General features: G+C 48.3%; 12 protein-coding genes across 26 annotated transcripts; 6 read left to right on the plus strand and 6 right to left on the minus strand.

Annotated features, from left to right (window-relative positions):
• Positions 1–4,404: 4,404 nt before the first annotated feature.
• On the minus strand, positions 4,405–11,433 carry SUMO2 (small ubiquitin like modifier 2). 2 transcript variants are annotated; one of them, XM_062639875.1, is made up of 4 exons: positions 11,300–11,433; positions 9,662–9,793; positions 6,645–6,716; positions 4,405–5,088 (listed from the first exon to the last, which is right to left on the minus strand). In XM_062639875.1, exons 1-4 carry the CDS (start codon positions 11,318–11,320, stop codon positions 5,026–5,028), a joined length of 288 nt encoding a protein of 95 aa, XP_062495859.1. In that variant the 5' UTR covers positions 11,321–11,433; the 3' UTR covers positions 4,405–5,025. The 2 variants fall into 2 exon arrangements, with proteins under 2 accessions (XP_062495859.1, XP_062495860.1); XM_062639876.1 differs by lacking the exon at positions 11,300–11,433 and adding an exon at positions 10,222–10,257.
• Positions 11,434–15,496: 4,063 nt separating this feature from the next.
• Positions 15,497–27,974, plus strand: NUP85 (nucleoporin 85). Of its 4 annotated transcripts, XM_062639864.1 has the most exons (20): positions 15,504–15,668; positions 15,740–15,833; positions 15,900–16,062; positions 16,448–16,518; positions 16,962–17,005; positions 17,757–17,826; positions 18,754–18,875; positions 19,187–19,321; positions 19,843–19,965; positions 20,332–20,463; positions 20,870–20,976; positions 21,278–21,361; positions 22,049–22,114; positions 22,570–22,721; positions 22,812–22,929; positions 24,232–24,332; positions 26,167–26,232; positions 26,433–26,584; positions 27,190–27,276; positions 27,790–27,974. In XM_062639864.1, the coding sequence occupies exons 1-20, from the start codon at positions 15,636–15,638 to the stop codon at positions 27,889–27,891; spliced, it is 2,022 nt and encodes a 673-aa protein (XP_062495848.1). In that variant the 5' UTR covers positions 15,504–15,635; the 3' UTR covers positions 27,892–27,974. The 4 variants fall into 4 exon arrangements, with proteins under 4 accessions (XP_062495846.1, XP_062495848.1, XP_062495849.1 ...); XM_062639862.1 differs by having other exon boundaries at positions 15,497–15,668; positions 15,740–16,062; XM_062639865.1 differs by lacking the exon at positions 26,167–26,232 and having other exon boundaries at positions 15,519–15,668.
• Positions 27,975–29,774: 1,800 nt separating this feature from the next.
• Positions 29,775–48,137, minus strand: GGA3 (golgi associated, gamma adaptin ear containing, ARF binding protein 3). Of its 7 annotated transcripts, none has more exons than XM_062639831.1 (17): positions 48,038–48,137; positions 42,798–42,882; positions 41,994–42,069; positions 41,410–41,508; positions 40,563–40,686; positions 39,661–39,764; positions 39,052–39,132; positions 37,862–37,999; positions 36,814–36,895; positions 36,247–36,363; positions 35,051–35,299; positions 34,355–34,422; positions 33,639–33,961; positions 32,831–33,096; positions 32,479–32,648; positions 31,666–31,776; positions 29,775–30,575 (listed from the first exon to the last, which is right to left on the minus strand). In XM_062639831.1, the coding sequence occupies exons 1-17, from the start codon at positions 48,075–48,077 to the stop codon at positions 30,465–30,467; spliced, it is 2,244 nt and encodes a 747-aa protein (XP_062495815.1). In that variant the 5' UTR covers positions 48,078–48,137; the 3' UTR covers positions 29,775–30,464. The 7 variants fall into 7 exon arrangements, with proteins under 7 accessions (XP_062495815.1, XP_062495818.1, XP_062495816.1 ...); XM_062639834.1 differs by having other exon boundaries at positions 41,990–42,069; positions 42,798–42,857; positions 48,038–48,100; XM_062639832.1 differs by having other exon boundaries at positions 42,798–42,857; positions 48,038–48,093.
• MRPS7 (mitochondrial ribosomal protein S7) lies at positions 48,118–51,575 on the plus strand. Its single transcript, XM_062639844.1, has 5 exons — positions 48,118–48,251; positions 48,893–49,084; positions 49,350–49,413; positions 49,912–50,079; positions 50,854–51,575. The coding sequence occupies exons 1-5, from the start codon at positions 48,196–48,198 to the stop codon at positions 51,073–51,075; spliced, it is 702 nt and encodes a 233-aa protein (XP_062495828.1). The 5' UTR covers positions 48,118–48,195; the 3' UTR covers positions 51,076–51,575.
• A 175-nt stretch (positions 51,576–51,750) lies between these two features.
• On the minus strand, positions 51,751–57,300 carry MIF4GD (MIF4G domain containing). Of its 3 annotated transcripts, none has more exons than XM_062639847.1 (6): positions 57,195–57,300; positions 55,375–55,511; positions 54,522–54,631; positions 54,099–54,254; positions 53,296–53,388; positions 51,751–52,690 (listed from the first exon to the last, which is right to left on the minus strand). In XM_062639847.1, the coding sequence occupies exons 2-6, from the start codon at positions 55,454–55,456 to the stop codon at positions 52,484–52,486; spliced, it is 648 nt and encodes a 215-aa protein (XP_062495831.1). In that variant the 5' UTR covers positions 55,457–55,511; positions 57,195–57,300; the 3' UTR covers positions 51,751–52,483. The 3 variants fall into 3 exon arrangements, with proteins under 3 accessions (XP_062495831.1, XP_062495829.1, XP_062495830.1); XM_062639845.1 differs by having other exon boundaries at positions 51,751–52,711; XM_062639846.1 differs by lacking the exon at positions 57,195–57,300 and adding an exon at positions 56,489–57,097 and having other exon boundaries at positions 51,751–52,711.
• Positions 57,301–60,392: 3,092 nt separating this feature from the next.
• Positions 60,393–67,359, minus strand: SLC25A19 (solute carrier family 25 member 19). The gene is made up of 6 exons (XM_062639842.1): positions 67,191–67,359; positions 66,554–66,709; positions 65,023–65,193; positions 63,932–64,115; positions 62,634–62,764; positions 60,393–61,511 (listed from the first exon to the last, which is right to left on the minus strand). The coding sequence occupies exons 1-6, from the start codon at positions 67,314–67,316 to the stop codon at positions 61,311–61,313; spliced, it is 969 nt and encodes a 322-aa protein (XP_062495826.1). The 5' UTR covers positions 67,317–67,359; the 3' UTR covers positions 60,393–61,310.
• A 1,554-nt stretch (positions 67,360–68,913) lies between these two features.
• GRB2 (growth factor receptor bound protein 2) lies at positions 68,914–128,001 on the minus strand. Of its 2 annotated transcripts, XM_062639850.1 has the most exons (7): positions 127,802–128,001; positions 127,574–127,682; positions 114,306–114,520; positions 79,544–79,641; positions 75,044–75,166; positions 72,548–72,716; positions 68,914–71,204 (listed from the first exon to the last, which is right to left on the minus strand). In XM_062639850.1, exons 3-7 carry the CDS (start codon positions 114,381–114,383, stop codon positions 71,019–71,021), a joined length of 654 nt encoding a protein of 217 aa, XP_062495834.1. In that variant the 5' UTR covers positions 114,384–114,520; positions 127,574–127,682; positions 127,802–128,001; the 3' UTR covers positions 68,914–71,018. The 2 variants fall into 2 exon arrangements, with proteins under 2 accessions (XP_062495834.1, XP_062495833.1); XM_062639849.1 differs by lacking the exons at positions 127,574–127,682; positions 127,802–128,001 and adding an exon at positions 119,482–119,640.
• Positions 128,002–128,151: 150 nt separating this feature from the next.
• TMEM94 (transmembrane protein 94) lies at positions 128,152–178,550 on the plus strand. Its single transcript, XM_062639852.1, has 33 exons — positions 128,152–128,289; positions 136,242–136,368; positions 138,225–138,319; positions 147,439–147,558; positions 148,388–148,515; positions 149,092–149,228; positions 149,884–150,080; positions 150,836–150,987; positions 151,580–151,682; positions 151,995–152,081; positions 152,584–152,700; positions 156,508–156,564; positions 158,324–158,428; positions 159,024–159,188; positions 159,439–159,645; positions 159,812–160,124; positions 160,863–161,036; positions 164,141–164,243; positions 165,473–165,690; positions 166,885–167,066; positions 167,241–167,379; positions 168,003–168,118; positions 168,797–168,896; positions 170,284–170,392; positions 170,928–171,117; positions 171,673–171,750; positions 172,121–172,206; positions 172,787–172,868; positions 173,240–173,394; positions 173,709–173,803; positions 174,748–174,841; positions 175,083–175,253; positions 175,999–178,550. The coding sequence occupies exons 2-33, from the start codon at positions 136,323–136,325 to the stop codon at positions 176,069–176,071; spliced, it is 4,194 nt and encodes a 1,397-aa protein (XP_062495836.1). The 5' UTR covers positions 128,152–128,289; positions 136,242–136,322; the 3' UTR covers positions 176,072–178,550.
• A 743-nt stretch (positions 178,551–179,293) lies between these two features.
• CASKIN2 (CASK interacting protein 2) lies at positions 179,294–211,833 on the minus strand. Its single transcript, XM_062639829.1, has 21 exons — positions 211,775–211,833; positions 208,906–209,601; positions 191,981–192,032; positions 190,100–190,197; positions 189,852–189,997; positions 189,643–189,738; positions 188,706–188,836; positions 188,411–188,519; positions 188,211–188,319; positions 187,859–187,953; positions 187,659–187,776; positions 187,289–187,468; positions 186,781–186,902; positions 186,561–186,642; positions 186,354–186,448; positions 186,065–186,175; positions 185,883–185,984; positions 185,540–185,678; positions 183,088–185,226; positions 182,675–182,984; positions 179,294–181,621 (listed from the first exon to the last, which is right to left on the minus strand). The coding sequence occupies exons 2-21, from the start codon at positions 208,997–208,999 to the stop codon at positions 181,525–181,527; spliced, it is 4,425 nt and encodes a 1,474-aa protein (XP_062495813.1). The 5' UTR covers positions 209,000–209,601; positions 211,775–211,833; the 3' UTR covers positions 179,294–181,524.
• Positions 211,834–224,727: 12,894 nt separating this feature from the next.
• Positions 224,728–230,439, plus strand: MCHR1 (melanin concentrating hormone receptor 1). 2 transcript variants are annotated; one of them, XM_062639809.1, is made up of 2 exons: positions 224,728–224,857; positions 228,150–230,439. In XM_062639809.1, the coding sequence occupies exons 1-2, from the start codon at positions 224,800–224,802 to the stop codon at positions 229,199–229,201; spliced, it is 1,110 nt and encodes a 369-aa protein (XP_062495793.1). In that variant the 5' UTR covers positions 224,728–224,799; the 3' UTR covers positions 229,202–230,439. The 2 variants fall into 2 exon arrangements, with proteins under 2 accessions (XP_062495793.1, XP_062495792.1); XM_062639808.1 differs by having other exon boundaries at positions 224,729–224,857; positions 228,147–230,439.
• Positions 230,440–258,771: 28,332 nt separating this feature from the next.
• Positions 258,772–270,084, plus strand: FBXW10B (F-box and WD repeat domain containing 10B). The gene is made up of 13 exons (XM_062639854.1): positions 258,772–259,121; positions 259,330–259,512; positions 259,605–259,732; positions 260,644–260,766; positions 261,276–261,388; positions 261,779–261,982; positions 262,969–263,090; positions 263,630–263,778; positions 264,638–264,780; positions 265,341–265,499; positions 266,377–266,621; positions 267,513–267,668; positions 269,038–270,084. The coding sequence occupies exons 2-13, from the start codon at positions 259,419–259,421 to the stop codon at positions 269,793–269,795; spliced, it is 2,394 nt and encodes a 797-aa protein (XP_062495838.1). The 5' UTR covers positions 258,772–259,121; positions 259,330–259,418; the 3' UTR covers positions 269,796–270,084.
• Positions 270,085–272,768: 2,684 nt separating this feature from the next.
• On the plus strand, positions 272,769–279,150 carry LOC134174700 (Golgi apparatus membrane protein TVP23 homolog B-like). Its single transcript, XM_062639925.1, has 7 exons — positions 272,769–272,901; positions 273,602–273,684; positions 274,536–274,680; positions 275,153–275,242; positions 276,446–276,577; positions 276,680–276,808; positions 277,752–279,150. The coding sequence occupies exons 1-7, from the start codon at positions 272,890–272,892 to the stop codon at positions 277,782–277,784; spliced, it is 624 nt and encodes a 207-aa protein (XP_062495909.1). The 5' UTR covers positions 272,769–272,889; the 3' UTR covers positions 277,785–279,150.
• Positions 279,151–281,736: the final 2,586 nt, after the last annotated feature.

Below are 281,736 nucleotides of genomic sequence, written 5' to 3' on the forward strand. Positions count from 1 at the left end.
CAATATAAAAAGCAGAGTGAAATTCATGCTGCTGTTCCTGTCTGGGCATCCACCATTCCCAAGGCTGGCTGTATACTCCAAAGCACTGCTCCTCAGTGGAAAAAGACAAGCATCACTGGAAAGGGAAGTCAGTGTCCTGAGATGAGAGTCCTCAAAGCGCTCCGTTCATTCCAGATTGCTTAAACTGAAGTTTTCTTCATTAAGTCATCCTTCAAGAGACCTTGCAGGGCATCAGATGTGCTTTAATAAGATCTATGGATGGCAGCTGAACAGGCGTGTATCTAAGCCACCAAAACCAGCACAAAATCCGTCCCGAAGGATGTCCTGTGTACCCATGTCCCCCCCCAAGAATATTTCTTTCCTAAGAAGTAACAATTTACTATTTGGGCTTCTACAACCTTAAGTCTTTCCTCAGTGCTCCAAAGTCATCCTCCTATCAGGATTAATTGTGAAAGCCCTGCCCATTTCCACCACAGCTCCTCACTAACTTGTTCTTCCTATAGCACCCTCATTACTTCCAGGATCTCTGTTGCCAGTGAGCCATTTACTTCATAGTACCATCAGCTCTACCTCATCCCTCCTGCATAGTCTGAAATTCTTCAGGGATAGGGGAAAAAGAGGAAAACTCTTTCCCCCAGAGGGACTCAAAACCATTTCACAAACACCCGCTGGGCCTCCCATGTCAGAGGAAGACCATTAGTCCCATGCTCCAAATGAAGAAACCAGGAAACCTCTGTAATTAAGCACCTTGAAGGCCAGCCAAAAACTGAAACCAGATCAAAATCCAGTCTTCCATCTCCTGATTATCCTTACACTTCTATGTCCTAACCACCAGGGAGAACTGCTGTGCTACCAATCCCTTCTGACACCAAGTACAAAAAAGGGAAGGTAAATTTCAGGATTAAATTATTCCCTCTCGGAACACATTCACTTTGGCAACCATTTAACAGCCAGAAAGAACTTCAATAATCCAGAGAATTAATGACAGTGGTAATATTAAGTTATTTAAATGCTTTTAGAGTGTCTTTCAGTACTCCCAACAATCCCCTACCAGCTGATATAAGTGGCCTTAAGAAGCAGCCATGACCTAAACCTCTAATAAAACCCTTCAGTTTATTGTTCACTTTCAATTTAGTAGATGATGATCAAGGAGCATCCAGGTTTTCATTTTTAGCTTTGAGAACAAATTGCTGTTCCTTAGCAATTCCCTTCTTTCCAGCTGCCTGAAGCCCAGAAAGCATTCTTTCCTTGAGCAGGTCACATGCCTGTTCATTAATGTTGCAGTGATGGTCACAATAGAACCGCTATCTGACAGATGAAACGACAGCACTTACATTACATTGACTCAGCAGTAATGAAGTCAAGGTACTAGAAAGGAATATTCTTGCAAGAAAACAATCTTGTTTTGACACAACCTTTGCAGGAACACTCTTATCTGTTTTGGTATTGTCATGATCTTGAAGCAGCAACTATCATACTGCCACTAGAGGTGCTTTGCTTTTGTTGAGAACACCTCTATAGCCAGTACAAGAATCTCTCTCACATCACCACTCAGAGTATTTCCTTACCCTCTTGTCAGCTCAGCATATTCTGTTTCAGACCAGCCTTGCACTCCCAAAACACCTCTGAAACCAGCATCTCAGGCTACTTCGTACTGAACAAGAGCCCTGTTAAACAGGTGTCATCCCCCCTGTGCAGATAAAAGGGAGGCTCTGGCTTTCAGGTGTTAACTAAAGAGTCCCACCACAACCAGCTGTACTTCCAGTCTGCCATTACCCCTTCCAGAAATAAAAATACCTCAACTTTCCATCTTTTTAAAGACTGGTACTGCCCATTCCACAATTGAAACTGTCTGAGGTACTGAAGACCCAGCATACAGTAAAGGCAAGGCCTTATCATCCACAAGAACTCACTGGAGAATTGGATCTGACTATGACTTACCCCATTCTTTTTCATTTAGAAACCAGGAGAGGAACATTAACTAAATTGCATGGCAATCACTTCAGAATGTATAATTTGAAAGCTGTGGGTAATAATATCATTTGCCAAGGCTCTTGAGAGATCCCAGCTGTTTATAAACATGAAAAACTCACCTCCCAACCAATGTGACAAGACCTCTGCACCCAGTTTCCCATTATCATCTGACATGTGGACTTCTATTAGTGTAAGAACTGCTATAAACCAAGCCAGGCCAAACAGCCAAGTGGACTCCAAATAATCTGTTCTGAATTGTTCATACCCCTGCACTTCACAGAACTTCTGAATCCTCACCCCTAGAAGCAGCTTTCGCAGTGAAGAGGAAACCCACTGAGGTCCCAGCAAACAGGAATCAACAGGTAAATTCTCCAGCAACAGAGGAATGAGCACCAATGAGCACCAAATTCTGTCCTGATGAGAGTATTGCTAAGATGAATTGTACAAGAATAGGTTTTAAAAGCAGGTTTTACACAGCATTTCTGCATTGCTGTGTCCACAGACATGCATTAGAATGTGCAAACTCAACAGTCTGCTGGACTAGTGGAAATTAGTGTTGGAGGCTCTGGAGGAATTAAGCCACTTGAGACAGTTTCTTGACCCCGTCTAATCAAGGGAAAGCTCAAGTCATCAGTTTCTGACTGCAGTCACCAATTCACACCACCACCATCCAGCACTGTTAGAGCAGTTATTGCAGAAACATGAGGCGCAAACCCAGGTGAATAGCAAAGAGACGTGAGAAATGAGGACATTTAGGCAAATGCTGCACGTAAGTTCATGACAAATGAAGTGCCCCTCTTAATTCAGGAAATTAAGACACTGTTTTTGAAAGCATGTTCAGTACCTGTCACTTGGCTTTTATGGCCTCAGGAAAGAAGAAATAGTTGGCAAGATACAGTAGGGAGTTTTGAGCTTCCCAGGTTGAAGTTGGGCTGGAAAAATCCCTGCATTTAAGGAGACCTCACCCTTTCTTCAGAAACCAAAGCAAGTCCAAACATCTTTTTTGGCTAAACAAGATAAGAGAGAGCTTTCTCCTGGGAGAAGTCTTGGCATGACATCAAGGTGAAAGAATTTTAGACACTGTTATCAGTGCCAGAGATTCTAAAGCCAACAAGTAATGTCTAACCTAGGAAAGGTGTTGAAATATATTCCACACACACACACACCCCTTTTTTATTCTTCCCAAGAAGTTTTTTCCACATCTGTGTGAGCTTGGATATGAAAACATTTGTTCACAAGAGGGAATTCCAACCTTGCAATATACCACAGAAGTCTCTAAGGTACATACCAGAGGAAGAAATCATCTCCTTAGCAGGAGAATTCCCTACAATGAAACCAATGGCAAATGGCAGATGTCATTCTTCAGCTCCATAGTCAAAAGCAACTGCAAAAACAATGCTAGTTTTCTTCTAAAAAGTAATGTTATATCAAATGTGTTAAAATCATGACAAAAGTCAAACAGATCAACGTCCATCAGCTAAATGCACAGATCTGACACTGTGCCAGAAAGTCAGAGCGTTTCCAGATCCAGCAGGCACTGGCCTCACGTATAATCACTTCCTGAGCTGACCATCACAAATCCCACCACCCGCAAGTGAGCTCTGCCAATAAGTTAATACCAGAAAGAGCATCAGCTCACTGCAGACACTACAAGATGTTGGGAGTGTTTCCAGGACATCAGAGAATGCTTTAGGGGCACAGAGTCAACAGGTCAATCTTTCATGAATGCCCATGGATTCCACTGCAAACTTCCCCAGGAGAAAGCTCCAGATCACCAGCCTTGTGGAAAAGACTAATGAAAAACATCAGTGCACCAGCTCCCCTTTGGTACCTCCAGCCTCTTCCTCTTCCAAGCAGGAAAGAGGTTATCTTTTTGCTTTACCACCATGATAAAGCAAGAGCTTGGAATCTATGCCACCATTGCTAAATAAACCCAAAACCCAGAACTCAGGTTATTTGTGCTTCGCATTTCCAAGCATCTCCTATCTGATACCACAGGAAAGTGAATGGTTAATGAAATTATTTGCTCTTTTTAGCTTAATTTTTACATCAAAAATCATTAAAATAGTTTTAAATAAGCTACTGGAACAATACTGATATTACAACAATATTGATGCTTCTATTAAAGACTGACAAAAAGAGCTCAACCCAAAGTCCAACACTCTGCAGTTTGCCCATTGAAACATTTTTGCCTTAGCTGAACATCTAAAACAAGAAATCAAAAGAGAAAAACAACTTCTACTTCCAATTTAGCTACCAACTGGGAGGGCTTAAAGAAGCCTTTCATTATCCAGCAGTCTTCTATCTGTAAAAGGGGAATTATACTTACTTACCCCATGGAAAGCTGAGCATTGGGAAGCGTAAAGTGCTGCAGAGAAAGAAACATAAGTGCTGAGTACTGTTACTCCAGAGAAAACTAAAGAAACCTGGTTATTTTAAACAAGAAGTTTATTTAAACAACAAGACGCTTTACTTGAAGGGAAAACTATCTAGGATTTTTTTTTCTTTTTTTTTTTAGAGTAATTTAACCCTACTTAGACAGAGATTGCTCTACATGTAACAGCTACGTACAAAAAAGTTATAAAATTGTCCTTGGTTTTACAATGATAAAAGAAAAAACATTGAAATTATCCAATCAAACAAGGTATGCAAGGTTCTTTTGTTGGTTTTTTAAACAGTGAGAGCAAAATAACTTACTGGAATATAAAGATAAAAGGAGAAGGAGCATGCCACTAACGGAGAAAGGGGCATTTTTCACAGAACCAGTTTGTTTTTCCCACCCCATCTCCATTAAATGTTGATCAAAACATACCATTGGCCATTTAGTTAAAAAAAATATGCATTATGTCTGTGCACATACACCAGTTACTTTATGTACAATAGAAGGAATAGGAAAAAAAAAAGAAAAATCAAGAGAGAGAAGAGAGAAAACTCTACTGCAGTAGTCAGGATGTGGCTGAACCAAGTCTCGTTTGTCTAATTGTGAATGTGTCGCCTGTGGGAGCACAGTTCTGCAGAGGAAAGTAGCAGGTTGTTTGTGTGTTGGTTTGTTTAGTAAACTCCTCCTGTTTGCTGCTGGAACACATCAATTGTATCTTCATCCTCCATTTCCAACTGTAGCAGAAAAGAAAGACAGAAAAGGCTTTTAACTCTTCTCAGGTATCTACTATAGGCTCGGTTGTTCTCCCATTTCCTATGTTCACATTTACTTTGTATGCAGCTTAAGCAGTCCAGCCCCTCTCCCTTCCATTACCATCACTTTGTACATTTAACCTACACACCAGAACTCAAGAGCAAAGAAATTACATAGCAAAACCAAAAAGCCAGTTGGTAATTCTTGTCCTAGAATGGATTCTAGTATACAACTTCAGGGTGCACTGTAGGACTCCTGTGGAAAAGATCAGCATTCGTAATACTTTGATTCAGTTGCCTACTTTTCCATGGCATCTTCTTTCTCCTATTTACTTCCTCAGTTTACCTTACGACATTGACACAACTCCACCTTGCTGCTGTTGTTCAAATGGGTTCAGCTACAGCACTAAAGAAAACAGACTGTAATTAAGGCCCCCAGGCAGGCAGTAAAACCAAGCATCAGCAAGCATGATATAAAGCGCTTCACATGGTCACCCATGTAATAAACTGCCAGTGAGCAACAGCAATACTTCATAAATGTAAGTCTCTTTTTCATCCTAATTTTTACAGCTGGTATTTCTGGGATGTTGAAGTTACCTAGTGATAAAAATCTATTGGAAGATTGAAGGAGTTGCTGTAACTAATGTTATATTCCTAAACAGTCTCAATTTCTACTCTAGGAAACTAAACAGGTCTATGGCATTTACCACAGCTATAAACAGCTGCGATCCTGAGCTTCAGCATAACATGGATGGAGAAAAAAGCACTGTTACCTTGATTATCAGCATTCCGAGTTCAAAGGTTGCACAGATTGCGCCCATAAGAGGCACATTCTTTGAAGCAACTGCTTACAAAATACAGATCTATTATAAACCCTCCAACACCAAGAATCCCTTATTTCATAACAAGTAGCTCTGGCAAAGCACATCAACCTGTATCACTTGGAAACACTGATTAAACACAGCTATGTAGAGCAGTACAGAGAAGTACTCAAAAGCCACAGCAAACCATTCTGTTCTTGGAATGACCTTGATTATACCCTGTTACAACCCCAAAACACAAGCTCCACGGTATTCATTAATTCTATGCTGCTGAAACAGAGCTTCCAGTTACAAACAGCAGATTTATTTCTGCATTACAAAAGCCAGTTTGCAAACAGGACCCTGATAACATCCTGGAAACCTCTTACAGAAAAAAGAAAGCCACTGCTTCAGGAAAAGCTCAGTTCTTGACTTACCAACTCTTAGCTCAGAGCTGTGACTCAATAAGGTGACAGTTTTACAAGACTCACCATCTGTACACTGCACTTCCATTTCTTATTTTACTCCTGGTGATACAGACTCATTATTTAAAACGCTACAGAAGTCTGAGATTCCAGTTCCAACAATCCTAAACTAGTTCAACCATAATACTGCTAAAAAAAGATCCAGTTTAATCACTAATATATACAATTACACAAGTATTTCATATGCAAGAGAAGCATCAACACCTGCAGCAAGTATCAAATGCAGTTCTTTAGCCTTTCTTCTGCTATTTACCTGTGCAGGTGTGTCTGATTCATTAATAGGCTGCCCATCGAACCGGAATCTGATTTGCCTCATTGACAACCCCTGCACAAAGGGAAGCAAAAAAGAGAAGTAAGTCTGGTGTAAAAGTACTCCCTAGCTTTCTCTTGAACTTGTCAGCATGATCATTAAATGCCACAATATACTTTTCATACTCCCCTCATGCACTAACTTTAAGGCATTTCACTACAAATCCTCGCAATCTGTTTTCTATTAATAATTGTATTGTGGCCAACTACTAAGAGAAGCAACAGTGCCCCCACTGACTGGAAGGTAAAATAAAGCAGTTTCTAGTGCTCACTCCAAAAGCCAGGATTTTTATAGAGCTTTTTAATAATAATAGACTTAAAATTAGATGCAACACTTTGGGTAACAGATGTCAAACAGTAACAGTCGATATTCCTTTTTGATCCTCCCCAAAACCAAAAGCATTTGTCCCATAAATGCAACCACCATCTCTTAGTCTGCAGCACCTAAGGGCAGGCGATGGTAACTTTCTGACCTCAAATTCCTATTTACAAGAAGTCAATGGATCAAAGTTGTTCCCTGCACAGCTGAAACTTTAAAAAAGATAAAGGAATTTTCTACTTCCAGAAACTACTGAATAGGATCTGAACTCATCTTAAGCATTTCTACCACACTCACAGTTACTCTGCTGACCTCTTCCATCCGCAGGGGATGGCTCATTCTTGCCTGGGCCAACTCAAAAAGAACTAAAGAGCAACAACCCCTTCTAGTAATAACATAAGCCTCAATTTCACGACTTTTCAAAGGTATTCTACTGTACACCATGTTCTGCAAAGGAAGATGAATGAAGTTTGAGGATACAACCAGAATCAAGAACCTTGGTGTCTACTTCTTCCCCAGTTCTATCTACTCTCCCTACAAGTCAAGCTGAGGTAAATCCAACAGGGTGCTGTTCTGGCACCTCTGTATTTGAAGAGCAGCCTTCATTTAGCCCTGCAAGAGCAGGTTTATCACACAAAACGTAGTTCATTGTTCTTGAAATTTTTCAGAAAAAAAAAAAAAAAGATTTTAAGAAAGAATGAGTAAAATTTTCAGTCACAATTTAAAATTCAGAGCAAAAGCCTTCTCCAACATGACTCAGACTCTGCAGTGTTCACTCAGAACATCATCTTGTTTAAAAAAACCATGTGGCAAAGTGGCATGGCAGCAACACATTTTTGCACAGCAACATTTGGTTGGAGCTGTTTTCTCTGTCATTGTGTTGCTTAAAATATATTTTTCCCATTCCAAAAGTGTTGGGGTTTTTTTGCAGGCTCCTGACAACTTTATGAGCTGGATAAGTGTTAGCTGAAAACATCCTCAACAATGGTACCCTGGCGAGATTAATAGCCACAAGAAATTGGCTGTTCCACGAATTAGTTTTCCCCACACGAATAGTCTTGATCTTCTGCAAGTATCAGTCAAGGTTTTACTTCCATTTTAGGTTTACTACATGCAATACATGATTTTCCTTTAAAGCTGCTCAATTCTCTACTATTGCAGCTTCCACCTCTCCAAAATTAGATCTGAAGTCCACAGTTTAAGGATTTTAAGACTGGATGTGCCCAGTTACAAAACCAAACTAAAATCTAACTTTTAGACTAAGGCAGAACAAATGCTTCTAAACAAAGTAAGCACCTCAGAAATGCAATTTGCAGACAATATCCTTTGCACACCTACTGCCTTCAAACTGAAACAAGAAATAATGTCTCCCATTATAAAGATTTATTCTTTTTCTCCTCCAGGTGACAAATGAGGAATTCAGGTGATGAGTTTATAGTCTCACTTTTGTTTCCAAGTCACTTAAATATGAATGGTGCTTCTAAAATCATCTTTCCCAGGACTTTAGAGACAACTGACCAAGAGAGATCTAACTGCACTTCATGTCTGCAAAAGCAGTACACAGAGATCTGCATAATCTAACAAGAGTTTATATGACAGAGGTAGGAAAAATGAGTTCACACTTCAAACACTCACTAATTTGTCCCCAGAACACCCATACAAGAACATATTCACACATTCAGTGAGAGCTGATTTGCCCTGTCTTTATTTGTATCACTATCCTGCTGAGGCAAAGGGTAAATCAAAAAGGTTTTACCCCTCTGAATGTGAATGAGAGTTTGTTTTTTCCTGGTAGTGAAACAGTTACCTCAGTATTTTATACCGATTTTACTGTATTTGATGGTATCACTAAATATTTGTGTTTAAAAAAAAAACAAACCAAACATTCCCTAGTTCCAAACACTTTTGTATAGATGGAACATTTTAAAGGCAAGACAGTCATTAAAAAATCATGGACAGCAGAGACAGAACTTTCCTAACCACAAGCTCCAGATTAAAGTGTTAAATAGCACAGCTCTTCTACAGGTGGGTGTAAGACTTGCAATAGTTGCCTGCACTTGCCATTACACCAACAAAATCCAAGGATTTTTGCTCCTCAGAGGATTAATCTGACAAGGCCACAAGAAAAAAAACAACCCACGCTCAGCATTAACCGTACAAGCTCCTTCTCAAGGTGGACATCTGACACCTTTAAATGCTGCAGTACCCGGTGAAATACTAAGCTAATAAAGTAGAAGCCTAAGACCACACCAAGACGTTACTCAGAGTTATAAAAGTACCTCTGATTACCACTCAAGTCCCTATCCTGAGTTCATACCACAGGTTCCCAACCCACCCTTTCCATACAGGTACTTTTGAGCCATAGAATAACAGTCGCCTCCCAAGAGCCTCCACCTCTAACACAGATTTCACAAAGATAACAACGGATCTTTATTTTACCCATTTCCTGTCACAACCCTATCAGTCCACTCTGTAACAGATCCCAAGTGCAACACTCGCCCCACAACACAATTACTTTCTGTTAAGCCTTTATCATTTTGAACATTTCCATAGATCTAAGCCTCTACTGTCTTTATTGTGTCACCTCTGGAGACCACCTCCTCCCCGCCAGCCCTCTCCTGATGATCACACAAGAACCATACCTGTCGTTCACAATAGGCTTTCATTAGTTTGCTAAGTGGTGTATGCCTCTTAATCTTAAACTGCACCACAGACCCATCTTGCCCTGCCACCTTCAGATTAATGTGGTCATTGTTTTCAGTCTTCACTCCTTCCTGTGGAGGAAATGAAAGAAGAAGACAAAAAAACACACTTTTTTAAAAAAAAAAGGTATGAAACAAGAAGTGAACATTTCACCACAGTGCAACAGGTCATTAAAAAGGAGGAAATGAAGGGCATTATAGCTTGAAAATCTGAGTTAGGAGATAAAGCTCAGTAGTTTTTATTTGAAACTTTAAAGAAAAAAGCCACACACACAAGAAGAACCCCCCAAACCCAACTGATATTGGCTGTCATTGGTTAACATGTCAGGTAGCAATGAAAAACTAAGACAATTGTTTTACAACATATTTAAAGATCAAAAAGTAGTTATTTCTAACAAGGGCACAATAATATGCAACACCACAGCTCACAACCAAAGGAATAAAGTTAATTATATTATAGCTACGGTCTCCACCGCTACCAAGTGGGTTTCTTACTACACCTCAAACTTTTTCCTACCCATTGAAGTCCTTCTGAAGAAAACTTCAAGCTACTTTAAAAGGCCGTATGTGAAAAGGTGGCAAAACCTGACAAGAACCAAGCTTCCTCCTTCATTAAGCGCCCAGTAAAACCCCTCTGAAACCCCGAGTCCGGTCCTGTCGCTTCCACATGCACAAACTGCAGAGAACCGACTTCAACTCCGCTGTTCGCGTTCTGATGCGGAGGGGAAGAGAAGACCGACCACCACCGGGCTCCTGGGTAACGTGTTTGTCTGTGTTTCCTCTCGGACAAACGCCCCGGGCCGGGTGCGGGTCGCCGCCGCCGCCATGTGAGAGATGCCTCCGAACCCCGTTGAAAACGAGGGAAAAAATACCAACTGAGGGAGAAGACGGCGGCGGGGCTGGTTGTGGTGGGGGTTTTAGTTATTATTATTTCGCTGTGGTTGTTTAATTACTGATGTGGAAAGCGAAGCTCCCCCACTCCAGCCAGGGCCCCCCCCCCCCGCCCCGGGCGGCCAGGGCCGCCGGGCCCGGAGGCAGCACAAAAGGGGGCAGGGAGCGATGTTCCGCCCGCCCCTCCCGCAGGACCGAACGGGAAGGGGCTGGCAAGTGCCCCGGCGAGAGGCTGGCTGCAAGCGGGGATGCTGCGCCGCCAACCGCGCAGGGCAGGCCGGATCCGGCCGCGCGAGGAGGAGGAAGGCAGCGGCAGCAACCGCCTCCGGCCCTGCCTCTCTCCCTGAGGAGGGCGGGAAGGGAGCCCGGATTCGCCCCCCTCAGCCCCCCTCTTCTTTCCCCGCCACCCTCCCCGGGGATCCCCCGCCCGCCCCGGGAGGCTGCGGCCCCAGCCCCCCTCCCCCGACGGGGCGGGAAGCGACCGCGGCCTGGGTGCGCAGGAAAATGGCGCGCAAAGCCGGCGCGCCGGAGCCGAGGCCGCTTGGCTGGGGCTAGGGCCGGGCCAGGGCCAGGGCCGGGCACGGGCCTCCTCCTCCTCCTCCTCCTCCTCCCGCCGCCGCCGCCGCCTCAGGGGCGAAGTGAGGGCGGCGGGAGCGAGGGAGGGCGGCGGGAGAGCGCCTGCCTCACCTTGGGCTTCTCGTCGGCCATGGCGAGTCAGCGATGTCCGGGCCACTCCGAGCGCCTCACAAAGGGGGGGAAGGAACAACCGAGCGCGACGGAGGAGAGAGAGAGAGAGAGAGAGAGAGAGAGAGAGAGAGAGAGGTGCGTGCGCGCGCCCGACGGGCTCTCCCCCGCCCCCCTCTTGCCTTCCCCCCAACCACCCCCCTCCCCCCACCCCCCCCCAGGCGCGGCCCCGCCGCCCATTGGGCTCCCGCGCGCTGCGGTGGGCGGGGACAAAGGGGGGGAGGGGGGGGCGGGCGAGGAGGGGGAGAGCGGAGGCGGTGGTGGCGCGCGCGCGCGCGCGCTCCCCGCGGCCGTTACATAACGCGGGCCGGCGGGAGGCGGAGCGTGCGCGCGCCCCAACGGCTGCGTGCGCGCGCCCCGCCCCGCCCCGCCGGGCGCTCAGCGGGGCCCGCCGTGCCTGTGCGGCGGGTATTGTCCGACTCAAAATGGCCGCCGCGGCCCCCCCCCCCCCCTCAGGCACCTCAGCCCGGGGCACGCGTGCAAGCGCCCTCCCCACACACACACACATATAAACACATACAAACACATACACACACACACATATAAACACATTCAAACACATACACACACACACCTTCCCGTGGTGCTCCCCCTCTGCCTCGGCCTTCTGTTGGGCCTCCTCAAACATGAGGGGTTTCTGCCCCCCAAGTCCTGCCCTCGCTGTTTCACCGAGGTTTGACAGCCATCTGCTACGCCCCTGCCGCCCCCTGCCTTCCCATCGGGGAGTTTCGTGCCCCAAAAGAGGTGGTTTCTGCAGAGGGAACGGAGCCCTGCTCTGCTGCATCCCAAAAACATAGCTTGGATATAGTGATAACAACTGCAGTCAAGGGTTGCTTGTGTCCTTCAATGAGCTAAGGACGTGAGGCAGCACCTCAAAGATCATCATACATACATAAGATAGACTAATGATGCAAGTGGTCTCCTTCATTTCAATAGAGGAGAAGGGGGAGTTCCCAGTAACCCCAAGGATTTCACAACCCACTGCTGCCATTTGTCATCCTCTCCTTCACAGCACAAACAAAACGCCACAAAAAGGACCTTTGTGAACGCTTCAGGGCTGCATTCACCATTAATGGTGTCCATCAGCCCCACCCGGAGCTGCTCATGTGGGCTGAGACACCAACACCCAGGCCTGTGTTTAGGGAGCATCCTGGAGACACTGCAAGGTGGGATTTGTCCGGATTAAAGCGCTTAAATCGTGAGCTATCAACTGAAGAGAAACTTCTGAGCAAAGCTCATTCTGCAGACACACTCCCATATAAAACACAGGCCATGAAGTCTTCTACGGTCTCCTTGTAGACTGGGCTCCCATAGGCTGTAAAGCTTTCCCTCTGCTTCAGTGATCTGAATGATCCAAGGTCACCTAGAGCTTCACAGAACCTTTTAGGACTTCATTCCTGAAGAGCCTTAACAAGTCAGTTCGGGAATCACAGGCACTGGAAGAGCCCCATCTAACCCAGCAAAGCAACCTGGATGCTGGTCTCAATTGTGGCTGCAAAGATACTCCTTTGAGCTGTACTTTCCCCTCCTACCTGTGTGATTTTCCTTATCATCAAGATTTCCAGTCAGTCCATCCTGCCTGTTTTCCCTGCATTTAATGCCTCATGCTATTGCTTTTTCTACTTACTTAAGCTACCAGGAGGGCAAGAAGTACCTGTGACTACAGAAACCACCCCCCTGCTGTACAAATCCCCCCTCAGGCAGCCTAATGGTGACTCAGCCTCCTGTGATCGCCTTTCACCTTTTCTTCTAGCTCTGAAAAGCAATGGGCAATGTCACTGTGACCTTGAAAAGCAATGGGCAATGTCACTGTGACCTGAAGTCCATTATCCTGCTAAGAAACAGGACTATCTGTGAGGACAAGGGAATAAACCATCTTAAACCCCACTCAAGTCTTCTACTTGGTACATAGCTTTCTCTAAGCGAGGCTCTGAGCACGAGGGGTGCTTCGCAGAACAAAAGACAAGTGCCATTTCCCAAGAGACCTTAAGTTCTATTTTTAGAGATGATGCAACATCACATAGGAGCACTGCTGGGAGGAAGGGCATCACGAGACTGATGGTGCTCCGTGGTCCTGCCTTATTTTGCTCTCCCTTCCCTCTTGGAAGACCTCTTTGCAGCAGGTCCAGGAGGAGGATTTCTTTGGGGAGAAGTGGGATGAAGCTGGTCAGGGCCTGAGAGCAGCATGGAAGAACTGAATGCAGGAGTGGCACTGAGACATACACCGAGGCCAGTATTACAAACAGAACTTGAGACAGGAAAATACACTAGATTTTATGAGAACATATGAGGTTTTGCTACCACTGTGGATGTTGTACGTGCTCAAAAAAGCTGAGAAGTGTTTCCACCACTGGTCTCACCATCAATTACACAGGGCAGGTTTGTACAGACCTCTTATTTATATGGCTTATCTTCTTATAGAGCAACAGAGGAAACTCACGTTATTCAGGAGACTCGATGGAGCTACCAGTTAAGTGCTAAAATCCCCAGAGAACTGGCCAGAAGGGCACAGCAGGGGAGAAGCCACGCTGGGAAATACAAAAGACCTGGTCCTGCAGGATCCAGGCTGCAGCAGAGGGGAGCAAAAGGCAAAGCTTTTTTGTCCCTCTGAGCTCCTCCTCTTCAATGCCTGCAGATGGAGGGAAGTGAATGGGGCAGCGGCACAGTGAGCATTCCAGAGAAATTCCATCTCTGGGAAAAAGAATTCCACGTGTTGGTTCCTGAAATGTTTCCACGCCTCGTTTCCTTCTTGGGGAGCAGGTTTGTGAAGGAGAAATACAATTTGTCTGCACCATTTTGTACGCCAGGAGATGAATTTGTACAACAGAGCTCCCAACATCCCCACGTGCCCCCAGAACACAGCCCTCGTACCCACAATGAAGGATGAGCTGTCTGAAAACCCGTGAGTCTCAGTTTCTCAAGCAGGTTTCTGAAGAGTTATGTTCTTCTACCCTGCAACAAGCCATTCCTCCTGCCTGCCCCACGCAGACACCACTGCCTTTGCTCAGCATGAGTGGCAACACAACACAACGTGCTGTTACCAAAGATAACCGCTGGCTTGATTGTTATTAGGAACGACAGATGCAGGAGCCAGTAAAGTAAAAAAGGGGGATTTAGCAGTGGAGTGTTGCGGTTGTATGGGGTCAGCAAATGATTTAAGCTATCTTGAAAATAGTGAGCTTTTCTAAAGCACCAATTTGAGGGCCTGTTGCCTTCTTCCAGGTGGCAGCTCAGTGAGGCAGCATTGCTAGGGCAAAACAGTGGATCACTGAATGAGTTCATTAGTGAGAGGAACAAGCAAAAAGTGAGGAGCGTGCAGACATGGGAAAGAGCAGAGTGAAGGAAAGGAGCAGCATGTGGTCAGGGCTTTACCACACCAAGTTATTAATGGATCCTTAAGTTCAAGGCCATCCATAGGTGAGCTCCCAGCGTTAGCAGAATGTCCATCAGGCTCTGGGGGTATTGAGCCTGCCAGGCAGAGAAGGGAAAACATCTCCTGACCCTGAGGAAGTGAGCAGGGCACAACAGATCTGTTCTTCCCCACATCTGCCAGCGTATGTCCCTGATCTGCTGCCATCAATCTAATGCTTCATTACAGACCTTCTCCAACCTCCAGGCAGCCCACTTAAGTCATAAAGCACATAACTTGATTACTCAACTTTATCAATGAGAGAATGTCACCTGCGACAACCTGGAGGCTCATTTACCCCAGAGTGTCTTTAGTGCATAAAGAAGACAAACCAGTTATTACAAGGCAGTCAAGCCAATGAAGTGAACACCAAGACAGTGCTGACTGGCCAGCCAGATCCCTGCGCACCAGAGCCAGCACCGAAACCGTCCAGACAGCAACATGAAGTACGTGGGGATGGGGCGGCCCCTTCCCTTTCCGGGCCCGGTTCCGGGGCGCTCCGTGCTGCCCGAGGCACCCCCGCTGCCTCCCTGCCCGGGACCATCGCCCGGAGCCCCCCGTGCAGCTCCAGCGCTCCGGGGCAGCCCCTGCCTGGCTGGCTCCGGAGGCCTCAGGGGAGCGCCCAAGGCACCGGAGCCCGCCCCGCCCCGGCGGGGCCTCGGGACCCAGCGGCGCTTCCGGGGCTGAGCTGTGGGCGCCTGCCCCGAGCCGGCGCATCCCCGCCGGGCCCCTTCCCCCGGCCGGGCTCTCACCCAGGGCGGGCAGCGGCGCGGGGCAAGCGGCGGAGCGCGGCGGGGCTGCGGGGCGGCGCAGGCAGCGGCGGGGGCAGCCGCGGCGGGGCCTTGTCGGGAGCGCAGCGCGGCAGCCGCCATGGAGGAGCTGGACGCGGAGCCGCCGCTGATGGTGCGGGCCGGGGGGCGCGGGGCGGTGCGGGGCCGTGCGGGCGGCTCTGACGTGCCGCTGTCCCCTCGCAGGTGGTGCCGGGCGCGGACCCGTCCGCCAGGCAGCTCTGCTTCGCCTGGGGCCCCGCGGAGGTGCTGGTGTGCGAGACACGCTTCGACCGCACAGGTGGGTCCCGGCCGGGGCGGGCTGGATCGGGCCCCTGTGCCCCGGCGCTGAGCGCGTGTGTTGCAGGTAGCGCGGATGGAGGAGCGAGCGCGTCCCGCGTCTTCGTGGTCCGCAAGGATGAGGACATCTACATCCACACCCTGCGGAAACTCTTCAATGAGTCGCACGGGATCTTCATCGGGCTGCAGCGGAGCGAGGAGGAGCTGGCGGGGAAGGCGAGGAAAGCGCAGTGAGTGGATGGGGAGAGGGAGGGAGGGAGGGAAACACCCGCTTTCCCTGCGCCTTCTCCAGCCGGGAAAAGTGCCTGGGACTTAGAAATGCCTCTGGTGAGGGGGATGCAATTGACCAGTCTGCTCCGAGCTGCTGTATTCAGCTGCAGTGCAGAAACAATGAGTGTTACGGGGTAAAAAACCCCAAAGTAACAAACCAAGTAACTGTGCTGCGTTCCCAGCATACAGCAACCACTGCACGCAGCCTCACTGATCCCCACTGATTCACTCTAGTACTGGGAGCGTCTGCCGCTGCAGAGGAACTTGCAAAGCTTTAGTTGTCAACAGGCACGAGGCTAAAACTCAAACAGCACTTTCTAACTGAAGCCTTTCTGTGTTTGGCAGTTTGGTTCAAGTGAGTAAAAACTACCGCTCGGTGATCAGAGCCTGCATGGAGGACATGCACCAGGCGGCTGGTAAGTTTGTTCTCTTACAGCAATAAAAGGAAATGCTACCTGGGATTATAAAGTAGCATTTCAATTGTGAGTTGTCACAACTACTGTAAAATGAAATCTCCATCCAGATTTCCAACTTTGTAAATCTGGTCAGAGATTTATATTTTTGTACCACATTTGAACAGATTTTCTGGGGATTTGCAGCCTTTTCATAGTCATATGGGAAACAGAGTCCAAATTAACAGCTGGCTCCCTTGAAAAAGTGGGAGATTTTACTCTTCCATCTATTCCCCATTGCCATACCCAGATTTGCACAGGATTTATAAAGCAAAGTTTTCTATAAAACTTAGTACTCAGGTCTGTGCTTGGTGAGTGATCACATATTGTTGTCTTCATTTGTGAGCCCAGAAAGGGCTGTGAAAGGTAAATCTCTCACACTTTGACTTTCTTTGTTCCTCCCTCAGTTTCAGCCCGGGACCCTGCCCTGCAAAACCAGTACAGCACCCAGGTAATGTCGTGTAGTCACACTAGAGTATTAATCCTGGCTATTAAATCCATCAAGGAGGCCAACACTGTGGCAGATTCAATTCAGGTTTAGTATATTGGATGCAGTTTGTGACCAAGAATAAATGGGAATAGTTAGCCCCTTTATTTCTAGAACAAAAAAAAAGAGCCCAACATCTCAATTCACTTCCGTTTCTTGAGCACATATCCAGTGTTATAGGGGTGATGTTTTCTGGTCTCTTAAAGTCAGCTGTGAGCCAGTACTTAGCTCTCCGAAACTTCACCCCTCAAACATACAAGTTCCAATAGGCTTCATGGCAAGCTCCAGATGTTCACTATGAGTGTATAGGAAGAGCAGTGCTTACAGTAGCTTTGTCCTGGTAGCTGCAGTGATGTTGCTTCATTGGCCTTTCTTTGCTGTTTGTATTAAATCTTAGGAGTGCAAAAAGGCTGAAAATAACACTTCCTGTGTACCACTGTACTACTCAGTCTTGCCCACTGGTGATGGATCGTCACTGCAGTTCAGTACACAGACAGTGGCAGTAGTTTCTAAGCTGAATCTGTGTAGCCAAGTTGTGGCCTGTTGCTGCCTTTTGATAATGTATCTCTGAAATGTCAATATGACATTTCTCTTGTCTGTAAAAACTGAGCTTACCTGACTGCTACAGACAGCAGATGTCTTTGCGTGATGTTATTCCCAACAACTGGAATAATGACTGGATCTGACACATGGCCCTGCTTTTTTCATCCTACAGGTTTCCATCCTGTCTGCGATGGAGCTGATCTGGAACCTGTGTGAGATTCTGTTTGTTGAAGCAGCTGCAGGTGAGCAGTGAACTACCTGACATTAAAGACTGAAGGGCTTTTGGTTTGCATATTTATTTGTTTAAAATATATATAGCATCTATTGGGTCATATTTTAATATGTTTTAGAGATATGACACTTGTCAGTAAGCCTTTTAATACCTCTTCTGCCTCACTAAATTACCTTCTTCATATTGAGTTATATCAAGCTATTAGATTTGACTCCCTCCTTTTCCCCTTGTGTAGTGCACTACAATGTAAATTCTCTTTTTGACAGGTAGGGAAAAAGAGGGATAACAAAATTTGTTGCCAGATTATTTGACTTTGAAGCAGAAACACGTCTTTAAGCATCAAATATATTGATGTCAACTAACATTTACTCTGCTGCAACTCTAACTTTAGATGTCGTTTCTGAAATCAGTTTTACATTGGCAATTGAAAGTAGTAAATATGAAGGAAATGGGATTCTGCAAACAAATACTCTACTTGCACAGTCCCAGAAGTCAGAAGAGAGACTCACACATTGTAGATTACTTCATCTGAAGAAAAGTTAACCAGAAAGTGCCAGATTTCTTCCTTATATTCAGTTAAGAATAACGAACTGATGCTAAATTAAACAGGAACATTCTTTGTGTCCTTTGGCATTGCAAGATTTATGATCTGAATCACTTACCTTTTATTTCTTCAAGTTTCTGGTTAGGGTTTTCTCCTGGACTGTGGTGCTGTTCTGATTTGCCACATGCAATTCTGTCAGCAGCCTGGCGCTCCCACAGCCTCAGTGCTCACAGCTGAGGAGCTCTGAGCCTTTGTAATTTGACTATGGCAGGTAGAAATCCAGTCAGTAAACCTCAGGTAGTGATTGTCAAGCCACTAGGGTTAGAAGCACGTAAGATAGCAGCTTGGGAACAGACACTTGGGAACTAACAATGCAATCTTTTCTGCACAAAGCTGGCCCCCTCCTGCTTCGCCTCCTCGACTGGGTTCGACTTCATGTCTGTGATGTGGACAACATGGTCCGTGAAGTTCTGAGCAGTGAAGATCCATCGAAACACGAGCTCTTCTGGAATGTGGTGAGTACAGTCCCACCCAGCCTGTGTGCTTTACCTTCCTCTTCCCTACTCAGCACTAGATGATCTCTAAAAGCTGATTCCTAGGATGCTGCTGTCTACCACCATAGCTTTTAAGATGAAGCCATTCTGAAGATCGTCCCCATCCTCATCCTTTCATTTTCATCCTCTACGGAGGTCAAGACACTGTGTACTTGAATTAGCAGGGCCTAGAGTTTAAGCATTTAACTCCACTTAACTCACAAGTGAGCTCTGACACTCTCCTGGGTGTTTTCCAGCCCAGTGTGGTACTCACAGACAGGTTCTTTTTGCAGGTGGATGTCTTTGTGCTGCAAGGCCGAATGGATGAAGCACGGCACTTGCTCTCCAAGGAAGCCAGTGCCAATCCCACATCAATGCACATGTACAGAATCCTGGATGACTTGATGAAGAAGATGCCTGTGCCCAGTGTATGTATAAAGAGGATTGTTATCATGCTATTCCATTGGGTAAAGAGAACTGCTCTCATGTGGCTCCTGTTACAGTATAGTATGTTCACCACTAAAACATCTCAGTCTTAATCCTTTACAGTAACAATATTTGTGTTCTTGAGTTGCCCTAAAGACCCAACCATCCCGAGAAAAGTTTGATAGGTGACAAACCAACATAGGAAAATCATTTTGCAGCAGAATCCATTATCCAGGTGTCTGAAACATCCTGGTGAGAACTATTCCCTTGTACAGAATATTCTCTGAAGGCTTTTCCAGCAGTTTCCCTCTGTTGCAGTGATTTCCTTTTGGAGGAAAAACTGCAGCTGCATCACAGTAACCTCTCACAGGCTCCCCTTTGCCTTATTCAGATGGGTAAAGTAAGACATTTCAAATAAAACTGTAGGACAGTGCAAAAATGGATTTAGCTTTTTATCACAACTGATTGATTTCAGCCCTAAGCATCTGCTGTGAGTTGACTTGGTGTTTTCCTCTCTGTTCAGCTTAACAACACCCAGACACTGACCGAGATGGAGCTGAAATGGCAGCACTGGCATGAAGAATGTCAGCGGTATCTACAGGATGGAACTTTTGCTTCCAATTCCCACATGGAATCCATCTGCAAGGTGTGTTTTTGCTGGGAATGAGAGAAACCAGACAAGTATCAGATCAGGCTCTTGTGTACTTCAGGAACCGTGTGTAGACAACTTGAATATGCAGGATGATCTGTGCATTAAGTCAGGAGCTTTCAGGCCAGTCTTCTGTGTTCTTTGTTTTGCAGCAGCTTTTGCAGGACTGGGCAGATCATTTTCTTTTCGTGCCCAAGGCCATGGGGCTGATGGGGAAACTGGGCTCTGAGAAGGATCTTTGTCATTTGTTATTTCATTTTGATTAAAACTTTGCAAACTGGGAGTAATGCTTCTAAAGAGTTCCAGCGCGGCTGTGTGCAGTGCTGGATTTGGAGAATCACTCCTGTGTCTCTTTCCTGTTAGATCCTGCTGGGAGATGAGGATGCCATACTGGAGAAGAAGGAACTCATGACCACCTGGTACCACTTCCTGGTTACCCGACTCCTGTATTCCCACCCAACGGTGAAGCCGATGGAGCTGCGGTTTTATGCACAGGCATGAAATAGAATTACCTGGATATTCTCCTCTGTTTCACACACACACATGGGTTACTGACTTACAGAAACCTTTGGGAGGGTTGATACCCTACAGCTGCGTACCTGTCAAGTGTTCCCTAGAATCTGAAGTGGGTCAGGAGACTGATACAGTGGGCAAATAATTGTTGAAGACCCACTCTCTTCAGTGGCTGCTGTCACCAGTCTTCTTCCTGCAAATTGCTTTTCCAGTTTCCTTATGTTAAAATGAGGGGAAAAAAAACCTTGTTTTTGTTAATGTGTTCAGTCTCTGTGACCTGTTATTTCCCATAAAATAACCAAAACAAGGCTATTACATCGAACCAAATGTCTTCTTTTACCATCTCACAAATTCAGCATTTATCATGTCTTGTAATCTCATTCCACAGTCTAGCATGGACCTGTTCCTGGGAGGAGAATGCAGCCCTGAGCCTCTAGACACGATTTTAATGGCAGCCTTTGAATTTGAGATTCATCAAGTGATCAAGGAATGCAGGTGGAGTTCTAAGGTTTTTGATTCTCTGGTTCTAAGGTATTCCTACTGTGTGCATTTACTGCAGTAGGATTTGTGGTAGAGGATATGGGTACAGCCACCTCATCCTCCTTTCCAAGGATTTAGCAAAAGTACATGAAGCAGGCAGCAATTACAAGTATTCCATTAGGTCTGGGACATTGCAACCAGACATCATGCTGGAATACAGCCTCTGTATTGGGATGAAATGCCTGTGGAAAACGTGACACATTCCTTGGCAGCCGTAGGCTTAGTTTTATCTTTCTTTTCCTTGTTTCAAATACAGCATTGCCCTGAGCAACTGGTGGTTTGTGGCTCATCTGACTGACCTGCTGGACCACTGTAAGCTCCTGCAGTCTCACAACCTGTAGTAAGTATTTCTTTGCGTTGATTATTCAGACACCCAGCAGTAGAGATGACTGGACTGAAGCAGCATGTGGATGCTGGTTGAAAAGAAGCATCTTGGGCCTGTACAGAAGACGGAGAGTAAAGGTGCTGCATGTCATCCATGGCAGGGGGCTGGAACTAGAGGATCTTAAGGTTTCTTCCAATTCTTAACTATTCTGTGTGCCTCTGAAGTTACAGGCAGCCCAGATGCTCTGAGAAGCAGTTGCTGCCCTGATGAATTTGATGTGCTGTTCAGCAGTGCCTCAGTACAGTGTTAGCATTCTCAAATACCATTTTATCTGAAATACAACCAAGGGCCCAAATATTTGTTGATTATTTAGAATGGTGAGAAACGAACCTAAAAAGAATTCCAGTATTGCATCCTGGGTGAATTGAAGTTTGAGCAGTTGGATTTTGCTGCCTGAATTCCCTTGAGGTTTCAGTTTCTTAAAGCACTTTTCTTTCAGTTCTATGTGCTCAGTGCTGTAGCTATGTGGCAGGTCTCCCCAAGGAGAAAGCTGACCTGCAGCTTAGGCCCAAGGAACGAAGATTAAAATGGCCCATGAGAAAACATGATATTTAAATTGAAATGCTTGTGAAATCAAGTCAGCAGTTATTTTCCAATGAGGTGCAAATAATGACTCCTGTTTCTTTCCTCTCTCCTCCCCAGTTTTGGTTCAAACATGCGTGAATTCCTCCTGCTGGAGTATGCCTCAGGACTCTTCTCCCACCACAGGTACCAGTCTCTTGTTTTTGCTCAGGCAGTAGACTAACACAGAGGCAGGCAACACAAATAACTCCATATTAATGAAACAAAAAGGCAAAACTTACAGAGCCACTGTTTGGATCCCAGCAGAGGTGTCCTTAAGGGATCATGCAACATGAGCATGTTTTCTCTCCTGACTGGAAGACAAAAGGTATTTGTTAGAACCTGTGGAGCATGCTGACCTGGGCAGAATCCTCCTGTCCTGGGGCTTTCCTGGTACAGGACAACTTGTACCAAAGCATCTGGGAGCTTGCAGGTGTTCCACAGTTGTATTTGGTAGAAAGTAGAACCCATTTTAGGTCTGAATACTGACTGACTTACTGTTATTAATGCAGATCCAGATTCTCCTTGTGGCTTTACTGTTGTGCTCATTTAAGGTGTACATGATCAGAGTACCTGATGGTGGGTTTTGTCCCCTCTCTCAGCCTATGGCAGCTGGGGGTCGATTACTTTGACTACTGCCCTGAGTATGGCAGAGTGTATTTGGAGCTTCACATTGAACGGATACCCCTCAACACGGAACAGAAGGCTCTCAAAGTGCTGAGGATCTGCGAGCAGAGGCAGATGCAGGAGCAAGGTGATTGATTTGTAAATCTCACTGTTTTGTAGTGATAAGTGAAGTCTCTGGAACTAATTCTTTCCTTGCTCTCCTGTGTTTCCTCCTCAGTCCGTAGCATCTGTAAGATCATGGCCATGAAGGCGCTGCGGAATAACCGCTTGGGCTCTGCACTGTCCTGGAGCATCAGAGCTAAAGATGCAGCTTTTGCTACACTCATCTCAGACCGGTGAGTGTGAGCAGCAGCTCCCAGAGGAATGCTGACAGAGCAGGGTGGTGGGGAGAGGGCTGTCAGCCACTGCAGTGGAGCAGAGCAGGTGCTGCTGCAGGCAGATGGACACTGGCTTTCACTCAGAGCAAGTGCCTGCTTCTGGACCAGCAAATGACATCCCCGAGTACTCTCATCTGCACTACCCTGCCTGGTTCTTTTCTACACTGTTTTACTTCATGCAGTCTAGAGATGAAACAGGTTGGCTTTATCCAACAGGGCAAGCCTCTTAGACCTTGCTTCGGTAAACATCTTTTTGGGCAATATCTCTTACCTCATGAACTGCCCTTCCCCTTGCTTTGATAGGGCTGTTTGATGAACTGTGCAGTGCACCAGGGAACTGGTTTGGGTGGAGGGTAAGCCCCTTCTGGGCTTTATATTCTTATAAAGCAGGTTATTCTTAACCAGTCCAGTTCACCAGGAAACCTCCACACAAGTCAATGGGAGTCACCTGAGCCACCATTTCTGCAAAGAATCTCAACCCCCAGGGAGTGAAGTTCTGTCGTGTCCCTGGTGTTGCTCAAGCTCGTCACAACATCTGACCTTGGAGGGGGGGAATGTTATAAACCTGAAGAGGACGCTGATAAGGCCTGGGCAAAAGCTCTGGCAAATCTTAAGCTTTTCATGCCCTCACAATCCATGTCATGTATTTTTTTGCTAATGGAAATGGGCAGCATGGTTTGAGTCCGGTACTGAAATTACACCTTGGATGGGTGGCCGGGCAACCCTGTCCTCAGCAGTGAGAACAGGGAGTAAGAGACTGCTGGGCTGGGGGTTTAGTTTGGGGTTGTTTCAATTGCTCTGTTCCTTTCAACAGAAGGTGAAAGGAAACCATCCCAGGAAGCAGCTCTGCAAAAAGCAACATCATGAAGGCTGCAGCAGAACAGATGAGAAGCTTTTAGAATTGTTTTGTTCCTGCTGCTTATCAGCATTTTCACACAGCAGAAAACCAGGGCTTTTTGTTATGATCTGGGAAGAGTTATTTATGCACCCGCCAGCCTCAGCTTCCTGTGCTCCCTCCTTCACTCACTCCTTTCAAAGAGCACATCTCAACTCCCATAAAACCCAGAATAAATTGAGTGGCCAATTTATTCACTGGCCACTTCCAGGAAATGTTTTGATGCCTTTTGAAACCCTCACAAGGGGCTGATTGAGGTGGAGCTCAGTACAGTGAAGTGTTCTGGGAAGGGATTAGGAGATAGAAAGCTAACGTGGATGATGTTCCTCCCTCTAAGCTTTTGTTGTGTTTTATACTCTCCCCAGCTTCCTTAAGGATTACTGTGAAAGGGGGAGCTTCTCTGACCTGGACCTCATTGATAACCTGGGACCATCCATGCTGCTCAGTGACCGACTGACGTTTCTTGGTGAGACATGCACAGTTTTCATTCCGGGCTGTTACTTAGAACACAGGTAACTCCACAGGGTCACTTGGATTTGGCTCTTCCTCCATCTGGCTACATCCTGGTTTAGTGATGAGGGGAAAGCAAATGGCTGAAGGTGATGGGGATGCAGCATGATCACTACCAGGAGACTGCTCTTTCAGCTGTGCTCACAGCAGCATCTGTCCTGCACTGCTTTGAGCAGGACAGTCTGTTTCAAGCCAGTATCACTACCTAGAGAGCCTCTGAAGCACCAACAGATGTGGTCTGGAAGACCTGAAGCGGCTTCCATGGCAGAGAAACAAGTGGTTCAAGTGATCTTGACAACGTGATGATGTTACTGACTTCAGAAGGTTGTCCAGACTCTCAAACTCTCTTGGTTCCATGTGCCAAGGCGAAGCTCATTCAAACTTAAGCTCTCTTCCACCCTTTTGCTGTGGCAGTTGTGCCCAGTAACAGCGGTTTCGGGCTGTGGTGACCTGGCTGCAGCTGCTCTGGGGCCTCTGATTGATGGGGTGAGACAGGAAATGGAGCCAAAAGGCACCTTTCTCTGGAGCTGCCCATTAGGGAGCACAATCACTGGGGCTAAAACCTAACCAGTTTGCAATAGCTGTTGGCAGCTGGGCTGACTCCTGGCTGACACCAGCACTGCAGTGAGGGTGATCCTGAATTTGATCGGTTCCTGTTTGCTCCAAGATTGCAAAACTGGAACTGTATTTCCCTCCTTTAAACCTGATCCTAAATTAAGCCTAGAAGCTGACTGTGACTTGGCAAATGGGTCACATCCCTGTGTGCCCAGTGTCACCAGCCCCAAAGATTCACAGCTTAATCGTGAAGCTGTGCTTAGAAACTGTGGTTGAGAGAAATCCCCTTTGTGCTGTTGATAAAACATCCTGAAAGGCCTGAAAATATTCCTGCTGGGAGTTTTAGGAGCATCAAGTGTTCTTTTGCTGGACAGCTTTCACATGTCTCGAGCTTGAGCTTGAAGCAGTAGTTGAAGGGGATCTGAGTGGGAATCACTGCTGCAGTGTGTGGGTACAAACAAAGCCACAGAATAAACCTCACTTTCATCCTCAGGCAGTTCTCACCTACTGATCTAACTGATCTTAGTTAGTACTGATCTAACTGATCTTAGTTAGTACTGATCTAACTGATCTTAGTTAGTACTGATCTAACTGATCTTAGTTAGTACTGATCTGACTGATCTTAGTACTGATCTAACTGATCTCAGTACTGATCTAACTGATCTTAGTTAGTACTGATCTGATCTTAGTACTGATCTGACTGATCTTAGTAAGTACTGATCTAACTGATCTTAGTAAGTACTGATCTAACTGATTTTAGTTAGTACTGATCTAACTGATTTTAGTAAGTACTGATCTAACTGATCTTAGTAAGTACTGATCTAACTGATCTTAGTAAGTACTGATCTAACTGATCTTAGTAAGTACTGATCTAACTGATTTTAGTTAGTACTGATCTAACTGATCTTAGTAAGTACTGATCTAACTGATCTTAGTACTGATCTAACTGATCTTAGTACTGATCTAACCGATCTTAGTACTGATCTAACCGATCTTAGTACTGATCTAACTGATCTTAGTAAGTACTGATCTAACTGATCTTAGTACTGATCTAACTGATCTTAGTACTGATCTAACTGATTCTTAGCAAAACCAGAACTCTCCACATTAACAAAGATCTCAGTTTCATTGATCCACTTGGGAAGACAGTGCAGGCGTTCAGACCTCCCCATTTCTATGGTGGCAAAGGGAACAGTTACCCCCTGCCTCTCCCCTCCTGTTCCTGGTTTCTTCAGATGATACCAGTGTCTCTGAGCCACTCATGCTGTTGCCCAGTGAACACCCAGCACCAGACAGCACCAGTGAGTGACCAGCCTGGCTCAGTCAGTGAATCCTACCAGCACAGTCACAGGCTTTTGGCTGCCTTTTCACCCAGCCCCTGTTTTAACAGCATTCCCCTTCCCCCTGACCCGGCTGCTTTGGAGTCTCAGCTGGGGGTGGTTCCACCTCCGGGTCTGACAGACACTGACTCCTTTTCCCCCTCCCCAACACCCGTGTGCAGGCAAGTACCGGGAATTCCACCGGCTCTACGGGGAGAAGCGGTTCTCGGAGGCTGCCAGGCTGCTCTTGATGCTGATGACAGCTCACATCGCTCCCTGCTCCTTCTGGATGACCCTGCTGACAGATGCCCTTCCCCTGCTGGAGCAGAAAGAGGTGAGCAGCTGGTCACACACAGCAAACCCCACCCCATGGCTCTTTCCTTCCTTCCTGACGGGGGATCTCAAAGTGGTGACCCCCTTTCTCCCCACACCCCAGCCTGGAGGTGCATCTCCAGTGTAAAAGAGCTCTTCCAGGACTGCAGATCACCCAAGGGTGCCATCAGTGGGAGCACACAGGAGCCAGGACAGAACAAGCCACTCTTAACCTGATTCCCTGCCTTTAGAAAGCAGCAGTGGGATCCGTTGGAGTACACAGCACATGCAGCTCCTCTCGGTACTTGGCTTGAAGGTTGTTCTGGTGCTCCCTTCTTCTACACCCTTCTTCTGTACTTCATTATCAAGAAAATGACAGCTGAGCAATTGCAGACCCATGGCTGGGTAGAGCCCAGAGTACCCGCTCTGACCTCAGAGCTGACCCTGCTTTGTGCAGGAGGTGGCACTAGAGACCTCCCAGAGTCACTTCCAGCCTGAATTATCCTGGTTTAAAGGGTCAGGATGGATCCGAGGGAGTGTGGGAGCGTTCTCTTGCTCTCAGCTGAGTTCTCGTTGCGTGATGTCCCCAAACTCCATCCCTTTCAGTAAATGCTTCCCTTCCCACAGGTCATATTTTCAGCAGAGCAGACGTACGAGTTGATGCGGTGCCTGGAAGACCTGACAGCAGGGAAGTCGGACAAGCAGAAATTCCAGGTACCTCCTGCTCTGAGGACAGCTGGATCATGGTTTGATGGGGAGGGCCAGGGTCACACAGCATTTACGTTCCTGTGCGAGGGCAGAAGGGGGAGAGCCCGAGTTAAGGCCAGTCAAATGGGATTTCCATAGACACAAACCCAGTGCTGGAGCACTTCTGCTCCTCCCTGTTCTGCTGGAGCTGGATTGGACTGGGATGCTTTTCCAAGGTAAGTAAGTGCACGTGACATGGGCAATGCAAAGTGGAGATGCTGCTACCAAACAGCTCGAGCTGTGGAAGGTTCCAGGTGCAGCACAGGAAGCATTTGCTGCTCATGCAGCTGCCAGGAAAAGGCTTTGTAGTGCTGCCTGTGTGATCTAGAAAGTAGGAAATGCAGCTCTGCCTCTTCTGGGGGGTTCCCTTTAACAGGTAGATACTTGCGCTCACTCTCTGAATGTCCAAGACCCATGGAGAGCCCGTCCCCAGCTCACTGCTGTCTGCAGCAGCCTAACCCCAGCTCTGCTCACTTCCAGGAGGACAGCGTTGAGACGATGAAAGTGGAAATGCTGAGACTTGCTCTTGCACGGAACCTTGCACGAGTCATCGTCAAGGAAGGCACGCTGGAAGCATCCTGAAGTCAGTGCGATTTTGTTCTTCCGCTGTGGTTCACTGTACATAAACCCAAGTGCTTTTCTAAGAATAAATGCCTTGTTTTGCATATTGCTGAGGTTTGCTCTTGGCTGCCATAGACACAGCTTCTAAGAAGGAGCTGCCTCAAAAGGCTGAGGGTGTTTGTTCCAGCTGCCAGCCCTCCCCCTGAAGTCAGCCCCACCACCAAGCAGTGTTGTGTTACCTTGGCTTTTCCAATTGCTTTGCTCCAGTGCCCAGAGCTGACACCAGGCCCACCTTTAAAGACAAGGGGGGTTTAGGAAACAGCAACTTCTCCATTTCCCCTTAGTTTGGATGGCCTTGAGACAATGGGTTGAGTTTTAGGCTCCCCACAAGCAGCACGGACCGCAGCAGCACTCACCAGTAAGGGTGACCCACAGAGCAAAGTAGGGAAATCAGTTTTATTTCACATGCAGCAGATCGAATGCATTGGAGATGTATGTACAGTTACAGCTGTGGGGGTGAGCAGGAACCTCACCCTACAGACAAGGAACATTCAGAGGTTTCTTTTCCAAAGCTTATAACAACACGTTTCCACACAGCAGGACTCTGGAAGCCTCTCTCTGTCTGGCTGCACAGAACAAAGCCAGGCTGCAGGGAGCCCCTGTGCTCCTCTGACCTCCCCAGAGTCACAGCGAGACTCACCCTGCGTCCCCAGCAGTGAAACCTGCCTCAGGACACGCTGCCACCTCCTAAGGACCACCCTGTGCCTGCTGTGTCTAAAGTGCTGGCTGAGGCACAAAGAATTCTCTCCTTGTCCCCTAGCCCAGTCCATCGGGTTAAAACTGCTCTTTAGGCATCCAACAACCCGAGCTTCCGCCCAGGCATTTACAGCAAGTTCCTTGGCTGAGCTTTGATCCATCCTTCAGGGGTTTCTCCCAACTGGTGCCTCCCCTGATCAGGGCCCTCAGACCTTCAAATCCACCGAGTTTTTCCCCTCCAGTGATTTTACTTTACAGCACAGTAAAGGAAAGGAAATGCAGCTGCATGTGCAGCCATGGGGTTTACAGCAGCCCCTTCTCCTCCAGTTCTGTCTCAGGCAGGGGTCTCCTCCATTGCTTCAGCTGACAGCTCCCACCCTGCCCTAGTAAGAGCCGCTGCCTGGTGGCACTGAGCATTGTGCAAGGACCTGCCCTACCTGTGCACGTTAAAAACCCCTTTACTCTGAACCAGTCTCAAAGCTCACTGGGACACTGCTGGAGACTGGACATGGAAGAGGAAGGGACTGCTGGAATCACATCTTTGTGACTGAAATCTTGCTTCTGTAGTGGAAGGGGTTGGCTTTTCTACCTGCTCTAGTGGAAGGTGTCACTGCCCATGGCAGGGGGTTGGAACTGAATGAGCTTTAAGGTCCCTTCCAACCCAAACCATTCTGTGACTCTGATTCTGCCCCGTTAGCACACAACACCAACGTCCAGCAAAACTGCTTCCACTTGCAGAGACAATTGCACTTGGCCACTTACTTAATACATTAACAGGGCATCAAACCCCACACATGCACTGTCCCAGCCCAGAGGAGCTGCCTTCCATTCACTGCCTGCTTGTTCCTATTTAGATATCCTATAGCTCTATTATTTACATCTTGTATGTCATTGTACTCAGCTCAATAAAACACAGTATTCAACTACAATAATAATACTGCCCGCACGAGGGGACACGAGAGGCATCTCCTGATCCCTGGATTCAGTCGCTGCACCTGATTGTAGTGATTGTAAAGACGTTCCTGCACGCTGGGTTCTGTCCTCCACCAACACTGAGCCCTCCATCCCAGCCCTGTTTACCTCCTCACTACACAGTTCCTCTTCTCCCACATTAGGGAATGCGATGAAGGCATGAGCCAATGTAACCACCTGCATCCAAACCTCAGCTGCCCCGAGTGATACAGAAGGGAGGCAGCAAATCAAATACAGACCAACTAAAGACAGAGCAGCAGCACACAGCACAGAGCGAGGGGCTGCTTATGTTGGCTGTTGGGAGTGAAGCAGCAGAGGGGGAGGAAGGGATTTAAGTGCCATTCCAGTGTAAAAAATCAGCATTCCCTCACGGATCCAGCGTTATTGCTCCACATGTGCAGCGGGTCCATGTGGCACTGAGGAGGTGAGAGTCCGAGGGAGGGCGTGTGTAAGGGCTCTGCACTGAGGAAGCTCCCGGCATCATCACCCCACCAGCCTGTGGTATCTCTGGACAGCAGTACAGGAACGAGCCAACTAAATCCCGCTCTGCTGACAGCTCATACAATAGCTTCAAGTTTAATGGAGTGGAAGGGAGAACCAGACTCACCCCGAGGTCAAGATGAAAGCAGCCAGCACTGCCTGCTACCAGCTGCCACTTCAGTCCATGCTTGGCATCAATGTTCCAGGACCCCTCCAACGCGGGGCAAAACATTCTGGACTAAAGCTACAAGCAGAGTGGTCAGGACATGTAAACAAAGCTGAGCATCACCAGTGGATAGCACGCGTGTCCCTCGCCGCGCCACAGCCATTCCAGTCCTGCGGGAGCCTCTCCTGGTCCTGTCACAGTCTCTGGCAGTGGCCCAAGGTCATAGGTTCCCCCACTGCTCTACGGGGGGAAACTGATCCACTTCGCCCACCTCTGTGCTGGGCTGGTCTCCCAGCGTGAAGGTCAGTCTGTATCTGAGCCTCACTTTCTCCTGCAGGTGAGACAAAACCCAAGAGCAACATGAGAACAGCTCCTGAGCAAACACTGTTACAGCTCTATGGAGAGCATCAGAGTGCTGCAGCACACAGCGGGGGGAAGAGGGCCTTGCTGAAGCCCATGAAGTACAGCTCTTCACCTATTTCCCTTACAGTTTTTATGCCATAAAAGCTTTATTGCTTATCATGGAGCAGCAGGAATGACCTGTTTGCACACACGTGGCCAGCACCACTGAGCCTGAGGAATGCTGCTGGAATCGTTCAGCACTTTCCAGATTAAATTCCTCATCATGTGGAGGAAGATGAAGTAATTCCTGCTCTGCAAACCTCCGAGTGAGACAGCAAGCAGGAGATGGAGCCAGTCCTTCAGCGAGGGGATCACCCTGCACCCCACAGTGTTGTTCATCTTCCCACCAAACCCCTCTGACATTTATCCTCAAAGCTTTCAGCTGGTTCTTTAAGGACCCTTTTGCTTTAGTTCTCAAGTAGCACCATGCAGATGAGTACATCTGTGCTAACCCTGCACACAGCTCTGAGCTTCAGGGAGTGGGCTACTTAAATGAGTCACCAGAGCAAGGACAAGCAGCTGCTCAGGTGCTCCCAGCACCGTCAGCAGAAAAGGAAGTGCTGACCACGTTGTTTCACTGGTCACAGGGACATCCCCACAGAACAAGGGAACAGATCTGACATCTGTCTGGTGGTTCAGGTCCATCAGGCTACAGCCTCAACACGGCAAAAGTACACCTACAGCACCAGCACCAGCAAAGCCAGACACTTCCAGTGCACAAGGGAGTCAAAGTCCTTGTACAGCTCCAACTGCCACCTCTTAAAGCTGAGCCTTGTATGTCTGTAATGCTTTTGCTGAGAGAAAGGTCCTTCTTGAGGCTCTCCTCACTGACGCAGTCTGCTGGGGAAGAGCCTCCCTCCAGCCCTGAATTCAGACCCCAGCGTTATGCAGTAACCACCTCTGGAGGGCAGGTTACAAACAGCTGCATCTGCCCAGATGTTCAGTCCAACACCCCCCCCATCCCCCCAGAATCCAGCTTACATCAAACCCGACAGGATAAACCCCACTGCCCCGCTCACCTTCGCAGGGTTTGCCAGGAGCATCACTTGGGTGATGGCAGCAGGCGGCTGGATGGGATTGAATGGACACAGCTCCGTGCCAGAGGGCGGCTGGAGCTTCACTTTCATGGACTGCAAGTGAAAAAGAAAGAGGAACCTCAGGGATTATCTCCTGCTCTGGGGACAGGGAGAGATGCTTGCACAGGCTGGGGAGGTAACAGCACACGTCAGACTGAAGGGAATCAATCCACGCGTGAGGCTGAGGAAACAAGAGCCACCCCTACGTGACAGGAACATGTTCCTGCATGACTGGAACAGGTACTGAGAAGTCAGCCCGGAGTAAAAGCATTGGTCAGGTGAACACCAACAGCACCTTCATCTGCGTGCTCTTTGCCAGAGGTTTTAATGTGAGCACCTTCCTGACAGCAGCAGGTCACAGCTGAGATTGAGCCAGTTTCCAAAACACAAAGCTGCCCATCCCAAATTATCCAGGTGCCTAAGACCAGAACGGAACACACTGCAGATTGAGGATGTCTTAAAAACTGGTCCTGAAGACCTGAAGGGTGGCTCTTTCCACGTAACCGTCTGTCTGAGCCGCCTCCATGAACACACACAGCTGGATTGATCCTAGACAGCAACTAAAACAGAACACTGCCTGCAGTGCTTGACTTATCCTTCTCAGTGTTTTCTGCCTCTGACAACCACCTGTGTGTTCTGGGAACAGGCAGAGCACAGCCTATAGAAAGGAGAACCAGGCTGCCCCAACTCCCAAGTTCACATCCAGGCCTTCCCAAAAGCAGTTTCACGTTGTTGTGGGTTTGGCCCCATCCCTACCTTTGGCACAGCAGCCTGGAGCACGATGTTCTTCACAGGGAGCGGTGCCGTGTTCAGCATGGAGACCACCACCACCAGCACATCCGACCTTCCCGGCGGGCATTCCCGGGCAAAGTGGAAGAGGATCCGGAAGCCGTTCTTGTCGTAGGCTGTCACTGGGAGGGCACTGCCTGCCACAGGGAGGAAGGGGACAGGAATGCAGGTTTACTGTGCAGGATGTGACCTGTAGCAGCATCAGGCACTCTGAGTGTTCAGCTGGGACACCTCAGCCTTTCTCTACTTCATGAGCTTTGGGAAGAAACTTTGCTTTTCAGGAATGTTCACAGAAAGGTGAAAATCCCAAAATACTCACTGGGTTTGATGGATTCCAAAGGAACGTGGACATTGGCCAAGGAAATCTCAGGTGCTTTCACGGGACTGCCTTGCTGCTGGAATGATGCTGGCTGGAAGAGAGGGCTTCCTGAGCCAGCAGGGCAGCTGCTTGGGAAGGGAACTGGAGGGCCCGCAGGGGCAGTGGCTGGCAGCCCTGCAGGTGCTATCAATGGGGCAGAGGTGACAGTGGTTGGCAAAGCAGCCCCAGGGAACACTGAGGGTGTCACCATGCCTTGGGTGGCAGTCCTGCAAGAGAGACAGGAAAACATGGGAAATGGAGCTGGAAGTGAAGCAGGAATTTCACCACAAACCCGGAGGTAACAGCAGATCTCAAGGACACAGCAGTGGCCTGAAGCCAGACTGCAGTCTGTCACTCAGTCCAGTCCCATGTAAGGAGGAGAGCTACAAGGGAAGCCATGGTGGTAGGAGGAGAGCTACAAGGGAAGCCATGGTGGTAGGGTCAAGCATCACTTGTGTAAGTCGAGAAGGAAGCAGAGTCCCACCATAGCAAAGGCTGGCAAGGCTAAGAAGGTCAAAGCCTCTGTACCTCACACCGCACTCATTTGTTTCAGGCCAGAGCAAGGGTGCTGTGCTCTCCCTAGTGGTGCCTGCCCTTCCTTCCCAGAGGTGGGACCCTCCTATCAGTCTGTAAACTGAAACCCTCTGAGAAGACAAATCCCAATCACACATTTCTACCCGAACAGAGAGTTCAGAGTCTGCCTCTGAACCTGCAGCAACCTTGGCTTTCCAAGTGCAGAGACAAAGCAAAGTCCAGGATTTTTGGTTACCCTTTGGCTTCTTCAAGGAGTTGTCCCAATGCATCCATCTTATGGGACATACTGCTCCCCACAGACGAGCTGAAGTACCCAGGAGCAGCTGGAACAGTCTTAGGAGGCCCCACAGGGGCAGCTGGTCCAGCTGGGAATACAAACGGTGCCGAGTTCGGTGCTGGGATGCTGGGAGCAGCCTGAGAGGCTGTGAAAGCAGAGGGCAGCGTCACTGACGTTCCACACGTGGTCTGGGATGTGTGATGGAGAAGAGGGTTCCCTGCAGGGTTGCAAGCAACAGTCACCATCTTCGGGTTAAAGAAATCCAGGTCCAGCTGGTCATTCTGAAAGAGAGGACAAGGAGATGCTCTAACTCGCTGCTACCGCCTGCTGTGGAGGTGTTACAGAGGGAGATAGATTTACCGCAAACACAGGTGCTGGGTGGCAAGCAGCAAAGTCTGTGGCCTATGTCAGGGCTACATCTGATCTGTAATTTAAGCAAAGGAAGTGCTAACATCATGGGGGACAGATGGGGAACTGAGAAAGCCAGGTTCAGGGATATCTACTCTGTTTAACACACAGCTATCCCAGATTTTAGGGCTAAGCCAGACTTCCCCTCAGGAACAGCTGCCCCTCTGCCTGTGTGCTTGTTCTGATGCTTCTCAAGGTGACACAGTGAGTTCCGAGATCTCCCACAATGACAATCCCTCCCCTTTGCCCCAGACCCTCCTTTGTACCTCAAACATGCTCCACTGGTTGTTTTCTGAGGTCTCTTTTGCTGCTGCAGGGGCAGGGTCATTCAGGCCTGAAAGGAAAACAGTAAGTAGGTGACTGGAGGAGGAGGACATGAGTGAGGTGTCACCCCTTGGTAACTGTTTCAGTACCATCAAACCACTCGATTCAGCTCTGCCACAGCCCAAGAACTTGAGGAAAGGCTGAAATGGGCTGCAAGTCTATGATGAGGAAGAGACTAACAGCACCAGTAGCTGACAGCCACCCCCTGTGCTCTTCTAACCCTGATTTGCAGTGTCTTCTGCTGTTCCTATCTGGGCTCCACAGGCAGGTGTTCTGCAGGCTCCTACACACAACCCCTCTAAGGCACCTTGTTCTTTAGCACTCTTTGGTACAGGCGTGAAACCTGTACCAAACTGCATGTCCAAGCACCTACAGGGACCAACTGCAATTACACTTAAGTTGCTTCACATGCAGCTGAGCCTGGGAAGATCAGAGTTTTTAGTCCTGACTCAATGACCTGGCCTTATACCAGGGATGATGCAAGGGAATGTGCCCTGGATGTCTCTAGAAACCAAAGGCATCTCATGCTCCTTTTTGGCACGCCACACACAGCCAGCCCTCACTCATGCAGAGGGAAGAAAGCAGTCTTTGTCAGGCACGGATCGAGTAGCCCTTTTGTGGGCCCTTCAGTGTCTTACCTAAGCACAGCAGCTCCTCATCCAGCAAGGAGAGGGAGCTGCTGCTCTGCTGAGCGGGTGCAGCTTCCACTTGGCCAGAGGAGCTGCTCCTCAGGGGTGCAGATGCCTGGGGAGGAGGTGGGAGGATGGGGATTTCGGCTGGGGGGGCTGGTGTCAGGGTGCTGGCTGGCAGTGGAGGTTGTGGGGTGCTGCTGACATCCAGTCCAGCCAGGTCAATGAGGGTGTTGAGGTTACTGGTGGAGTTACTCCCTGCAGCAGACAGGAGAAGAGCACTACTAGGAGAGAAGGCAAAAGGCTCAGAGCAAAGCCAACGTACAGAAGAAATGATCAGAGAGATGGTTTAGATAACACAGATCCTCATTTTATCTCTTTGTAACACAGAGAGCCCACGTGCTTTCCACCTCACCATCTGCTGTCCAGAAGCTGCTTAAATCAACCAAGATACTTGGAAGCTTCTATATGAAAATCAGCACCTGCTCCAACCTCAGTGCTTCTGGTAGTATAATTTGTAATGGTTTTAAAGCCTTTTGAGCTCAGATGAGGCTCTGGGAGATGCTAAAGAATTACAACAAACAGGGCTACCAAGAGCTGAGGAAAACTCATACTCTCTTGGATCTTTCTATTGAGGAGAGTCTTGTGTCCATGAGATGCTGTCAGGCAGCATTATGCATTCCTCTGCTGCTCTCCATCCAGTTTAACTGACTCCCCAAAGGTAATTCGGCTGCACACGTGCAGAGCTTTCAGTGGTGAAGCTGAAGTTTCAATGGGCAACTGGCCTAAATTCACAAATGGAATTGCTGGCAAAGCCAGGAACAGCACATGTGGCCTGGCTCCCACCTTGTCCTTTGATAAAATCATCTTCACCTTGCATGTCACCATTAAGGACAAATGTGGAGAGGAAAATGAACGGAAACTTCCAGCCACACAAGCCGTTCAGGTGCAGGTTTGCTGCTGCTGCTGTTATCAAAGGTTTCAATAATATGGAATGAGCAATGGAGAATGCAAAGCTGCAGCACTGTTGTTCATATCCAGAACTGTTTATCCACTGCTTAGGAGCTGTCCTGTCCTCCTCTGATTGAACCAACTGTTGGCCACAAGAACCAGCAGTTTTCTACTTTAGCACAATAGGAAACCCTGTCCAAAAGCCTTAGGATTCAGGATACAAGCCTGCAACAGTTGGCTTCCCAGGAACTCACCTTCCACTACAGACATCCCAGGGAGATCCACTTCACCATTGAGCACTTGCCCCTCTATGATTTTCTTATAGGAATTGATCACACGGGATAGATTGTCACTGGCCTGCAGAATATCCCCTACATGTGAGAGAGAAACAACCTCCAGGACCTCAGTCACACTGCTCCCACTGAGAGCACCAACTGAATAACCAGCAAGAAAATAACCCGTGATTATCTGGCAAGGAGCTCCATTACTCTTGCTTCTCCACACAATACCCCGATTTTCCTAGGTGCAGGCACATTACAGTAACAATATAAAATTGAGTCCAAAGCTTTGTCCCCCACAGCAACTCCCTTCCCCTTCCAAAGCAGCAGCTCTCCCCCATTAGCACCCCCAGCCTCCCCAGCCATCAACTCTACTGTCAAGTCCTTGCCTGAATTGAAATGATAAGGATAAAGAGGCTTTTATCTGCTTGTTCAAAGCAAAGTGCATCACAGTGAGAAGGTGTCTTTCCAGCAGCTGCTGAACCCTTGCACAGTCACAGGTCACAAAAGCAACTAGCAAAGGAGAAGTGGCACTCAGCTCACCCAAACTGCTGTCATTATCCTCTGTCTCACTGGCCAGCTTGAATAATGTCCTTCTTTTGGTTTCACACCTTTCACAGAGCTCCTAGGAGGAGAGAGAAGCACAAAGGGTTTCATCAGCCATCAGCAGCAATACCAGGCAGCACAGAATACCTCCCCAGGCACACTGGAAAGCCCAGAACAGAGGAACCAATCTCCCTGTGCCAGCGTGGCTGGACAACCAAGATCCTTGTCCCTGCCCTATTAACAGGGCTGTGAAGCATTACCTTAGCCTGGGAATCTAAACAGAGCCTGCATTTCAACACAACATCACCCAGCCCTCCCTCACATCAGCACTTACGGCCAGCTCTACTCCCAAAGAGATGTTCACCCCATGCACTACAGTTAGTCCCTAACAGCCACAGGAAGAGCAGAACTGTACTTCAACTATTCTGCTTCAATTGTGCTGTAACCACTACTGAGTCTGCAACTGCACAGAAGAAAGGTGGGAAGAATGAAGTGTTTCACAGAAACAAACCAGTGTCTTAAGCTTCTTACCCCTGTTTCAGAAGCCTGTTAAAATGAGGCACTTTAACTTTTAAAAAGCACAGCTCTTCAAGGCCCTGGGCCTGTCCAACCATCCTTGGCAGCGTGTTTCATTTTTACCTTTCTGATGGTCTCCCAACCTTCTAACACCAACTAAAATTCTTCCTTTCAAGGGAAGGATGTATTTTCTGCTTTTAGTTTATCCATCCACAGTGCCGTAAGGGACAGATCTGATCTGCAATCACTGTGTCCCAACAGCAGCAAGAATTACAAACTGCAGCTTCTTGATTCTGCCACATTGCATCCTCGGAGCACAGCTGCACGTTACTTCAAGCATGTGCAAACCCAAACTATTACGCACGGAGTCCTTTGCTGAAAGGCTTTAAAAACAGTTCTTTCCTTTCCTGCTATTTCCTGCTCTTGTTTCTCACCATTGCCCTCTGGTTTACTGTGCTCTTTGTAATTCTTTGCAAACCTCAAGTCTGTCAGAAGAAAAGGGCTGACTCCAGGAGCAGCTCAGACCCACCTTCATGAGCTCCCTATCGGCCTCCGATGATTCCTCTTTGCTGTAATGAACCAGCATCTCATTTAGCAGCTTCACGTTGTTATTCACTTCCTCCAGCGTGTGCATGCGCTTTGTCACCTTCTGAATCCGAGCCTCATCCTTCAGGGAGTAAAACACAGACATAGTGAAGTTCCCTGTAGAGGTCCATGGTATCACAACAGCAGGTATAACCTGTGTCAAATAATGTCTCTTTAAACTAGAAACAAACCAACCATCTCTCCATTCACATGAAGCTTTGCTTATTTTATTACCTTTTCCAAACAGTCTCACTAAATAGACTTTGATGTATAATTCTACCACTAAAACCAGAAAAGTTCCTTTCTGACCTTTCCAGAAGATTGATTTTTTTGGGTCACTTGATGTCACTTGATGGAAAAGATGAGTTTGAAGCAAAACATTTACTAGGAGCAACAAGAACTCTCTAGTCAAAAATGTCCACCTATGGATTTGAGATTCCACCTACAAATGCAGGAGAGTCTGCCCTGGGGCCAAGAGGAGCTTGAATGGAAACACTTCAATAACCTACACATCCTCTTCAGTCTAGAAGCTATCCTCTCTTTTTGCCAGAATCCCAGTGAGTCATTTCCTGGCCTCCAGTTTCTAATGACTGCCTGGGCTGGGTGCATCAGAGCTCTACAAACAGGAAGGTGTTCCCATGAAGCCTGCTTGTGAGAAGACACACTCCAAATGACTCAATCCTCAGTATCCAGGAGGGGTACTGCAATGTTCCACTGAAGCCTGCCATGAAATACCATCTCGAGTGATGGGAGTGTAATTGCAACAAGGGGTATTCAGCCCTTGCCCCTTCTTGCCCCATCCTCTACCAGAGAAACCAACTCCCAGTTGTGAGCTAGAGTCAAAATCACAACGTGTTCATATCACACAGAACCCTTTATTCTGGTACCACAGGGACTAGAAGCAAGTTAGCACTATCAGAAGTTTTAAGAAGAATAAAAGGCTGGATGTCATTGGTGGTCAGTTTCATCCAGTGCCTACAAGTTAACTATGGGATGTACTAACACAATGCTCCTGGAGCCTGAGGAAGGCAGGTTCTACCATTCACATGATCCTAAAGCTCTCCACCAGTTTGAATTGCTGGAAACCTGGAAAGCAGATTGCTAACTGGGACTAATCCTACAGGAATTTCTTACCTCTTTTACCATGGATTTGATAAGTTTGTTGGCCTCTTGTAAATCATCTGGGTTTTTGCTTTTCAGGAGCTTGGCTAGAAGCTGTAAGACAAGAAGAGGACATTCAGGAAGCAAATACAGACCCTTTGACAAAGGGAAGCAGAGAAAGGAATCTAAGAGAACAATTCAGAGGAAAAGAGATACAGCCCGCTATCACACAGCTTAACTGCTGTAGTTACAGTGACTTCAGGAGGAGTCATTTATACTTTGTTATTTTATGTGAGTTGCTGTATTCTTGCTTCTACACAGGACATTTGCTGTGAAATCTCACAGACTTTAGACACAAGATCATTATTCCTCCCATATATCAGTTTTGGTCCTAAGTGTTGAATGGTCTCTGCCTTTAGTACTACAGCAGGATGGTGCTTTAACCAGGAATAACCTCATAATAGTGACAGAGAAGGCTTTCACTTGAACTTCAGGGTAGGCAGGTAGACAAAGCAATGAGTTCTGTGCAAGCCCACACCACCACCACAAAACCAAACGCTGAATTTAGTATCTTTCCTTATTCTAAATACGCACTGACTAATCACTTTTCATTAGTGATTATGAACTAAGGCTTCACTGTACCTTGGATTTCTCCTCATCATCAAACACAGGGTTTTTGGGACGAGGCGGTGGAGAAGGAATCAGGGTTCGGTCTGCAGGAATCACAGGATCAAACATAACGATCCCTGAAAGGGGAAAGGGAACCCATGTGGGTTTGCACAAGCAGTCACCCCAGGCAGTGCACCCACTTACCCACAGGCTGCTATCAAAGCCATACATAGTCAATCTGTCCACTGATCCCAGCACACTGCCCCAGTGAGCAATACAGGATCAGTGTCACTGAGCGTGCTAGCTGGAGAAACACAGTTTTCTTTGAGAAAGAAAGGCCAAACCCCCACAAACGTGTTGCCATGTCTATATTGCTCCTCTAATAGCTCAGTATAATCAATAGCTCTCCACTGTTTGTCTTTCCTTCTTTTTCTTTAGCTACTGAAGCACTAAGTCCAGTCCCCAACAATCCAGCTTTGTACAGACTCAAGGGCAAGACATCTGTTTGTACGAGCTGAGCAGGAGAGCAGCAGTGCAAAATGGGGTGATGAGCAGGCTCCTAACCATGGCTGGGGGAGGAGCTAAGTCCCTGTTTGCTCCATTGTCACATCCTTAGATTCATGCTCAGCCTCAAGAGCTTTCCTGGAACCACTTTTCCTTGTGTTGAAGCCACATCTTCTCAGCTGAGCTTTTTTCACTGTGCCTACACAGGAAATGTGTTATCAGCTGATCTATAGGTACAATTGTAAAGTGATCCAGTTAAAAGAACTATATAGAATCACAGAATGGTTTGGGTTGGAAAGGACATTAAGATCATCCAGTTGCAACAACCCTGCCATGGGCAGGGACACCTCACCCTAGACCATGTCATATGTGACACTCCTCCTTACAGCCCAGGCTGCAGGGGATGCATGAATTAGCAGCCAACTTCCTACCTTGTCGCTTCAGCATGTAGTAGGCATCCTTGATTTTGGATTCTTCTGGCAGTGCCACTGTCCAGCTGTACAGCAACTCAATGACTTTGGTCTTCACTTTCTCTGAGACTCGGTCTCCCAGGTACTAAACGTGTAAAAAAGATGTAAATTCTCCATGTTCTTTATTTCTCTTTTTTTTTCAAATAAAGCCCAAACCCACAGAATGGAAGTTGAGTGATGTACATTAAAAGGTGTGTAACCCAAGTGCCACGATTATCTAAGATACATCTTATTAAGAGGAAGAATTGCTCCTCTAATATATTTGAAGTAATAGTGAAGAGAAGCTTTGTGATTACCTTTAGCAAAGGAAAAAGCAGATGTTCTGTGGCTTTCAGGATTTTGCTATTTAAAAATTACAGCAATACAGATATCCACCCCCTTCCCTGTCCCCAGAGAATGTGGGAATACTTGGCTGCATCAATCATGCCATGGGGTGCCCCCGTCTAGTTATCGCCACATGAATGTTGAGAGACTTAGCCAGGCCCTCTTCACACACCAAGTCAGCAGCAGAGTGAGGACTAGAACTCTGGTGTGTTGCCAAGCACCTTGTTTTAACCTCTGCATCACGCCTCTCTTCCACTGATGCTGGAGTTTGGTTTGGTTTTTAAAAACAGAGATTGATGGTAAATAAGTACAACTTACTGAGAAAAGTAAGCAGAACATAAACTAACTAAAAAACCTTAGCTAAATGCTCTTGAGTATAGGCTAATAAATGCAATGAGCCAGCCAGAGCACTGCAAACATTTTGGATGCTGCCTGCAAAAGGCTAAACAAGAAGCAAATGCAGTCATATAGCCCAGGGACTAACCTTTGGAGACACGACTTTTATCAACTCGTTTAAGAAGCGAAACTTCCCTACTTCATTATGAAATCTCCTCCCACAGTTCTTCATACAAGCTTCTAGCACCTGCATTCAAAGAAGAAAAACAGGGCTGAAATGAACACAAAACCCTACAGTAACTGTGTAGCTGTGTTGTGCTTATAGAGGAACTCGAAGACCCATGTCAGTGAGACACGCATTCCTGCTCTGCAATACACGAAGCTCAGCTCTTTAGAGGTGACACACCAAGGCAGGCAGGTCTCCCATCCTCAGCCATGCAGATATATAAGTTATCTCACCATTAGATCTCCTAACAATGAACACAAATCTTGCCCAAAGATAACAAACAGAAGCAGCTAAAACTAAACCAGAGTTGTTTCTGACTGCTCCATTGCAATGAGCAACGTGGACACTCCAGTGAGGTCCCTGTGCTCCCACTCCCAGCAGAAGGGAATCAGGGCCTTCAGCCCCAGAACTGACCCCACTGACACACTATGCACCCCTTATACCCTGCACAGATGACATGAACTGATATATAAGTGGATTGAAGAGGAGGGGTAAGGACTACCTACTGTCAAGGCTTGAACTGCCTCCCATTCCTGCGGCGACTGGATTTTATGAGCCAGGAGTCTCACAGCTATCTGTGGCCTGAAACAAAGCAGATCCCCATTACAAACAGAACGGGTAAACGCAGTGAAGGATGTTTCAGACTTTCACAGATTTTGCTGTTTAAATGAGCTGTCTTTCACATAACTAAAGGAAAGGAGCACTTTGTCTCTTTCCCCCACTGTACAAAGGCTAACAGGAGGCATCTTTGTAAGGCTGGGTGTTTGCACATAGGAAAGGAAGCAAGAGCTCCTTAGTCTGGGCCAGCCATTCCAGATTCCTCCTTGGGAGGGGCCAAACAACTCCCAGTCCAGTTCCCAGCCCAGGAAATCCCTTCATTTCTTGTGCATTAGCTTCATCTTTCCAAAAGAAAACTCTTCTCCCTTAACTCCCAGGAATGCTGTGGCCCAAGAGGTTTCCTCAGTTAAGCCCAGTAATGTTTTTAAGGGTGTGAGGCCCATCAGGCATTAATAACAGTTATAACCCCACTTCACAGCCTGGCAACCAGAGGAACTTCAGCCAGATGAGAATCTGCAGCTGCAGAATTAGGGGCAGATTCAGAATTGCCATTCTCCTAGTGCTCAGCCTGTGTATAAGCCATGCATCCCAGAAGAGAAACCACACTTCAAAGCATCTTGTTTCTTTTATAGCCACATCCTCCTTGTGATATCAGCATATATAAAAGACAACATGAAAGTCTGACGATCAAGTGATACACTTAAAGCTGTGAATATTAATTTATGAGGCCTAGAGCACTCTTGGACACTCACCCTTCAAGTTCTTTGTTGATCTGGTCACAGAATCCGATGATGTATTCCCAGTCTTCTTGCCTGTTAGATGGGTTAGTGGCTTTATCTTTGGCAAGGGAAAGAGAATATATTACCAAGCAAGCAAAAGAAACAGTAGAAAAGGTCATGCACTTCCTAGACAAAAACATTTGACATCTTTTGCCAACTATAAAGGAGGAAGAGGTTCACACAGGGTCTGTCTGTTCAGAGAAAAGGGTGTGTTCAAGCTGAAACATCCAAATATCCAGCAGGAATCGCTGCTTCCCAAAAAGCCAGGTGCCAAATCTCAGGTACTTATAAAAAACATGTTGTTTCCATACTCTAAATGAGAGCACAAGATAAAACACGTGAGCTCACAGAGCTTCCCTCTGCCTGAATGCTCTTTCTGTTTGGCTCTAACATTAAACTTAAAAGCTAAACCCTCACACTCTCTACACAGGAAATTATTGGCGTATTCCCTGGAAGTTTAGTGGAAGAGCTGGAACATCAGATGTTTAATACAGGCATTTAGCATTAAGTATTAAGAGTGCCAGTTGATTTGTTAGATGCCTTAGCATTCCTTCTGGGAATTATGAAGTGAAATTCATTATTATACATTGAGCTGTTCTTGCAAGTAATGAACACTCCAGCGTGGGCTTGATCAGCAATTCAAACCCTGCATGCTCAGACTGAGAGATCGATGCTTTACTGACTGGGTTATTTCAGGCTCCTGAAGGATCCTCCCCTGGGTACCAGGACCTCACTTACTGTGCTGATTGCAGAATAGTGATGCTATCAGCAGCTTTTTTTATTATGAATGCATCTCATCCACGTATTCTACTTCACCCTGATGGAGCACTGGATTTACAGGAGACAAAATTCCTGCTTTAACCTAATTTTCCAGTTAAGATGAGCAGACATGATTTTTCTTTCCTGTAAGGGAAGAAACAATGCTATACACCTCGGGGATGGCATTTAAGGAGCCTTCATAAAAATTTCAATACAATAAGAAGAGATGTAGAAAAGAAAGTATTGCTTAGCTAGACAGTATAGAGCAGAGGATGAAGGGCAGGGAACACATCCCTCTACTTTCATCATAGAGGGAAGAATAATGAACTCCACACATGCTACATTACAAAGTGTCATTGTTTATCATCATTAAAACACATCCTTTTACCTTTCCACAGGTAGATAAAACCAGCTGCCAAACAGAATAACCCCACTTTCACAGCACACCTCAGTCCTCCTACTGTGGCAATCCTACAAGGTTTGCTTGTATTTTCTTCCTCCTCAAAGGGAATAGTTGTAAAGCCATTCTGTAAGTTATTCCATAGTTTTCATCTGGAAAACACTCCACAGAGGTGAATCCCTATGCCTGCTGTTGACTTACATGGGACCCTGAAGAAGCAGAAGGCAGCAGGCAGAGAGGACAAGCTGGAGGATCCCATCCTGTCGTACAAGTGAAGCTACAAAGCTAATTTTTGAACTCAAGAGATTCAAGAGAGGCTCAGTTCAAAGCACAGCTGCTGCAGAGCCAAGCAACTGTTCAAAACGTATGGGACACTTCAACCTGGTTACCACACACAACTGCTCAGCACCCTGGAAGCATCAGGAAACCACGGGCCTAGAACAATGTGAAGCCTTTCCATGCACGTCAAATGGCATCACGCACAGCTCAGTGCTCCAAAGCACCTCTGCTGCTCTGAAGATGAAAAAGCACAGCTCTTGGCTGGAGTTAATGGAATGGATTTAATAACTACAGGAAGAGCACAAACAAATAAGGACACTCAAGCACATGAACTCTTTGTTGGATGCACATCCTGAAAGCAGGAAAAAGCTGCGGTACAAACAGGAACATGTAACCAGTGGTGCCATGTTCCAAGCATTCATTTTAAAGCTGTACCAAACATCTCCAAAGACTGGAATGACACTGGATTAGTTCACACTCAAACTGAGTTCAGAGAGTTCTTGCACCAGAAGCTCTCACACAGAGATAGCAAAGTCTCAGAAGGAGGTTACTGAAGGGAAGCTATGTTCCACATGAAGCAACTCCCTATTTCTAATACTCATAAAATCTCAGTGTGAACCCCTAGATCATAAGTTAGTAAGCTTGATAAGGAATCCTGCCCTGGCTCTGGAGATTGATACGTCTGCATGACACAACACAATGGTGTGTACAGATCCTTATTACCATCTGAGTGCAGCCATATGAACACAGCATCCCAAGCGAGCTAAATTTCTCTTTGCAGGACATCCCTACATGAAGCTGCACCATGTCTATCAAGGCACAACTTAAAAGTCCTATGTTTTTATGCAGAACTCTTAAGATAGGGGCAGGGAGCTCCTCTGCAGTGCCTTATAAATATACTTCAACACTTACATGAAAGGATTCACTTCAGGAAGGAGAGTTTTGTACTCTGGAATATTAAATCCCTGGACACAAAGTTGCTTCATACTTGACCTAAGCACCAGAGCCATCCATGTCTCAGCTGCTCTGATAGACCCTGGAACACAACGAGGCAATGTTCAGATGCATCATTAGATATGAAACAAAGGTGCTTCTTTTCTCTTTTCTGTACAGAGAATCAACTGTTGGAAGGCAGAGAAGCACAGACCATTAACTGACTGGTAATGAATGATCGTATTTTCCGAGGTTTACTTCTGAAATGAGACAAAAACCATCCCCAAAAAGGGCTTCCCCCAGGTCAGGCCTGGTACATGAATTGGGAATCCCTAGCCCAAGCCTGTCAAGTTTAACAGCCCAATTTTGTTTGTATCCCCAGGAGGAGAATGCTGATCCATGACAATACAAGGGAAAAAGAACTGAAGACAGTCACAATACTTTATCCACCTGCATCTATCATATAGAGAGGCACTGCCTAAGCCTGACATGAGTGAGACACAGACAGCTTCCTTCTGGATGCAGTAAAGGCAGTGCTAAAATCAAAGGATCCAGCTGTGTTTGTACAACTGCCATTACTTCCTAACCTCTTCTATTTCAGCTCAGTGCAGCAGAAGAGGCTGCTGGCAGGGAGAGAACAGCAGGAATCACCTTCTTTCATCCCAGCTGCCTGAGATGAGGCAGGAAACATGAAGATGCTAGATCATCACTGGCTCAAGTGCAGATCTTGCTGCAGCATTAGGACACGAGGATGATGTTACTTCATGGGTCTATGACTCCACCTGATGACAGACAGGGCAGCATGGAAGGTACAGAGGAAAAATCATTGGCAGGAGGAAATTTTCCACCTTCTGTGCCTGGGAAGTTGGAATTCCAGAGCAATTCCAGCCCTTCCCTTTAGGAAGGGCACAGCAGGTGCTCACCCTCAAGGTTAGCAGCGGACACAGCCCAGCTTTGTGATGGTTACAAGAATAAACCCCTCAGGAGGCCTGGTAGAAGCTGCACAGCCTCTGCACCGGGCTGCACGACTCCAGTAATTCACATACACTAAATGCTTTGTGCTCCTCTATGATGGGAGGAGCAACAGAATCACACCAGCACAAATCACTGTGGCAGTGACCTGGCATAAAAGCATCCTCTGAAATGAGAGTGCAACCCTCAAGCCTTGAAAAATGTGTACACCTCTGCAGGCAGGCTCACTGCACTACTTACAGTGAGTAAGGCTTTTGTAACACTACCCATCAGCATGTGTTCTCCTGTGCAGAACATCCTACTGCTCGGCCAAAGAGGGAGAAGTTCTCTCTTAACATCCACAATTGCAAAACAAGCCCACAAAACAAACAGGCAGGAAGCTTTCCAGGCGACACAACCTAAAATAGCATCCCTACTAGGGATATTTTCACACACAAACTGAACTCGGTGAGTCAGTGCTCCTCAGAGGAAGATTAAAAGGATGGGATGTGGGTGTTTCTTCATGTGTCTCACTGGCTACAATAAGAGATATTGACAAACAGTGGGAGTTCAGAGGAGGAGCAAAAATGGTGAGGGGCCAGAAGGCATTGATCTAAACTGAGAAATAAGGCCTGAAAATGTCATTTCGCCAGTAACTCCTGTGACAGATGAGGATACTGGGTATGTGCTGGAGTTTCATATAAAAAATACCAAGAAAGAACAAGAATTAACCTTGTTTATGGGAAGAGAACTCCAAAAGGGTAAGAGGCTTTATACTCTATGATATTTAATGACCATCTGCTGTTTGCCTACTCTCCAGCTACTTCAGAACTCCACTCACTGCTGCAACCAAACAGCAATTACAGTAAGAAGACATTTCACACAACGAGCTGGCGATGCCCAGGACAGCCTCCCAGGGGCAGCAGCAGCAGCCCCTGTGCATGGAATATAGGGAAAACCATCACTGTTACGACTGATTCATTCAAGAATCACCTCCCGATCTGCCTGCACTGGGTTGGGATCCTGCAGCACCAGGTTCTGTACAGCCAACAGCCCCACAGCCACCCGGCTCGCAGACACTCAATGAGGAGATACTCAGCAAGGGCTGGGGATGAAAAGGCCATGTTTTGGGGTTTAACCTGTGCCTGATGTGATGAAATATACCTTAGCTTGACAAAGGGGTTTTAAATATGCCAATGTATATGGAACAGACACCTGAAACTGCAGCTAGGCACCAAGCAAAACCCATCTGCTTGACAATCATGGTTGTGTAACACAGCAATACAATTCACTAGGTAAACCCCTACCGCTCTCAGCCTCACAACAGCACTAACGCTGTGCGCTTCCCTAACCAAAACCCAGGAGAGGGGAGCACACACATACAAACCCTCACGGTCAAAATACCCCCCAGCAGAGCGAGGTGAGCTCCAAACCTGCCCATCGTTCGCACGTCCCAGGCAGCACATCGATTAACGGACCCAAACCACAGCTACACCCCCACAACCACCACAGCCCCGCGCCTCTGTGGCACCGGGGGCACAGGACACCAGAGCGGGCGATCGGTGGCCGCGACCCCGGCAGGAGGCGAGGCCTCAGCCGCTTCACCCCGCGCTAGCGGAGGTCTCTGCTCCGGAGGACCGGCCCCTGGGTGCTCTGACCACCCTCGGCCTCCTCTGTACGGCCACGGCCTGCGAGGGGCCTCCCGGCTCGCTGAGGCGATGGGAAAGGGCCCGGGGCTGAGGTGGGCGCGGGGCTGAGGGGGGAGAGGTAGGGCGGCGGTGAGAAGGGCCCGGGTGGAGGAGCCGGGGCTGCGGGGGAGCCGGGGCTGAGGGGAGCGGGGACCCCGGTGCCGAGGGAGCGGCGCTGAGGCGGGGGCTCCGCGGGTACTCACTGAGCCACGACTCCAGGCTCTCCCCTTCCGCCTCCGCCATGTTGCCGGCCCGGCCCCAGGCCCCGCCCCGGCCGCGCGAGACCCGCTGGTGGGGAGGGGGCGTGGCCAATCTAAGGACCGCCCCCTCACGCTGCGCTTGGCTCCGCCCCTAAGGGAAGATGGCGGCGCCCATGGCGACGGGCGTGGGCGGGCGGCTGCGGGCATGGCTGCCGCGGTAAGCGGGGCCGGGGCTGTGCGATGGGGTGGTCCCCGGGCCTGGCCGCACACGGGTTGCGGTGCTTTGGGCTGCCGGCGGGGCTCGGGGCAGCCGCTGTGTCGGGGGAGGTGCGGGGGTCTCGGTACCGCGGTTGCTCCTCTCCGAAACGCATCCAAATGCGCGTCCCGAGGCGGGTAATGAATGGAGTCACGGTGTAAGGTACTCGCCCCACTGCCAGGGGCACAGAGCGGTGTTTGTTCGAGACACGCACAGGCCGGGCCCTCAGGGAGCGTCAGGGTCGGGCAGGGGCCCTGTGCTGTGCCTGGGACTTGGGATCCCACCCGTCCCTTTGGCGTGGCCTGCAGCAAAACTACTGGTTTATGGAATCCTAGAATGGTTGGGGTTGGAAAAGACCTCAAGATCGTCCAGTTCCAACCCCTGCCATGGGCAGGGAAATCTTCACTAGACCAGGTTGTCCAGAACCACATCCAGCCTGGCCTGCAGTGTGCCTTGCAGTAGAAATGCAGCGATGGAGAGGAAGGTGGAGATGTCTCCCAAGTGCAGTGTGTCCATCTGAGGCGTGCTCACCCCTGCCCGCATCCCCGTCGTGACATACTGTGTGTGCCTGTTTACAGCCCTCTTTCTCTTGCTCCTCGCAGGCTGACGCAGGTGAGATGGAGCCGCTACAACCCCAGTTACATAGAGCCAGAGGTGAACAAGGAATTGTACCAGAAACGTCCAGAGGAGCTCACTGAGGAGGAGAAGGAGAAACTGGAGCATAAGGCTGTTCAGCCCATCAAAGCTGCACCCCCCAGTCTCTCCAGCTCTGTGTTCAGCGACCCTATGATCAGGTCAGAGAAGGCACCGTCTCCTGTGGAGCCACAATACCTGTGGAGCTGTGCCTTTATTTGCTGTGCTGCCCTTGCCTTCTGTCACAGCGCAATCCCTTTATTCCAGGTTAATCTTTTCCCCACAAAGCCAGTGACTGGCAGTGATTAGAGATAATCACAGCAGATCCAGCAGCACCCAGACTTAACAACAGGAACGGCACAAAAGGGGTGGGGCTTGTTTCTGTGGGTGATGGAAATCGGTTCACCTTTGGCTTTGTGTTTGCAGTAAATTCACCAATATGATGATGAAGGGTGGAAATAAAGTGCTGGCCAGAAGCCTCATGTCTCAGGTGAGAACTCATATTTCTTCTATTAGGTTAAACCAATACAAAATGGAAGGCTGTGATGTCAAGCTCCCTGGAATAAGGAATTATCAGAACTCAGGTTATCCCTGTGGTCCCTGCACTCTGTTCTCACTGTTATTTACCTGATAAGGCATTTTGTACAAGCTTCAGCCTCATTCAGCTCACAGCCCAGGTGGTGGGAGCCTAATGGAGAACATTCTCTTTCCACTCTTCAGTAGCCCTTGGACCTTATGTACTGCGTAAACTCAGAGAATACTTTTAAAAGCATGATTTTCTCAAATGATCTTCCTTCCAGCTCTTTCGTGCCTTATTTTCTGTATAATTTGCCAATGAAATCTCACAGATGTGTCACAGCTTTGACCCCTGCTCTGACCTACAGTAACTGGTATTAGCTGATGGTCCCATCTGGTCCATTCCATCCTTGAAAGCCCTTGAAACAAGGACACACGGTCCATCTGCTCTGTCTCTTGTCTTTATCCCAAGACTCTAGAGGCCATTAAGAGAAAGCAGCTGGAGAAGTACCACAAAGCTCCAGAAGATGAGAAGGAGACAATTGAATGCAACCCTTACGTCATTTTCCACCAGGCTCTGAAAAACTGCCAGCCCATCATTGGGCTCAGCAACATCACAAAAGGAGGCAAAACCTACCAGGTGAGAGGGGGGCCTGGGAGCACATCTGGATGGGAGAGAGTTAGGGAAGCAGATGAACTGGTTTCCACCCCTTCAGCTCAAGCTTTCCTCCCCTTGGAAAGAGGGATGCTTTGCAGTCTGGATTAAAACAGCACCTAGAGCTTTGTCCAAAATCAGGCCCCCAGCCTGTGAGCACGGCAGTTCCCTGTCAGCAATGGTTTCTGCTTCTCTGATAAGGAGGATGCAGCAAATGTTGTCCAAGAAGAGATCAGTGACAGGCAGCAAACGAATTGGCATTGCAGGACTATGGGTCTCATCCTCTGTGCAGCACCACATTGCTTGGGTAGAGGTCCCAAAGCCCTGGGGCAGGTCAGTGTAGCAGAAAACATCAATTAGATACAGTGGAGGGTTGAAAATGAGCAGAACCTGTCTTAAGTACAAGCTCTGCAACATGGAGACCTGATGGGGAAATAAGATGTGGAGGCATTTCTCTGTCATTCAGTGGAGTAGGGACCATCTCCCATCTCTGCAGCACAAACCAGCCTGGGTCCAGCTCCCAAACAGCCCAGAAGTCCTTACAAAGCCCATTTCAAGGCAGTACCAAGGCTGATCAGAACATCCATTTGGTAGCAGTGGCCAGTTCCTGTGGACAGGAGGTGAATTGGGACAGATGAGCTGCTAGGTGCTGGTTTTACTGCAGAGAGCAGCATGGGCTGGACCTGTGCGACTGCTGGAGCAGAACAGGTTCCTGCCCCCTCACAGTGTGATAACTGTTACGGGTTCCACCTTCCCCAGGTGCCAGTCCCTCTGAAGGACAATCGGAAGCGCTTCCTGGCCATGAAGTGGTTGATCACTGAGTGCAGGGAGAACAAGCACCGCCGGACACTGATGCCCGAGAAGCTCTCCCAGGAGCTGCTCCTGGCCTACAACAACGAGGGGCCCATCATCAAGAAGAAGCACGTGCTGCACAAGATGGCAGAGGCCAACCGGGCGTATGCCCACTACCGCTGGTGGTAGGGACTCTGCATGGGACACGGTGCCACCCGCCCCAGCACTGCCTGCCTGGGGGCAGCTGGGGAGAAAGAAGAGGGAAAGGAGGAAGATCCCTTCCAGACAGCTTCTGAACTAAGCCAGGGAAAGCTCATCTGATCCCACAAGGTTCCTCTGCGCTTGTTGGGATGGGGAAAGGAGGAATCTGGAGTTACCAACCTCTGCTCTGGTTATTTCATCATCACTTCCCGGTAAAGACAAGCCTTAAGATGTTTTCTTAAAGCAATGCTGCACAAAGTAATCTTCCACTTACCTTTACTGCAAGACTTGTAAGTCTCTGCTCCTGCAATCAGCAATGGTTTTGGCTGCACAGCTAAAAACAGAGCTGGACTTTTGTCACACCACAACACTTTGAATGGTACAAAAGGCAATAAAAGGCCCTTTTTGAGTTGGTTCTGGTCACGAGCAGCATTGTCTGCACAGGTTTGATGGGAATAATAGCAAAATAAAACCAGTTGTATGGGAAAGGTTTCTCGAGTCCAAGCCTTTGTTGCTTGACTCTCAGACTGCTTTTTCCAGTAACCCTGGTTGTACAAAGCCTTGGTGACACCCTACACCCGAGGACAAAATGAGTACTGAAGCCTTAAGTCAGGAGTAACCTTTAAGTAAAGCCCAGCAGCTGCGCAGACAGAAAGCAGGGCATGTTAGTGGAAAACTTTTATTAGAAAAAATCCTTCAATAGACTATTTTGTTTCTTTTCTTCTATTGTAAGAAACATTCCAGAGTTGAAATTCCCTAAAGTTGGATAAAACAGGACAGTTGTATAAAACTTACAAAACCTGTGCCTGGCCACATGTGCTCAGGGACCTGCGCATGTAGTAAAGAACTACACGTGAGTAGTTGGGTTCTCTAGAACCAGCTACTAGAGCCCTGTGGCAGGTACTCGTGGCTGTGTGCATGCAGGTGCTGGAAGGAGCCTGGGAAAAATAGCACTTGGTTGAGCTGTTTGTGAGGCCACGGTGTTTTGTGTGACTTGTCCCGGAGAACCGGGTACAACCTGAGCTGGGATTGATTTCCCCTCTGCTTCCCACAGCCCTTGGATAAACCAAAATGTCCTCAGCCTAAATTGTGCTTTTAACACTCACAAAATGCTGGTTTGAGCTAGAAACTCAAAGCTTGCCCTTTGCTGGCAGCAGCCCAATGTCAGCCAAAATCAATGGGAGAGCTCCTGGGTTAAATGTGCCCTTCCCACCTCTCCCAACCTCCGAAGTCAGGTTAGTGCCAGTTGCAGCCTGACAGAGTGCCCAGAGGCTCTACCCAATAGAAGCCCTATTTATAGGAAGTGCTAGAAGAACATTAATGTGAAAGGAAACTCAAACTTGGTATGAAGCTTGCTGGTGAAGGTGCTGGGGACATCTCCCCTCTGCTGCAGAGCTTAATCTGTCACTTCGCTGTAATAGTACTTCTGGGCAGCATCCGTCATCTTCCAGTCGGCAGCTCGGAACTCGATGATCTCCAGCAGCAGGAGCTGGGACAGGGAGCTGAGCCCCTCCTGCAGGAGGAAACCATCCCGGAGGAGGGAGAAGAGCTCATCCATCCGCTGGGAGTTCATCTTCTCCAGCTGCTCGCCGATGCGGTGGAGCTGTAGAACCAAGCAGTCCACCTTCAGGAGGAAGAGATGAAGGGAATGGAGAGCTCTGGCACATCTGTAGAGGTTCCCCTCAGTCACTTATGGACCAACTCATCCCATTCCCTCTGTTCTGGAGTTCCAAGAGGTGATAGTTCTGCTTCCCCAAAGTTGCTGTGAGCAACTGCAGCTGCCTGCCACCACCTCCCAGTGCTGCAATGCCTCAGCACACCAATGTGGCAGCTGCTTTTCCAGATGTCCACCAGTTGGGAATGCTGGAAAAGCAGCTGGTTCTGTGGGAATGGGGGAATCATCTGTGTTTTTCTCACATGATGGGACTGAACCTGTGTAGCACCAGAAAATCCCTGCTTCCAGCTCTGTTGCTGGATCTACAGTGATGACATTTTGGCAGTGGGGAGGAAAGCTGCTCCAAGGGAGGACGCGCAGCCTGGGCAGGGGAGTCGGAACCAGCACCTCCATCCTGCCTCCTCCCAGGCTGCAAACCCTTCTTCCGGCACATCCCAGGAGGCAGCTCTCCCTCCTGCATCCCCCCAGGCTGTGCCTTTTGCTGGTTCTCAGCAGGACCCAGGCACATCAGCATCCCTCTTCCCTGCACTCACCTCTTCCTCCTTGCACAGGCTGTCGGGCTGTGCCAGCCGGAACAGACAGTCATAAACAGGGTTCACCAGAGCCATCATAGGCATGTTGTTCACCTGCAAGGAGGCAGAAGCCATCATCAGCTTGGGGGCAGAAAGGGAGGAGTCTGCAGCTATTCTATATAGCTGTCCCAGTGCTGCTCTTCAAAGGAGAAGGGAGCAGCATTCAGTTGTGCTGCTGAACTGTGTACTGGTGGGATTCCCGTAGGAGACCAGACACTTGAGTCTCCAGGAGCCAGAGAAGCTGAACAAATGATGTGAAAAACACCTATTTTTAAATAGAAGCAGGTAATCATGGGAAATGCACTTGTTGCAACAGCGTTTTCCTGCCTGCAGCTCTGCTTGCATCAAATTTACATCTACTCCAAGCACACACACTGCAGCAAAGGTTTGCAGACAAGCTCTGTCAGTACATGGGCTAGTAATTATATCAGCACCCACAGGTCCACCCAGGACTAAACCAGTTCAATCTGGGACATCTGGGAGCAGACAAAACAGGGGCTTTCAAACACCAGGTACAAAATGGGGAAGCTCAGACTTTGTGATTGTTCCTGGAGAGGGCTCTGCCTCTCCAAGCCTGTTTGCTTGCCTGTAGGTATCACAAGCTCCAGCAGCATCCTTGTGCTGAGAACCGGCTCTGGCTCCCACTGCTGAGCCACGGCCCTGGGGCTCCATTCAGCACCCATCCACCACCCCAGCCCTGGCAACTCTGAACACCCAGGCCCCTCTGGCACCCCCAGGCAGCGGCCTCAGCTCCTGCTCCTCACCCTCAGGTAGTCGAAGATGTTGCAGATGAAGGTGACGTAGCAGATCCAGGCCTGGAGCGAGCGGGTGCGCAGCTCCTCCCGGTCCTTGTACTCCTGCTGCAGCCGGTTCAGCAGGCTCCTCCGGAAGATGCTCTGCCCAACTTGTTTGCTCTCTGCCTATGAGCCCACAAAGCAGGATGGAGGCATGAACTGGGGGTGTGAGAGGGGCAGGGGGATGCTGCTCCTTGGGGGATGCAGGACCACATAGATACCCTCCTGTGACTGCCCCCAGAGGCAGGAAAGCTGCAGCCTGTGCTCACTGCTGCTCATCTGGATGCTGCCACAGCAAGGGGCAAGCAGCAGAAGAGCTCAGGGGTCATGGCACAGGGCTGGGGCAAAGCCTCTCCTGGCCCAGCCCAAGGACCAGACACGAGGAGCTCTCACCTGGATGATGGTGTAGCAGATGCGCCCTGCCTCCTTGCTGAACACACAGTCTTTGAGGGACTGGTCCACTATGATATTGGCCACTTTCTCCAGGTCCACGTTGCTGGGGTCTGCAAAGAGGAGAAGCACTGTCAGGAGCCAGCACCCTTCATGTCCTGCTTGCTTTGGAGTACCTAGAAAGCAATCAAGGTCAGTGTGGATCCTGGTACAACCATGTTATATGGTGCAAAACCTCACGCTTGCTCCCACATCAAGAGTCCCAGCCCCTTCTCACACACCAGCTGCTTTGGAGACACCAGCTCCAGTGGTGCATGGTCCTCCCAGGCTGGAGACACAGCCATCATGGTGGGAAAGTGATGGAAAACGCAGATAATACTGGAAGCAAGTTGATCTGAATGTGAAATCCCAGCACTGCTTCAAAGCTGGGTTAGTGAGAGCTAGATGGGCAAACTCCTGCAGGGCTTTGACCAGTGAGCAGGAGATGACCCCACAGCATGGAGGGACAGTGAGCAGGAATAGGGTGCTGGAGAGGGATGAGAGGCCAGGCCTGGGCAGAGATGCTGAGTTAGGGCAGGAGAGGGGGTACCCCGAAATCAGAGAGAATCCCAGTGATGAGAACCAGGAGCTGAGTTTGAACAGCAGCACCATTAAACACTGGGGAGAAGGCGAGAGGGGGTAAAAAGAGGGGGGAGCAAAGACCTTCCCAGAGAAGATTCACCAACAGGACCCAGTCAGGGATGATCAGTGTTCGCAGAACAGCTCTTCTACACTGAATACTGGGTGTTCCTTACAGGGGTCCAGCCTCATGTGCATGCCAAACTGCAGCAGAGGAGTAAGTACAAAGCCTGCTGACCTTTGAGGGCTGTTTTCAGCAGCTTCTGTGTCTCGGCATCAAATGACTGTATTTTATATTCTTCTTTGCCTGTTTCCCCCATGACTGGCTTCCTCCAAGGGCAAGAGTCAGGGCACTGGATGGGCTAGTGTCAGTCCCTGGGGAAAGAACACATACACAGCATAGTTGGTCAGAGGCAGACCTTCACCCAGCCATTGGCAAATCTCATCTGGTGCTGGTGCACAGGCTGTTATCATGACAGCTCCCACCAGCCCTACATCTGAGCAAAGTCTTCCTCCACATCCTTTTAAGCCTTGTTTCCTATGACAGGACTTAATCTTCTGAGCCTTTATGTTCTTCTGGTATGAAATGTGTTGCAGCCTGTTGATTTGCAGGTTCACAGGGCACAGCACACCAAGACAGCCCCAAAATACACCTATCTCGCCTCGGAAGGCTTTATCACAGGGACACACACAGGAGCACCCAGTGCAGCTGCTCCCTGTGCCTTTAACACACCAGCTCAGCTGGTGTCACACAAAAGCCTGGGAGGAATCCAACCCAGCACCTAAGGATCCAGAGCAGCCCCTGCACCACAACCAGGCTCCCTCATCGAGACACAGCACGCTCTGCAACCAAATCCCCACCAGCTCCTACCCCATCCCATCCCATCCCATCCCACTGCAGCCAAGCACAGCTCTATGCAGGACCAGCGCTGCTCCTAAAGAGCCTCCAGATTAATTTGCTGCTGCTTTGTGATACACTAAAGACAGCACAGAGTTATGGCACAGAGAGGAAGGGCTTCTCTAACACACACACACACACACATACAAGATGAGCTGCTCAACACAAACTGCTGGGCTGGCCAGACCCACAGCACACACATGGGGAGGGCACTCAGCCAAATGGGTTTTGCCAGCTTGAAATTCCTCTGCTGTTACTCATCCCTCACTGCAAATAGGTCCTGACAGGGATTAAAGCCAAAAAGCCCATCACCCTTTGGAAGCATGGGGCACATAGACACAGTACCTCGGAGCAGAGAGCAGTGGGTAGAGGCTCTGCCCTCCCCTCCTGCCCCATGGGGTGACAACAGCCAACACTGCTCCCACAGCCAAAACTGCCACCTACACAGGGTTACCTGTGGGACCAGCACTGAAGTCTCTTTCCCAGATGGATTCACAAGCAGCTCTGTGCCCTCCGTGCCATGCCTGGGTGACAAACACCTTCCATCCGGCCTCTCCAGCCCCGGGTCCCAGCAGCAGCAGCAGCATCGCTGTGCTGAAGGAACCTGGCGACAGCTCAGCGCCGCACACAGCGAAGCTGAAGCGCCCGAGCCCGTCCGGCAGCGTCTGTCACCACCGCCCAGCGCCGCTCCCACAGCATCCCCGCAGCTCCCCGGGGATGGGCAAGGCTGCTTGGAGCTGCTGTGCCAAACAACCCTGCCCCGAGTGCAAACCAGCCAGGACCACCGTGTGTGAAGGACTGGTGGCAGTGGGTGACTCCAGGCACAGCATCACCCGCGGGTACCAACTACTCCAGTGGTCCCCACTAGACGAGCTATCCTGGGGACTTGTGTGGTTGGGGTTGGTGTCCTCGACCGGCTGCATCGCAGCGGGTCAATCCCTGTGGGAAGGGCAGGACGTGCCGCGGCCACCACAAGCAGAGGGCGAAGAGCAGCGAAGTCTCCTCCGAAGGGCACAACCACCTCGGGGACCCCCGTCCCATCCCCACCGATGGAGCCCGCAGCACCGGGACCCCTCTGTGCCCGGGTACCCCCCGCCGCCGCCTCGCCCCAGCCCCGCGACCAGGGCAGGGCGGGGGGAGCCGTGCCCAGCGCCACCGACCTGCCGGGCCGCCCCGCTGGCTCCTCCGGCCGCGGGCGCATCGCGGGAGCGCCCCGGGCCCCGCCGCGGCCCCGGTTTCCTCTTAGGTCATTTCCTCGCCCGAGCCGGGGGAGGGCCGGGCCGGGCCGGGCCGGGCGAGCCGCGGCCGCCGCCGCAGCGCCACCGCCTGCGAGCTCCGGGGCACCGCGGCTCCCCCCCGGCCGCACTTCCCGGTGTGTCCCGGTCCCACGTCGGGAGCACCGCCCGGGCCCCCGCCGCTGTCCCGCTGCGAGCCGCGGTCAGTCCGCTCCCCCCGGCTGTGGAAAAACACATGGGGAAAATATGAGGGGAGAGGCTTTAAAGCAACTCACTGCAACGGGAGCATCCTCATCGCTTCACTCCCAACTGTGTCACCTCCTCAAGGGGAAGGCTCGGCAGCACTTAGACAGGAGCAGAGCAGCCAGGAACAGCTCAGGAAACCAGAATGAGTGGTTTGGGAACTTTCCGGCTCGGTACAGACCAAGCCAGGACTCATCCACCACGGTGTGGGGCTCCCACCCATGAGCTTCCGCTTGACCCTCTGGGGCACAGAGGTGGGACTGGGCTGGAGATCCCGCTCCACCGATCCCCCTGGGTGCAGCTATACCCAAAGCATCACCCCATTATCACAGAGGGGATGAGATGGCTCCCAGGAGCCAGTGATAGGGAAGAAAAACCAGACCCTCCTAGTGCCCCGCACCATGGCCTGGCTGTCCTCCCCCAGGGTAGGAGGGGGGCACAGCGATCCCATGGGATCCACCCGAATATTCAGGAGGGAAGGAATAAAGGAACTGTAGCCAGACGGGAGCATAAAGTATTTACTGTACCTTGCCTCAAAGGTAGCACACATTGTGCTCGGACACCTTCCAACAGCAGCTGCAACAGATCCACTCAGGAAACACAACAAAACACCTCAGACAATCCAACTACATCACATGAGAAACTTAAACCCAAACTAAGAACTATCTATTCCGAGCCTGACTGTCAAACATCCATTTCTTTTCACAAGCCACCCTCTGGAGGAGCCTTCCAAGAACAGTGTCCCAGGACTCACTGTTGGAGGACACTGTGTCCACCACAGAACTTGTGCATCTGTGTCCTCCTGCCTGAGGCCAGCTAAGAGCAACAACCACAGCACAGCTCGGCCTTCCCTGCTGAAGTCCTTTTGGATGTTCTGATGGTGTAAGGCACTATTAGAAAGCTAACACAATCACAGGCAACGCAGATCCCCCTGACAGGATGACATCAGAGGGAAATCCCAGCCATCCCAATGGGAAAAACCTGGCACAGATTGACAGCGAGTCACTCACCGTGTGGAGTATCTGAGAGCAGATCTGTCCCCCACAACAGAGAACAAGGTGACTGCAGATCTCTCCTATCTCCTGCTCCTCAAATTCAAGGAAATGGCTTCAATCAGCATCACAAGTAAGACCTGTCCTCCTAGTGCTAAATCAGTCATTCCCAAAGAGAAAACAACAAACCAGGCTGTGTGCTGAAGCTCCTGACCAGGAGTGTCTCTTCCACAGACTGGCATCTTCAACTCCACCTTTGCCATCTGTTGGATGGAGGCAAGTGTATTTAATGCAGTGGAGGAAAAAACTATCCCAGAAGGAAAAGCTGCTCTGCACCCTCCACTGCTGCTCTCCATGCACAGCAGCCAAGTTACATGCCCCTAGAGCTGCATCACCTTAAGCTCCACAGAACACTCAAGGAGCACTGTCTCCGCAGTCTTCTCTTCTTTATTCTTTACCCCTATGACAACCAAAGCAACTCCCCCACCCCTTCCAGAGGCTGCAATTCCCACTGCTGAGTCCTCACCAGTTTCCCCCTATTTTGTGCAGTTTAACAGCAGCTCTTTGATATAAAGTGAAAAACAAAGAGTCTTGTAAGGTTTACACAGGATGGATGAGGCCTGATTTCCTATGGGAGCCTAAGAGAGCACAGAAACCTGCTGTGGCCAGTCCTGTCCCTGCTACCCATGACAGCACTCCTCTGTACCAGCAGCCAAAAGCCAGTAACAATCCCAGCCTGTCTGACTCTGCTTCACAATGAGATGTTTCTCTCATTGGAAGGATGGCATGAGGGTAAGTCCATCACTGGCTGTGATGTCTTTCCAAGAACAAGAGATGAACAAGAAACAAAGGCAAAATATAGTTAAGATTTGGGGGGAATCTCAGCTTAAATAACACAGGAAAATGCCACTCAGATTGAGGCACTTTGAGACACTTTACTCCACATTCTTTGTACTATCTCCAATAAGCAAAACTATGCATTTTTGGAGTACATGCAGCTAATACTCCCTCTTTAAGGCTCCTGTATGAGCCTCCTGCCTGCCACCACCACTGCTCAGTGGATTTAAATTTAAACAGTTCTCAAAGTCACCTGCAAACAGCCACTTCACACTCCAACATCTCAAACCACAGCAGACACCAAGTTATTTGGCCTGGGCTTGCAAGGAATCTCTCTGGTTACCTCAGATACCAGTGAAACAGCTGCTCTTCGGAACCAGCCTCTCACAATAGCACAGGATAAGGGAGCAATGCTGATATGCTCAAAATTGCCAGAAGTTGCATCAGAAGAATGGAACTGGTCACGTTGGAATGTGGCCAACATCTAGGATTAACACCCTGGATACTGCAAAAGAGCCATGGGAAGCTCTGTATGAAGAGAAAAGCTATCAAACCATCCTCTAAATAACAGCAGTGCTCTGCCCCATCCACCACTCACCAGATGACTGACAGGCTTTTGTATCACAGCAGCTCTTCCTCAGAGTCTGCATTCCGTAACTGGTCCAACCACACCCTGCTCAGCCTGGAAAAACAGTGAAAGAGGAGGAAGAAAGCAATTTCCCTCTTTTCCCTGTTACGTAAATCAGAGCTGCTGGGTCGTTGTTTTGTTGGGTTTTCAAAGCATCCCTAAAACCTCTGAAACTGCAGAACATCACTTCCCAAGCTCTAATTCCATCACCCTTTCCTTGTCAAACACCATTCTGAGCCAAGCAATTTCCATCTGATGCTCAGTCCTTTCACTTCAGCTTAGCTTGTCAAAACACTTTCAGCTATTAGCACCACAGGAGGAGTGAGATTCAGAAAGGTTTTGAGCAGATATACTTGCTGGAAACATTCAAAGGTGGTATTAAATAATAATAATAATAATAATAATAATAATAATAATAATAATAATAATAATAATAGGTATTTACTAGTTTCCACAGGACTTTTCCTTCATTATTCCCACTTAAATATTTCTAGAACTCTACACAGCATTTGGTTACTCACTGCATTGAAGCAAAGAACCCTAAAGAATAGGGCTTGTGCGTTGAATTCCCTTAGAGAGGGGTTCTTAATCTGCAGATTGAATTGCAAAAGTGTGACTGAGGCAATGCAGAACCCCAAGAGATGTGTGGTAAGACGTGCAAGAAGAGAAATGGGCACTTTGGATACAATCAAGCTCATCAGAGTTAAAAGAAGAGCAAGTCTGGGTGTGATCCACCAGAAAATGCTGTGTTTCAGGTGGCTGATTCAAGTGGTAAGCAAGAAGCAGCAGCTGGCAGCAAAGAAAAGGAAAACTGAGGTTGTGTGACACTAAGAAGGTTTGAGTTGACTTCACAACAGCAGCAGAGCTGCCTGTGCTACACCAAGAAAAGAACACAGTGCAAACAGCAGTCCAGAGAGCAAGGAAACACAGCTGTGTGGATGTAGCCATAGGAAGTGGTGTTAGGTTGGATAAGCAGCACCAGCTACACCAGGATCCCAATTTGTGATCCAGGGCAAGCACAGGAATACACCCGCTTCAGCAGGTGCCTCTTTACAGCAGGTAGTTTTCTGCTTTGGTTCCCCCCTCTCTCCACTAAATGCGTGCTGATATTAGAGGAAACAGAGGAAAAAAGTGCTCAGTTGAACAGCTTCCAGCAAAGCAGTTCAGTGTCTTCAGCAGAACTGCAGCTGCCTTCTCCTTCTGCTTGGTCCCAGGAGGTGATTTCCTACAGGCTGATGGAGCTCTGGGAACTCTGACATTCCCAACGTGCTCATGACAGAGCAAAGCCCATCAGTTTCCCCTCCTCTAGGAGGGCCTCAGGTAGCCACAGACATGCCCCTTTCAGCGTTCCTTCCTTGCAATGCTATCGGCAGTCTTCAGGGAGCACAGGAGGCTGCAGAACAGCTCATACCAGAAGAAGGTAAGGCCAGTAGAGACAGCAGCCTTCAGCAAGCTGGGTGAGAGGCCCTTAAAGAATCCACCCGGGCCCTCCTCTCGCATGATCTGCCTTATGCAGTCCAGGAGACCGCTGTACACCCGCACCTGGGAGAGAGATGGCAAAAGGGTTAAATAAGGAAACTCCAGGACAACTTTACCTGGAAAAGAACACCGAGATCCCCAAATATCCCACAAAAATGGGATGTTTTTCTGCTATTATAATGAAATGCCTTTCTGGCTATTATAATGAAATGAATTGAGAGCCAGTCTGTAGCAAGTGGGGTGGAAGAAAGCCATGTGTTTTGCATCAGCAATGGCTTATGCAGATCATTCTAATTGAGTGCCCCTAAAATCTTCATGCTGCAACCACAAGTATTATTCATGGTACAAGTTTATGCAGTGGTTATTTCAGGTTGTGCTGCTGTTTTCCATCTCCTTCACTCTCTAAAAAGGGACTTTTCCAGTTTCCTGACAGAAAGAAAACACAAGCCTCAAAAATAGCCATCCGCATGTCATCGTGTCCCAGGGAAGTTTTAACATCTTGTGACACATCAGCGCTAAGAACAACTTCTGAACCTTACTGGAAAAGCATCCAATGCAATGGGTTAAGACTTCAAGTTCTTATCTCTGAGTTTCTTGCGGTACAGACTGATCTGCTTCTCAGATCCAAGGAATTTGAAGGAAAAAAAGACATTTTCCACATGTCATGTGAAGAAAGAGAGAGTTACTTGAAGGATCTGTATTTGTCTTACAGCATTATTTCAAGGTGAAATACACTGTAAGACAAACAGAGCACAGAGGAAGGTGCTAAAGAACACCAGAGGTATTTAATGTGCTTTGAATTTCAGGATGTTCTGGTACATAAGACATATGCTGAACACTTGGTGCCTATTCCTTGTGTCAAAATATTAACTGCAGAAGAGGATCCTGACAGCCAGGTGATCCCAGCATAAAGCCAGTGTCATCCTCTGCTAGGAATGCAGTCCTGAATCAGAACTACCAAGCTGCAACTAGAAACTAAGTATACCAACCCCGTTTCCCTGCTTCAATCATCCCCAGCTTCAAGACAACCAACAGACAGAGATGGGCAAGAGCAAGTTCACGAGGAACTCCTAACCCAAATGCGAACACAAGAGGTACCACTGGTGAATCATCACTGGTGGGCTGGACCTGGATGATCTCACAAATCCATACTCTTAAAAATCAGGGAATTCCTACATTTTTCACCTGCCCAAAGGCTGCCCGGGCCTGCTCAAAGCCACGCACTTGCAGTCGCTTCTTGAACAAGTCGAAGGGGTAAGTGAGGGTTTTGCTGATGATTCCAGCACAGCTGCCACAAACAAGGTTTTTAACGTTGCCTGAGAAGCAGAAAGGGGAGACAGGAGGGGAAAAGAAGATTAGCAGGGAGTTTGCATTAAAGATCACGAGACTTCAGTTAAAGATCACTTTGCACAAGAAGGTCAAAAAGGCCCTTTTTGTGGGCCACAGAACCTCAATCTACATCTCTACATCTGGCCTGCAATGTCTTCTGGGGCCAGAGTGTAACAGCTCATCTTGGTTCATTGCACTCATCTTGCTCTGCTCTGCCAAGTGGCTTAACACAAAAAACCCCAGTCACCAGAGAACCTGCCACTAGTGGTGGAGCTTTCCTGCCCCAGTAAAAGCCCAGTCACTGGAAATCTTGCAGTCCTGACTGCTCTGACTTATTCTGGACTGGATTAAGTCACAAGCTGGCATTGCCTGATGAGTTCAGAGGCTTGTGAGAAGTGAGTTTTGGGGCATTAGACTTCTGCCTGACAAACCTGAGTTCCCAGCACACAACCACCACCAGCCTCTGCCATCTAAAACTAAACATGCAGACATGATCTTGGTAAGTCTAGATCCTCTACTGAAGAAATTCCATCCAGGAATAAGAACACGCTGATCCTGCATACACTCTTCCCCAAGGAGGCACCAGTACCTACAATTGTCAAGGTGAAAGGCTGCATCAGGATGAGGTTCTCTTATAAGGGAGCTAGGAAGCATCATAAAAATATCAGGTCAAGAGTTTGGCAGTTTTAAATGAGGCTGAACGAATCCTCTTCTGGAACAGCTGGGGTGGAAACTCAGGCAGATTTCCTGAGGAAATCCAAGAGTCCCACCCCCATAGCACTAAAGGAACAGAGGAATTGAATGGAAACTAATGGAACAGACACGTTACTGTCTTCCCACGGGATCAGTAACGTGACACAGCTCAAGAAGGAGTATTCGAGTCTGTGACACATCACTTTCCCATCCATCCACATTTCCATCATGGTTATTCCATAACAGGAGCTGTCTGTAAACTTCACTGTAAACTGTCTGTAAACTTCACTGTACTTACTTTTGCACTATCTGTGCAGGGGTAAGAATGAGAGATGAGCAATTGAGGCAATTTTACATTGAAAAGGTTAACAGGACAGAAAACCGAGCTTATGTCAGTCTCCCAAAGTAGCATTCATCCTTTCTCTCCCCCCCCATCAGACATCACTGTCCCAGGTGCCTACCTCCTTTCTTTCCTTCAGCTGGAATCACCCATTCAGAAACCTGTTGCAGGATGTTGTAGAAGGAGAACTGGAGACCAGCATTTGGGAAGACAGCAATGATTGTGGGGGTCAAACCTCTATAGAATGTCCGAGGTCCCTCTGTCTGGTACATCGTGACCACCGCATGGCGAAGGTTTTGGTAGATCTAGGCAAGAAAGAAGAGGCTGATTCTCTGATGGAAAAGGCTTAAAACAACAAACCAAGGGGCAGGTTATTTCCCAGTGCCCAAAATACATCTGACTTTCAGCACAAAGCAATGAACAAAGTGATTTTGCACATCACACAGTATTTTCAGCTCAGCCCTATGACTCTCATAAGCTGACAACCTAAACCTGCCTCTGGGCTACCAGAGACTAACTTAATGATCCTTAGCTTTACACTGGGCTGACACTGTATCCCACATGCAAGTTGTGCTGAGGGGAAGAAACAAGGCACAGAGCTGAGGCCAGAGACCACTTGCCTCAAAGACAAGATTATTTTTCTCTTAACAGCTCTGCTTGCTCCTGCAACAGAATTCACGTAATATGTATTGTGAGTCTCCTGCAGGCTAATGGCGCTGATACAAACACATATAAATCTAGTTATTACAGATCTAATTAGCATGGAGACCAATTCTTGCATAAACAAGAACACGAAATACAAGTGAAAGGTGACTGGTTTCAGGTCTCATCCCCATCATTATCTAAACATGACTCTGTGCAAGTAGAAAGTTTAAAACCACAATGTTCAACAGACAGAGGAGTGTATTTATAAATGGCCAACAGGGCAGATGAAAATGGACTTATCCTGGCAAGGACAGTTTCTCCTTTCTGGATCATCTGTGAGGAGTCAAACACAAATCAGGAGCAGCAAAACATAATTAAGAAACCTTTGTCAACAGCACAGAGGATAACTTGGCAACAGTACAGACACTGCCCAATAACAGCACCGGCTTCTTTATGCTAACCCCTGGGGCCGTTATGTACTTTTCAAACCTCCCATTTTCCCACACATGGAATATTGCTACTGCTATGGAAGATAATCCCAAACACACACAGATCCCTAAGCCATACCTTGGGCTCACCCTGAGCAGCTAAGCGGGTGCGTAGCGTGTCAAGAGGCTGCACTGCCACAGTGGCTGTGCAGGCAGACAGCCCACCGCAGGTGAAGTGCACCAAGGAGTCGCGGGCGCCGTAGGAGGTGACGTTGTGTGCCAGCTGCGTCATGTTCTCGAACACCATGAACTGGCAGGAACAAGCACACACAGGTCAAGGAGTCAATGCTTATCGGTGACATGGATCTCCCACTCCTCTCTCATTTCACCCGGATAGCTCCACCCACCGCCTGTAACCACCTTCTCCCTGTGTCCTTCAAAAGTCCTTCCCAACTTGCACGCTGAGCATGTGTGTGCTCAAAGAATCAGGTGTAAAAACCACTCAGCAGCCCAGGGAATGCTCAGCACAGTCTGTGCTCTGACATTTGTGCTAAGTCTTGCAGTTCGTACTGCGAAAAGCTCATTTCAGTGCTCTGTGTATCCTAAAGTGTTTGTTATATTACAGACACACCGTGCATTCCTCTTTCAACCACTACTCACAAAACATGTTGTTAGTAGTTACAAATGAAGCATAACAATGCGGTTTAAAACATCATCAGCAGCCTAATTTCTTCCTTACAAGCTGTTAGGGAGACATGAACAAAAGCAAAACCACTACACAGGTTTGGAACATGAATGGGTAACCCAAGTGTCAGGAACAAATGGGGTTATCTGTGACAGCAGATACAGACAGAACTCGGTCTGCTCTGTGCTCCAGCTTCAACAAGCTCAGGAATTAGAATCATAGAATAGTTAGGGTTGGAAAGGAGCTTAATACCATCCAGTTCCAAACCCCCTACCGTGGGCAGGGACACCTCACACTAAGCCATCTCACCCAAGGCTTCGTCCAACCTGGTCTTGAACACTGCCAGGGATGGAGCATTCACAACCTCCCTGGGCAGCCCATTCCAGTGCCTCACCACCCTCACAGAAAAGAATTTCCTCCTAATATCCAATCTAAACTTCCCCTGTTTAAGTTTTAACCCGTTACCCCTTGTCCTATCACTACAGTCCCTAATGAAGAGTCCCTCCCCAGCATCCCTATAGCCCCCCTTCAGATACTGGAAGGCTGCTCTGAGGTCTCCACGCAGCCTTCTCTTCTCCAGGCTGAAAAGCCCCAACTTTCTCAACCTGTCTTCATATGGGAGGTGCTCCAGTCCCTGATCATCCTTGTGGCCTCCTCTGGACTTGTTCCAACAGTTCCATGTCCTTTTTATGTTGAGGACACCAGAACTGCACACAATACTCACAGTGAGGCCTCACAAGAGCAGCGTAAAGGGGCAGGATCACCTCCTTCGACCTGCTGGTCATGCTCCTTTTGATGCAGCCCAGGATATGGCTGGCTTTCTGGGCTGCGAATTATCCATCAGCAAGATACAGCTGCACATCTTTACATCAGTACAGTGCAACTCTGGAGCTGCCTGCATCACGTGCATGCATCCAGCCTGAAGAGGAGCAAAGTCAAGTCCTATGTATGTGCACTGGGCCCAGGGGATGGCTGGTCACCTCACCTGAACAGCTCCGTAGCCAACGGAAAGCAGCTGAGCAGGAACATGGCCCTTCCAGAAGGCGACCAAGCCCTCTTCCCGGAAGATGCGGCGTGCAGCCTGCAGGATGCTGTGGTACTTCGCACCTGGGTTTTTGGAGGAGAGCTGCTCGATCTGAAGCTGGAGGAGAACACAGAGAAGGTTTGCTCTAATTCCACACCAGGTCTCAACAAGTTCCAGCGTTGCCTTTGGGAATTCACAGCCCCGAGAGCCAAGCAATGCCCTCCCATGGACTCACACCTAGAAGTGACTGGGATGTGGTTTATGTAGGGCTCTAAAAGAATAAAGCCACACATGCAACACAAGATAATCAGTAGGGAGGATGGTGAAATCCAGTTAGACAGAGAAGATGATTCACTCATAAAGACAGAGAAAGAAAACAAACTATAAAAGCCACAAGGTCCCATTCAAACACTCCAGTTCAGTTATATAAATAGAAGTAGTGGACACGGGATAGCCCTGCTACCTTGCATAACCTGTACACCATGAGGTGAGGGCCGAGGAGCAGCGTTAGCACTCTCTGGGTGCCCAAGTGACCTATTCGCCCAGGCCATGCCCTGTAAGGGGCTCCTTCACCCCGAGCACGCCGTGAGGACCCTACCTGGAACCGGATCTTGATGACATCCAAGGGACTGATAAGGAGCCGGGTGACGAAGCCAGACGCTGACCCTGCTGCAGCCGCTTCCGCCGTGGAGACGCAGCTGGAGCCGGGGTCATAGCCGACCATGCCTGCCTGGAGCCCCCGCAGCCTGCCCGGGAGAACAGGGGCTTTGGTGAGCCCGCCCCGGACAGGCTCCGTCCCACAGCCTCACCCCCTCACACAGCCCCCCCTTCGGCACACGCTGAGCCCCGCGGCACGCACCGGAGGGGAGCACGGAGCCGAACCCCAACCCCGGGCAGGGCCCCCGGCCGCAGCCCGCCCTCAGCCCAAGGCCCGCCTCAGCCGCCCGGCGCCGCACTGCGCCTGCGCGCCGCGGGGGGTGCTGGGACGTGTAGTCCAGCGGTTGTAAAATGGCGGGCGGGGGTTCGGGGCACGGCCCCGCGCTCCCAAGGACGGGCGGATGGCATTGGGATGAACCGGGATTTAGGCGGTTCCTGCAGCACGGCGCCTGGTGGGAAGGGAGGACATCATGGAGACAAGGCAGGCCTTGTTCCTGATGGTTCTTCCTGCGCGGTTATAGCCTTGGTACACAGTCACGTATAGGAGCAAGTGTTTTCCTTCCCTCGTTAAAGTGGAAGGGAAGAAAGGGTTTCCACACTTTTCAGTAGGTACCAAGCTATAAACAGCACGGTTCTGATCCACCCTGTCCTGCTGCAGCCTTAGAAGAAAACCCAGAGCTCCAAACCACATCATTTCTGTATTGACTTGACTGAAAAATAAACTTGGGATAACAAAATCCAGGCATTTCCACCACAAACTCCTTGACTATACTTGGATTTGAGCATAATAACTAAAAGCAACTGTTCAAAACCAAGGCAAACCCCCAAATAGGCCTTTTCCTAGTGTGTATTAGACTGCAAAATGGACCAGCACTCAGCCCATGAGCAGAGGCTGACCGCGCAGCGCTGCCGCGCACCGTGGTCACACACCCGGGCAGTTCTCCTTCAGCAACAAAGGGAAAAGGACCTGCAAGGCGCTGATGGAGCAGGGCAAAAGCTCATGAGTGGTGTGAGCGATGGCAATGTTGTGTGCCCATCATCCCCTCAGCAAGGTCTCCAGAGACAGCTGGTGTGTCTCCTTACAACAGTGCAGTCTGTACCGCAAAGCACTCCAGCTGTTGGGTAAAAAGAGTAGAGAAAAGCAAGCGGGGAAATACTGCAGTGCTGCCCACCCACTCAGCTGATGCACGGTCTTTGGTCCTTGCACCAACATCATCGTTCAAATCATCACAGACTGGTTTGGGTTGAAGGGACCTCAAAGCTCACCCAGTTCCAACCCCCTGCCACGGGCAGGGACACCTTCCACTAGACCAGACTGCTCCAAGCCCCTGTGTCCAACCTGGCCTTGAACACTGCCAGGGATGGGGCAGCCACAGCGTCTCTGGGCACCCTGTGCCAGTGCCTCACCTTTCCCCCCTCCTCACTGTTCGTAATGCCACATGCCAAGTGACATAGCTCTGCGCTGACACAGCTTGAAAGAGGAATGAATTCAGCCACGCATGCCGAGACCAAACTACAATGCTCCAGAGGCTGTGTACTTCAGGCCAGAACACACCTTACAGCCTCTTCCCACAGCAATTCAGTATCCTATAGGATATAACATATACATTAGCTCCATCAATTGTTATTTTGGTCAGTGAACTGAAATAAGACAGATGCTCAAGTGAAGAATTCAATGTATATTTATTATTCACAGTTAATTACTATCTACCAAATGCTGCTGCAGAGTTAAAGGATTAAGTACATAGGCCTTTTTTTTTTTCATTTAAACACTGATTTTTTTTTTCTTTTAATATATATACACACACAAGACATATGTCTGCAAGGCTGCATGATATACACCAATTCCAAAATAAGGAAACAATCAAATGGTCCAGGTGTAGAATGCCATAGATTCCTTTTCCAATCACTTTACAAAGAAGGAAGAAAGTGAGTGACAGCTAGCAAGGAGAGGGGGAGAAAGTAATAACTCTACAGGATAGCTCTCTCTTTCATCTGCTGGAAAATGAAGTGTAAGGCAGAGTCCATGTCAGGAAGAAAACGTCTGTAACACTTAGTACAAAAAAAGGCACCCTCCAACTCAAGATTGCCCATGCTCAGGCAGGGCAGGAGGAGATCTCTGCTGCAGGGTTTGGATTCGTTGGTGGGGTGAAGGGAGCCAAAAAGGCCATCCAAAGGAAAAGTAATGCAACTGAAGATTGGCACAGAGAGCAGTGGGGCTCTGTTGCTTTCCTTTCTCTCCAGTTTAATGTCACACTGCTCTGGTGGAGGAGCAAATGGCCCCAGAAAACACCATTCTGGTGCGGGTTACAGTCATCACACAGCCTGCTGTGAATGGGGAGAGGGGTGGGAGGGGAGCTACTTCAACAGTAACACTGACCTGAGGAGGGAGGAGAAACTGGAGAACAGTGATGCCAACCCCACATTTCAAGAGCAACACGACTGCAAATATTCCCTATCCAGGCCAAAGAGACAGGCTGATTACATGCATCACGTAGAGACATTCACTAAGAGCATAAAGTTTTCTTTTCAAGCACTATTTCTTGAGATTTCTCTGCATTATAAAGTTTTCCATCAAAGGAATGTACATTTTGTAGGACATCTCAGGGCTATTATTCCTCAAATTCCCCCCGCCCCTTAACCCTCCCCTCCCCAAAATATTCTTCCTCATCTTCCCTGGTCATAACTTCCCCCCCTTTCTCTTACTTCTTTTGAGGCTCCTGGTTGCAGCTCCCCACCTCTGAGCAGCACAAGTTGCCACTTGAATGCCTTGATTTACTTTCCTTGGAAGAAGGGAAGTTCAACAGTTAAGACAAATCTTAAGATTAAAGCTCCATCTCTTGCTTGTAGATTCCTCTCAAGTGTGCATTGATAAAACCACCCTCCTTCACACCCCTCCCCCAAAAGTATTTATTTACACATAGGCAGGGAAAAAAAAAAAGTAGTTCTGGACTGTCCTTTTAACTTAAAAAGAATAAAAAAAGAAAAGAAGGGAAAGGCACTATGGAAAAAAGTACAGAATGTGCTCAACCGTACACCTTTAAGGAAAGAACACAACAAAAGCGCTGTCAGCACAGCATGAACAGACCCTCAGTTGTATGTTGGAGTTTCTCAAAGCAGCTCTGTGACTCCAAAGAAAAGAACAAAAAGCCACACAACTCTTCTCCCTTCCCCTGCTTGGAAGCTGCTGAGCTTCAGAAGAAAGTGCCAAAGGAGAAGAGACAATAAAACTTAAGATTAACACCTCATCTTTCCCAGGCAAGAAGAGCTGAATGTTGAAGGCAAAAGCAGAGACTGATGATTTTTGCTTTGTTTTAAAGGCAGGACTGTGGATTTGGTTCTTCTCTCATGTCCCTTCATGTCAAATGAAGACCGTTTGCAGAGAGAGAAAATACCAGCAGAGTTTCTCCCTTTTCCTTTTACTGCATGGCTAGGACTTTATATGGCATTAAAACTTCATGCACTGATGGACAGAGGGAGGGAGGGGAAACAAGAAGAGTGGGTGGAAGGGGGTAACCCAGGAGCAGCTGAGGAAATTTGTTATTTTCATTGTTTTCTCTCTCTTTTTTAAGGATAACTTTTGGTGTGTAAGTTGAACTCTTCCCCCCCCAGCCCCTGAAGTTCCGTACTGAGTGAAGGAGGGTCACCTCCCGCTGAAAGGTGACTCGGGTTTTATCGCCGCGTGATTTTAGGTCACTGGCTGCAGTTAGGCTCTGTATGTGTATTTACTGCTTCTCTTGTTTCTTTAAATAATCTCTAATATTTATCTCTAGATGTTCCGGTTCACTGGGTTCACGTAGTTGCGCGGAAACATGCCCGTCTGTCCGTGGCAGGCTCCCTTCCACCAGTTGGGGTCAGAATTGTCAAGGACTTGGATAAAGTCTCCACGTCGGAAGCCCAGCTCTCCTTCCTCTTGGGGATCGAAATCAAACAGGGCCTGAACGTATGTCGGTTGCTGGAAGGGGAAAGGAAGAGAGACACAAAGTGAGAGTCGTCCACAGTGCTCGAGAAACCTGCTCCTTCAGGCAGGAGCTTAACCTACACCAGGGTTAACAGTGAACATTTGGGCTGTTCCGTTTCCCTGCAAGCCAGCTTACAGCATCTGTAACAGGAGGCTAAAAGAGGAAGGCATAGTCTATAGAAGACCTTTGAAAAAGTCAAGTTGCTGTGAAAGAGCAGAAATAAAGATAGCTGATGACTCAGATGTTTTCCTAGTGTTTTCCAGTCTTCGTGACCTACTGTAAAGCTGTATGTACTGCAATACAATAGTATTCTATTCATTCTGTGCTGACCAACTGACAGTGTGAATATTACTGATCTACCTACCACAGTGATACACAAAGCTTATCCTAAAAACTGGATGTTAGCATTTAGATTTTCCTTAAAACTCTCCACTATCAATAAATCCTGTCACAAAGTGTTCTCCCTGGTCAGTAAATACTTCAGTTCCTATGCAAAAGCTAATGGTTCATTTCAAATAAACCTGCATCCTTAAAATCATGAGGTTAGAAAGGTATCTTCATGGCTGTTGTTTTCAGCCAGCTGTTTGCTCATCATCTGTTCATCAGTGACCCAACTGTGCAGAGCCAGATGTTAATTCAGACCAACTGTGGCAAAGGGTGTGCGTGGCACTCGGTGGGCAGCATGAATTCCACCCCCTTTTTTCTCAAGCTAGAACTAGAATGCTGCACATGGAAGCAAAAGGATATATTCAGAATTGACAAAAGGTCCCGTTACATGCAACGTAATGTTCTGACTGCCCTGGGAAATGGAACAAAACAAAGGGCTAGATATCCACAAGCTGCTCTGCTGGCCCTTAACAGTGGTTTTTGTTTTGCCTTAACACTGGCTAGATCCAAAGCAGAAAGCTGGAGATGTTGCATATGCTGTAGCCACCTCTTCAGGGAAGACCAGGACCTTCACTGGCTATGGAGTGGTACAGTTCTACAGTACAGAACTATCCTTTCTTCCTATGTCCTAAACCAGGAGTAAACCCACTTTTAATTCACAGGAATAAGATGATCTTTCTGCAAGAGTATCCATAAGCATTCAGATAAGCCAGCTGTTCAACCAGCAACAATAATGCTTTGTCTGAACTGGACACTAGGAAGTTCCAGGTAGGCTTTGCACAAACATCAACCTTATTTGCCAGGATAATTCTGGCTGCAGGATCTAAAGGCTACACTTCCACAGACATGAAAACATCAGTCAGCTTCTTTCCATCCCTAATCTGCAATCCCACTTCAGACTGTGGTTGCAATAGTCTAAACGTGTGCTCTATGAAGACACTTCTCTTACCTGTGGCACCTGCTCAATGTCCCGGAGAAATATTTGCTGGTTCCTGGAGACAGATGTGGATCTGTGATAATCTACCAGCTCGTTCAAAGAATTGAACTTCACCACCCAGAGGAAATACTTGCCAGCCCCATCTCTAAGCACCTTGAAGTGCTGCACATCATTTCCAAACCTGAACAACACATAAAAACCACATTATTAGTCACCAATCTGGGATGTCACAGAGCTTAGAACAAAAAGGTCACAGTGAAACTGTCAGTGATGCTGATAACACAGATACCGATTGGTATCTGCAAAAAGATGTCTGAAAACCACTTGTCAGTTGTATTTTAAAGAAATCAGGGATCAGAGATAAGACTGCAAATACAGAATTTATCTTGAAAACAATCCTGCAAGCTTCACGTGTGCTTTCCTTGTAATAGGACTTCAGTTTAAAACCAGCTTTTCAAACTACTCTGAATTTGCAGAACCTTCAGGTCTTTTTGTAAAGGGTTTCTGGTGTCACAAAACACTCTTTTATCTTGGCTGACATGCACTATTTCACCTTTTAATTTAACCCTGCATTGCCACAAAGCTGGCATCCAGGACATGTACTTCTTGATGTACTTATGCAGTCACCTGAGCTGCTGAAGACAGTGCACAGAGGACTTTGCAGTACAAAGACAAGGCCACATTAAAGTAGCTGCACCATGGTGCCTTCCAATTCACAATCTCAAATACCACATTCTGAAGTCAAACAGTACAAATGCTTCAGTTTAGCTCTTCACACAGCAATTTCACAACTGACTCGAGCCAGTTTAGGCTTGAGCTACTCTTGCTGTGGTCCTGGGCTTGTCTCTGTCTATCTGTCATGCAGCACCACTGCGTGCGTGTGATAATGCAATACATAAGCTCCAGTCCCATTATAGGTAAATTCCTGGGAAGACACTGTCACAGGGAGAGTAGGATTGTCTCCTTTGGCAGCTGGTTTGGGCTTATGCAAAAAACTGCTTTGCAAAACAAAAGGATCCCACAAAACCCCCCTCATGTTTGAAGGGTGATGCTGCACATGTAATGCAGCAACTTCAGTTCGACGTTAACTATTCTTTCTGACAAGAGATGCCATTCAGTTGAAGCTGCTTTTCCAACAATTTCATTCTGAATACACAGGAACGCTGAAGAGATCCATTGGGATTTTCCAGACGAATGGCACATCGGTATTTTTACTTCAGTCTAAACCACTGCAAACAGACAACAACTGTTCCCCACTCGGCGCACACTGCTCCTGTACATTGGCTGACATAGTAGACGTTAGCTTGGCTATAAAGCTACCAGGAACCATCACATAAGTACTGCCTCTGCTCTCCCTTCCTCAACCTGAGAGCTTCCCACCATTTAAATCCTGCAGATCTTTAGAAAGAAGCCTTTTCCAAAATCAAATAAACAGGGAGGAACAAAATTAACTGAGATTTTACCACCAGATGGCAACACTAAGCTAAAGGCAGCAGAGCCATGCTAGCCTGACTTCACGTTTCTTAAAGGAATGTACTTTTTGGAGTGAAGCTGCCATTTACCTCTAATATTTCAGCTCAGATGATTGTATTCAAGACAAATATAAACTGGAGGACAAAAATTGAGTGAAAGATAACCAGAAAAAGAAGTAATCCTATTGAAACAGATCACTGATAGCTACAGACACCAGCAGATTAGGAATTGTGCATAAATAACCAAACTTTGTTAGCATTTTAAAGCAAATTCTATTGTTTGGATTCTAAAGCAAAGGGGAAGGTTACGGGAAAAAAATATAAAGGCAAAAATCAACTGCTGAGGACAGAACCCTCCCACCCCCAACCCATGTTGAATTAAGTCATGTACCTTTTTAATACCTCCATTTTACAGTGACAGGTAGCATAGTGTTATATGGGCCATGGCTAACCAGCAAGAACTGGTGTATAGCCAGTATTTCTAGCAAGGTTACTCAAGGATGAGAGCTGCTCCTCACTTCACTGTTACTAGAGTGAGTTTCTCTACCAATGGGGAATGCACTTGGGAAAGATCAGAGAGGCCTCCATGTCCCAGTGCCAGACAACACGAATACCCCCGAAGGATGTCCCACGCAGACATGAAAACATATTGGAAGTGTACTACATAGTAATAACTTGTACTGTGTAAGAAGAATGAAGGAGGATGGGAGAAAATATGTACACACTGGGCACTTTGTGGCTGTAAGGAGAAGGAATGAGACTCAAAACCAGACCAACAGATAGTGCCTGGAACTGTATGAGCCAGACAGGAACATGCCACCAGGTCACCCCTGTACTCATTACAAACCAGAGCACATATATTTGTTCTCTTAGAGAGGGACTAAATAAGCATCACTGAAAGAACAGCAATGCTGTAGGGCATCTGGAAGCTTATTCCTACTCCTCAGCATTGCCCTCACCTCACCTTTCCTCATGGGTCCATATGAGCAGTAGGTGGCCTGACTACCACACACAGCTGCTTCTGGGCATTACTTACTTGACTGAGAGGGAGAAGTCCCCAGGAGCACTCTCACTCTCCCTGATGAGGAAGGCACCATCATGTCTCTGTTTGCCCAACATCTCTTCAGCCTTCGCTCGGGGAATCTTCCCAAAAAACCACCTGTGTATGGGGAAAACAACAGGGAAAGAGGAGAATCGTAATTCCTTCATGACAGATGTAGACATTCACAGAAAGATGAAGTGATTCCTAACAGAAGTAACTACACCGCACCTCACCGCCATGCCAATATAGGCCACGGAACCACACAGCTTTTCATAATGCTTCCTCCTGGCAATGAAGCAACCACAACCTGATAAGCAGGTGCTTGCAGTAGCCCTATTCTATGCAATGCAGTGAAGCAGAGATGTGGCAAGAGTGAAATCCTCAAATTATAGGATTTATTTGCAGAGGTGGAAAAAATCCTGCTCAAAATTTAATGCATTATTCACATTGGTTTGCACCCTATAGCACCTGCAGTTTAGCATCTAAAACATCACAACGAGAACCTCATGTATGCAACTGCTTCAGAGTCTCACAAAACACGACTTCGCTAAGATAAGAACCTTGGGAACTGGTTACAACCCTGGATAAAGTTCAAATGTCTACTGTGGTCTGCAATGGTATCTTAGTAATCAGGCCTTCAGAACCTAAAGTCAAACAGATTAAATGCCTTGCTCAAACAAGAAACTCAGGTCCCTTCCTCTGTCACTAAGGAATAAAGTCCCATGTCTCTACCTGCAAAGTTTTAATTGTCCAAAGTGTGCGATGCCATCAACTCAGAGACAACAAAGAAGTCCTTCACTGATGGCTGGTCACTACTGAACTTCCCTATGATAGAGCAGCATTTATGTCACTATTAGCACCCAAAGATAATCAGCAGGAAGCAATTACAGTCTCCTCTATTACTTACGCCTCCTAAGGAGAAGCTACGCATGCCTTAGCCATGGTTTTCAATATAGAAAATTAAAGTTCTTACGGATTTTAAGCACAGAAACATCACTGTTTTAATGGGTAGAAATCTTTACCAAAACTGTAGCATTTGCAAGGTGCAAGGGAAACACCAGGAATTCACTCACAGGTTTCTCTTCAGAAACATCACAGCTGTACAAAGAAGATCCTGTCTATGGATTGACCTATCCTGCGCAAGTAGAAAAGGTGTTCTGTATCCAAACCAATTTCTAATCTCTTTTACATCAGCTGGTAAGTCACCACTACTTCAGGCAGAATAAGTCCTTTCATTCAGCAGGTTCCTGCAGCCCAGAATCCAATCTTTCTGTCCCATCCCACAGCACTGGGGTCAAAGATGTGTATCACACTTCAGAATGCTAAGGCAGGTGCCAGGAGTGGAGTTATGTGCAGATCAAGTGAGAAAAGTCCTGTCCATGTCCCTTGGCTCCATTGCAGAGGAGTGCTGAGCTGGGCATGCAGTTGAGTTCTAGGGAAGAGGCTGATAATACTTGTTTCAGCAGCCTGTCGCCTTGCTTTTTCCTAGAGTGAGGACAATCCCGCAGCTTCCACACAAGCAGTCACATCAAAGAGCTGCAACACGGGAGCCACATCTCAGATTCTTGGCTACTGTGCAGAAGTCTAACCACACATGCTGACCACCTCTTTGACACCAAGGGTGAACCTACCTCAGAGGCAACCAGATAGGCAGCACTGACCAACAGCCCCTGGTAACAGCATTCTTACCCACATTCACATTTGCGCTTCCAGACTACTCCAAGATGAAAGGGAAACAAGGGCTGAGTGGTAGGTCACATGGTGTGGGAAAACCTTCACAACCAAAAAGTACAGCTCAAAGTTCTGAGGAACAGATCACACAGGACAGAAGCACTCAAGCACAGCCTATAACCATTCAGATGGTTGACCTCAGAGGAGAGCACTTAGTAACAAGAGCTCCACATACAAAGTTTACTTTCTATAGTGAAGGGTTTGGTGCAGGAAAAAGAAGTTGCAGAATCCCCCACGAAACAGTCATTTAAGAGAGGCTGAAGCTTTCATAAAGTCACAAAGTCACCAGATCTTCCTCTCTGAGAGGTTCTTCTACGATCACCTAAACATGTTTTACTTGCTTGCAAATCCTGTGTGCATTTTATCCCCTGAAATGGAAAGCAAAAGCTTTCTCACACAACCATCCTATTTCCAGTGATACTTCACAGCATTTAATCCTTTCCTGATGCGTTAGCATCTGTGCTGCTTCTTGGTACCCGAGGTGGTGGCAGAGGCAGCAGAAGGAGCACCTACCTGTCCTCTCTCTGCACTCTGCTGCCTTCAGAAACCCACCTAAAGAAACCAGTATGTGAAACCCCGTCAGAATTCAGAGGTAGTATTTTGTTCCTGGGCTTTTGGCACAATGCTCAGAAAGATAAGGAAGTCCTGGACTTTGACTCTGCCAAATGTTACATAAAGCAAGTTTTATATCATGACTTCAGTATCTTGCCATAGTTCTTGTTAACAAAGTGGTTTAATTCTCTTTAGTTGTCAATTAAGTCTCAATTACTCACATGTGATGTGGAAATGAAAGCCTTATCTTAAAAAAAACCTGAAACTCCTCATCCCTCTCCATAAAATAGAAGGAAAGCCTGAAAGAGCTCAAGAGCACATCTATAATCCTTCCTGAAGCCGCTGTTTTCCCATAAGCTTTACTGAATTCCTACAAAGTACAAGTGTACGATTTGATTAAAGGAAATAAAGCACGTCAAAAATCAGAGAGAATTAGGCCAAAGAAACTGACCACAACATTCCCACAGCTTCCCTATGCTTGGTAACACTTGTCTCCGAGTGTCTTTGTAATGTAGGTGAAACTCAGTCAGCACTGCAAAACCCAATCCAAATCCTGGCATTACTGCTGATGCTGCACAGTGAGAGGGAGATGCACTGATGATGGCACAACACAGAGTTCACATCACTTTCAGACTTGCTTCAATCCACAGTTTGGCAATTCCTTTGGCTTTACTTAACACAACTAGATAGCTTGGCTGAGTTCCACCTATGTTACAATGCTGCAAAGTGAGACTTCAGCAGTATCTTCAAGAAAAGCTGATTAGGAACACAAACACTTGACTTACACACACCATAACCAGCAAATTTTTCCCATGCCCCCTTTACAGAGAGCAAGGTGCCCCTGCACTCACTTGTGCCTTCACAGGAAGCCTCCCTGCCTAGCTTCCTACAGCTCTTCTCTCAGTATCATGCCCATGTCTACTTAAATCTTTGTTAACTGATGTGGCAATTCAGATTAGCCCCTCAGAAGGTGAATGACAGGTGCCCCATTTTCCTTTCAGCTTCATTTGCTACTGGTTACAAAGCAAGCTAAGATTTGCAAAACACAACCAAGAAGAAACCTGGCTCTGGGGCTGGAGTCTCAGATCCTGGGACAGGATTTAAAGCTATTTGCAGTTGCTGTCTTTCCAAATCCTCTTGAAAAGCATTTCTGCCACCTCCCCACAACACGATTTGATACCAGGCTGAGAAAAGGAGCATTCCCTTTCTCAGCTGCCTGCAGTGTGCTTTTTGTATGACGTGTATGACGAGAGAGCTCTGCATTACAACTGAGCAAACATTATGCTGTAAAAACTTCTGCATAATTTCCCAGGGCTCTTAACACACTAGTTCAGACTCCCAGCATTGCTGACACATGGCGCTAACTCCATCCAGCTGCCATCAGCAGTTTAAACAGCTTCAGAAAAGGTCAAAGTAACCATACTTAAAAAACACCAATTCATCCACCTGCAGGTTTGCTCATTCCCTTTTGGTTATCAAAAACCTGACAGCTCTATCCCTTGAAACCATGGATGATTACAGAACAAACTGATCATTACAGAAGACATCACCAGATTAGAACTCAAATGCCTGCAAAAGTGTTGCAAACTGATGTATGATGATTGAAAGAAATGATGAAGAGAAACTACAATGTACATTTGTGATCCCCTGATCATGCCAGATCAAACCAGAGGGTGGCCTGTTTGGTGAGGAAGGTGCTGGAGCAAATGACTGTTAGGTCTTGTCTGACCTAAATAATTCTGTGATTCCATACTCAGGATGTGACAAACATACGAAGAGTGCTCAAATATCCTTAAACATGTTTCTGTTTAAGGCAGGTGTGAATGCCAGTTTTTACTCTTATCTGCTATGCTAAGTAAAACAGAGAATCATCACAGGAACACAGTCACTCTCTTTCCTGTGACAGCTCACTACTGAAGAGTTCTCTGCTGGTTTATGCCTGCTGCCCCCAAGACCTGTCTGACCCTACAGCAAAACACCAGAGCAATGACCAGAAAAGCTTCCAAAAATGCCCTCCTAAACAGCTAGCTGTGAATGAGTTACAGTAAACGGTATATCCAGAGATATGACTCAACAGCATCCTTTATCTAACTACACATTTTGGTAGATCCGGTAAGGTACAGTCTGCAAAGTATTCAGCAGAAAATCTTTCTGTTTGAGAGGATGCACAAAAGCAAGATCAGGGGAGCCTGTCACCAAAGCTCTACTTACGGATGTGGTTTCATTTCTATGTAGTTCTTGGGAATGAAGCCATCTTTTCCATTGAGTTCTGCCTTGTACCAGTTCTGATCGCATTCTTCATTCAAAACCTGAAGGAAGCAAACAAAAAATAAGCTTATGAACCTTCAAAATACAGCAGAAGTGGTGAAGGTACTCGCTTATTCTTCCCTTTCTTGTTTCTAAGACTGCTTTTGTGAGATGAGCCTGTAAGAAATGCTGCCAGTCAACCTGCTTTGCTGCATCTCGTGAGTGTTCAGAATTGTAATTTAAAATAGCCAAAGGAATTTAGTGCCAACCCCCCATGCTTCAGTAAGAAAGTCACTCAAGTCCACAGGTACTTTTAACAACACCGTCTTTGGCACATCTTTGGGCTGTCATCATCACAAAATTCTGTTCAAAATCTGCAAGCCAAAAAATTCCATTTCTTTATCCCTTCTAATAATCAGTTTTCCCTGGATTCAGCTGACAAAGCTGATGCCTTCAGCATGAACATGATTCCATCCAGCTTTTCTACATTTGCACTGGTTGCACGCTGGGTATGTTAAAGGTTCAAGGCAACACCTCTATTATAGAGGATTCTACAAACCACCCCCTCATGACAACATTAGCACAAGTACGGATACAACTGGCAGCTTCGGCTGGTTTTGTCAATACAAGTTAAACCCAGGTTAAAACAGCAGAGACAGTGACCTGCCTGGTGAGCATGTTTTATGTTAGTAAGACAAGTTAAACACACAAACAGCAAAGGTACACGGACAAAGTTTCTTTAAGGGATACTTTCCTTACTCTAACTTTATTCTACAATGAATGAAAGATGAGGAGTCACAAGAGAGGAGTCACATGAACAGGTACTTAACAAAGCACAGATTGATACTTCAAAGCATATGTGCTCTTAAAACTTCAGTGCTTTATTTTTCATGGCATTTGTGGTGCAGTGCAATAGGCAAGGCTGGTGCCATCCTGAAAGCAGTCTCTTTAATTGTGATATGTTATGGAAATAAAGCCATGCTATAGGCTGAAACTACCTCTCCTCAGACTGATTTTATCTGGTATTGAAGCAAACGCTGCACAGAACCTGCCCCCCCTTTAAAATGAAGCACCACAACACCACTTTTCCAGAGCACTTCTCAGCTTTCTGAGGCGTTTTTTTTTTAGCTTTGTAACAATGGCAAACAAAAAGCTGGATCTGAGTTTTGGTTTAGTTATTTACTTAAAGCTTCAGATCACAGAAGTACCACATGAGCAGCATTGCCTGGATGCGGGTAGATGAGGAAACGCAAAGAGAAAGACACCACAAGTACAGATCTCGAGATCAATACTACATACACACATAGTTACCATGAAGACATCCACCAAATAAACCCCAAAACCACTCTTCTCTATCTCACTGTTGCTTTTGGAAGGGTGATGAGAGGAAATAAAAGAAGATAAAAGCAGAGAGGAATTTGCAAGTGCAGGCTTTAAAATTCTTACAGCTGATGGGAGTTCTCTGGAAAATTCAACTCTAAAGATCAATGTCTGCTGCCCTTCAAACACACGTGACAGATCAGCACCCTCATCTGCCTCACTGCTCACTGCTACATAGGAAAGAGGAAAACCTCAGCACCTACTGAGATGAAACCTGGCAAAGAAAAGAGAATACAGATACTGGACCTGCTCAGTGAACTACAGCAGGCAATGTTACCTGGCTGTTCCTTAACTCCCAACTGATGATGTGCATCCTCCACGTGCCAGCATTTCCACTGCAGAACTGGCACAGGAGCAGGGCCACATCTACAGAACTTTAGGTGAGCAAAGTTATGCACCTTTACAGCCCATATTGTAGTATTTTCAGCTGAAGAGACTTTAACACTGAGAAGATCCTAACTACTTTTATATGGATAAAAATACTCAAGCTGTCCTCTGTGCAATTATTACTTTGGGCTTCCATTTATTTATTTACAAGCAATTTTAGCATGCAGTACAGTTCAGTCATTTAGAAAGGATAACCTGACCACAGGTTCAAGTGTGGCTCTGTTACAGGCTTGGAGGTAAAAGCCAATGCAGATCCACAGATGTAAGCAAGAAAGCAGTGCACATCTCTTACAACCACCATAGTGACTGCGAGGCAGCATTCTGTGCAGAAACACATTCAGCCCCAGAATACAAAGTACAGGTAGATGACACCAACAGGCAGCTGTGGGATACTGGGCAGGGAAGATGAAGATTAAAATGAGGAGGAAGTCTCGCTGTTACATACCTCAGCTGCCATCACGAGAGTCATTTACAATACAACAGAACACAAACATGACACATTGTGATGTGATTTCTAACAAGCAGGATTTTATGCAATCACGTGTGTTCCTTTATCAAAGACAGCACAGATTAAACCTTTGATAACACTGTGTCCTCCAAACTTGTTTCATTACCATCAGAGAACAGTTAAGGGATATGGCAGTCTGTTCTTTTTCCAAGAAGAGGATAAAAAGGGCAAACGAGCTTCATGTGAAGGACACTACTATGGATCTGTGTGTTTAATACTGCTGCACTTGGCAATGGCTATTAAAAGGTACCAGAACTTCTAATTTAAATTATTTTAATGAGTTTTATCTTGCTCTGAAGATATGCTAATAGGCGTGGAGGAGCCAAATCACACAGGGCTTGGGGTACTCATCAATTCATGGCCTGAAGCCAAATGCCAGGGAGGGAGCACTGCTGAAGCAGGCATTAAGCTTTGCGACCCTCAGAAATAGCTCGTTAAAAGGCAGAGTAAGGAGAACTGCCTACACAGATGCATGTACAACCTGGTCGGAGGACTTCTGCTGTAATAATGAATCCTCCGCAGCTTCCCCCTTCAGTCGCTTTGTTTGCTCCAAGGGCTTTTTTTCCTGCTTCACACCCAGGCTCATGGATCTTGAGCTCCTGTAGTCCTTTCTAGGATCAGTTTAACTAGCTATCACAGCTCCATTCACACCCCAGCACACAGCCAAACTCCCCATGCCCTATATTATATACCAGAGAGCTTAGACACACACAGTAACCCTGTGAACACCCCTGAGTCTTTCCTCTTTCCAGGTCTTGCAGCGTGCACTCCTCCAGAGGCAACACAAGGTCCTGTTTGCTGTACAAAGCTCCATGTTCATGCACTGTTTCAAGAGGACTCATCTCCACAACAGAGATACCTGCAAAATCGTTGTTTCCTGACAGAGTCTCAAATAGACACTGCTGGGGCTGTTCCCAGTGCTCAGCCAAGTAAAAATGAAGCTTTTTAAAGTACTGAAGTACCTTAAATTCAGAGCAACTTTGCAGTCACATGCACAAGGCTGGAATTTGGGTGCTGCTATTATGAAGTTACGCAGCTGTATGACAACTGCAGGATAGTTATGTAAAATTACAGCCTTCAAGAAAACAACTTATGCCAGTAATGAAATACAGCTAAAAAGTAAGTCAGGAACACATGAACTCTCTGCACTGATGTATCAAGCTTAAGATATGTGCATCTGACATTGCTCTTTTAAACTGTAAACCCACTGAAATAACTGACTTTAAACCATTATGCTGCAAAGCACTGAAAGAAAGGCATCCAGTAAATCCCTCTATCCCGTAGCTCCAGCTGGCCTCCAGTGATTTCCAGACAGTAAAATGTATCACCTGGATCCTTAAAACACAGTGCTAAGCCTCTAAGGAAAATAAAGGTTCTTACCTGAGCTATGGTTAAGATTTTCCCAGACTTATATTCCCAAGTTATAACTTAGTCCAAGTACTGCATGTATCACTGGGTTTTGCTTTGAAAACTTCCCCAAGTACAAATAAACACCAAGAAACAAAGCAACAAAACGAACCTTAAAGATTCAGTGCTCCAAAGGGAGACAGCCTTCAGAGGCTGCACAGAAGTCTAAAGGCACAAACACTTATTTCTCTCGACTGCTAAAAGCTGCTGCTGTTTGTATAGGTCACAACATAAAGCATTCCTTTGCAGCCAAACCCCCTGTCTGCTCTAGATCTAAGCAAATCTATGCCAGAGCGTCTCTTCCTTTCACACTGGGGCATCTGTGCCTAAGAGGAGGAAGAAGGAAGGATATTTTTAGCTACTCCATTTGAACACATAGTGCCATGTGATGTCCTCAGCCTGCAGTCAGCCTTGTTTTACTGTAACAGTGGCTCAACTGCTGCCCATCAGTTTCCTACTTTGATAATAGATCTCTTATCAACAAAAGCCCATCTGTTCCCATGGAAATGAGGCACTGCTCAAGAGGCACAGTTCCCAACTGCAAGCATCCCCAGCCATTCCTAATCCTATACCTAGCGAGTATGTGCACACACAGCCTTTCCACCCTTGTGAACTGTTGCACATCGGTCTTGATCCCCTCAAAACCAACCAACTTTCAGGAACATGCAGGCACTAAACCGGAATGTAACAAGCAGATCTGGCATCTCAACTCTCAAGCTGACTTCCATACGCAAACATGAACTAAACAGAAGTCCTCAAACGTACTTATGTGCTTGCAAATTTAGCCAAATTCATTGGAATGCTCCAGTTCTGGAGTGACAAAACCCAAAAAACTTGTTCAGGAAGGGCTCTGAACTTCCTTATTGTCCTGATCTGTAAAGTTTGGGGATTCTTACTTCGTGTTTCTTAGTGCAGCAGCACAACTGCTCAAGCACGAGCTGTTTGCTGCCAATCTATTTCTGCTCCTCCACAGAGCTGAACTGACACTGCCACAAAGAAAATGATGCACTACATGAAACACGTTGTCAAAGCCTCAGGAATGCTAGGGAAGCGCTTGTGACACTCAGTGTCACAGGGAATTAAAGTGTTAAAATGAACGAATGATTCAAAGGCAGCAATTCTGCAACTGAAGTTTGGAGCCTGGACACGTGTCCCAGGATGGGATGGTGGTTGGGAGGATGGTTTCACCCTCCACAGAGGTGTTTTAACACAGCTTTTCATTTCAGAGGAAAATGGCTCCTTTTCTGCTCCAAGAAGAGAGGTATGAACCCTCTAACAAACCAGTAAGCACCCACTGCTGCAGGGGAAGCTACACGCAGATCCATCAGAGCAAGTTCACTGCAATGGGTTGCCCAGGGAAATTGTGGATGCTCCATCCCTGGCCGTGTTCAAGGCCAGGTTGGACAGAGCCTTGGTTGCCCTGGTTTAGTGTGAGGTGTCCTTGCCCATGGCAGGGGGTTGGAACTGGATGATCTTAAGGTCCTTTCCAACCCAAACCATTCTGTAATTCTATGGTAAGTTCAACACAGTCCATTATAGAGCACTTTTCTTCCCCATAAACTTACTGAGATGGCTCCACAGGACATTCAACCCCAAACATGGCCAGGTAACCAGCAGCTCCCATCCTCAGGTTACACAGATTTCCCTGAACAAGTGAATCCTCCTCACTGTGGCTGCCAAACGTCATCAACAAGGTGGCAGAAACGGCATCCTGGGGAAAGCCAGGGTGATGTGCATGTCAAATGGCACTGTACTTCAATGTGAGCCAATCGAGGTGAGTAGCTCAAGAACTCAGAACTGCTGACAGGTTTTTTATACTTAAATTCAACTTATCATAATTACACATAGGAAATGCAAAATGTCCATTTTTCAGATCAAAACCTAAAGCACCATGTTTGGACATGCTTGAAGACTGCGAACACTTGCTCTCTAGGTAGATATAAAAAGCTGTGAAAACACTTAACCACTGAGTAAGTGTTACTGGAAACAGGATAAAGATTGCTTCTGAAACTGCACTCAGTATCAAACATTATAAAAGAACACCTAAATAATGCATGTAGATTGGAATATAATGCAATGATGTGTTATGGTACAGGTTTTCATTCTCACCCTCTCCCCAGTTCTCATTATCACTATTGAAACACATTTTCCCTCCTCTTTAAAAGCACAAAACACAAACTCTGAAATAATCCTTGCAGAAAGGCTTCCCACCACAGCAAACACAACATACAAGGGCCTTTCCCCCCTGCTCTCAAGCAGTGCTATGGCCAGAGCCCTATCTGAAGTGATGATCGCTGCTTCAACACACTGCCCACAGTGTCGGTTCATGCTGACAGCGCTCACCACAGCAGGCCAAGCTGAAAGCAGGAACCAATGGAGAGCAAATGCTGGTGTCTGGGGTTAAACACTGCTGTCTTTAAATGTATTTCCTTCTTAAAGAGACCAAGAGCTCCAATTCATCTTGAAAGAACCTGGAAACTAGTCCAAAGTAAAATACATGACCAAGGTGAGAGACAACAAACCAGAAATGACAGTGAAAGCCACAGGACACAGCCACTGTAGGAACTCAGCTTCTCTTTCCAAACTATAGATAATACTGTCATGTCCCCCCCCAAGTCTATCACACAAATCAATGGAGGTTCGTCCCATGTAAATGGTCTTGTGTAAATCCAGTATTCCCCTAACCTTCAGCAATGGTTGACGGGAAGAAGTAGCTGGGTAAGATTATAGGAAATGATGTTAGCTCTCACTACATGAGATAAACGCAAGTTGCAATGACAATACCGTGCAGTATTTCACCATGCCAAACTCCAGATAGAGATACAAGGGTCAAGAAACCTACAGTAGCACTGGCTGGCAAGTACAGTAAAGTGTGCTGTAACAAAGCAAAGTGCAAGGAGAGGAATGGAGCTGGGAACCAGCACTCAAGCTTTCACTTCAAAACCACCTTTTTGTGGGTTTTTTTGTATGTAACACAAGAATACTTGAGGCAACTTTAAGTTAGCTGAGGTACAATGAAGTCTAGCCACAAGGACAGAGCTCAGCACAGACTAACTTACCCTGCCTCTCAGGCCTTGCAAGTCTTGTACTACTACTACTTCCCCTCTGGCAAAAGCCTTGAATTATGAAGACTTATTTATTTAAGATAATAGGAGAAAGAGAGAGAAGTAAAAGGAGAACAACCTAGACAACACTTCTCTTTCCCTATCATAGAATGGTTTGCGTTGAAGGGACCCTAAAGCTCATCCAGTTTCAACCCCCTGCCACAGGCAGGGACACCTTCCACTAGAGCAGCTTGCTCCAAGCCCCTGTGCCCAACCTGGCCTTGAACACTGCCAGGGATGGGGCAGCCACAGCTTCTCTGGGCAACTTGGGAGGAAAACCTCAGCATTTTAAGTATATTACAGTGACCTCCAAAATATTCATGGAGACCTTGGAAGGAGTCACTAAAGCTCGAGGAGCTTTGCCACAGGTCTCATCTTCACTGAAGTTCTGTGCAGGAAGCTCCCACTAGCATAAACACATAGAAGTAAAATGATAATGAATTTGCCAGTTCTTCTTATGTTGCTTATGAAAGCTAGTGAGATGTCAGCCTCAGCGATTACAGAATTCTCTCCAAATTAGTCCTGCCACTATTACCACTTATATAAAGGTTAAGCTAAAGATACCACAACATGCGTATTTTCAAGGAGGAGGTTGATGTAAAAACTCCATTATAGAAAGAACAGGAGCCTGCAGTAAAAATCAGTATTGGTGCTTTTACGAGCCAAACAGAAATAGCTCTACAGAGCTACAAGTAGCTCCAGCTCGTGTTCTAATTAGGTTTCCCTCATCTAAAAGACCCCCAAGTGTTTCAGTCCCACCAGGAACTCTCAGAAGAGAGATTAGTTTTATGTTCAGCAACTTTTATGGTGCTGAAGTGAACACTAATTCTGATGAACTTCAGAATGTAAGGGTGAGCGCTCAACATTTGGATGTTGCAGCGAGTTCACTGTCTCGTGTCAGTGTTTGATCAAAATGGACTGCAAGAAAACACGACTGTTATTGCAGCTTAAGCTCCACAGCTTGGCTGGCACATGCAGAGAGCAGAATGCTATGGGATCCACAAGAAGAGTTTCTTAAAAAGAGGAAGGGGAATGTTGTTTTTCCTTAATAGACCCAGGGTGAGTTTACAGTGACTCAAGACCAGGACCAGCCTTTTATAACCAGCTGTAGTGCTCAGGATGTTATCACGGAAACAGAAGACAAAACATCCTTCCTTAATCTCAAACCAAATCCACATCAAATTTGGAAGCATTGAAGGGCATTTGGTCAGTTTTCTGTTGTGTGGATTAATTCACTCAGGTACTCCTTTGGGATGGTCATTTGCTTGTGAGTGTCTTTCCCCACTGAGTTCTTAGGAAGTCAACAGATTAGCACTGTTTCATTCAGGTTTAAGCAGGGTCCCAAAAGAAGAGCCAGCAGTGAAGCACACAAAGAACAGTTCAAGCTCTAAGCCTAGAGAGCTCTACACCATCCTCCATCTTTTTCACTGAGTAAAGAGAAGAGCCTTGAATTCAGAGTAAAAACCTGCTCTATTTGGAAAAGGTCCAAAATCCAAACCCACACCCCAAAATAACCCAAATGCATATATGCACATCTGTACATAAAGAACAGAGTATACATTGCCTTAAGCATCTCAATAAACCCTCCATTTTGAGAAGAAATTTACCTAGTGGTCAGACTAAGGTCTCCTGGTTTCTATTCCTGCATCTGCTGCTAACACAAATGTTATGAATTCCAGGCCATCTTAAAAGAGGGGTTGTTTCCAGCTATCCCTTCCAGTTCAGCAACATGGATACCAAGCATAAAACACATCTGTTACCATATGCTCTGGACTATTTCTCCTAAAGTACAACTTTTCAGGCCTTTAATGAAACCGTGAGGCTTTTGTAAGAGCTCTTGGCACGAGCTCTGAGGGATGCAGGTCAAAAGCCACTCTACCAGAAAATACTACTACTACTAACCCCCCCCATCACACATTCCAGTGAGTGTTTCTGAGCTGCTTGCAAACTTCACACAGACACAGTGCCAGCACATCAACCGTGGCCTTGCGGCTGTTCGCAAGGCTCTCAATAGCACAGATTTCTCACACGACTTCCCTCATCACACAGGCTCTGCTGTAAACCATTCCTTGATAATGCGTATCTAACAGAAAAGCTCAAAAAGGTAACGAAGAACAAGCAATCACGTAACATGTCCTTGCCATTCCAGCTGTGGTTGCCCTTTTAGAGCTTTACAATACAAATGAAGCTGGTCACCCAGTAAAAGTGAGAAATACCCTGGGGAAACACACATGTGTGACAGTCCATAAATCAGACTAGATTCACAGCCTGTGAAATCCAGTCTTAATGTGCTTTGCATAACAATTTTACTTAATACCCCAGAGTTCCTATTTCTATTCCTAATTCTATTTGCATGCATCCTAATACCTTACTAAAATGCACTGCTGGGGAATGTATTCCCCACCATGTCTGAGGAAGCAGATACACCCATTGCACAGAGACAGCGACAATTCCTCTGTGATTATACAACAGAGCTGAGACCAGAAGGCAGAATTCCTTGCTGGTTGCCCCACACCTTGCCTATAACCACAAGTAGTCAACACTACTAGAGGACAATGAAAGGCTGGCATCTCATTGAAGAACAGGATTCTTCACAGTCCAACACTCCACTCCTGTACTTTCATTCTTAATTATTGCTTTTCCTAGCACACAATGTTCACCCACCAATTTTAAGCAGCCAGGAACAGTTATTTGTGGAGTTACATCAAGCAATTGCTCCATGTAAAGAGGTTCTCTATTACAACCATTCTAATGCTTGTACACAACAGGATTGCTATGACGTACATAGTAATAACAGGTTAAAGTCCAAAAGGATGTGTCACGGAAGCTGCTTAGTAACAGCTATGCAATGCAAACCTCTAGAGAAGGTGACTGCAGCCACTGAAACTGAATATTGCTCAGTTCACTTGGTGTTCTGCAGGAAGACCAAACTCTATCCCAGTGCTGGGAATGCTGGGCAGAAGAGATGATAACTAGTGGAACTTAATCACTGATCAGAAACCTAGAGGTGGTTTAAAGTCTTGTAGCTTTAAAGTCTTGTGGACTTTAAGCTACAGTGCTCCCCAGCCAAGGCCTTACATGCTCCAAGTGGAATTTCTTTGCATGTTGTACAAGTATTACAGCCCTGTCTATACATCTCATTGTAAGTTTTGCTTAAGAGTGTGACACCACCTCAGTTTCAGCCAGTTTCCCACTGTAATGTTTACGGTATTTCCAGAGGAACTGATACCTAGCTACCTATTCCCCAGCCTGTATTTGGGCAGTTGATTCTTTCTGCCTGTGTGTTTTAATAGTACATTAATCCTTGTTGAACATCTTCCTGGTTTTAGAATACATTCCTTCACTGTATCTTCAGCATAAGCCCAACTCAACTAATAATCACCACAAATATTATAAGCATGCCCTATTTCATCACCCAGTTCATTAACGCAGTATTATCATAGCCAAGATTACACTGTGAAAAGACACTCAGTGCAACAGTGGACCTCTGCTACCCAAGCTTGGTTGTGATTTTCTACATCCCTCCTATGGTAAATTTCACCTAAATGAGGTCTCCCTGGTAGCTTATAAAACAGGCTGCCTGTGTCAGTGGACTACTGGGCGTGATACCCTGGGATGCACTGGGAAATTCAAGTGACCAGCAACATGTGTACAGACATAAGGAAAACTGCAGTGTTGGTGTACTTCAAAAACCTGGAAAAAGACAAAATGCACCTACCTTGCCCTGACAACCACAGACTAGCTGGCCAGGAGCAAGTCAGGCATCAATGTTAAGTGCCTGCTACAAAGCAAGCCAGAAGGGAAACATGCAAAGGTTACCCGAAACCACTACCAAAACCCAGCTATATCTCAGTGGGAAATACAATATGAGACACTACCTGCTGCATTTTAAAGAACACTAAGAAATGATACATCCTGTAAAGGCCTGTTCTAAATACACACTTTTCTTTCTTTCTTGTAAAGAAGTTAATTCACTTGATCTGCAGCTATTCTTTTTTTCCAGTCAAAAACCTATTGCAACCATATAAGCAAATGGTCCAACATCTTTCCAAAGATCAAGAAGCAGATTTCTTCTGACTATAAGCAACATTAGTGGGGGGGAATGGGGGAAGCTTTCAGTGCAATTGGCATATATTTACAAGACAGATCATCTTCAAATCCTTTTTTGTCTGTAAATGCCTGGCTTTGTTTAAACTGTTTTATTACAGTATTTATTATACATCTATTTTACAGTCCAGACAAGTTAAAAGAGCAATAAACCCTTTAACTTCGCTTCATCTGGTTTTAAAATGTCAAGGCCTTAGGATTCTACCAGCATAGGTTCTTGTATCTAATATTAATTGCTTCATATTTTATAGCATTGTAAATTTTAGAGCATGTGAAAGAGCCTTACTCAGCTCTTTGACAGACAGGTATCGGGAATAATATTTGACAACTAATTAGACACAGAACGAAGTTCCACAGGTTAATTACACCTGATAGGCCATATTAAACATATATATTTGGAAAGCTAAGCAACACTTTGGTTAGTGTGGTATCACTTTTGTGTATTTCAGATCTCTTACTGATGGTCCTCAAAAACCACAGTAGTTCAGTCATGCCTTGAAAGTGGCACACATAATCAACTAAACATAGAGCTGCTACAAGCCAAAATCCATGTGATTTAAACCTGCATCCAGGAATGAGGATGTTTGGGGCATCTCTCGGAACACTCAGCAATGAAATTGTTAGTACTGACCTTGTACGCATCTTAACCTCAGAATTAACAACCTGACGTGTTAACTCATGCTTCTAAGCATGGGTTCCTACCCAGTACAAACTCAGAGGCCAGGCTATCAGTCTGTAGTAGCTGGATGTTTGGCAGCAGCACTGTTTGAGTTGGTTTGCGCAGTCAGTGCTGTGTGGCTGCAGCCTCCCACACGTACTCCACTGCAGCGGTTAACAAGCACTTGTGCAGTGCAACAGATTGGGGAACTGATGTGCAGAACAGTTCAGGGAGGTGGTGGTGGTGTATTTTACACCTGCCTCAGTTGACTGGGTGGCAACACAGACACACAGCAAGTGCAGGGTACGAGTCTAGAGCTGAGACAAGCAACTAAGGAGACGGGAAGGAAAGAAATAGGGCAGGCAGTGCCATGAAGGAAACACCCTTCATTCCAGTTTCAGAAGACACAAACTGCTCTACAATTCCTCCAAGAGCCAACCCTAAAACTCACATAAGCAAGAATTAATCTTCCACTTGCGTGAAGTTTCATCTGGACAGAGTTAAACAGAGCAGACTATGGGAACAGGCAGACAAGAGCTTGAGAAGCAGTACACAGGGGCAGCAAAAACCCAAGACTCAACTGAATGTAAGTGTGTAGAAGGGAAATGGGGAAGCAGAGTGAGGTACTCAGCTGAGGCTGACCAAGGTATTTGTGTCTTCTGGGGACAAGCTTATTTGGGTAAGTGGTAAGACAGCTTTGTTTCAAGCTGTACACAGATTGAAACTGGGACCTTTAAAGAGTAAGATAGAAAAAGAAGTTACCTTGAGGTCACGCAGCCAGGTTAAGCTAAACCTCATACTGATCCTGGTAAGACATCTGAGGATTTCTGCAGCATAGACAGAAAAACCACAGACCTAATGCATGAAACAGCTGCTGAGTTCAGCGACACTCACAAGAAGTACTGGTAGGCTGATGAAGTCTGTTTCTGCTCCATACTTCCAGCTGTTGGTCCTTCTGACAAGCTGGATTCTTTATGGGTTTATCACTGCCATGCATAGCAAAAAGTCAGCTCTTCCATCCAACCACACATTGTGAAACTGTACATGAGAAGAGTTGGGCTTTATGACTACATGTTTAAAAATCACATGGCAATACCAGTGCACCGACATCGAACCTTTTAGACATAGGATGTCAAGCAAGTGTTAACTGCGATATCCTTTCTGTAACAACTGAATTATCAGTATTTGCTATGAAGAATCAACACTCACTGATTTCTTGCACATCTCAGGCACAGACATACTTTTTTGCCAGTCCCAAGAGCATGTAACTGCAATCTGCATTTGAAAGTACAGAGAAGGAAAAGCCCCAGTTCCACTGCCCTCAGACAGCTGCCCCAAATGTCACCACCATTCACTTCAGCCCCCACCTGCAAAGGCTGATCTCTTTGGCCAATGAAGCTGAAGCCTGCCATTTCCTGTTAGCACCAAGAAGGTTTCACAGCCTTAGTGATCTAAGGATAGATTATTGCCATCTATTTGAAGTGCATTTCCCCCAGCTTCAAAACGCATCAGTAACTCCCTGCCCATGCGTTTCAGTCCCTGCCCTACTGAAAGGATGAAGTAAATGGTGCTGAAATCTCATTTTGAGGTGAAAACTGAGAATTCCAGGTGAGGAGCCCTCTACAAACAGCTGTCAGTCCATGCAAGGAAGCTGTACTTCTTGTTAAGATGGGCAGCACCAGTTACACCTACACCTTTGGGACAGCAGAACTCAGCTGTGGCTGTAAAATTTGCCAGGCGTATAGATGGAGAACGAGATGATATAAATGCCTGTGGGACAGAAGATACTGGTCTTTAATAAGCAGACTTCACACAACAGCAAAACGGGGAAGACTGACTAGTGATAATCAGACCAGGAAATAGGCTTTAAAATACTGAAGAAAGCCCCTTCACTTTTCTACTGTTACAAAAGCCTAGCCTCCAATCTCCAGGCTATGTGCACTTCTCAGGTGTAAGGCTTACTGCAACCAGCAGACAGCACAAAGTAAAGACTTGCCTCATCAACGCAGAGCTTCCAAACTCTGTTTGCTAGCATTTAATCAGGAGTCTTAATGCTTCTTGTTTATAGAGACAACCCTTCCCTCACAGTGACTGCAATCTATCCTCTGCTTTGTTAAGATTCAAGATCAGGAGAAGTTTTTCATTTGCTACAGGAAGGGTTCACTGTGCTCATTTGAATTATGCTCCTCTTACAACAGAGGAGATATGGCTCATGTCAAGCAAAGTCCACAAATCCTCAATGTCTTTATTTTTCCTTCAGCCCTTTACAGCTCCTCACAGAAGTTGTGTCACAGAAACAGCCCTTACATCACCATCTATTCCCCCTTCCTCCTCCACTACCCCAAATGGAACAGGCATGCTATCACTAAGCCAGCTCATGCAATTCTTTATTCTTTGCAATTTCCTACCTCTCATTTGAAAAACAAATACTTCACTGTTATCTAAAAATATATTAAAACATTGCCAGCAACTCAGCACTCACAGCAAAACAACCATCACCACCCAGTGTGAACGCACAATAGAAGCAGCCGTTTTGGTAAGGCAAATTTTGAAGGAGTTCTTAAGAACAGCAAGAAAAAGAACTCAAGTTACACAAAGAAAGGGCTGCTCTATAATCAGCAAGAGAAGGCTGCTCTGCCATCATGAGACTTGGCCAAATGTATAGCCCCAGGGCAGAGATGAAGGCTGAAGTCTGACATCAGCAAAAGCCTTCAGCAGCAAAGCCAGTGTAGGGTATGCTGAGAAGGCTCCCACACCAAAGCTGCTCCCCCACAGCACAGCTCCTTTGAACCAAATCAAACACAATCTTAGCTAAAAAAAAAAAACAAAACAAAACCAAACCAAGCAACAAAACCCCAAACCAAGAACAAACCCACCCCCCCCAAACCCAAACCCAAACCCAACCCCTCTCTAGTGACCTCTTTCCCCTGACTGGTTCCCAGTGCACCTCTGCAGATGTCTGCACTACCACAAGTGAGTGACACACAAAACAGAGCATCCCGTTTTGGAATGCCAAGGCATATTCCCAAGGCCGTGATTCCAGAAGTGAAGTCTGTGACAGAGCTACATTAAGCTTCTCCCAGCACTTTCTCCCCTCCAGCCTTTAATTCCCAACTCTACTCTCCATCCCTACCCTGTGCTGCCCCAAGTGTCTGAGAAGTTAAAGACTGAGCTGGGTGAAGATCATTTGGAAAGGCTCCATTTTTGCCAACATGCTCATTCCCAATGGAGCTTGGTCACTTACATGAGTTTTCTATCAACAGAGCAAAGGAACTACCAACTAGAGGAAAAGCTCAAGTGCTCCTGTACTACAAAACAATGAAGCCTAATGTATACACACACTCTGTAATGAGTACACACTCTGTACTCTAGGCAGTTGGGGTAGCAACTTAAGTGATGCTCCTGCACTGCATGCTTCTCCCTAAGCAAAACCAGGTCTAACAATATACCCCATCTACTAAAAGGTCCAATTCAGATAATCTGTAAAAATGACAGAACACAGAAGGAGAAGGAACTTCCTTCCTTCTATCCCAGCTCTGATGTACTAACACATCTCTTTCCCCTTCCTTTCCGATCTTCTTCCCAAAAGCAACTTCAGGATAGGACATGGAAATATGCTTGATGTTCACAGATGGCAGGAGAACAGTCAGAGCAACATTCAAATGCTTTAAAGAGAGCTCCCTCCAGTAGCTAATCTGGAAGTCCATCAGTGTAGTACTCTCAAATAGCCGAAGAATCTGTTCGAACAGGAGTTACGATAAAACCCAAATCTCTTAAAGACAGAGAAACATATTTGCTTTGTAACTCCCACAAGCATCAGCTGTCACTTTGCTTTCTTTTCACTTACAGGCTTGAAGAAGCAACAACACTTGTTTCTTAAGTGGTGCCTGAAACTGTGCAGGAAGGACAGAGCTTCTCCTTAAATTGGAGACAAAGACCTCTTGTAATCCTCAAAGTCCACCTAACAACATCTGCATTAGTGAGTGTTCACAGTAAAACTTACTAGCCCTGTGCAGAAGAGAGTCCCTTTCGCCACCACAGACTAGAAAGTTAACCCTTTGCCACCAACTAATACTGACCCACCAGCAACAACAGTAATGTTGTGCTGTAGATAACAAAATGTTTGGGATTTCTGTGCTCCAATTCAGTCGTCCCTTCTTCATTTAAAATACACAGGTATGTGTTTTCCAGCATCTCACATTAACTTGCGTGTACTTGCAATGAGATAAGGAGACACTCCGTTAGGTTGTATGGTTTTCTGTGTCAAACACTGGGACAAAACTTTGGAAAAATCCCAATTTCTTTTCAGAAAAGCTAGAAAAAAATAATTCTAACCTATCACGAACTAAGATTCTCCAGAAGGTGTTTTGTTTAAGCTGAAAATGCAATTCTTAACAACCATTTCTTATTCGTTGTCATATATACAGGGTGAATTTCATCCTTTGTAACTCAAAGGAGTTGATTTACTCATCATTTTAGACAGCCTGTTAAGACCAAAAAACCCCAACAACCAAACCCAACAACAACCAAGTGTATTACTCTCAGTAGGAAAGTCTTTGAGAGCTTCATTATTTCAGGGTAATATAAAGCTTTAATGTGAAGTTTGCAGAACACACCTCCATTACCTTTTCAGCACATGCTTTGGCAGCTGCTGAAGAAAGGGTTAACCCCAGGACATTTTCAGATCTAGAGACTAAGCGTAATGAGATCAGAATAATAAGATTACCATAATCTGCCTCACACACGTAGCTCAGATCAGCCCTAATCTCTTCATTTTGAGACAGATGGAAAAAGCATGAAATCAGAGATAACAGGAGGCCAATTTCCTAGAATAAGCAGCTTTGTAAGGTGCACTGTAGCTCTAAGTCAGTATTTTTCTAGATTTGGACCCATTTAGCCAATTCTAATATAACATATTGGAAGGGAGAATCAGAAATTCCAAATCCATACTCCATAAGCAATAAGAAATAGTAATACATCAATGTAATTATAATATACTGCAGAATATTGAATTTACTGAGACTTTAGCCAATCCCAGTCCCAGATGCTTTAACTGGGAACACTGAGTAAAGAGCCAATACTTTGAAAAACAAGGATCACAAAACTGCACGGGACTGGAGACTGCTCACTAATTTTTACTACAAGGTGGATAAACAGCGTGAAGATGGCAAATTGCATCTGTGACCAGTTTGCCACAGAGCAGGCACAGGAAGGGACAGTTTTAATCTTGGTTTAAGATAGCACATTAAAGAGATGCACATTAAAGATGGAATGACTCCTTAACTCTTCTATTCTGCAGGATATGAGTATTGGTGAAGGGAGAGGGGAAGCATGAAATAGCCTCAGATACACAAGATAGCTGAGGGTGATTATCGTGGCCACTATCCAGCTACCTCAGCAGAACCTGGCCAAGAATCAGCAATAGGGAAACTCAGAGAAAAGGAAGAAAAGCATGCTAGATTTTGACACTAAATAGGATCAGCAATATGCCTTCAGATTAAATAACACTTGTAAGGGAAACAGAGGTAAGCAAGAGATCATACAAGGCATTAAAACCGGACTGGTGGCTATAGGATAAATGGAAAATGATTTTTCAAGCAGCAAACAGCTCCTAACTTTTTCCAGAACAAATGGCCTGCCCTGTAGGTCAGCAGAAGCCTCAGGCTCTCTGAATCAAAGCAACATGAGACCTTTTGAGGCTGGATGTGCAGTTCAGCAGCAGTACTGTCAGCTAGTTATGCAAAGACCTGAGAAAGGAAGGGAAAGATAAAGGCACCACAAAAATCCAATCTCTTCCCGAGCAGGTTCAGCTGCCAGTTCAGACTAATTGCACCCATAACACTTAAAGTACATCAGCAGTTTGTATGTATCTGCTCTAAGCCAGTAATTTTACAATACGTCTTAACTCAGCCCACAAAAGGCCTGTTTACACTCTCTTAGCCCTCATCATTTTGTCATGTATTATATAGACATGGCCACAGTTAATGATTTGGTTGGCATCCACATAAAGCTCTTTCTATTGCCTCAGCCCTGTGTATCTGCATAACTTGCTGCCTGACCTCTTACCTGTGCACTTGAAATGTTAACTGTAACTGTCCTTTGTGGGGAGGACAAGCAGATGTGCACTTTTCCCCCATTTCATTTTGGGGCGGTTCACTGACAAAAGCCAGAAGGGGAGACCTGATCACATCAGTTCTACAGGGCTGGTCATTCAATTTTGTCCACATAGAAAGGACAGCAAAACCAACAGCACTGGAACTTCAGGTCATTTTTTTCTATCAGAATCTTAACCTACCTGCATGTAGACAAACCCTTGCTTAAACCAAGACACTTTCATAATGAGATTATAAATTCAGTTATAAATCAGCACTGACATTTCTAGAGAAACCAATGAAGCTTAGCTTGCCGTGTACAAATCAAGGCAATTCCAGTGCATACAACTAACAGCATTAGTGACACAAGAGCTCAGATTTCCACAGTATAAACCCCACCATTTAAGGCACCTAAATACTAACGTAGCACTAAGGACTGCAACTATATTCATCAGAGATTTGTTAGGGGCAGGGTGATGCTTTTAATTAGTGTATTTTTGATGGCTATAGCTTATTTAATCTGCTTTTACTGATTTATGTCTAGCAACATCTTAAATTGGAGAGGAAATGTACAGGTACTTGGTTTGGCTGATCTTCACAGTAAGGATATGAAGAGAGACAGGAACTCTTCTTGTTTTCCAGTAACTGCAAAGCTGCTCAGACTTCCTCTCTAGCGGGACACGCACACAGACACAAGAGGAAGACACTTGCAAATGGTTTCTGATCAGAACCCTGAACATCATCTGACTCATTCCTGCCACCTTTGCATAATGCAAAGCACACTGAGAGGTCTTGCAGTGAGAGCAGAAGTGTGGTATCAAACTAAGCACACTGAGGGCAGTTTGAAGAATGGGCTCTAGAACATTATACCCACTTAAAAACGTTTCACAGTACATGAAATGAAACAGAGCCGAACAAGAAGAAATGAGATGAAGCTTTACTATAAAACATTACATTAGCACCAGTGATTTTCCTGCCCACACTACACTGAATAAGGGAGAAAGAGAGGGTAAGAGAGGCCCTTTAACAAAAAAAGGTTTGCAGGGGACTTGCTTTTAAAGGCCTGAGATGGCGCACTGCCATTTCCTTGCACCCAAGTTTCAACCCAGCTCCCAGCAGGGCATCAGCCACACTTTAAAACACAGAACACCAAACAAAACACACCCAACCTGGTTGGCTTTAGAGAAGGTAACAAAACAACCAGCCAACAACCAGGATCCTGCTGGTTGCACTAAGAGCCTGAAGTTCAATGGCAGTTCAAACAGTCCATTCCTACACACTGTCCAAGCCACCATTGGAGGTCATTTCCACCTGGTCAAGCTCTACTAAGAGAAAAAAACACTGCAAATAACAGATGTACTTAAGGACCATTGTGAGCCAAAGACATCAGGTACACTCCAGATTCAGACTTCTGGGATCAAAAAAACAACCCCAAAAAAAGGCAAAGAAACAAAAACAGGGACTTCAGTGGATTTAGCACCTAAATAACCTTTGTGAAAGTATATTTAACCACAGCTCTTCTTCCCAGGTTTTGATGAATGTTTCTAACAATATTAAAAGCCTGTAAAAGGAAACTGCACCAACTGCCTATGCCCCATCACCTTGCTAAAAGCGCCCAAGCACCGGTTTCAGATCTAATCCCTTCATTTCTTTTCCAGGTTTCCTTAACTCATGAGGGATATAACTGGTATGTTAATATTCTTCATTTTATTAGGAAGACTTGGGTGATACACTCCATCCATCCATCCATCCATCCATCCATCCATCCATCCATCCATCCATCCATCCATCCATCCCCCTCCCAGCTTTTCCCCAGCTGCCAGACACACCAACCCCTCCTGCACAAAGCTTCTCCAGTGACTCGTGCCCTTTGCATACATAAACCTCAATAGGGAAATACACCAAATTCTATAAACACACACACTGGGGTTGGAGTACTCAGGTCTCATGTTGATCTTTAATTCACCCTAACTTTAAGAAGAACTGTATGATTGTTTTCACTCTGCAGTGGAATAATGAACTATTATATCCCAGAATCTTTTAATGACATTGAAGTTCAGCCTACTTTTGGGTCACAACAGGCCTTAGTGAAAAGTGTTGGTTCATTCCAACACTAATCCATTTTTCTTTCTCCTCCAAACTCATCATAGGATTCTGGTGCAATTTCTGGACAACCAGCAGTCTATAGAATGAAACACCCACAACTCTGTACTCACGAAGTTGGAATAACAAAACACAGTACTCCAGTGGCCTCAATTTAACCATAAAAAGCCCCACAACTTCTGGCAAACCAGGAAAGATTGGCCTTTCAAAGAGAAAAGAAAACCACACACCCCACCAGAGCCTGTACAAATAGACTGAAAAAGAACCTGCTTTGATAACTAATGCTAGACTGAGGAGCTGGAGAGAAGGCCAGCTGAACCATACACAAGGAATCAGATGCTGAAGAATAAGGCTCATTCTTTTAAACAAGGAAAGCTATCCCAACTACGTCTAACCCCCAACAGAAGCCCATATGAAATGCCAGAAGTCATTATGAACGGCAAAAAGTGAAAAGATACCAATAACCTCCTCTTTTGGAAAAGAAGGGGATGCCCACCATGCAGTTAGGACCCCAGAGCTGCCTGATGGTCTGGAACATGGACTCATTCCAGTGTCACAACGTGTTCCTACTCTGACTTAAACTGGGGAAGTACACAGCCCAAGAACTAAAAAGCAAGTTTAACTTGCATTCGACCCCAGAAAAAGCCCAAGCCCACAGCTGTGGGGGCATACTGAGAGGAAACTACTGAATTACACACTACAGGGGAAGGGAGAGGGGAAAATGAGCAGCATAAAAAGAGAAGGGGGAGAACAGAACATCTGCACATTGAAGAGATGCTTTAAAAAATTCCCCTTATGTTATGAAGTTCCTCTTTCACTTCAGAGCTAATAAAATAGCTTCAGTCCATGTACAATTCTGTCCATGAAAGGAAACTAAAAGGCTCAAATAGAATTTGCTCACACGAAGTTACAGTAGGAGAACTGCGTGTATTTATGAGACTGAGCCAAAAGTAGGCATTGTAATTCACTATCATATGGTTGTGAAAAGAAACACTTGTCCTAAGTTACTCAGGGGTAGGTAAAAAGCCAGTACACTAATACAGGCATAATTTAAAATAGATGCACTACCTACAATACCTCAGAGGAACAGAGAAACATAAACCTGATAAGTAAGTACTGATACATGCTTCTTTTTCTTTCTCTCTTTTTTTCCTTTTTTATTAATATAACACACTATTAGAAACACCATCAGTCTCTACAGGAAAAGCCTATAGGTGCTTTCTTAGCTAACAGGCAAAAAAGAAAACCCAAGAGGTTCTTTAACATGAATAATGCAGAAATGCAGATTTTAAATGCCAAAAGCAGTAACTTGCTTCAGAATCCTGGAATCAAGGCAGCTGAGGCACCAAATTCTTTATGGAAAAGCTCAGAGATAACTCAAACCATCTCCTAATTAGTGGCTCCAATTAGAAGGAACTGTTCCAGGTCAAGAACAAATTAAAACAAGAATAGAATTCGTTCAGGCTCCACAGTTGTAACCTGGAAGGGATATCAGAATGCAGGTCACTCACACCCTGGGGTATATTAATTTGACCACAGACTAATTTTAAGCTCCCAAGTACATTACAGCAGCACAGTATCTCCACTGTAGTCTCAGTAAAAGCTAAGGCACTGAAACCGTCCCTTACTGGAAGATTCCAATCAGGAGATCAATGCCTTGACCACACAAAACTCCCTCCAGGGCCCTGACCAAGGGTCAATCGTTCCTACACAACTAAATAGGATTTTAGGCCATGTGTTAGCTACGGATGCATACAAAAACCTTCCCAAAAGTGGAGTTCCAAGAAGACTTCAATAAGTGAAGCCACCTCACGCGTGCTCACAAACCAGGATCAGACCTTATCAGCAGGTATCAAATACATATCTTGCACTATGACAGATGCCAGTTGGTCCCAGCTGGTCTGCAGCAATATAGCCAGTGTGCAGCCATAAAGCCTCCCTGGAATGCAGCTCTTCAGTTCAGCTGACTGTCGAGCAGCTGTTTGGAAGCTGTGCTCTTCTGGCAAAGCTATAAAGCAAAAAGCATCTTCACCTCAAGCTCCATTTAATCAGTGGCAAGAGAGAACAAAAATGTAACTCCATATAGAAGGCAGATGAATCATTGATTGAGAGAAACTAGAAGAGTTGCAAGGCCAAGACTTGAACTTTTCTTAGGTTTATGTGGGTTGCTTAATTTCAAAAGAACAACTCATGGTTTTGGCTACTCATCTCACAAACACACTCATTAATAACACAGGACCCCCTCTGCTCAGTGGCTTGATAGAAGGTTAACATGGAAAGCAAGGGGTCAGTGTCCACAGCGGAGGAAGGCTTGTACCACAGGAATCCCAGGAGAGGCTGCGCTGCTCAACAGCTTCACCAGTGAGCTGAAAAGCTGACAGAGAAGTGGCAAAGTTCACCAAGACATACTCAAACCTTAAAATTCGTGAGTTGCATGGATAACTTAGTACTAAAAGACCAAGTGATAAATGTCAGATTGAATACAACATGTGAAATAACATGCATGAGGAAAAACACAGCCAAAATCCCCCCCGAACTGTAACTATATGAAGCTATGTTTTAAACTATTACTCCTCAGCAAATATCCCAGAATCATGCGGGCAGTAACCTGAAAACATAATATTCCATATGAAAGAACCCAATGATTTTGACTCTGTAGATCTGTTCTGTGTCAGGCTCTGAATTCTGTAAGTACCTACACTCAACCCACCTCAAGAAATACCGAAATGAACTAAAGCAGTTGAGAAAGGAACAAAGATAAAGCAAGTATGGGATGGTTTATGCACTATAGGATAGCAGACACAAGAGGACATTTGCAAACATATTCCTTTCAGTACAGGAAGAGATGTTTTCTTGCTATCTCTTGCAAGGGGAGGAAGACAGAAGCAGGGGGGAAGTCAGTAACATTACCAGGTAGGATGTTTCAAACCGACAAAGGGAATCACTTTTTTCCACACAGTACACATTTACTTGATGAGAATTTAATGTTATCACATACAGATGACTCAAAATGGGTTTAGAAAGATACACAGAAGGTGTGACCATCAGTGGCTGCTAAAACATAATAGTCCAGGTATAGCCTCCAGCTGAGAAAGTCACTAAAGCCTGCCTATGGGAAGCCAAGACCTTCTACAAGGATGATGATGATGCCCAGTGCTAAATGTCTCATCCCAAACAGCCAGCACTCCAGGGGTCCATCTAGCCCAGTCTCTAATGGCAAATAAGTACAGATATTCAAATAAGAACAGAGGAGGGCGACCCTGCCCATGGCAGGGGGTTGGAACTAGATGATCTTTAAGGTCCCTTTCAAACCCAAAACATTCTATGATACGTGTAAAGAGCTTTCTATTATGTTTAATCATGAAAATGGTATATAGTGCACTTCACATGGAATTGCTCTCAGATAACAGAGGACAGTATTTTAACATTATCAAGAGTAGAATTTACTATCACAGGAGAATGTCTAAACCATTAATCCATTATAAAGGTATAATAATGTTATTCATGGCAACAAACAGTGAGTAGAAGAAAGTTGGCTAATACTGGTAGTTGACAACATGGTACAAGGGCCACATAAAGGGTCAGTTCAGACCTGTCTATGAGAGTGCTGCAAACCATTGCCAAAACCAAGCACACTCCAGCAGCGTTCCTTCTTCCTCCACTAGGACACAGGAGTTAGGTTCACTCATTTGGGTGATGCCCCTCAAGCCTCCTCCCAGTTGGTGAGCTAGGAGTTTTAGTGACCATGACTGAGGGAATAAAAGGTGGTTGTGCAAGAGTTTGATTGGAATTGCGAGATTTCTCACTTTGGACTGCAATCCTGAACAAAACCACCTAAACCCTGTTAGATTCACAGCAAACTAAGAAAGAGGTAGAACCATATTTGCTTTGTGAGGACTTGAAGCTAGGGAGGCCAAAAGGATCTACAACTGCACCCTCAGACGTGGCCACAGTACACTAACATGCAGCTCATGCAAGTCACTGGCTGGGTTTCAGTGCTGGCCAGGCTGCAGAGCACCTCTTTTCTCAAAATATATTTAGTAACTTTAGCTTTTTTGAAAGTTAAAAATCATTTTTCTTCTCAACAAATAATCGTTAGGGGAAACTTATTACTCCTGATGCAAACAGCACCAACAGCATCTCTAATCTTCCTGCAGCATCTCACACATGTTTGTAATCCAAACAGAGGCGGGTGGAATGAAACCCAAGCTCTCCATGGAAAAGAAAGTTCAAGCAAGTTTACAGAAACATCAGAAGCCTCTTTTTACCTATGCTCTTCCTTTTTACATTACCTAAATAAACTGAGGGGAGGTAACAGCTTGCAAGATGTCCAGACATATCAAGCTGTGAAGAAAGGGTGGAAGCTGGGTCAACTATAAGCACTTTGGTTAGCACTGTTTTTTCTGGCCCTGTGAAGAAAGTTATTTTTAACCTGTGTCTTCCTAGGTAGAGTCCCAACAGTCTTCACCCATCCTGCCACAGAGCAAGTTACACTCTCAACCTAAAAGGCAATTTTCAGGAAAAGAAAATGAAGGATGCATCACTTCCTGCTAAGGAGTAAGGAACTGTCAATATGGTTTGATGCTAGAAGAAGGTTTAAGCACCCTGGTACAAATGCTCAAAACATTAGTTTTTGACAAGCTGTAGTTTCATTAGAGGTCAGAAAGAGGCATCAGTGCAAAATATATCTTGAGAAATAAGGACAGAAGTGAAGGCAAGGAGGAAGTAAAAGCAACTTCTGCTTCCTTCATTCCAGCACTCAGAAGAGAGCCTGAACTGCCAGCCCAGGCTTTATCACTTCCAGGGTTCATCTTAACAAAGTATTCTTCAAGGACATGCAAAACAGTACAGAAACAAAACATTCAGCTGTGGAATATCCATACAAGTTCTCCTGATACTGCCTGAACAAAGCATGTTTATCGTGCTGACATTCCTCTCACCAAAACCCAAGTAGTGTTTGAAGGCAAGGTTGGGAAAACCAACATTTTAAATGCCAAATTTCACCTTTGAAAGTTTCACTGTACTTCCCTCCTTTATGGCTTCACCTCCTCCTCATTTCTTCCCTTCCTCTGCAACTGTAGGACACACTTTGAGAACTTCGGCCTTCCCTCTCTGCCCCCACCAAGACACCTGGAGTTTCCACTTACTAGTTATGCTTCAACTAGTAGTAAAGATCAGAGCCCAAGATGTGAACAGGAGGTGAGGGAAATAAGTAGCTCTTAAGTCAAAGGGAAGATTTTCCAGAGGAACCAGTGAAAGATGCAGCTTAAAATCAATCCTAGTATTCTGAAATAAACTCACTTAAGGCTGGAACCTAAGCATAGCTCTTTCCAAGCAGACCATAATCAACTGTTAAAAGCAGAAAGAAGAAGCCAGATGAAACGGTTAAAACCTCATTTTCATATTTATGCTAAAGAAGTGTAGGGAACAAAAGAACACTCAAAATTTAACTGCACTGGAGCTCAGCACCAGTTGCAGGAGGTTTGAATGTTGTGCCAGTTTCTCACAAAGCAGAGGGCTGAGTAGCTTAGACCACAAGTCTTCTGCACCAGCAGAGCTGCTAGGATTAGTGGAACCTGCTGGCTCATACATAACTCATGCAGAATTCCCCCCTTTCCTCCCAAGGGAAACAATTTTGCATAACAGCAGCACTTTTTTTCCTCCCTCCGCCTGTAAACCTGTGCAGTTTGAGTACAAGTCAGAGCAAGAAGTAGGTTGGCTCAATGCAGCAAGCATGAATTCCAGAGACAAATTATTTAAATCAGAGGTTTTAGAGACTAACAGCATAATTACAGTTCAGCTGAACTGCAGAAAGAAATGCTTTCTGTTCTGTGCACCAGGCCCAGCTGCAGCGGAGCCAACTGGCGGCTCAGGACAGAGCGTGCACACTGGCATGAACACATGCAAAGCAGCTAAATGAGGCAGGTACACACAGCTACTCTGCAAAGGATTCTCTTTCTCTATTTTGTTTATGAAGGTCAGTAAGGTTTGAACAGCACAATTATAAATTCATCACTCTACATAGGCTGACAATGTACTTCCTAGACAAAACTAGCTTGTCCTCACTGTTGCCTTCTTCCGGTCACCAACCTGACCTGCCCCCATGGGATCAAAAACCTAATCGATTTGATGGATCTCCAAGAACAGGACTATCTGTTTTCCCAACCTCCAACAGAGACAGAAGGATCCAAGATCAGGTTCCTGAAAGGGAAAAAAGCCTCTTTGGTGTTCCAAGACATCTTTAAAATAGGCTTATATTGAGTATCTATAGAAAAACACTATTCTTTAAGTAAAGAGAGAAACAGGCTGAGGGAAACGATGAACACAACCACTTAACATGCAAATTTCAGATGCATGTAGTAACTAATAGGGAAGTATTGCAGAGTAGCATCTGGGGTGCAGGAACAGAATAAATATCCTCAAAATCATTATCTTGAGCAGTTTTGGGGAATGTCAGTTCACTTCTTGCTCTATTAGAGCTCAGCAGTACAAGCCCATGTGTTTAGCACATGTCACCATGAGAAAACACATTCTTAAGTTTGTTAAACCAATTCTCACTTGAGTTGTCAGATGGTGGCACCAATCATGCATATAAGACACGGGAACAAGTTCAGGCTCCACCACAGTCTGCTTCACAACCGGTTTTCTATGCCATCTGAACACCTACTCTTATGAGGTGTTACAAGATGACTTCAAAGTTGAAGGCATGTGTCACTCATGAGCAGTGCTTTAAATACTGAGCACCAGGGCATGAGCCTAGAACGTGACAAAGAAAGAGCAGCTTGAGGCTTGACAGATTGAGATCAACAACGCTGCTGTTCCACCTCAAAAGATACAGCTATTCAAGGGGAAGAACAACTCACATGGTAGGTAACGCAAGAAAAAAACCCTAAATAGCACAAAGTATTCTCCCATTTTTCTTCCCCAAGGCCCAAAGCATCTAAAATAACACATTTTACTTCCTTGTGTATATTCTAGTCACTGATGTTTGCCCAACTTGGGAGATAACATTAACTGCCACTGCAGGGCCAGCAAAGGAAATGAAAGAGCAAGAAGAGCTGTGGGATAAAGCTGCAGATAAGAACTCGAGTATCAAACTCCTGCAGTAACAGTTTGCGGATCTGTGCAGAAATGCTGAATGCATACACTCACCTACTCATTTGCATTTTGAATTTAACAGAATCTTCAGAGTAAATTGGAATTTAACAGAATCTTCAGAGTAAACTGGAACTGATACAGATCAAAGGCAGCTTTCTTAACTTGCTAAATAAAGCAAGTAAAAAACCCCAAAACATTGAGAGCTGGTACCTCTTTTCACTAGAGCCCTAGTGAAATGGCTTACTTTTGTGTAAAAGCTCCATTTCTAAGTCCGTAAGATCAGGTATCAAAGGAAAAACAAATGCATTTCTTTGGTCACTTCTCTACATTCACAAGCCACAGCTTCATCTCCCTGGTCCAGCACCTATCCGACCAGCACTGAAAGAAGGGAGTGAAAGCAACAGGAAGGGAGAAGGGAAATAGGCTTATCCTTTGCTACACATTGCTAATTCAGACCTCCAGAGCAGTCTGCCCAGACATTAATGCATCATATTCCCTGTAACCCAGAATGAAGCACAGGCCAAGTATGTTAGTTTTGAATCCCATAATGTGATGATCATCACTCCAGTTCCCTGGAAGTTAGCTTGCCTATAATCACAGAAGATACAGTCCCATCTCTTGACCATGCAATGCAGACATACCCATAAACCTGTAAGCAGAGGGGTGACAAGAGTCCTCACAGTTCTGCTTGGTGCTTTAACAACACTGCTGACAAACCCAAAGGACATTCTGCAGTTCAACACCACAGACCAGGAGAAATGTGATGCTACATACACAGTCACACTCAAACAGAACTCACCTCAACCAGTTCATCAATGTCGCCAAATCCTTTGCTGACATCTGTTTCATGAATGACTTTAAATGTATTTTGTTGGAGGCAGGCAGTGGGGTGTGTCTGGGTAATTTAAAGCTGTTTATTGTTATGGTTCCAGAACTAGCTTTGATTTTTCAAACCTTTCAAGACCTACATAAATAAATTAAGAATACAGAAAAGGTTTTAACTGAGTGGTAACCAGCAAGTATGGCAAAATCTGGCATCAGAAGTATAACGGCCTTAAATTAATCCAACAGCTCAGTCTCACAGCAATTGTGAGAAAGACCTAATGTTATCTTTGGTCTGGATTTATTTGTGAAATTCATCAGGTTTGGTAAATTACATCCCCTTTTTACTCAGTGGGAGATTGGAAGATTTTGGCTCCAGTGTTGTTAGGGAGCTAATGTTTCATTTTCATTTTCAAAGAAATAGAATTAGCTTCACCCAGTGCATTTTGTTCCTGAGGTTTAGGCTTTAGTTATTGATTTCTGGTATGTAGCCACTGGCAACTTGAAAGCACAAGGGATTTAATCAAGGGGTCATATAGTTCCCTGCTTACATTATGCTGAGCTGCACAGTCAAATTGGATTCCTTATCTCCTCTTGCTTAGTTGAATCCTTATTATAATGAGAAACCAGAAAAGTCTGAATTTCACTACCAACAGGACCCCTCCTCCTCCCTCAAATAGCAGGGCTCTGCACAGAAACTGGAAAACTATTAATACTACATTTATGACACTCTCAATCCTTTATACATAATCCCTCTATTCTTCCCCCAACTGAGATCAAGCTTTTACCATTTTAATTGAAATAATAATAAAAATTAAAGTGGGTCCATTAGCACCTGGGATGTCCCCCAGAAAATCTGATTCTATTGGCCTGAAATTCTCACCATAGAGTTATCATAAAAGAAGTGTCACTGAACCAGAGAGGAGAGGACATTTCTGTGCTGGCAGTAAATAAAGCCAAAAGCCCATCACACTGGCTGCAGTCTGACACATGTTGAACAAAGCAGATAAATCATTTAGCAAAGCAAAACTTGAGCTGCTGATTATGTCTCTGATAACACGTCTCAGGGGTCTGGCACACCGGGCAGAACACAACATGGACCTCGCAGAGAAGCTGGAACTACAGCACTTCCATTACACTGGCAAAAGGCAGCTGGAGCTTTAGATGAGCATCATTTCTCCTGGTTATAACAGAGTGCAATATATGCTAAATCAATACAATAAATGAGCTGGGCTGACCACTAGCTTTAATCAGTGTTTTGTTTGACACTCAAACTCCAGCAGCACACAGCTCACAAGGGCCTATTTCTCTCTGCTGTCAGTGACAAGTTTAAGTAATCATCACAAATAGCTTCTAAATAAACACAAAGAGGCTGTTTTTAAGGCAGAACATGTTTACTCCTTGCTTGCAAAGCCCTTCAGTGGAGAACACTCCCTATTTACGTCTTCTGCACAGACACACCTTCAGCAATATAATCTTGCTCTAAGCAGGTCCAAGCTCTTTTAGAAATACAGACCATGAGTGTGTTCTTTCTTGGGCAAACACGCTTTGTGGAGGTTAGGCAGGTCCTTTCCACAACCCTGGGAAGTTCACTAATAAAACACATCCCACCTTCTCTCTGTAGGTTATTATCATGCACAGGGGAACAGTATTTGAGAAGTTGGTACTAAAAACATAGGCATTGCATAGCTGCATAGACCAGAAGAATGCAACCTCTTACAGGAGGCATTTCTTCCTAACACAGAACTCCAACTGCCAGGCTGGCAAATTAACTCCATTTAAGATAATTATACTTGTCTTTATGAGCCTCTGTAATTATCTGAGGTTTGTGTTCTTTGACTGCAATATTGATCACATACTGATGACAAATACAATCTTTATCCAAGGCTGTGAGCCAAGAAACACAACCAAAGCACACTTCTGCAAATCAACTACCACAAACAACAGCTACCACTCACAGCTCAGTCACAGAATAATGTAGGTTGGAAGGACCCCCAGAGCTCCCCCAATCCACCCTCCTGCTCAGAACAGGTCTAATTAGATCAGCTTGCTCAGGGACCTGACCGGTATCTCCAAGGATGGGGATTCCACAACTTCTCTGGGCAACCCCTTCTAATACTTGACCCATTTCACTCTAAAGCACACAGGGCTTCAATCTGCCTTAACTCAGAAAATGGTTTCTCACATACTAAAATCAAGCCCACACCTGAGTCCATCCTCTTCCAGAAAAAAGGGGAAAGATGAAGTGTGTAAGGAAGGGAGAGAAGGATGAGAGTAAAAACAATTTCACCCTAAAGAGAAGAAATCGGTGCAGTACTCCACAGCAAGCCACGGATTTCCATTCTCTAGCACGATATAACAGGTAATGCAGGTGAAGTCAAAGCCCAAGGACGAAGAAGGAGGGAGACCATGCTGCCCTTGTGGAGCAGATTCCTCCCTCTATTAAAAACTGTTTCACTGGATCCAGTCACACAAAAATGGTTTTCATGCAGGAAGTAAAAATGCCACCTCAGCATCAACTGTTTGCAAACACTTAATCCTCTTCAAGGCTGACAGAAAGAAGAGGCTGGTGGGAAAGAAGCACGTGAGCAGAGCCTGCAGTGACTGTCCTGTGTGCGAGTAGAGCAGGGGAAAAACCCCATGACTTTGCTGAATGGAACTGTCAAGTGATCAAGATTCTACCAAGGAATTCCTTCTTTTAGCAGAGAGGGAAGCTGGTCTGTGTGTGCCACACGAAAGTGAGCACCCTGAAAGCGAAAGATGCTGACCTCTATTTTAAACCACCACCTGAACAATTTTCCGTATAAAAACTATCTGTAAGTGCCCCTGAATTCATTATGCTGACAGCTACTGGGAACAGGAACTTATTCAGTTCTTCAGAAGATCACTTTACAGCTATGCCCCAAGCTCGTGACAGAAAAAAGAGAGAGAGGAAATGGAGCAGTGGTCTGTAGTTCTTTAAAAACCCCACAACATTCAGGATATGCATGAGTATGTTCAGTGCTTCTGCATTAACCATGCAGAAACAGTTATCAAAGCACCACAGTATTAACTGTACTCTTTGGATTAGATGTAGGAGGAATAGAGAAATGAAATGATGATGAGATGAGACAAAGAATGATGATTTTTCTTTCCTCCTCCCCCCCCCCATCTCCTGCCAAACCACCAGCAAGTATTAGCACACTTTAGGTCTGGATACTTGCCAGTTAGCACAAAGGCCAACAAGACCAGAAACTGCTACAAATAGTTTAGGGGACATAAAACCTGAGTAACAAATATAGACAGAGACTGAAGTTAGCGACTCCCAACTTCAATAAATAGAGCAACTGAAAGGGGAAAAGACTGAAAAAGCATCATAGCAACCACTGACTATTCCAAGTAAATCAAGTAGGAATCCCTCAGTTTCATTTTATTTTTACTTATTTAAATACTTGCATCTTCACTCCTCTAATGGGATGCCAGTCATCAACAAGATTTGGGAAGCAACCACCATATGAGAACAGTGGTGATCTACGAGCTGCAGCACTGCTGTAATCAGAAGATACAGAAGGAAGCAGAAACTTCTACTTGCTCTGGAAAAGTAGTATTTAGTGTATTTCAAACATTTAAAGGTCAGCCTGCAGCTCCTGAATGGCAATACCACACACTGCTACAGAACCACTGGACAACAGGGTAGGGGGATCCAGTGCACTGCCATGGTTTCAGAAGCACAGTTTTTGCCATGCAGTGCCCACACAAGCAAAGGCCAAGCACTTTTTCCTCTTCCCTCAGCTGTTTTACAATTGCAAGCCAAAGGTCAACTATCTTCACTCACTTTTGGAAACCAGCCACAAGATTACTAACAACCAGCTTAATGGCTACAGTTCAAATGCTGTTCAATCAAGCCCTGAGTATGTGGGTATGCAGCAGTAATGGCACCATGACATCACAGGCAAGTTATCTGCAGAAGTCAGAGCGAGTCAGTGTGCATCTCTGCCTGCTCTCCCCACAGAGAGAAACATGGACTGCCAAAGGAGTGGGAATTAAAGTGTTAGAGATTGTGTTCTTTCCTTCGCATAGTTAAGGCATAACATCTTCTATGGAACAGCCCTTTGCCATCATCCTCTTATGAAGAGCTGGTGGTGGTTAGTCTGGAGAAGAAAAGGCCCAGGGGGGACCTTACTGCTCTCTACAACTGCCAGCCAGGAGGATGGAGCCACAAGGGGCCTGGGCTCTGCTCCCAAGGAACAAGGGATGGGACAAGAGGAAATGGCCTCAAGATACACCAGGGCAGGTTTAGATGGAGATGAGGAACAATTCCTTCCCCAGAGGGTGCTCAGGCATGGCAGTGCTGGAGTCACCGTCGCTGCAAGTGTTCCCACACTGTGGAAATGAGGCCCTCAATGGCATGGGTTAGTGGTGGCCTCGGCAGTGCTGGGGAAAGGCTGAACGTGATGATCGTAAAGATCTTTTCCAACAAGTCTCATTCTATGATTCTATCATAGATGCCACCAAACTAATGTACCTTTCTTGAGGTGCATTAAGACAACTGTCTGGATTCAAGGAAGTCCTCACTACATGCTGAGTTATGTGTGCACCACAGCAAAAGGTAAGAGTGAATGTGAGGTGCATTCAACAGGTTACAAATTTATTTCTCTTCCCAATTCATTTGAGGGCAGAAGGATTCACCTCCTTCATACGACAGCTCACATAAGGCACATGAATGGGATACCCTGAGATTTCTCAGTTGTGAAGACAATATGAACAAGACAGATCTGACACTTCAGAGGGAAATTCATTTCCACAACTTGAAACACACTTGAAGTGAACCAGACTTTCAGAATGACAAAGCCCCACAGAGGTTTGTCAGCCTGAATAAAGTGAACTGTAACGATTCTAATTGGGTTTGGCTTATTTGTCTGAACTTTGCCAGCTTCAGCCAGTGACCCTCACCATGCTGCACAGGACTCAGCTGAGTGCTGAAGGATTCCTCAAACTCTCCAGAGATTCCACTGACCTTAGTGATAATCTTGAGCAGTTCACCACTTCTATAAATCAGTTTACTCCTCTATGGAGGAAATCTGTCAAGTTTGCAACCATTTTCAGAACGTGAGCTGAAATACAGTGTGAAGAACTGCTCATCAACACTAAGGGGAAGTGTTCAGCCTAGGGTTTGTGTAGGGTAGGAAAACCCCTCTCTTTAGAAAAATGAAATTACTACTGTAGCGTAACACCGTACATACACCATGTTTCTGTCACTAGGAACAATGTGAACCTGTGGGATGACATCAAGAGCTAGGACTCAGGAATACAGAATCACAGAATCATAAAATAGTGAGGGTGGAAAAGGACCTTAAGATCATCTAGTTCCAATCCCCCTGCCACGGGCAGGGACACCTCATCAGCCACTGTATGTAGTTGTAAGAGTTTTAGCAGAGACTAAACTTTCCAAAGTCTAAAAAATAAGTTATTTTCCTTTAATTCTCAGAGAAGAAAATGCTTTTAAATGAATGCAAATTTTACCAGATATTTTTTCATGTACTTCAGTAAATTTCTAACTAAACTAGATCAAAATAATTAAGAATCCACTTTAAAATAAACCATATTTCATTATCCTTCAGGTTTTCCTTCCTGTTCAGAATGTTCTACAAACTGACCTCAAATACACTATGAAAGCTGAGGGCAGCAGTAACCCAAAACAGGCAAATACAGCTCAGGTTAAGAAAAATAAATGCAAGATTATCACAGAGGCTTCTAAAACTCTAACAGTCTTAAATATTTAAAAGCAGCAAAAGGAAATATTCTGGTCATTTACAACAGAGGAATGGAGGCGTACAGGTCTTTTTAGGCCAAGTATGAGACAGGCATGAGTAAGATACACAGAGATACAGTTATCTCAAAGGTGGGATACATTTTTGCAACCTGTATCTGTTGATGGCCACACATTTTACTGCTCTTTTAACAAAGCCACAATTACGTTACTGAAATATCAGTTATAAAAGGCAAAAGTTTATCCATAAAGGTTGGGTTTTTTCCAACTTATATTCAAGGAACAGTTAAAATCAAGCCCTTCCCTGGCAAAAATCTTGCGCATATGAGTAATCCCATTGAGGTCTGAGGACTTGATTTGTCAGCACACACAGAGTTACAGCATTACATCCGCAGATAGGCACCTCTCAACACTGTTTCTACTCAAAGCATTTGAGAAAGAAGCAGCTTAAAATACATCATACCAGAAGGGTAAAGCCCATCTTATGGGGAAATATTGACTCTGAATGAAGCTCCATTAAAGCATTCTGTAATATGGCTCTAAGGACTTGGGAGCAACACAGCTCAGAGCTCTGCTTCACTGAAATCAAAGCACTAGGGGGTTTTATGCAAAACAGAAAATTTTCCGCTTGTTCTGCACCCAGTTTTTTTAAATAAAGCTTTAGAAATTCAAATATGTATCAAATTCCTTAATACAGCCAAGATGAAGCCTAAAAAGCCTTTGATATATTGAAAAAAAACTATAGACCAGAATTCCTCTAATGCACTCCAGCATCCACTTACATCTGCACTGATCCATTAAATATTCAGCCACAAGCTTATCACTGGAGCTCATCAGGACTGAAGATAAAACTCAGTGCCAATATTTGACAGCCTGATGCTAAAGATTATCTACTGAGAAATAATCCAATCACTGTTCTTTGCTACTGGAATCTCTGGCAGGAGCAAAGGAAAGGAATATTAAATTGATCTTGATCACTTTAAGGGATTTCCTCTCTTCAAAGGGAATTCAGCGTAGAGATCGGTTTGTACTTCTGCTTATTTGCTACCATGTTTATGACTTAAGTTTTCAGATATTCCAATCTTAGAACAGAGAGAAATGAGACACTTTGGGATGCACGATGAACACAGACACCAAACTGCTGCTCCTGCTCTTAGAGATAAGGCTGGGATTGAGGAAATCTTGAGGTATCCTATGAAGAGGAGGCAGCGGTCCCTGGGGACCCAAAGGGTCAGGTCTTACGGACAGGAAGAGAAGCTGAAAAGCCCAGGGGCAAAGGAGTGAACTCCCGAGCCCTCGCCCGCCGCTTACCTTAAGGATGTCCCCCCGTTTGAAGCTCAGCTCGTCATCCGCGGTGGCTTTGAAGTCGTACTTGGCGATGGCTTCCATGCTGGGGCTGCCGCGCACGGCGGTGCGGGCGGTGGGCAGGAAGCGCTCCCCGAAGCCTCCGCTCCTCCCGCGGCCCGGCTCCGTCCGAGGCGCCGGCCCCGTCTCTCACATACAGGGAGGCCGGGGGACGATCCGCCCTAGGGGAGGGGGAGGAGGAGGAAGAGACGAGCCATTAGGGGAAGTGGCACGGATCGATGGCCGGGGCCGCGCCCAGCGCCGCTCCCTCCGCCCGGCGCGGCGCGGCTGCCGCTTCCTCCCGCCGCCGCTCGCCCAGGCCCGGCTCCCCCGAGTGACACGTCCCGCGGCCAATGGCCGCTCCGACTGCCCCGGGGGCGGGAGGCGGCTCCGCGGCCGGCCCCGGCCCTCGGGAGGAGCCGCGGGCCCTCGCCCCCGGGCGGCGGCAGCGGCAGCAGCGTCCCGGTGGTGCCCGCGGGGCAGCCGGGCTGGCAGGGCCCGCCGCCGGCGCCGCTCCGCCCGGCTGCCGAGCCCCGGGAGCGCAGGGCAACGGGACGGCCCCTCCCGGGCAGACACCCGCTCCTCGCGGTTCTGATCACCCCAGCACAGCCCGGCCACCGAACCGAGCCCCGGCAGCCCCCGCCGGCTGCAGAGAGGAACAGCCCGCACCCTGCACCGGGAAGGACGGGTGTGAGGATACAGCCGACAGCAATGATTCGTTTTTTTTCCCATTGATTTAAATACAGTGACACAAAGCACAGAGGGCTTCTGGGGGTCCGCTCTAAAAAACCCTTCCTGGAACTGAAATGCCCACCAAAGCGTCCTCAAATAATATTACACAGAGACAAAAGTTTGTGCTCACTCTAACATGAAGCCATCCCAAAATTCCAGTGTCTTCGGCAACAGAACGTTTTAAAAGCACTTCAAATGCACAGCATGAAAATCAAGATGTTTGTTTATCTCTTAGGAGCACAGAGAAGGAATGACATCAAACCCAGCAAGGAACAGTGAAACCACTGGAAAGGCTTAAATCTTGATCTTGGGTTTGAATTGGAAGGATATAATCTAACTCCAGCTATGATGGAGAGCAGAGAAGGTACAGGATCAGGAGAAAATCAAGTCTGTAAGTTCAAAGCTATTGTGAAGGCCCAGCAGAGAGCTGGTATCTGTCAGTGACAACTCAAGACAGAAGAGCTGTGACAACCAGCAGTGAACCCACGCACCTGCTAATTCAGTCACTGGTTACGGCCCAGAAGGAGCCCTGCCACAAGCAAAGGCAGCAGATGGCAAGAGAATTCTCTAATCTCAGAGAGAAACCTGCCTTACACAAATGCAGAGAAGCAATAAACATGCTCCTGTTCCACAAAGTCCGTGTTTGCCCAACCTTCGGCTGCCCGTAGCAAATAATGAAGCTGGAGGCAAACCCCAGAAGGGAGATTTCCATCACAGGAAGCTGGCAGGATGAGAAGAGGTATGTACAGGATTTACTTTGATCAAAAAAAGACCAGCTCGGTGTAGTCCCCATGTGGGCAGGGCTTGGGGTTTTCTCTGGTACTCTGGTACTCCTACACAGTGCTGCTGAACTGTCAGTGAGACTGACAGGGCTGTCAACAGCCATAGAGATCCCAACTGAACAATCTGCTACTGCAACCATAGGAAACAAATCTACTGGATCCAAGTTTGAGCAACATGTATAACTAAACCCAAAAAGTGCATCACCTTTGCGACATTCTGTTGATTTGAAAATACTTCATTTTAGTTTCAGTGCGGATGAAAAAGCATCGCCCTGATGTCAGTCTTCCACACCCACAGCACATTCATACGAACAGCAGCAATAGCTTTCCTTCACCGGGAACATTTTCTCTTTGCCAACTGTGTTCACCTTCGCATCTCTGCAACCTGGCCTCTGGACTTTCTAACTGATGGTGTTTATGATTCCCTGCTATTAGAGCAATATTAAGGAGCAAAATGAGTAACTGCGTGAAACAATGGAAAATGCAAACATTTGTTCTACACCTCCTGCACCTTCCATAGTAAACCTCAGCAGATTCTAATCCTCTCAAAGGTTAAGTATTACTGGCAGCAGTGCTGTGGTGGTTCAAGCAGCACAATTCTACATTTAAAGATGGGCATCACTACATGGGTATGCAAACACCATCAGCTAAGGGAACACTGCTTGAAAACCCCAAGTTCCAAACCTAAGAATGTAACAGCAAGTTGCACAACAAAGAATCTCAAGACACAGTTAAAGAAAGAAACTATTGCCAGTTGGGAAATGTTCATTTCTTTAGGATACACAAATATTGCCACTGCATTAGCATCTAAGAATTATTTTTTTAACAGAAGGAGTTACTGCTCAGCTTTCTTAGAGAAACTGATAGAGCATTTCCAAGAACACTGGCATTTCCCTGAGCTTAGCAATAGCACAATGTTGGGAAGTTTTCCAGCACAATTCAAGATGAAAGAGATTCATCACACAATTTTCTTCAAGCATTCACTTTACTAGCACCATCATATACACTGTCAGCATGTAAAGGAGGGATGCTTCCAGGTACCAGAGCTAACAGCAGCTGCAGTGTAGAACCAAACTTTAACCATCACTTTAAGCAAAAGTGTAGCTGCAGTTTGGACAGGGAAGTTCCATGCAAATTAGGGAAAAGCTTTGAAAATAGTAAGCCAAGATACGTAGACAGCACATGTCAGAAAAGGTAAAGGTTGAACATCAATTCCCTTGAAGCCGCTCAGAAAACATTTGCTTTTCACTACTCATGTAAGCCATTATAGACAGTCAGACACAGTTATTAAAATACAAACCAACTGCACAAGGACAAAAATCAGCTTACAAGGAAGCAGCTTGTGCTCATCTCTCCCCACTGAGAGCACAGCTGGAGGTATCTGCTGTGGACAGACAGCAGAGAAACAACACACTGTCAATACTACAGTGTACCCCAGCCCCACAGACTTCAAACGGAATCAGACCGGTATGAAGGACTAACAGGCAAAATATGAACACAATGAACACACACCACAAGAATTATCAGATGATCTCACTAGAGAAATGACTGAGATTGCTCTGTTTTTCACCTCTTGCCTTACTGTGATTTGGGGCGAGACACTTCCTTTGCTCTTAAAATATCTGGGAAGGGGGAGAGAAGCAAAGGCAGCAGATGCAGCTACCAGTAAATTCTGATTACCAGAGAGTGCTGCAGCTCAGGGTGGGCTGTAAGTAATTACAAATACAAACCTGCCTGTGGTAGCCAACAGGAAACAATTCTCATGTTCTTTTCAACAGATATTTCAAAAGCCACTCAGGTAGAGGGAGGCTTTTTGTCTGTCTTACAAACAGCATTTTTTCTAGCAACTGAGAGCTTTCTCACTGCTCTCTTTCCACCGTTTCACTGGAAAGTGATATGGGCAGGAACAGAAGAACAGACGGTTTAGAAAAGCCAAAGCGAGGGAAGAAAGAAGATCCCTTCAGTGGAAGATTTTGCAAAGAATCAGACCCAGGCTTCATCAGCTGCTGTAGGACAAAACATTACAGAGGGTGGTGGAAAGAAAAATGTGTGGATACATCATCTGGAAGAGACGCAGAAGCGTTAAGTGACAGGCTCTACACAAAAGAATAGGAAGAAAAAACTGGTACGGGCAGAGCACTAATTCACATTAGCCAAATAAGGAAGTAAAACACAAGAAATGAACGAGGTAAAATAGAAATTATCAACATATAAACTCCAGACATTCAGGACCCTAAATAACACTCCTAATCTACTGGGTTAATACATTTCAACTTCCTTAAGCACGTCTTGTCAGAGGACAACTCAAGATAGCACAAAGCTATGCTAGAGCACAAAGCACAGATGATATTTATCAGATCAAATCATTTTATCAGGTAATAGAAAACTTTATCTCTGCCAAAAAATTATTTATTGCCTTTTTTATTATGATTGTTTTGAGCTGTAAAAGCAGCTTTGACTGTTCCAAGCTTTCTGGTATTATGAAATACTTAAAGCACTACTACATGACATAATCAGCATAAGAAATGATAATTGAAAGGTCTCTTTTTTGGCACAAGTTCCCAATACCCAAAAAGTTTGCAGAGAAATGGATTACAAACACTGCAGTGTTTGAAGAACAGTAACAATCTGTGAGCCTGCACATTCTGGCCCTCAACCACAGGCATTTAATATTTTCTGAAACAAGGAGTTAACTTCCCTAAACACTATATTTATCTATGAACTGCTCTCCCAGTTATTAACTGTGCTACAGAGTATTTTGCTCTTTAGGTTATAAAGAGATGTCTGAGTCAGATGCTGTGGGAGTTAACAAGACTGCATCCTTGTCTTCTACAGATGATTTGAAACTATATTGGCACGTTAAACCTTATCCCCCCCAAACCAACGCTGCATCTCAAGCAGGAAGTTCAGAAGAGAAAGAGGTGGCAAAGAGAAAAATGTCCCTCTTTAGCATAAAGCTCACGTCTCAAGCATGACCCAGAAGGTCTTTGGAGAAAGAAAGGGATGGATGTTAACCTGCCTACAGGGTATTCACAACCTTTTAACCTTTGGAAGCGGCCTGAAGTTACGGAACTCTTCCGGGGAATATTAAAAATAAGCCCCAAGAACAGTTCCCACTTCCATGCACGCTCGGCGACGGGAAAAGCGCCCCGAGACCAACACCCGTCCGCGGGATCCCCGGAACAGAGCCGTGCGAGAGCCGGCGAATCTCGCCCAGCAGATAACGCCTCTCCAGCCCAGGCCCTTGCTCCAACCCCCACCCCCTGGGGCAGCCCTGCCCCGCAGCACCCGCACCCCGACAAGCGCCTCAGGAAGGTCGGGGCCCGCCGGGGCGCGGGCCCACAGCCGCGGGGAACAGGGACAACGCTGAGGCGGCTCCTGCGGAGCACAGCAGGGAGAGGCGGAACACCCCAGGGGCCCAGGCCGCGGCACCGGGGCTCAGCCTGTCCCCCCTAACCCGTTCCAGCAAGGCCCACGGAGGGCAGAGGAGCCGGGCCCCCACCGGGAAGGGCCCTTTCCCGCGGCGCACCGGGGCGGGGGCTGAGGGTCGGCGGCCCCCCGCCCGCCCTCTATACACATACATACATACACACACACACACACACACACACACACACACCCGGACTCACCACCGCGCAGCGCTGGGGGCCGCCGCCCCGCCCGAGGGTGCTCGCCGCCTGCCCGGCCCCACGCGGCCCGGCCGCCCCTCCAGCGCCGCCTCGGCTGTCGCTACGGCCCCGTCCCGCGGGCCCCCCCCCGCCCGCCGCCTGCTCCGCCGCGGCCGTTCCCGCAGCAACTCTCGCGAGAGCAGCCGTGTCAGCGCTCGGCGCGATTGCCCCGCCCAAGGCGGGAGGGGCGCTTGCGCGCTCACAGCCCGCCCCGCGCATGCGCACGGGTAGCCGCGGGGAAAAGAAGAGGGGAGGTGTGAAAGGGAGCGGGGAGCGGCAGCGGCCGCGGTACCTGGGTAGCATGGAGTCTGTATCCGTCATCCCCGGGGAAGGGGGTCATTAGTACAGGGCTCCGGAGGTGAAACCGCGCAGGGTGTATGCCTAGCTCATCTGTAAAGCGAGGCAGCCTAGCAAGGAGGGATTCAGTGACAATCCCCGCCTTGTTCACACGGTGTTTGAGCCGGCACCGAGGGTACAGAGCTCATCAGACTCGGAGAGCAAAGAATACACCCGGCAGAGACATAACTTGACAACTGGCATCCTTCTGAGCACTGATTAAGGCAGCCAGGCTGTAGGAAAAACACACAACAGTGAACACGCATTGCAATTAAAATCCACACAAGGGCAGAATTAAAATTGCACCTGCAATTGTCTGACGTCCTGACGTTCTTTGAGCTTGAAAAGAGGCTAATGACAACACACAGTAAAGGTGTTGTTCAGATTCCTTGATAAAGCTATGGAATAAAAGCAGCTTTCCCCTGGCTCTAAAGAGGAAAGCTTGGTTCTGACCTGAGGGCTTTTACAAGGGCTTATAGTGAAAGGATGAGCCAGTTACAGGGGTTACTTCTGGGTTTTTCTCCTCCAGTTGCTCCCCACTCTGCCACCCACAAAAAGATGTGGGGACTGGAATAGAGAGCACAGCAAATACACAGAATTGAGACACAAGCCATGGGATTCACATCCAGGTTCCTGTAAATTTAGGATTATTCTGCACCAAGATTACATCTAATTTAGAGATAATGTTTTCTTTTAAGCAGACTGAGATGCATATTTGCAGCCTCCAATTAAACCTGCTTCTATTACACATGCCACCACGCAGGCTGATCTCCCTAGCTGTACTCTGCAAGAGGGTGTCATGGTTCCGACCATATCAAGATGAGAGTAACATCAGAGTATATATACTGCTTTGTACAATTCAGCTTGAAATCATGGTCTGCAAACACTGCCTGCTAACATTCACATTCTAAATGCTCAATAAAGATTCCTGAGAGGTTATTTTGGGATGAAATTTCTGGTTAAAACCCTTAGCAAGGTCCTCTTCTTGTCTTAACAGCATTGTATTTAAGGGGCTTTAACTTATTGCCACATTTGGGTGCTGGGGGAGAGTGTGAATTCTCCCAATACTTCACACAAAAATTGGAAAGGGTGGGGAACTGGAGCTGTAGGAGTTGAGGATATTACAGATGTTTCAGATGTTCTTTCTGAGGATGCAGAAGTGATGCATCCAGGGTGACACAGATTGATGAAATCAGAGCTAGATTCCAAGACCCCTCCAAGCCCCCAGTAATTGGCTTACAGACTCTCTGGTTTCATGTATGACCTCAAAATGAGCATTTAGAAGTTCTTAGTAAGCCTTCTGTAAGTTAAAGAACATCTCAGAAAACCTAGAGCAGCTACTTTTAGCTGGACTTCAACAGCCAGACACAGCCAACAGCTGCCAGTTGAATGATGGCTACTTTAGGAGCCTGCAGCTGCCCGACTTCAAAAGGGCAGTCCTAGAAAATCAAACAAGCAACACATTTTACAAATAGCAGAGATCAAAGTGGTCAGAGCAAGATATTCCCAATAAAGGAGCTGCTGAGATGTACTTGCTCACAAAGCAATTAATGTAGAATGTCTCCCCAGCTTGCAAACACATTCACGCTTTAGAAAAATACACAACTCACTGTGCAAATAGTGGGCAGCTTCACTGCAGCAAAGGCTGAAACCCAGCATAGCTATAAGCTAGGGTGGAAAAGGCAACAGAGACATTGTTTTGCTAGAGGATCAATTTCAGATGGTTTTAGTAGTCTAGGAATAGCCTGGATTTTCTATGAGAGTTTGTGGTGATAAAGTATAATCTAAGATTAGCTCAGAGTATTTTAAGAACTAAGAGTAAGACAAATCTTGGTGTCTGGCATGTCTTCTGGATGCCTTTCCAAACTTCTCAGAGCAGTCTGGAGACATAAATGTCCAGGTTGTGCTATCAGTAAATCACAATATTAATCAAAAACTGGTTTTGTATAAACAGCCACTCAAGATTTGCAATTCCTGCTTGGAATATTCCTATTAATGCCATGGTACTGCCTAAAGACAATAATTACAGATAATATAAACACAAGTTTAACATCAGTAACAGCAGTTACATTAGTGCAAATGTTACGAAGACAAACCCTAGTGATAGCACATCTCTTATGTTGTTATAGTCTCTAAACTCTGCTCCACGAATGTCTGTGTCCTTGCAGTGCCATTTAATTATTGTGAAAACTTCTCCATTATTAGGACTCAGAGCTCCCACTTTATGTCATCTAAAGATTAACTTCCTAGCATTGCCACAGCAAATGCATGAACTCAGCATGTGTTGTTGTAACACACTTCTCTGTGCAACAGCAACTCTGGCATGTATTGAGATCTTATTAATATATTCCTAGATTTAGTCACCATCTCAGTGCTACTGTACACAGTAAATGTGCTTCTTTGTAGGGCTGATGCAAGAAACTAAATGATAACCAGGAAGATATTCTAGACTGTTTCTTTTCATTCAAAGGAAGAAAGAACTGACCTCTCACTCCCACTTGCTGAGAGCATCAACACATGTAACTTCAAAGGTGGTTTTGAAAACTAAGCATCAGAGCTTAAATTGGAGCCCAGGGGCCTCTGCCTCAAACAAAAGAGCAACTAGAAACTATTGGGAGAGCTATTGAATTTAGAGAGGGTTCATAGTCAGAAAATATTTGCTCTAGCTTTGATTCATATCTGTTCTCTCTATTGGCAAACACAAGTTAAAAGCTTGTGAACTGACAGAGTAGTAAAAGAAGGAGCCTTTTGGTCTCCCTGTTCTTTGTGCACTGTGAGCAAATTCGGCTACAGCAGGATCTGTCTTGTGATAGTGCAAGACGCAAAGAGACCAGAAAAAAAAAAAAAATCATCTCTCTCTGGTACAGAAGAGACTGCAACAAGAAAACCCCAAGTTTGAATGGAGAACAAAAGGGATCCTTAACTTGCAGTTCCTTAATTTGTAATGTTAGCTTGATGCAAAATTGTATGAGCCCAAATTCTCCCAGGCATCTAATCAATCAAGAGGAAAAACCCAACATCTGAGTAATTCAGATACTATCAAAGATAAAACAGGGTGGGTGTAATTGTTGAGAATGAGTAGGAACTGCTTAGTGGTGGCTGGAAGCTGACATCACATCCCAGATCTAACAGAAGGAACCTCTGGCCTTGAGGAAGTCCTTGCTTCACCAGCGCTGGTGTTTCACAGGCCCATCAGCTCCTTGACAAACTTGTAACACTTAAGCAATTTCTTTACAACGATGCGGCTGAACCTGCATTCCATGTGCCTCAGCCTCTATCTCTGCTCTACCCCAGGCAGAGGAAACCTCCCTGGCTAGAGCTCTCCAAGGCAACTCCCTTCATCCTTTCTGTAGCCTTTGTTCCTAAGCCCATTCTCTTCAGACATGAGGATCTGTGGTCATCATGAATTATGGATTTGTCCATTGCAATGATTTTTTAATGGCATCTGGCACAATAACTGTAACGAAACACCTTACTGATACACCTTTCTTCCTCAGGGGCATTTCCTGATTTCAAAGAACTACAGTGATCTTTTTCTTTCAGCTCCTCAAAGCAAACCCTTGATTCACTCAACACAGCTGAAGATGCTTAAAATTTCACATTGTGATTCTGCATTATATTGCTGCAGCTCACACAGCATAACACTATACATGTGCTACCCAAGTTGTATATTAGCAGCCTGATGTATGAACCAAGACAGAAGGCTTCCTCCCATAGAAAACAATGCAGAGAATCTGCTGGGGGAATGTAGAATAGATGTAGATAACTCAAGATAGCCCTGATCAATTTTCTTGCAAGCTGAAAATGAAATGCCATAAGAGTGTCCTGACAGCTGTAGGAGAACTGACTCGCTATATACCTCCAAGATACACAGGAATAAAGTGGGTGCGGCAAATAGCGGAATGCCAAGAACGTAGGCACAGCAAGGAGACAATGCTGGAATGGTGCTGTTGACATTTGTTGCATGAACATTATTTTCTTGCCTTTTTCTTCTCACATCACCCCGTGTTGGCCTCAGTGTAATAATCATGCCAGAGCCATTAAAATCCAAAACTATCCCATTTGCAAGATTGAGTCTTGGAGTGGAAGTTGCTTCATCAAACATGCCTGATGCAACCAAAGAGCAGTGACTTTGACCTGCTCTAGGAAGATGCTAAATACCTTGAGAAAACCTAGTATCTATGTGCTAATCTCAGCCCACATGCAACAGACCCGCTGATACTACCTGCAGACAGAAAAGGCAACAAACTGCCTTCATTCATAATTAAGTATTAAAATAGTCACCAAACAAGCTTGGCCTACTGATAGAGCCTTATAGGCTTAACTGGTATTAGTAGAGGTTCTTTAAAACCTTAATTCCAGATCTAGGTTTCCTGTCTAGATAAAGGATTTAAACACATGCCTGTATCTGGAACACTGTGTGACAGCACAAATTAGAGACTCAGACAGCAAAGCTATGGAAAAAGGCTGTCCAGATGTGTTTTCTGTGCCTGTTCTTTGGAAAGCAAGATAGCGAATGGACCAAGGGTAACTGCTTTGCTAGCGGGTTTCATTTTAGTTTGTAGTTTTCTTAGTGATAAAAGCAGTATCAAAGGGATATAATAGATGTAAACACAGAATATATTCTGTATACATGGAAGCAGAGATAGGGTGGACTTGTCCAAAGCTGAACAATAATGTTCAGCAGCATTAGGAACAAAATTCCTAATTCTTGATTCCTGAGCCTTGCTATAACCATCAGCTCTCCCTCCTTCAAACCTAATGCCTTTCTCATACACATATTGAAACGTTACCACAACTGCCTGTTTCTGTGAATCTGTCCAAGTGCAGTAAATGTGCTGGTGCTTGTGACCCAGACAGAACAGCTGAAATAGCTTCACCATTTTACAGATCTCAAGAGCACTTGTGAAGCAGCTTAATCACCATGTGAGACAAACAGGGACTATTTTGACTTTTATAGACCAGCAAACAAAAAAAGTCAGCTTAGACTCAAAACTACGCAGAAAACAAATAGTCCAAAACAAAACCACTCCAGTCTTATCTCTTCCCAGTGAGCTGGGAAGAATGTAATAAAAGCAGATTCTCTTCTGTACCACATGTGTTTCTATGGTCACAAAGAGAAGAAAGAAAAAGATTGTTATAAAAATGACAACGTAGGAAATACTGCTCTACCTGGGACTGTAACGGCCATTGCCAACATTAAGAAATTCAACAATAAAGAGTTGGCCGAGGTCACCCAGAGCTGCTTAACCTCTGAAAGACATCTGTAAAAGGGAACCAGATCCAACTACAGTGTGTCATCTCCCCTTTCTTCAGTACAAAAGAGCTTCTGCTTTCTTCCTACTCCCAGTTCAGTCATCTGTCATTTTCAGGACAGCTTGGAATTGTCAGTTCAATTACCTTTCAGTTTGGAGAAAAACAAAGCAGATGCTGTTTGTTACTAAAAGGCAGAATCTCTCTCTTTTGAGGAATGCAGTGTCTTTTATAATTAGTTATTGAATTATGGTACATCTCCCTTATTTATTAAATAATACACAGGAGCGGGTAAGGAGTATCATTTAGCTAAAATGAAATACTATCTTCTCTTCAGCTTTGGTAGAGGTGTTGGTCAGCTCAACTACTGCTTTTAAGCCGCAGCCTCTGTATCAATCTTCCCCTTTTAATTCCTCTTATCATTACAGACATATTAGAAATATGGTCAGTTCCTAGCATCTATCATGAAATGTACCTAGGGGTGGGGGAATCAGACACACAACAATTGCCTTGCCTAAACAATACAATATTTTTTCACCAATTTATACATTATTTGTTCAGAAATGCTACTCAAATATTGATTAAAAATGCAACTTCATCTTGTCAGAGAGCTTAACTAACTAAAAAAAAAAAAAAGGCAAAGAAAGATTTTTTTTTTGCATACAATACCTGCTTTAAAGTGGTCCTACACAAATTTTCATGTCTGCTCTACCCACAGCAGCACACTGATGAGCACTGGCTGAAAGGCACATGCAGGGAGGCCAAATAGTTCTCCTGGATCTGTCAGGCATTGAAAACCAGAGGCGGAAGCTTACTGCAAACTGAGCCATGTCTCTGTCCATATGTCACAGTCCCAAGAGGAGACAGTATATCCCTGCGCTGAGGACATGGGGAGCATGAAATTAAGCTTTTTCAGACTATACAGAGATGTTTGCAGTAGCTGGTTCATTTCTGTAAACTCCCTTCCTACCAAAATGATATAGGAGGCCTTCACACAGTGAAACAATTCCAAGAAGTACAAGGATGTGGAAAAAGCACCCATACATGCAGAGGTAACATTACCTTGTTTAGCTTTAGAGCATTCATTCACAACCCTAACATTAAAAAAATAGAGACACTGCTTGCTTGTAGAACAGGTCTCTACACCAAAGTTCTCAAATCCAAAAACCAGAGCAGTTTAGCACCTCCCGAGTACTTTACACCATTTGCCTTTTGAGCTTTCCCTTTGTCATTTAGTACTAGAAGACACAGGAAAAGTACTCCCTGGATACCTGTCCTATTTCTGATGCTATAGCCATATTATCCAATTCAAGGGTGTTTCTGCTCTTCCAACCATCCTGGTAATAATGCCTTTTGATAGTGTTTTTCACTTAATCTCAACATGCTCTTCAAGCATTAGGTCCCTAAATCACCCTGAGGGAGACTGGTAGATCAGATTTATTAAGGAGGAAATAAAAGCACAAATAGGTTAAAGGTCCAGCATATCAGCTCCTATAACTGCACATCTCACTGACAGAAACTCTATCCACACCATACTTGTGAGTGAAAACAGGTTTTATTAGTGGCTTGCTCAAAACCCACAGGGGATCAGTGTCAGAGGGAAAACAGTCCAGACTCCAGATCTCTATTGAAGATGTATCTCTACTCTGACCTTTAAATACAACTTTCTACTTATCAACTATACTTTATTATGGGTGGAACAATATAATGAGGAACTAAAGATGCTCATGCAGCACTATGCACAACACACCATCTTATTACAACTCCAGTAACATATTTATCCTCTTCCCTTTCTTTATGGTGTAATCTCATCTCTAAATAATACCATAAAATTCCCCAGACCTGCCATTTTAAACCAAAATCACTTACAGCATCACTGAAGCATATTAAGAATTGTGGGGTTTCTTTGTTCACTGATTCTAGGGAATTGTTCTGGATAACAAGCTCAGGAAAAGCAGTTGTTTTGTGGCTTCCATTCTCCTCGCCAGAATTTAGACTGCATTTAAAAAGAGCTGAAATCACACTCCTGCACTCTCTGTGTCTCCAGACACCAAGAAAGTAGTATCTCAAAGGAGTATTAAGTATGCTCCCAGAACACTACTTCCTCATCCAAAACTGCATCTCCAGGGAAAACAGTGCAGAGCCTTTGTACAATTTATTGCCATAACATCGCAAACAACTGCACCTGTAGCTTAATACACTAATGATCATCAGTTTTGTAAAGCAAAATCTCACATGGGAACTGCTGCATCACAACCTGGGATAATACACGTTCTGCAATGAATTACAGGAAGAGGAAAGGAATTAAAGCTAAGGAACATGCATCTTTTCAATTTAGCCACTGTGAATTGAGAAGACAACCCCCAAATCTCTGCACAGAGGCACAGAAACGGGCCATCTCCGCCTCACACCTCTGATTTCCTTTCCAGATTCTGCGGCGGCTTAGATTTCTCGTTAAGATTACCGGCTCGGTACGTTTGTGTGCTCGGTCCACGACAGCTTCCTGTGCACCCGGCACCCAGCGTGTGCGTTCACCTCAGGGCTCCTTAGAGACTGCCAGCCCGCTGGTTACCCTGCGGTAAAAGTGGCTTTTCAAAGGGAGATCTGCAGGTGTCACCCTCCCCTTGCAGAGGCACGGCCCTGGCAAAGGGACACCCCTTCTCCCTCACACTCCCGTGACAGGGGGACCCACCTCGGCCTGCCTTTGCCAAGGGGATGACGCCTCGGGCCACTCTTGGGCTCTCCTCATTCCCTCACACATTCCCCTCACTCCCGAGTCACTTCGGTGCCCTCAGCACCGTCCCTATGACGGCATCCCAGCACCCGGGAGCCAGCGGGACCGCTCCTGTGCCGCCCGCTCCCCTCAGCGCTGCCGCCGGGGCTGAGCCACCCCTCCCCAGCCCGCCCACGCTCCCCTCAGGGCTAGTCCCGACCTGTCGCCAGGGCGGATGCTTGGCTTCGCGCGCCGCCCCGCCTAAGCCAATCAGCGCGCGGCATACGGGGGCCGCGCGGGATCTCACCAACCAGACACCAGCTTCTTGAGGCCGCCCCGAAGCCCCATCGCGGGTCCCCCAGCGCTGTGACGTCCCGTTTGCCAGTGACCCTGATGGCGGCCCCGGCGGCGCGGGGGGAGGCCCGGCGGGCGAGCGGCTTCCCCGCCGAGAGTGCCCGGCGCGGCTGGTGAGTACGGGCCGAGCGGCGGCGGGGCGCGGCCGGGCTCCGTCCCGTGGGGGAGCGGCGCCGGGAGGGCCGGCCGCTCCCAGAACGGGATCCCCAGGTCTGCTGGAGGCTGCCCGCCATGGCGGGGGAGGCCCGAGGCAGAGCCGGCGGCGATCCCGCCGCGCTGCCCGCCGCCCCTCGGGCCCGGGCTCCCGCGTAGCGCCGTTCCCCTCACGCACCCTCTCTTGGCATCTCTCCGGAGCGGCCTGTGAGGGAGAGGAAACGAAGGAGACCGAGAACAGCCGCTCCCACACGTGTTCGCGCCTCAGCGCACCCGGCGGAGCTGCCCCAGCAGCTGAGGGACAAGCTCCGCCTCGCAGCGCATCCCCCGCCAGGCCCCTCAGCCCTGACCCGAGTGCTCCGGCTGCAGCTCTGTGTTCCGCGTAAAGGTTTTAGACCTGGCCCCAAATTCCGACTTAAAAGCCTTCAGGAGTTTGCCTGGACTCCTCGGCTCAGCCGGTTGCTTCACTCCTGCTCCTACCTCATCGCAGGCTTTTGCTCAGCAGGAGTCCATGGCACGCTGCATTCTGCCTCAGATACTCATCCATGTGTGGTATTTCCAAAAGCTGTGATCCATGCAGTTCTTGGATTATGTTACTGCTGTTAATCTGTTGTTCAGGAGCTTTATATCAGAATAACACCGGCCATGCTTGATAAGAAAAGGCCTAGCAACCCCAGGTAAAACTCCCTTTACATAAATAACAAGAAGTTAGTCTTAGATGATATTACCTATCTAAAAAGTAGCCAGAGAGGAAGGGAAGTCCCAGAGAAGAGTGAATAGTGTTCGAGCACACAGTTACAAGACTCACTGAGCCTTCACAGGACAGCCTGTGCTAAGGAAGAGTTTAAGCTATTCTGACCAGTTTTAAAACTTACCAAGATAGAACCCTTCTACCTCCCCAAGGCCGCTACCAAGTAGTACATAGTGTTAACTTTTGAGACAAGGAAGCAGTTATTCTGTGCTTGCCTAAAATCCTGTTATCTCCTAGCAATTGCAGAGTAAGTTCTGATTGAACAGACAGCTCATATACAAAGACATGCAGTGGTATAGGAGCACATGACCTCTATGAAACACTTTAGGTTCCTTAAAAGAGCATGTTTATACAGAAACAAGCTTCCTTAAAAAGGGCTGTACTGCACTGAACTACAGGGCCTGCTCAAATATAGCCAAATTTGAATAGCCTACTAAGCAACCAAGATTTGCTTTCTAAGAAGCCTGTTCAATACAGACATACACATAAATAGCTACACTAATGCAAAGTATCTTCTGTTCTTTAAAGTAGTACCTTGTATTTCTTTGTTGTCTTTTACATAAGTACATTAAAACACTATATAATACTGCTCTTAACCATGACCTTTTAAATAAACACATTGCCAACATTTTTTATCATCCGATTAAGGTATTAGCCCCTTTTAGTCTAGGTTACAAAGCTAATCAATATTGCTACTGAAAGTGGAACCAAGAAAACAAACCTCCTTCCTCTGGTCTTCATACTACACTCTTAACTGTTTAGGACTGTGTATCTTTGAGACCACCCTTACTTCTGTTAGAATCTTACCCAAAGTACCTGCTAGAAGCAGCTACAAGCACTTCAAAGACCACAGTGCTCCACCAGAAACACAGCCCTGAGGGAGGGGTGGGATGGGGAGGGTTTATATCACCCCTCTGGTTAGGTGGGACCAGCCAGGAGCAGGGCTGGGCCATGAGGGATTGGCCAAAAGGCAAGTCCTTCTATAGGGTCGGCTAAAAAGAGAGGCCTGAGGGGGTTTGGGCAATACTGTTCTGCACCTGAGGCTGCAAGGAGGAAGATTTAGGTTGGGGTAACACCCGTGATAGTGTATATGGGACCATCTGTATGCTAATTATGGCACTTTGGAGCATTATCTGTAATACTCTTGAGTGACTAGTGGAGAGTAGTTCTTAAGGAGATGTAAAGGGCTCCTCTGTTTTCCTTTCACAGGAGAGTGAGTCAGCTCACTGCTCTAATTCTAGACACAGTTCATCAGACAAATGTTCATCATAAAACTTTCATGGAGCTGCTTGTGAGAATAGCAAAATACACAAATCTCTTGAACTGATCAGTGTGTGTTCTGCATAAGGGCTGTGCTTTGCTTTGCATGAATGTAGGAGCTTGGTCTGATTAATGCCCTCCAGGTGCTGCTTTGGGGAACTCCCAGTGAACACCTCCCATCAGCATGATATTGTTACATATCTTCGCATGGCAAACACTGGTGTGGGTTGTTTTTTTTTGCCTAGATTTACTATAAACTATGCATACAACACCCTCATTTATAACCTGGAGTTAAGAGAAAGAGCTGCACACTTTTATCTCTGAGTCAGTGTACATCAGCAAACATTGATTTGCTGGAAGGTTCTATAAATACACCACAAGCTTTTTGAATCTTATTTTGGGCTGCTGCCTTTTTGTGGGTTTGTAGCATTTCAGGATGGGTTTTAATGGAGGGAGTTATACAATCCTGATTCCCGTAATAACCAACATCACAATGATGAGTGACAGCTGCCACTTTTGCAGTGAAATCTTCCCTACATTTGCTGTGAAATGTTTTAGTTGCCATTCAAGGCATCGTGCCACAAAGCAGATGATGTCTCAGTGCTCTGCAGAGGCTGGAGGGGCCCCTCCATCTTTCACAATTGAGCCTTTTGTTGCATTTGATCCAAACTGTACACATGCTGTCTCTTTCCGTGGCAGGCTTAGGGTACCTGAAGCAGAAAAGATGAAGCAATCCTTTAATTCCCAAACACTCTCGTAACAAAGTAAGGAAAAATTAACATAGCGAAGATCTTTCAGATTTACTATCCTTTAAGCAGTATCAGCCCCTGTGGAAGCAGGAGGTAGACTGATCTGATTGTTCTTTTGACCATATCAATCAATTAATTCTCAACTCACCAGAGCAAAATTAAAACAAAAATAAATGCCTTCTTTTGGTTGTGTGACATCTTTTATCAATGTTAATCTTGCAAGTCTGGCTCTTCCAAGTGTGCCAAATCACAGGATCAACTAGATAGGAAAAGACCTGCCATTAACTATTTCCTACTCCCCTTCTACCTCCTTGTTGCTCAGCTTTTGTTTTAAGCCACCACTGCCCTTTGAAACAAGTCTAATGTGCACGTTCTCTGCTGAAAAAAGGAGTACTGGGTATTGAGAAAACTGTTGAGTAAGGTTTAAACACAAGTACTTTCACCTCCAAAAGGCAGGTTTGGCAATTGGAAGACAAACTTTTAAGTTCATTTAATCTTATTCCTGATTCAAGGTGAAGTAGATCTCTAATTGTTGCCATTTAGGAAGGGAAGTGTGAAGTCAACACTTGGACAAACAAGATACATGACCACTGCTGAGTTGGTAATACTTACCACATATACAGCACTAATTCGGAAGATCTCACTTACTTTACAGATACTAATAAATAGACTTCACAGCCTCTCTGAGGCAGATCCGCTAATCCCTATCTATAATCTAGGGTTAGTGAGGCAGAGGATGTTCAGCTGGCCCTATATTTGACAAGGTTTTTCACAAGTGGCTACTGAACCAGAAGTGTGGCTGCCAGCTCACTTGCTGGAATTACTTTGTGCTCTCAGTGAGTCTCAAAGCAAGTCATTGACAGTTCCACCTGGGACATCTTTGGAAGTCCATAGATCAAACGTGCCCATGTTGCAAATTACCAGCTACTCATGAGGACTGTGTGGTTGTGCTGTTATCAAACCCTCAGCTCTAATCTAAGCCATTCTCTCCAAGGCAGTTGCTTTTTTGGTTATTCTGTTCCCCCGTGTTTCTATTCTTGGTGACAGCTCAGGCTTCTGCTCCTGAGGAGTCCACTTTTGGCAGCAAGAAGTGCTCAGACTCCCCATCATTTTTCATAGACTATATGTTGGGAATTTTCAGTAAATAACATGAAAACACCAGTGATGGAACATTTAGGGAAAGCAGGATCATTAGGTTGATTTATTTTCCTCCCTAAAGACTTGCAGCTTCTGAAGCACATTTTTCTTTCCAAGTGTCTGTAGGTTGTATGGTTATCTGATCTTTCTGTTTGCTAGTTGGTTTAGGAGTGCTGTACCTCATGTATCATGCTGTACGGTTCCTTATTAAATATCACTATACTGATGTTGTGAGGTTTGGTTAAGTTGTCATGCTTTGAAATCCCTGGATTTCAAAGGAGCATCTGCAAGCACAGTGTTTATTACCTGTATAAATACTCTAATGCATAAAACAGTGCTGTTTGAAAGGTGGTTTCATAGACAAATGTTTGAATGGACCCTCGTAAAGCTGCTCTTCAGAAGGACGTTTCAAACACTTGTTGGTACTCTTAGATCAAGCTATAAGACTTACTGTATGCTCAGGGCACTTGCAAACAGAAGTGACTTTGGGGTGATGGGAGATTTTAAAAGGTATCAGATGCACGTGGCAATCTGAGCAGTGACCTCATTTATTCTTACAAATATAAAATAGACATTCTAAGTGCATTGCAGACCTCTCCACACAGTTGTGTGGTAACTACTGGCCTAGTTCAGCATACAGGACTTCCAGAAAGTTCATTTGCTGTTAGTGAAAGGTGCACTGGATTGAGTTACTTGGTGGGACCCTATATTGGGTTTCATTCTACTGAATGATTTGGAAGTATTTCTCATGCTGAATGCAGCGTGATGAAACTTGGACACCACATCCAACCATTTCAAAGTTCCATGGACTGCTCTAGACATGAGAATCCTGAGGAGGATAGAGTGTGCTGGGAAAGTGAACCGGCTGCCCTTGGAGCCTCTGGAGTCTGATTAGAGCAACCGCAGCTTTAGGCATCTCTCTCTGTGGCTGAATACTTGACGCCCACTGACATGTTCCAGCAAAGCCCCACTTCATTTCTGCCCTCCTGTGTGGCCCAGTTTAACATATCAACAGCATGAGTGACTAATGGCCTGGGCAGGCAGAAGAGAGATAACACACAGGGAGGGCAGAGGCAGGCAGATATGCTAGTGTGGAAGAAATAGGAGTGCACAGAGCTCCTGGGATCGGTCCAGAGTGGGGTGATTCCTTGCTATTGGGTAGGGGTGGTGGAGGGACACATCTGGTGGTGGGAACTACAAGAGTCTGGGAGGCGATGGAGTGGATGGATGCACAGCTCTGCACATCTGCAGGTTGCCTACAGAAACAACTGCCTCAGCTTCATTGTGTGAAGCTGTGTTCTGAATGTCTGCAAAATCCTCTCTAATGCTGATGAGGTTTTTTGTTGGTGTGGCAGAATTCCTGCCATTTTCTTGCAGACTTCTTGTCTTGCTGAATTCTGATTTACAAGAAGGCAGGCACAAACCACATTTTATATGGCTCTAGTGCCAATCCTGGTGCAGCAGTTGTGGGAGGATGGTTTATGACTGTAGCCTGTCTTTCCTTTTGGCTTCAGTTGTCCTAATGCTAAGCTATTCCAACCTGTCCAGGCTTAGCTGTGTCTGGAATTCCTGGTTGTAAATTAAAGCCCTTTTTAAACTTGGAAAAATGAAACATTCCACTCGGTTTGTATATCCAGATTGGCACAGGAGAGACTTGGCTTCTTGCTTTCTCTGTGTGAAACATCCAGTCCAACCATTGTTAGCACCTTCAGTTGGGCATGTGAGAGAAACTGCTTCTGGGTTCCAGGTCAGTCTGTTCGTGTTCTGGACAGCATGCTGGTGATGGAGCAGTGCTGCACGCACCACTGGTTACTTTCACAAGCTCTTTAATTGTTCATTGTAACAGCTTTTGAATTTAACTGGGTAGGGAATATTCACTCTTTCCAACCAATCTTTCATCTTCTAACACCCTTGTTGTGTATAGAATCATAGAATGGTTTGGGGTTGGAAAGGACCTTAAGATCGTCTAGTTCCAACCCCTCTGCCATGGGCAGGGATGCCTCACACTGGACGATACCATAGTAGGATACCCTGGTATCCTGCTTCCTGGCACTGAGGGACTTCAGGGTGATGTTCCCAAGCACGAGGATGATGTGCTCTGAACTGTAAGGAATGGTGTGGCTTGTACTCAGGATCACATTTCATTTGCTGCCTAAGCCAGAATGTCACTCAGGGCAGTGCAGCAAACCCTGCCTCCTGCCATCCTGCCACAGCCACCCTTGGCTCCTAATGCTACAGGCTCCATGGGATGAGCACCAGGAGTCCAGAATATATTTTCTTGTTCTGCTTTTGTGACTTTGGCTTCCCAGTTACCCACTTGTGTCACACATAATTATCCTTTTGAAGTCCAGATCCAGAGAGACATTCAGGCTCTTAGCTTTGAACAAGTGAGAGCACGGCGCAGAATCCTTCAGTAGATCCATCTTTTTGTCAGAGAGGAGTAAAAAGAAGAATCATTGATTTATTTTTCAGCCCTTTTATTATTAGTGACCTTAAAATCATCCCCTCATGCCTTCCCTTATATTGAAGTCACTCTCAAGTTAAAGGCAAGATATTGATGCTCTATGCTGTGTGCAAGCATACAAATGTACGTTTTCCTCCTTCCCATTCCCAGCCCTTTACTGGGAGCTTTGTCAGCTTCGCTCCAGTAGCTCTCTGATTCTCTCTTTACAATTGCTAATGGCCTGGCAGGGATACAAAGTGACTGAAATAGCTTCATTCCCAGGGTGTGTGCACACTGACAAGGGTCACAGCACAGCAAAGTAGGGCAGAGTCCCGCCTTGTGGCTCATGCCAGCCAGCAGCCAGTTGCAGGTGCTGGTTGCTGTACTGCAAAGCAGTGCTTTGATAGCAGGTGTCAGAGTACTCAATACTTACTGCTTCCCAGAATGCAGGTGCAGGACTTGCCTGCTTGAGAGGAAATCCTGACGTGGAACTCTTCAGCGTGGGGCAGGAGGTGCTTTCTGAGTAAGTTTTAGATGCTGTGTGTTTTCCTTGTTATGGTGGAGCATCATAGAGAGCAGTGCTGCAGGTGACTGCCACAAGGATGGGATCTCCAGAGTCCTTCTTTGAAGAAGCAGTATGGTATAGGCCAAGGTAGTAAATCCCGGCTGGGTTGGTTTGCAGATCTTGCTGCTTCCTTGTTTGCTTGCGTTTACCAGAAGTCCAAGCTCTGAGTTTGTGTGTGATAAAAAATAGAACCAAGAGTTACTGATCAACAAAAAGTTTCCAAGACAAATCATAGCATCACCTTAGAATGCTTCATTGTGTTTCTATGTAAGAGCATCCTCTGGAGCAATGTACACAGAGCCTTTGTTTTAACCAGAAAATACGTTTTACTTACGTGGAAGGAGAACAAATTTGTGCCGTGGAAGATCAAAGGGAAATGGGCTTGAAGAAGGATGTAAGTTCTAGAGCTTCTTCCTTTCTCAATTCTGTTACAGGTCCAGCTTTGCTAAAAAGAAGAAAGGGAAAAAAAAAGAAGACCTAGTTCCCTGGAAATCTGGCATTGTTTTTATGACTTCTGGCCCACTGAATGCTGGTCGTCTGCAGGCTCAGCCCAGCAACATAGCCTTGTCAAAGACTGCATGTGCTGTTCAGCAAATGGAAGACTCATTACTGCAGGCTCCATTAGAGATTAGCTGGACAAAGCTCTTGGTAGATAAGAATAGCAAGACAAACAGCAAGGGGTGACAGCATGCTCCAGCACCTGGTGGAATCCACTGCTTTGTCAGCTTGTTTTGGAGGCTTGCCCTAAAGTGTGTCAGGGCTGCAATAATCCTGTGAGCTGCTGGGAACTTAATTCATCTACTGCTGCATTTTTGGGAGGAACATAAGCTAATGAGATCAGTTCTGAGTGAGAGGAGGTTCATGTACTATTCGAAGCACTTTCAGGTCCCCAGTTCTCCTTTTAAAGACAAATCTTGTAATCTGAGTTTTGTGAATGTTATCACTTTCTTGTCCTAAATGGAGTTATATGGGGAGATTGATTAACTGCTTCCCTTCTGTTTCCACAGCTGGTGATGTGATAAGTGTGACCAAGCTCATCTCTGCCTAGGAGGCATCCTCCCCTGAGCAGCTGTCCCCTTCTGCTGCACATGCTGACAGAACCACACAGCCGTGGAGCTCAAGGAGAAGTGGCAGGTAGGTTTCCTGATGCAATATTGAGTCCTTTTAATTGTCTTTCATTGTTTTGGGTCAAGGCTCACCATTTGGCATTATGGTATAACCCACAGTTAGTATCAAAGCTGAGAGTTCTGTCACCTTCAGATTCCTAGGGATGTACGTGCTTGTGTCAGTAAGCCCTTTGCAGGCTGGGACTGAGGCATCATGGTGAAGCAACATACCAAAGTATATGCTGTCACATATGCTGTGTCTTTCTTGAGTTTAAAGTAGGGCTTCAGTCCTCTGGACACTTTGCTTGACTTTGTTTGTGAGGCTGAATTCACTGAGAAGAGTTTTTAAATACACCAAGTTAATGAAATCACCTGAGTCCAGTTTTTGTGATGATAACTGGATGTATTGCTTGGGTAATTGCATGTCTAGGAAGTGCTGCAGGATAGTATTTCTACATCTGGTTTGGAAAGTTCTACGTATGTCTAGATATTCTATGGAGGAATGCTGTCTTACCATGCTTTGAGATTCAGAGGGAAAAGAAGAGAGAGAGATCTTCATGAATAGCTGCTGTAGAAGCTAAAAAGACGTATCTGCTGTGGCTGACAGGAGACTGTCAACTTGGCACATGTTACTACTTCCTAAAAGTAGAATGATTTTGATCACTTCAGCAAGCAACGTGCTGGTCACTTCTGGTTTAGTTTCAGCTCTACCTGAATATTAAAGGTATTTCTTACTCAAAATTTGACCTGGTTTTTATTCTGGATCCCAGTCAGAAATGGGACAGGTAGTTTGAGACCCGTGGAGGACATTATAGATGCCAAGCTCTCAGCTGGCTCTGGTAAGAGCACATTCTTGGCTTTCCTTTTTGGTGTCTCTCTCTCCACCACACAGTAACTTTGTCTGCCAGATCATGGTACTGCCTCTCTCTTATTCTTGCATCCCTTTCTTGCTGTTTTGTTTACAGTGCTTCCAGCATCAAGAAGTGGTTTTGTTCATTAGTGCAAAATACCTTTTAGGTGATCACCTCAGATCTGCTCTCAAAGATTGCTACAGCAGTGTGACTCCAAAGCTACTCCATTTTTAACATCAGCACTTGTCTACTACACTTCTTATTTGCTGGGGTCTCTGTTCTGAAGTGTGCTTGTCCCAGAGGGTCTGGGTTTACTCATGCCTGAAACTCTTAGAGCTGCTTGTGCTTGGAGCACATGTTTGAACTGTGTTGGTTTATATCTGATTGCTGTATTACCATGGAGGTAACATTCCAATGAGGATAAATACCTAGTTATTCTCTTATTACTGACATCATAGGCTAATCTGGCATTGTTCATTTTAAGAGATGATGCAGTTACCATTCTGTACAGGGATATGTTCTGGGTAGGACATGAAAGCACCAGCACTGGCATGGCTGCAGCCACTGCAGAGCACAGTGGAGACAATTCCACTGTAGGCCACTATCTTTGGTTCATCTCTCTCTTTCTCAGATGACATTCTTTACATTCTTCCTGTACAATGCAGGAATTGCATATCAAATTGCTGGAATGGCAGCAGCATGGACAGTATTGCAACAGACCTTTAAAAGGCCTATTAGCAATGTGTCCTGTACAAGGACATTATGGGGGGATCATGGTGTTCTGAAGTCTTAGTCTCCTCTTCAGAGTTACTGAAGCTTTTTGTCCCTGCTTCCTGAATGGGGGTTAAAAATGAAGGCAAGATATCATCACACTCTTCAACAGGAATGAAACAAAAAGCCTGTTGAACCATAAAGCTGCATTTTACAACTTACTTTGTTTAGATCTGAGGGAAGACAATGGATTTGTTCTTGTAGCAGTAGATTATTTGGTGTTAAGAAGTTTGCTCCTATTTTTTTTTTCCCAATACTGCAGATCCCTGTCTCACCCCCTTTAAAGTGGAATCCATCTTCCTTTCCATAGTGAAGAACTTGGACACATACATGCTGATAAGGGAACAAATTAACCTGGTATGTAACCTCAGTAGTAAGTTCAGTGTGCTAGTTTTATTTTCAAATGCTAAAAATCAAATGAACCCAAGTGAAAACATCACTCTCAAATCTAGCTGAAAGCAAGCTTTTTGCTCTAATATATGTGTGTGAGAAGTTAACACTCCTGGAACAGAAGATGTGCTCAGAACACTGTTGAAGCACACATTTGTCACTCAGAAGATGAGAGACTTGTCCTCTGCTCCTATGGGCTAATACAGTTCCCTTGACAGAAGTGGCTGAGGATCAGAGTTTGTCAGGTGTAATATAGGCCACCTTCCAATTTCTGCCAGAAGCCAGACACTGCAGAGAAAGGCAGAGTTTATTTCAGGAGCAGTGCCAAAACCTAAAATTAAATGTGCTGATATCTTGTTCTTCCTCTTCTCCTGACTTTTTAATTTTCTGTGTATTTCTGAACTGAATTTAATACTTGGGAAAGGTGCCAAAATCTCTGCTCCAAGACGAGCATATACCAAGACAGACAACAGCCACAGGACAGTGTAAGGCTCAAGAGTCTGAGTTATTTAAGATGTATTTACAGCAACACAACTAGTAAAAATCACTGACATCATTGATACCACAGTTACCAATAACAACTGACCTGGGTTATCCCAGTGTGATTGCTGTAGCCTGGATACAGCACCAGGCCAGACCCTGGCAATGTGTCCACTTTGCTCCAGCTCCAGCACAGTGTGTCCTGAGCTGTCCAGAGTTGTTCCAGAGTGCTTAACAAGAGCTGCAGTCCTACCTTTGGACTGAAAATTAGCCTAAGTCCTTTGCCTCTTCTCAGTTTGCCAGTAATTGTATCTCTGGTTTATCCCCTGCTGTTCTCAAACCTCAGCTCTTCTTCCAGGAGCTTTGTCGCAGGCTGATCTTTTTCTGCACATCTCTCATTTATGCTCCAGTTTTTGTATGGATCTCAGCCCCTGCCTTTACACTCAGCCTCTTATTTCAAGCCCCAGTTTTATCTTCACATCTCAAGTTTACAGCCTCTGCTCTCTCATTCTGCTACTTAACCCACAAATGCATAACCAGGTGCAATGTAGACTGATGTCAGAAGGAAGCTACATAGTACAAATTACTGCCCTACACAAAACACTTCAGAACAAGGCCTCAATGGTGGGGTAAACAAGAAGAGGCAGTTTAATCTGTTTCCAGTTGTGTTCACAACCAAAGCTGGAGTTTTTTGAGCTGGAAGAAGTTTGTATCAGGACCTCTAAGCTGTGTGAAGCACAGGGGTTGTTCCTGGTATTGCACTGTCACAAGCAGGTGGTTCTATTCACATTCACTTCAGTCTCCAGGAGCAGAACCATGGGATCAAGTGCTATGATAAAAGGAGAGGTGTTACATGTATGTTGTATGAGGGTTTGTCCATTCTTACCCCATGTTGTTGTTGTTGATCCTTTCTTCTTGCTTTTTTCTTTGTGTTGAAGTGAGTAGGTAAGTAGTTTCTTAGTGGGAAAAGAGGAAGGAAGGAGAAATTGTGTCATTAGGACATTTTGTTCCTCTCTGTGGTGTAAAATTGTCTAGGAAACAAAATGCCCTATAAGAGGATGAAGGATGTCTTGCCTCTTGCTCCCCCTGCCTTCTCCTGAAGTTACATTAAATGGAGTGTCAGCTTCCCTTCAACTTTGGCTTTAAGAGCTTTGTGAGGTTACATACTGATGTGTAACTTAGTGCCAACTCAGGGTGATAACCAGATCCTGCTTTGGGTTTATTGTAAATATTGAGACCTCTTACTCTTTGCACATCTGGCTTTAAACATAGAACATGGGCTTTGGAGTCTGGTGAAGGAAAAAAAGTGAAGAGCTTGGCGAGGGAGGGGGGATGAGTCCTGACACCTGTACCTGGTCTTCAAAGCTCCATGATATGCTGACACCTTTGCAGTGCCTGTCTGTTCTGGTCTGGCCAGCTGTAATCCTCAGCAAGGCCCTTGGCTGGGATGGTTCCTTACCTCTATGTGGAATGAAAGTCATTGGTTTAATGGTTGCTCTGCAGAGCTTGGAAGGCCCAGGGAGAATTAAGGCAGCGCTGAAGTAGGAGCTGTATAAACCCCCGCTTATACAGGTGCTTCTTTCCAACAATGAGAAGGAAGCATTGCAGGAAAAGAATGAGAGAGAAAGCTCATTCTCTTCACCTCCATAAGCCTTTTTATCCCATTACCTCTTGTTCTATCCAGCTCTTCCCTCTCAACACTAATCCTCTGTCTTGTCTGTGGCACTGCCCTGGTGTCAGTAAATAGGAAGCCCCCGGCATGGTGCATGGCTGTGAAGAATTCAGGTGCACCTTTTGTTTAGATTCTGTGGCTTGGGCTATGTGACTATTGGGTGTTGAGAGGGGCTTTTGCTGCTTTCTATTGTCAGATGGGACCTGTAGCCATCTCAAGTTGTTCAAATAGCAGATGCTTATAGTTTTAAATTGAGCTTGAATTCAAAGCTGTGGAATCATCTGGAAGTCTCTCCTAGATTTATGCAGGGGAGTTAGTATTCCTGGGTCTCTCTGTCTCTACCTAGTCTCTTTCCTTGCCTGCTCAGGTGTTCTTTCCCCTGCAGTATATTTTATAGCACTTTGTCCTGTGTAATTTGCCATCTGCTTCTCCACAGACCCCTGTCTGTCAGCATCAACCCTCACTGTGCATGCATATGCATCTTTCCAGGCAGGGAACCCAGGGATTCTGGCTCTGTCGGCTCCAGCTGATGAATGAACTATTCTTACAGACATCTGGTGCTATCCTGGGCAAACTTTCTTCTCTCCCTGCTTCTTTTTCCCCCCCTTTCTCTCCCTCATCCCCACCCCCATCCACCGCCTCCTTGCTGGAGCTGCAGCGTGACTGGAAACAGGCTGAATTAATCAGCAGCCTGGTGCTTCACTCTGCTGCTTCTGTCTCATTCTCTGCAGCGCTGGGCTCTGCACAGTCTTGCTCTCTCTCCCTCTTTGCTGGCTCATTTCTGGAGAGCAGCAGCAGTGCAAGTTGCTGGGGAAGTGGCGCAGGAATTTGGCCCAGATGCTCTTTAAACAGGCTGATTTCTGGATCCCCCACCAAGGCAAATGCTGCAAAGTAAGTTTCTCTGCCTTAACATTTCAATTCAAAATGGCTTTCCCTGTCCCCCCCCCCCAACCCTCCCCCATTCTGCATCCTGCCTGATGTGATGGTGTGTAAAGAGCTTTGAGGTTTTGAAGAAAAAGAGGTTAAGGCAGGACGTGAAGCAGTGAATGATGATTTTAACTCAGGAATAGCTTAGTGCATTGGAGGGGATGGGGAAAGCAGCTTGCTTTCTAGAAGCAACAGAAGGGGCCAGACATGGTTTTAGGTGCTGACTCCTGCTTTGCTACCCCTCAGCCTCAAGACTTAAATTTGTCTGTTTCTTCTATGGGCTTTGATCTGTAGCTGTTGAACCTACTCATCCCTTTTAAATGTGCCTGGCATCTAGGCTGTGTCATACTTTTAGTCCCCAAAGTCTTCAGCTAAAGAAGTGGGGATGGGAAGGGGGAATGACAGATGTGCTGAAGTTCTGTGCATTTCTGAGCGTTGCTGGCTTCTGGGAGGGGATTAGCATCCTCTGGAGTAAGGTCTGCATTGGCATAAAGCAGTGTGCTGTGTGTTAGAGCCAGAATAAATCCAGACCCGTAAGTGCTCTCTGAAGTTGGAGGAATAATGTAATTAAAGCTTGATAATTGCATAGCACAGGTGAGCTTCAAAGCACTGCATAAACACTGCCTCATCCTGCCAGCAGCCTGGTGGGGCAGGTAACTATGGCTGGAGATTTGCTGTTGCAAACAGGACTGAAGAATGCACGATTCAACAGTGGGCTGGTACCTGGGGAGCGGTTGCCTCCTTCTCTGCTGTTGAGCTGCTGTAGCTGAGGGAGAAGCAGAGCACTGGGTTTTGCATTACCCATGTAGAAAGGTTGGTCATGCCTGCTGGCATCTTACTCAGTGCTTTATGGAGGGGGTAAAATGTGAATGTCGTTGTGTGGGTTAAAATGGACTCTGCTCACAGCAAAATGCAGCGATGATTCAGGCAGCTGAGTGTTGCTTTGGCCACATCTCTCAGAGATCTGGGCTCCTGCAGCTGTGTCTGTTTGCAGAGCAAGTCTGCAGGCCCTGTTAGCAATGAGCCTCAAAGCCAGAAGCCCCCGCAGGCACCCAGTTACCAAACTGTGGGGGCTCCTTTGTCCGGGGGCAGGGGGAGGTCTGGGCTCTGCCTTTCATACTGGTGCTGCAGATGGAGGAAGGAGGCAGTTGTTGACTGTTGCTCTGGCCATTAATTTGGGCACTGCTGTGCTGAAGGCTTTGCTTGTTTGATTTGAGACCACCAACAGCTAAGCTGTGGCTGCCAAGCTCATGGCAGGTGCCATTTAAACCAAGTTTAATTCATTGTGCCTTCTGGCACCTTTTCCAGCATGTCCGGTTTTAAAGGCAGTGGTGCCCACAGAGCCATGATCTGCTTTAAGGAGCTGCCTGAGTCCTGTGGGTATCAACACATAGCTCTTTTTCCTGTGCTTTCCAGTAGTGTTCAGGTGGGTTGGTGACCATTATAACCTTCATCACAGCTACAGTCAGTAGTCGCATTGTTGAGATGGGAAACTGAGGCGCAGAGGAGCATCCAGTTGTCACACTGTCATGCAGAAATATATTGGGTGAAGTTACTCCTTCTCATGTGTTTCTGAAACTGTGTTTACATTTCAAGAGGTGTAATCCCTAAAGTAGATTAATGGCAAAATGTCATTGTTGAATGAAAAGCTGCCTTCTCTTTCTGCTCAGGAATGCACAGTAGCTGTCAGGGAAAGCAAGAACATTCTGCTGCCCAGTTGCCCACCTCCAACTGTTGAAAACTGAAAAGCAATTGAACAGAAGTGTTGAAAAAGGGGCCTGTTGTGTGCAGCCTGGAAAGAGGGAACCAGTCTGACATACCGCCCTGTAGTGGTTTTCCATACCACTCTGAATCAAAGGGGTGGATCTGCAGGCTGCGAAAATTGAAGCTTCCAGCAAATATTCTGTTTTCTGTTCCCTTAGTTGTTCAAGCAGGCTTTGTAAAGGCAGTTACAAAGTGTACAGCAGGCTTGGTGAGAACTCCTTATCCTGCAAGAGGCTGAATCCACAGAGAATGGAGGATGATTCAACTCGCTTTGGAAGGCAAAGAATGTATTTATGTTCTGGTGTTATTTAAAACAATGTTTGGCACATGTGCTACAACACCACTTATTATGTCAACATTTACTGGTACAACGAATAAATATGCTACTATAGATGTGTAATGGCTGTATGAAAAGACAAGAGGACTTCATTGTACTAATACTTCATGGCTCTTGCTCACCTGCGTACGTCTAATCTCTGCTTGCTTGTTCCTCTTGAAGGAAGGAGCAAGACCTCTGTCTTTCATTGCATAGCAGGGAATAGCTGATAACCATCAAAGATATTCTTGAATGTTTCTATGTGTCAAAGAACAAGATGGGAATTTTAGGAGGAGACATCAGGAGTCACTGGTGGTTTATGTGAGGATGGAGGTGGGCTGTGGGAAGCAGACATGGGTAGGTGGTGATGCTCAGGAACAACTTCACATCGTGGGAGGCAGAATCAGAAGATAACCACTCTTTTCCTGTCAGTCTGCAAATGCCTCTGCAACCCATGAGGAAGGCAAGGGAAACCTTTTAGCTGTGATCCTCCTGGATCATTGGGTATTTGCCCAATAATTTCTCCCTGTCAAGCTATGGGGGGGCCAGCTGAGAAGTCAAAGAAAAGTCTGCACATTCTGTGCTCCCTGTCTCCTAGCTCTGAGCTACTTCTTGTGTCCTTCCTGCAGAGCCAACGCGCCTCCTAAACCTGGGCATTTGCTATATCTAGCTCAGGTTCCCTTTCCCTGATGTTAGCAGGCAAGCTAAGCAGCAATTTAACATCTAGGATGTTTACTGCAAGTGGAGACATTGACGCATCTTTTCATCTTCCCTTCCAGTCCACACCTCAGCGTGTTCATTCCCTCTACAAAGCAAAATCACATGCACAGAAGAGATCTGCACTGTGTTTTTCCTTCACAGCCATCCTGCAGATCACAACTGAGAGCTGTGGTACCATCCCCAAGGAACAGGGTTTCAATCTTCCCTTTACCTGCCTTCAGTCATGCATCACGGACTAGAGCTGCAATAGGCAGGGCAGGGGTCATCAGTGCCCTTGGAGCCTCTTGTGCTCTCCAGCCCCTTGGGACAAAGGAGGAAGCAACTGCTGATTTTCTCCTCGGGACTTTTCCCCTTCAGGCATGGGCAAAAGGATAGTGTAGCCTTTGAAAATGTCTCCTGGTTCCCAGCAGGGGTTTGCTTTCACCTTAACCTGGAGTTTACTGGTTTCTTCTGTTCTTCAGAGAAAGCCTGTGGGTGGGATGGTGTCTTGCTGCTTTTGTTTGGACTTGAAAATGAGGGGATTACTCTTTGAATGCCACTGTCCAAAGCAAAGAGATGAACATTGAGGGGTTTATTAATGATCTGCCACCTCCTGTGAATGGCTTCTTCACCCTGGGGTGCTCACGTCCTCCTCTGTGGCAGGAAGAGCACTTGCAGCTGATGAAGGCTGGGAAGATCCCTTTGGGACAGCTTAAGAGCGCCAAGGTTTGCAATATACAAAGGTTTGAAACATGCCTCATTAGCAGGTGATGGCTTCTTGCTGTGAAAACCCAGAGCTGCCCCTTGCCAGCAGCTCGGGGTGGCTCTTCTTGCCTGTCCCTTTCATTCCTTGGTTCCAAGAGCATTCCCTTGATGCTCACCAGCAGTGGGTGATCACAGGCAGAGTCACCACAGGCAGCCTCTCACTCCCATTATCCAGTGTTTGTTTACCACAGGCTCTGCCTGCTTTGCTGAACACTCCATGTTTTCAGTGTCAGGATGGGTGTTTAACAATCCCTGTCCTTCCTGCTGGTCTTCCCCTGCCCTGCCACACTCTGCACTTGGCCTTTCTCACCTCTTACAGCCACCTTCCTTTGTGGCTGCCCTTACCTCGACTGACACTGCAGCAGAACAGTAACTCCTGTGTAAAGACTGGAGCAGATGTACACGTATTTCAGGAACCTTTTTGATTACCTCTGGGTTTGCTGCCTTTTCCTGGTCGCTGCCTGCTGGGATGTGGCACTTTCCAGGCAGTGTGTGACTGTACTAGATGTTGGCATTAAGTGCAGTTTTCCTCTCACTTCATCTGTAGCTCTTGATGCATCCTTTGGAAGCAGTTTGGTGTCTAAGCAGACTTTGCTTTCCAGTTAAAGTCCTTATTGCTCATTCTGTGTCTTTTATTTATCTCTCTGCTCTCCCTGTGTCGGAGAGGATGTTTTTGCAGGTGCTTTGTCCCATACAACCCTCAGTGGAGAGGCAGAAACCTTTACTGTCACTTGCTCCTTGTTGCTCTCAGGCACTCCCGTTTGCAGCACTCCCGTGGTGCAGCAGCATGTTTGTTGCCATCTTCTCCTCTGGGAGTCTTTGAGAGACTCCTATGTTTAGTCCTGTGCTGATGTTACCTGGGTTGCTTCCAAGAGCACCACAGAACTGCTTCCTCTCTTCCTAAAACTGACACAGAGGATGAAAACTGCAGCAGGATTATTTTTAGTCCTGTAAAAGGGCAGCTAGAGCAGCATCTGCCTGGCCAGAATTAGCTGCTTCAGGTTGTCCCTGGTAGGTGGGGAGTGCGTGTGTGTGGTACATGGTCGTTTAAAGAGCATCTATCTACTGTTCCTTGACACTCAGTTACACTTTTGGATTGGACCATCAATGCAGACGAGTCTGAAGTCCAAGATCATAGTTTCTGGTAAATGCTCATCATGAAACCACTCAGCTGAGGAGCAGGAAGAAAACTGCAGGTCCCAGTGAGCTGCACATGCAGAGCTGAGTGCATGCATGCAACTCCCAAGAGCAGAGCTGCTGCACTTTGAGACCACGGTGGCTTTGGCAGGGCTGGGAAGAGCTGATGACTGCAGTAGCAGGAAGAGCTGCAGCTCCTGCCTTTGCTGGGCTGTGTCACACTGGTGGGGACCGGAGGAGGCAGCTTCCTGCCTGCTTTGTGTTCAGAAGTGCTGTAAACAGTATGAGACACCTGAACGCTTCTAACATGCAGGATATCCTGTGTCTCTGCACCCTCCTCGAAGTGTTTGTATGAAGACATGCAGTGCAGATGGTAACTTGTGTTGTCCAGCTCCCTGCTCTCTGCTGTAGCCCTCTCAGGGACATCTGCCTGCTTCTCCTGGTTAATTCTCTTTCAGTGATCTGGTACCCACCTCGCAGCAGGGATTTGAAAGAAAGGGAAGTGCTTTTGTTCTTGCCTTGCCCAAGAAATGCAAGTGTTCACTCCACTTTCTTGTCACCAGCATCCTATGGCAATCTATTCCAGGTGGCCTGTTCTTGGGTTGCATCCTTTCAGGCTGCTGCTGCTGCCTCTTTGCTGACCAGTGATGGAGCAGTGCTCTGGACTCTGTGCTTCCTTCATGTCTAGATGCCTCCCTCATAAGTTTGTGCAGTTCACCACTTCAAACTCTAGTGCTTTCTCTTGTAAATGTAGAATTTGATGCTGGAGCCTCCTCCTGAACTGATTCATGGCCTAGCACTTAAATTTGGCAGCTTCTGTGTCAAATACCCACAGGCAGGACTCATAAACAGAAATTCATAATAAGCAGTTGTGGAAATTGGGCCATTCTTGTTTAGAATTGCAGATATTCTACTACTCTAGTTGTTAGTACCATTAGCAAAACCCATCCTGTTCTACTGTAACTGTGTTCTGTTGCCTCTACAAGCTGATACCGGTTCAAGCCTGCATAACCTTGGAGCTGAGCAGCCTCCCTTTGTATTGTCCTCAGCCTGTGCTGATTAGAATCTTGTTTCACAGCAATGACTTTGTATTGTGCTTTGATAAGGTGTTTATCTGGCACAGTTTGTTTACCTGATACTATGGAAGGGCTCCAATTCCAGCCAGCAGGCTAAAGTTCACAGGAGGGAAGATGATTCCAGGAAGGTGCAGAATCAGACTGGTGATGATTGCGGGGCATTCCTTGTAGGGTGCTCAGTCAGCCTCCAGGAAAAAGCCTAACAAGGACATAAGGAAGCACTAACCGGTTTGCTTTTCTGGCACCTCAGGATGAGATGACTTCAAGTTTGGGCCTCACCACAAAGAAAGCCCTCACCATCCTGAGAGACCAGTTGTCAGCACTGCTGGAGGGGCATCAGAAGGAACGGAAGAAAGTGGCTTCATGGAAGGTGAGGCACCAACAGCACAAGGTTGGGCACTCAGTCTCCTCAAAGTAAAGCTGATAGGTGGGGAGTGTGTGTGTGTGTGATAGATGGTAGTTTAAAAAGCATCTATCTGCTATTCCTTGACACTCAGTTACACTTTTGGATTGGACCATCAATGCAGATGAGTCTGAAGTCCAAGATCATAGTTCCTGGTAAATGTTCATCACGAAACCACTCAGCTGAGGAATAGCTGAAGATGAAACAAAAGTTGGCTGTGTTCCCTCCCAGACTGATCCTGCAAAGTACCTGGGTATAGAACTGCTGAAGTCCTCGGGAACAAAGCAAGGCATCTACCTAAGGATATATTTTCTCCCAGCACTTCTCTACTGGATGCTGGAACTCAACAGAAGCTTTGCACCTGTGAAGGATCTGAGGGCTTCAAGAGCCACTAATGGCAGTGGGGTCCATATTAGGTGAAGAGCAAGAGCTGTGAAGCTCAACAGTCTCCCTTGCCCACCGTGTTTGTCTGGCACAACAAAGTGCTGGTGTTTGTGCACAGTACTTATGCACAGTGCTTGGTTAGTGACAGGGGGGCAGCCTGGCACAGAAGCCTTTTCATTCTTTCAGGCAAGAGTAAAGCAGAGAGAGTTCACTCAGACCCACCAGTTGAGCAAGCATTAGTGCTGTAGCATTCCCATAACTGATCTGAGATGCTCTCTGTCATGTTCAGGGGGTTTTACAAAGTCCTGTTCACCCTGGAGTGTCCACTGCTGCCTTCCCCCTTCCTTACTGTGCTTTTCCAAGCCTTTGCCTCTGTATTTCCTAAATGCTGTCTGCTGCTCTGCTTTTGTAGGAGGTGTGGAGGAGCAGTTTTCTGTACCATGGTAACCGTTGCTCCTGTTTTCACTGGCCTGGTGCATCTCTGATGCTTCTGGCAGTGCTGCTGCTGCTGTGCTGCTATGGGAGCCAGCCACAGGGGAGGTAAGAACAACATCCTATGCTGGGTAACTGGAGCAAGGTGGCAGTTTTATATTGTCTTAACACTGTGGCTGATAGAACGGTGTTGTCCCTCATTCTGTGCAGACATGAAGACATTAGCATGCACTGGTAATTCTGTCCCTATCAGTCTGTTTCATAGAACTTCAGCCAACTTAATCCTACTTCTAAAAGATCCATATAGTGTCCTATGGAGAGACTGAGATGGTTTTGCTACAGCATTCCTAGATCTTAAAAAATCCTAAGGCACTATCAGAGCCAGGAAGGATTTTGAAACTGGAGAAGTTAGGTGCTCATAGTGCTATCACATATGCCATAGCATTTCCTCACTCTATTTGTCAGGCTACTGTTTAGTTGGGAAAAGACCTTTCAGACTTCTCAGGTGGCATTATCCTAAAGAAGTGTGATCATAGCTCCCCTGCTTTTCTTTTTTAGCCAGGAGGCTGTGGGATGTAGAAATAAACAACCAAGCGGGTGTGCATTTATCTCTGTGGGTGGCTGGCAGTGTATTCTGCTCATTAACTCAAACCTTCCTGCTCTCTTCTGTTTTGCTGTGCAAAGCCAAGGGGCTGAGATAGTCAATGCACTGGCACTCTTCCTCCTCCTCCTCTTGGATCTCTTCATAATCGGGCGTCAAGAGAGGCTGAAGTGCAGAGAGGTGGAGAGAAGACTTCAGACAATCATTGAGAAGATAAATGGTGAGGTTCCTTCCGTTCATCTGTCTCTTACTTGCATTTGTCTTTTCCTCCTGTTGGATTCTTCTCCAAACCTGGCCAGATATATCACTAATTGGGCTTAGTCTTGCCCTGTGCTGAACAGAAACACTGAGAACTGTGTCTTACTCCTGCCTCTCCTGTACAATAGTTATTTTGAGCTATCATGTGGCCATGTGCTTCCAATCTGTGTGTTATCAGGTGGGCGTCTGTTATGTCTGTGCTTCGGAGTAATTTGAATCCTCAGTAGCCTACAAAAATATCTGCCTTAGAGCAGATGATGAGAGAAGAATACGTGGGGTTGTACCACAACAGAGACCAGAAGGAAATAAATTGCTGTGCATGAGCATCATCTCAGTGGGGCTTTCAACCTGAGGAGGTAGTTCAGTTCACTGTGGTCGTTTTAAGGACAGACTTCAGCTTTTCCATTGTACAAGTGTGTATTTGAGGTTATAGAATGTTTAGTTGTTAATACTGGGTGGAAAGAGAGGGGAAAAGACATCAAGGAGAAAGAGAGAGATGCTAAAAGATCAAAGGCTTAGCCCTGGAGGACCTATAGCCACTACAGGATGTAAACTGATGTGTGATTTGCCCCTCCAGAATTGTTATCACTTAATTCTTACACACCTTCTGCTTTCAGATACACTTGGCAAGGAGGTGAAATGGCCAGACTCCATGTACCCTGACCTCCACATGCCTTATGCCCCATCCTGGTCCCTCCACTGGGCCTACAGGGATGGTCATCTTGTCAACCTGCCTGTGAGCCTGTTAGTAGAAGGAGATGTCGTTGCCTTGAGGCCAGGCCAGGAGTCATTTGCTTCTTTAAGAGGGATTAAGGTAATTTTCTTATTTCCCTGGCCTATAACAATGTATTTCCTGGGATTTTTTTGCTAATGCTCTAATTGCAAGAGTAAAGATTGTTGGAGTGTTTGATTTCTTCTGACCTTGAAAATAGTCTGAAATTCCAGTTCAGTCAAGGGTGGTGCTTTGTTAGGCAGACTGCATTTTCCCTATAAACTCCTAAACCCAATGGGTGGGAGACATTAATGTGATACCAAAGGACCATATTTCCATCTCTTCCAGCTCAAGGGGAAATTGTAATGTGCTGCTAAATAGAAGTGAAGTGAATCTATGCAGTAGATATGACATGTAAACCCCCTACTTTATCCTGGGGTTTATGTGGAGAAATAAAGTTTGTCTGCTTTGACCTTCTCCCTACCACTAGCTTATTATAAAAGAAGATAATATAAAATACATGAGGTAGAAGTAAATCTCAGTGAAAACGTGCTTGAAGAAGGTTGGAAGAAGTTTAAAGCCTGAAATCTGCCTTTGCTGGGTTTTATAACTTTCACTCCAAATGCCACTTGTCATGCCATAACCAGATGTGCTTGAACACAAGCATCTCATTTTTACTTCAAGTTTGAAGCAACAGTTTAGCTAATGAATATTTGAGAGCTGAGAGAGGGAACTACTACAACATGAGTGACCAACATGTAGTGGGGATCCTGCTGGACTAAGCCTCCAGTCCCTCGCAGCAGGATTCCATCCAGCCCCTGACTGTGCAGCCTTTGACTCTCTGACCTTTTCCCTAGGATGATGAGCACATAGTTCTGGAGCCAGGAGATCTGTTTCCACCTTTCTCACCTCCACCCTCGCCAAGGGGGGAAGTGAAGAAGGGACCTCAGAACCCTCAGCTGTATCGTCTCTTCCGTGTCTTGAAGACGCCAATAATAGATAATGTCAGGTGGGTTATACACAGTGCTCAAGGCCTGCCCTTGTCTTTGTCCTTGTGGCTGCCTCATGTTGGTGAAGAATGAGACTTACTCGTCCAGAACAGGAGATTTCAAATATGCTGTGCTGTGTTTTCTTTATACCTGGCAGTTTTCTAAGTCTCTTAACTCTGTCTTCAATTGCCCACCTTAGCTGGTAGTTTAAGCTAATACATAAAACCACATATTATGCCAAGTATTAACTGTTCAGGACATTACTGTCCAACTAAATTTGAACAAGGCAGGGAGGTCACAGGTTTCATGCATTTGACGTAACCAGTGATATGACAGCCTTTGGTCAACTGGAGATACAGATCTCTGAATGTCCTGTTGGAGTTTCAATACACATTGGGGTGATGGAGCCTTCCTGTTAAGCAGGTGGGGAGTTTGCTCAACAGCACTGCAAATTCACCATGGCAAGTGCAAAACTGTTATTGTAGGATTTGGCTTCTCTTTTGAAGTACATCCCCATAGCATAGGGTGAATGCAGTGTTCTAATCTCTCCTAGGAAAGTGCAGGGCTGGGGTCTTGGTTGCTGAAATCTCAAGCTCTTCTCCATTTTTTCAGGTGGTGTCTGGAAATGGCTTTGTCACGTCCTGTGACAGCCCTGGATAATGAGAGATTCACTGTACAGTCAGTGATGCTGAAATATGCTGTCCCTATTGTACTGGTAGGTCTCATTTCAAGCCTCTGTTGTTGAATATAGCCATGTTTTGTCAATAAAGGTGAAGAATTTGCAGGCATCAACAGGAAGTTGTGGCCAGGCCCTGCCTTACACAGCTGACTCAGTGTGTACCTTGGGTAGTTCAGAGAAGCAAAGATGCTGAGCCATCTAGCTGAGAGAGCAGAGGGAGGAACTGTGCCAGCAGACCAAGTGTATCTTCCAGACTTTCCCAGGGCTAAGAGTGTTACAAAGCAGTGGAAACTCCTTCCCTACAAGCAGTAGTAGTTGCTGACAGTGTCATCTCTGTTTGAATTGCAGGCTGGCTTCCTGATCACCAATGCTGTGCGCTTCATTTTCAAAGCTCCTGGAATTGCTTCTTGGCAGTACACTCTTCTTCAGCTACAGGTAAAGAGCTTTGAGCTCCAGTACTCCTCTTTCCAAGAGCACCACTGAGGCTGATTCCCTCCTTCTGTGAGTTGCTTCATCCTGTGACAGCATCCTATGCACTCCCTTGTGCATGCTGGATCCAGGAGGTCTCAGTGGAGCAGGACAACAGCTCTACCCTTGCCATTCTTACTAGACTGCCCTTTACATTTCTTGCTCCTTCTCACTTGCCATATGTCTGTGTCTATGTATATGTATATATGGTATCCTTTGCCTTTAAACTTGCAAGAGTTTATGCCAAATTGAGCAGGAAAAAGAGCTGCAAGGTTATGTGATTTATTCATTCCCTCCATTATAAATCCCTCCTGTGCTTTCCCTGGTGCTGCACTGCTTCCAGTGCAAGCAGTGTCCTTCATTCCTGCCATTGCCTTTTCCCCATCCCCTCACTGTCATGGATTAGGTGTTGTGTGAGATGTCCGAGTCCTTGTCTCTGTGCTCGCTGGTGATTACAAATCCTTTTCAGGTGAATGGTGTCCTACCCATCCTTCCGTTGCTCTTTCCTGTCCTGTGGATTCTTGCTACAGCCTTTGGAGAAGCCAGAGTGTTGGCCCAGATGAGCAAAGCCTCATCCACCTCACTGGTAGGTATTTCTCCACATCAAACTATTGCAGAGCAAAGGGCAGGAGATGAGAAGGGCTGTATGAAGGGAACACAGTGAATTCAGCAGACATGTCAGTTGTAAGAGCTTGTTGGATCTTTGCCCAGCTGTGCCCTCTCCCTGGAGCATGATGTGACTTCTTGAGCAGATGTTCTGATTTTTTCAACCAGTGATTCTCTAAATCTCTTCAAGGCAAGTGCTTTCTATTCACTAAATATAATCTGCCAGAGGGGTCAACATGGAGATAAACGCCCTATGGTGGCTGTGACTGGGCAGTGTTAAGCCACTGAGAAGGAATGGGATACATGAGATCCTCTGCAGTCCCTGGTTTTAACATGTGGGCTCTTTCCTGAGCCTCCGAGGCTTCTCTTGCAGGCATGGCCTTTGCAGTAGTCAGGGAGTAAGAGGAGTTTCTGGTGGCAGTGCTGGTCTGGGGAGCAGAGTTTGGCAGTCTGATGGGTGTGTGATCCTGAACTGGATGCGCTGATGGGTGTCTCTTATTCTCTCCTGGTGGCACAACACTGCCTGGTGAGATGCACCATGTTGCTTGTCTTCAGTGCTGACTTCTGCTATGCCAGTACTTGGACAGTTTCTCTCTCCTTCTTGTCCTTCTTTGGCCTCTCTGGTCTTGGGTCTGTGTTTTCTATTCTCTTCCCTATAGGTTGTACATGACCTGTGTCCTAGGAGGGAGGACACATTGCATCCCTCAGTGGTGTTTGCACCTTTACCATCTCTTTTCACTTTACCTTTCCAGCCATTCTTGGCATCACTTGTTTTTTGTCTTTGGAGCCTTCCTCTTCCCCATCGCATATTGCTATTTGGCTGGGAAAGCCATAGCTCCTTGGCTTCCCTGCTTCATCATTCTCAACATATGCATTTGCCCTATCACCCATACTTGCACCTTCCTTGTGTTCTTTCCTGTCTTCTCCTTTTTCTTGTCCAGGCATCTCATTCTGTCCAGCCAGCTCTTTCTGTGATGTCTCAAACATGATCCTCCATCCTTGCTGCTGTAGAACCACCGCTGTGATGTGCCTTGGTCATTCCCCCTTTGACTAGGGCAGTCTTCTCTTGGCCTATTTTCTTCCTTCCTTCTCCCTACTCTATTCAAAATGTAGCAGGTAAGACCCTCTTCCTCTGCAGTCCCTTGGCCTGTGTGATGCTCTTTCCACCTTCTGCTCCCTCCCATCATGTTCAAGCTGTTTGTTGCCCAGTTTTTCAAGGCCATAACCTGGTGAGACGTCCTGCAGGACACAAACCAGTGTCCCCCAAGACGAGCCCCTGCCTCAAGTTACATTACTACAGTTGGACTACAGCAGCATGCCTTATAGTAAGGAATTTGATGTTGGTTTGAAAATGTTTGCACTGCCTTTGAGAGGTTCTTTCAGTAACTATTTACCTTCACTGCTAAAAATGGGCATTCTCTGTTAGCGGGGCTTTTTGCAGTATCTGATTTCCAGCCCTTGGAACATTTACATCTTTTGTCTCCTATATCTAAGAGCACATCAGTCAAATTTCTGGCCTGTTGTAGCTATCAATCCCTTTTACCATCTCTATGGTTAAGTAAATAGTTTAAGCACCTTGAGTCATTATAAGCATATTTCCCAACCCTCTAATCTTTCTCTTGGCTTTCCTCTGAGCTTTCTCCAGTGCTTCAGGATCACTGTAGCATTATGAACCCCACAAAACCTTCCAGTAACAGTTGTGCTTGTGCTAGATTTCAGAATAATTTGGACTTTCTACTCTATGTTCATTTGTTAGTGCAAGAAAGGATCATACTAGATCTTTTAGCCACTGCTTTAATAAAATGGGCAGTCTTTGTTCAGCTGATAATCTACAGTTACTGCTTTCTGAGTCTGAGTCCTCATCCTTTAAGTCCAACCTGCATTTTTGCTCCTAGCTATGCCACCTTACTTTTATGCCTTTTGGTGTGCATGAGTTTGCTTCTTTACCAAGCAGTCCATATTGTTCTGTAACAACACTCTGTTCTCTTTATTATTGGACCCTGCCCCAAACTTGGTATAGTTTACAGTCTCTTTCAGTAATGGCTTTTTAGTTTTCTTTCAGGCTATTTGTAAACTACCCAGATTTGTCCCTGCCTGAGCATCCTATTGCAAATAATTCCTCAGTTTCTCTTCTGTTTGGGAATAGTCTATTTCTAATATATTTAATAGAGGGCCTATTTCTCTATTATTACTCTAGTTTTGTTAGAAAACCATAAAGCATTTTGTGTCAAGTCAAAGTATAGAATCATAGAATGACAGAATGGTTTGGGTTGGAAAGGACCTTAAGATCATCCAGTTTCAGCCCCCTGCCACAGGCAGGGACACCTCACACTAGACCATGTTGCTCAAGGCTCTGTCCAAGTACCAAGTGATCCATGTCAAAAGCATTACTTTTATCAGTCAAATTTGTAATTCTGTCCAAAAAGATCTCACAGTAGTTCCATGAGATTTATTACTCACATACTTGTGGTGTTTGGCACTGGATGTATTATTCCACTTCTTTTAATTGAGTCTCATATTAGCTGCTCTGTTATTCTGTCTGAAATCAAAGTCTGTCTGGGTCTTGCTCTAACCTGGTTTGTTCTCCTTATCCTTTTTAGGCGTTGGCACCACTTTAGCTTTCTATTGCACTGGGACTTAATCCATGCTCGAAGCCTAGTGCTAAATCAGCAGGAACAGTCAGAAAGTTGTCCAGACCTGCTAATTTAAACATAGTTACTTTCAGTAGCTAAGGGTAGAATGGAAAATATTTCATAGTTATCATATGGTATGATTGTATCACTGGGTAAGGAATAGCAGTATTTATCTTGCTTTGCCTTCAATATCGTTTGCCTTGCCTGCAATATCATTTGCAATGTCTGTCTTCATCAAGCAGCAGACTGGTTTTAATTACATATTGATATACTTTATCTTACTTTTATGTTAACTTTAACTTCTATTTTCACTTCCACTCAAACCTGGGCTTTTTGAATTTTCCTATGGGATTACTTAAATATTAATAAAATTATTAAATTAATAAAATATTAATAAAATATTGTTAATCAATTCTTAATTCTTCTTCTTAGCTCTCAGTTTAAATTATTCCTGACGAATCTGTCTTGGTAACTGGTCATTTTTAAAGTGCCATGTATATGCATTATTATTGGGGTGGTGTTTCATTTCCACACAAATGTAATTGCCATATGCACTTATGCTTATGAATATACTTCAGTTTAAACTGTTCTTCAAAATGACCTCTACTGTGGAATTCCTTTGTGCTAGATGCAGATTTTGAGTTAGGACATTTCCCAGTATAATTCCAGGATCATTCCATGGCAGTGCCTTGCTATAATGTCATTTTCTCTCCACATCCCATTCATATCACCTCATTCATCTGTGTCCATTGTATTCCAGTCACCTGCTTTTACACCCACTTTCCTAGCTCCCTTAACTGACCCATATAGCTTAAAACCAGATCAGTCTGTCCTAGCTCTTTCTGTCTAAGAATAAACATCCAGAAACAGCTTCCTCTGGGTGTAATTGCTGTTATTTTCTCTGTAGACATTTAGGTAATGACTGTGTGTCGTCTGTGATGTACAGCACCAAGCACTTTGTGCCTCACAAGTAGATAAAAGACATAGTCCATTAAGGACTTAATTGCTTGGATGAATTATTGCTCTGCCTTGGTATTCCCATTGAGCAGGACTCCTGTTTTCTCCTCTCTGAAGGCACAGTATTGAGGGAAGGATGTTCCTCATGACACATGTCTGAGCACGATTATACTAACTGGTCTCTTCTCTTGCTGCAGCTTGCTAAGTTTTCAGAGGACACTCTCAGCAGCTACACAGAGATGGTATCTTCTCAGGTACTATTATTATGGTTTTCTTCCATCTTCACTGCACAGCTTCATGGTATCCTTTCCTTTCTGATCTCCCGCTTGTTCCTAACTTCTTTTTACTTGTGTCACTTGTTCACTGTCACTCATTTGCTGCTCTATTTTGCTGGTTGCACGGCTTTCCCTTGCACCTTCTCATGTAAATGCTGCTCTGCTGACCAGAGATTGAGGTGACTTTGATACGGAGTCCAGTTGTGCTTTTCTGAATATTGCAAATGGTTTGATAGCACCTTTTTTCTGTCCTGAAGAGCATAACTCTTTGAAGCCCTCCTGTTCCAGGAGTAAAATAAGCTTTTTATGGTGTGTGTCAGAAAGTATTTTCCTTGTACCAGAAAAACCTCCTTTTCTAAGCCAAAACTGAAGAACAGAGGGGATGGTGGTCAATAAAGAGGGGTCCTTGGCTGTTCAGGCTTTTTAAAAGCCTGATCCTGTTTCATAGGCTCCTTAACAAGCTTAAGTACATTACTTGTGCTTCCAAAGCTGGACTAAAAGAGCACTCAGAGGACCTTTTTCTGGGGAAGGAACTGCATCTGGCCACTCTATAAATTGAATCATCCAGATTAAACAGGAGGGTAGAGGAAAGGCACTTTTCTGTCTAATCTGGCATTAAGATTCCCCTTTCCATAAGGAGGCAGATGGACTCCAGAAGTGATTAAAATCCCAACTTATTACAAGAATCAATTCATATCTCCCTCCCAGCCACACAGAGGAATGCACATGGATGCACACACACATGCATCCTTTGATGAATAGTTTATTTTCTCTCTGTGACAGTTTGTTTAGCCAAGATGCTTTTCAGGTGTTCAATGGGAGTGATTTGAGCTGAAGCTCCTCACTGAAAAGCTCTGCTGCTTCCCTTTTATACCTGTGTAACATTATTGCTTATGAGAAACTGATTTAAGTAAGAGCTTTTTTTCTACCTGATTGTTTTGCATTTGAGTTTATGGCTGTATTAGCGCTTGGGATCTAAGGAACTTGATCTAAGGAGCTCTGGGGGAAGTGACAGCATTCCAGAACAACAGCTAAAAAAGCAGTAAAAGAACACTGCAATGCAAACCTGGCTTTGCTGGCTTTAGGAGTGCACAGCTCCGGTGCTTGGGTTGATTGCCACCATCCAGACTCCCTCTGCAGCAGTTTTGTGTTGGAAGATGAAGGTGCCAACTCAACATTTTCATTTTGGAAAAGAGCCCTTTCAGTTTATTACCACATTGGTTACAATTCATTTGTAATGGTGGAGTAGGGCACCTTGGCTTTGTTTCCAACACTGCCACTGCCTCTGTAAGTAACCTTGGCCAAGTCACCTCAGCACAGTGACTCCATTTACCCCCATTCACTCATTATGGTGATCATAAGCTTAAGGCCTCAAACTCTATAACCCAAGTGGATGAGAGTTCCTTTAAACATACTAAGAGGTAACAACTGATTCACCTCAAATAAAATCACTTCAGAATTCCTTGCTGTGTTTTTTGGTAGTTTCAGTGAATTCTCAATTCAATCACTGTTAGCAGTGATTCTTCCCCCTCTGGAAGGGGGGAGAAATGCCTTTCCCTTGAGAACATCAGCACTGTATCAGTTACCAGGTTCCCATGGAGGCTGATGTTTATCTCACAGTGTATCACTGTGTTGAACCTGAAAGCAGGTAATGTCATGCTCCCTTTTTTCCTTCTCTCCCCTCATCTTGCACTGAATGAGCCTTTCACTGGCTGATGTCCTCTGCTTCCCTTGGCAGGAAATGATACGCTGTATCTGGAGCCACTTCCTCTGTGTTTTAAAAGGCAAATCCCCAACTCTGAGCTTCACTTCCAGCTTGCTCCATAGTCTGGGATCTGTCACTGTGAGTATTGCTGGGTTGTTAGAAGGAGGAGCCCTACACAAATGCTTCATTTGCATCCTTCACATCATCCTTCCCTGAGCATAGACTGTTAGCAGTCAGGTCACTGTGCTGGAATTAGAAACCCTTCAGGCACCTGTCTTTGTAGAGGAGTTGATAACTGTCTTGTCTTGTCCAAAGAGCACATTTACAGGCTAAAACAATGGTTAGAGATACTCTGTGGCATCTAATGGGATGTCTGTATTTTCCAGCTCTGGTTCTGGTCCCATAGCCCTCTTGAATCCTCATCAAGAACCAGCTGAATAGGTCCTCATAAGGTACTAACTGATAAAACAGGCTGAGTAGTTGCTTCCTTCAGTGGTCTTCATGCTTAGTTTTGCAATATCCTGAGATAAAACTGGTGTTAACCAACTCCTCAATCCTGCTAGAGCAAGGAATTCTTGGAGGGTTAATAAGTGCAGTTTCTTAGACAGAAAGTTGGCACACGTCTATTATTCCGTGTGTTTATTACTCTTGTGATATTTACAACTGTGCATGAGCACTGAGATGTGTTTTCACTGATATTTTGCCTTCTTGGGGGTGTTGTGGGATGTTCTAGGTGCTCTGCTGTGTAGACAAGCAGGGAATTCTTTCCTGGCCAAACCCCAGCCCAGAGACTGTTCTGTTCTTCAGTGGGAAGGTGGAACCACCTCATGATAGCCATGAAGATCTGACTGATGAGCTCTCTACACGGTCTTTCTGCCATCCTGAGATGGAAGATGAGGTGAGTAATATGTAAGCCATAATGCAGTATTTTGGCTCTGAACATGGTTTGACTGATGTGTACAATGTGGAATTACAGAAGGGGCCCTTTGCTTGTAGAGAAATCCTATGTTATAATTCTTTGCTTAAAGGATGAAGAAGCAGCGAGGATGAGATACTCTTCTATAGGAGCCCTAAAGTAGCAGGTGAATCAGTAGTGGCTCATGTTGAGCCACTGAATCACCACTGTTCATTTTGTTGGTTTCTTGCAGCCCCATGAAAGAGATGCTTTGCTGTCTGGCCCTCTGGCAGACACAGTCCACATGGCCAACGAGCAAGAGAGGAACAACTGGTCTAGTGACCCTCCAAAGGCTCCTGATGCCCATACCCACCGAAAGCCAAGCAGAAGCAAGCATCCCTCTGGGTCCAATGTGAGTTTTAGCAAGGACACAGAAGGTGGAGAAGAGGAACATGCACAGGTAAAGCATACTGACGGGGCACACAAGTGGTCTTTTGTACAGCTATAAGACAGACTCAAACCTACAGTGTCCCGTTTCTGGAATTTAGTGGGGAATTGCCTGTGGGATTCTAGGCTCAAGCTGTATTCTTTGTAACCAACTAGAATTTTCCTGTCTGTTGGCCCAGGTTGGTGACAGTGAGGCGATGACTTGCGAGGCTGAAGACTTTGTGTGTGACTACCACCTTGAGATGCTTAGCCTGTCCCAAGACCAGCAGAACCCCTCCTGCATCCAGTTTGATGACTCCAACTGGCATATGCACTTGAATTCCCTCAAGCCTCTGGGCCTGAATGTGCTGCTCAACCTCTGCAATGCCAGTGTGACAGAGCGTCTGTGCCGCTTCTCTGACCACCTCTGCAACATTGCCCTCCAGGAAACTCACAATGCTGTGCTGCCTGTCCATGTGCCTTGGGGCCTCTGTGAGCTTGCCAGGCTAATAGGTAAGGAGGAATTGGATGAGCAGACACAGAGAAATCAGAGCTGTCAATAGACACTTAATCCTTAGAGAGCACAAGAAAAATACTTCCCCAGTCCTGGTTGCTGAGAAGGTGAAATTACAGACCTGGCTCTGTTCACTTGCCAGAAGAGTCTTTTCAAGAGATTGGTTTTGGCAAGTTCTGACATTGCAGACACTATCAAAGGAACAAATGTCATCAAGGATATTCCCAGCCAGCCCTGGCTAGGCTTGGAATTCTGCTTGAGTCTGCCAATCTCAACAGGAGACAAAGAATACCTGCTAATGGATAGACAGCTGCCCTGTCTTTACAGTAGTGCTTTACCAGCAGTTTGGGTATAAATGATGTGAGGTACCTCAGGTTGTTCATAGGTGGGAAAACTGAGGCACAGGGGAGATAAATTGAAGGTAACACTAGGGTGGAAATCTGGAAGCTCTTGAACTCACTGGTGTGCTTGTCCTTCAGTGTCACAGTTCCTCTCTCCAGTGAACCAGAAGCATGAAAACTGTAATTATTAATAACATCAAGTCCTTCTGAATGATTTTCATCATAGATCTTGAGCCAGCTTGATGTAGCTGCACAGTGAGCACAGCTCAGCTACCTATTGCTGGGGAGACGTCGGAATGAGCATGGGCAAAGCGGGTGGCACAGAAGCAGAAGGAAAGACCTTTCCTCTGCTTTTCTTAGAGCCTGTTTTTGATCCTTGTCGTGCTCATGTTTCAGGTTTCACACCAGGTGCTAAAGACCTTTTCAAACAAGAGAACTATTTGGCCTTGTACCGCCTGCCAAGTGATGAGATGGTCAAGGAAACAATCCTGGGGAAGCTTTCGTCCATCACCAAGAGGAGACCACCCCTGAGCCACATGATCAACCTTTTTGTGAAGGACACCACTACCAGTAAGACTGCCCCTTCCTTTGGGTATCTGCTTGGTGCAGGATGATCTTTTCCTGCAGAGAGCCTAGGAAATGTCAGACTGGAATAGTCTGGAGTCCCTGTGGGATGATAGCCTTGCTCTGCCCATGGGCAGTACAGATGTGCTCACCAAACCTTAGTGATCAGTGCTATAGCATACGGAAGGGGGGAGTTCTTCCCAACTCTGTCTTACTCCAGGATCATAAACAACTTTTTAGGATTATTTCAGCATATAGGAAACCTGGTTTCTGGGACCAAATGGCAGTGCAGGGCAAAGTGGGGGCGTTATTTGGTTTTGAATAGACTTCATTATAATAGTGAGACTGGTACTGCACAGGGTTCAATATTACTCAGGGTTTTAGCTTCACATGCTAATCCTTCTGATAACCCAAATCAAAACCATTATCTTTGTGAGTTGTCTAGTGTATTATATTGCGTAGTCCATTTCTATATTGCACAGTAGTAAGAAATCACAGAAATCCCATGCAAACGCATGGTAACCACACATACAATACCTGAAGCCATGCTGACTTCTCCACTCTTAATCCTTCCTAGTCTAATAGGAACAGGCTAGGATGGAAAGGAATTATAGCTGGGTACCATGAGGTCTTAAAGCACCTCAGCAAGATTTAACAGCTTGCCTGTCAGAGCTCTTAGTCTCTTCGTAATACCTTGAATTGACTGAAGTTGGCTCTCTGGAGTTGACTATGTTTGAGATTGAATCTAAACTGTTATTATTCTGCTGGGCAGAGGTTTATCAGGTAAACTGGCTTCTCTTGCCCAATTCCTCTTAAATCTTTATCTTAGCCTGGGGAGGAGCTTTTTCCTTTATCCTGCTTGCTGCTCTCCTGCCTTTGTGAGCAAGAATTTTCTGATGCTGAGATTCTTAATGTAGCAAAACCCCTTTAATGTTTCATGTTGCCTCATTTCAACTCCTTATCCTTCTTTTTAAATGGTTTAGTTTAGAGGCTGGAGCTCAGACAAATGTGTGTGTGACCTGGATTACACTGTCTAGAGTACATGCTAAGAGGAATTTTGCCAGTGAGGTTAGTTAACCATTGGAACACCTCTTGTCCCGTGAAACTTTCTTACGTATACAAGCTGAAGTAATGGATTGTGCAGATGACATTGGCTGCAATTGAATGGCTCTGTTTGTGCAGTCAGAGCAGATGATCACAACTAACCTCTCTTGATCCATTATTTGTGAATAAATCTTTGAGTCCACCCATTCCCAGGACGTGCTGAAGTCAAAGGGAGATACATAATAAATTCTCCAGCTGTAGCAGAAATAGGAGGCAGCTTATCTGTATGCTCCCTTGCTGTTCCATGGAAATATGTGTCTCACCATCTGGCAGTGTTCATCCCACATCCATAGTAACCACATAGAAATGGGGGGCTCACCGTCACCTTCAGTGGAATAAAGTGGCTTGATACCGTCTCTGCCTTCCTTTGCTATAGCTGCACTCCTCCATTCCTTTTGCTCTGTGTCACTGGCTCAGCTGTAGCAGCTTGATTCTTCCCAATGAGTCCCAGCACTCTTGAATGGCTGTCATACTCCCTGTCCTATTCATTAGTTTTCTCCCTTGTGCCAGAGAAATCCTGGCCTTCAGCTTCATGATTTAAGAAGGGAAGAGGCTGAGCTCACTTCACTGGCAATGAAAGCGGAATGAACTCCTTCCAGTTTTCAGTGCCTACTGTCACTACCATTTACCCCTTAGGACTGTTGTGCAGGATACTGATGCTGCTGAGTAGGAAGTGGGTTGCAGTTGCTGTCAGGCATGAATATAGGTATGTCTGTGGTCATCTCTATGCTCTTGCTCTGTGTCCAGGGCATAGTTTTTGCATGAATCAATAAACATCTCTTACTCCCTCTTTCCTAGCAAGGACTCTCTGACCCTAGGAGCAAGGTGGGCAGGATTAGGTGTTCGTACAATACAATTAATCAGAGCTTGGCACAAGTGCTCCTTTGTGTCCCTGAGACAGGCTCCTCCTTTCACACGTGGCTCCTATTAGTTGGAGGTTTGTTATGCTGATAAACTTGGCCTGAGATGGCTATTCATAGCAGAGAGCTGCTCTGCTTTGGAAAATCCTCCTGTGTTCCTGAAGGTCCCTGCCTGGTTTGTGCCAGTGGATATTCCTGGTTCTTGGTTTCACCAGCTCGTGGGAGCATTTGCCCTCAGCAGCAATGCCTGCAAGGAGCCTTTGGGCTCATTTTTCTTGGCAGTGAGGCTTTGTCATTAGATCAGCTTTGAAGCTGTTGGGGGCAAAGTCATGGAGCAGCTGGAGGAGGGAATCTCCACTGGGAAGTTACGTGTGTGCAATGTTAATGTGTCAGTGCAAGTGAAAGGAAGCAGGAAGTATGAACGGGGAGGCAGCATCCTTTACCTTGTGTCCCATGCCTGGGACCTGCATCAGCCAAGTGCTATCACACACTTGTGAGACACACTTTTTAACACCTCTGTCTACAAGAGGGAACAGAAGATTTTAGGTCTGTATTAAAGAGTGAAGTAGTTGAAGAAAAACCAGGGCAAGCTGTGGTGTCTACTGAGTTTCAGTTCTTCTCTGATCACAACAGGAGTTACTTTTCTAGAGTCTGTTATGTTGAACTTCTAATGCACCCAGATTTAACAAGTTTTCAGGACCCTTTGTGAAGCAGGCTGCTATCTAATGGGTCACGCTGTAGAATTACTTTGCTGCTTGAATTGAAGGTACTCAAGAACAGCTCTTACCTTTTAGATCCAATCCTGAGGTGAAACTGAATGCACTTCCCAGTGGAGGTAAACTTTGATCCTCAGTCTCATCACTGATGCTCGTAGTCTCATGGGAAGAGGCACACAGGGATAACTTTTCTTCTGTTCTGTTGAATACAGAAGCAAGATATTATCCCACCCATTGTAGGAGCAGGATTGTTACACAGTGTAAGGAGTGAATAGGAGCTGACTTTGGGGCTCACATCATAACCTTGTCAAAGGGGCTGTTTGGAATGCATCAAGCCCAGTTTGCTTGAGCAGAAGGAGCGGTTGGAATGAGATCCCTTTCCTAAGAGCCTGTATGTGCGATGCTGACTCGTTGTTCTCCTACACTTCAGGCACAGAGCAGATGTTTTCCCATGGGACAGCTGACCTCATCCTTGAGGCCTGCACAGACTTTTGGGATGGTACTGACATCTATCCGCTCTCTGGCTCTGACAGGTAGGCACTGTGTCAGTGGGTGCAACTGCAGAGGGAACCAGATCACCCTTTGCTAATATTCCCTTTTCTGGTGTTCATTAAGCTATTTAATAGAAACTTCAAGCAGGTTATGAACAGGAGCCTTATAATTAATAATAATGAATTGTTGAAATTATAGCAACATAAGAGATTAGCAACAAGCAATCTGTTGGGTTAAGACTAAGAGACTTACTGTATCTGTTAACACATTAGCCACTTCTAGTTGGATTCTATTGTGTAGTAGGACCGTGAATTATTATCAGGTCATGTGCTGGTGGTAGATAATTTTTTTTGTTGTTCAAGACAAATGCCTTGTCTTACACCAGATACAAAGTGATCAGTTCTACCTGCTGCTACCAGCTTCAAGCCAGTCCACCACAATGCAGCACACCCTTTTAGTCCTGCTGCAGGATCTGGCAGTGTCTGTTGTATTTGCATCTATAGGCTAAATTTCTGTTCCCACTAGCAGAGCAGAGATGTTTAGTTTCATTGACCAGCAGCACATTATTCTTCTTCCAAGTCTGCTTACCCTTAAGTGTCACAAAACTCCCACTGGTCCTTTTTGGAATATCATCTTAGAAGCCAATGAAAAATGCCATGTATAGTCTGATATGTTTCATTTGTGATTTCAGCTTAGAGAAGGAACTTTACACTATTCCAGTGACTGAATATTGACTAAATGGAGACTTCACATACAGCTCCTGGGAGCCAAATCCGAAAGGGGATGGGACAGAAGTCTGTTGCTGGAACTACCTCTGCAATAGATACTATTGTCAGAGTTGTCAGTTCCTCCCCTGGTATTAGTCTCCCTACAGATAAATTCTTTCTGATGCATTAAGCTTCTGCTGTCATGCAGTGAACTTCCTTGGAGTCATCTGGCAGCCATATAGAGCATATTCTGTTAATAAATGCATTCAGAGAGCACTGTGTTCATACTCATCAATCTGTCTGATGAGCAAACAGAAATGTTCACCACTGCCCCTGCTGGAATATGTGTTCTTGTTGTCCTAGTTTGTTGTTCCTAGTGCCTGTAGCTTAGAAGATGAAAAAACTCTTAAGGAAAGGCTTTTTTAGAGCCTCTCATCACTCCTCATGGAATACATTTTTCCAAATACCCAGCTGTTGATTTCTACATTGAACTGCAGTGTCCATTGTCAGAAATGAGGCATATTTCTGCTGAACTCTGCCTGGCTTTTCTCTCTTCCACACAGGAAGAAGGTGTTGGATTTCTACCAGCGAGCTTGCCTCTCAGGATACTGTTCTGCCTTTGCATACAAGCCAATGCATTGTGCCTTGTCCTCCCAGCTCAATGGCAAGTGCATAGAACTGGTGCAGGTCCCTGGGCAGAATGCGATCTTCACGTGCTGTGATCTCCCTGGGACAACCCCCATCAAGCAGAGCAGTCGGAGGAATAGCTGGAGCTCAGATGGTATGTGCCCTCTGTGCTGTCTATAATAAGTTCTGCTGCTGGGCCAGGTGCTTGCTCTCTGCTCAGTCTAGCGCTGTAAGAACACTGTTATTCAGAGCAGCAGATGGAAGTTGAGAGCTAAGGGTTTCTGAAGGAGATGTGTTTCCAGAGGAAGTAAGGATGTAAGAGCTGGAAGGTATGTTTCTGGTTAAGTTACAGTGAAATTCTTCTACTTGAGGGAAGTCTGTTTCTTAAAGCAGGCGACTCAGAGTCAAGATTTCTGGTAATTCAATACTTGGTTTGCTATTTGTCTGATCCTATGGAAATCACATGTGTGGGTTTTCCAGAGGAATTCCATGCATGGTGGTATGTGACTATTCTCCCTTGATTTTGTTGCTGTGCTGGAGGACTGGAGTCTCACCAGGTGGATTGTCCATCTCCTTCAGAACAGTAATGGGACTGAGAAATAAGCACATAACTCCATTTTCTTTTGGAAAAGCAATCCTCATCTCCTTCTGCCTTGGTCTCCCATTCTGTAACGTGTAAATTATGGGATTCCCAACTGCTGGGAGACATTTGTGACTGTTTTCAGCACACTCTGCAGTCCCACCTGTGGCAAGCTTTGCAACTGTGTGAAGCATTGTATTATTTTCCTCATGCTGCATCCAGCTCCCATTCACCACAAGCTGAGCTGGTGATGGTGAAGGAACCCTGTCAAAAAGCCTTTTCAGGCTCTTTGGGGGCATCTGCAATGTCACTGGAGGGAATATGCTCCAGTTCCTTTGTATCAGCCCCTCGTACTCTGATGCCACTCTGTGTCTAGCTAGACTGCCCATGTTGTTTAAGCACAGCTTGATGTGTTTAAAATGCACATGTGAATATTATACAGCACAAATCCTTTACCTTTCTGCCCCAGTTCTTTGCGACTGATTCCTGTCTTCTGTTTTGTTTTTTTCCCCCTTCCATGCTCACTGTTTCATGCTTGTGTTCTTGGTCACACATGTGGGGATGTCCTGATACCACTTCTGTGACTGGGTATGCTGGGACAAATGGATGTGTCTTCATCTTTCCTCCTGTGTGTGTATATCTGCATGTTTCTGGGTACTGTGTCCTTGGGTGTTACCTGGGTGGCCTCTCCCACCATTTGTACTTTGTGTGATGCACATGTGGCCCCTCATGTCTCAATGTGATTGCGTGTTGTTTGCATGCCTGAAGAAGGGATTGGGGAAGTGATGGAGAAGGAAGACTGTATCCAGGCTCTGAGCGGACAGATCTTCATGGGAATGGTCTCATCTCAGTATCAGGCCCGGCTTGACATTGTCCGCCTCATTGATGGATTGGTCAATGCCTGCATCCGTTTTGTCTACTTCTCCCTAGAAGATGAGCTCAAAAGCAAGGTAAGCTGCCTCTGCTGAACCCTGAACTTGCATGTCCCCTGGCTGGCAGACTGGAGAGTCCAGCACCAGTGCAATCTAAGGTTAATCTGATTCAGCTAATGGGTCCAGAAGGTACCAGTATGGCACTGCTCAGCACCACTCTGGCACTAAAATCTTCTGTCTGCTCGTCTGCAGGTGTTTGCTGAGAAGATGGGTCTGGAGACTGGCTGGAATTGCCACATCTCTTTAACACCTAATGGTGATGTGCCTGGCTCAGAGATCCCTCCCTCTAGCCCCAGCCATGCTGGCTCTCTGCACGATGACCTACACCAGGGTGAGAGAACCATGCCTAAGCCACTTTGAGTGTTTCCTGGATGGTTCTTTTAAACCCATTCCTAGGTTCCTGTGTCCTCAGCAGCTACCTGAGCCTTCAGAGTTTTGAGCACAAAACTGGATGGGCCCGAGGTGTGTGTGTGTGTGTGTGTGAGAGAGACTGCCTTACATTTATAGCCTTTCTACCTAGGCAGCACTACAGTTGTTAGAAGCAGACATCCTTCTGCCATGATTTTACAACTGCTCATTAATGCTTTTGGTTCTTGCTGGGGCCCTGCTCAAGCCACTGAGGGTCTCTTGCTTGTGCATTTTGCTTTCTTCTTACTTCAGCTGGGATTTCTTTACTCTTTTCTTCCTCTAGAAGAGAGAGGAGAACAGATAAACTACTGTGTCTCAAAAGAGAAGAGCCTGGGCTCACATCTCTACCTCTGAGCAGATTAGTCATCTAAAAATACTGCATTTTAGATGACTGAGTGGGATCTAAGTGTTGCTAACCCAGAAAATCAGACCTCACATTTCCTATCTTCATCTTCTGCAGTGCCACGTGACTAGACCATGTGGGTGGCACAGGGATGGTAGAGGCAGGGTTGTGCTGATTGTTTATGCTGCTGCTTTCTGCTCCAGTTTCTCGAGATGATGTGGAAGGGCTTCTGCTGATGGAAGAGGAGGGGCACTCGGATCTCATCAGCTTCCAGCCAACAGACAGTGATATCCCCAGCTTCCTGGAGGACTGTAACAGGGTGAGGCCCCCTTTCCCTGCCTTGTCCTGTTGTTATGGCCATCAGTATCATCTGCTTACTTCTAAAGGGAATTCCTCTTCAAAGCAGATTAACTGGTTTGCACTGTGACTCCTGATCTCCAGCTTCCTATCTGGAAGCTGAGAAGTTGAGGGTTCTCTCAGTTAATCGATTTTACTGAACAGGGGTTTTTGGAGTTTAGGAACGGAGATGACCACCTTGGAGATAATAGCCTTGAAAGTCACATCTCAGTCCATTTGTGTCCCCTTCCCATGTGCTGGGCAGGCAGTGGGAACATCCCCACCTTCTGTGCAGACAGAAGAAACTGTCTTTCCTCCAGCTATAAGCCATGGCTTGTGCTGCCCAGTAGCCAGGTTGGGACAAGCTTTTCCTGTGCCATACAGAGCTCAGGCATGAAACAGAGCGAGTTGCTGGGAGGCAGCACATAGTCTCTGACGAGTTTCTCCTCACAGGTAACAAGTGCTTAGAAATCCTTGAGCACAGGTTTATCGTGCTGATCTTACAACCCCTGAAGGCAAGCACAGTTTAGCATGTCAGTGTGGGTTTTGTACGGTGGCTTGGGAAAGCCAGCTTCTATCTGCAGGGACAGACAGTTCCTTCTGCAATGCCTCTCCCTCACATGCACACTCCCCTGCTTAGTCTCTTCTTTCTCTTTTCCAGGCCAAACTTCCCCGGGGGATCCACCAGGTGAGACCTCACCTGCAGAACATAGACAATGTGCCTTTGCTGGTGCCCCTCTTCACAGACTGCACCCCAGAGAGTAAGTGGCACAAAGCCTGGGTCTGCCCTACTCCTGCCCATGAATACCTTCCCCGTCATTTGCTCTGGCTCATCTAGGTGTGGACAAGGGGAAGGGAAGGGGATACAGCCTAGAAATCTAGAAGGACATTTTGTATTAAAACCCCTCTATTTGTACCTGTGGGAAGCCAGGTGTTAACTTCATTTCAGTGATGCTGTTTCCTAGCTACAGAATTGGGCTAACAACTGCTGCTTTCAATTTGCATTCGTAAGACACACTAAAGCAAGCATCCAAAATACTGCTGCCTTCTATTAAATAAGTATTATCAGTGTGCTAGAAGACTCTGACCTCTGCTCACAGCCTTCCCTGCCCTTACATAACTTGGAAATCACTTCCCAAAATGATTTTCCTCTTGCAGTGGCTGTTTAAACCTTTTGCTTTGCAGAGCTTTTGATTACAGGGACCAGAAAGGACACATTTCTTATCTCTGAGAGATACCATTTTATCTAAGAGATGGGCTGAGTGCTCAGCTGGCCAATTCCTGTCTACAGGTATTGGAACTAAAGTGTAAGTTCCAAGCATCATTAGGTGTTTTACATACCTCCGGGCACAGTTTACAGAGTGGCAGTGAGACCTGGGTACAGCCCAACCTGCCTAACCAGTCAGTGCCCAGGAGACTGCCTCTCTTTCAGCAGAAATGGCAGTTTCCTGCTCCATCTAACCCTTGCAGTGCTGCGGACATGGGTGCACCAGTTATTAGCAAAGCTGTTTGCACAGGAGTCTGCACAGGGTGGGTTTGAGTTTGGTTTGTTTGTTGTTTTCTTTTTTCCTGGAGCATTCTAGAAAATCCATCCACACACAGAGCACTGTGCATAAAGCCCCAGAAGAAAATGCACATCAAACAGCAGCTTTGATTTAGAGGCCCTAAGAGGGTGTTGGTAAAGAGATTGATGTAGAGGTAGTGGTGGGAGTGCAGGAACAGTGGCTGGCTCTGAGTATGGCTAAGCACAGCACTGCTTTTGAAGTAGTTTGTTGTATTCCCTCTGTTCCTTTAGACTTAGGACAGTAGGGATGTGCTGTTGAGCACATTTTAAAGCTGTAGGTTTTAGGTTTTAATTATTTAGGTTTATTTAATGTTCTGCTATACCTACAGCTCTGGTCTGAAAGAGATGTGCTAAAGATGCAAATCTCTGGGCGATAGTTCTGGCAATCACAGCTTAGTTCCTGCCTCCTGCAATTAATCAGCTGTGTACTTTGACTGTAGATCTCACTGTACATGAGTGATGAATATCAGTTGGGGGAACTCGAAAAGCTCTGACTGCTTGTCATCCAGCCTGGGAGGGGTGTGTAAAACATCTGTGAGCATGATGAGGTAACACACTGGGTTTCTCCTTCTGTCCCTTTACAGCCATGTGTGAAATGATCAAGATCATGCAGGAGTATGGGGAGGTGACTTGCTGCCTGGGAAGCTCTGCCAACCTGCGGAATAGCTGCCTCTTCCTGCAAAGTGACATCAGGTAGGACAGGATCCAAACTCCTCCTGCTGCCTTTACCTTATGCTTAGCAAGTGCCCAGCCATGGGTCACACTAGATCTGTGGGTTGTGCAAAGGGGATGCTCACAGCTGCTGTCCATTATGAACTGCATTTGTCTCCATAAGAAGATCTGGGTGGTACTGGATGGGATGATTACCTAGATCCCTAGACACACAGGTATTTCTCTCCATCTTTGAAAGGAAGATGCTGAACTACTGTGCACCAAGTGTCATTACACATGCTTCTTATTAGGTGGAAGAGTGGAAATGCCCCTTTGGATTAGCCAGTTTGTTAACATTCAAACACCAAAAATCCAAATGTGTTCATTATTTCTCTGGGAATTACAGAAAGTCCAGGAAGCTTGATCCTAAATTCATGTCACAGCTCAGGACTTCCCTGCCGGCAAGGTAGATAGAGGTGGCATAGCACAGCACAACTGTACAAGCTGGACTGCGTTGGAACATAGGTTCTTCTCTGGGATGAGGACTTTCCCTAATGCTCCTGTGTTGTGCTTGCAGTATAGCACTGGACCCTCTCTACCCATCTCGCTGCTCCTGGGAGACATTTGGCTATGCCACCAGCACCACCATGACTCATGTCTCTGATGAGCTCACCCCTCTGCAGCTCTCAGGACAACTCAACAGCCTGCCTTGCTCCATGTCCTTCCGCCAAGAGGAGAGTACCAGCATCATCAGGCTCATAGAACAGGTAAGCCAGGCACATCCCCTCTCTAACACTCAACCCTCTTCCTGCAGCTCACAGAATGCAAAGCCAGGAGCTCATGTGAGCATTCTTATGGAGTTACCCTCAGTAAGCTGCCAGCATTAGCTTTGCTCCTGTTTCCTGTCCTTTGTTCAGGAAGCACAACAGATACACTCTTCCTGCCTGGCCCGACCAGTCCAAGGTGTAGGGGATGGTTTGGGAATGATGCTTTGTGGCCACAGAACATGAACACTATTCAGCTGGATAAAGTAGAAGCTTGCAGAGATCCCTAGCCAGACACCAGTGCAGTGCTGGGGAGAAGTGGTACCCCAGAAAAGCCAGGAGGTTTAAACTTAACCCTTGTCTAAATTCTCCCTTCCCTTCACAACCTCTACATGTACGCAAGAGACCTTCCCCTGTTGCTTACAGTGGGTCCAGATCCTCTCCCCTCCCACTTCCCCTGCAGGCCCCATGTCCTGCCCCTGTCTGCCAATAATTGCTCTTGGCTGATAGCTGCTCCCATCACAGCAAAGGGCTCTAAGGGCTTGTGCTTCCTTCCAGGCCAGGCATGCAACCTATGGGATCCGCAAGTGTTTCCTCTTCCTGCTGCAGTGCCAGCTGACCTTGGTTGTCATTCAGGTGAGTCCTGCCTAGGCTGGGGACAGCATTTAGCTCAGAGGACAGGAGTGCTAGCATGGATGTGGGTGGCTGCAGTGGGGCAAGTGAGGAAAGTAGCCTTTAGTCAGGTTTACACAGCATCTTTGGAGAAGGTACAGACAGAGACTATGTGATCTCAGCTGTATTGCCCCTTCTCCCTGATGCTCCTACAGGGGGTTCTTTTCAAACCCTTTTATCCCTGGGGAAAAGCATCCCCAGTAGCCTGGAGCAGGTGCAGTGGCAGCCTGGTTACCAGCTCGTCCCAGTGTTTTGTGGGAGGACAGTGGCATCTTGGGTGACAGGACTGTCCTAGCACTGCTCATGCTCTTCACTGTGGGTTGTTCTTGTGCAGTTCCTCTCCTGCCTGGTGCAGCTGCCCCCCATCCTCAGTACCACAGACATCGTGTGGCTCTCCTGTTTCTGCTACCCACTGCTCAGGTGAGTCTGTCAGGGTGGAACTCCTGCCTCCCACCCACAGGATGCACAGACCAGTCCCCCAGCATCACTGTGTCCATGGGAAAAGGAAGCTGCATGGTAAGAAGGCTGGAAGGCTTCATGGCACATGACCCACTGCATGGTAAGAAGGCTGGAAGGATTATTCCAAACACCTTCTTTAACAAGGTGCTTGGGAACATAGGAGCATTTATGTACTGCTGTGTTAGGCCTGCCTGCTGTCTGAGAGCTGCTACTATCTTGTGGCTTGAGCCTCCAGCTGAATATCTTAGTATCATTAATCGTGATACTGCTGCACTGATTGTAGGGTGCTGGAGAACCTTGTGAGTCAGGCAGAGGTCAAAGTACCATGGGTGATGTGTTCTCTGTCACACATTTGGAGGTCACCTCCCTGTTTGCACCTGACCTAACACCTTTTATAGCATATGCTTAAGGCAGTGGCCAGGTGAGTGCCAATGCTTCAAGCAGTCTGAGGAGGTTATTTGGGTTCAAATGTCAAACAGTCAAAAAAGAAGAGTTCTGGTGCCTGAGCTTGTTACTGAGACACTAACTTACCTTTCTGCAGCATCTCACTCCTGGGCAAGCCTCCCCACAGCTCCATCATGACCATGGCAACAGGAAAAAACTTGACTTCCATTCCTAAAAAGGTAGGTGATCCATCAGATTAAAACAGTTTACATGTTTTTCTCTTCTGCTTTGTCCCAGTGTTGATGCATAGCTGGGGCCCTGTGCCTTCCCAGCTCACTTGGGAAGTTGATCCATGGCATGAGCCATGCTATCCAAAAGTCTGGCATGGACAGGGGTTGGAACTAGATGATCTTAAGGTCCTTTCCAACCCTAACTATTCTATGATTCTATGACAGAAAGGGAATCCCATAGCACCAGTGTGCCCACAGGGCAGCATCTCACCTGTACTACAGCTTGTCTTTTGCAGCCACTGGTCCCCTGATGGCTCTTGCAGGGGAGGTTGGGCCATTGGCATGCCCACATCATCCTCCTGCCTCTGCCTTATTCACAGACTCAGCACTACTTCCTGTTCTGCTTCCTGCTGAAATTCAGCCTGACCATCTGCTCCTGCCTCATCTGCTTCGGGTTCACCCTGCATGAGTCCTGCAGAGGGGTGAACACTACCAGCCTCAATCTCACAGCCTGCTCCTCCATCATGCTGCACAGGTGAGAACCGAGCCTGGCACACACCTCCCTCACCCTGCAGGGCCTGTTGCTCTTGCCCTTCCCAGGAAGGAATGATTCCCCTCTAACAAGCTTCAGACTCCTGCATGACCCAGCTATAATGACTATAGGGAGGATGGGGTGCTTTCCCCATAGCCTTGGTAACTGCATCTTTGCTCACTGTTGCCTCCTGGTACAAGGACAGCCTGACTCCAAGCTCACTCTTAGTTCTCTCAGGAGGGACGTGGCCCTGGTGGGCACAGGTCAGACAGTAAGTCCCCACTGTTGACATCTTCCTGTATCCTCTCATTTGCTAGCAATGCTGATGGTGCTCCTGACTGGTTTGGGACATTTTCCAATGCTCTTCTTGTAGCCCAGAAGCTCACAGCTGGTCTGGTTGTCTTACACACAGGTAAATCTCTGTTCCCCAACCCCCATTACCCACTCTGGGGGGGAACTTGTCCCCTATACCAGAGTACAAGGTCCCTGCTAGAAGCAGACATTGATTACAGTGGTCTCTCAGCACAGCCATAAAGCCCTTGTCTTACTAAACATTGCCCTCACAGATAGGGCAGCACCTTCAGAGCTAATTCTGCTTCTTACCAGCCTGATGAAGCACTGACTCCTTTTCAGTTTCACCAGAAGAGCAGCATCCCTCTGCTGGAAGCCTTTTTAAACCCTGAGGAGGGGTGGGAGCCAGCTCCTGACTGACCCTCACCACCTGCACAGCATTGCCTGGCAGAGAAGGTCCAGCTGATCTCTGAATACCTTAAAGGGTCTCTGCTCCCTTTCCACCACGTCACAGGATGTTGTGCCCTGGTGCCTGGCAGAGCACTGCTGTGCAGGTTGTCCAGGCCAACAGAAACACTTCCTGGTTTGGGAGGCAGCCTTACTTTAGAGAACTGTAGTGTGCATGAATGTTAATGTCCTTCAGACCACTGAGGCAGGTGGGAAATACTGTTTGGAAGAGCCCAAGCAAAAGCTGAGCAAATGCTCTTGGGTTCTGGCTAAATACCCATCTCTGGGCTGGAGCTTTCTGCTGGTGCAGGCCTGCGGTGACCCAAAAACAAGGGCACATCCCATGCTCCCTCGTTGCGGTCCTTTGCCTGATCTTTCATGGCATCCAGGCTGCAAACCAACCTTGGCACCCCCACAGTGAGTGATCCCTGTGCAGTACTACTGCTGCACTCCTCCCACCCTGCATATCTTGGAATTGCTGTGGGGAGTCTGCTCTGAAAGGACCTTGAATGAACGGTTGGTTTCAGGGACATAAACCCCTTTGAGTTTATAGCTGTTGGTGTATATTGTAAAGTACGTGTGTGATGCTAAATAACCCCCTTCCCTCTGTCCCTGTAGTGTTCATATCCATCACCCACGTCCATCGCACCAAGCCATTGTGGAAGAAGAGCCCCCTCTCCAACCGGTGGTGGACGCTCACTGTGGCTGTTGTGTGAGTATCCCCAGGCCCTGTTGGGGCACTCCAGGATGCTGGAGGAGGGAGGGCTCTAGATCTGCTCCAGCACCAGTTTGCTGGTGCTGAGGAAAATGACCGTACATGGCAATTGTTCTGCACTGAATTGGTGAACTGTTGTGAACTCGGGAGTGTTACATCTGGGCCTGAAGCTCAATGTGCAGGTCCTGGGAAGGCTGTTAGCTCTGCTGAGATGTGCTGTGTCTCTTTATGATCTTAGATTGCTTGGGCAAGTGGCACAGACTGTGCTGGACCTGAAACTCTGGGAAAACCTCAGTTCTTCATTGACCTTTTACCACGTCTCCATCTCACCGGTCTCATGGCTCTTGGGTTTTCTTTCTTTGGTCCTTGTGGTTATCATCAACGAGATTGTCAAGCTGCATGAAATCAGGTATGGGGATAGTAGGGAAGATGGGGAGAAAGGATTGGCGCCTCACTCCAGCCTGGCCTTGAGCTGCAGAGAAATGCTGCACAGGGAAGAGGGTGGGGAATGAAAAGGAAAAGATGATTGCATTGTGTAAATCACCTGGCCATTGTGTGTAAGCTCCTGTTCCACCTCTTGGGGAGGAAAGAGGGTCAGGGAGGGGCAGTGGCAGTGATTGGGAGCAGGAAGAGAGACCAAAATCTCCTTATCTCAAACCAATGAGAGGGACACAGCCAAGGTCTGTGGAATACCGGTGTGGAACTGGAGAGGGCTGTTCTCTCCATCTCGTCCCACGAGGACAGAGAGGCATTGAATCACAGCAGAGGAAATACGTCCTCACACAGTGCCTGGACTGTGGGACTCATTTTCACAGGAAGAGACTGAAGCCAAGAATTAGGAGCAGGCAAAGCGACCGGTTGTTCTTCCTAGCACAGGGAGCAGCAGAGCTGGGAGTTAACACTAATGAGCATTGAGTCAGGAAATGGGTTGGTGAGGAAAAACAGTGGGGATTGAGAGAACCCTGATGGGGACAGAGCTGCTCTCTCTGTTCCTGGGAAGGCTTTTTAGACCTTTCTCTGCTTTCCCTGGAGATGGGACTTGGCTGGATGGGGTAGGACCGAGATGGGTTGCTCTCTGGATTCAGTTCCTTTCTTATGGTCCTACAGGGCCCAAGTCCATATGCTGACTCCTTTCTTTCTTCTGCCTTCTCCAGGGTCCGGGTCCGCTACCAGAAGAGGCAGAAGTTGCAGTTTGAAACAAAGCTGGGGATGAATTCTCCATTTTAACCCCTCTGAGCTCGAGTTCTCTGGAGCCAGGGCCACACAGCCACAGCCTGCACTGAGAGTGGCTGCTCCAAAGGCTCGGGGAGCTTTCCCTCACACATGCAAACCAGACAGCTCCCTGCCAAACTACATCAGCACCTTCCAGGGGTCCCAGGCAGGGCACTGCTAGCAGGATCCCCCAGGTATGCAGCCCTTCCCCAGCCTGCTTGGGCACTCCCAAGGGAGCCTGCAAGCTCCAGTGGCTGTTAAGGCTGCTCTTCCTTTATTTATTTATTACTAGAGGTTTCTGTTAGTAGCATGGTGATGCTGAAATGAAGTGACTCCTTCCTTCTGTGTGAGCAGATGGGTTTCTTGGAGCTGGCAGGGGAATCTGGGGCCAGCATAGGGCTGCTGAAGCAAGAGATCTCTATTGAAACCCATTTTGGTTTCTCATCTCCACGTGCTCTCCTGGATGATGTGTATGCATGTCCTCACCCACCTCCCTGTGTCCTGGGGCAAAGGAGCCCTCTCTCTTGCAGCTCCAGGGGTGCTGGGTGCCAGGTGAGGACTGGAGCTCACATTCCCAATGGGACACGGGGAAGGGTCTCTAGCAGGGTGCTGGGAAAGCCTCTGCCATGGCCAGGCTGTGCCAGGCCTGCCCTCTAGCGTTGTTGCTGTAGCCATATGCCGGCTGCTGAGTGCTTCAAGGCAGGGCTTTAGGAAAAGCTGTCCACGTTTGACCCTAGTGATCTGGTGCAGAGGGAGGCTGTGAGGGCAGCTCTGCCGGCCTGCAGGGGGGCAGCATGGCTCAGCTTCCTCCAGCCTTGTTGAACCAGCTCTTACCTGCTTTAGCAAGGCCCAGAGCAGTTTACAACCATGATCCTTCTTGTGATTCACAGTGCTGATTTGCTTCAGTAAAATGCCTGCTTGAGAAGGCCACAGCTAGAGAGAAAATCTGAGCCCTGCCTATCCTGCCATGGAGGGAGGGCAATGTCTTTCCAGGCAGGATACCTGCATCTAGCAGTTGTGGCTAACGTGGAGCTGGTGGACACCCTCTTTCCCAGTTCTGGCACTGTGCTACATCCCCTGCTTGCTCTTCAAGGCACAGGGAAACATCCCTCATCATATCTTTCTGTGATAGGGGTTGGAGGTCTCCCCCTCCATGCTGCTGCCTTCAGACCTGTTCCCTGTTTTTCTGGAGGTCTGTTATTCATTTCACTGGGAGAAGCCTGTTCCTGAGGGCTGCTGCAAACCATGGTTTGCCCCAGCATGGCACACATGCTCTTGAACTCTGGCCAGACCCCAGTTATACTGGGAACACTGGTGCCATTGTGGTTTGACAGTTGAGGGCCACACAGGAGCACACAGATTTGGCTACCAGACTTGTTTCAGCCCATGGAGATACTGTCTTCCTAGTGCTAAAAACTGTCTAAAGCTGGTAGATCCTGGCACTGGTTTTGCTCCCACTATTAACACTACAGTCTAAAGCTGATACTTCTCCTTTTTGGCTAACAAATGGATGCTGGTTCTTCCCTGGCAGGCAGGGAGCTGACTGGGATCCCCCAGACTCTGCTCTGCTGCTCCACTCCGTCTTCCTTACATTTCAGCATAACCAGAGAGCATGCACACTACTGTGTGTCTCTAAGCAATACCCTTCTCCCTGCTGGGGGTCTGGTAGGAGAGCAAAGGGGGTACAGCCAGCCTCTGAGCTCTGGGGACATGAAGGATGCTGGAGGAGGCTATTGGGGTGTTGAGAGGATTGGACCCTGTTCCTGTGGTTGGAGAGAGGATGTTTAGGTTCCATGCTGCAGGCAGGGCTGGGATAGGGAGCCAGCAGCTCATGCTTCCATGCTGCTCTCCTGCAGTGCAGCAGCACCAGGCCACCCCTGCTTGCAAGGGGGTTCTGCTCAGCTCTGCCAGCCAGGCTGAACTCTGCCTTCACTCCTCTGGGGACTGCAGAGCTCCTGGCTCAGGGAGAACAAGCTGCATCGTTCTCAGGCTCACTGAACTCACTGAACACCAGTTCCAGGTGCTACCCTGGCACCTGAGAGATCAGCTTTGCTCCCCTATGCCAGGCTCAGCTCAGATACAGTCTCCTCTATGGCCAGGCTGAGCTGGAGTCAGAGCCACCACGAAGCTGCTCCCTGCAGAACAACCCCTCCAAACCCTTAGCTCTTGCCCTGTGCCACTGTTGTAGGTGATAACAGGCAGCAGATACCGGTGCTTCCTCCTGCCTACACCTTCCTCTAGGGGAGGCACCTCCATGCTTTCCTTCTCTGGGTGATCACAAATGTTTTCCTGCACCCTCCTTCCCCTGTTAGACTTGGAGGGAGCCAAGGCCTATGAATGAAGCCTTTTGGATGCAATTGCCAATGCCCCCCTTCCCTCCACCACTGAGGTACCCGAGGGTCAGGGTACGCAGCTTCAGAAAGAAGTTTCCTACATCAAAATGTTTTTAAATGGTGTATATTTTATATTAAAATTTTTGGGATGTATGTACAAATATTTGTATTAAAACTTGTAAATTGTATTCAAAAAAAAACAGGCAAGAAACTCAGACCTACACACATCCAGTGTATGAATGGCAATAAATGAGTGAGCTGGATAACACACAGTGAGAGTGGGAATGAGTTTGCACCCAGCAAAGCAAGGAGGTAGAAGTGTGTATGACTGCTCTGAGTTACCTGTTGCAGGGACACGGCCTGAGGGAGCTGGATGCTCCTGGGACCTGATCCTGGCACTTTCTGCTCAGCTTCAGGCAAATCTCCAGCTCTGAATGCCTCTTCCTGCAGAGTAACACTCACTTACCTCATGGTCTGCTGGATCCCAGGCACTGCTTTGGCTGGTGGCACCGTGTGAAGCCCTCTGGATGGAAGGTTGGGATGAGCTGGAACAGGCACTGGGAGCACCAGAGAACAGCGGTGTGGTGAGATGGGGCAGCCTGGGCTTCTTGTTCCTGAGCAAAGCAGGACCTGGTGGCACTGTGGCTTACTCCTTGGGTGCCTGAGGCTTCAGATGTGCCCAGAGCAGGGCAGGAGAAGGTCATGTTGGTCCCTGCACTCTCACCATGGTGGTAAGACCCCAGCTGAACACTAACCTTGTTGGAGGTAGCAGTGGGACTATCACCAGGGGAGCTTATCAGAGGAAACCCCAGTCTTAAGGTCTCCAAGGTCAGGATGAAGCTGATCCTCAATGAACTTCAGAGTAGGTGTGATTTGACATGAAGGACACACAACTAGGCAGAGCTATCAAAAGGGTAAAATATGCCCCACTGTTTAATAGCATTTAATCTTACTGCATGTTAGTGGAAAACAAAACACATGATTAACACAAACAGAGCAGATGGTTTAGAATCTGTTGTCAGTATGGTAATTACACGGGCTATTTTTTCCCCTCACTGCCTTGCTGCACGGAGCAGCTGGGGTCAGTTAGTCCCACTTGCAGTGTACATAACTTACACACCATACAGTAGCTTCAAAATAGAGATCTAGAGCTTCAAAAATAGGCATTCTTCTGCAAAAATCAAATGGTTCAATTCCCTTATTGACAACGAGAGCAGCGTGGTGCTGCCCTCAGGTGGCTCAGACAGCGACAGCTCCACGCCAGTGTCCTCATCCCTGACCCTAGAGTCCAAGGCTTGCAGTTCTGGTTAGTAAATATATAGAATAAATCACATTTAAAATATATACATTGGCCTTTAGAAAAAAAAACCACGAACATTTACAGTTTATCAACCCTGGGAAAAGAAAGAACTGGGCTTGTCCCAGGTTGACTCGAGTAAAAATCAGTTTCAAAAGGTTTCCACAAACCTTCTCATAAAGTGCCACTGGTTGTAGCTATTTACAACCAGTCGGGTCTGTGGTGTAGCACTCGCCTGTCACATACGGGCATTTAAATACATCAATCAGAGCAACCAGCTAGCCAGGAGAGAGCGGTCTCATCCGCCTCCAACTGACCTCAAGTCCCAGCCAACGAGAGGGTTTCTGTTTTTCCAAAGGGAATATTTTGTCCTTGCTCCTGCTTTCCAGCAGTTAAACCCCTCAGGAATGTCCAGGCAGGCTCTGCTCTCTGCAAGGGGACAAGGGGCTGCACAGTTCCAATGCAGTCTCAACTCCCAAAAGGACTGGGAAGCAACTGCCTCTTGAGCCACCTTCTCCCATTCCAGTTTGGTTTTGTGTCAGTGATCATTTTAAAAGAAGGGGGATATGTAGATTATTCTTTTCCCTTTGTCAGGAATTTCTGTAGCAAATGGCACTTGAGTACAATCTTAGCTTCCCTTGTGGTGCTCGGATGCTTTCACTTGCTTGGCATGCCGAGCGCAAGCCAAGTTCAGGGCTCTTGGACATATTTAGACATGCACTACTGAACAGATCCCGCTGGAGAAATCCATCTTCCAGCGATGCCGCCGTTCCTCCTGCTTGGATGCGGGGAGCTACTGCTGCTGCTCCCTGACCACATCCAGCCTGCACACACGGTAGCTGCTGCTGAGCCGAATGCACCCGGTGCCTGTGGGGGTCACCCCTCCTGCTGCAAGGAAGCGTCCCAAACACTGCTCCTGTTCAACAGTGCTCCCAGTGGAGTTAGTGCCAGCAGGGAGGGGAGTGGGAAAAGGGACCGATTTCTCCCCAAATAAGGGATAGAGAGGGGAAAAAAATGGGGAAAAAAAGCACTAACCACGCTGCTACTTCCCCCTGGGAGCACCAGGCTGCTGGTTTCATAGGCACAGTGTCTGCAGAGGGCAGCTCCCTTTAGCAGCATGATCCCAAAGCACAAGCCTTCGGGCGCTGCCATCACCATCCTCCTCTCTCTGGGCAAGGGGCAGCCAGAACTCCCCGTCCGGCAGGGCCGTGGCGGAGCATCCACTGCTTCCCATGCTCGAGGGCTGCGAGGGTCCCGCAGGAGGGATTTCCATCCCCTTGGATTACACGCTGCCTGACGCTGATGCGTTTGGAAAAGCAGCAAAGCAGAAAAGGTTCCTTCTCGCTCTGCGAGCTGCCAAACTGCGACAAACCCCGTCTCCTTTGAGCTGCTGTCAGGCCCTGCCGGGGTGGGATCTGCTCAGGGAACAGCCAGCCCAGTGCCGGCTGCCCGGGGAGGTTTCTCCTCTGACACATTGTTGGCACGGGATAAATAATAAGAGGCAGGACTCAACAATGCAGCGGGGAAACAGAAAGGTCCCTTGTGGAGGCTCCTCGGCTTCTCCGTGGCCTCCAGGACCTCCCTGCGCAGCCCCCCGGGGCTCTCCTCCCGTTGCCAGTCTGGTGGGAAATGCCTGACCCCCTCGGAAGCGAGCCCGCAGCCGCGCTGGCACGTGTGATATGGAGCCAGGGGCGAGCAAGGAGGGGCAGCAGCGTTCCCAGAGCAGGGCAAAGTGTGGGGATGAGGCGGCTGGAGAGACCTGGAGGCACCTCAGTGCTGGATCTGCTCTTCCCCATCACAAGGGAGCGGCCGGAGGCAGGGAGGGGAAGGAGGGAGCCTCAGTCCAGCATCGCATCCAGCTGGTCGGCCAGGTCATCAAACATGTTGCTGATGTCTTCCAGGATGTTCTTGGCTGAGTGCACGGCCCCGGGGTGGCTGGGGAGGAAAGGGAGAGAGATCAAAACACAGCCCAAAGGCTTTGAGTGCTGATGGGGAAGGGTTGACCACGCTGGACCCGATGGTACATCCCTTGCACATGTACATCCCTTCACCTGCCACCACCCGGAACTTCCCATGGACTCAATGGTACATCCCTTGTACACGTACATCCCTTCACCTGCCACCATCAGGGACTTCCCATGGACCCGATGGTACATCCCTTCACCTGCCATCCCCAGGGACTTCCCATGGACCCGATGGTACATCCCTTGTACAGGTACATCCCTTCACCTGCCATCGCCAGGGACTTCCCATGGACCCGATGGTACATCCCTTGTACACGTACATCCCTTCACCTGCCACCACCAGGAACTTCCCATGGACCCGATGGTACATCCCTTGTACACGTACATCCCTTCACCTGCCACCACCAGGAACTTCCCATGGACCCGATGGTACATCCCTTGTACACGTACATCCCTTCACCTGCCATCCCCAGGGACTTCCCATGGACCCGATGGTACATCCCTTGCACATGTACATCCCTTCACCTGCCATGGCCAGGGACTTCCCATGGACCCGATGGTACATCCCTTGTACACGTACATCCCTTCACCTGCCACCATCAGGGACTTCCCATGGACCCGATGGTACATCCCTTCACCTGCCATCCCCAGGGACTTCCCATGGACCCGATGGTACATCCCTTGCACATGTACATCCCTTCACCTGCCATGGCCAGGGACTTCCCATGGACCCGATGGTACATCCCTTGTACACGTACATCCCTTCACCTGCCACCATCAGGGACTTCCCATGGACCCGATGGTACATCCCTTGTACACGTACATCCCTTCACCTGCCATCCCCAGGGACTTCCCATGGACCCGATGGTACATCCCTTGTACACGTACATCCCTTCACCTGCCATCCCCAGGGACTTCCCATGGACCTGATGTTACATCCCTTGTACAGGTACATCCCTTCACCTTGCCCTCACTGGGGGCTTCCCAATCCCCCTTGAGGGCCCATCCCCAGCATCTCCCTCACCTCTCCACCTCCTCCTTTGTGATCTTCTTCTCTGCCGCCTGCACCGCAGAAGCCAGGGTGCAGTTGGTCTGCTCCAGCCGCTGCTGCGCCAGCTGCCCCGGGGCTGATGCCGATGGCTTCACCGACACCTTGCTGCCCGCCTCCAGTGCCCCGGCACCGGCCAGGGACCCGATCACATCCGGCACCGCCTCAGTGCCCGCCCAAGGAGCCACGGCGTGGCGGGAGGGCTGCAGGACCTGCTGGTAGATAGTCTTGGGCCCGGAGAACACGAGCTTGGTGGATGCTACTGAGGTGTGCTTGGCAGGGACATCTGCAAAGGAAGGGGACCCATGGCGTACAATGGCACGCATCCTCCTCACCTCCTGTACCAACCCAGGAGGAAGCATCCTGTCCCACTCCCACCTCTCACATACCTGAAGCAGGCGTCCTCACCACAGCAGTGCCGAGCAGCTCCGTGGGGCTGGGGGCTTTGGTGGGGCTCGGTGCCTTCTTGATCCCCTTCTCCAGAGACAAGATGCTTTTCTCTATCTCAGCAATCCTGAACTCCACGCTGTCATCATCAAACGCATCCCCAGCCAGCCCAGCCCGCGGTGCTGGCGCGGCGGGACCGGCGATGCTCACTGCCTGCGCCTGGGCGTACTGGGGCATACTGGGGCTGGTGGGTGCCTCGGGCTGCCCGGCCATGCTGAACGCCTTCAGCACCGCCTGCAGCGGCTCCCGCTCCCGGAACCGGGGCCGGCGCTTCACTGTGTCCGACTCGGTGAGGTTGAACTCCAGCACTGGCGGCTCCTTGGTGACAGTGGGGGCCACCACCGGCTCCTTCCCAGTGGAGCAGGGGGGCTCTGCTGGCTGGGAGCTGGGCTCTGCGTCCAGCACGGCTGCATCAGCCTTGGGGTGCCCGGTGGGCTTTGGCCGCTGTTTGATGGTCAAGTTGCCTTCCTCTGCAAAGGGGATGCACTCGCTGGAGCTGTTCTGGGAGGATGAGGAGGACACCTCTGGCTTGGTCTCCTCCTCCGTGTCTGAGCAGGCATCCTCCCGCCCTCCCTGTGCGACCACCTCTGTCATGGGAGCGCTGGGCTCGCTGAATGTCCGTCTCCGTGGCTTGCTGCTCTCAAAGGGGTCCCTGCCAGCATCGGAAAGCACGGTGCTGCTGCTGTCACCGCCGTTATAGGGCTCGCCATCCACATCTCCCCTGGGGACGCAGTCCTGAGCCACATGCAGCGGCTTTGGGGCCAGGAGGGGCTTGGGCGGACTTGGTGTCCCCTCCAGCGCAGCCGCCAGGCTCTTCACTGTCCTGCTGCGGCCGCTGTCACCCGCATCGGGCACGGCCTGGGGGTCTGTGGGCTGCCGCTGGGGCTCGGGGGGCTGCTCGCTGTCTGCGAGGGCGCTGGACACGGAGCTGAGGCGCTTGGGAGGCGGCGGGGGGGGACCCTTGCGCTTGGCCCGGATGGCGAAGGACTGGCTGCGGGTCACCTTGCTCTCTGCCTGCACACAGGAACGGGGCATCTGGCTGCGCCCCGGCCGCCGCGTCAGCGTGGCGTAGGAGCCCAGCGTGCTGGTGGGAGCCCCGTCCTCCTCCTCGTGCTCCCCGTCCGACAGCGCGTAGCGGTTCAGGCTGTGCGAGCGCTTCTTGTGCTTGAAGCCTTCGCCCCCATTGTGCTGCTCCCCGTGCAGCCAAGCACCGGGGGCTGCCCCTGCGGTGGGACACGTGGAGGGCGGCTCCGTGGGGCCGCACTGGCTGTGCAGGTAGGAGAAGGCTTTTTGGGCTGAGGTCTGCAGGCTGCTCTTCTGTCCCGAGGAGAAGGGATGCACCAGGGTCTTAGGCTGCTCCGCTCCAAGGAGGGAAGGGACCGTCGGGGACTTCAATGAGACGTGGGGGTACATGAAGACATACGGGGCTGCCGCCTTGCTGGGTGTCTGGGGAGGAGTACAAGGGGTGACCGCCGGTGTCCCGCTGCCTTTCTGAGCCGCCGGGCGGGTGTACTGCTCCGTGCCCTCGGGCAGGTTCCTCTCCTTGAGCGGGCTGCCCCCGCCACCATTGGCAAAGCCATTGAGCCCCTCGGGGGAGACGAGCTTCCCATAGGGCTCAGGACCGGGCAGCCCCGGCAGGCTGGCCGGGCTCTCCTTGCTGCGGGGGGGTGCGCAGGACTGCCCGCTGCTGCTGCTGCTGCTCTCGCCGCTGCCCAGGCTCTCCTGCGAGGGGCTGGAGAGGTGCCGGGACAGGACGTGGTCCTGCGAGTGCCCCGAGCCCCGCGAGCGCACCCCGATGCTCTCCTGGCTCCGGGACATGCCCTGGCTGCTCTTGATGCCGAGGGTGTCGTGGCAGCTGTTGGACATGGCTGTCTGCAGCTCGTAGCTGAGCTCACTGTCCTGGAACGTCGTCATTCTGGGGGTGTGCGGGGACTGGCACTCGCCGTTCTCCAGCGACTCGATGGTGACGATGTCCAGGGCACCGGGCACTTTGCGCCTTGCCAGGGTCGCTTCTGCTTGGTTGAGGCTTTTGCGGAGGTCTCGGAGCTTCTTGACGGCCAACATGATCTTCTTCTGGTGGCCTGCAGGAAGGTTGCAATGGGAAAGGGGTGTTGGGTCGGTTCTGGCCCCTGTGGCCTTTGTTTCCTGGCCAAGAGGTCACACCACAAACAGGGGCAAAGGCCTCCGGGTTATCCAAACACTGCCTTTGGGAGGAGACAAACTACGGCCAGTGTCTTCATGGCTCCAGCCTGCCAAGGGAGTCCTTAGGGACAGCCAAGGACTGCCCCTTCCGAGTGCTCAGGACAGGCCTGCACCTCCCAGCCCGAGGAAGAATGGGGTGTGGGGACCTGGGTGGGAAGCTTGGCTGCCCTGGCCATGGCGGCAGGGACTCACCCAGCTTGTTGATGCCGATCTCCTGCAGATCCTCCCACGTCAGGTCCGTGACGATGGTGATGGAGTCGTAACCATTGCTCACCAGCTTTTTGTGGTACTGGGGCAGCCCGATGGCGCTGAGCCAGTCCATCAGGTCAGCCTGTGAAAGAGCACAGAGATGCTGCTGTGAGCAGAGGCATGGGCAGCTCCTTCATCCATCCCTTGACCTGGAGGCTGCATTAGGGTCTGATTGCATTAACACAGCCTCTATGTACCTACAGACCCCAGTCCTGTGCTGGGGTAAAAGCGCTCCCAGACCTGGGACAAGAGGGTGCTGGACCCAAGCCCCGGCACCAGGACTCACCGGGATGTAGTTGGGCAGCCACTCGGTGATGCTGAGCTGCCCGATCTCGGTGGAGATCTTCTTCCTGTGGCCTGGCTTGGTCACCCCGATGGCGGTGAGATCCTACCGTGAGCAGAGCAGGGCAGCGGTCAGCAGTGGTACCCACTGCAGCAGCCTGGGAGGTGGGGAAGGACCCCACTTACCTCTGGGGTCATGCGGCTGATGGTGGGGACATCGTAGCCGGCGTTGAGGAAGTTGGCGGTGTAGGATTCCAGCTGGAACTCGCTCAGCCAGTTGTAAATGGCTTCTGCATCCTGGGGAGAGGACAGGGCAAAGGACAGCCCATGATGCAGGGGCTGCAAGGACCTGGGTGCTCCAGGAAAGAGCTCCTTGGGTGCTCCAGACCCATCCCCTGTGTCCCCAGTGCAGTGAGAACTGGGCTGAGACCCCCAGCTGTGGCCCTCACACCCAGCACACCAGGTCCCCAGTTACCTTCCCCTCGAGGAGCTGCTCAGGACGCAGGAACTGGTGGGAGAAGACCCTGTCTCCGGGGGGGCAGCTGCCAGGGGGCTGGTGGGTCTGGGTCCCTGGCACAGAGGAGACAGGGGAGCTGTTATGGGGGTACCTGAGCAGCGAGCAACCCCCAGGGCTGGGGGCAGAGCTGTGCCCAAGGCCCCATGGAGCTGGGACACCCCTCACCTGCTGTGGGGGTCAACTGCCCATTACGTGGCTCTGATCCCAAGTGGTGTTGCTGGAGGTCGTCACCAGTGGAGGGCAGGGGCTGGGAGAGAGGAGAGGGATGGAACAGGGAGGCCCTGTTGCACCCTCATGAGCAGAGCTGGGTCCCCAACACTGAGCACAGCTCCAACCAGTTAAGGGCTGGGGCTCCAGCCCTGGGGGAGCAGGGACTGGTGCCTACCCTGGCGTTCTCGATGAGGATGCTGGTGCTCTGCCCGTTGGTGCCCTCGGTGCTCTGGCCGCTGCCGGCGCTGCGGATGCTGCCGATGCTGCCCTCGCTGCCCACACTGTTCCTGTCTCCTGCTGCTCGGGGCATCAGGGAGTGATCAGGGTCAGGGCTCACACAGGACACACAGGTCCCAGCAGGGACCCGTGTGCCAGCACACTGATACCCCTAAAATCAGCCTCCCACAAGACCCCTGCAGCCACTGACGATGCATCGGTCCCTCCTCCCTCCCGGCACACACAACACAGACAGGGCAACCAGGGCTGGCAAGGGACACACAAATGGACACGGGGACACAGCCTGGGACACAAGGAGGGAAGGGGCTGCTCTATGGGCTCCCCTACACTCCCTTTCCATGTGCCTGCTCCCTCTCACATGGGAGGTGGAAGGAGAGCATCCCCCTCCATGTCCCCCTGCGCGGGCAGGGCTGGGAAGAGGGGAAGGTCCCCGGCTGCACCCTGACCTGAGCTCTCAGGGCCCGGGGCCGTCCGGCTTAGGGTGAGGTGCCCATAGGCTGGGGCGCTGGGGGCTGCCTGCTGAGGACACTCGTCGGGGAGGTGCTGCAGGCCGCCGGGGGGGGCCGGGAGCGCCGCAGGGGGGCCCTGGCGCTGGTGTGCGGGTGGCACGCGGGGCACAACCATGCCTGCAGGCAAAGACAAAACACGCGCGGTCAGAGCTCGTGCGGGAGGTGCGAGCCTCAACCCCAAACACAGCCCCTGCACCCACCCCAGTCCTTCTCTGCACCCCACCATGGGCTGTGGGGACCTGTCCTAGGGGAGGTGCGGGGGGGGGGCACACAGAGGGCTGTGCCTGGCTGTAGGATGGACACTGACCTGTTCTCTTGCTGATGACTTCAGCGATGGACGGGGGGAAGTACCCGACCCGATCGGTGCCTTTCTGGGAGTCATGGATGTGCCCCTTCCATCGCCCATCTGGATGCTGCTCCAGGACCTGCCGCAAGGATGAGAGGGATGGGGTTGGTACCTGGGGGCTATGCTGGAGCAGGGGGACAGGGAGCAGGGAGCAGACTCACTGTGATGACATCTCCTGCCCGGACATTGAGAGCGGTTGGGTCGTGGAGGTTCCAAAAGTCCTTCAAAGCTCGGACCTTCAGGATTCCTGATGCCTCTGAAGACAAGGGACAGGGGGAAGAAAGAAGGTGCCAGAGCACAGGGAGGAAAGAGAAAGCAGGGGGAGAAAACAGGAACGAGGAGAGAAGAAAACATTAATACTCGATCCCTGGTCACTGCCCATAGGGACGACTGGGGCATGTATCACACAGGACCAGGATGCTGAGGCTCACAGCCAGGCTGGTTTGGGTGCTCAGGAGGAACACTGGGAGCCCCACGGGGAAGAAGCCCCTCTCAGTGCCGGCCCCACCTCACCTCTCAGCAGCTGCTTGATGTCCTTGCTGGCGTGCGAGGTGGTGAACTGGTTCACGATGTCCAGCGCCGTCTGGTTGTAGGTGTTCCTGATGTTCACATCCACACCGCCCTGCCCACGAGGGGACGTGGTCACGGCCAGACCCCACGGGAGATGGAGGGGCCGAGGGGAAGGGGATGGTGGCTGCCGCCACCGCGCTCACCTCCAGCAGCAGCCGCACCACCTCGGTCTTGCCGTAGAGCGCGGCCTCGTGCAGGGCTGTGCCCGTCTTTGTCTGCTTGTTGATCTCGATCCCGGCCTTCAGCAGCTGCCTGGTGGGAAGCAGGGAGAGGGATGAAGAGCAGGACACGGGCGCCAGGGCCAGCCTGGGGACAGCCCCTTGCACCGCCGAGGCTCTGGGGATGAGGAACCGAGGAGGGTTTGGGAGGAAGCAGGACTGAAGCCGTGATGGGTTTCTGCAGGACAGGGCAGTGCCCAGGCTGGGGGGGGGCTGTTACCTGATGATCTCCTTGTGCCCGTTCTTGGCTGCCAAGTGCAGGGGGGTGGTGTAGTTGGGGTCAGTGGCATCCTTGGACTGCCCCTCCAGGAGGGCGACGCACAAGTGGCTGTTCAGCAGCAGCTGGGCCACCTACACAGGCCACAGATCGAACAGTGGGGTGCAGGTACCCCCACCTGCACCCTCCCAGCATGGGGCTCATCCCTGGGGCCAGCCTTCTGCTCCCCATCCCTCTGCTCCCCTCCATCTGCAGCCCCAGGGCTTGGCTGGTGCTGGCTGGTCCTTGGCATGGCCCCACTGTCGTGAGAGGCCATAAAGGTCACAAGCACCAGAAATAGTCTTCCCATAATCGGGCTTTTCAGACCAAGCCCTAAAAAGCTCCAGTCTCTCCAAGCCCAGAGCGACATTCAGCGTCTCAGGGCAGCCCAGGGGCACAGAGGAGTTATTTTTACTGCCCTGTTTATAGCTGCAGACATTATAGATACTCCAAAGATGGAAATATCCCCCTGCTCCCCTCCCCAGTGGGGTATGGGACAGTCTGGCTGGATGAGCTCCAGCCCAGCCCGATGGTGTGGTGCTGCCTGGGTTGGGGTCTCCCAGAGCACAGGGTGGCCCTGTCCTCACAAGCCATGCCAGGACCTGGAGCTGGGTGCTCATGGCTTGTGGGGACCAGCCAGCAAAGCCTATCTGAGCTCAAACAGGAACCAGGAGCGAGGACTCCCCACTTCCCTCCCAGCCCCATGCTGCCCTGTGTGAGGTCAGGAACAAAACCTGCAGCTCCCAGGTTCAGGATCCAGCCTTATCCAGGCAGATGCTGCCTGCTGGGCGCTGAGGCTTGTGGAAGAGAGAAAGCACAACCAGACCTAGTGCTTTGCTCCCATAGGAGCCAAAGAGCTTCAGAGACGTGCCCAGTGCAGGGCAGAGCCCCCAGCACTCACCTTCAGGCGCCCGAACTCGCAGGCCAGGTCCAGGGGGGTTTTCTTTGCCTTGTTGATGAGGCAGGGGTTGGACTGGTGCTGCAGCAGCATCTCCGACTGCGGCAAGGAACGTGGTACAGGAGCTCAGCATCATCCCACACTATGGGGCTCACCCCTTGCATGATGGGGTTCACCCCAGAGGGTGTGTGGGGTGCTGGGCTCTCACTTACCACCTCGTAGTGGCCGTACTGTGCCGAGAGGTGCAGCGGGATCTGCCCATCCAGCGAGGCCATGTTGACGGAGGCAGCGGCTCGCAGCAGCACCCGCACGGGCTCCACGCGCCCCTGCCACGCTGCATAGTGCAGGGGCCGCATCCCTGCAGGAAATGGGGCTCAGCAGGGATGGATGAGGCCCCCAGCCCTGCTCAGGGTGTTCCGGGGCCATGGGGCTGTGCCAGGGGGTCGGGGTCACCCCTTACCATTGCTGTCCTTGATGTCGACGGTGGCCTGTGCCTCCAGCAGCAGCGAGATGAGGTCCAGGCTGCCGCCCAGGGCTGCGTGGTGCAGTGCTGAGAACCTGTGACACAAGGCAGAGCTCAGCCCAGCTCCATCCCCACCACGCTGTCCCTACAGCCCCTGCCTGCACAGGGACATGGGGCTGGTCACTGCCTGGTCATGGCCACATCCCTCCTAATTCCCTGCTCCCGGTGCCTCAGTTTCCCTATAGCAAAGCAGATAAATCCCTTCGTGCTGTCCAAGCCCCAGGGCTCAGCAAGGGATGCAGGGACCTTGTGCACCCCGACACCACAGCAAGAAGTGTCCCTCAGCCCCCAGACAGGCAGGATGGATAGAGATGCACCTCCTCTCTCTGCAGCACAGCCACACTGCTCACAGCACCCAGCAAACACAGCGGCACAGCAGCCACTGCTGCTCCCTCACCATGCCAGCAGGGATGCCGGGAGCCCACGGCACAGTGTGGGAGGCCGCTGGTAATGAAAGAGCCCTGTGTCTTGGGGCTGTGAAAGGGGCCTGTCTGCCCAGGGCTCCCCCTGTGCTGCCACGTGAAGGGCCAAGGCCAAGCAAAGGGTCCCTGCACTGCTGGGGATTAGCCCATGTGCTGCTCCAAGGGGTGTGAGGGGCTTCCAGGCAGAGCCAGCCTGGGAATCCAACGTGCTCAGCCCTGTGCTGGGGACACAGCTCAGCTACCATGGCTCCCTCCTCCCGAGCCATGGTCCCAGAGCATCCCCACATCCCTACGGGTGATGCAGGAGGGATGCGAACCCCAGCAGGGATGCTCCTCCTTTCAGTGCAGCCACCGTGTCCCTGAGCTCTGCCTTGAAGTGAGAATGTGGGAGGCACAAAACACCCCCAGCCAACCTTGCAGGGATCCCTGTGGGGCCAGCTCTGCCCCAGAGGCAGCTCCAGCAGCCCACGTTCACCTGCCCCATCATCTCTAACCCACAAGCAAGGTGACACCAAGGACACCATCATCCGTGTGGCTCTCCCATGCACAGCTCTCACCTCCCTGCCATCCCCTTCCTGCATCCCATGTGCTGCCCATGCCCTCTCTGATGGGGAACCCTCTGCCCTTGTTCCCATCAGCAGCCCTCCAGGAGCCCTGTGCCCTATCAGAACCAGATCATTGCTTCTATTATTACATTTTTTCCCTATTAAGCTCCATTTGCACAGTGCTATTTTCAGACAGAACCATCCTGCACATTCTCAACCCCTCACTGCCCTTCAGGGCTCATCACGGACACCTCCTCCTCCTCCTCCAGAGCCCTCAAACAGAAAACCTGTAGGAATTAGGTACAACAGCAGCACAGGTCAGAGCTAATCCAATAAGAACACCACACTGATTTATTTTATGGCCCTTTGTGGTTTCTTTAACTTTCAGTACCCATCTTATTAAGTGCTTGGATTCTGGAAGTGATGAGCTACACAAATATGCTGTGGTCACTTGGCAACCTCAGCTTGTCCCCCTCTAACCCCCCCCAGATGAAGGGATTTTCCTCTTGGGACATTAAACACAGGCACAAGCACGTGCAGGCACTGCTTCAACCAGCACTGAAGACATGGGTCACTGGCTGGACACCCTGTGATCCCTTTTCACCCCCACCCCTATGGAAGGGGACACGAGCTTTATTTTGCTGGATGGATCGAGCACAGCCCTTAGCTCCAGCAGGCGCTGGGTCTGCCTCTACAGGGCTTGCCCTGGCTTTGGGATGCTGCTGTGTCCCCCGTGCCTCAGCAGCTTTCTGATACCCAGAGCTGCAGAACCGACTGGATACAGGGAAGAACAACCCCCCCCTGCCCCATGCCGGCAGCAGCACCCAGCACCCTGCCAGGGGAGCACTCACCCGTCCGCATCCTGGTAGTTCACATTGAGGCGCTTGGCAGACCCCAGGAGCTCTGCAGAGAGAAGAGGTGAAGGTGAGGGCAGGAGGCAGCCCCCAGCACCCTGTGTGACCCCATCCCGCAGCCGCACCGACCTCCCGGCGCACAGAACAGCGCCTGCCCCATCCCGGCGGTCTCTGCCCTCCTCTCACTCCATCTTCACATCCACGAACCCCCAATGGGCTGACCCAGCCCAAGCTCAGACCCTTTCCTCCTTCATCCTTCCTGCTCCATCTCTGTGCACCCCCGGGACGGGCCAGACCCCGCAGCTCCTGTCACCCCTGCTCGGTGGGACCGTGCTTCCCTCCCTTTTATAGGCAGAAACACCCCAAAACTGCTGAGTGGGGCCATTCCGCTCCCCACTCACCCTCTGTGCCCATCCCTGCTGCCAAGGCCTGGCCCACAGAGCACATGGCTGGCATTTTATGGCCGAAGCCTCAGTGAATGTGAGGATTGTGCCAGCCCGGGTATCCCTGTGTCCCCCCCATCGCTCCCCATTGGGGACCACTGAGCCGCAGAGGATGCTCACCCCACACAGCCTCACACTCTCCCGCTCCCCCCGATGGCTCCTTCCCGCAATTAATTCGAATGAATTCCTTCCTCCCACACGGAGAGGACGTTTCATTCTCCACCGAGGGGTTGAGAACGGATTAACATCCCTGGAATTCATCCGCCAAGTCAAAAGGGAAAGAAAGGGGAAGGGATGCGGGGGGCACGGAATGCCGCCGCTCCTCCTCTGCCCCACGGCCGGGCCAGGGAGGATTAACTGCTTTGAAAAGTTCCTTTGCTGTTTCCTAGGGAAAATCAAAGCCTGAGAGCCAGGCTTGGAGTGCTCCAACCCCACTAAAACATAGCGGGGTCCTGGGGAAGGAGTCCCTTTCCTTGCAGCTGGACGCAGATCCTCAGAGATCCGCAGCTCTCTTTTCCTCCTCTCCCGAGGTCTCTCCCCACCTCGCATGGCAGATCCCATACAAAGCCATACTCTGCTGTATGGCCCCTCTGCCGGAAGGCAGGGTTGAAGAGGGGGCCGGCCCATTCCTCATGCAAATGGTAATTAAAGGAAACCAAGGGATGCTGTGGTCCTTACTGCAATCTGTGCTGTTTTGTAAACAGCCTCATTAGTGCAGAATGGGCTTGGAGTGGCTGCCGGTGAAGGACTCGTGACTCCTCACCACAGCTGAGGGGATCAGGATGGGATCACCCTAATTACCCCTTCCAGAGTGGCAGCCAGCGGCTCCACCAACCCGAAAGCTCTTCCAAAGCCACATCCCATTGTGGGACTGTTCCCATCAGCTGGAAACTGCCTGAGCTGGGAAACAGGGGTGAGGAGGAGGAAGAGAGGGCCTTAGCCACTGCAGAGGGGCAGAGCCTGCACTGTGCTAGGAGGAGAAGGGCTGGATGGATATTCCCACTGTGCACATCCGAAAGAGGCTGAAACATCCCACAGCCCCCCCCAGGCTGGCTCTGGAGTTGAGCAATGCCCATTATTTGAATAGCACAAGCTCTCCCTAAATCCCATCCCGAACCACCTCCTGCAATGGCACTGGGGTGGCTGGTGGGGTCCAGTAAGCGGGGCTGGGATGCAGTGGGTGCCCCAGGACACAGGGGGTGTCCCTGTTGGCTCCCCAGCCCCAGGAGGCAGCTGTCAGCATCTGCACAGCAGTGTCTGTGTCTTTGCCCCTTTCCAAGCAGCATTCCTCAGATTAGTTCCCTGCCCAGCAAGGCTGGGACACAGGGCAAGACAATGCAGACCATGGACAGCATGGGTGGATGGGAAAGCAGCAGGTCCCCAAAAGCAGAAAGGGTTCATCCCCAGCTACAAACTGGAAACAAACCCCTGGGAAGGGGAAGGGTTTCCCTGCATCCCTCTTCCTCTTTCCACCCATGTGCTCCTTTTGACCACTTTCCCCATTTTTTTCCCCATTTCTTCAGCACCTTCTCCTCCTGTTGGTGTCCCGGCAGCTCCAGGCTCCATGGCCCTCCTCAACCAGATGTTTTGGGGCACAGCATTCCCAATCCCACAGCCCTCCCAGACTGGTTTGGAGATGCACCTCCAGTCGGGACACCCTAGAGCCAGGCAGGGAAAGGGCTGCAGGGCTGGGGCTGATCCAGACCCTTCCCATCCCAGGCACATCATCACCTCCTGTGTGTTTGCAGCAGGCTGGGAGCACCCATGGGCCTGATCCACAAACCCCCGCTCCCTGCCAGGATCACATTCACATCCCAGGAAGACGAACACAGGAAAACACAGATTTGGTGCCAAAATGCAAAAAGCCCTTGAAGTGGATGGTTCCAGGAGCGTGGCATCCCAAGGGTTAACTCCAGCTGCGGGCTCCCCAACATGCCCCCTCCGAGGGGTCCCATCGGGCTCCCATCCCGCTCCAATCCCTGCTCCAGCACCTGCCCAGGCAGGATGAGGCTCGGCAGCGCGGGGCCGGCGCTGAGCGAGGCCTCGAGGGAGGCAGAGAGCTTCTGTGCAGCGCGGGGCTGCCAAGAGCAGCGCCGGGAACTGCTCACACGTGTGCGGGGCTGGGAAAGCAGCGCGGCCGCCAGCGGGACCCGCACCCTCGGCCATGGGATCATGGAAGAACCGGGCTGGGAAAGAGCCTCAAGCTCATCCAGTCCAACCGTTCCCAGCACTGCCGAGGCCACCCCTAACCCATGGCACTGAGGCCCCGTCTCCACGCTGTGTGAACACTTGCAGGGATGGTGACTCCAGCCCTGCCCTGTTCCAATGCCTGAGCACCCTCTGGGGCAGGAATTGTTCCTCAGCTCCATCTAAACCTGCCCTGGTGCAGCTTGAGGCCGTTTCCTCTTGTCCCATCCCTTGTTCCTTGGGAGCAGAGCCCAGCCCCTCCTGGCTCCATCCTCCTCTCAGGCGCTTGTAGGGAGCCATCAGGTCCCTCCTGAGCCTTCTCTTCTCCACACTGAACCCCCCAGGTCCCTCAGCCGTTCCCCATCACACTTGGGCTCCAGGCCCTGCACCAGCTCCATTCCCTTCTCTGGCTCCAGCACCTCAATGTCTCTCTTGTAGCGATGGGCCCATAACTCAACCATGGCAAAGTGCCAGCCCGTGGCCATTTGAATCCTCACTGGTGGAGGAGCCAGGATGGCACAGCCCCGCATGGCATATCCCCAGCCAGCCCCTGCGCTGTGCCCTGTGCCTCAGTTTCCCCATGGGTCCAGGCTGCACCCCCTGTTGTACTGCCCGCTGGGCTGAGCTCATCATGGGATGCAGGGGGCACCCGTGGAGCCGCCGGCCAGGGCAGGCTCCTCACCCGTGCCGCTGGCACCCGGCCCGGCACCAACCCCTATTTACCCCCCCCGGGCGCTCACCCGGCGCCGGCTGTGCCGGCTGCGTGGAGCCAGGCGTGTCTCTGCCCGGCCAGCACCCGGTGCCAGCGCAGCGGGTACGGCATCGGCATCGCCCCTGCCCCTCACCGCACAGCTCGGCCCCGGCGGCTTCTCCCTGAGGTGCTGGAAACGGACACGATCCCTCCGCAGAGCTGGCCTGGATTTGGCTCCCAAGCATCCTGTCTGTCCCCCCCCCACAAAGCACCCCTTGGAGACTCCTGCCCTGGCTCCCCCAGGGAGAGTCAGGCTCCAGAAAGCGCTGCTTTAGCTGTGACCCCCCCCCGGGTTTTGTCCGATCACTGTGGTCTGCGCTCTTCCACTTCAAGCCTTTGTGGAGAGCACAGATTCATAACTGGAGACACCTCCTTGCCAGTCCCACCTCTCTGCTGGGCCTCTGTCACAGGCCCTCATCCCTTCCCCTTGTCTTCCCATGGCATTCCTACACTGCTGGCTGCAAGTATCCCCATGCCCTGAGCCCCCCCGCACTGCAGGTCTGAGCATCCCTGCATCACGGGCATCCCTCAATATCCATCCTGAGTGTCCCTGCGCCATGAGCATCCCTGCACTGCCAGCCACAGCATCCCTCAACATCCAGCCTGTGTGTCCCCACACAGCGAGCATCCCTGCACTACCAGCCACGGTTACCCTGCATGGAGGGATGCTCTGTCTGGGCACTGCAGGAACAGCATCCTTTTGCCCTGTGTGGTGGGAGAAGGCCCATGTGCTCCAGACACACCAAATGCCCTCTTGGACAAACAAAAGCCATGCAGGGACTCTCACCCCTAATCCTGCAGAGCACCAACCATCTCCCCCTCCGGGGGCTGGAGGTGGCAGCCTCACCCGACCTGCCCTGCCTGGCCTGGGGTGGCCCTGCCCCACACACAGTGGGTTCATGCTGGGCTCTATGGACGCTTGATGTCTCACCCAAAACTGAGACCCAAAGAGGTGACGTCTTCTGTAGGAATCTCCCTTCCTGTCGCCCCTGCATCCACAGGCACGTCCGCTGCGGCCACCCACACCCGGCTCCTCCTGGAAAACCGGCTGCTTCGGATGCAGTTTCCCAGTAGGCTCGGAGGAGATTCACCCGCTCCGATAGGGAAGGAGCTCAGCCACAGCGGTGTGAAGAAACTCAACCAAAGTCGCCCAGCAAGCTTAGGATGGAGGCTGGGTGAGAGCCAAGAGCTTCTGACCCTACCATAGCCAGAGCCCAGCGCTGTGCTCAGCTCCCTGGGCATGCAGGGCTCCCCTGCTTCCCCTGTGACTATGGGTGCTGCTGGGTGGGATACGTGGACAAGCACCCATCCCTGCATCCAGATGTTCAGCTGGCTGCAGTGCTTTCCTGCCTGCAAATGGCCTGTCCTGGGGTTCGATGCTTCACAGCACCCCTGTGAATGGGATCCCCACCAACGCTGACAAACAGGTCCTCCACCAAGCCAGGCACTGCGGGGTGGGTCCAACTGGGGCAAAGCCACTGGGTTAACTGGCAGGAAAAGGGAGGCTGCAATCAGGGAGGCAGACTCCCATCAACACAGGGCAAACTGCAGTCACTGGAGAGCATGATGCGCTAGAGAACTCTATCCTTCCCTGCACCATTTCTGGCAACTGCTTCAGGATAACTGGCATCTTCACCCCTGAGAAACCTTCCAAACCCAGTGGGACCCGGCCAGAGCCCTGCCTGCTTTGACACTGCACGACGGCTACTGCACCCAAGCCCCGCTCCCAGTTTCGGGAGCCTGGATCCAGCTGGAATAACCCCATCAGGAGCTGAACTCCTGGCAGCTCCGCACAGCATCCCGAGGGCTGGACACAGCATCCCTGCACTGTGAGCATCCCCACTCCAAAACACACACTGCTCGTCTCTCACCTCAACAGCCTCCACCATTAACCCTTGGCTTGAGCCCCAATTGTTAGGGCTTACAGCCATGCAGAGCCCAAGTCGTTCCTGCCACCAAGCTGTCTCTGTTGACAGCATGTCTGAGTCTCCTCTGGCAGCTCTGCCTCCCTCCTCAGCTGGGCCTTCTCCTTCTTAAAGCTTTCCTACCCTGTAATGTGTTCAGATACGATGGATGATGGTGAAGACAAGAGATGGCAAAGGACAGGTGGTATTTGAGAGGTCCAAGGCATCTTCCTCCCTGCGCTAGGGACCCATGACAGGCGAAGGGGACATGGCAGCAGGACCATGGAGTCAACTGGGGGCCTTTTTCCTTCTCTGGGAAAGGCTGGGAGCCTTTTTCCCAGAGAAAATCCAACAATTAGGTTTCTTAAAGAGGCTGGCAGCAGGAAGGGCAGCATCCCTGCACAGCACTGACACAGAGCGCTCAGCCCCAGCCCAGCCGCACCGGGACCCCCAGCCAGACCCCCAGTTTCCCCCCGCTGCTTCCATCCCAAGAAAAGCAGGAAAAAACAGGCAGCTCGTTCAAAGGGAAGGCTCCCAGAACAATGAAAGGAAAACAGAATCGGAAACCCCATCCCCATCCACGCAGCTGGGAAGAAGGTGCAGCTTTTGCCTCTCACCCCCAAGGTTTGACGGCCACATGGAGGAGGCAAATGCTAAGGAGAGGAAACAGCATCATAAGAGTCCTTTGGGGCTGGATTCATCCCTTGAGAATCCAAACACATGCTCCTGCTTTGAGACCCCCAGAAGCTCATGGGGTGATGAATGGTGCTCGCTCCCCTTCTCCCCAGTAATGTGGGGGTTCACACTCCTTTGCGCCCCAGCCCCGCTCCCCTGGCAAGGGGCAGCAGTAACACCCCTTCCCCATGGAAATGCATCCCCCAGCCCCGGCCAGGATGGGAAGAGCTGGGAAAGGCTTCGGGTGTGTGGAGCCGGGCGGCTCCTTCATTGATGCAAAGGCTCCTTTCCCAGCTGGCCGGGGAAACGCGTTACCGGGAGGTGAAGTCACCGTCCCTGCTGGGACCTGGCTATTCCGCTCTCCAGGATATGAACTCAGAGGAGCTGTATTTGCCCAGGGAAGAGGTGGAGCCTTTTCCATTTCCCCCATCCTTCCGAAAGGACAGGACACCTCCCGAGCGGGAAGAGATGGGGCGATAGCGGTGGGGGCCAGTGGCCAAGTGTGAGCTCTGCCTGCGCCCACAGTGCATCACTGGGTACACCCTGGGGCCAGAGCCACCCATGGGCTGCAGGACACGGTGACCAGCAGAGCAGTTTGTCCAGCATTAACACACCTCAGTTCAGGTTCAGCTGGTTCCATACTGGTCCCAACTGGGAGCCAGGAAAGGGGCTGCAGGGCTCCAGTGCTCCCCAGGTACCCAGGCAAAAGGGTTCTGCACCTACAGATGCCCTCTGCATCCTCGCTGATGTGATGCCAAGCCAACAGTGCATTAATATAATCCTTGGAGGATGCGCAACAGAGGGATGAGGGCAGAAATAACACAAAAGGGACTTAGAGAGATTAGGAGAACAAACCCAGGCAGATCCAACCTGGGAAAACTGCAGACTGCAGCATCTGGGGAAAAATAATCCAACCGGCACACGGTCAATGGGAGGAAGAAAGAGGGGAAGCAGGATGCAGGGGGACGGTGAGAGCAACGTGAGTATGGGCACAGAGGGAGCTGCCAGCCAGGAAAAGGGGGGATGCTGCTTCCTGGGGTACCATCTCCCATCGCATCCCCAGGGGCATGGACATGGTATGGGCTCACAGGGGCCAGGAGAGGCAGCAGGAGCCAGCAGTTAAGGGCTTGCCTTGCACGGGAAGATTAGGGCAGGTCAGTGAGTCTGGATTTGCTGAGCAACAGTTAATTAGGGAGGGCGGGCAGGGACGCAGCAACCCACCTACACCTGCAGGGTTGGACGCTCAGGAGCAGCACGTAGCTATTTATTTGATGGTTCTAAGGAGGCCCAGATAAAAACTAGAGCAGCCAGGAGCAGCCACCAAAACCCTGCGAGCCCAAGGGAGTGAAAAGAGCATCCAGCCCTCAGCTGTAGTTTGGGTGGCAGCAGCAAACCATGCAGCTCCCAGGGGCAAGTGATGCTGGAGAACAGGGCTGCTGCAAACCTATGGTGCTCTGTCCCCATCAGCCCCAGCCTGGCACAGGGCACCCAGGAGCTGCTCCAGCCGGTATGGCCGGTGCTCAAAGCACACAGGGATGCGGCGGCGGCTGGAAATCCTGCACCATCCTCCCCGTTTGGCCCCGGGGAAGCTGCTGCCGTGTACCTGGAGCTGCCGGGGCGGACGGAGCGGCTGTCCCCACCCTGGCTGCTCTAATCTGGGCACGGCACACACAGGATGGGAGGGGAGGCAGTGCGAGGTCACCCAGCAGGTCCATGGTTCAAGTGCTGTCGCTCCTTCCTGAGCAGCCGGGAACTGACCCTTCCTAAAGCCACCCCCCCATCACCAGCCCATGGGCAATGAGCAGCCGAGGGCGAGCCTCAGACCTGCTGCTGGGGGTTAAAAATACCTTGCAGATGCCTTTCCTCCACTGTGACCCCGCAGCCGGTGCTGCTGCCAGCACAGGGACAGGCCACTGGGGTCCCCTGGGACACACACACAGCCCGACCTGTGCAGGGACGGGGCAGACACTGCCTGGGGACTGGGTTTTCCTCCCTAGGACCCAAGGATTTCTGCTCCTGGGCGGGTGCTGCTGCTACACTCTATTGCTAAACCGAAGCGAGAGGCTCTTTGCTTCCTACAGCTTCCAGCAAATGATGCATGGGCTATCCAGCTCCATCTGAACTCATCCCAGCTGCTTGAGCAAACTGGTTCCTTCCCACAAGGACAGAAACAAATCATGGCCTCTGGCTCCTGCTGGTCCCCAGGGATGTTGGATGGGTGACTGCTCCACAGATGCTGTGGCACTGCAGCCATTCATAGCACCTGCATTGGGAAAGATCAAGAGGATCTCGCCCAGCAAGGGCTGCTCGGTGCTCCCAAGCTACAAGGGATGAGAAGGATCCCTCTCCATATCTCTTGGTGATGGCAAGGGTGCAGAGCACATCCATCTATCCTTGCTGCTCCCATCCCCTGCACAAGGTTGCCTACCAAAGCAAGTGGGAAGTGCCTGGCTGCTCCACACTGCTGTCAATGGGAAGGGGAGAGGGATGAGTCCATCCCAAGCAGACATGGGCCAAGCTCCCTTCAGCCTGAGCAAGACAAACCAGTGTCTGGTCTCAGCTCTATCACACCTTGCACCACCATGCGTGGCCCCATGTGGAAGCAGCAATCTCTTACATGCACTTAACAGTCGGTGATGCTGCATGTCCTGGGAGCAGCATCTCCCCATCCCCATGGCAGAAAGAGGACCCCACACCAGGACCCTGTGCCCATCCTGTTGTCCCTGTGGGGGCCTCAGTGGCTGCTGAGCTATTCCTGGCACCGCGTTCCTGCCCCCGTCCCCTTGTCCCAGCTGCTCCGGGGCCGGCACTGGGTTCCTCCCATCACCCAGCCCGGATGCCGGAGCCCGCCAGCAGCTGCTTGGGGACCAGCTGGGGACAAGGACAACGCAGAGCAGCCCCGTCCCCACCACGTACCATGGGAGGGACAAGGGCTGATTTGCAGCAAGGGCAATCAGAATACAACCGGGTGGTTGGATCTGACGACCCCCAGGCCATGGGCTTCCCATGCAGGGTCAGAAAAGGTGGTTTGGGGCAGCACCAACACCGCTGAATCCCGAAGTAACAGACCCACCTTAGCACTGGGGCTGAACTGAGTCAGGGGCTGCACCCCTGGCCCCCCATCAAACCAAGGTCATACCCAGGCTCCCGCAGGGACCCCTCCACCAGGTTATCCCCCTCCCTCCACCCCATCCCCTGCCTCGGCGCTCCCCACATCCCAGCCCGGCCGCGGGCGGTGGGATGCAAGCCAAGGCCTGCCCGCTCCCTGGACCCCTGCCGGGAACCTGATCTGTTTACGCCTCTCCAGCACCACGGGTGCGTGTCAGGAACGGCCCCGGCAAGCCCGGCTTGGCGGCGGAGGCAGGACGTGGGAGCTGAGCATGGAAACCCCCCCCAACGCCCCTCAGCATCCCGGGGTGCTGGTGAGGATGAGGGGGTGCACAGGGGGAAGAAGGGTGCCCCCCACCTCCCTTGGCTCCTTATCATAGGCAAAGGCACCCTTCTTGCACCGTGCCACCCCAGTGCCCTCTACCCCAGCCAGGGAATCATGGTGGGATGCTCCATTCCCAAACCTTGCCAGCAAACGGCTTTCCAAGCTGTGCCAGTGCTGCTGGGAAAGCCCTAGGAGAGCAAAGCAGCCCTTCCTGGCCAACGAGGCGCTGGATTTGCAAGCACATGGCTGGACACACGCTGGGGCTGATGGGCACGTGCTGATCCCCATCCCAGCACCTGGGTTGATCCCGGATGGGGCACCCACCTGCACTGCTCCTCAGAGATGTTTATCCAGGTATTTGGAGCAGGATGCATGGGACAGAGCAGAGCCATCACTCTGGGGGCTCAGGTCAGGACCCCACCGTGTCTCCACACCAGGTTTGGGGTGGAAGTAACAGAGAAGCAGCTCCAGGATGTCCATATGCAGCCCAGCACATGCTGCTATATATAACCAGTGGGACAGATGCTCTAACACAGGGGGCTGCCTGTGCCCAGCACCACCAAGGAGGACGCAGATCAGGATCAGAGGGAGCTCTTCTGTCTGTGCAGCACCCTCTTCCCATGCAAGGAGGAGTGTTTCCCTTCTTTCTGACCCAGGATTAGGGGATGTTCATTCAGGGAAGCCAGGAGGGCTCCTGCAACCTGCGTCAGCCCGACAAAACCAAACCAGAAGTGTTTCAGGCTGACCAGAGCATCCCGGGCTGCAGTCCAATACAACCCCCACTGCCATGGCTGTGCTGGCCCCCATGCAGCTGGCTGGGCTCACCATGCACCCACATACCCCATGTAGTCAACGATGAGCCACCGGGGAGGATCTGAGCCCTTTCAGAGCCTGCTGAGACAAGTGGTGAGGCTGGCGAGGTCCCCGAGAGGCCACCACGCTGTGAGCTGGGTGTGCTGCCCAGGGGGAAAGGACACCAATGGATGGGGAAGTTCCATGCGGCTCCCAATCCACCGCCTCCCTACTGCTGTTCGCACCCAATTTGTCTCCAGCTGGAAAACCCCCTTCAGGCTCACCCGCACCCATCCTGGCACAGAAACAAGACGATGCCTCAAAGATGGGCTGCTCGAGGTGGGGGAGCGGGGGCTGAGCACCAGCCAGACCCTGGCACCGATGATGCGACGGAGCAAGAGTGAAGCTGATGGCAGAGCCCGAGCCAGCCCTGCCATTGGGGTACCTCCGTGCCGGGCTCCCCAGCTCCTTCCCAAGCAGACATCCTTACACAACGTGCCTGCCCACGGCCGTGTTACGAAATCCCGGGAGTTTTCACCCCTCACGGCACAGCCGCCCACCGGGGTCACTGATCCAGGCTCTGGCTCCTGGGATAGCATCCATGGGATGCCGGGATGAGGGTCCGGGCTCGGCGGCAGCGCCAGGGGCTGCGTGCTCTGTGCACAGCCTTGGCTGGGTCCCATGCGGGGAGCGGCGCTGGCACGGCTTGGCGGAAGCACAGCCGGACGTGTTGCGCCAGGCCTGGGATGCTGCAGGAGCCGCATACCTGCTGCACACACAGGTTCTCCCTGCTTCCTTATCTCCCCGTGCTCAGTCCCAGCTCCAGCCTTGCTCCCTGGGGTTGCACACATACCCCAGGCCCAGGCTGCCGCAGCCCCGGGGCATCCCATAGGAGCAAGGGGTGGGTGAAGATGTCCAACCCCTCCCTGATCATCCCGGCAGAGCCATTTCCAAGCAGTTTGGGCATCTCCAGACAGGTCTGTGACTCACCAGGACACCTCGGCACTGCCCGGGTGATGTTGCAGCCTCAAGGTTCAAGCAGGTCTCACCCTCTCCATCCTAGGTATGGCGAAGCCAAGAATGGGATTTGGGATGCATGGGATGATTTGGGACGGACGGGATGAGCTGGAATACTCGCAGCTTCTCCCCTCCCCCTCTTTGCTTGCTAGAACAGCCAAAAAAAAGGTGGTTTATTGTTATTTAGTTTCTGCCCCTTTCATACTCCTTTGCTGGAGTTTTTGCCAGCGGCGGCCCCGGCTCTGGCGGGGATCCAGGCCAGAGAGGAGCTTTTAAAAACAAAACAGGGCGCGTGCATGCACACACACACGCACGGCATCCAGCCCCTCTTTTAACTCTTGATGGGGTGACGCTGTGTGGGAGCGCGCTCCCGACCGGCTGGAAACCATCTTCCACACAAGGGATGCTGTAAATCACTGCTGGGATCTGATGATTCACTTTCCCCTTCCCCAAAACACCTTCTTGCAGCATCTCCTGACGGAGAGGTGTCCGGAGTGATGCCGGCATGGACCACAGGGACAATGCTGCATCCCCTTTCTAGGTTGCAGCCAAGATACTCCGACCCAGCAGCCCCGAGGAGGAAGAGCACGATGATGTTTTCACCTAAAAGCAGCTCTGCTCCCACATGGTATAAAGTGGGAGTGCCAACGGCACGCACACAGTGCCATCAAACCCATGGGGCCTTGCTGGATGGGTTACTGCCATCCAGAAAGTCTTTATGCACCAGGTCCAGCCCCACAATCCCAGCCCAAGGACAGGATGCCCGTGCTGGTTGTGTCCTTGCTTCATCACATCCTGCCCTGCCTGGGTGCAGCCCTGGGGAGCACCGTCCCCATTACAGTGCCCATGTGCTGCTGGCAGCCTGGCACACAGTGTTCCATGGCTCAGGTCTGCCCTCCCTGTCTGCCTTTGAGCTGTTGTCATCCAAATTGTCCTGTGTTTCTGGGTCAGGCAGCCAAAACGGCCTCTGAGGCCCTTGGGAAGAGCCCCCTCATCTGGAATGAGTCACTGGGAAGTGCCAAAGGATGGAAATCCCCCTCCTGTCCCAAACCTCAGCCTCCTGCCTGTGACACTGGGTTTGGCCACCAGCCCAGCTCCATCCATGGCCCTGAGAGACTGGCAAGTCCCTGGGATACCCCCAGTGCTGCCCAGCCACCCCCAAGTGAAGACAGCACGGCCTGAAGCAGCCTTGAAAGACCCCACACTCATCCCCTTCCCTAGAACTAGCCCTTTTTCCCACCCCACTCTTTTACCCAGGCAGGGAAAAGGCAGCTGCAGGTAGCCCAGGCTGACAGCAAGAAGCCACGGGCTGCCCTGCCAATGGCTCTTCAAAGGCTGGGGACCGAAATACAGACCTGGGACAGGGTGAGATGTGAACACAGGGAGACGGGGTGCAGAGGGGCACGAGGCTGGGTGCCTCAAGGATGCAATGCCCGGCACTCCTCCATCTCCCTGTGCCACGTTGTCTGCTCCTGCCTTATCTCCCGCGCTTTCCCTGGCTCCGGGCACACCGGCAGCAGCCGGGCCCCCTTCCAAACACAACACCCGTTAAGAAACCAGCTTTGAAAAGCAATCACTGCTTTCACTGCCTATGCGGGGCTTTCCTTTCCTGGGGAAGACAGCTGCAAAACAAGGGGCAAAACCCGACCCCATGCGCTCCAACAACCGGGATGTAGATGGGAAAACGCACCAGGCTATTAGAGACTGGGCTGGGGGGGGGTTGGAGAAAGGACGGACCCCCCCGTGCAGCGCTGCAGCCTCAAGCTCGCCTTTGAAGCCTCTTTTCTCCCCCCGTCCCCATCACCGCGGGCTGGCTCCGGGGCAGGTCCGGGCATGCTGCGGGCGGAGGGGTCCCGGTGGCGGGGCCGCGCTGCCCTGGGCACGCCTCGCCCCGCTCCGCTGCCGCGGCGGCAGAGGGAGTTCTGCCCGTTCCGGAGCTGCTCCTCGGCGTCCCTCCGCAGGCGCGCCCGTGGCGGCCCTCGCACGGCAGCGGAGCCGGTCCAGCCCGTCCGGCAGAGCAAGGGAGGGCCCCTGGAGCGCGTCCTCACACTTGGGCTTCAAGGGACACGGCCAGGGACGCGCTCGGCATCAGGGGCAGAGCCTGGTCCTGCAGTGCCCAGGGCACGGCTGGAGCAGCAGGCAGGGTGCCCACACACCACCAGCAGGGAAAGCCATCGGGTGTTAACAGAGCCCGAAACCACGAGGATCCTGCCCGAGGCTTTTGCCCGCAGCCAAACTATGCAGAGTAAAAGGAGCACCTCAGGCTTGGGACAAACCTCACTCAGGAGCAGCAGGAAGGAGGACAGTCCTCCCCAGTGACAGGGGATGGGCAAGGCCAAAGAAGTGATAGATGCTCCATCCCTGGCAGTGTTCAAGGCCCGGCTGGACTGAGCCTTGGGTGCCCTGGTTTAGTGCCAGGTGTCCCTGCCCATGGCAGGGGGTTGGAACTGGATGATCTTAAGGTCCTTTCCTTAAGGAACCCTAACTATTCTATGATTCTATGCTGGTCTTGCAGGTTGGCACAAAACCATATCTAACATCATTGCAAAATAACCCCCAAACTGCAAAAAGGAGCAACTTCTTCCCCAAATAGAGGCTGCTGCTGCTCAGAGAAGGAAAAACCCCATCAGGACACAAAGGGTGTTTCTACAGAAGACAGGGACACAGAATGCCAGTGGCAAAGGCTAACAAATCACAGGAGAGATATTAAACCTCATGCTTCAGGGCTTAAGCTGATACAGCTACTAGGAATTAGGAGGAAATTTAAGGGGGGGACCGAGTTATCCCACATCTGCCTCCTGCAGTCCCATTGCACATGGAGCAGCAGCATCCCTCTCCTACCCAGCCAGACAGGGGATAGCACTGGAGAGCCAGCACTGCTCTTGGGAAAACCCTGGAGTGCCCTGTGCTGCCCAGATGCAGCAATGAGAGGCACCAACCCATGCGTAGGGATAAAACCAAGACACCCTGCAACCTTCACTAGTGTTTAACACCTTGCTAGGTCACAGCCCAGACACAGCCAAGTCCCAGGCACCCACTCCTGTCCTTCATATATCCAAGGCCTGGAAAGCCCCATCAGAGCTAATGGAACGGGGCAAGCGGCTGGCCTAAGGTGGCCGAACCTCCTCAGGCAGCAGCTGAGGCCTGGCAGGGCTTCGCTCCCTGTCCTTGAGAGCTTCACACCAGTTTGCTCAGCTGCTGCCCTTTCTCTGCACTTTGCGCACGTTTAAACAAAACCCTTCACCACTCCCTCCAGGAAGGCAAACAGCGAGTCCAGCTCTCAGTGCCTTCCTCGGGTCCTCCAGCTCCTGCCTATCGCAGGAGCATCACGCTCTGCTCCAGCATCCCCTCATCCCCTGCCCCTTAGCTCTGCACATCCAGGGATGCGGACACTCAAACCTTGCTGAGCACCGTCCCGCTCCAGGAGCCATCATCCCTTCCCAGGGATGAGAGCTCAGTCTTGGGGGGGGCAGGTGTCTTTCCTTTCACATCCCCTGGGAGCCCCAGCCCCACGGTGCAGCAGCAGCAGCCCTGGCCCAGCCAACGGGTGCATTGTTGGTGAGTGCAGCCAGCCCAGGCTGTGATTGATGGCCAGGGAGAAAGGCCAAAGCCGTGACGGGTCGGTTAACAATTTCAATTAAACTCTCCAGCACTCCGAGGCGGAGGGGTGGGGAAGAGAGAAGGAAATGAACAAGGAGAACATTGCTGTTGCTGCTCCCACAGCAAAGGGTGGCAGGAGCAGCCCAGCTCTCCTGGAGGAGACCCCCTTGGTGGCTGCAGAAGGACCACAGCATCCTCCGGACATGCCCTCCCTGCAGGCAGGATACCTGCCTTGCTCCTGCCCCCAAAACCTTCTCCCCACCTTGTAATAATAGGTGCTGTGACCCACTTGCACGGGGAGGAGGGCTCTGCGTGGTGAATGTTAAACAACACGTCCCTGAAATTCCCGCTGCCGGGACTGGCGCGCGGTTTCTGCTTACGCGCCCTGACTTTTTTAGGCACAGGAAGCCCCAGAGGGCTGATCACAGCACCCGAGCTCCCAATGCACTGAGACAGCAGAAGGACTCTTAGAGGGATTTGAAACAAAGATAAAATCCAGCATCTCGGCCTCTCATATGGACAAGGCGCTTTAATGAACGGCAAATGCTCGGCTCACATGAGAGAGGAAACTGGAAGGGATGGGGAGCAGCGATACCCCCCATGCTGGGGATGAGCCCCTGGAAGCAGGCAAGTCCCCCACAACAGGTCCAGCACGGAGCCCTATCAAGCAGTGTCCTCACAGGGGTCTGGGCTTGTTGCATCCCCCTCCTTATGAAGGGATACAGTGAAAATAGGCAGAGGGAGGTGCTGACGCCACTGCAGCGGGGGAGTGAAGCACACGTTCACGTGGGTGCCCCAAGGCTGCAGGGAGGGGAAGGCGCCAGGGAGAAAACACACAGACAGGGTTTGACTGCGAGGGAGTTCCTGGAGGGGACTGAAGGAAACCAGTATAACTTCACCCCTCTGGGTGTGCAGGATTGCCACGGGCACCCCAGCCCGCTGGCCATGGGACAGCAGCTTGGGGCTGCATCAGCTGGTGGGATGCTCAGAGCCTGATGTTATTTATTGCCTTAGGGATGTCTTTCAACCCAGTGGCACAGGGAAACCTCTCCCTCCAGCTCAGGGACCCCTGAGCAAGCAGAGACAATGGCACCCCATCCCTTTCCCTGGGGAGAGGGCACCAGGCACCCCTGCTGCGGGAGGTGGCCCTCAGGCCCCCTGCAACCCTGGCAGTTGGGATGTGCAAAGTTCTGGCCCAAATCAAAGCTTTCCAGTGCTGATCCAGAGGACTTGATCCCTTCTCACATTCATAATCCTCAGCATAACTCATGTTTCTCAGCACCAGCCTCTCCACCCTGAGCCACTCCTAAGAAGCCTTAAGGCTTCCTCTCCTGGACGTGTTCCCCCTTTCCCTCCCCAAGGACAGCTCTCCACAAGACCCCCCATGACAAGCATCCCTGGCCAGAGGTCTCACATCCCCAGCCCAGGCAGGCGCCACGCACCTTCCCCTGGCCACACACCATCCGAGAGCTCTGTTATTTACTTTTCCCAGCTTCCTCCTCTTAGCAGGTCATGAGAAACAGCCGGGAGCTCAGCTCCGTGCAAGGACACCGTGGCCATGATCTTCTCCTCCACCCTTCCACCCTCCCCACGTCCTCCAGACACTGCATGGCGCCTGCAGGACCACGGTACCCTCGGGGACCCCCACGAGCCCAGTGTTGGCTCCGAGCTGCGCTTGCCGCTGACCTTTCCGAGAACACACGCAAGGAAAGAGCCCTGCTGAAGGGTTAAACATTACCCGGCTGAAATTCAAGGCTTGACGATTGGTTCCAGTCCACTGGCTGGGATGATAATTTTTCACAAGGTAAATACAGGCAATCGCTACAGACCCTTTGTAGCAGGGTTTCCCCTAAGTGGCTTCACTTCCCGTCGCCACCACCGTTCCCCTTTGCCCATCCCTGCTCAGTGGGCCACACCTGGAGTTCCGAGGGGGAACCCCAGCGCTGCCAGGACAATCCCTTACAGCCTGCTCATTCATCTGCATGGGCTGCAGGGTTCAGAACCAGCACTAGAACCCAGCCTGGACAGCACCGAGCCCGCTGCTGGCACTCACACCCTGGTACCGACTGCAGTGCCCGGCCAGACAGAGGGATCCCACAGCTCTGCACCCCAGTACTCACTGCTCTTGGACGCCTTGATCTTGGCCACCAGTTTCTGCACACCAGGAATGTCCCCGTTCTTCACGGCCTGGATCAGCTCCTGCTCTCGCCCCATCGCAGACAAGTGGAAGTGGTGGTGGTGCGGAAGGCAGACACCCTCTGATCCTGGCAGTTTATAAAGCCATGGGAATAAGCCCCTAACTCCTCAAAGCACACTTTGATGGGAGATGAAATCCAGAAGAAAGATGCTTTACAATCCCATGGGACATAAAAACCAGAAGGAAGAAGTCTTTCTGTTAAGGGCAGCAGCCCTTTTCTGTGTTGGGAGGAGCAGGACCCGGATGGGGTTTGCTTGGAGAACATGCGATCAATTAAAACAAGAGATAGTTCAGTGCTCAGGGATGGGCTCCATGGGACAAAGCCAGGCTGCTCAGCGCAGCATGGCCAGTGCAGTCAGCATCAGGATCCCTCTGGCCTCTCGCAGTGCTCCCGGAGCTGGAGGTGTCGTGCTTTGCTCCCCTCGCCAGGCTCTGCTGCGTTGATGAGTCCCTAATTCTTCCCAAAGGGATTACGGGCTCGTTGCCATCTGGAAGTTATAGATCCTCCCTCTCTGCTGCTCATTAGCCCCTTCGTTTTGGCATTCCTCTTGGCGTCGGCGCTGCAGCCACGCTGGGGAGTCCCATGCACGGCCGAGCCCCGGCGCGGCAGCCCCAGGACCTGCGGAGGGGAAGAGCAGAGTCAGCCCTCAAAGGACGTTTACCCCTTGGCTCTGTCGCGACAGCCTTTGTATCCACACCGAAGAACGAATGCTTTGACTATATTTAGTGCTGCCCGGACTTGGCTCATCCCTGTTAAACAGAGAGGGAAGAACCTGCGAGGAGAGCTCCTGAGGGTGCTGCTGGTGGCACAGCTCCTTCCCCATCCCCTGGGGTGGCATGAGACATCCCCTCCCTAAGGGCAGCACATAGGCCTTGGGGCACCATGGCATCTCCTCCTCTCCTTTCCCAGTGGCAGCACCCAAGGGATGGAGCTGGGGAGGTTCAGACAAAGTCCCCTGCAGCCCATGGGAGCAGGTCAGCCAGCCTGGCACTGTTCTCATCCCATGCACGGATAAACAAACCCTCACCCTCTGAATTAGCCATGAAGCTCAGTGCTCTGGGCCCCAGCACACTCCTTAACCAGTCCCTGAGCTCTCTCTGGCCCATGTGAGGAGCTGGGGGTAACTCAGCAGCACAACCACGCTCAGGTGAACAGGATCAAGCCCACATCCCAGCGAACTGGAGTACCAGAGAGGGCACAGAAGCCGTTCACACCTCTCAGTGCCCTCCTGCTGCACTCGGGCTGCCCAGACTGGATGGTGAGAAAACCCCTCCCGGTTGAGGGCCATGGATCTGGCAGGCTGCTCCAGCACCCGGGAAGAGCGTGCGTGCAGGAGGGCAGGGAGCACTCGCTGTGCCAGCTGCAAGGCTGGCGCCAGATCACCCTGCAATCCCCCTGCGCCGATCCGCACCAGATCAGAACCGGCTCGGGCATCCCCAGCCATGGCTCCGGAATGCTGAACCCCTTCCCAGAGCGCTCCACCTCAGCCGTTTATATAATAGCGGGTGTCGCTTCTCCGAGCAATCCAGGTCACTGTTTTGAGGATGGAAACCACAGGGGAGAGAAGGGAACGGTGGGAACAGAGCTCCTGCCTGGGTCGGGAGAGGCAAAACCAGAAGGGGTGTCCCACGGCACAGCGCTGCTCAGCCCACCCACGGTAAAGCTGAAAGCTGCCCATGAGCACAGACCCCCCACAGGCTCCCCGTGCTCCAGCCTCCCCCCCCGCGGTGCAGCAGTATTCAGTGCAGGGAGAGGGGAGATCCTCCAGTGCCGGCTTAGCCTCTGGGACAAGGGGTGCTGAGGTTCCCACATCAAACTGGGGGGTTCCCCCCCCATCATTGCTCCCCTCAATGAGCACCTTGGCACTGGGGCTGTTTGGGGGCACTGAGGCCAGCGCTGAGGTCAGTTGTCACCTCCTCACATCCTGGGGCACCCACACCAGCTTATCTACATTACAACGAAGTTTCAAGCACTTGACTCGGACCAAACCTCTTCCAGCAAACAAATCCCCTCCCGAAACCTCCTGCTCTGCTTCTCACCGTCCTCCAAACTACTCCATTTAACCCTGTGCACTGCAGCCAACTCTGTGCTGCTCTTCAAAAGCACTCGCAGAAAGCGTGTGCGAAGGCACTGAGCCCATTCACTCCTTTATTAAACAAGCCTGCACGGCCTCACTTAAGAGAACAGCCCCGTGCTGGTGCCTACCTCCCCCGGAGCACACGAGGCTCAGCGGGTACCGAGAGCTCCGAATACCGACCTCCACCTCTTCAGCCTCTCGAGAGAGGAGCAGGAGCGAAGGTAAAACGAGAGACAGGCACAAAGCTGGAAAAGCAACAGCAAAACATCCCTCCCACCCGAGCAGAGCTGAGCCTCCAGCCCAGGAATCCACCTGGAGAACCAAAGTATCCCAAACATTCCCGCAGCCAACGGCAGGGCAGGGAAAAAGGAGGGAGAGGAGGAAAAGAAACAACAACAAAAACAAACTAATTACGTAAATGGAGAAGGAAAGATGTAAACGAGCAGCAAGCACCGACTCCGGGTCCCGGAGGGAAAGGGGGGGTTGGAATCTCGTCTCCCCCGGGAGGACCAGGGGAGTCCCGTACCGGCAACGCGGGGGGCACCGGCCGCATCCCCCCGCACCGGGACCCCCGAGGACCGGCCTGGGCCGACCCCTGCTTTAGGGGGGGAATCTGGGGGGGTGGGGATTTCCCCCCCCCACCGAACCGAGTCGCTCCACAGCTCCTGCGAGGGGCCCGAGCCGAGCGGGCTCCGCAGCCACGGCCGCACTCACCTGGTGCCGCTCCCAGCCCCGCCGCACCGGAGCGAACCGAACCGAGCCGAGCCGAGCCGAGCTAAACCGCACCGCACGGGACGGCTCCGCACCGAGCCGCGCAGAACTGAACCCGAGCCGAGCGCAGCACGAACTTGCCGAGCCGTGCGGGGCTGGACCGGGACCGGGACCGGGACCGGGACCGGGACCGGAGCGAGCGGCGCGGTCCCGGCTGCCCGGCTCGCAGCGCGGCGCTCGGCAAAGTCCCGCTCGGGCTGGCCCCGTCCCGGCAGGAAATCCCTCCCCGGCCCGGCCTGATTGGAAAAGCCCGGCGGGTTGTGCGGGCTGGGCAGGGCCGGGGCTGCTGTCACTCACCGTGATGCGCCGGCTGAGTGGGGCAGGGCCGCCGCACCGGCACCGCTCTCGACCCGCCGCTGGAGTGCCCCGGGGCTCCCGGGCAAGCGGCTCGCTCTGAATGGGCCCGGTTTGGAGGCACGACGCGGACCGGGACCGGCTCCCGGGGGTCGTTCCCCATCCTCGACCCGGAGCTCCAGGACCGGCCCTGGGGGGCGATCCCCCGCCTTCAGCCCCAGTCCAACCCAGTCAACGCTTTGCCCCCTCCATTACCAACCACATCGGCCCAGAGCTGCTGATGGTACCCACGGGACCAGCATCCACCTATTCCCAGCTGCCCAAACCCCAAGTTAGTCCTACTCTCACAAAGCACTAAAACCACCCAAGCCCACCCTTTTCTGCCAGTCCACAATGGAAACACCCGAGCTGAGGGCTCCCCTGAGCAGTTCTCTTAAAACAAGAGATTGCCTAATAAAGCTGGACAGCTTTTGCTGTACGATACCACTGGATTATCATCAACTAATCAGATTAAAAACACACGGAGGCTTTGATTTTATTCACTAAGTGCCCAGCCCACAGCTCCCTGGGGGAGATGCACAGATCCCCTACCTCTTTGAACCAGGCCCGGAGACATTGCCCCAAATGATAGTTTCAGGAGCAACCCCAATAAGGGGGATTCTCAGCAAGGAGGAGGAACTGACGTTCCCAGACACACCCTGTCTTTTCAGTTCGGGGAATAAAGAGATTATTATGCACATCTAATTATAAATGTCAACATTTCACAGCTGCGATGTTGAAGCACGAAGCTCTAAGTAGCCCTGCTAGGAAGGGCTGTGAAGTGAAAGATCTTGTTATTCCTCCTGTGAGTTTTGCCAGAGCTTGTAAAGCGCAGTGACATTTATAATAATCCCCCGAATTTATGTAGCACCTTTTGTCCTTTTAAGGATCTTAATTAAGCATTAAGCTTTGCAGCTCCCTGAGCACAGACTAAACCCACTTTGCAAAAGAGGAGTCTGAGCCCTTCTTTCTATGTGTGCCCTGCTTCAAGCAGGAGCAGGACTTTTCCTCCCCAACGACCTCCGGCAGCACGCTGTTACACTGCAGCAAGCGGGTCCCGCATCGATACTCCCACCCAAAGGTTGTGCTGCTTCAGTTACACTAAATCTGGCTATTTAAGCTTTAATCTCTGCTGGCACACAAGCCCTTTGAACTGAGGGTGCCACTGGAGGGTATACCCCAATTTACTAGAAATCCACAGTTTTTAGCCCAGCCTTTGACCATTAAACCACAAATCAGTGCTCCTGACTGCACAGCAAAGCCCAATGCCTTCCCTTTACAGCCCTACCCACAGGCAGGCATCAGAGCAGGGACGAGCCCCCATTTCCTATCACACACCTTACAGGTTTCCATCGGTCTCTGATGTGAGATGACCCCAGCACACAGACCCACCAGCGGCTCCAGCCATGTCCACCTTGCAGAGCCAACAGACCCACTGTGACACCTATTCCCCTGTGCCCATAGGGCAGGTGCGGAGAGCATCTGAGAGCATCAATTGAATTTCCACTGCAGAGAAACCCTTTCAACATTCTGCTGTCCCTGTACTGGGGTGAGGTGTTTGCAGTCTAGGGGGATTTCGGGATGCTAGCACCCTTGGGTGGCCAGCCCTGTCCTCGACATGGAGGTGTCCAAAGCAGCACCAATTCCTGTTCCCCACGTCGGCCCGGCGGGGCCCCTGATCCTGCTCCCAGCTCTTCAGGTCGATGTTGCCATCTAGAGGCCCCAGCTACAACGATCGTCTCCTTGCAAAGCCCTGGGAAGTTTCGTTGGGGTTTGTGTCTTTAATTCAGTGCAACATTTCAAAGCAGGGTTTTTGGCTCAGGGGCTGAGCAGGAGGAGCAGATGAGTTGTTCCTACAAGTGATGTGGGTTTGACTCAAAAAATCACTGCCAGCTCTCCCCAGCCCTTGTTGCATGGCTGCTTGATGACTGCACCTCATCCTGGCGCATGCAGCTGTGCAAACCTGTCCTCTCTAATCTGAGATTAGTTTGTGGATGGGGTAGAAAACCCAAAGGGATGTATTCTTCACTGTGAGGGTAGTGGGACACCGGAGCAGGTTACCCAGGGAAGTGCCCCATCCCTGGCAGTGTTCAAGGCCAGGTTGGAGCAGGCTTGGAGCAACCTGCTGTGGCAGGGGGTTGGAACTGGCTCAGCTTTAAGGTTCCTTCAACTCAAACCGTTCTGTGATCCTTTGACTGTGTGATTCTATGATTTGCTGCCAGGGAGGGACCAGCCCAACTGAAAGGAGTGATGCACACAGCAGCACCCACAGCAGCTCCACCGCCAGCACTGGCTCCTATCTGAGAGCACCAGGCTCTTACTCCCAAGTTTCACTCATAAAAGCCCAACTTAGCAAGTCATGACCATCGCATCCCCACCAAGTGGATAGGGGGTCTGCAAAGGCCCATACCAGACATCCAAAACATCTAAAGCATGCTATGAACCAGCTGGGTGGACATACACTTATCCCATCTCAGCTGTGGCTCAGGCTCCTCCTGTCACTGCTGTTTAAAACCTCAAGGAACAAGCCCAGCTCACCCCAAGCTCCCTGTGTCACCCAAGCAGGGGGAGGCTCAGGCTGACCTTGGAGTGACAGCAGCTGTGCAGGGGGAGCAGGATTCCATAGGCACACAGGGCTGCTTTCCCTGTGTGGGTGCACAAGCGCTTCTGGTCAGACATCCATCATTCAGGGTTAGAGCAGGGCTGGAGGCTGGGACCTGCACGCCCACAATACCATTGCAGCAAGGCTCTGTGGTACCTGCATTGGCATCGCAGCATGTGTCTCGCAGGGAGGAAGGTGTGGGATGAGAATGAAACATGGTGAGGAAAAGCCTCTCCTGCACTCAATCAGGGCACAGTAGAAAGCAGGTTATTGCTCAGATTTAAAACCACCCCCAGGAGCCCTTCCTGCAGCTCCTGACATTCTTTTCCTCAGTTGCCGAGCACCAAGAAGTGATGGGTGCCCCACTGCTGGGCTTTGGTCCTGTCGGTAAGCAACTGAGCAAGTCTCTCTCATTCCTGGTGCTCAGCATTCACATTTCAATCCCAAGAACACTTTCCCACATAGGCATCCATCCCCTCTCGTGGCATTTCCCACCTGGCTCAGCTCTTCCCCTTGCTGGCCACAATGTTAAGGGCAAAGCTAGAGAAGGATGAGGGATCCAGATGCACAAGGTGCGTGTGTGTGCATTTACTCTTTGCCTTTTATGAATCCTCCTGACAATAGCTGCTACTTGAAGAAGTCCAAGGAGAAAAAATAGGGGGTTTGATCAGAAGGAAGATACACTGCCCAGAGGAAGGAGGAGGGAGGATGCTGTGCTCCCAGAAACCAGGCTCTGGCAGAGAAGCCTTTGGGCCTGTTTGACCTCAGACACCTCCTGTCCCCACATCATGTGCAGCACAGCCAGTGGCCACCATCACCAGCAGGAAGGCTTCAATGCCAGGACACGTCCCAGTCCAGGGCCAGAACCTGGACACAGCTCCATGTGCATGTGCCCCATGAAGCTACACATCAGCCTTAGTATGAAAAGCAGCAGCAGCTGCCCTTAGTGGTACCCTGGTGGTACCTGCTGGTGGCAGCCAGCAACATAAACCAGCTCTCCAGCAGGTAACAGGGCTTGGCAGTTCATTTAGGAAGCTCTGCTTTGTCTTTCATAGCAAAGAATCCCCCCTCCACATACACCCTCAGGTAACCAGCCCTGTTAACACCATTCCACTGGACCCCAGCTCTGAGCTCCCTCACAAAGCAACTCCACAGCCACAGGTAGAACACGTGTGGGGTGGGAGTTAGAGCCTACACCAGTCTCTGCCCTGGCACAGCAAACCCTACACATGATCCCTTCTCCTGCATCCACATGGGAACCCGGGCAGGTACCCGCATGGGGCTCCTGACAGGAGCAGCCATCCCACGTGCCAGCGCTCAGCTCCCGATGGACTCACCTCTCCAGGCACACGTGTGCTGCTGCTCGTGCTATCCTCCCCGTTTGCCCCTTTCCTCCTCCTCCTCCACAAGCCTCCCTGCGCTGACAGTCCCTTCTTTCTGGTCCTGTGCCTTTCTTTGCTCTCCGTCTCCCTTGCTTAGTCCCTCACTCAGGAAATTAAAGATAATCCTCCCTTTTTTTTTGCTGCCGGATTCCCTGTTTAACATTCGCTGCATGTGCTTGCACTGATTCAAAACAGGATTAGACTTTCTGTTGCTTTGATGTCAGCTGGGCTTTGCACTTAAGGCAGAGGGGGAAAAAGGAAAACGCCTGTTAACAACCCCCTTGGGTTCTGCCCATCCACTTGCACCCATCCTGGAAATGAAGGTCAGGCACATACACATGCAGAAACTGGGTCTCCTTCCAGCATCAACCTGGGGCAAGAGACTGACCTGCATCCCCAGCACTGCAACCTCAGCACTGGGGTTTGTTCTCTGGAAAAGGACCAGTTTTCACCCTGTCTCCATTATGACCCAGCAGCGTGGAGGCTGAATGGCTCCCATGGGCTGAGGTGTCATTAATCATCAGGAAACCACAACTCACTGGCTGTCAGGGAATATTGCAGCCTCCAGCTGCTGCACGGCAGGAGCGTGCGGACCACCGGCATCGCTTCAATAGGGATCGGGGCTCAGGGCTTCCCACCGGGAATACCATGAGCAGCTTCTTTCTAAGGGAGAAGCAGGTGCTGTGGGATGGGTAAGATGGAAATGCATACGCTGCTCCCTGTGGTGTGATGCTTGTGCTGTGGCACAGTCCGTGCATCAGGCATTTCCCTCTGCTTCCTTGAGCCTGAGCTTCTCCCTTTGGAGGACAAGGACCTCAGGTGGTTTTTACTCACTGGTGTCTCCAACTCCAGTTCAAAACAGACCAAGAGCAGGGGCCAACAGGGGCCTTACAGGGGGTTTCTGCTGCTGGATGCTCTAGCTCCATTCTCACCTGAGCTTCACTCCCAGGCAGCTCTGGGTAACAGGCAGATTTAGGGCCTGCAGGATTAGAGGTGTACCTGGAACCACCCCAGGACCTTCTGCAGGTTGCTTGGAGGTGCAGCTCCATGGACAAGCATGGTCCAGCCACGGCCAGGACCCAGCCCTGCCCTCAGCACAGTGCCTGTGGAGCAGAAGCAGGGGCAGACCTAAGCTCTCCCTGGGATCTGGCAGCCATAATCCCTGTGTCACCCACACCACATCATTGCACTGCAGCCCTGGCTGGCACTGCCACCACATCAGGTATCCTCTAGGATTGCCCAGGGGCTCCACCAGCAGCACAGTGTCTGATCCATTTTGCCCAGTGCATGCACACAGACTTGATTAATGTCTGCAGTGAGCTCCATCCATCATCAGGGAGTAAAGGAGATTAACTGTGCAGCACGCCTGCCTCGCGTTGATCCCATTCTCCAGGCCTCCTGATTAATGGCGAGGCTGCCTTATCTGTCAGGCCAGGAAACACGGATATCCGGGTGACTGGGGATGAAGGGAAGCTCTGGATGCTCAGGCTGTTGCCAACCCAGCCACAGCTCTGCCATCAGCGCCATGCCAACACACCCCTGCTCCCCATTCCCATTGCTGCCGCCATTCCCATTGCTCCCCGTCTTTCTGCTCCTTCCTCCTAGTCCTTCCCTGCTGTGCTGGCAGGGATGACCAGAGGAAGAGTGGCAACTGGAGTACTGTTGCATCCCTTCAGGAAAGCAATGCTGAAACCAAAGTCTAGGGCTCCATTTCCCTTCAGCAGTCAGCAAGGAAGATGTCACTCTCCATCCATGGGGAGAACTCGGATAAGCCAATTTGGAGTCCTGGAATAACCCAGGCAAATCCCCTCCCTGGGCCATGGGAAGGCTGGGGCTGACCAGCACTGCGCTCATCCCAGCTCTTCGCCGGGAGGACACACGTGTAAAGTGGATGCAGGGAATTAGCAGTGCCATCTGGACAGGCTCCAGCTCCAGCCCCTGGCTCGCTGCTGATGCTTCATTAACAGCTCCCTCCTTTCAGCTCCTGTCTCCTTGGCTTCTGCCGCGATCAGCTGGGCTGGAGTTTTGTTGTCCTGGGTTATTTCCAAGTGGAAATAATTTCTCATTTCTTTTAACAATCAGGACACAGAGAAAGAGACAGGAGAGGGAGGAATTTCCAGGAGATGAAAGGGCAGGATTAAGGACACGGCTTTTGCTTTGTTGTCCCTCTAGTGTGCCTAAGAAATTCCTTTCCGGAAAAGGCTTTAATTAACTATGTTTTTCTGACAGGAAAGGAACCTGGACCTGGAGATAGGACTGACAATCCTGGCTGCAACCTCAGCAGATTCATAAACACAGGCTCTTAGCACAGTACATTGCAGTTTGCTTTACAAAGCCACTGACTGTCATCCCAGCCTGGAAAATGAGGGAAAAAACCCAGGCATGAGCAAGGCTGCTGTGCTTGGCGTCAGCAGGAATAGGATCCGAGTGCACTGAACCACAGGGCTACAGTGGCCCAAGATGTGGGAAGGGACCTTTGCATAGAGGAATAAGCCAGCAGAAATATCTCCATTGCCTTCTGGACCAACAGCCCTTCTCACACAACAGGAGGAGAGGAGAGAAAGAGGCCCGGTGGCAAGCTGGGACATTTAGAAAGCATCACACTGATGTATCTGCATCCGCCACTGCCACAAACCCCTCCAGGAACAGAGTCAATCAAATATAACATTTGGGGCTGATTTTCATCCAGATGAGCTCTCTCCAAATGTTTCAAGGCACCAGTAAAGCAGCCAACTTCTGGTTTGTTTAACCCTTCTCATGGAACCTGCATCCAGTCTGAAAGAGAGCATCATCTCAGAAAACATCCTGTTCTCGACCTGCAAACCTGGGCATGGTCCTGCGTCTGTTCTTCAGCAGCAGCAACCCCAGCCACCTCCTTGTGCCCTGACCTGCTTAGTCTTTCTGCAGCTCATCTTTCTACATAGGCCTGGACACAAAAGACCAAAGATCAGTGTAGGTTTCCAGAGGAAGCCTCACCTTCACCTTACACAATAACGTTAACTCCTTGCGAGGAAACCGGTCCCTCCGAGAATGGCATCTGCCCTTTTTTGAGCCATGTCAAACAGGGAGCTCGCACTGAACCCACGTCTTGCTCCTCTCACATCTTTCCAACTAATGAACTCCCAGCTGATAACAAATGCTGATTGCTGCTGCTGAAACATCTGCCTCTGCTCTCAGCATTTACCAGCCCAAGAGGCTTACCTGGTTTACCAATTACTGCCTCCATAAGTGAGCATTGCTTTACTTTCCCATTATCATTTTAAAAGGTTCCCACCTCTTCCAGCGCCCTCAGCCCCGCAGATGCCTCCATGCCCAGCAGCAGCACAGGGCACATATGGCTGATGTGCCAGGGGGGAAGCAGAGAGAGAACAAGCATCTGCCTGCTCCAGTGAGCCAACTGCTGAAGTGAGCAGAGCTTTTCCTAGAGGCTGCAGGTCCACGTCAGGAGGGTTTCCCATCCCATGCTACCACTGCTAACAGCCCCCTTCTCAACACAAGACTTCAGTCTCACTTGTGATTTAATTCCTTATTCATTTTACAGGTGCTTCTCCAAGTCTTCTGCAACCTAAGGATTTTCTGGGAGATGCTGTATCAAATGCTTTACTGGACTTTAGGTAGATTCAGCGTACTGCAGCTCAGAAATGAGCTACTAGTGCTTTCCTCCCTCCTGCCCCTCCTCAGAATCAGGATTGCAGGCTCTGGTTATAAAACACCAACTCTTTTCTTTTTATTATTAGCTCTGTCATAAATCCTTGCTCTTGGATTTGCAATTCCATGTGACAGCTCTTTCCAGGCACTGAAGGGAGTTTAGCTTCTCTCCCTCATGAGCCTCTCGGGATTTTTACTTTTGCTTCATCTCAAATCTCTCATTTCCAAGTTCAACGTCATCATCATTCTTATTGAAAAGGGTGGTGGAGAGCTCATTTTGGGTTGGGTTGGGCAGACATCTCTTCTTAGTCATCAGCCCCTCTGCATCAATCGTGCTCTGCCTCCTCTTGAGTTCCATGCACAGTCATCTGTGAGCTACTCATCTGAGCCAAAACTTCATCTCCCCCTTATTCATACTCAGGAGGAATCCAGGTTACAGCTGCCTGCTCCTGGTGCTGGAGCCTGTTCTTGTACAAGGGAAGCACAGTGATTAACACCGTCCACCCTATGGCACGATTTGCCTCCCTGGGGCTCCTGGTTGTTGGTCCAAGAGCCGCCAGCAGCATCTTATCTCTGATGACAGGATCTGCCTGTTTCACGGAGCACACATCCGTATTCATGACCCCAGCACATCATGGAGCCCGCCAGCCTCTCAGCTTCCCCATCACAGGGCAAGCCCTGCTTGGCCCCTTCATGTTATTTTTGGCTGTGCTTTTGTCTCTGGGCTTCTCTAACCCTTAGCAATGAAAACAGAACCACAGAAAGCTGCTGCCCTGGTCTTTAGCTGGCGATGAGCCATCAGAATGGGCAGAGGCTGAAGGCTAAAACCTCAAATTAGCAGCATGGGACTGGAATGAGCCAGCAGTGACCAGGCAGATCACACCTGCAATTTCAAGGGCAGGAACCTTATGGGGAGAGGGGAGGTGGGCATCTGGTTTCAGATAAATGCCCACTTTGTGCTAATTAATTAGAAATCCAGCACAGATAAGAGGGTTTAGGTGATTGTGTAGCTAAGTATGCCTGTGAAGCCATGTGTGGCTATGGAGCTGCTGAGAAAGGCAATTAACCCTGTGTTCATCAGTGACACACATGCATGAGAGAAAGCTGAGTCTGGGACATGGGAAACCAGAGGTTTGCTCATGGCTTTGTCTCACCCACAGCTCATTAATACCAGCTCAGGACAATAGCAGATCACACAGTAGCAATGATGCAAATTGAATCAGGCATCGAGACATGACAGCAACTTCTTTCCAATCAGCCACCCACATCTAGATCGATGGCAGCAATGCCCAACTCACCAAGTGGCCTTGAGGAAGCTACTCTTCCAGACCTTTGGGTTTGCTGTGTTTGGGGTGGTTTTTTAATCAGATGATTACATTCAGCACGTATCTATGGGCATACAAGCAGTTGTGTTGGGATAATCACTGCAGGAAGATGGATAAGACGCTGCCTAAGCCAGCGGTGCTGTAGAGAGAATTACTGTCAATTTTTTACCTCAAGCTCAGCATGCGGCTTTAGGGAAATAATTTGACTTTCCACATTCTCCTTCCCTATAAATGAGATAGCGATAGCAAAGACTCTTTCCAGAATCAAATGAGGGGAAAAGCATTAGTAGTTGGAAACTGCTTTACCAATCTTGCCTGAAAAAGTGTGAGATGACAATATTCAAGTCCTTGGCCAGAATGGAAGGTTGATGCGCCATATTTAACACATCCTGAATGAAATCATCCCTACCCCTCAGGCCACTGCAAGGGCAGAACTTCACCCATTAGCTGTTTGATCGATACAAACAAAGACAAAGAGCTGAGCAATAAGAATGTGAGGCCCATTCTATGTCTTGAGTTGTGAATACGGAAACCAGCGAGTTAGAGGGAAGGATTTGCAACCTGACTCTTTGTGAAGGCTCCCCTCTCCAGAGTGCAAATCAGAGTAGTAGCTAGGTGCTAAATGAATATTTAGTAAGTGGAAAAAGCTCAATTTAATGAGGAATTATTTGGTGAAATGAGCTGGGGAAATGGTTTCAGTAGCGCTGCAACAGAAGCCGGCGCCGCCTCCTGCCCCACGGGATGCTGTGGTTCTACTCATGTTGCGTAAGACAGGATCTCCAGCTGGGACAGACGCAGGAAATATAACTCATTACTGAAATGCAAGAGCCTTTCGGGGTTAAACCACTGTTAGACCAGCCAGATTCATTCCTGAGCCACAGAATTTGCCTAGCAGCAGCTTTGGAAGATGACTATCTTCCTTCATAACAGCGACGTTGCAGACAGGATGGTCTAAGTGTAGTGGTGATGCCAAGTCTGTAGAAAGAAGTAATTTTTTCTCCTCTTTTATGTAGAAGGTCTGAACTCCATTTCCACACCTTTATCTACATCATTAGGCTGCTGAGATGGTAGCTCCCTGTTTAAATGGTAATTACTGTATCTCTCTTTTAAGATGCATTTTCAAGGGGTTAGTGCCTAAATCTTCCTTGCAATTACATGGAGTGGTTAGTACAACCCCTCGGCTATATCCCGAAGTCCCTTGAGAGCTCACCCCTGCCGCAGTTTCCAGTAGATGAGCACTCACAGAACTAGTCCTTCAAAGAGCTGCTGTCTTCAAGTGTTCAGCCAGATAATGAGCCGATTACTGTGCCTGCTCCTCCTGGCAATGATGAGCTCCAGGCATGAACAGGCTGTGCACCATCAGTTGCTGCAGTTAATATTCCTTTCCCTTCTATCCCTTCAACTCGATGGGGCTGGTTTGACAGAGACCAGCACCTTTTGAGACAAGAACTTCTATAGATTGCCATAGCAAAAAGGGAGAACCAAACCTTGCCAAAGCCCAAATATAAAAGCCTAATAATAAAGCAGTCACTTGGCCTCGCTGATGAAGTGAATCTTGAAGGGCTGAGCACAGAGTTGTCATTGCAGCTGTGACACACGTGCATCAGGGATGGAGTGGCTGTGGTTTATTATGCCCCTACAGCTGAGAAGAGAAATTACAGCCTCCTCAAATGCAAGGCTGTTTCTAAGTGAACAGCAATATTTGAGATCACAAATTAAAAATCATGCTGTGCTTTGGAAATTGCTGAATTTAAATGTCAGGCTGTTTCTTTGAAAGCTGTAAGATAGCTCATTCCTCTCCAGGGAAATTGAGTAGGAGCTTGTCTACACAGGGAAAGTGGAATAGCAACTGCACACCAGTTTTGCATGCAAACTCATACTCTGTACTTCAAGACTGGGTTAAGCAAAATTACACAAAGGCATTCACTAGAGAGGACAACAGCCCTCCTGCCTCAGCTCCCATCATCCCAGTACACAAACCATAGCTTGCTTTGTAGTAGTAACCCCACAGATGAGCATTAACATTTGCTCAAGATGTGAGGGGAAAAAAGGTGTTTTAAGAGAATATTAAGTGTCTGAGAAACAGCACTGTTTTTGCAAGCTACACAGGTTCAAAACTGGCTTATGTACCATGGATAAAGCCTCTTGGGCAAATCACTGTCTGAGGCAACTCCAAAGATCCAGCAAAAACCTCACAGCACAGCAGACAAAGTGGCCCCAGCCTGCCTCTAGTTCCCAAGAGCTATAGTGCCTGGGTGAAGCATGCTCCAGATTTGCCTGCTGCTGGTCCACTAGAGGACAACCTAATAATGATGAACTCCTTTGGCTTACATAGTAAAAGGCCCATACTGAAAATGCTGCTGCCAAATCTGGTTCCTAGCCCCATGCTGGCATTGCTGCTGCTATGTGTGCTGGGCCTCATTTTTAACAGATTACTTCTTGTCCCAAATGACAGAGACCTGTGAAGCTCCAAAACCAGGCTCCTACAACCAATGTCACCCTTTGCAACTGCAGAGGAGACAGAAGCAAGAGAGATTTCCAGACAGACAAATGTGGTTTTTATAATGCAAACCCAATCCCCTAACACTGCACTTTAACACAGAGAAAAAGCTGCCTGTTGCTGCTGGGTTTCTCGCAGACTCCTGACAATATCATGCTTTTTCAGTGAGGGAAATACTCAGAGGTACAGACTGGTCATTTTGTCCTGGTAACATGTAATTTATCAGACCATAATGGAGGAACTCAACTCATATATAAACAGTGGGCAGGAAGCACAACAAAATCATCACCTCAAAGCCACAGAAAACAGGAGGCGACTGTGCTGGAAAAGCAAATAAATAGCAAAGCAGCTTCTCAAAAAGCAAAGGGCTTTTTGCCTCATATTATTAAGGAAAAAATAGAACACAAATAAAATCTGAGCTCACAGTAAAGCTCATTTCTGGAGCTAGGAAGCAAATGAGCTGTGGCAAGAAGCAGAACAGCAGAAAACAGCAGAGAATTAATTACAAGTCAAGTGTCTCAGGTTGGAATTAGAGTTAGAGGGGTCAGAGAGTCAGAGTAACAGAGTTTTCAGTGGGTAATTTGGCGCCTTGACATCCCTCGGCCCCGCTATTAGAGATGTGCCGGTGACTCAGGGATGAAAAGTGCATATGTCTCTGCGAGACAGAACACACACTGAAGAAGGCAGATCAGAGCTGAAGTCTGATACACCTCTCCTACTGTCGACAGCGAGGCCAGGCTGGCTGTAATAGGGAGAGCACAAATCCTACCCATCCCTTCGTCAGCCACTCGGGGAAGCGGTGGCACTGCCCAGCCCCTGGACCAGGAGTCAGCCCCCTCCTGCAGGAGGAGGGCAGCTCCTCCCGGCCCCGCTCAGCTCCGGCATTCCCTCCCAGCCGCCGCCGGCGGAGGGATGCTCTCGGAATACGCGGAGTCAGCTGCTCTTTGATGTCAGTACCTGCTCCGGGCTCGGCGGGGCGGGAGTGGGCGAGCGGAGCGCAGCGCAGCCGAGTCGCAGCCTCTGCTCGCCGGCTGCAGGAGGGCACCTGCCTGCCGCTCTCTGCCGGCCTCGTCGGGGTAAGGGGAGACCCCCCCACCCCACCCCATCCCATCGCCGCTGCGGATCCACCGGGGGAACTTGTCCAACTTTCTCCATCCCTGCCACCGGGACTCATTGCCATGGCCCCCGCCAACTCCTCCCGCAACTTCTCGGCCCCGGAGGCTCGGAACGGCTCAGGTGAGCAGGGGCTGCGCGGGGCGGTGGCGCGGAGAGCTTGGTGGGGACAAGTCCGCCTGCCCATGGCTCTTGCGCTGCTCTGCGGTGCTGAGCCCGGGGCTGTTCGTACCCCATGAAGTGGGAGATGCTGAGCGCAGGGACCCCCCCAGCACCCCAACGCCGGACCGCCGGCCGGGCAGAGCCGCCTTCAGCACCCGCGGGCGGACAGCTCCCGGGACACCCCCTCCTGCAGCCCGACCATCAGCGTTGGCCCCTATGGCTTGAAGCGATTCTACCCTTTGGCTGCGAGGCTGTAACACCACCAGCAGCCTGTCGACTGTAGCTGCAAAGAGATGGACCAGCCCTGATAGACAGGCATAGAACGAGGCATAGACAACATCGTTGGAGAGGGAGGCTAAGATCCTCATCGGTCTGTGTTTTCCATATTACCACCATTCACAAATCAATAGTTCAGGGTGAGGCAGTTCTTGAGGGTGCAGGTTGGTGACACTCTTCAACAGAAGGTGTTTTGCATGTGGTCTTTGATTCCCTCTGCACCAGCACGTCTTTTATCAACTGAAAGTGTGCTTTAAGGTGCTCCCTTCTGAAATGCAGTCAAGATGTGGTTTCTCATGCGCTTGGGCATGGCTGAGGGCAAAAAGTCACCTTAGAGGAAAAAAAAAATGGTCAAGTCCTCATTCAGCTCACATAGTGCTCCTTTGGGACCTTAAAGATTAACAGGGCAGCCACAGATCTACAAACAGGGACAAGTCAATGCCTGAAGTAGCTGTTCCAGCAAACTACAGACACTGGGGTGTACACAGAAGCAGCACTGAAAATTCAGATTCAATGATCTCAAGATGAAGGAGACTTTAGAAATTACTTTTGAGCATTTGATACACGTGCACTTCTGGCTCCAGCCTGTCATACACACACATGAACAATGATCGCTTCACACTAGCTTCCAGCTAATAACTCTTGAGAGTCCTCCTTGGACAAACACCAGCAGCAGGCAAGATGCTACAGACCTGTATGGGCTACCTTTCACACAAAGCCTTTGGCCTTGCACACGTTCTGCTTTAAGGCCAGTTGAGCTCATTCCAAGTGTTACAGGATCACCATGAGCACTGTATTGATTATACTGCAGGAAAGGGACATTTTTGTCTCAATTTCCAGCTACCCAAGTGGCCTTTACATTTCACTCACACAGTCCAGTCCCACTACATTCATTACAAAGTCTGGGGCTAAGACACAGGAGAGCAGAAGTCAGTAGCTACGTGCAGAACAGCAGGACATCCTTCAATTTCTAGTCTGCCATCTTCAAGCTTTAAGGAGGGGTGAGATCTATTTGGATGTGCATGGGATCCATAGGCTGGATACTGAAGACTGTCAGGACTCAATAGAGTGCTGATGGCAGTATGTTGTTTGCCAAAAGCCATGTAACATGGGACATTTCCTTGCATCAATGAGCAGCCAGGAGGAACAGGGACCATTTAAACCCCCCCAAATCGCCTGGACCAGGCTTTTTTGTCTTATCAACCAAACCTGGCTTTCATCTATAGGTCCCTGCCAGTTCTGTGCCTTGCTGGCTGCTTTCTCTCATTTGTATGGAGGCTTTCTGATAAAATGGTACAGCAACTGCTCTACTGCACTCTAACCTTGGCCTTGCTTATGCCTAAGCTGGCTGCTTCCTAGTGCCAGAGGGACTGAGGCAGTGACAGCTCATGTCCTGTTTCTAAGAGCACTGAAATATGACATAGAGGTGATATAGCACACACTTCCAACCACAGGCCAGCTGCGCAGCCCCAGTTATCTTCCCAATTCAGTCAAGATTCACTGTCACACCAGAGTAAACCTGGACAAGTTTGTACTCAAGAATTCTTGAGGTCAAAGCCAGCAAATAGACGCTGCAAACAGACACTGCTTTGGCAGAGACACCACCTCATAATTACCTCTTATTTCACTTTACCTTTTACCAGATTTCCCTAGGTTCTGTTGGAGGACAGTTCCCCGCTTCTACAGCTGCAGGCTGCTAAGGAGATGGAATAGTAAAGTGACTGAAAGCACTTCCAATTACCACCACATTCAATCATCTGCAAGTCAATGAAAGACACATGCAGCCCAGGCTTAGAGAACGTCTTGCATGTCTGTAACAGCCACACAAGTAACTCACACAAAGCCTTCCCCTCGGAAAAAGACCCACCATGTCCCATAGGAGAGGAGTAATGAGATTTGTCTGAGCTGAGAAGGGCGATTTCAGACTCCATCACAGCTAGCACATGGCAGTTTTGCACACCACAACCAGTCCCTCAGACCCTACCCTTCTGTGCCCAAGAGCAGATAATCCCTGTTCGTTGGCACTGAGGGCTTGTGGCTTCAAAACATGGCTTTAAACCCAGGTTAGGGACAAGGGAAGTGTGAATTTAACTATGTTTGGGCCTCCTACCCCAACAGCAACAATCAGACATCAGTGAGGGTAAGATAAGTGTTAGCAGGCAAGAATTTTCCCTTGGAAATCCACCTGCATCTAGAACTCAGACACAGCATCTTGAAACCATGTTTTAATCCATGTAGAATTAGGGCATTCCCGGTTGAGGGGCCACTCAAACACACTCCCAAATCCCTGTCTGGCCACTCACCTGGATTTCTTCCTAGAAGAGAAACTAGAAAGGGAGAGAGGGGCAGGGAAGGAAGATGGAAAGGAGAGTATGCTCCTGCCCAACCTCGACAACAGAGCTGGAACACAGCCAGGGTACAGTCCTGGGTCTCACAAGATAGATAAGCATTAGTTATCTGCCTGCACGGCCAATGAACTCTGTGTGTGGTGCTGTACAACAGACAAACCACCCAGCAGATGAGCTGAGGCTTTCTGACAACAGCTTGAGCATTGACTAGATCCAGATTCTGACACCTCCTCAGCAGCTTCACTTCTCCCATGTGTAAAAGCACCAGCTGCCTCACCCATTCACCTTAGAAAGAGCAGGGCAACCAGCACATTGGCTCTGTCAGACAGTGGTGAGTGCAAAAGCACATCAGTCTAATGTTAGTTCCCAAAAACAGAGCTGGGGAGATACAGGACAGAAGTGCATCAGGAGAGCTGGGAAAGATGCCCACACATGGACACATTTGGGGGGTGGGCTGCATGTACTGAGTGGCGAAAAGTGTCAAATCCCAGCTAAGCCTCTCTAGTCTTAAACCTCATTCCAAGCTACACTTTTGAGGGGGGGTCTAGCTGCAGGACAGGGCAAGCACATAGAGGCGTAAGGAGTCGCCTCTGGGTTGCACTCACTGCTTTGGTTTGTTTCGGCAGCAGCAGAGAAGCCAGCACCGTACACCAATGTGATCATGCCTAGTCTCTTCAGCATCATCTGCTTCCTGGGCATTGTGGGGAACCTCATCGTCATCTACACCATTGTCAAGAAGAAGAAACTGAGATGCAAACAGACCGTGCCAGATATTTTCATCTTCAACCTCTCCATTGTGGACCTCCTCTTCCTCTTGGGCATGCCCTTCCTTATCCACCAGCTCCTAGGCAACGGTTCATGGTACTTTGGAGCTCCTCTATGCACCATCATCACCGCTTTGGACACAAACAGCCAGATCACCAGCACCAACATCCTTACAGTGATGACACTGGACCGCTACCTGGCGACTGTGTACCCCCTAAAATCTACTTATGTCCGCACCCCCTGTGTTGCAGCTCTGGTTATCTGCTTGGTGTGGCTCCTCTCCTTCCTGACCATCATTCCCGTGTGGATGTATGCAGGTCTTATGCCTCTGGAGGATGGGACTGTCCGCTGTGCTCTCTTGCTTCCCAACCCAGAGACTGATATCTACTGGTTCACCCTCTACCAATTCATGCTGGCATTTGCTGTGCCATTGGTTGTGATCTGTGTGGTCTATTTTAAGATCCTCCAGCACATGGCCACCACCGTGGTCCCATTGCCCCAACGGAGCCTCCAGGTGCGTACAAAAAAGGTCACCCGCATGGCAGTTGCCATCTGCTCAGCCTTTTTTATCTGTTGGGCTCCCTTCTACATCCTCCAGCTGGTTCACCTCGGCATCGACACACCATCCATGGCCTTCTTTTACGCCTACAACTTTGCCATTAGCTTGGGCTATGCCAACAGTTGCCTCAACCCCTTCCTCTACATTGCCCTCAGTGAGACCTTCAAGCGCCAGTTCTTAGTGGCCATCCGCCCTGCCAAAGAGCCATGTCGCAACAGCAGCTCCATCAACAACAACAGCGTGACAGAGGCCAGCGTGTGTCTGAAGCTGGCACCGGAATCCACTCAGCAGACCCAGTTTCTGGAGGACTTCTCCCCACGTTCAGTAGCTCTGCCTGTGACTGTGGCTGTTCACTAGGGCACTCTGAAGCGACCACCTTCAGATCTATGAGTTGATGGAGAAGCAGCAGCTTCAAGCAATTCTTGGTGAAGCGTATGAACTGCAAGCTTCCACCTCCGAGAGTCCAGGTGCCTCTTTGTCATTGCAGGGCTCCGCTCCTACGCTGCCCTTGGCCTGTGAGATACTGCATACTGCTGCGTCTTTCCCCTCGTGCATGGGAGGGCTCTGTCACACGAGACACTGAGCCCCCAAAGAGGATGAATAGAAATGAGAGAAAGGATTTCAAGGGGGAACATTCACCCTGGAAGAATAAAACCTTCATCAACACCACTGGCTGGTGATTCCTCACCTCTGGGCCTGATTGGGGTTCCTAAGCAGCATGTCGATAGAGAGCTTCTTCATTCAAAACTTAAACCTTTGAAACACAATGTCATATATTTACTTTTGATAAGCAATCTGACCTGCAAGCTTTGCTGACTGGGCTCATGTCCTAGAAGCCAAGAATAGAGAGAGATCTTGGGGCCACAAGTCTCACCTAGGTCTGTCACTTGGCCTTTTGTTCCATCTGCCTCTTGTGGACTCTACGGTTTGGCAACCAGGACATCTTCAAGAACTGGCTAATTTTGATGCTAATCCTACGTATTTCAGGAAAAAAAAAACAGCAGTTCCAATTGCACTGCTTCAAAGGACTGCGAACAATAACCAGAACTACTGCTGCTAACACCAGCTTTGTGGCTTTTCATGGCAACGAGCAGGTTCTCACACCGCTCACTCCTCATACTGCTCTTGTGCCTTGAAGCCTGCATGGCCATCGGGGAGCCCCATGCAGAGGGTTTGGAACGGGACTGAAAAGCACAGTGTGCAGAGATCTGCGGGGTGAGGAGCTGTGAACAGGCAGCTCAGAGGAAGCAGAGTTGCTTATGCCGCTTTCTCAATGCTTTACAAAGTGAAAAGAGGGAAAATTAAATGTCTGTGTTTTGTATGTGCAGCTTTAACAGTCGGAGGTTAGGAAATAGCTGAAATCATTACAAAAGACTAGAGAAAAGACAGCACAGATGAGCTTAACACAGGGGATTACACTGACAGCCTGTGCAGGCCTCTGAGGGGACCGTGCAGGCATTGTTCAGCAGTGTCAAACATGGAGGAACTGGTTACTGTAGATGAATTTAATATAAAGAAGAATTAAAACCATTAAACAGCACAAGAGAATTTGTTACCATGCTTATGGTTTTGTGCCACCAGCCACCCACTGCATATCCAGAACAGAAATTCACCCTTACACAGCAGAACTGTATCACCTGCACAGAGCTTCCTAAGCCATGTGCACACTGACATGTGCAATAATACCCCCCCGTTTGTAGGTATTAAGCACAGCCAAGACTTCATTCTACACACAGGCATTCACTCACCTCTGGTGATTGAAGCAGGCTGGTGTGCTCGATTTTGACATCAGATGCAGCACATGGCTTTTCGAGCCATTGCACAAACCTCCTAACAGGGTCTCTCTGTACTTTCACCTCAGGCTCTGCCAACCTGCACCCATCTCAGCAGCACATCCACACTGGTATGGATACTACCTGGTATCTTGTCAGTTTTCCACCCTGGGCAATAAAGCCAGACACATATGGAGCTTTTGAGCTTTATGACTGTATCCCTGCCGCATTCTGACTGCCAGGAATTGCAGGTTTTCATGGAGCTGCTTTGCTCTTTGGTCAATACCCACTCCAAAGGGCTCAGGAGCAAAGGTTGAGGAAGATGTGTGCTGGGCCAAGCCAGACCTGCTCTCAGGACAAAGGGAGCTATTGTGTTAGCTCTCTCATAAGGAAGTAAAGGGGAGGACTGGCACGCTTTTCTGAGAAGGGAGGTGATAATAGTTGGGTGTTTTTTTCCCTCTTTTAACACCAGCAAGAGGGAAATGGAAACAGACTGAACTGTCAGGGCTCTGAGAGCAGCACACTGTAGATATTATCTTGGCTGCACAGTAAAGGTGTTAATGGTTGAACTAGTCTGTTCCTGCCTGAAGTGAGTCAGTCTGACCCACTGCAGCTAAGCCACACGCTAAAAAGCATAGGGACGCCATAGGCTAACAAAGGAGGGAGGCCAGCACCAGCTGGTGCAGCACTCAGAAGGGTCTTTGTGGGGCAGACCTTTTCTAGATCTCATCACACTGAAGACACAGAACACAGGCACCTTCCCAGGCTGAAGTCCTTTTAGATCTCATTTATGTGAAGTGGAAAGCCATGCAAGAGAGACCTCATCCCAACACTAGGAACAAGGCTTCCCATTTAGCTGGTGTCCCAGCAGGGGCACCTACCCCTTCCCACCACCCTGCAATGGTTTCTATCCCCTCATGTCCCCAAGGGACATCCTGGTCCAGATGTCTACATACTGGCTGTGGGATCCCTCCTTTTCCATGTGTATTCATAAAAGCTGTGGCAAACGCACTTTGGGAACACAAGGACGCGGATACCTGTGGATGTGCTGGGAGGGTGGGAAGAGAGGTACAGACAGCATATGGCTTTCCCTAAATCACCCAAAGCACAGGGCAAGATGAACAAAAGCCTCTCCAATGAAGACAAACCTTTTGATCCAACATCTTCAGAGGTGTCCCCCTACCTAGGGGTCAAGGTAAGGCCTTCCAATAGCCAAACAGTCCCTGTGTACCTTGGAGTGACATAATCCAAATGTCCTACCCATTTTCCTGATTTTTCAGCACCAGCTTCAAGTCAGAGAATCTGTCGATGTCCTGGGTTACATTCAGCTTTACCACCTTGTCTTTTCTGCCCTTTGTATCTATTATGTGATCCCCCCACCTCAGTGCCTCACTTACTGATGGCAGAGCCTGAATAAAAGGCATTTCTAAGTAGAAAAGGACACAGCTACTCACACAGAGAGAGGCAGCCTGAAGTGCTGTGAGGTCTGGCTGAAGGGCATGATGAGAAGGGCACAGAGATAACACAGTGTGTTTCCCTGCACTCCTGCCTCCCATACACAGCCCAGTGTCTCTTGCTTGACAGAAACAAGGGGAATCCAGCTAAATAACCAGGGGGAAAACCACCCCCAAACCCAAAGGGGGACAGGAAGAAACTATTCAATGTTTTCATCAATAGCCTGACACGTTGGGTGAGACAAATTCCCTTGGCTCTTTTTGCCAGCACTTTTCCCATGTGCTCAAGAGCTGCCTTGTCAGACAGCAGGAAGACAGATGGGTTCACTCTCCACCCCCTCCCCTTCCCCTCCTTGTCCTCAGAGGTGTGACTGAAGCCACATGTCACAGCTCTGCTCTTGATGAATTCCCATATGGGGCAGATGGTCCAGCTACTTTTACTTCTGCTTTCCCAGACAGCAACAGAACCCTACTTGGCTGGACACGGCAGGATTCAGTCCCTGGCTCACACTTCTGTTACCTCTTTTCCACTATCCACATCCCTGTGTCCACACCAGGTAGTATCTTGTGCTCCTGCCTTGCCCACAGTCACAGCTCCACCAAGCCAGCCCTAATGACAAGCTGGATCTGAGGTCCCCAAAGCCCTGCTAGGCTCCTCGTGGTACCCTTTCCCAGTCACCCTTCTCTATCTGGAGTGCCTGTGCAGCTAAACCTGCCCCAGCGCACACTGTGCCTGTGATGGAGAGCAACAACAAGGCTGGGGGCTGCCGGCTGGGGAGGAGGGAAAGGTGAGGTGAGTCACTGGCCCCTGGGACACAGCCAGAACCTGACTAATCGTGTTTCATCAATCCTCCTGGGCTGCTAATTGGATGCATTTCATTCAACAGGCTCACACCGGTGGGAGAGGAGCCACGTGGCAGGTACAGATACGTTCCAGCCTACCCATTTCCCATTAGTCCAGTGCAGGGACCACACAGCAATGCCTTGCCTCACTCACCTCCCATTAGCAAAGCAACACACCTAAACCCTCATGCTCCCCCAGCAGACCAGGCTCTTCAGTGCTTCCAGGCAACAGAAGATGTGTTTCTGAAGCTGTATTTACAGGGCAGCAGTTGAACGGGGAGCTCACTGCACCACCAGAGGGTAAACCTTTAAAAGAGATGTAGACCCTCCTGATTGCAGGAGAGTGTGAGAGATGACGCTTCCTGCTTTTAAAGCCTTTGTTCCTTACCCATATCCCATTTGGGAAACAGCTCCTATGATCATACAAGACACAACAGCTGTTCTCTCGCAGCATCTTTCGACCAATATGATTATGCTGGCTGTTGAAATCACCAATCCTGATCCCCCAGTCTGGCTTGAGGGAGAGCAGCAGCACTGGTTTCCCCTGAAGGGTAGAGCTGGGCTTCCACAGCTGCAAAGTTACACTTGAGAAGTGGCTTTAGTACGAGACAGGATGGTGCCCGCAGCGCTTTCAAAAGCACTTCTGGATGTGCTGAGGACAAGCACACTAGAAAAGCTTCCGGGGCTGACAGCTCAATACCTTTCACCATCTCTAAATGCTGCTTGCAAAAGGTCAAGCTTTGTATGAAAGAATCTTCCTCCAAAGCAAAGTCAGAATACACCAGTATCGCCTCTCCAAGCACAGCAGCTGAACACCACAAGCACCACTGAAGACTGAAGGCCCCATTCTGCAGGTCCATACAGGGTTAGTCCCTTGAGAATGAGGACCAAGTTCTGCCCATTGCACCAGAACTTGAGTTTACACCACAGCCGGTGATTTAGCACAACAGGGAGCAGACTTTACCCCAGGTGCTGACTGCATCATCACCCAGCACCCCATGAGAAAAGGAGACCTTCAGGGTCTGGCTCCACAGAGGAGCAGGAACTCTGAGCTTCAATTGAACAGTGAAGGTTTTTCAAACCACGCAGGTTTTGGTTTAGTCCTTAAACCTTATTTCTTCCACTTAAAACGAGTTAAGAGACGAGTCAGCCCTTCCTTCCAACCTGTGCTCCTCTGTCCCCTGCAGGTTTCCACTTGCAGAGGAGGCAGGCTGGGAGTAATGACATCATTTTAATTATTCAAGTATTCAGTTATTAAGTTGCCTTTGCTAAGTCTGAAGAAGCTCTTACCATTCCCTTCCTACACGTGCTGCTGGAAGAACAACAGCTCAGCGACTTGGGGCTGCCTTGCCCTGCTCCACTAGGCACTTCAGAGGAGAAAGCAGAGCTCTTCACAGCAGCCACAGCAAGGAGAAGGCTCCTGCCTCATCCAGGAGCAGCACTTCTCACACCCACATCCCACTGCAGGCTTGGGGATGCAGTCCTTTCTGCCTTGACCACAGAAAGCCAACACTAACATTGTGACATAGAGCACTCAACAGGGATAAGCATGGAAATGGTGGGTGAAGTTATCACTGATGAGAGCTTCTCAAAGCTCTTACTGACTTACTCCATTAGGAGGATGGTTCTTGGAGGTACACCTTCTCCAGCAGCCACTGAGGAATGGAAACAGGCTTGGAAAGGAGCAGACTGTTCACACTGGGGTTCCCTCTGTCCTCCTTCCCATCTGCTGGTAAATGAAGACTTCAGATTTCAACTCACATAAAGCATTTTGAAGATTCAATCCCCTCTGTCCACTCTTTAATAGTCAAGTCCTTACAGCCTTTTAGACCATAATCCCCAATTTAGACCTCCAGCTGCAATGTACGTTCATTGTTATCGACACAGAAACTGCTTTAGAAGAGGAAAAGGAGTGAAATGTCACTTCTCACAGTGAGAGCACGTCTCCTGTCCTTTGCTTTTATCCCAGTCGAATTACTTCTCTCCCCAGCCAACCCCTGCCACTGAAGAAAGCACATAAACATTTGCTCCCAGGCTGAGCCATGTCGTGCCAAGCCGCAGCCCCCAGCCAGTGCTGACACAATCTCTATGTTTAGGAGCACAAACACTGGCAGCTCAATGAGAGGGGACTCATTTGCTGGCATTAATATTCAGTCTCTCTGCAGCATGGGAAGCATCAATTGTTCCGTGTGAAATAAATCATGTGTCTTTCCTGGGGGGATTTTAATGAGGCCTCCTCCCTCTTCTCCCAACACTCTCAGACTGGGGGGAAAGGGGGGAAAAAAAGCAAAACAACATTCCAGCATCTCCCCATCAACCCTGCATAGTAATGGCCCAATCAGGGTAATTAGGATGTCTCCTGTGTGCTCAGGGAGGCTTTACCCAGCAAATTCAGCCTGCTGTTCATTATGTTGCTGCAGCATAGCTAATTCCTCCTGGGTTTAGAGGGAAAGGGAGCAGACCAGCTTTGTATGCAGTTGGGAAAAGGGCTATGTTGAGTATAGGTTTTGGCTTTACCTCTGGTCCTACTGGATCTCCTGGTATGCTGAAGGCTATAGATGGAAGAAGCTGCTGCTCTGGGTAGTTAGCTCTTAGAAGAACCAGCATAAGGAAATACATGCCCTGGAGACCCCTTTCTTTATCTTCAAACTCCTTTGGGGCACTCAGCAGCTCCTCTTCCTGTACCAACCAGAGCACACATGAGAGCAAAGAAGCATGCATGCAGGAAACTGAGACCCTTTCTGCAGAGCCACAGGGCAGCTCTTTGGGGCAGGAAAGCTCACACACTGTCCTGGCAAGGGACACAAATGGGAGCCTTTCCCAAGGCTGCTGGAAGCTGGATGGACACTTCATCTCCCTTGCCTTTCTACACTGGATCCCATAGAGCCACCATCCCCTAGGTGTCCATCCACATTCAGGCTGGCAGACCCTATTGAACCCCTCTGCCATCAGGTTTAAGGAGCCCCAACAGTGATCCCATCACCCAGGGATGCTCTGGGAGAATCTATACCCCACCTCCCAGCCACTGGCTAACACATGAGCAGCTCACAGCTCACATCACTGGCCTAATTTATCATCTTTCCAGTCTATGTGGCATCATGTCCAAGCTCAGGCTTGCTAGGAATGGATTAAGAGCTTCACAGTTGATACCCTGCTATTTTCTCTTCTCCAGATTTGGCTAAAGCATGTAGCAGAAGTGTTGGTGTGCGGATGCGGGGTGAGGGAGGATACCACTATGGTCTCAGTCAAGGCTGCACTGAGCTAGCCACATAGCTGCACATTGAGACTTGGCTCAGTCTACAGCAGTGACTGCTTAATTCTTTACAAGCCTGTCCAGACAGGCCTGGCAGGTAGGCTCAGTCCCTACCTTTTGTGGCTGTCTGCTCTTTTCCTTCTTGATGCCTCTGTTTCCTCAAGCCTGGAAAAGTTTCTTTAGCAGCAGTAATTGCCAACTCACATTTGTGAAACTTCATACGAGTTACTGGCTTTGCTTGGAGAGGAAGGCTTGAAAGAGTGAATGGGGGGAGATTATAAAGCAAGATATTAATGCAGAAGCTATAATGTGCACTGCTGGTGTACAAGACATAAGGCAGCTGTGGCCCAGACACTAAGCAATCTTCTGTGCTTTCGCATCATAGCTCTCTTCTGCACACCCACAGTCTAACTTGCTCCTAGGACAGCAGTTAACCAGGGAACAAAACTGACACTCCAAAGGGGTGAAAATGCCACCCAGGCTCAGCACCCATGTTCAGACAGGTATATAATCCCTTCCAAGGTGGGATGGCATCCCACCCATCGCACACAGGCACCCATCAAGTAATCACAGGCACTGGATAGCCCACGATCACACAAGGAAACAGGCCAGTTGCACAGGCAGCCTCAGACCCCCTTCACTGCTTAGCCACAGGAGGAAATCCAGAGTCTGCTCTGGCCGAAATCCAGAGTCTGCCTCCACCAAAATTAATGACATGGGATTAGGGGAAAGCCAAGTAAAACAAGGCCTGAGTCATGCCAAAAGCTTCTTCTGTGGCTGCCCAAGAGTGGGGTTTGACATTTCAGGGCTCTGATTTCCCTGCCAAAATGAGCTGCCAAGAAGGAAAATTGACATGTTGCTGTCCTCTAGTTCCTTGAGTCTAATGATGTGAAATGCTTTACAAGTATTAATGACCCAGAGCTCAGATGATGGCTGGAGATAGGAGAATAATGATGATCATTTTATCCTTGGAAAGTATAAGCTGTCATCTCAGATAAAACCTACAGTACCGCTGAGAAAAGCAACTGCTTATCTTGATTCTGCCCTTTGGTAAAGGAAAGCAGAAAAGAGTAGTGGGTTATTCAAGAAAAGACAAAGTAACCAGAAACACTTGTCTGCAACATTATAAGTGACAGATAAAAGCTACAGACCCTGCCAGCATCAGGGACCAGGCAGATCAGCTGAGCAGTGATGTACTGGCGACAGGACATAACCCCCACTTCTTTCATCTCCCCACATCACCTCCTTGAACTAATTCTCTCAAAATGTGCTTATTCAAATAGCTGCCAAGATCTCAGATTCACTCATGGGTCAAGCCCATGGGATGTGAATATTGCTTCAGATGAGTACGAGGTTGCCTAAGTGACACGCTGCCAACTTAGAGAATTACTAGCAGCAAATAAGCTTCTGCAACCAGTAACAAGCTGTGCAATACATGAGTTCTGTCAGGAGTGGTTTTCAGGAGTGTTTAATCTTTACTTTAAAGGGGAGCCATCAATACTAATGAACTGCAATTGTGACAGCTCAGTGCAGAAGCCTAGATTTTGTATTCTGTATCTGACTCTAAATGTTGTAAAGGGATTCAAATGATGCTGCAGAAGCACTGGGTCTGCGTAGTGATTCTTCAACCCTTTTGCTACTGTGTTAGATACTACAAGCATGTGGAAGGCATCAAAGACCACACAGGCAGCTCACAAAGTTACATCTAAGCTCCAGTTCCTATTTTGGAACATATTTTCCATAAAAACCTCCGCAGAAACTAATTTATTTGCACACACACACTCAAGAACGGCCATCTCAGGACAGAAAGGAGCAGGGCATAGTCCGGTTATTGCAAGCTCTGGAGAAGTATTTATGTCAATAGGAACCCTTCACTGAAGCGCCTATGGAGAGGATCAGTCATACCAGGATACCCCACCAGCAGTGAGTCACAAGCAGAAAACCCACATCATGTTTCTCCCCTTGGAAGAAGCTGTTGGGTGATGTCCATCAACTCTCTTGCAAAGGAAGCTTTGAAGATGTCTCATCATGGAAGAAGCAAGATCCCACATCCCAGCTGGGGAAAAGCTCCCATCTCACCTTCCCATCAACTAGAACAGGATAACCCCAGAGGATGTCAAGTTTTAAGGAAATTCCACAGTTCCTTTACTCTCCTCCTCCCTCACCTTGATGATGAGTTAGGTAAAGGCAGTACCATCCCAACTGGGTTTGACTGGTAAATCACTGCACAGAGGGAGGAATCTGGGGCTGGCACTGGTAGTGCCAAGGGGACAAGAGCTGGCTCCTACACAGCAGGAGGGCACCAGGAAACAAAACTCAGCTTAGTCTTGGTAGTCTTTCAATCAAAAAAAGCCCGACTTCTGAAAGGGCAAAGCTGATACATCACAGGGTAAAGAAAGCTTTGAGGAATATGGAGTATAAAATGCAATAGGAAGACTAGAGGAATTTCAAAGTACATATTCCTTTTTAACCAAAAAAAAAGGATGAGGAAACAGGGGGAAAAAAAGCTAAAAGGATTTTTTGGACCAATGGCTAAACCAGGTTGGTCCTCACAAACTCCAAATAGGAACTTTAAGATGCTTTTATTAACTCCCAAAAGAAAAATTGCTGTCTGAAAGCAGGATGCACTCAGTGACCTGTGAGCCATCTGCCTGCCCCTGGACAGTGTCATGCATAAGGACACAGCTGGCAGTGGTGGCTCTGTGAGTGGCTTACATCGCCCCATCCTGCTGCTCCTCATCACATGGCACATTTGTGTGTCCATGGCTGTAGTTCAGTATGCATTACTGGGAACAGCAAACACCTCAAGGGGAAAAGATATTAGCCTTACTTGAGTCGTAGCTGGTTGGGAGCAGAGGGAGTGGGAATGAGTATTGATTAGAAGATGTTATACTGCCTTTGAACCTTGCAAAAGTGCCTTAGGTAGCTCTTCTGCAGCACTCTCTGGCCCATGTTATCAGCATTAACAACTTCCATGCCCATAGTTTGCAGAGGAGCTGGAATTTATCCCTATTTCTACAGTTGGAGAAACTGGTGCTTATGCTGGGTCTGACATATTCCAGTAAAACACATCAGGTCCTGACTGTTCCCCTGTGAATTGCTCACCCTGGAGTATTTACATCTTCGCTGCAGCAGCCTGCCTAACAGTGTTTGTCCACACAGGTGAACCAGAGTACACACACACTGTCTGCCTTAAAATGAGATGAGCTGATGGCACTTCAGAGGCTTTGCCCTGGATGAAAACACAAGGTAGAAGCATCAATAGTTCTGCATACATTTCGTTCCCTCCTGACTTGACTTTTCCCCCATTGTGCTTCAACTTAAAGGTTTCCAGCAGCCACCAAGGTCAGGACACCAGGATGACAAGTGCATCAAGTGGACAAAGTTGGTCAGTTTTCATCAGGTAACCAGAAGCAAAACATCTTTAGTTAAAAAGATCCACAACCAAGGGTGATGATGCAGGCACTGCGAAAGGACAGATGCAAGGAAGCTCCAAGGACTAGGCCAAGATTCCAGTCAGCACCATTTGTACCACTCTGGGAGAAGAAACAGTCCCAAGAAACCAGCAGCACCCCTTAGGGCTTGTTTTAAGCTCCAGAAGGAGCACTGGGCTCTGGAGATCAGAGCCAGACAATTTCAGCCCTGAGGGAAGAGTAGTCAAAGGGAAACAATCATCGTGCTTTATGAAGGAAAGAAAGTATTTGTGGGTTTGGTTCTTTTTCAATAGAACACCTCAGAGGTCCCTTCCTGCCACTTTCTCCTAGGGATGAAAATAAAACAAGAAATCAGAGTCAATTCCAAGTCTTTCAAGCAGACTTTCAAGATGGAATTATTGAGCTAATTAAACCCAGAAGTTTTACCAGGATCTGTTGCAGTCTTATTTGCCTTAAGTAGCTCTGTCAGGACACTTGATTTTGGCTGCTTATGCTACTGCTGTTTAGCTGGCATAGGGGTTAGGATACCCCTTCCTTGCTCTGCTCCTCTCCCTGGGCATGCCCTGGCCACGCTGTTGCCAAAACACCCCACACAGCAAGCTAAATAAAACCACCAAAGAGCAAAGCAACATTCAGGGTCAGCAAGAGGATGCTGGCAACAAACCCACCTAACATAACAGTGAAAGGTGCTTCCTGAGCTTCTGGCCTGTGTGTTTCCATCTTAATTTCCTCTGTTAGACAAAACTATTGGAACTGTTCATAACGAACCTGGTGCTCAGAGCGTCTCTGCTGAGATATCCCTGAAGGTGGGTGATTGAACTGAGCAAAGATTTGATTTTCAATCCCTGCCCTCATACACATCTACCTGAAAGCAACAGCTTTGTTGTGCTGAGCCTGAGCACATCCCAGCAGCCTGCTGAGCACATCTTCATCTGAGAAAGGGGCAGCAGCATCCCTTGAGCATCCTCCACAGGGGCTGGCACATGCCTGGCCCCTGCAGCCAAAGCTTTGTTTCCATAACCATCTTCCAGGGTCAAACAGGGATACTTCTTCAGCAAGAAGACTTCTCTTCCTTCTGGGGGTTTGTTACTGATGTTACTATGGTTCCCATCTTCATCTCAGGCCTTTAAAGTCAGGAGCATCACTGTGTGCAAATTGAGGGAATTTTCCAATCACAGACCCATAGCACAAAGGGGCACTGCCTCTTCTCATACCAATTTCTTATTTATCACATTTGTGCAGAGGGACAAGCTCTCATTGTGCAGCACAGCCCTCAAATCAGCAGCATTTGAAGCACAGATACTCAATAGACCTTTTCTAATTTAAAACCTGAATGAGTTTCAGCTGATTGAATGATTTGCACAGCTTTCTTTCCCCCCCTATTGTACAATGAGTATTAAAAGTCAACCCCCACATTTGATTTGCTGTGAAGACACAAAGAGACTTCACTACTCTGTTCTGTTGGGCAGTAACAGATCCAGAATCAAGTGGATCAATACCTTTTGAATGATTTCCCTGAAGCTCTGCTCTCACATTTATTTATTTTCTATGAGAATCTGGGCAAATTTACTTTACTTGGATAAGCTGAAGCCTGAGCTTATTCTCGGAGGTGCGTGCGTAAGAACTACCCCTGCTGTTTGTGCATGGTTGAGTCATGATAACAGCAAGATTAAACATCATGTTTTATCGTGAGCACAAGTGTGCACACACGGGCCTGCTGCATACAGGATTTAACAAACCAGAAAGGCACGCTAAACAGCTACAAATGCTGTGATTCTTCAGATAGTCACAGATAGGGCACCCACACAGGGAGGCAGACCTGAATAGCTCCAGCACAATTATAACCCTGCCATTACACTGGATAATTTCCTAGCAGACACGCCAGGCTCCCCCAGCACAACACAGCCTTTGAGCCAAAGATCTATAAGCCAATTTACATGGGAAATTAGGAGGTGTCAGAAGAGGCAGAACTAGACAGGTCTCAAGGATATTAATTCCTGCTCCCTTAGCCCTGAGCTTTCAACATATCATTAATTTAAGATCATTGATGTTTGACTTTCATCAACGCTGTGAAAAGAGGGAATGCTTCACTTAACGCTGCGCTTGAGCTGGCTGAAGACAAACCACCGTAGGAACCAGCCTGCATGTGCAGTGAAAGCACTTCAAGCCCAGCCACACTGAGATACTCACTCCAACAGCAGCCAGACAAGGGCTCACCCCAACTCACAGCATCTCTCTGCATCCCAGACACCAACTGCCAGTGACACAGAAGAGATGACAAATGACACCCAGCTACTGCCACAAAGATCTCATAACTTCACAGGTTACCCAGCACCATCTTCCCTACTTCCACCTCCTCCCAAGCTCCCTGACCAAAGCTGTAGGCACTCAGGGCTGTGATGGCTTTGCTCTGGAGTACACCTCCCTCCCTCCAAGCACTACAAGTTGTCAATCAGTTTGATACAGGGGGGAGTACAGAACACCCAGCACCCTGCTGGTCTACTCTTATCTGCAGGCAATTTGCTGTGGGCCAACAAAGCAGTAGCCAATTAATTCATGGCTGGGTGCAGTTACATCAATAACCAAGTGGATAAGAGACACAAACCAGTAGTGCCTGCTATGAGCAAATTAGCTGTCCTTTAGGCAGAGCAGCACACAGTAATGAGTAGATAGCCCTATCAATGAGTCATTAGAAGGACACTAGAGCTCCTGTTGGATGCTGCTACCAAGTTTTAGCTCTTCCCAGGAACTACAGCCTCACACAAAGGGCAGAAAGGCCATTTCCATCAGGCTGAACAATTACAGCTGTAAGATGCTGAGGTTTCATAGCATCATAGAACAGTTAGGGTTGGAAAGGACCTCAAGATCATCAAGTTCCAGCCCCTCTGCCATAGGCAGGGACACCTCACACTAAACCATATCACCCAAGGCCTCGTCCAACCTGGTCTTGAACACTGCCAGGGATGGAGCAAGACCATGTTTGCCCATGCTGCTTCTCACAGGGCATCCAGCATCCTCCGTGTATCCACACAGTGAGCAAGTATTGGTCTTCACCAACTCCAGGAAGTAGCTCAGCTCACCAAGGAGGGCTGTGCTGGCAGTGCAAGTGCCTTCTGCCCTGCCCATCAGCACACAGCAGCCTCTGCACATTTGCTGGTTTGAATACAGACACCTGGGGGTTGTTTTGTCCCTCCTCCTTTCCCTGAGCAGCAAAGGCTGGCAGCCCAGGGGATCATCATAGAATAGTTTGGGTTGGAAAGAACCTTAAGATCATCCAGTTCCAACCTCCTGCCATGGGCAGGGAGACCTCACACCAGACTATGTTGCCCAAGATCATGTCTTACTGTGTGTCTGATACAGCAACACCTGCATCTCCAGTTCCGGCCTTTTGGCTGCGATTGCAATATAAATACCTTTCTTGCTCCAGTTCATGCCTGCAGTGGTGCAGCCCCCAAAAATTCAGGAACGCACAGACCTGACACCATCTATAACCCAATAACATGGGCAGCATCCTTCCTGCTCCAAAGCTCTCCCCCACAGCACAGGAAACCAGCCTTTCAGGAGCTACAAGGATAGACGGCGGCAAGTTCTCTGCGAGATGCGCTCTTAAGGTCTCCCCCACCAACTTGCCACCCTATAACCACTTTATTTTGGGTTCTTGCCCTCAACTATTGGTGCTTGGTGTGACAGGACTCCAACCCTCTGCCATAACAAGGTCAGCATCAGTGGAGTAGGAGCCGAGTGTGATAAATCTCTCCCTGGGATCACATATAACTTTCACCACCACAAGAGGGAAACTGCCTCTGAAGGAAAAGGCAACAACAGTTAAATCAAACCAGACAGCCACACCAGGACTATGACCACATTGCCACGTGCACGGCAGCAGACAGTGCTGCTCCTTGTGCTTTGACACTGAATTCACACCCTCCCTTGGTAATGAAGCCTTCCAAGAGTTCATGAAATGACATTAGATTACAAACCAAGGCTGAGAGTACCACATCAGAGGCTCTCCTCTTCCTCCCAGGAGCCTGAATCCATTTCAACTCAAACAAAGAGCACTGGTGAGGGGAAAGTGTTGTATTTCCACATTAGCATTTCCCGACTTCTCCTCAAAACACCAAGCAACTGATCCAGAAACTCACTTCTCTTACGAGTTAAAGTGGTGGAGAAGCAACCAGGCAGCACCATGGCAGACCAGAGGATGGAGGTGGCCCCAGCAGCCATTTCACTCTTCCAGCTGAAACAAAGACCCTGCCCAGCAGCAGCTGCAGGTCCTCATCCAGTTTAACCCTACAAGAAGGGCTCTGGCCTCTCTGTAGACACCCAAACCCCTGGTCTCCAACCTGCCAAACCAGCTGCCCCTGCAGCAAGGCACTTTCTCCTCCTGAATCTCTTTCACCCGCAGCTTTTCCAAGAGACTTAAATTCATTTACAGCCAAAATTAAAACTCAACCTTTCATGTTATCCTTAAAGGGCCGCAGAACCAGAAAGTCCTTCCCATCTGAGTGGGGCCAGGTCATCCCACATTAAAGATGGGGCAACCAAGCTGCATTTGGTTAACAGCTAAGGATTAATCAGCACACACTGAACCCAGCCCAGGTCAGTCACTCGTTTACTGAGCAGCCACATCAGAAACCTGGAGATCTTTCAGCATCAAGCACTTGCAGAGGCCTTTGTAGAAGGACACCCTTAACCTCATGCGATTTAAAGTCGAGAGCTCAGTTCAGTCCTCTCCCCTTGCTCCAACCCGGGGGCAACACTCCCCTGCAGCCCGAGGACCTGTGACTCAGCTATGAATCACCAGCCAACCTCTCCACCTCATCCCCAGCACCAAACCGTGCGCAGGAGCGATGAAAGAGATGTATTGTCATGCTAAGCAGCTTGCCGGGCTCCTCTGCACTCTGCAGTCCCGACAGCTCCTCCATTCACCGTCTGGGTTGCAGGGGCAGAGGCATTTCTCAAGGAAGAGCTGGCAACGGTGCTTTTCGGGCTGATTTAGCGGCGGTGGCTGCGTGCTGCGCTGTTGCCATGCCGCCTCTAACCAGCGGCGAGGAGCAGGAGCGCTGAGACACAGAACCCCAGCCATGAATCACACAGACAGCAGCCAGGCTTGGGAAGAGTTTGAGCCTCTTGAGTGGTCAGTGATGCACAACTTGAGAGATGCAGCCGGGGTCAGGTCCAGAAAGGGGCTGTGAGCTGAGTGATGGCTGCCCACAATAGCTCGGTTGACTCATTCGGATCGAACTGGAGACTCACTTTTAGCCTATGGAGAATTAATGTGGTAAAAAGTAGAACCCAAGAGGCTTTGGACAAGGAAACGTGAGCAGTGTTTTTCCCAGCAGCTCAGCAGGCTGCAGACACTCCTATGGAGGGGACCACATGGAGTGGTGAGTCCTCAGCATGAACACATCACCAACAGTGATGCAGGACAGCTTGGTGGAGGTCTTTGCTCTCCAGCTCTGTGATAGACAAATCCTTCCCAAACTGGTAGGCAAAGTTCTCCAGTTTCCCAAGCATGCTGGGGATGAAGGCAATGGTAGAAAGGCAGCAGAGCCCTGTCAGCACTGGGTAGCAGTATCCTTTGTCCTATAGTAAGCTTCATTCTACAGAAGAAGTAACAGCACTACTTCATTTGGATGGGAGGGGGGTGAAAGGGCTCATCCAAAGCAAAACCAAAGCAAAGACTAAGCTCACTTGCGCTGGAATTACTTCACTGTATTGCCCTCCAGACAGTGACACTAATCCCTGTCAGTCACTCACTGAGCAATTTCAGCTCTGTAGGTTGCTCAAGAGGAGTTTTGCTAACAGATGCCATTTGAGATGGAGTGGTTTAGTTCTTCTTGCTAAGCACAAGATATCATTTGGTTTGCAGGACAAAACCATTTGTATTTCAAAAGACACCCAAGTAGTTTCCAGTCCCTCTCACAACCTTTTCTGACAATAAATGCAGTTGGTGACCGTTCAAGGTGGAAGTGAAGCCCCTTGTATGAGACAATGAAAAGATGTTCGAGTATCCGCTCAGCTTTAAGAAGAGACACTTGAGAAAGCAAAATCCATTTCCAGAGCACCTTAAACGCTTGAGCAGCTCAACATATCCATGACTTGGGAAACTGCTGTTTTAAGGGTCACACAGTGGGCTGCAGTAGCCATATACCTTGTTCACGTTCATCCTGGGAGGACTTATTCCATCCCATTTTTGTGGGAAAAAAAGATGAGCCTCCACTCATGCACAGCCAACAAAGCAAGCTCCCCAAACCTTCTTCTACCACCCAGGCTGACAGCCTGGTTTAGACTCTGCAGGAAGTCCCTTGTCCCCAGGCTGTCACTTCCCCACCACAAACCAGGAGCTTGGGCTCACGCCAGTCACTGCAGCTCTCCTGGTTCAGGACATCCCCATTCCCCATGGATGCACGCTCTCCTCCAGCCAGCTGTGGTGGGAAGCTGGGTGAGTTCCAGTGTCTTACCTGGAACTAAAACTGCTCATCCTTACAAGGAGAGCTTATGACTTCCGAGCATAAGACAAGCTTAAGAGAAGGGACTAGATGGAATGAGGCAGGAGACTGGGACAGATGCTCCCAGAGGTCCAAGAAGCCAAGGGTCCCACACCGTCCCACTGCTTTTAGGTTTGGACCCTGACCCCTGCTGAGCTGTCAGGGCCCCCTGTGACACACAGCCAAGAACAGGGTCAATGTCCTAGCAAACAAGCTTGCAATGGCCCAGACCCACATGCCAGCGCCCTCCCTGAGCTCAGGCTGAAGGGGACATCGCAGTGCTGGTTGTCAGGAGCCATAGAGTAACTCTGCAGTTAAAATAGACAAACAAAGCTCTCTGCTCTAATCATGGTAACTGGAGGCCAGAGGAGCACAGAGGCACATCATTAGAACTGATCCAGCTGCCCTGGAAAATTCATCTGACCCCCTTTGAGAGGAAGGCACACGGCGAGAGTGGGATACAAAAGGAAGAGGGATGGATTCCTTCCTATTGCCCCTGCTCAGCACCAAGGCTTTGGCTCCAGTATAGGAGACCTCCACCTCATCTGCACACAGGCAAATCTCAAAGCGAACAAATGATTTCAAAGGAGCAGCTTTGATTTCCAAAGAGGATGGATTTCTTATTTCTTCTGGGGATTGTAATTTTCTCCCCATGCTGCAGAGGATATGAACAAATGAGCAGGGAATGAAAGGGATTAATGAATGAATGAGTGGGACCTGGGCTCCCAGCTGTAGGAGGAAGGGGGGAAGCCAGCCACAATGCCAGGGACTGCCAGAGCAGATAACTCACCCCTATGGCTAGTGTTTAGCATTACAGACACCAACGGCTCCCAAGATCCCTCCCTGTTCACATGGAGATGAAGTAACAAACATCTCTGAAAGGATTCACTTAAAGGGAAACATTCAAACAAAGACAAAGGTAGGAAGGGTTTAAAGTTTAGACCAACCGCATATTGCATAGAGAGGCCTTTGCAGAAACACTGTACTTCCAATTGCTGACACCACTCAGATTTCCAGCAGCTTTTGTTCTCCGGGAGAGATGGAGCCATGTGATGCTGGTTTCATCCCAAAGTCTTAAACTGCAGACAACCAGGGCAGCATTGGTATTTACTGAGGTATTTACACCAAACATCACTCATTCAAGACCTATTGACTCCCCCGATGTGGCTCTGTGGAAGCTTCAAAACAAGCAAAAGTTAAATCTTCTTTTCTCCCTCTTATTCTCAAGATGTTTGAGGTCAAATCCAACATGAGGGGATTAGAGGCAAAATTTGAGATTAGGATTAGTTTTCAACCCCGTCTGCTTCACATGGCAGTTGGTTTCTAGTACTGACGTGCCTATAAACTGCATCAATGCACCCTTTGCTCTTGATGCCCCATGATCTTTGCTTTGACTCCCCAGTGCTTGGAAATGATGAGGCACATGAAAGTTGCCTAAAAACCACCACGGTTTGGGTTGGAGAAGCAAGCAACAGCACCCTCTAAATCTAAAGAGTTAGCAGCTACCCATCATGCTATTATAATGCATGGTTTAATTTAAAAGCAAGGCTTAATTTGCAGATTAATTACTGTAGTCTTGACTGGATGAGCTTGCAATAAATCACCTGGGTGTGAAATTGCACAGCAATTACCTGATGGCACATAAAGCATGTAAATGTTGGTAAAGAGGTGTCACCTAATGGAGACTGATGTTGGGGAGCTGCAGGCTACAGCCAGCAGAAATCATGGTGCAAAGCAGGTCAGGGGAGTAAGGTGGCAAAGAAAGCAGGGATCAAGATGTTGAGCACCATTCAAATCAGCCTCTGGGAGCAACAAGCAAAACTAATGCAGGATTTGCAGGGAGCAATAAGTTATAATGGAAGCTGCTGGAATTTCTCACAGTGCTGGGCCAGCAGATTCGAGATGAGCCACTGCTCAGCCCCAGCCTCGCTTAGTGAGGAGCAACATGGACAGTCCTCAAGGGGATTAACCTTCAGCTGACAGTGATGTTGCAGCAGAAAGGTGCTATCTGCTGCAACAAGCCTGTTTCAGAAGCATCACATCTCACCATGGACAGCCCAGTCCTGCAAAGCTATTCCCTTACAGCAGCTATTTGTTTACAGCATGCTAGATGATCTTAAGGTCCTTTCCAACCCTAACTATTCTACAGTTCTATGCTTTGGCATGCAGATCTCTGATCTGAATGGCTTTATACTAGCAGGCCCAAGTGTGTTATTTCCTCTAAATAAGGATGAGCTGGAAACAAGGCAAGTTTAGAAGTAGTAGGGCTTAAGCCCTGGAGAACAGTTTGGCACCCTCAGAACCCACCTATGGGAGGTCTGGGTGACATATCCCCCTCCACAGCACCAGCTTTACCACCCCACAACATGCTGCACTGGCAGCCCAAACACTTGCTGTTGGCACAGCACCAGTGCTGCTGGATTAGACAGTCCAAGAGGCAGAGGGAAAATTTACCATCCCCCTGGAGGTGATCCCAAAATGGGCAAGTGGTGTGGCTGAGTAAAGGTGGCGCAGTCCTGCAGAGCTGGAGACAAGAACACCTCAGTCCATCATGGCTAAGGACACTTGTAGCCTCCTAGGTGAGATGCAGTTTGCCAGAGGAGCTGGGATTTATTATCCTGATCAAAGCACTAGGAACAAGTGTCGGATGGAAGCTGTGAGTGCTGCAGCTTTATGCACACTCATTCAGGGCTTGAGTTAAGAGGAGCAGCCAAACCAGGCTGCAACCTGTATCCAGGGCCAAGGCATTGATTAGAGCCAGCAGGAGATGTGGATCCTTCTCTAATTCAACATTGGCTCTTTCACTGCAGGTTGCCCACAGGGTTGCTCAGCAACACAAGGGCTCATTCTACCAATTTATCCAGGGTGAGCCCTTGGACTCCCAAGAGGAGATGCTCTTACCTGGCACTGTGTGCAAGTTGTATTTGCATTCAGCCAGGATGAGCTGCTGCAGAAAACCAGGAGCTCCCACCACCCCCAAGGTAAGGAAGACATCGTTCACAGGGGTATAATGCTGCCTGCATTGGATGCACCAAGCAAAAAGCAGCACACTTACATGGCACAACTGCCTGCAAACCCCATTAACACCTTCCATCCCAGCAAACAAGATGCTGGCAGCAGCTCTGGTGGTCCAAAGTTGCAATAGGGTTAGATCCATCCAGCACTTCATCAGAGATTGTAGTGATAGGACAAGAAGGAATGGGTTAAAACATAACAGGGGAAGTTCAGGTTGGATATAAGGAAGAAGTTCTTTACTGGGAGGGTGGTGAGGCACTGGAACAGGCTGCCTAAAGAAGTGGTAAATGCTTCATCCCTGGCAGTGTTCAAGGCCAGGCTGGACAGAGCCTTGGGTGCCCTGGTTTAGTGTGAGGTGTCCCTGCCCAAGGCAGGGGGTTGGAACTGGATGAGCTTAAGGTCCTTTCCAACCCAAACCATTCTGTGATTCTACTATCTGACCTTGATGTTCTCTGCTGTTTCTCAGGAAGCTCTTGACATGAGGCAGACCTTGTAGGCAAGCAGAGGAAGCAGCTGCCTCTAAGTTCACAGGCACACAAACGCAGCAGGATCCTTTTCCATGGAAGAAAACAGGTCACCGCTGCAGTCCTGCAGCCATTGCAGCCCACAGCTGCAGGAGTTGTGTGCTCCCTCTCCTTTAACTCCCAAATGCGGCTTGTTGGCAGCAGGAGGCCCCTGATGCACAGGACACTCCTGGAACAGGGTTTGCTGTGTGTGGCCCTACAATGGGAGCATCAGGATTTGTCCAAAGCCCTATGGCAGCACCTGACAGCATCCAGAGATCCCAACTTCCCCTTAAACCAAGGAGCCCTTGCCCAGCACAAGGCCCATACTTATCTGCTTCCCCGTGCTAAAAGATCCCCAAAAGGAAATATGGAAAGCTCAAGTTAATATTAATGACTCTTGCATCAGGACATTAGCAATGCTGTCACAGGGAGCTGAGATAAACGGTTCCTCCAGCCCCCATAAGCCATTCCTGGAAGGACTGAAGGCAGCACAAAAGGATTTCATTCTTCACCAGGAAAGAGAAGTTTCATGAGGAATGAAGAGATGACAAAAGCTGCTTTGCTGCTGCAAAGCTCCCAGGGAAACAGGGCCAATTACAAACCCTGCCTAGGATTTAGCAGGCGGCTGCTGAGAAACACATTGATTTGAATGGAGAAAGAAATGAGGTTGGAGAATTATCAGCGATAAAAACAGAAGAGCTTTCCATGCTCAAAACCAAAGTCAATGCAAGTGTCTGTGGCACTTAAGCCTTATCAACACCTAGTTGTAGAGCTGGAGATACAGGCCCATCACCCTGGGGATCACAGGGAGTACCCAGGGCTCAAGCCCAGCTCTCCATCTTGCTGTGGGGAGTTTCAGCCTCATCTTGCAGCAATGGAGCTTTTGCCTCTTCTACCTGTGATTGCCCGAGCTCCCTTGCCCTTTAGCACTACATGCAAGTGGATAAGTATGTTTTGGCTTCCAGTTGTATGCAGATTTTGACATGGAAGATTGAGATAATCAGTCATGCATCTTATGCCATGCAATAGCAAAGGTGCAGCTCTGCTACATGAGTACCCAGAAGCATTTTGATGCTGGTTCCAGGTCTGGAATCCTGCCCCTAGGCCTCCAAAACCTCTCAGAGCTGTTTGCATTCACCCCTAGGAAACATTTACCCTTTGGACTGACACATCCAGTTTATTTCCTTGCTAGTTCCCAACAGAAAGCAAATGCATCTTTGGCATCCCTACAAAGCAAGGGCATCTCTGGAAGGTCTGGGTCTTCATTAGCCTCCATCCACAGCAGAAGGCAGAGGTTTCATTAAGAAAGGCCAGCCATTCCCCAAGCCAGACAGCAGCTAAAGCAGGGAATCACTCAAAGTCCCCTCCCAACGCATACAACTTCATTAAACAAGGATTCTTCCTCAAGGGCACCATCAGATTTCTGGAGCCATGGGAGAGCAGAGAGAAGAATGGAGCTGCCTCCAGCCCCAGGGCTGTGTTAGCAGCCCACACTTCCAGTGCCAGAGAAAACCACTCCATTTTCTTGCAAATAGGGCTCATCAAGAACAATGCTGCCCCGAAGGTTTCCCATCCCTGAGCAACGCTGCACCATCCCATCTGCTCCCTTACATACAGGGCTCAGACCTGGTGTCCCTTCAGCATTAAGTACAGAGAGAGCAGCATTTTATGGGGACACTTCCATGCTCCCGTATCCTCCATTGAGGACCCGTTGTCTCCTTGCAGCTTGGAAGAGGAGATCTGCTCAATCCACACACTTTTCATCTCCAGTTCATAAAAGAGAAGACAAACCCCCTGTTTTCTCAGGTGCTCTAAGCCTGATGCTCCATCTCTTTCCAGCACACAGACCCGCTGGCAGCTTCTCCATCTGCAGCTATGTCATTTAAATGGAATTATGCCAGCAGCAGGGATCGCGCTGTTCCTGTTCCATGTAGCCATGCTTTGGGAATGGATGCAAACTTAATACCAAATTCTAACTTCCCTCAGATCTGTCAGTACAGCTCCCTTGGCTTCAGCATCGCTGAAGCGCTGGGTGCAGCTGAAAGCAAGATCTAGCACTCTGGAGTTATTAGCAGTGCATGAACAACCTGGATACAATGCCCTTTTAATGCCAACAGCAGTGATGAAAGTGCAAGAACGGAGCCAGCAGAAGTAGTTTTTCTGCTCACGTAGGAGCACAGCTTTCTGCCTCCAGCAGGATCAGCGCTAGGGAAGAGCACATCTGCTCCTGGCTCATCCAACATGCTCTGGACACCAGTCTGTGGATGTTGAGGCCAAGGCAGGACCATCAGCCCATGTAACCACAGAGCTGCCTCACCACATCCCATATAAAAGTTGGCCATACATACAGGGGTGACCAGGAGCCCAAGAACTTGGGCTCTGCAGCCCCACAGTGCCAAAAAGAGAGCTCATTCCCCATGTCCTCAGGGTAGGAAACACCTTCGCATCCCATCTGACCAGCATTTTGTCAGCCAAATGAGGTGCTTGGTTTAGTCAAAATGCAAGACAAGTGTGGCCAATTCATGCCATCCCATCAGGAGATGAAATTCCCCCCTTAGGGTGGAAGCCATTAGCAGCCTGCACAGTATTTCCTGCTTCAATTGGTCTGATTTTATCCTTCAGACACAGGCTTTCATTGTGCCTTTTTGTTTTTGCCAGATGAAAGTGCTTTTTGTTATCTGGGTAAGTCCTTACAGTGTAATTAAGTTGCTCAGTCCTTCTTTTGATAAGGACTAAGCAGATGGAGTTCTCACATTCCCTCCCTCCTAGATATTTCCTTCTACATGCCTTCCAAGCTTTCAACATCCTTTACCCTTTAAGAAAGCCTGATACTGAAGCTGTACAGGTGATTTTAGCATCTCTGGCCTTGCCACTGCCCAAAGAGGGAAGAGGTCACTTCCCTGCCCTTGCCTCCCACCCTGTATCCATTGCTCCTTCCCACCCAGCAGCAAAAGGCAGGGAGACAACACTGCTCCATCCTCCACCCCCTTGGAGGCTCCCCCCTTTCACCCATTCGATAGCAGTGCTGCACACTGGTACTATCAGCCTGGTGCAGGCATCCTGTTACTGCATGCTGACAACAGAAGGATTTCTGTATGCAGGGTTACTATGGATGTGTAGGCATAATCAAAGGGCTTAACCTTGCCTGTTCCCACCCCAGACCCTGCCAGGCTGGTGGGATTATTGCTAACCCACACTGCTTCCACAATCCCTCCCTCTTAATGCTGTCCCCTGTTTGCAGGGCAGTTTGCTCCAGGCATTTTGGAGCCAGCTCAGGAAGGAGCATAAATTCAATCTCGTTTTAGGAACTCACCAAGGAAAACCAAAGCAGTCTCTTTAGATGAGGAGGATAGTGATACCTTGCTGAAATTGACACTGCCCCTATTTCTGCTGGAACAGCTTCTTGCTTAAATCTACCCATCCCTACAGCTACTGACAGCTCTCTGCAAGAGCTGAAACTCCCAAAAGAAGGAAAAGCAGGCTTTCAGAAGAAACATTTCCATTCCCCTCAGGGGCATCACCCTCACTTTCTTAAGTACCTGATTCAGAGCACCGTGTACAAAGATAACATCCCAGCCTGTCCCCCACACTCAGCCTAAGCACGCCTTTCTGCTTTTAAAGCCTCAGAGATGCGCAGGGAAAGGTCCATAACACCAGCCCCAAGAGCTCCCACATGAAACATGTGGAATAAAAACATTAAATTAGCTGCACACTAATGTGAACTACTTCAAAGTCACATCTGAGGCACAGCACAACCCAGGTGTCTGGAAATGTGCGGTAGGGGCATAGCCCTTACACTGAATTATGCTCCCTGATGTGCAGCAGCACACAAGCAAGGGAACAGCTAGCATAGGAGCCAAGAAATCACTCCAAAATCAAAGAAGGCTGCAGAAAGCCTATTTCCATCATGCCCTCTATCCCCTGTTGCATATACACACTGAACTCTCCACTCTGATTAAAGACAAATACATAGGTACCTTGTTCTCCTGAGACCATCTTAGAGATATGGCTTTCATGCAGATTTCTTAGGCCACGTCCCTAAGGGAAGCTGAAGCACCTCTTATAAGAGGCTTAGGTGGGCTGCAATAACCACTGGGGAGCAAGCCTGTTCTTGCAGTAATAAATGAGAGGCACCTGCCAGCTGCTGTTATAAAGCTCAGTGCCACCAGGATGACCAATAGCAGCAGGTACCAGCATATAAAGCACTCTCACAAAGCAGCCAAGAGTTTTTCCAGCTGTCCCCTGCCCATAGGGGCAGGCTACCGACCTATTTCAACATTTAGCATTGACTTTATAGGGGGAGAGGAGGAAAACAGCTTGGTTATTTGGAAAAGCTTTATGGGATAATCCTTGTATGTGTGGCAGGACCTGCTGCATCCAAGACTCACCTGGGTGCCTCAGAGATGCTGTGCATACATAGGTGGACTACACATCTCCTGCAAGTATTCCATCTCATGTGTCTGCTCCCAAGATGGTTTTAGGTAAGTAAAAGCCACCTTTGTTAGGTAAGCTGGAAATTACTCTATCCTTCAGTGTAAAGCCTTGTTGAGGGGTAAGAAGCAGGTAACTGGCTTTCCAAGCTGGACCCAAATCTGTGTGTGACTGGCCAAAAGGTAAGAGCCCTTCGGCACTGAGTGTTTTGCCACTTACACAGCCTTTTCAGTGCAGAAATACAGCACTTCTACAAACCTGCCTTTTTGGTGCAAATGGAATCCAATCACGCAAAATACCATGTACACATTCGAGAGAAAGTTCCCAAATTATAAGATTGAAAAAGAAACGGAATTAGAGGCATTGAATGGTTTTGATGCAGCTCTGAAAGTTGTGTGCAATTTCAAATTCCAGAGTCACTGCTTAGCTGGGAAATGGTCATTCCTGTGCAAGGGTGGGTCAGTCTTTACCATCTATTTAAGGTTCTTCAAGGGATAGGGCTCACCCTACAGGACGCTACAAGTAGTGGGACATCTGGGATGAAGGCAGGGCATCCCATCAACCCTTTCAGGCTCCCAGCTTGGCTCTATGCTGCACATCCAAGAGGAATGGAGCCTAAAAGGAACATTAAGGGGGGTTGCAAGCATCATATTGTTGTAAACCTCCTCTCAGCATTCAAGAGATGCTCAGGAGTGAGAGCTGGGTGCCTGGCAGCAGTGCAGAAACACAGGGGCTGGCAGGAAGAAATGCATGAAAGTAATCAGTGATGCAAAGGGGATGCCATTTGTTTGAAGATAACATGAAACCTCCTCCTCGGAGCAGCATGTCAGCCTCTCCAAACCACCCCACATGCGCTTTGCCAGATGCCATGGGCCAGCTTGCAAGCAGCAGACCAGTTTTCAAATAGCTCAGGGCACAATCACAACCAGCCTTCCTTCCCACTCCTCTCCTCAGTGCCTGCTCCGTGCCAGCTGCTGGCTGGAGCCTCATCCCTTCCCACCCCATCCGGTACCACGTCAGTGATTAGCTTCCCACAAGCAAAGAAGAAAGAAACATCCTTTTTAAGCCTTGCATCTAGAGAACAAATCAACGTACTGTTGAGCTGTAATTGAAGCTCTCTCAACCTGTCACCATCACTGTGCTATAGATGGGACTCAGTGTTCACAAAGCTGATTTGCTTGTTGGAGCTGTTAAAACATCCTAATTATTCTAACCCCTTGCTGTAGCACTTGAATTCAAGTGTTTTACTCAGTGATTACCTAGGCTTAAGAGGCCAGAGGAGAACACGTCAATGCTCCAATGAATCAGGGCAAAGACCTTTGAAATGCAGGCAGTGATATAGAAGAAAGTTTAGTTGTCTTGGGGGCTGGTGGTGCAGGCACTGAGCAGCTGTTCTCCCTTCCTTAGCACCTTAGTCACTCACTGCTCTCAGCCTCTTCAGGATTATGGACTCAGCCTTATGAGAAGCACAGCGCAAGTTTTTCATCCCATTTGGTTTAAAGCCTGCGGTGCCCAGAACAGGTAAGGAACAGCCTGCAGCTTCACATGGTAATGAGACACTGTAGAGCAGATCCTTTATCTCCCAATTCCTTGCTTTAAACAATAGTTCCTCCTCCTCTGTCCCCAGCACAAGCCAAAGACACCCTGACAGTCCAAACAGTCACTTGTCTCTGACCCAAAGGAATGTCCCTACCAAGTATCTCCATTCACGGACAGCCCAACAATGGGCACCAGGTTTTTGAGTGCTTCTCCCGACCAAACCCCAGCAGAGACATTTCAAAATACCTGGTGAGTGCCACCACACTGCAGGAAAACTATGGAACTTCAGCAAGGAGCCTTGAACCCTAAACACTGAGGCTTCTTTAGCCCAAGACGGGTATCACAGTGTGACTCTTCCATCTGCTCAAGTGAACTGAGCAGGATGCCAAGGGAAATTGGGGAAATAAGGAAAGCTTCAGTCATTCCCTCCAGATGGATGTAACTCAGCAGTTCTCACAGCCTAGTGCAGTGCATTATTGAGGTAACAAAGGCTACTGACTCTTTGAATCATTGACTATTTGAATCAATCTTGCTGGATTTGGTGCGTGGTTCCTTGGCTTTTCACATGCAATTAGCAATGTATAAGTTCCAGTAAATGATTTCAAATAAATCCTTACAGGACTAACAGAGAGCAGATCTAGGAATTCACAGTGGGGTGTTTGAAAGCCTAGGTTCAGATCATTATTTGGGGCCTTCATGGCCTCATTGTGTACCACAAGGCTTCATAAGGATACCATATCAGTTTTCCTGCTGCAGAGCATAGCCCCCCGAGTTGTACTGTAGTCTATGGACAGCCACATGAAGGCAAATTCTACCACAAAGTTATCAGAAGAGAGAAAGGGAAATCAAAGCTCCTCCATTTCTCAGCCATCAGAAGGCAGCCAGTGATGCCATAGATGCCACTGAACCCACAGCACACACACACTGGTTATGTAGAAGTATTAACTACTTAATCCCTGAAGTCATGTACTCAAACACAGTTGTGTTTGGGGTTTTACCCCCTAAAAACCTTCTCATTACACATCCCAAATCCAACCCTGATAGGTGACAACTGATTTAGCCCAGAAACCTTTGTCTTTTTGGGGCAAAATTCTCTTTTCATTGCCCTGCCCAAACTCCCAGCTATAACATGCTGAGGGAACAGTCACAGCCATCACAAGCATCCTAAAGCAGCAAGGAATTGGCCAAAAACTCCTAGGTGAGGTGAGGCTAGAAAACAGACTGATCCCACACCTCTGGACAAGCTGTAACACCCAACACTGTTATCTGCTTTTCATCTGAACCCATATACTTTGTGTGTATTTAAGGTCTGCCAAACCCTGCTGAAACTGATTGCCAAACCCTCCCTTCTTATTTTCTACTGTAAGAAATGGAACTTGTCTATATGATGCTCTAGCAGCTTGGAGAAGGGATATTTTCCACTTGAACATGATTAATAATAATAATTAGCAATTGTGTGGTGAACTGCAGCTAACCTGTGATAACAGGTTTGTTGAGGAGCGATGATATGAGCATAGCTCAGAGCTAAGCAACTGCGATAACACCGCACATATTGCAACACACATGGGAATTGCAGCATTTGCCAGGTTTAAGGAGTTCGTAACACCCTTTTCTATCCCAAATCACACAGAGCATCTACACACAAAACCTCCTGGTATCAGAATGTGCTCCACGGGTTGTAGCAAAGTTAAAGTGGATGGGACACGTTACCTGTTCCAGGCAGTCTTTTCCAAGTGGTACCATTTGTTAGTACACAGATAAAGCCTGAGCCAAGAACAGTTGAAGCACAGCTGGTTTCTGCACAGTTACTGATGTATTTCCAAACACAATGCCAGGAGTTAACACAAGGATTAAAGCAGGTAGTGGTACCTGGCAGAGCTGCTTAGCTCACGCAGCGCACATGACTCCCTCCTGACTGTGCCTTGCACATAACATGAAACTAGGACAACAATCCCAAGGCCACAGCCAGGGATCTTCTAGAGCCCTTTCAGCTCTGCCAAAGCCTGAGTGTGACACAGTAATGCTTTCTTGTTCCATTAGAGACATTCACCTTTCAAAAGACCTGCTGTAGCAATGAGTGTTGCACTGAAATGTCGGTGCCCAGGTAGGTAGCCATGGGCTCTGCCTCAGCTCATTCACAGAAGAGGGGATTTTCCATCAGATTCAGACTTTCCAGCTCAGATTAATCCCCGTGGCTGTTTCTTTGCGTGTTGTTTGACTGATTTGTTTGTACTGTTCGGCTGCCATGGTTAAAGTGCTGTTGGTCACGGAGAGGCTGTTCACACCTCTGCCAAAATCCCAGTCATTGCATCACCTCCTCATGCAAAGTTCCTCACTTGCAGGCACCCAAGGCAAGAATTTAGAGCAGTCTATGAGAAGAACAGGAATGGGATGTCATGGTAACCTCCTGGCCTCAATTACCACTGGGTTTCAGCTACAGGGCTCCTGGCATAGCTATGGGGATGCCCATCCAGCCACCTCTCCGCGCTATTTTTACTCATGAGATGACTAAACGAGGTGCGCTTTGGCTTTATTTGCTTGTGGCTTTTTGAGCGTGGCTTTGTTTGTTTTCAATTTCAGTCTGGGGGAACTTGGGACTCAGGAAACGAAGCTTAAAAGCTGAATGCGTTTGAGCGAAGTGAGCTGGTCGGGAGCAGATGGGGCGAACCGGCTTCACAAACGCTTGTGGGCGGCTCTTCGCAGCTATACGGCGGCGCGGCCGGCGGTTTACGGTACCGGTGTCTCCTAGCAGCCGCGACGCGCAGCGCACGGGGGTAGCCGGCAGCCCGTCCCGGGCAGGTAAGCGGGGCCTGGGGGCTCCGGTATCCCCGGTGCTGGCACCACCGGCGGTGTGTGCCTGGGTACCGGGGCACGGGACAGACTTTCAGGTGATGCTGCGCTTCCCGGGTGTCAGGCAGGAAACGGTGGACCCAAACCCTCGCATCTAGGGCAGCCAGACCTGCGGGGTGTCATGTTAGGGTGCTGGCGCAGGGATGGTTGTCCCAGCTTTTGTTATATTGTTATATTATAACAATAATTATTATTTATATATATTATATGTAGTATATGAATATATATTTATATATATATTGTTATCGTTATAGGAAAGGCAGATTTGGCCTTGCTGAGGTTGTGCTGATGTTTTAGTTGTTAAGTAGTTCTTACTCTAAATCAAGGACATTTTAGTTTCATGCTCTGCCAGTGAGGAGGGCCACAAGGAGCTAGGAGGGAGCAGAGACAGGACACCTGACCCAAATTAACCAAAGGGATATTCCATATCATAGAGCATCATGCCCAGAATAATTTATTTGATACTTAACACACTATTCTAACTTCTACAATCCCCTAATTCAGCTCTCAGATGCCTACTGTAAGGTTTGATTCTTTGGTTAATTCTTCCACAGGCACATGTAGATGGATAACCTACTGAATCTCCAAGGAATAGAGCTGTCCCAGATCTTGGATTCGATTCCAACTGTGGTCTGCTGCTCTTAAAAGCGAAATCTCATCTGCAAGAACTGGCTGGCTTGATATAATGGGTACCACTATCTGAGTATTTAACAGTGGGAAGAAACCGTATGAACTATCCTGCAGGACCCCAGGGGGGTTTCAGCATCTTCCTTTGAATGGTGAAGTATCACAGGGACTAGCAGAAAAGCTACATTAAGCTCAATCAACTCTTGCAGTGCATTGCTAACATTAGAGTCAGTAGCCACCAAAGTTCAAGCATTCACTCCTGTCTTCTAGGTGGTCAAAACACTGAATGCCTCATCCAGGAGGGTCCTGATACAGAGAACAACTCACCTATTATATCTGCAGCTGACTGAGATGTCATCATGGTTCCTAGATCTCTCCACTTGCCCTCTAGTGTCAACCCACCCAAGGACTTAATCCGCTGCCTGCCCCCTCATCTGTCCACGTACATCCTGGGTAAAGCTGCTCTGATTTTGGTTCCCCTGAAGAGTAATGAATGGTGTCCCATGTGCTCAGGGGTTAGTCAATATGTGCCTTGAATTCCTTAGGGCTTTTGGATCAGAAATCCCTCACTTCATGTGCTGCTGTGAGCAGATGCTGGGAACATCTGGCCGCACAAGTCAAGAAGGAACGTGCATGTCATAGTGTAATACAGCAGAACATCGCGTATTTGCAGGTATGAGGCATGGGCTTCTGCTGTTGTTACACGCTTTAAAACTTGGTGTTTTTCTGTCACTGCCCAAGCCATTGGATGAAGCTGCTTTTGCTAGAGGTTATCTCTCACTCTGCCTTGTTCCTTCTTCCTCTACCTGCAGAGCTAAGGCAGATGAGATGCTCAGAGTGTCACAAGTGATCACAACAGAATAGCTTTTACTGACTTTGAGAGGCTGTGACTCTAAAAATGGATTAAAACATTCCTGTAATCAAGAAGAGTTTGGTCCCAAATGCAAGTACTGGACTTTCAGGAGCTAGTGGAAACTGGACAGAGCTACAATGGCTCCCTGAGCCACCTCAACAGTTAGCTTTATTTGCTCCCCATAGGAAGATGGGAATGCTAGGTTTCCTTGTGAGAAATCAGAGCTGGTGGTGGGGATACAATAAAGCAGAACTTTTAGGAAAGGTTTGTCCTGCTTAGAACAGTCCTGCCACACACCAAGCTAAGTGTGATGCTAAATCCCTAAAGAGACCACAGAAATCTCAGCTCTGTGCTAGCCTTAAAAGAAGGCTGAATGAAAGGTTTTACACAGTTAAAATGAGTCTTAAATATTGATAAAGGTGATTTGAGAGCCTCTCATCTCAGTGGGTTTGGATTCTGAATCAACTGAGTGCTCACCAAAGGTGAGATGCAGCTTATTAAAAGTTTAAGACTAGCATTTAGAGACAAATGGAAAGTAATGATTTTACCCAGAAGTTAAATCTACCAACAAAGTGGTGAATGCAAGCCAGGTCTCTTACACAACAGCAACAAGCCACTGTGTGCAGATCTGCTTTGCATCTAGCATCCAATGGAAGCACTGACACATGAGTAGCATCCATTGCATACATGGGCTCTGTAGTAACTGTGCTGTCTCTGTTGGTTTATTCCAGGGCTTGTGCCCAAGAGGAGCTGTTTCAAACTATGCTAAAACAGTCAAAGTGGCAATTCCACAGTTAAATGAAGAGGGTGATGTCATTGAAGCCAAAAGCACTGGTCGGCAAAGTAAAACGAAGGTACGTTGGAAGTTGTTGGTCTTCCGTGGATCCTGCGTTTCAGTATCTGGGGAGGAAGGTGGTGGCTTTGGAAGACAGGACAGTGAATTTGGAGTTGCTTCGCTCTTGTCCAGCTCCTGCTCCTGGTTTGTCCCATAACGAGCAATTCATAAGGACCAGTGCTTGCTCAGCACCTTCTTGCATCCCTGAACTCCTGCCTTGTCCTAATGCATCCCCCAGTGCACAGGCTCGAAGATGGGGTGCTGGCACATCCATCATAAGGATGCAGCCTTTCTCCAAAAGAATAAAGGGTGCAGCAGTTGAGTCTTCCTCTTTTGCCACAGACCATGGCATGGGAACAACACTTTTTTTCTGCGCTAACCAGACGTTTGTGCACTCTGGGTGCTCCTTACCAACACTTTCTCTTTCTGGTCTCATCACGACAGTATGGACAAGCTGATATGTTTAATACTATGGATAATATTGCATTCCTCTTCCCTGAGTTACTCTCCTATTTTCCTTTTCATTAGGAGAAGGGAAGCAATCTGCAGGAAACCTATAATGGTCTGAAAACTGACACAATCCAGCTGGAAGAGAGAAATGTCTTCTGTGGCTCCTACAATATTCGTATCCTCATGGACCAGTGAGTAAACTGCCTGGCTGTAGGGCTGAACAGCAGCTTCTGAAAACCTGTCCCATTCCTGTGACCCTTCTGTGAGAATGGACGGTTGGAAAAGGGTCTTTCAGCATCAGTGTTAACAAGTCCTAACTGTCAAACCCAGGTTTTTATGCAGATACCAGAAGTGTTAGTGATTTACAGTGTATCACAAGGGATATGGGGCCAGGAGGAGCCCTCTCCCTTCTTTAAGCACACACTCTGGATGCAAACTTGGGTATGCAGAACTAAGGACCTTGGTTGTTGTGCCTGCAAAGACACACCACTTAAGTGTATTGTCCATTGAGTTGTTCAATGAGGACCACTAAGCAGCAGCCCTAGATCTTGTACTCATCTCAGTCACTATTTCTTATCCAGATCAGACCAAAGCAGAGTAATCCATTACAGTGGTGGAAACTTGGTAGCTGTTGCCTCTGCAGATCGAAAAGTGAGGTTTCTTGGAATGCCAGGAATAAAGGAACTGCCTCCTCTGCTGTCTGGCCATGCCGGGACCATCAAAGCACTCTATCTCAATGAGGAGAAGGGGTTTCTTCTCAGCGCAAGCTTCGATCTCAGCATCAGGTGAGCAACGCTGGGACTGTGCCATGGGACACCAGCCCTTGGGCTAGGAAATGTGAAACTTTAATCCTCCCACTCCAGTCTTTAGGAATTCTCCTTTCACCGCTTTTCATTAGAGTAATGAAGAAACAACAGTAGCTATAGAAACACATGCCCCACTCACACAGGACAGCTTCAATTTCCCTATTCCACCCAATACTGAGTGATAAGAAAGGAAAATACAGGGAAGCATGGGCTTTCTTAAAGTACCTTAAAACACCAGATATGTTTTAAATTAACCCTTGCAGGGAGATTCTGACCTTGCTAATGTCAACATCAAGTTCAGGGAGGCTGGGTATCTCCATGCCATTCCAGAAGGCTTGTTGTGCTAAAGCAGGCTCAACACCCTGGTACCTGCTGTGCAGCTACTTCTTTCTAGGTATTGCACGCTGAAACAAGGGCTGGAGATGATCAGCTCTCACATTTATCACTAAATCCTGACAGGATCATGATGAGGGGTGAAAAGCAAAGCAGTAGTTTGCCTGGCTCTGCATGGCAATCATACAGCTTCAGCAAAGGCAGCATTTAACAGAAGGGTTTACACCCATTCAGGCTCTCTCCTCCCTGCTCCAAAAGGGCTGCTTGTGTGAGCTTGGGTTTGAGCTCTCTAGGTAAAGTCAATAGCAATCATCTTGGCACCAGGCAGTAAATAAACAACCTTATCTTGTAAAGCTCTACTCTTTAAGGTTAACTGAATGTAACCATGCCAAAGTTGAAAACTAGCCACATGCTTCCAGGCCGTTTAGAGGCTGAAGAACACAGTATATGGGTAAAAACTTACCTGAATTGATCATTCCAAATCCTCTGATACGTTGGTAAAATGACTCCTGATTTTAATCCTGTGTTTATGGAAGAAGAGCTGGTCTTATCAAATAGGAAATAATTAATAAGATGAATTAGCAGTTAATTAAGTTAATTACCATATTCCCTTTTTGATTGGTTCTTTGTAGATGCTGGAATCTATACAGTGGTACTTGTGTGAAAACCTTCAATGGCCACTGTGGGACAATCACCTGCTTGGATTTACACGAAGAGCAGTTTGTGTCAGGAGCCAAGGATGCAATGGTGAAAGGTGAGAGCCAAGACTAGAAGCTTCCCAGCCAAAGGCAGACAGCAGCAAACAAGGGGCAGAGTACATGGGAGGTGTGAGGAGCGTGACACATGAAGTGTGTGAGTATGAAACTAAACCTATAAATCAGAGGGTGAATTTTAGTGCCTCATTCTTCCTTCCAGAACAGCCGAAGCTGTGGACATAGGCTCACACAAGGTCTCTAATCTGTGTCATTGAATAAATTCTCATTGTTATTGCTTCTGTTCAGTTCTGTAGCTATGGGGCTGGACCATCTTTTGGGCAAGTAATATTAATTTTCATCTTTGCCAGCTGTTTTGCTTATAGAGTAAGGATGAAAAAGTTGTGTTATTTTGCAGAACTTTGCATTTAAAATGCTTCTGCCATGCAATTACACTTTTTAAGTCAATACTTGGCTCCCTGCAGAGCTGCAGCTACAAGGTGTAGCTGTAATTCCAATAGTGTCTTTTAATTCATGTTGTACTCAGCAAAACTTATCATTGGCATATGTATCTAATATTTTTCCCCTTTGTCCCTAACAGTGTGGAGCCTGGAGAGTGGGAAATGTCTCAAGACTCTGAAGCACAATAGTGCTGTTGGGGTGGTTAAAATGAATGGCACCCATATTGTCAGCGGGTCTGACCGAGGGCTGGTGAAGGTCTGGAGAGCTGATACTGGAGCTCTGATCAAAGTAAGTTTCTTCTTAGGTGGATAATTTTGTGCTAAATGGTCAAAAATCTTCTGTGCTAGTTTATCATAGCCTTTTGCATTTGCCAAAGGCTTTGGACTGCTTTTGGTTTTGGGAATTTCATAAACTGATAGAACTATCCATGAACTGCAGAACTATTTGTAAGCAAATAGTCAGTTTTAACCCAGGGTTTGATTTGCTTTGCTTAACCCCCATCATTGCTTGTTCTGTGAAGATACATTAATGTCTGCTCATGTAGAGACATTCAGAACCTGGGAAGAGGGTGGGAGGGCTTGTCTGACAGCTCTTGGGGGTTTGGAGGTACGATGGGTTAGCCCAAAAGATGAGATTTGCTCTCAGAACCAGTTTATAATGCTGAAGCAGCTGGATAGATGCTCTGCAATGGCAAGATTGAGGGTAGAGTCTGCTAATTACTTTAGCATGTGTCCAGAATAAGTATTAGTCCACATCTGAGAGGAGTGAAGCTTTTTCTACATGTGGAGAAGAGTTGAAAATTGCAAGATATCCCAGCTCTGGCTGAGCTAAGCTTGCAATTGCCCATTCTACTATAGCCAGGACAGTCCACTCTCATCTCTCCTGGGTTAACAACCAAGAGATCACAAAGGTCTCAGTTCATTAACATCTATTTAATGTAAAAAAGACAGAAAATCAATGTTAATTCCATGCTAGCAAGCCCAGAACGCTTCTTATGAGCGATTATAAAACTAACACAGTTATCCATAGGGTGTATTGGTATAATAACACCCAATAAAACTACAATGCAGTATATAAGGCTGTTTTTTCTTGGTATACTTAAATCCAGATTGCTGACAGTATTGCACCTATTTCTATTTCTTTGCAGATACTGGAGGGGCACCAAGGCCCAGTTAAGTGCTTGTCCTTTGATCAGTGGCATCTAGTCACAGGAAGCACTGACGGATATGTCCTGGGATGGAGCATGTTGGGAAAACTTAAGAGATGCCTTGTAGCTTTCCGCCACCCTAAGTAGGAATCGGATGTGTTTCAAGTTGTATTCAACAGTCTACTAAATTTGTTCCCTTATAGGAACACAAAATGTCTTAACTATCAGTCCTAGTATTTGAAATATCCTTGTTTTCAGTAGTCTTCATCTTAAAACCAGTGTCAGGCATACATGGTCACAACCAGCATGTGTCAGTTAAGACAGCAACGTAAAATACAAATATACAATCACTTGCTCACAAGCAGGGATGACTTAAGACTGACAGTGCATAGTCCACTATTTTGAGGATCTCAACCTGTATACAACAGGGTATCACACTATCATTTACTTTCCTAGACATAAAAATGAAATCTGAAATGCAGCAGATGGCTATAACTGTACTGGTTCCTACGAGGGTATGACGGTTTGGTTGGTTTGGACAATGAAGTGATTATGAAGGGCTTCACTATTAGACCTCTTATATATCTTGATCAGCTCCTCTGTTTAGCCTGTTGATGGAGGCAGACCTTTGCATCTCCTCCAAGACAAGAGCTATTTGATGGTGCCTCCTTGTGAAAGGATGGTGATGTGCTGTGTTTTTCAGTGAAGTCCTGTCTCTGGAGTTCCTCTACCTCAGAGTCCTCAGTGGTTGTGCTGATGGAAAGATCCGTATATTTAATTACTTGACTGGAATCTGCCTGAAAGTGTTGGTGGCCAATACCAAAGGGGATCCCATATCTTCTTTCTGTATTGGAGGAAACAGGTTAGTGACAACTGCTGCCATCAGTCTCTGAACCAAATTAGGTAGATTACATTGTAACGTAAAGAGTTCTGTATTTTTTCCTTTTACTGGCCTTCTCACAAGTAAGTTTTAAAGGGGGTTACTGCTTATTGACTGCTTTAATAATCTGGTTTTTATAACAATGGCTGAAAAGAGATTTTCTTAGTCCACTCAGCAATGTACAATTTCCTGTTTCTATAAAACTTGCAATATAGATGCAACTGCAAAGCCAAACTCTGAGCCCAGATTCCTTAAGAGGTAGGAGAATCAAGCCAAGGCTTGACAGAGCCTTTGCCTGTACCTGACCTACTGCCTCTTTAAAAGGCAATAATGGAAAATCCTTCCAGGTTCTTTCACTTCTGGACCTCTGAACCTCCCAGCTTCTGTGTAAGCTATAACTAGAACTCTGGTGTGTCATCAATGCTGTTTTGGTCACGATTCTAAACCAGGGCAATATATGGGCTGCTATGAATAAAACTAACTCCATCCCAACCAGACCCAGTACACCCCTCCAATTTAAGTTTAAATGTCCCTAATGACATGGCATCCTCAGTTTCTTTTGGCATTGCACTGATCTAGCTCAGTTTGCTGTTGGCAATTTTCACCCTAATTATTTTAAAACTAATTTTGCCATAGAGTGGAATGAAAAGAGCCCCATAGAGCTCATACAGAACATGAGTTAAAAGCTTACAGCATCTGACTGATGGGACTAATTGCTATTGCTCACTTAGAAGAGTGATGGCTGTCTTAGATCTGTTTAAGGGTTTTGAATTGCACAGAAGCAAAATGGGACCCTTGGGTAGTAACTGCTCTGTTAATGTTATCTATGCTCTTATGGGCTTTTCCCTCCCTTCTCCAGGATGGTGATCAATTCATCAAGTAATCTGTTGCTGCTTGAGTTTGAGGAGACCAGGTGGGACTATACCTTAGATGCTGACAGAAGGGTGGTGGGGAAGAAAAAACAGGACAAAGGGACTTCACGCAGGAAATCTGTTCAGCGAGGGAGGCACCGCAGTGTCAGTCAGCAGCACCGACCTTCCTGGGAGAGAACAGACCTTGATCTGCATTACTTCCAGCCACCAAAAAGCTCTGGAACATCTCCAAGTATTACACACAGCCTCTGCAATACACTGCTATTCTCTAAAATGAGTTAGAAATCATTTCAAATAGTCACTGCCTTCATCCTAATACTCTGCTTTTCTTGAAGTGCAATGTGGTAGATGTGCTGGTGCATTTCCACGGTTCTGTTAATTTTAGGCTTTTGTAAAACCTTTGTACCTTTTGAGAAAGGTCTGCTATAAATTCAATGTGTTTGTCAAAACAGGCAGTGCCATTTTCCAACTGAGTAATAGAGAAATCAGTAGTATTCATTCTTACAGCTGGTGTGCATGGAAACATGCTGCTGATTCAGTGCTTGAATTCTTTATTAATAAAGACTGTAGAAAGTCACAGCACACCTGCATTTGGGATCTGCCATCACCAGGAACTGCAACTGCACGTAAACACACACCTCTTAAATTATAACAATTATGTATGTCCTTTATTTTCAAATCAGAATTAGTTAATACAGGATGGATCACAAATCTTTCACCTCTACAAGCTGTACATTGCAGATAAAATGATGGGTTAAAGTTTCCATGCTTTTAAAGCCATCAGCTGTTAACCTTATTGGTGCAGCTCTACTTGGTAAAAGATGCACAGTCTGCAGAAACAGAAAACAAACAGGGACTGCACTGTATTTTAATTTTAGTGGCAAATATTATGGGTTGTGTATACGTAATATTCTTTAAAATCACTGTTTGCTGCCATCTTTGGATTGTGTGGTTTTCTGCTCATCAAATCTCTTTGGATTTTTTCTAATACCTAGACCTTTAGAAGCTGTGATAAGAGGCAAAGCAGTAATTGAAGCCTTGACATCACATCAGTTATGTTGATTTCATTAAATAAGTTTCACATCAGCAGAGTTTAGAGATGACTTACTCTTCTGTTTTCTAGCTCCCTGGTATGAACTGATGACACCAGCAGCTCACCAGCAACAGCAGCCTTTTCACATTCAGGCAGAGCAGCAGAAAAAGCTTTTAATCTCTTGCACCACAGAAGCCCTGGAAAAGTCAGAGAGAGAATATTCTGCAAGGATCCTGGCAGGTGATGGTAAGAACAGAAGCTTCCTAAGGAAACTGCTTTAGATCAAGCAAATAAACAGAGGCTCTAAGCTCTAGCTATAAGGCTTTGCTCTCTGTTATCTAGGGGTTTTTGTTGTATCTTTATTCTATTTTGATCGCTTTATCAGGTGTAGGAGAATTCTGCATGAAACTTTTTCAAGTACTTGGTGTTCAAGCAATAGCAGTAACTCAGAAAACTGTTTAAAAAAACCCTGTATGTAAATTGTCTCAGCTAGCAAAATGCTGCAATCTGAAACTTGAAATAGTCCTGAGATCAGTCTGTGGCATATGGCATATGTCTCCTTAAGGTGGTTTTTCTCAGGTTTTAGATATAGAATCTGTTGGGATCTCTAACACAGACTCTGGTATCAATTGGTATCTGTACCAATTGTAAATCCCTAACCCCAAGCTCCTGGTGTTTGTAACTAAGCAGTAGGGTCATATGTATGTGCTGATTAAACAGTTCTAAATCCTGTGAATGAGGAACAAGCAGTGATTTTCATTAGCTTGTTGTGCTGTATTCTGCCTTTCTACACTGTAACTTAATGCTCTCTAAAACACATTCCTAGAGGGCAGAAGTTTGGGCTAACCAGTCTGGAAAAACATAGCTGTACTGCAAAGCAATGATACACAAATGATGTGACACTGTGAAGTGGCAAATGAATTGCTATGGCAAGGCCATGGGAGTAAGTGTCTTACTCTGTGTTGCAATCCTCATCTGGTTCTTAGTCAAGGGCATAATTGCACTACTTATCTTGATGTGTCTGTCATACAGCACAGCTCCCTCTCTATATCCCTTGAGGGAGCAAAGTCAGGCTATGAAGCATGTCTTGTGATTTCAAATTCAAATGCATGTCTGAGTAGTAACGGTTCAAGTGGTTCTCAGATGCTGGCTACACCAAAGATTTCTACTGGGAACTGACTTGTCTTGAAGCCTTTTCCCAAAGCAGACTGTAGGACAAGGAAGGGGTGCATGGAAAGAGGTAGTGAGGAGCCTCATTCCTTTCAGAAACCATTGTTTCTAACAAGATGGATACCAACACAGCCACAAAGTGCAATGTATGTTACAGAATCTGACTTCAGTTTGCCCCATACAGGCTCTGACAAGGAACACTTTTCAGTTAATTCAGACAGAATTACCTCTGGCAGTTTTACTAGTGAGGCCAAGGATGAGTTACCTGAAATGGGCACCATTGGTTTGTAGCTTCCTATGCTGCCTGTTCTGTAGATAAACTTGGACTGTCTATACGCAGGTCAATTCAGCACTCATTCCTGGTCTTACTTTGAGTACTACCCTGCCAACAATGATCACAAAACCCATCCTCAACTCCAAATGTATTGTTTTGTTTTGGAAACAGATGGCAAAGCTGAACATGGCTCTGACAAGGCAGAAGCTACTTTGCAGCAGGAAAGGAAAAGAGACTCAAGACGTACAATGTCCCTTGACAAGTTCCTCTTAAGGGTCAGCATGCTGCAGAACACCTGCAAGCCAGCCCTGGACAGCTCCAGCACTGAGAATGATGTGAAAGTCAGAGAAGCATGGGAACCTCCTCTAGAGCATCAGTACCATGCAAAGGTACAGAAAGACAAAACTCCTCTGCCACACAAAAGGGATCAGACAGTGCTGCTCCAACGTGCGAGACAGCACAGTGATTCCCTGACTGTGAGAACAGTTTCTGTCCCTTTTGAAACCAAAATGCTGCAGCTCAAGCTGAAAAACTCTTTGTATGGACCCATTGTGAATTCCTCCATCCCTGCTCCTTCTGTGGTACGTCCCAAGACTCGTGATTTGCTGCAGGAAAAGAAAGCTCACAGTGGTGGTGGTAAAGCCATTTCTTTCGCAAAAGAAGAGGTTCACGTCGCCAGTCCCTTTGCAGCTGCTTCTCAACTGATCAAATCAACACGTGTGATCATTGAACAAATGAAAAACGAAGCATTTCCGATGAGAAGAAAGTCCTTCTGTTCATATGCTGCAAGCTCCTCCCAGAGTGATGGGGAATTCAGGCTTTTGACAGGGAAACAGAAGGAGGTGTATGAGGCAGCTGCTGTAGCACAGTATCAGGCACACCAGGAAAAGCTCAGAGAAGAGCAGCAAAGAGCATGCAAGAAGGCCTAGTTAAGGAAAATTAAAGGCTTACCTATAGACTATTTTACTGGGGAGGGGAAAATACCTGCTCCTGAACTTGGGTTTAATACATTTCTTTGAGTTTAAGGGATTATCTCCAGTGTAAGTTTTTCCAATGTTATTGGTACATTCATCTATTTCCCAAGGCAGCAAAAGGACTTGAGTCCTCTCCTATATGTTAGACCTGCTGTTGCTACAAGCACAGCACTGTTTGACGTGAATACAGCTCAACATATGCTGCAACTCTGACTAATAATAACAAAAATCTTATTAGAGTTCATGTGGATTGATTAGATTTATAAGCTGAAGAAGTGTGGACTGAAAACTGGCTGAGGAGTTGATCTGAGAGGGTGGTGACCTCAGCATTAGTCTACTGGGAGGCCAGTAACCAGTGGTGTAGTACAGGGATTGATACTGGGCCTGATTTTAACATCTTTAATTGATCATATGGATGACGATGATGCAGATGACACTGAACTGGGAGGGGTGGCTGATGCACCAGCTTGTTGCTGCTGTCTACAGGGACCTAGAGGGGTGGGCTGAGAGATCTGGTGCAGTTCAACAAAGGGAAATGCCAAGTTCTGCCCCTGGGGGAGGAACAGCCCCAGGCACCTGGATGTGCTGGGGCCACCCAGCTGGAAAGCAGCTTAGAGTTTAATTTGTATTAAATTAGAAACCATTACTTTAATTTCTCTGGATTTATGGATAAAATGCCTTAATATGCTTGAATTCCACTAATGAAATTGGCTTGAGTTGGGAAGACAAATACCTTTCTAGTTGTCTAACTGCGAATATATGGGCCAGCACAGCAGAAAATTCTCTGTTATCCTCTTGTGTTGAGGACAATCCTGCTCACAGGTAAGACAGGGGTCCTTTCTGCAGCAGTTCTGGGTTGAGATTATAGTCTGGTTAGTTTTGGTTTGCTTATTTTAATGCCATCTTCCACTCCTAAACTCTGGGATTAAGCCAGACCTTGCTAACAGTGGACAATAAGTTGTCTGGGGTGGCTTTGCCTTATGTTAGTTTTCATATTTAAAGCAGCAAGGATTTCACTCTTAGCCACGGGATGGCACTTTCTCACAAGAAATCAGGCTTAGCCCAGCACAGCTGCAGCCAGAGACCCTTTGGCACAACCCCTCTGGAAAAAAGCATCTAATACAGAAGTCTGATGGAAAAACATCATGGAAAGGCTGATGCCTTTTCAGTTGTGCTGAAATGAGGAGGATTAAAGTGTCATCATCTTATTTGGAGTCAATAAATCAGCATCTGCCTGCAAGCGTGGGTTCTCGGGCTCTTGTGACATGCTACAGCCAACAGAGTTGTGTGAAACCATCTACAAAGGCAGAACTGGACCAAGTCCTTCTCTGATCTGCTTTAGCTTGGCACGGGGAATGCAAAGCCAGAAGCTGGGCATCAGAGGTGCATTGGAAAGGAATTAACATCTGGGAAGATGTCATACATGGTACGTGAAGTCACTTATGAAGGTAACTAAGAGGTGGTTTTACTCTGTATTAACTCACTTCTAAATTAAACTGACCTTTCTGTGTGCATAGCTTTCGGGTGTGCAGAGGAGACAGCCTGAGGATGCGGTGGGCAGCATTGCTCTTGTGCAGGATGCACCTGCAAACAGGTAGCAAGCCAGGCTGAGCAATGGCATGGTCGTTTTAATAAGAGTTTTGTTGTAGCTAGGTGCTGTTAATGTTGTACTTGTCATCCACAAAGTGTAGATAACATTATCCTGATGTGATGATATCCCGTTAACGTCACAGCGATTTTGTCTGTATAGCTCGACAGGTGCTTCTGAATTAAATATGATTTGAGAGTGTTGGTTATAGGTAGAAGTGTTTGTATTTCAGCAGAGGAATGGTGCCTGACAGGTCACAACGTGAAGGAGCCACAGAGTTATAAAAAGAGGTGACAGCAGGGCCATAAAAAGCAAATTAAGTGTTTAAATAGTATTGTATTTATCAGTAATAGCTTTGGATTGCCTGTGAAATCGCATGCTGACTTAAGCAAGGATTGCATATGGATACATCAAGGGATGGGCTAGTCCCCAGAATCATTAAATCCGAGTTAAAGACATAGTCCTTCAAGAATACATCAGCGGCCAGATCCACCCAGCAAGCAGTTATAGCTGGAACCAGCTATGGTAAGAGTGATCCTGAAAGGGAGAGACCCATTTTGCTTCAACCAGGATCAAGCCATGCTCCTTCAAACAGGCGGCAAGTAATAAAGCAATGTTGTGCCTCATTGCATGGCAACCTCTCCATTCCCCTGTACTCGCCAGAACAGATGGAACAACAACTGGAAGCAATAATCCTATCGTTAACTTTGCCGCCTTCCTTTCTCAATGTCGCGTGAAATCACTCATTCCTTCCCTAATGAATGTGTCCTAAACTGCTCACATACATACCCCGCTGGGCAGCGTGTTTGGGATGAGCTGTCTAAAGATGGGTTTCCTCAGAGACCTTCAGCCACCAACGGATCCTTGCGCCTTGCTGATGGCTGCAATGGGCAAATATAAGACCAGGGCGTTGTGAACTTGTGGGTTTCTTGTGGGCTCTGTGCCTTCCCTTCAGACTTTATAATCCACTTTATTTCCAGGGTGGCAGCTCAGCCTTCCCTTGTTCTACAAATACTGCTCTCTTTTGAGGCTTTTCCAGCACATTTTATAGGCTATAGGGTTAGTTTTGTTTGGTTTTGACCTGTGCCAGAAACAGAGGAGGCCACGGAGCTGCTGCGAGGGCTGGAGCAGCTCTGCTCTGGAGCCAGGCTGGGTCAGCCTGGAGGAGAGAAGGCTCCTGAAGGGGAGACCTGAGAGCAGCTCCAGTGCCTGAAGGGGCTGCAGGAAAGCTGGAGAGCGGCCTGGGACAAGGGCCTGTAGAGACAGGCCAAGGGGAACGGCTTCAACCCCTCGGAGCAGCTGGCCGCCATTACGGCCTCCACAACGAGCAGGGCGGGACTACAGCCGCCACGTCCCGCGCTCCGCCTCACCAGCGCGCAAGCGTGAACGGGGCGGAGCGTGCCGCGATTGGCTCCGCCGCGGTGACGCGACGCGGCAGGCGGAAGTGAGGGAGCTCCGGCCATGTTACGGCAGGTGAGGGGCCGCGGCCTGGGGCAGAGTGGGGCCGGGGGGACCGCGGCCTTGCGGGGCCTGGGGCCTGGGGCCGGGGGAGCGGGGCGCTAGCGGCCGCGTACCGGTGGTACGAGGTAGGGCGGTGCTTTCTGCTGTCACAGGCCTGTGGACCCGGAGCGCCGCAGAGAGTCGGTCGTGAGTCGGTTAAAAACGCCCGGAGGGGATATGAGGGGTTGGGGGGGTGTGGGGTTGGTGTTCTCTGGCGCTGCCCTTAGCGGTGCCGGCTGGAAGGTGCGGGGCAGGGGGAGAGCCCAGGCAGGGCTGGTGCTGTCGGTGTGAAACCAACCGGTTCTGTGGCCGGCCCAGTGCGTTCCCTGGGAGGATGCGAGTCTCTTGGTTGGCATAGGAATAGCTCTGTACAAGGTAGCGCGTCCTCTAAGATAACGAGGAATAAAAGACCTTAGGCTATAGCGTTAACTGTCCGGTTGTGTAAAGTACGCTGGGTCTCACACTGTGAGCTTCTGTAGCTTTCACAAAGAGGAAATCAAAACATTTAATGCTGCATTGTTTTGTATGTGGATAAATCTTCGTGTTCTTCCCGAATTGATCTTGATCTGAAGGTGGTGTTGTGACGTTCCGGGTAATCAAAAGTGTACCTGCTTGAAGCTGAAAGCTTACTCTCTTTCCTCTCATAACTCTTTGTGTCTCTTTTGTGCTTCAGGATAGCAGTGATGACATCGAAGATGTGTCTCTCTTTGACGCAGATGATGATGTATCCAGGAGATCAAAAAAGTCCAAAATAAGGTCAGTGGCCATGGAATTTTCAGATGAGCTCTAGGCAGAAGCACAGGGAAGAAGGGGCTGCCACGTTATATCAAATTATGCCATATGCCTCCTATTTGGAATAAGTTATTTGGCAGTAACAGAGAGTAATTTCTGGGTAGTTGAGAGGGCCAGTTCCAGAAGCTCAGTTGGAATGTGTAGATCCATGCCTTTGTGCCCTCACGTTTAATATGTGTCTGTGCTCCTGTGTGGAAGGAATCCACACAGATCTCCTGTGTAATGGGAGGTTCTCCCTGCATTGAGGGCTGGTTCTGGGCTAGTTTCTTATCTCCTTCCCACTCTTTCTTATGTTTTGTGCTGCCCTGCTGTCTGCCATGTCCTGGTGTAGTTGGTCCAGCTGCCTCCTTCCTTGTTGTGCCTGGTCTGCTGCCACAGAGCAGTGTCCATACCCGTGTGCTTGGCTCTGTGCTGCATGCTTCTGCAATATCCCAATATTGCAGAAATGAGGCAGAAGGGCAAGTCTGCTGTGGTGAGAAACGTGATTTTCCTTTCAGAGGTATTTCCTCTGTCAGAGCCTTTTTAAACTCACCCTGTAAAAATTGCCTCATGTTGAGTGCTGGGTATCTCATCTCCTTCCACCTCAGTTCTGTCTGCATGTGGAACGTCAGGCAGGTAGAAAGTGTCTTCCTTATGGCAATCTTGTAGTCAGCTTATTTCCCATATTCCCAGCAGTCACTGCACACTGGGTTTGTGTTACAATGCTGATCCTTATCCTGTGAGTTGGCAGGAGATCACTTGGTAACATCATTTCTCTGGAATTGCTTCAGTTGTCTTGTCTGAAAGAGCTGTGACTGTGTTGTACTTCATTCCAGGCATCCCGTGGCATCATTTTTCCACTTATTCTTCCGAGTCAGTGCGATCGTTGTCTATCTGCTCTGTGAGCTCTTAACTAGCAGCTTTATCGCCTGCATGGTGACAATTATCCTCCTCTTGTCGTGTGACTTTTGGGCTGTAAAGGTAAGTTCCTCTTTATGTTTTTTGTTACCTTTTTCTTAGTGTATAAGAATAATTGAACAATGATACTTTATGGGAAAACAAAAAGTTGCTTCTTTGGGCCTTTGGCAGCAAATGCCCCAAATACCCTCAAGTGCTGTGATGTATTTCAAAGAGTTACAAAGTAAGATCTCTTAAATCTCTGTACCTCATTTCTTTTTGAAAATCAAATGAAGAACATAGATGAGTTTTTCTTTTACAGATTTCATTATCAGATCACTTTCAAATCACCAGAAGTACACCTCACAGTAATTTTGTATTGCACTGGAGTACAATAGAAAATAGATTGTTGTGGACATAAAAGCCTTATAATCTTGTTTTCCCAAATGTGAAGTAAATGAGCACCATTGAAAACAGCAGCCCAAACAGCTGAACCTTGATAAGTGGTTTCTTTTAAGCAGAAGATAGAAAGCTCATTGCTTTTTTTCTGTTTCAGAATGTCACGGGTCGACTGATGGTCGGCCTTCGCTGGTGGAACCAGGTGGATGATGATGGTAAAAGTCACTGGGTGTTTGAAGCCAGGAAGGTAAAAGTCTTTATTTTCTTTTTTGTTCTTCTTTTAATTATTTCTGGGTCATGAAACCCCTGTTAATTTGGAGGTTTCACTTATGATGGCAGATTGCATGCTGCAGACATTTACTTCCAGCCGCAGATCTGTGACCACAGGACTTGTTTCATGAAGGGTGCTGAATGAGCTTTCTGATTGTTGAATTGAAAAATCCTCATGACTTATTGATCTGGCTTAATGTCAGCAACCTAAAAGTTCCACACATGATGCAGTAAAGCTTCCCATGTCCCGTCAGTAACCTGCAAGTTTCCTGGTATAAACTTCCAACAGCTGACATAACTTTTATCACCTACAGAAAACTATTGGACGTAGGAAGAAACATACAGCATTCCTCATGGCTATTGCTTGGCCTTTGTGTTCATGATGGCCACTGCTGCTGGTCTGGTATCTCATCTGTCAGGCACCTTACTACATATCTGTTCACCCTTTTGATCCTTGCTTATTTCTGAGATCATTAATGACATCTGTGGTGGTGTAGGGACTTGAAGCTAAACCTTTCTCCAGCTGAGTGTGTGCATTCACTGCAGGCCTGTTTCTTCCTCATAACCATGCTAGTTTAGAAAAGCTAGAACATTCTGGAGGAGGGAAGAAAGGTGATGCTGTAAATAACTCAGTCCACACTTTTCAACTATTAGAGGAAGAGGTGAGTTCTTGCTTGGGATTGTCTGCTCTGTAAAGACTTTATAAAATCAGTAGTGTGGTGCAAGTCAGACGTCTATGTGTGTAAAGAAAAAATTACGCTACTTTAATGCCTGAGATTACTAATATGTAGTTCTGCCAGTGCTGGGATTAATGGAATTCTGTGCAGTGATTTGGAGGTAGAAAACATTACCCCTTTGGCTGCTTCTGAGCTTTGTAACTGAACCATGCAGTAAATGTCATGTTTCTCAAACTTAACCTTTCAGCCCCAAGCATTCCAAGAGGATTTGATGCTTCTGCCTCCACAATTTCTGATAGCAAATTGACAAAAGGGTCCCTTAAATGGAAACATCTTCTATTGCAGAAAGATCTTTATGTGATTTAGGAATTGATCTTGAAAGCACCCAGTACTGTTGTGTGAAGGCAAAAAACAGTGGGCTTGTAGATTCTAGACTGTTTTTAATGACAGTTTGATCCATACGATGGAGCAGCCTGTTAATCGCATTTCCTTTCTGTTTCTAGGTATCAGCACAAAGGAGTAAAAGCTCCTCAGAAGCAGAGTCCCGAATTTTCTGGTTAGGTCTCATTACCTGCCCTATGATCTGGGTGATATTTGCTTTCAGTGCACTCTTTTCTTTCAAAGTGAAATGGCTGGTGAGTTGACTCCCTCAGCTCCGGAATAGATCTTGCACCTTACAAGTAAATAAGTGTCATTAAATTGGTATAAATTAGTGACTTTATTTTCCTGCGTCTTAGGCAGTGGTTGTGATGGGAGTGGTGCTTCAGGGAGCCAACCTTTACGGGTATATCAGATGTAAAGTTGGCAGTAGGAAGAACTTGACGAGCATGGCGACCAGCTATCTTGGAAAGCAGTTCTTGCGGCAGGTAAGATGATTTCCAGGGTTTTGGAAACCCTTCAGTCATCTTTCTTTCTGTCCATAAACTTCCTGCCTGCCTAGGCATGAAAGGAAAGACTGCAGAAGTTATTTATTCACACCTAACTTCTGTGTGAATTTAAGCCCCCTCAGTTAAGTCATAGAATAACTTGCTTATTATTGGCATCAAGTTCCGTTTGCACTGATTCATGAGCTCATAGTTTTTGCTGCTCTCATGGGCCCTTACCATACTAGTGGCTGGTGTTTTGGAAATAATGCAGTGAAAATTGTCACAGAGTGAAATAGCTTTTGATAAACTCTGCTCCTCTTGGATGACACATTGCTAAGTTAGTCCTGTCATTGCACTGCTTCCTCTTCAGGTTGTGCTTATCCACAAAGGCGTGCACCTGGAGGGGGATGTTGCACTGATCCTTGTGCTTCCGTGCACAGCTGCAGCACACATAGCTCTTAGCTGAAAGGGCAGCTGCTGCCTTTTATAATCTTTCCCCCTTCCAACCAGCTCCTCTCAACAGGCCCTTTTCTGCCCCCATGCTGGGCTTTCTCCTTTCTGTAGGTCCTTGCAGCAGTGGGCATGACTGTCCTGTCCCACCTTTAGGCTGTTGTTTAACTTCTGCTTTGACCAGGTGTTCTGCGTGTGGCTGGTTCTATTATGCAGATGACTCTGGGGACAGTGGTTTGGCTGCCATAGGTTCACAAATGTTTGCTGGAGTTATTGTCCTTAGTGTGATTAGAAGCTCAAACATTGATAGTCATTTCTTGGCAGTCTGTGCTGGGCTTGGCCTCTTCTGTAGCTCACTTTGCTTCTGAGTGCTTTTACCACTGTGGGAGTTAACCCAGACCCATCTTAGTCTCTGGCAGAAATTAATGTCTTGCCCCAGAATGATGGCAGAGAGTCACATAGTTCTCCTCTGTTCCTTTCCTTCCTTCTGCAGACTGTAGCTAAAGAAGACCAACCAGCATCCTGAGTGTGGCAGAAGCCTCAATCCAGATTCACAGTAGTGAACAACAGGGAACGTTGCTCTGACCATGAGATTTGGGAGCTGCAAACATGAGGTGTGAATTAAAAGAAGTAAATAAATTGTGCAAGACTTCAGGTTAACACTCCTAGCAGCTTATATTCGATTTTCCACTAGCGGTTTGTGTTTTAAGTCCTTTCTTTAGTTTGATTAGTTAGAATTAATTTGCCTAAGCTTTAATAACTATCCTAGGTGGCTCTCATACAGGTTTAGAACTACTGGATGAGTTAAGAGAAAACTGCTGCACATCCTTCTTCAGAAAAACCATGCACAAGCTGAGCCTTCTGTTACCCAAGAACTCCCCCAATTCCTCCAGCAGTTGGTGCCTCAAATCGTTTCAGTTGTGGACATTGCTGCGTTTTGTTCTTGGAGGTCGTTGCTGCTTCTGTTACAGGGTTTAGATCGTACTCTCTTGGTTCCACAGCTCTCTCATTCTATGGTCTGAATGGCACTGAGGTGGTTGCAGTGAAGGACATCTAAAGGAAGTATTGCTGTTGGCCTAGTGGGGGGGGGATCATTAAAGTCTCGTGGGAACTGCAGGAAGTGACTTCCAAACAGCTCTGGTCATTTATTTATTTACCTGAAGCAACCCTGGAAGTCTCAGTAACATCTTAAAGCCCTGGATTTATGGGAAATCCCTCTTCTACCTGTATGGAGAGTGTAGCAAGACTAAAACCAGTTTCTGAGGAAGGTTGCCTGTGCAATTTCAGAGAGAGTAAGTTTGGGAGCAGTTATCTAACGCTGTTGAAGGGATGCATCTGACACAGGTGCTGTGTGGTAGCATGTGTTTGATGCTATAGGTCTCTAGCCAGAAGGGTATAGAGTGATGTGATGTGCAGTTTCCTCACCAGCCCCTCAGTACGGGGTCACAGGGAATGTGACTGACAGGGTTCTACATTCCTTGAATCCATACAGTGTGCTGTCCTTAATCCATGCACCTCCAGGAGTCTGTGAGCTGGGGAAAAAAAGCATTTTGTAGGGTTGTGAAATGTTGGCTTGCAGTGTTCACTTAGATGGCAGAAAGTGGTGTGTTTTTGTGTGAAAAGCTGTATGAAAGGGTCAGTTCCTTCTTGTCATGTAATTTTGTTCAAGGCAGATTGTACTTTCCCAGCTTTGAATGAGGTACTTTAAATGAAGAATGTGTTTTGAATAATGGGTATTGTAAATTGTGGGATTGCATTGACATGATTTATCTCCCTGTACTGTAGCAATACTTGGGAGCTGTATATTTGTTGAACTCTTTGGATTGATACTTCCTTTTGTAAATATGTATTTATACAATCTTGAAATTAAAACTATGCTTTGTTTAACCAGACCAGATATCCCTCTATGAATTCATGGCTGAGCTCTATCCATACACTGTGTTCTTGTAACATAGCTTTAACAGGGGTTACTTGTCAGGTTAAACAGCGCTAGGTTTGGCACAGTTCCTTGCACACAGTTTGCTCTGTGTGAACACCGTTTTGAAGTGTGCTGGAGTGGTTATTGTGCAGAGGTGAAGCAACTGACACTCTTACAAGGCCCGTGTGAAGTGGATGTGATGCTTGTCAGAGGTCCCCTCTGCCCAGCTGCCCCTGGCAGGTGGCAGCACACTGCTGTAAATGCTTGTGCCACCACATAGTGAGAACTTCTGGGCCCCATTTACATGGAAGGGATGATTTATTTCTAAGGAATGAATGTGAACAGGCAAAATGAAGCCGGTCATGGAAGTAAAGGTGGTGCTGCAGCCACATGGGGCCGCACAAGTGCAATGGGAGTCCTTTCTGCTCCAGTCCAACGAGCCCCAGTTTAATGCTGCCATCGGAAGGACAGCACTGATTCTAGCACAGCTCCAGCCACGAGGTAATCTTAAGATGTGTTGAAAGTTTTGGGCTTACTGTTTGTTCTCCTGCTGCCAAAACTGCCCCTTAAACTGCTGGAAAATAGAGGGTTTTTCTAAAAGTTGCAGTTTATTTCATCAAGGACAGAGGTATTTGTTACTACGTGCCTTTAAATATAGCTCTCTCTTGCTTATTTTTAGCCTCTTGGCAAACATTCAGTCTTTTGAGCTCCTGGGAAGCTGGCAGTTTAATGCATTTCTCTGCATGGATTGGAACCAAATTCCTTATCACTGCCCCACTTGGGTGTGAGTCTCGTCTGATTTTCACTCACACTGAGCTGGGCTTTCCTGTGGAGCAGGAAGTGGGAGTTGTCACGGAATGGGGAAATTCTCTGAATGTGCTTTTTTCACAAGCCTCTGGAATCCACACTAAGCCAGTTCCTTGAGCATTAGCTGTGTAATGGTGGCCCCACCTCAGACCTGGGTGGTGCCTGAACTTTCAGGGTTTACAGAAGCAGAAATACTCCAAGAATAATAAAACACTTTTTGCTCTGAAGTAGCAAAGCACACCTTGGGTGTTGCAAGCACAGCTGAAAGATAAGGCTTAAATCATCCTTATTTAACAGGAAGAGCCATTCTGAGTCCTTGGAGGACAGTGTTTTGAGCCAGTGGGGAGCTTTGATTGTAGAGCTGGGGACAGAATAGCCTCTGGGGGACATTTGCTCTCTGCTTTGGGGTGGCCAAAGCCTCATCCATCTCATATGTCCTATGGATGAGCTGCTCTGTTGCTCTTTGGCCATAGCCAGGACCCGTCCTGTCTGCTGCTACCGAGGCAGTTTTGCTCTGTCTGGAGCATCTCCCCTTCCCTCTGTGCTGCTCTCTGCCCTGTGGGAGAACCACAGGGAAGGGTGGAGGAGGGATGCTGAGTGTGCATGGACAACCTGGCCCTAAGCTCTTGGAGCCTGTCTGTCTTTTCATCCATGAATTCCTTGGAGATTTGCCAGGCCTGGGAGGGCTGCAGGGAAAGGTCTATTGTAGTTGCTTGGCAGAGGCCACAGTCAGCCCTGCTCACATGGGACAGGACATCCCAACTAGTATTTCCTAAACAAAAAGCTGCAGCGACTAATGAAGAGTGACCTTTGGGAAGACCAAAGGGAGTGGAGATGCGGGCGAGGAGGGTGGATGTTGGCCAGGACCCAGTGCTGCTTCCAGGAAGGAATTTCTCACTTCCCGCCTGCTTTTCTGTGCAAACAGCCCCAAGATGGGAACAGGCATCCCTCCCCACCCTGCAAACCCCCAGCAAAGAGAGCCTCCCCACTGCCCTGATAAGACAGGCACAGGGAAGAGAGAAAGGAAATGCTATTTCTGTTTTACTGATAGCAGCATTTTTATACCACAGAGGACACATGGGCCCATCGTTATCTGCCTGTGTGTGCTCAGAGCAAACTGGGTTCCTTCCTATCTCCTCCATGTGTGCCAGCACATGGTTTGGGGCAGCTGGCACTGGGGACATTCTGTGCTGTTTCTGCTGCTCAGCCATGGGCTGCAGTTCTCAGCTGCTTCAATTCCACTCCTGTTTCTCAGGGGGAAGCATTGCCTTTGGGTACCTGGGGACAGCCTCTTCCTTGGCTTGCAGCATGTTATGTGTGCTCCCAGCTGTGTCTTGAATCTGTGAGAATGCATCTCTGGGTCAGACTGAACCTGTCAAACCCAAGGCTTGCCTCGAGCAGCATCTATTTCTTTGTGCCTTACAGAGACTGCGTGGAAATGGCAAACTCACAGCCATGTTTCCAGGAACACCTTTTGTATCCACAGGTTTGTGGTTCACTCTATGTCACCTGATGGGTTTTGCTGCCATTAGTTTGATCTATTCTTTCCTGAGCTCACACCACCTGTTAGTATTTGTGGTCTCCTGTGGCCGAGAGTTCCACAGATTAACACAGGCACCTGTTTAAGCCCAGGCTCAGCATCCACTCGCCTTTATAGCAGGAGGGTTTCTTTAGAGGGCAGGTTCCTGCAAGCCCAGGACTTCGTGTGTCCCTATTACAATGTCCTGCTTGCCTGGGGTTTCAGTTTTTCATG

This window comes from Pezoporus occidentalis, unplaced genomic scaffold (genome assembly GCF_034315485.1).
Source record: "Pezoporus occidentalis ecotype Australia unplaced genomic scaffold, CSIRO_AGI_Poc_V1 ctg62, whole genome shotgun sequence".
Classification (NCBI taxonomy): Eukaryota; Metazoa; Chordata; class Aves; order Psittaciformes; family Psittacidae; genus Pezoporus; species Pezoporus occidentalis.

Coding starts and splice junctions, on each gene's coding strand:
- MIF4GD (XM_062639845.1), bottom strand. CDS start 55,456: ATGGGGGAAACAGGCAAAGAAGAATATAAAATACAGTCATTTGATGCC. Junction 54,632..55,374: donor GCTGAAAACAGCCCTCAAAG/GTCAGCAGGCTT, acceptor TCCTCTTTGCAG/ACCCCAGCAACGTGGACCTG. Junction 54,255..54,521: donor TCTGCTACACCATCATCCAG/GTGAGAGCTCCT, acceptor GTGGGCTCATAG/GCAGAGAGCAAACAAGTTGG.
- CASKIN2 (XM_062639829.1), bottom strand. CDS start 208,999: ATGGGGCGAGAGCAGGAGCTGATCCAGGCCGTGAAGAACGGGGACATT. Junction 190,198..191,980: donor AACTACCAGGATGCGGACGG/GTGAGTGCTCCC, acceptor CTTGTGTCACAG/GTTCTCAGCACTGCACCACG. Junction 181,622..182,674: donor ACAAAGGAGGAGGTGGAGAG/GTGAGGGAGATG, acceptor TTTCCTCCCCAG/CCACCCCGGGGCCGTGCACT.
- GRB2 (XM_062639850.1), bottom strand. CDS start 114,383: ATGGAAGCCATCGCCAAGTACGACTTCAAAGCCACCGCGGATGACGAG. Junction 75,167..79,543: donor ATAGAAATGAAACCACATCC/GTAAGTAGAGCT, acceptor CCCCATACACAG/GTGGTTTTTTGGGAAGATTC. Junction 72,717..75,043: donor GACTTCTCCCTCTCAGTCAA/GTAAGTAATGCC, acceptor TGTGTTGTTCAG/GTTTGGAAATGATGTGCAGC.
- MCHR1 (XM_062639808.1), top strand. CDS start 224,800: ATGGCCCCCGCCAACTCCTCCCGCAACTTCTCGGCCCCGGAGGCTCGG. Junction 224,858..228,146: donor GGAGGCTCGGAACGGCTCAG/GTGAGCAGGGGC, acceptor TTGTTTCGGCAG/CAGCAGAGAAGCCAGCACCG.
- LOC134174700 (XM_062639925.1), top strand. Junction 274,681..275,152: donor GTGACTTTTGGGCTGTAAAG/GTAAGTTCCTCT, acceptor TTTCTGTTTCAG/AATGTCACGGGTCGACTGAT. Junction 275,243..276,445: donor GGGTGTTTGAAGCCAGGAAG/GTAAAAGTCTTT, acceptor TTCTGTTTCTAG/GTATCAGCACAAAGGAGTAA.
- TMEM94 (XM_062639852.1), top strand. CDS start 136,323: ATGCTGACAGAACCACACAGCCGTGGAGCTCAAGGAGAAGTGGCAG. Junction 148,516..149,091: donor GGGAGCCAGCCACAGGGGAG/GTAAGAACAACA, acceptor TGCTGTGCAAAG/CCAAGGGGCTGAGATAGTCA. Junction 158,429..159,023: donor ATAGTCTGGGATCTGTCACT/GTGAGTATTGCT, acceptor GGGATGTTCTAG/GTGCTCTGCTGTGTAGACAA.
- FBXW10B (XM_062639854.1), top strand. CDS start 259,419: ATGGTTCCTAGATCTCTCCACTTGCCCTCTAGTGTCAACCCACCCAAG. Junction 260,767..261,275: donor GTCGGCAAAGTAAAACGAAG/GTACGTTGGAAG, acceptor CCTTTTCATTAG/GAGAAGGGAAGCAATCTGCA. Junction 265,500..266,376: donor TTCTGTATTGGAGGAAACAG/GTTAGTGACAAC, acceptor TCCCTTCTCCAG/GATGGTGATCAATTCATCAA.
- SUMO2 (XM_062639875.1), bottom strand. CDS start 11,320: ATGGCCGACGAGAAGCCCAAG. Junction 9,794..11,299: donor TGGCCGACGAGAAGCCCAAG/GTGAGGCAGGCG, acceptor TTTCCTCCACAG/GAAGGAGTGAAGACTGAAAA. Junction 5,089..6,644: donor AATCAGACACACCTGCACAG/GTAAATAGCAGA, acceptor TTTCTGCTACAG/TTGGAAATGGAGGATGAAGA.
- GGA3 (XM_062639830.1), bottom strand. CDS start 42,964: ATGTTTTTGTCTAGGAAGTGCATGACCTTTTCTACTGTTTCTTTTGCT. Junction 42,070..42,797: donor ATCAACAAAGAACTTGAAGG/GTGAGTGTCCAA, acceptor GCTTTGTTTCAG/GCCACAGATAGCTGTGAGAC. Junction 35,300..36,246: donor TGGGATGTCTGTAGTGGAAG/GTGAGTTCCTGG, acceptor TGTCTGCTGCAG/GGAGTAACTCCACCAGTAAC.
- MRPS7 (XM_062639844.1), top strand. CDS start 48,196: ATGGCGGCGCCCATGGCGACGGGCGTGGGCGGGCGGCTGCGGGCATGG. Junction 49,414..49,911: donor CCAGAAGCCTCATGTCTCAG/GTGAGAACTCAT, acceptor CTTTATCCCAAG/ACTCTAGAGGCCATTAAGAG. Junction 50,080..50,853: donor AAGGAGGCAAAACCTACCAG/GTGAGAGGGGGG, acceptor CACCTTCCCCAG/GTGCCAGTCCCTCTGAAGGA.
- SLC25A19 (XM_062639842.1), bottom strand. CDS start 67,316: ATGGTCGGCTATGACCCCGGCTCCAGCTGCGTCTCCACGGCGGAAGCG. Junction 64,116..65,022: donor CTGCTCAGGGTGAGCCCAAG/GTATGGCTTAGG, acceptor TTTCTTGCCTAG/ATCTACCAAAACCTTCGCCA. Junction 61,512..62,633: donor CCCGGGCAGCCTTTGGGCAG/GTGAAAAATGTA, acceptor TCTCTCTCCCAG/GTGCGGGTGTACAGCGGTCT.
- NUP85 (XM_062639862.1), top strand. CDS start 15,636: ATGGAGGAGCTGGACGCGGAGCCGCCGCTGATG. Junction 18,876..19,186: donor ACGAGCTCTTCTGGAATGTG/GTGAGTACAGTC, acceptor TTCTTTTTGCAG/GTGGATGTCTTTGTGCTGCA. Junction 19,322..19,842: donor AGAAGATGCCTGTGCCCAGT/GTATGTATAAAG, acceptor CTCTCTGTTCAG/CTTAACAACACCCAGACACT.